This window comes from Ammodytes marinus (genome assembly GCF_949987685.1).
Source record: "Ammodytes marinus genome assembly, chromosome: 20".
Lineage (NCBI taxonomy): Eukaryota > Metazoa > Chordata > Actinopteri > Uranoscopiformes > Ammodytidae > Ammodytes > Ammodytes marinus.
The window spans coordinates 12,588,108-12,833,107 of NC_137224.1; the positions used below are offsets into that span (position 1 = coordinate 12,588,108).

At 42.7% G+C, this 245,000-nt stretch overlaps 4 protein-coding genes across 4 annotated transcripts; 1 reads left to right on the forward strand and 3 right to left on the reverse strand.

Moving 5' to 3' along the window:
* Positions 1–622: 622 nt before the first annotated feature.
* mss51 (MSS51 mitochondrial translational activator) lies at positions 623–16,024 on the reverse strand (the record flags this gene model as incomplete). Its single annotated transcript, XM_080048519.1, has 12 exons — positions 15,921–16,024; positions 13,976–14,148; positions 13,658–13,807; positions 10,980–11,104; positions 9,988–10,551; positions 6,840–6,933; positions 5,200–5,412; positions 2,616–2,768; positions 2,368–2,492; positions 1,650–2,213; positions 1,428–1,521; positions 623–827 (listed from the first exon to the last, which is right to left on the reverse strand). The coding sequence occupies exons 2-12, from the start codon at positions 14,131–14,133 to the stop codon at positions 623–625; spliced, it is 2,445 nt and encodes an 814-aa protein (XP_079904645.1). The 5' UTR covers positions 14,134–14,148; positions 15,921–16,024.
* Positions 16,025–16,936: 912 nt separating this feature from the next.
* Positions 16,937–73,862, reverse strand: capn15 (calpain 15). Its single transcript, XM_080049673.1, has 12 exons — positions 73,721–73,862; positions 46,931–48,560; positions 40,770–40,978; positions 37,857–38,040; positions 36,065–36,288; positions 35,488–35,613; positions 33,613–33,765; positions 28,474–28,635; positions 27,806–28,035; positions 26,923–27,092; positions 25,664–25,842; positions 16,937–20,321 (listed from the first exon to the last, which is right to left on the reverse strand). The coding sequence occupies exons 2-12, from the start codon at positions 48,536–48,538 to the stop codon at positions 20,144–20,146; spliced, it is 3,423 nt and encodes a 1,140-aa protein (XP_079905799.1). The 5' UTR covers positions 48,539–48,560; positions 73,721–73,862; the 3' UTR covers positions 16,937–20,143.
* On the reverse strand, positions 56,179–58,378 carry LOC307266488 (uncharacterized protein; the record flags this gene model as incomplete). The annotated part of the gene is made up of 4 exons (XM_080048524.1): positions 56,179–56,476; positions 56,584–56,676; positions 57,512–57,667; positions 58,274–58,378. The coding sequence occupies 4 exons, from the start codon at positions 58,376–58,378 to the stop codon at positions 56,333–56,335; spliced, it is 498 nt and encodes a 165-aa protein (XP_079904650.1). The 3' UTR covers positions 56,179–56,332.
* Positions 73,863–102,226: 28,364 nt separating the features above from the next.
* Positions 102,227–237,010, forward strand: ankfn1b (ankyrin repeat and fibronectin type III domain containing 1b; the record flags this gene model as incomplete). The annotated part of the gene is made up of 23 exons (XM_080049264.1): positions 102,227–102,348; positions 112,344–112,525; positions 118,440–118,690; positions 174,731–174,771; positions 200,790–200,912; positions 215,657–215,879; positions 216,246–216,453; positions 219,886–220,071; positions 220,862–220,975; positions 221,290–221,387; positions 222,493–222,583; positions 226,051–226,158; positions 228,638–228,737; positions 228,939–229,071; positions 229,382–229,501; positions 229,955–230,170; positions 231,300–231,466; positions 231,575–231,725; positions 232,806–232,974; positions 233,104–233,270; positions 233,635–233,842; positions 233,931–234,616; positions 236,705–237,010. 23 exons carry the CDS (start codon positions 102,227–102,229, stop codon positions 237,008–237,010), a joined length of 4,170 nt encoding a protein of 1,389 aa, XP_079905390.1.
* Positions 237,011–245,000: the final 7,990 nt, after the last annotated feature.

Genomic DNA, 245,000 nt, shown 5'->3' on the forward strand with positions numbered 1-245,000 from the left:
TGCTTTCTTGAGATGTTAATTATCTTTAATTTGTGCAAAAAGAACATTAAATCTTGATGAAAACATGCTTTTATTTTGGGTGATTTCTTGTACTGTTAAAATGACTGGCAGTGTACAATGGATAAAAGTGGATTTGATAGATCATGTCTATAAAATAAAGAAAGGATAAGCTGTATTTTACAAGAGTACACAATGCAGCAGTGGCTGTATTTAAAAAAATTGTATTGTAGACTTAACATTCATAGATGTTTGACTCTTTCTACGAAGTTATATTGCCTCTATGTCAACACAACAGTAGTTCAGACACAGTATATTCAAATTTCACAACTGTGGTAGTTACATACAATGAAACCGAGATAGTAGGTCCTATCAAGTAAATAGAAGGCAAATGTCATGTCAAACAGTCACAGATGCTGTCGAAGAAAAAAGGTACTAACCTTTTAACCTTTTCATACATATGTATTTAAACATGGTTTGAAAACATTATTACATGATTTCATTAATATAAAAAACAAAGCTTCATAGTTTTAAACAGGCAACGCAGTGTTTGTGTGTGTGTGTGTGTGTGTGTGTGTGTGTGTGTGTGTGTGTGTGTGTGTGTGTACTGCAGCGCTAAGCTCCTTCAGTCCTCTTCTGGTTCTTCAAACTCAACAGTCTCCAGCAGACCCTGGAAACAGAAGTAGTGGGAATTGCAGTAGACAGGGGGCTTGTTGGGACCTGAGCCCACCACCTCTGGCTTCAGCGACGCAAAGGGGCTGGCTCCACTTCCCTTCATGTCCATCTCCAACTCCAACAGTATCTGCAGGGAGTAGGTCATCTCCGTCTCACTGTGGATGGCACATGACACACGTTACAGGTGAATTTACATGAACAACGAGATAGCAAAGGATAGATAAAAGGCTTGGTTTAAGGAAGCGTATTCATCGGATTTTTAGCAGGAAAGCTCCTGTCAATGTTATATTAATATGTAGCTACATTACGTCAAAGATGCATGTAGCTAGCTACGGTGGGCCCCCTTTGTTTACATACCAGTTTATAGAGCTTGGACTGTGTTTTCACACCAGATTTTTTAAGGTAGCGGATTGTGAGGGGTTATTCACTGATTTTGACCAACAATGATTTTGACAACAAGCATTCACCAGAATCACTGACTCCGCCCTTAATTCCAACTACTTTATATATGTAATCTATATAATGCTTCATATTTCATAAACTAATATGTTGTTTTATCTTAATCTTGGGAGTTACCAGTAACTACATTTGCTAAATAAATGTAGAGCAGCAGAAGTATAGCATAGACTGTAAATATTCAAGTAAAGTAAGAGTACGCTGCCTTACAATTGTACTGAAGGACAACACTAAAGTAAATGTATTTTCACCCATTTTAATTGTGTTCTTAGGTATTCCACTTATCTCTAACCACTCACCTGAGAGCAGTGAAAAGGGCGGGAATCTCATAATCCCTGAGGAGCAGAAGTGTTGGAAGCCATCCCTCGTCCAGGCCCTGACTGGCATCAAACCCTTGACACAAAAAAAATGTGAAGGAAAAGGAATCAAAGGGAGTTCAAAGCTAGCAGAAAAAGATTCACATTGTATATTGTAAAAAATTATGTTTTTGATGTTATTTGTTTGTGCAATGCAAAACTCACCAGGATGAAACCCAACCACCAGGTCTGGCTTGGCCGCTGCCTCTTTCTCCACCAGCTCCTCCCAGAACTGGTGGTAGAGGCCCTTGTAGGCGCTGATGTAGACCTTCTGCTTTGGACCAAATGCCCTGGTAGGAGGCCTCATGATGGGGCCGTCCACCACCTCCGGTCCCACCATCACCACCTCAATGCCCTGGTGTCCGGGGAACATGTTGCTGAGCTCGTCATAGTCAGTGGGTCTGGCTGCCAGCGTCTCACTATTACCGGCCCCCACCAGGTGAATGGTGATAGGTTTGGAGTAAGGGTTCAGGCCAAACAGCCTCATGCCCCACGCTATGGCCAGCGGCCTGGAGAAGAACTCACTGCACACCCTCCACAGTGACTGCCTGAGGTCCTCGTCGCTGGGCCGAGGCCTGCCTGCGTTGGTCCACAACTCTTTCATGTTGGCTCCGTTCAAGATGGGCTCCAGGCGAGCCGTGAGATCACCCTGCATGGCCAGCCAGTCATCCCAGCCTTTGACCTCCGACTGAGGCTTCGACCATTTCTCTGTGGGGAATGGAAGGTCTCCTGACAAAAGAAAACCAAAACAAATGTAGTTGTTTTAGAGAAAGATCATGAGGTTTTGTTACTTGTAAATTTCTGAGTTCCTTTCACCTAAGAAGAGGGAGAATACACCTAGAGTTTCCTCACTGTCTTTCGCTGTCTTGCATTTACACTTTACCTTTGAACACAAGCCATTCCACAACTCTGTCCATGGCAACCAGTCGCAACTGTGCGCACAGCTTCTTGTGTTTGGGCCAGTCCTCCTTCTGACAGTCTTTGCAGCAGTAGTAAACATGGACACATCTGTGCAGAGGTGGGACAAAGTAAGACATCTGTGACAGAAAAAGGACTAACTCTGATGGCGAAATATATTGGCTGCACAGACCTGGACTGACTGTAATCTTGTAATCTTTTTTTTTTTTTTACCTGCCACAACGCTTCAGGTTCTGTGGGTTTAAAAGCTGATTTGGCAGCTTCTCGCAATGTGCACAGACTTTAAAAGATTCCTCCATCTTCTCAAACATCTCCTTTGGAGACCGGAAGGCCATGGATTTGGCCTCGGTCCGAGAGAGACCAGCACTGAGGAAGACAAATGACAGACACATTTAAAATGTAAATAATAATACATTTATTATACCATACATATAGACCAATAGCTCCTCAGTTATAACAACCTAATATAGCCTACCAATTGCAGAAAGCTGGTTGGGTATTAAAATACAGCTTGTATACTGCTCACCAGAGACAAAATAGTCTACATTCCGGAACTTTAACTGCAGAATGAGCAAAGGTTGAATGGGCAGATTTATATCGAGTTTCCATGTTATAGGGAGCATGTGTTATGGTTCCCCTCTCTGTCAGCGCTTTAGTGTGCTTGCATGTCCTTCAGATGTCGAGCTGTCTATTAGCTATTATAAACGAGCACCAGGTGGCTCTGTTCATGCGCGTGCCCTCGGATACTTTTGTAGGCAGCTTACATATTTGTAGGGTTTTATACGGTGGCACATAAAAAATATGTAAATTTAAAAATAAACTAAACGATGATTTGAGAGCTTGAAATAATTTGGCCGAATCTTTCTTACCTCCCGGTTTCCGTCATTATGGCTCGGTTGACCGTTACTGTCCCCGGCTCCTCGTGCAGACTAGGGTTGTTATGTGTGTGTGTGTGTGTGTGTGTGTGTGTGTGTGTGTGTGTGTGTGTGTGTGTGTGTGTGTGTGTGTGTGTGTGTGTGTGTGTGTGTGTCCGTTGGGGGACTGTCTGCCTGCCTGGTGCCATATATAGCACCTGTGCTTTCCTTTCCAGAAAGCTCTGTCATCTCTACTCTATTTCAGACCATTCCTGACTTCATGGTGACTCCACGAGAAGAATGTATTTCAAAAGCTAATCATTCAAATCTTTTCTTCCGGGTAAGTGTCAACACAGAGTTACTTTTAACTAGAGTTTTAACTTACTTTATGAACTGTTATGCTAACTCAAAAAGGACGCAGCCCATATGACAAAAATAAAACATAACTCGTGTGCTTTTACCACGTTCGTCCACTAGAGGGCAGTGTCACACTATACAAGCTGTAAACGACAACCCCTGTTATGAAGCAAAATAGGAAGCACTTGCATAGACACTTCATTGTGTTTTTTTTTCTCCACAAAATAATGCAACAAGCAGTGAAGCCTTTTTTTATTGTTAAAGATGGCAGTTTCTAAAGCAGCATTTCCTCACCCCCCTTTTTAGGTTTGACAGATTTGACTTTGGGTCACCCACCTGCATGCAAATGTTTATGTTATTCATTCAGAACTGATTCACAGCACATGCGGAGATCATTGTGATATGACTGGATCAAATTCCTAAATTACATAATTTCACATATATCGTAAGTTTTCCAAGGTGCCTAATCACAGCTAAATTATAGCAAAAATCAAGCTATTCCCATTTGTGACTGGGATTTTTGGATGTATTACTAAGAAAACAAGGGCACTCAAACCATTATTTGCAATGTGTGCAGAAAACGTGTCAGAGATTGAGTTTTTTAGGGGCATTTTTTAACAATGCTGCAGAGGCAAAATCCTGTAATTATTTCACGCATACTGTATAATGCAATCCCTTATAATATGAGTGCAATATAGTGTTCAGGCATACAAACAATGACTTCTTTCATGGTAATGTGTAAGCCTCAGGCTCATACTGTTCTTCTAGATTACATTGTATTGTATGGTGTGACCGTTATCAACCTCAAATAAAACTGAAAGCCGCTGTAAAACAAATGCTTCTTTGCTTTTTGAAAACTAAAACTAAATCTAGTCTTCACTCAACACATGAGAATGATTATGCTGTGTATTAAAAAGAAAAGAGAGAGAGAAATATCCTGGACGCCAACAACTGCTACAAATAAGAAACAAAATTACAAAAATGAAGAAAAAAAAATAAAGTATGATAGGGTAGTTCAATTTATGGCACTGAGGCACTATGAATTATTTAAGTTTAATTTCAGACCATGTGTTACAGTAGTATGCAAATTATCTGATTTCATGCTGCTACTGTTAGATCTGGGAATAGGTCTAGCTGCAGAAAGAATTACAAGGGTCCGTGAAATGATGACAGAATTTTGGTCTCATTACGTATGGACAACCTTGACTCTATATCCAACCACCGAGCCGGTTGTGGGCATCAACACACCTTTCTTCCCGTCTGGGGCCCTCAGGTGCCATCACTCTAAATAATGAGTTAAGGGATTTCTGTAATCTGTCTCTAAATTGATCATTTCAGAATTGAAAGGGATTGTTCATTATTCAGTGGAGGTGGGTTTTTCACTATGAAACCCGCTCTCTGCCCAAAAGGAGAATATAAGCCTCACCATATTCATTTGCCAAATGGCAGCTCCACTCAATGTCTATCTCTGAAAGGCTGCAGGAGGCACCCCAAGGACCTCCTGAATCTCCCCAAATCTTATTTTAAAAACCACGTCTTTAAGTGTAAGGACTTTGGGGCCTTTTGTTTTACTTGTGATGGCCTCTTAATTGTCTGGCCCAAGATCATCAAAGTCAAGGTCTTCTTGAGGCAGCAGTCCCTGGAAACAGACGTAGTGAGAGCTGCAGTAGACTGGGGTTGTGTTTGGACTGGACTGGACCTGCTCTGGTTTATGTGAGGCAAATGGATTGGGTCCACTGTCCCTGATGCGCATCTCCAACTGCAACATGATCTTGAGCGATTCCTTTAGCTCGTGTTCGCTAGGGAGAAAGATAAAAAAGTGGGTCGTCAAGAAATTAATTGATCAAGTTCAGTTATATTCTCGCCATGAGAGAGACAAAGTTTTGGATAGAAGATGGTTTAGCCTACATTGTTTGATTGATTGATTGATTGATTGATTCAATTTATTTCAGACATATCAAAATTTACAAAACAAAATGAAAAGCATAAACAAAATAAACAAATAACATATTGAATTGATATGCCTGAAAAGGAGTAGGAAGAAGTATAACTTATTTAATCCTACCCCTTTTCCACAGCTCAATAATTCATATTTATATTAGCTTCCTGTGTTCCTTATAATCTCTTTTACAAATCTATACAATTTGTTATACTATATTTGATATTTGATATATGATATTTACAATCCATACAAATATACAACTCCATATATCTATATCCATTATATACATACATACATCTATACAAACATATATCTATGTCCATTATATTCATTTAAACAATCCATATATCTATATATTTGTACAATCCACATATCTATACAATCAACATATATATATATATATATATATATATATATATATATATATATATATATATATATATATATATATATATATATAAATACAAATATTCATACAATATGATGCACCATATTTACCCTTTAAATATATATATATACAATATATATATATATATACACACACACACAATTTTTTACATTTATTTTTTATTATTACTATTTTAAAAAAAAATTATTTCCTTCTCTCCCTCATCCCTGTACCTTGTGAAAATCATTGCTTTGAATTTTTTTTTTTAACTGAATCATGTTTGGACATTGCTTTAGCTCCGTGCTCATACCATTCCACAGTTTCACACCACCAATTGAAATGCATTGACATTTTAAAGTAGTGCGAACAGCTAGCATCTTAAAGTTTAACTGTTCCCTCAAATTATAACCCCCCTCTCTGTCAAAAAAAAGTGTTTGAATGTTAACTGGTAGCAGTTTATTTCTTGCTTTGAACATGATTTGTGTAACTTGATATTCAACCAGGTCCTTGAACTTTATGATGCGGGAATGTAAAAAGAGGAGGTTGGTGTGATCATAATATCCCGCTTTATTGATTATTCGTATACGGCTCGTTTTTGAAGTGTGACTAGTGGTAGCAGTGAGCTTTTGTAAGTGGTCCCCCAGACCTCCACACAGTAATTTTAATAAGGTAAGATCATTGAACAGTAGAGAATATGCAATGATTTGTGATCCAATATATGCTTTGCTTTACCCAGGACTGAGATGCTTCTTGACAGTTTAGATTTAACATGTTTTATGTGAGGTTTCCACAAAGACTATATGAGCCCCACAAAGAACTTAAAACATGTACCATATTATACCAGGAAACAATTTTTAAAAAATTATACGGTTTCAGGGGTACAGAATGTGACTTACTTGAACATAGTGAAGAAGGATGGGATGTTAAAATCTCTGAGAAGCAGAAGGGTGGGCAGCCAACCTTCTAACAGACCCTTTCTAGCGTGGAACCCTGTGTTTAAAACCCATCAAAACAGCATGTCAATTGAATAATAAAATAAGTACAGTAACATTTCCCATCATTACCAAAAAACCCTTGAAAATATGCCTGAAGTCTTTGGGTATTTCTCTTTAACATTACAATACATTTTCTTATATAGGCAAATATCAAATTTAAAAAACTCGACTCCAGACATGATTTCCCCCATGCTAGCAGTTACTGTATATGATGCTAAACACAGCAGAGCATTTGGCTAAATGCTAATGTCAGCACGCTAACCTGCGTGCAAGGTACAATATTCACAATTTATTTCAACATGTTATAATGCTAACAATTCACACAACTGAATTAGTTTATTCAAGTATTTAGGTATAAAATAGTTCAGACATTTTACTCAAAACCACTTATGAGAACCTCATAGTAGCAATCAAGGGAAAAGTAAGGGAATCACCAAAGTCATTGGGATACATTGTTTGGGCACCCCAGATGTCTGCACCAAATGTTGGACCAATTAATTTGATAGTCGTCGAGTCTGGACAAGAGTGGTAAGTAAAACAATCAACCAAATGACTGATTCCACTCTAGAATGGCAAGAAACATCTTGAGTCATTACTCAGCTAATCTGAACACAATCAGATTTTACAGAGGGAAAAAGTCAGGTCTTCTTTCCCGGGCCGTACGAGTTAAAGATCAAACCGATGACGCTGGCTTAGTCTACTTAGTCAGTTGTCTTATTATTCCTTCACAAAGTCCCTTAGCTATTCCTGCAACTTGATTGGATGGATGCTGAGGGATTGGTTCAAATGTCAAAAGTTGGTGGACTTGCTGGGAATGAACAGCGCTAATGTAAGTTGATTCAGGAAATGAAGGCACATCTTTTTTAAATGTTAAGGCTTAACTCTTAATCTGTCGATATGACTGAATGAGGTCAATCTCGCTCAACAAAAACTTTCAAGGACTTCACTTGGACTGGAGAAAGTTGGTCCAATCCTAAATTAATGATGACATTCTCGCACATACACAGAGACAGTCCAAGGCAGACATCTGGCTATATCTATGCTAGGTTTGGTACATAATCCTGCAACATATTAACTGACAGATGTCTCACTCTGATTAATATCAGTAGAACGTGTGTGTTTTTTTAAAATCCCGAGCGGCAGGGTGGTGTGGTGAATAGCTCGACCTTCAACCGGAGGACTGAAGTCCAAGCCACCATGGCAGCAAATACTGTTAATCCATCCAGTTTAAGTGTCCTTGAGTGAGACAAAACCAGTGGAGCAGCAAACAGAGAATTTCACTGCGCTGATCAAAAAAGGCTCACAGCAATAATTGGTCAGAGAGAACAATATAGTCACACATTATCACATTATTTATCGGCGTAGGAATAACTATGCATGTGAGAAATGTGAGAGCAAGCCTATGAAACGATTAAAGCATCAGCTGTTGAGAGCATACCGGTGCATCTCTAACAGTTGTAAATGTAAGTGTTCGGGTGGCGCTCAGAGCATGGCACAGAGGCAGAGAATGACGAGAGCCTGTGAAACTGGCACACGGGTGGTATCATGTTCTCCGCTGCCTGCCACATCCTTACAGGGAACTCTAACTGCAGAACGAGAGGGTTTTGATTTGAATAATGCATGTGCTGATGCGAACATCCCCGATGTTACACTTCTCATCATGATAAAACATTTAACAGGGAGTAAGCGTTTAGGCATGTAGACCTTCAGGAGATAAGGTGGCAAAGAGACTGGTAGGCTAATAGCTGCGATCATTGCCTGGCTCCAGTGCAAACTTGGGCCTTGTGGTGGATACAGTTGTTGCTAGTGGTAATGGACAAATCTTTTTTTGTGTGTGTGGGGGGGGGGGGGGGGGTCAGAAAAAATAGGTTTAAGAATGATGTAAATTGAGTACAGTTCAAGGACAACTAAAAGCTATCTGGATGTTGATGCGTTTGTGTTTATGAGACAAAGGTTCTCAGTGACATTACTTCAGATCCATTTTCTTTGTGAGATCAGACATTTGTCCAGCCTCATTCTCCCTCTCTTATTCTATAGGTCAGTGTCTGTTTTTGCGTTTCCCTCTCGCATTCCCTTTTTGACTTTCACACACACACACACACACACACACACACACACACACACACACACACACACACACACACACACACACACACACACACACACACACCGGACCTTCCTTTTTATTCCTTTTGTCATGCCGCCTGCTCCCCTATCACTTTAACAGCTTCATAATGCTGTGCTCTGCCAGCTTTGCGGTATGAAAAGCAGCCAGGCTCTCTCTCGGTTTACTAGCAGGATGACGGATTCCTGTATATTTATCTCTGATGGAGCCTGCAATGATAACCAGGCAAGGGGTTATTGGTGTGGTTGGGTCGGGGCTTTACTGCTGCTTTGCAGGTTAAAGGGTCGGAGAACTGTGCAGAAGTTTAGGAGGTGTAGGATTATAGTTCTGCTTTAATGAAGTGGCTGTCTCGACTGTAAAAGAGGACAATGGTATAGACAGCCGATGGTATTTATAATGAAATGGAGAAGAAGTTGTCATTGTTATCGTTTTCCAAAATCGTTAACTAAATCCATTATTTAGAAGAAAAGAAACTGGCACCTGGAACCTGGAAAGTTCTTCAGAATGAGACTGGGTCTCCCCTTTCATAAGGGCAGTTTACCAACATTATACTGAGCCCAGCAATTGGAAGCCAAACTTCGTCCCAGCTGTTACCCATGTATCACCCAAATCCCCAATAAAAGCCCTGTGCTAATGAATAGGCCAGATCTAGGGAATCACACGTCCCCTACTTGCTCTGTTCTCTGAAAGAGGTCATTGTCAAATGAGCATAAAGGGAGACGAGTCGCTGCTTCTCCAAGACAGCTGACCACTTAAGCTGAGCAGTTTGTATTAATAGCGACAGTGATCATTATGTTCTTTAGTGGTTTATTTAAACAACTTAAATGTAAAAGTCCCCTTTTTATCCAGATCCTTCATTGGTTGTCCAATCAAATATCTTACTTTGTGTTGGTTTGTGTTTGGCAGGACGTTGTTTGTACATACCTGGATGAAATACAAACACCAGGTCTGGCTTGGCTGCTTCCTCTTTCTCCACCAAATCCTCCCAGAACTGGTGGTAGAGGCCCTTGTAGGCGCTCATGTAGACCCTCTGTTTGGGGCCAAATGCCCTGGCAGGAGGCCTCATGATGGGGCCGTCCACCACCTCAGGTCCCACCATCACCACCTCAATGCCCTGGTGTCCGGGGAACATGTAGTTCAGCTCGTCATAGTCAGTGAGTCTGGCTCCCATGGTCTCATTGTGCGATGCCCCTGCTATGTGTATGGTGAGCGGTTTAGCGTACGGGTCAAGGACAAAGTGCTGTATGGCCATCCCCACTGTAAGAACTCGAGAGAGGAACTCGCTCTGAATCCGCCACAAAGACTGTCGCAGGTCAGAGTCATCCGGCCTTGGTCTGCTGGCGTTTTTCCAAAGGGTTGTCATGCTGACACTAGACACGCTGGCGTCCAGGCGTGGCGTGAGGTCCCCCTGAATGGCAAGCCAATCGTCCCATGTCTTTACCTCAGCGGCCGGCTTGGTCCACTTTTCGGTGGGAAACGGGAGTTCTCCTGTGTCGGTGGTAGAACATTCATTTCATATTTAGGCTATGTGACATTGAGGAATTATAATCAAAAATTCATTCATATCTCTATATGTCTCATATATATTTTATTTTATTTTTATTTTTTTATTTAATAAATATTTTGATTTTTAATTTTTTTAAGGAAAGGGTTAGGATTACATAAGTGTATACTTCTTCCTGCTCCTTTTCAGGCATATTTATTGTATTTCCATGCTTTTCATTTTGTTTTGTATGTTGTATGTCTGAAATAAACTAAATCAAATCAAATCAAATCAAAAAGTCTCTGAGGCATTCAATTCCTGCAGCTGAGCTTCAAAATATGCCATCTCAGTAATGTGAATTCTCTGTTTTGTGAACTCAAACAGATATTAAGAGATTTTAATTTGAGTTGCACCTCCATTTTCCATTTCTCACCAGTGAACATCAGCCACTCCGCCAGTCTGTCAATGGCCACCAGACGCAGCGTCTTGCAGAACTTTTTGTGCTGAGCCCAGTCCTTTTTCTGACATTCCTTGGTGCAGTAGTAGACATTCATGCACCTGGGAGGTGGGTTGAGAAAATAAACGGAATGGTACGGAAGTTACATTTTAAAAAGGAAAAATGTAACTAACAAAGTAGTCAACTACCGTCTGATGATTGGCATCAAATATACTACCTAAGGTCCCAAGAGGATAAATAAATATGACATTGGTGACCCTCTGACATGTCATCAACATCATCAGAGGGCATACTTAGATTCATGAACAAATACGTGAAAAAACAATGACTGTGATCAGCAAGATTGTCTCTGCTTAGTGCTAGTTATCAAATGTTAACATGCATGCTAACAGGCTACACTATGATCTTGAAGATGGTAGACATTATAACTGCTAAACATAACTAGCATTGTCATTGTGAACACGGTAGCATTCTATCAGTAGCATTAGCTTAAAGCACTGCAGAGCCTCTGGCATGGACACATACTGTACATATAGTTTGGTTTTATAGTGGAGGACAATGAGTATCTGTTCATCTATAACCTGAACTTCAGGGGAATTACATTAAAGGAGTATGCATCAGTGACGGATTGTGATGAATTATTACTTTATTTGACGGACACCAAAGTTGGCCTATAATCAGTTACATCATGGTGGACCGCAAAAGTGCATCCATCGTATTAAAGGGATAGTTCAGTATTTTTGAAGTGGGGTTGTATGGGGTAGTACTAAGGCATTGTTAGTGTGTTAACTTATGGACATGGCAATCAGCGCAGTAACTACAAATGAGTTTGTACTGTTACAGAGGGGGCCAGAAGAAAAACTTTTTTTCTCCACATATATACGCGCTTACTTAAAATCTAAATATCCATTCAAATGTATGCCAAATTGAGATTTTTCCCAGAGCTTTAGTTTGCTGCCAGACAGCCATTTATTTTTTTATCACTGCGGCAATCTGCCTCTCGACTCAGAGCTACTGCCGAATATTCAAGCGAGTGAAGCGACACAAGAAAACAAATTAAACGGCTGGCTGGCGGCAAACTAAAGCTGTGGAAATAATCTCAGTTTAGCGTACAATTGAAGGGATATTTAGGTTTTAAGTTAGCATTTATATATGTGGAGAGAAAAAACGTGAGGGGGGCCTGCAACAGAGGGCCTACAACAGTGCAATGCTGACTTCTGCTACAGCGACATCTTCCCTTAACTCCTTATAATGACTGCGCTGGCCACCAGCTCCATAAGGTAACACACATGCTATGCCTAAGTACCCCATCACTTCAAAAATACTGAACAATCCCTTTAATGTATATCATGTTGGCCTCTTTATTTTAAAACGATCGTTTAAGATGTCTTGTTTGTGCTATATGAAATTGCATCTTACATTCACATAGAACCAGAGTTTAGATAGGCCTATGAGCTCAACATTTAGTGGCAAACCTGTTATAGAAGACAGCTGGCAATAACAGCCACATTAGGCAGAAGCTTGAGTTTATTTCCGATTATACAACCTGTTGATGTGGCTGTGGGATTTATATGTAGTCACAGGTTTGGTGGTGAGGTAATGTCTTCCATTACAGGTCCGATAGCCAGTGCCAGTTGCTGGTTTGGCTTTGAGTATATTTCTTAACCTTGGGATCATTTGCCGCCCTTAGTTGCCCCCAAATTTAGGCTACATAAAAATCATTTATCAGCCGACCTGCTCTCATCGCACTCTCTGAGCGTACAGATCCTCAAAAAGAGGCTTACAAGTATAAAACAAGATGAGAAACACTGATCCCTTTCAAAGGTTAAACATAATACACTTCTATGGAGTTACCACCAAGACTAATGAATAGATCAATGTGAATCTGAATGAGAAGGAAAAGGAAAAGGGTGATGGGAAGTCACAAGCAGGCACTGATGGACTATTTCTGGTCATTCTCACATGTCAAAGGTCTTGAGGGTATTACTTGTCAGCACTGTAGTTCTGTTTCGTGTCTGGCTAAGCGTCTGTTGCTACTGGTAACTTTACCGAGATGCGGTGGCAGCTGAGAATTTCAAAGGAGCACACATACAACACAGTTTGTGTGTGTGTGTGTGTGTGTGTGTGTGTGTGTGTGTGTGTGTGTGTGTGTGTGTGTGTGTGTGTGTGTGTGTGTGCGTGCGCGCGCGTGCGTGCGTGCGTGCGTGTGTGTGTGTGTGAATCAGAGTAACAGAGAGTGATGGAGAAGAAGAGCGCCAGAAGAAAATTGGGGTATCCAACTTGCTGTACTCCATTGTTTTTCTCAACACACTCTGTAATGTTGTGACATTTTGCACTGCATTAATCTACCCTTAATAAGCTGCCGAGTTGCAGAGCGATGAGCTATATTTGCCACTGGCCATTGCCCACCTCTGTAGTGCTGATCATTTTACCGCTGACGCAATGGCAACTAGTAATGCTTCCCAGATGACAGCTATTGCACAGCAATGTCAAAACAATGTCCTGTCCTGGTTGATAATAAAGCTGAAGGGTGTGAGCAATGATTAATGGTGACCAGAGCAATGCATCAGGGACCACCTACTACAGCGAAACACATAGGTGAGCTCTGCAGACATTCCTCGAACATCAGCTTCCAGTTCTGGCTTTGCACTCACTTCACACAGCGCTTCAGGGTCTGTTCCTCTGCCAGATGCTCTGGGAGTTTGTTACAGCCGGTGCAGAACTTGAAGGTCTCCTCCATCTTCTGGAACAACTCCTTGTAGTTTTTGAACGCGATTCCTTTGGTGTTTCCCTCCAAAGCAGCCCTTATTAGAATCAGACAGGTCATATCTCAATCATGACACATCTTCAAGAGTTTAAGACACTGAAGTGACATGCAGAGTACTCATGGGAGAAAGCATGGGACGTGAAGCCATGACGTCCAACTATACAAACAATGAACCAATCATGAAGTAAGTATGGCTACTGTTTACCTGTACTCTCCGTAGTCCTTCATGTTGAGCTGGTTGAGAATCACCTTGGAGAGCCCAGGAACATTGGTGTCTATACAGTGAAAGGCAGATCGGTCTGAAAAGACGCTGTCAGTTCCTGGAGAGTAGGAATCTGGGAGCGCTGGGATCTGGGACGCCATGGCCTTCAATTTCCACTGGGAGAGAATTGAAGCGTTATGTAGATAAACACGTAATGTTATTTAAGACTTTAGTGAACATTTATCGATTGAAGTTGGGCCCATTTCAAAGAGTCGGAAATACTTTTTTGTTTGAATTTAAATAGGTAAGCCTAGTTTTTGCACCAACATATCCCACTGAGTCCTGGGAACATTGATACGCTCCCCCACACTTTGACAAACTGACCAGATCAAACATCAGACATTGACCAGATCAGATGTGCACACTCCTTCTGCATAACCTAATATCAACTGTTTACCTTGTGATGGTCACAAGACACAATGCTAAACAGTATCTTACTGTCTGATAAGCCTTTAAACTCTGGAAATGCCACTCAGACTGGACCAGGATTGTATTTCACTGTCTCGCCTTGAACTTTTACACCTCCCCCCCTCCCTCCTCCCCCCCATCGGCATAGTCCCCTTGGACATTTTTAAAAGAACACATCCATAAGATGAAGCGTCTGAGTGTGCTGTGTGTTTACTGACAGACAAGGAACCACTGACTGATTTTGTCTGACTGACAAATGAGAAGATGCAGGGCAGAAAAATATGTTGGAAGGACACACAGTCCCAGGCCTCACAACAGTATGGTATCTGCATCCTGCCAACTAGGTAACAGCCAGGCTTTTCACTGCTATTTGAAGACTCCAGACAGGGTATGTCATGCCTTGATGATAATCCATCAGTGCTTCCAGGACCCAGAAAAGCTATTTAGAAACCAGTGATAACATTTTTAAAGTTATACTAAAATACATAAAGTAAGCTTCTCCAAATGTAGAAGTATGACCTTCGTCAAGGCTATTGGATATAGTATGCATTCCTTCGCAATGCATTACTTAATTATCAGCGTGGATACAATGTTGGACAAAACACCATGATATCCTTTGTGCTGTAAACACTCACACAATCTAACCCAAGCGGATGCTTTATTCAGGTTCAGGTTACTTTATTTGTAACCGTAGGTAAACTTGTGTTGCAGTTTAAAAGTGAGCTTCCGTTACACAGTTTAGGACATCACATACACACAAACACAAATGAGACAGTTACATACAGTAGGTAAAACATTTAAAGTGCTCCAGTGCTAATCCAAATTTGGACTCTTAAAACTGACCAAACTGATTATTATGCCCCTGACAACATTCCTCTGCCCCCTGTCACCCCTTGCAGGGACACTTGCATGTCATCATGATTTATTTACTCGGTCTGGCACGGGGAAAATAAGAAGGGCGAGAAATCTGATCAGCTGTGGGCCTCCCACATGCTTCTTCCCTCTATCGGTCTTTAGAAGCTAACGTAAAATTTCCAATAATTTATTGTGTACAATCATATGTATCTGCAAGTATGCTACATTAAATCTCATTTGCTTTGCTCATTTTAGATCAAAAGCCTGATCACTTGTTTTATGGTGAATAAACATCTCATCTTTCTGTCTCTAAAGCACAGCAATACATTAAGTGGCTACACTCTATCACACTGAGACACTCCTTTGAACCCACAAAGCTGCTGAAAACAACTTGCCGTATACTTTGAGGAACTCTGTATCTGGTTTCTTGATGTTCTCTTCACATCTATCCTGTGACACTGTTAAATTGACAGCATGCAAAATCCTTCCACTGACTATCTGACATCAGAATTATCACATTTGCACCCTGCCAAGCCGCACACACACACACCACTACGCTCCCACAGAGAACACTGTTGTGGGACAAATCAAGAGACAGGGGCAGATTATATTTTAGCCGCCGTACCTTTGGTTCCAGACAAGCAGAGCGTCTTCTAGATTATTCCCAGTCTTCCTGGTTCCCAGTACATGAGAGGAAAAGGTGATTGACAGCTCCTGATGTTAATGTTGTGGTGCCTATGTCTCTGCTGGGGTCAGTTATCACTCTAGAGCCCAAGTAGGAACGGGGGGTTGGGTGGGTGTTTGTGCGGAGTGCTTTCTGAAGTTAGGCGAGGGGGCAACTACTGTGAGTGGAAGAAGGAGTTGAATGGGCAGGGGAGGAGGGTCTCTTCGGAGGAAGATGGGTGGGCCAGGAAGAGGACACAATTGAACTCTAAATCCCCTGCCCTCCCAAGAACTGGACTTTGAATCCCTCCCCCATCAGAATGTATGTATTGTATATATTAGTTACCTTTTATGTCATTTGAACTTATTGCTCCCTGGGTCGGAGAGGAACGTATTTTCGATTTCCTCTGTTTGTTTGGCCTATGTTGCAGGTATTGACAATAAAGTTGACTTGACATGTAGTACATACGCCACAAGTGTGCTGGGAGCTCAGAAATGAAAGGAGGCACTGGACTTCACAGGCCAGGAAATGAGGAGCAAAGAGGCTTCAATCACAACACATACATTGGAAATTGGATTTAAGCAATAAAAAAAGAGCCGTAGGTGTGCTCCTGGTGTAGTGGTTTTCATTATCAATACAACAATAAATAGATTAAGCAGTAAAAAAGTGATTTTTTTTGTTGGGTAAAGTAAATACATTATCCTTTTATCCGACTGTATAACAGCTGAATATCTGCAGCGTGAAAGCTCTGGCATCTTCTCGTAATTCAAAGATTAATAAAAATAACTAAACTAAATGTAACAGTTATGACATAATCCTGTATGCCTCTTTGCTGCTAGCTAAAATGTGGAAAATGTTATGTTCGTTGAAGAAGAAAAAAGACACACGATTCCTTTTAATTTAAAAAAATGTATTTGGTCCATCGGAACCTGAGATTGAAAATTAAACATACATATTATACACTTATCACATACCAACCCCTGCCCCGAAAAGATCAATAAAATATATATATCACATTCGTCAGAATTACATCTTTTCAGTATTAGGTTTCATTTTCTTTTGTTTTCTACTATCATATTTTAATTTCTCTATACAGGTTTTTAAAGGATCAGTTGTTTTCTTCCATTTTTTAAAATCTTTTTTGTTTGCAGTCTGTACAATTTACAAGGAGGGAAACCATTCGAAGGAGAATGGAAGAAAAAGGCGCTGTGTGTTGGCTGCTTGATGTATGACCATTTTTTTTTCTCTGGGCTGCAGCCTCTTCAGCAGCAGGGGGCGCTCATGACGCACACAAGAGTCACCACCACGACTTCACACAAGAGGAGTAGGTTGATAGGACAACAGCAAGAGCCAAAATGACAATGAAAAACATAATATAAAATAAAACATACAGACAAAGAAAAACCTATCTCATGTAAATGTAAAGTGATCCAGCAGTGACACTGAATACTGAGGTGCCTCGTCATTGCAGGTGTTTCAGTGCAAGTTCATTTTTTTTTTAGTCAAGCCAATCCCTCCGGGGCTCAAGCTAAAGCCATAAATTATCACATTCCTTTATCTGTCATTCATCAGTTCAGTATTCGACAATATATCATTAGACGACAGTGCCTGCAAATCACCTACACAAATAAATTAGGCGCTATAAGTTCACAGCTTCTTGGCCGTGACCACGCATACACACTCACGCATGGTGGACAAGACAGACATCCCGAAAAAGTGGTCATTACAAATTATGTTTCTTTGGAAAACATATTTACAAGTACTCAGCTACAGGTTTCATCAAAGAAACATTAGGCTGCTGTAGTAGTTGTCTTACAAAGCGCTCAGAAAGCCGTGGTTGTGCGGATTTGGTAAGACTGCTATCACTGCCGACGCTGGCAATACCAACAAAATGTGACAATGTTCACATAGATGACGCATGTTTCAGCACTTATTTAACTCAAGGTCACTGAGCTTTTAGGTTCTGAACTGAATCACCCCATGGTCTGAATCTTTTGACAGTAACTTGTATTAGTGCTGCACGCATTTTGCTTTTGAAGCTTTCAAGTTTTTTTCCCCCATTTCACAACACAAGAGTAAAGACATCAACTTTGACTCGAACAAAACGTCTCTCACTCCTGTCCTGTTTCTATAGTACCGCGTTTTACTTTCTTTTCTCTCTCTCTCTGATAGAACATCCACGTTGCCATGGTGAGGACTGAAAGATCCTTAGTGAAACAGGAGTGATGGCTTTGACACTGGAGAAATTGGAAAAGAACAAGCGAGTGGGGCCCAGAAAGAGGGCCAGCCGTTGAAAAACAACTGTAGGCAACCCCATCCTTTCAAAACAACGTTGAACCAAACTCGCGAGGGCACTGAACTATTTTCCGTGCCACAACATGTCTCAGGGGTCTATTTCCCCTCCTGTTATGTGCGCACATAGTCTGACAAAATGTTGATTTGTTAATACACGACAAACACTAATGTGCTGTCGGTGTATTCTTGAGGGGAGGACGGCCCAGATGCTCGCGCTGCACCCAAGCACACACACAAAAAAATAGTCCCTGACCTCCCCACAGTAAACTCGATCGGCTCTTCTTAAGAGCTCCCCTATGGCAAACTGTCAGCTCAAACAGCCAACAGCTCTTCCAGTTAATCATATTACTGGCAAACTGTTGAAACGTGAGAAAGAAAGACACTGCTCACTGACCTTCGGTACCAAAAAAAAAAAAAGAGAGATCAGACATTTTTAGGGGTGTCACAATACAAGAGTGCAAGCTGCAGCATTAATTCACACTGTAACGTCTGGAGAGGGCAAGTCTATTTCTCAGTCGCTCCCCAAAGTGTGAATGTTTGAGTAGAGACAAACAAGGGACTCCTGAACTGGATGAGGAAAAAAGCCAGTGTGCCTGAGGGGGTAAAACTGCAAAGCCGGTCGTGTAATAACTCGCCTCCAGCGTTTAGACCTCAAGCTGAGGCTGAGGGAAAATGAATTAAAGTAAGTGAGGAAAAAAAGGAACCAAAAAGAAACAGCTAGTACCATGGTTGTTCCCTCTGTAGGGAAAAAAGCAAAACAAAATGTCTGTTAATTTATCGAAAGCCCAAGGGGTAGGAATTTTGTTATGCGTCAGTATTTCACAGGATAAAAACCTCGTCCCATTACAACAACACTCTCAACACCACAGCTTGGCTAGTAAAGTGGTTTGAGGTTACAGAATACAGAGATGCAAACAAATATGCCATTGCAGCTGTTGGGGAGCTAAACAGTGCACCTGCCACAACGTCAGCTTGAGTGTTTTTTTTTTTTTGCTTGACTCCGGCTTAATGTACAACAAATCATGGGGTTTAGTCCTGAGCTAGAGAGAGTGCTATAAAGACAGCACTGCGGTGATGATGGGGGACAGACAGTACTGTGGGATGGTGAACGATGGCTTTTTTTCGATGGGCTCAAAAACACAAATATGGACATCATGACGGCAACAAAGGGCCGTGTATAAAAGTAAGACCAACGTGTATATTCTCACATGTAAAAACAAAACAAAAACAGAACAAAAAAAAAACATGTATGACTATGAGAGAAAGGAGAAGTTGGGTTTGGCTCATTAAGTACCGCACTGCTTTGTTCGCTGTCCTTGTGTCGGATCGTTGCGGGGAATAGGCTCACAGATTATGGGCCGGAAAAATGGCTCAGTAGTAGTTACGGCACTCCTCCACCCTGTCTCACTTAAAATGCAAAGGTTCATCTCCAAGCGTATGAAACTCAGGGATGACATCTGTTCCATGCGCTTGAACCAAAAAAAAAAAAACATCCAGAATTTTAGAAAGTCCGAGCCGGATTCTCTTTAGGTGCCTGGGTGAAACATTTGTTCTGTGAGCGAGTCCCGGTCCCCTCAAAAGTGGCCCGCCTTTACTCATTTCATCCATACATGGCACATCCACTTGGCAAGGGGCCCGGATGAAAACTCCTTTGCGTACTAGTTGGGGAGGGGGACAGCGCATAAATGCTCACCCCCATTTATGCTTTACATTCAGGTGTGTGTTCATCCAAAAAGACACACAACAACTGCAAACGTCTTTTTCTCCACGTTGCAGGGCTGCACACACATGCCCATGATCGTCCCCTTTTTTGCCGGGGTTTTCCAAAGGTCTGACAGTTCATTGGTTGGGCTTTTTTGCGAGTACGTGAGATAGCGGAGTGGCGGTGGTCATAGGGGCCTAGGCCGGTGCAGGCCGTCAATGTCCGGAGTGAGCTGGGGGCTGTGGGTGGCCTTGGTGGGGGTCCAGTCTCCGAGCGAGGCCTGGACTGCCTTGCGGTGGGCCAGTCGGTGGGTGATGGAGAAGCCGGCGTTTCCTTCCAGCTGTGAAAGCACCACCAGCACCTGCCTGCAGGGGGAGACAGAGAGCATTGGAAAAACAAAATAAGGCTGTGTTTCCAATACCCATACTTTCTGCTATTTAGTATGGGGGGAAAAAAAAAGATTTAGGATGTCCCAATTCTTGTGGTCCGATTCAGTATGCTTAAAATTACCCGGATGTCTGTTACATCCAGCCGAGATTTTTAGTGTTGAAAACAGCATCCTATTTGGGCGATTCTGACAGACAATCCAGTGCGTTACGTCACATCGACGGAGCGTCCGAATTAAAACATCCGGGCATGTGACGTATATAAAAGCAAGAGGCAAAATCAAGTTGAATGTTTTGATGAAATTAATAAGTAAAAGTATGCCCTAATCGTATGCCTAATGCATGCTAAGTAGATTATTTTATGCTCAGATCTAGTATGTACAGGATAGAAAAAAGAAAGAGTATGCTATTTGGAACACAGGGCATAAAAAAAAGAAGCATTGAGCAGCTGACCTCCAGTTCCAGGCCTTTAAAGCCCCAATTAAGGCAGATCAAGAACAAAGTGAACACACTGAATACAAATGTGATACGGTCAATTGTGCAGTGTATCTGCTGTAGTGAAGTGTGACAATTATTTGGGAGAGGAAGACTGAGGAAGAGAGGGAAAAATAATATACTAATATAAACGTGTATATTTTATGGACCCTACCCCCTATATACAGAGACTACAATACTATCCCCGTATCAGAAAATAAAACATATTTATGGTGAACATAACAAAAACACCCAACACTCAAATTTCAAACACAGAGCTGAAATTACAGAGGTGAAAGCTCTGTCGCTGTTGATGTAGGGGAGAACGGGGTAATGTGAGACACTTGCTACATTTGCTCTCCTCTTAGCGAGCTAAAATTGTTTATCAGTCAAATGTACACATTTTCCATTAATTCAGGATGTTTCCTAGCAATGTACGTTATCAGAATTTATTCAGAACGAACGGCAGTGAAAATATGATTGTATTAAAAAAAGTTGTCATGTGTCTCACTTTACCCCAGCTTCGGGGTAAACTGAGACAGACCAAAAAAATCCAAGAGTACCTATTTGCAGACCCATGGAGAAACGGAGCTCCACCAGAAATACGAAATTTCTTCTTTGTTTTTTTTTTACTGGCGGCGATCACCCAGCGTTTCTTCTTCTTTTTGTTTTACTGCCGGCGTTCACCTAGCGGTGAATAATAACAAGACACAGTTTCCACCGGTTATGGTGCTAGTAGACAGTAAAATAAGTCAGTTTGTTAAGGGTCCCAAGTGGCCAGGACGGTGGTAAAAAGTAGATGTTGAGGTAGAAGATGAACAAATGCTTGTATTTTCTTCTTAAACAAAGCTGTAAATAGCCTTTACGTAGTGTCAGTTGGAGCCTTGTTGCAGCAGTGCAGGCTAATGCTAACTGTGTTCGGATTAATAAACCTATTGTATTGTATGTAGCCTATCTCATTCTGCGGCTGCACGCGTTGCTTCATTCATCTTCTACTTTTTACCACCGTCCTGGCCACTTGGGACCCTTAACAAACTGACTTATTTTACTGTCTACTAGCACCATAACCGGTGGAAACTGTGTCTTGTTATTATTCACCGGTAGGTGAACGCCAGCAGTAAAACAAAAAGAAGAAGAAACGCTGGGTGATCGCCGCCAGTAAAAAAAAACAAAGAAGAAATTTCGTATTTCTGGTGGAGCTCCGTTTCCCCATGTGTCTGCAAATAGGTGCCTCTCAAAAAATCAAGGGGGTAAACTGAACCACTTGCTTTTTCCACTCTAAACTACCATAACAACACATGTTGTAACAGTTACAATCCTGACAGCTAGCTGAAAATCAAATATTCCAAAGCTAATGTCGGACGAGTAACAGAATCATGGGGTTTGGTCAATTTAGCAAAACATTTTTCTAAACACTCGAAAGTAACTCTGATCAAAACTGATCAAATACAACATATACTTCTTATTCAATAATTATCATTCAAATGACAGATAAAACCAGTTAGATTAAAACACAGTCTGGGGGTCAGAACACAGGACCCTTAGAGCCAGCTAATGTCTGGAGGTCAGAGCAAAGGACAATCAGAACCAGCTAGAACAGCCTGGGACTCAGAACACAGGACTAGACCCAGCTGTCATTTTCCATCTTTTGAGTTTTTGATTAATATTTTTCTGCATTTGTTTTATTGGGGTCATTCATTTAATAAAGGCATATTAGAGTCCATTGAAGTTAAAGGTCACTCTTCTGTCCCCCAGATACATACCTGCCAAACCATGCCCTTGCTGACTACCCTATAACCATTCAACCCCCACCTCTGGCCCGCATTGTCTTTTGTCCTATTCAAACTATTCTCTTTGCTACCTCAAATATAATGGATTCATTAAAAGAGGGCACAGACACTGTCTCACTTTACCCCACTGCCACAATTTGAGAAGAAACTACCTCTCTCAGCAATTCAGGCTAATCTTCAGTTATCATCACATGGTTTCATATGTTGGTAGTTCATCAACATGTATGATTGAAGTTGTTCTACCTGAATCAATTTGCTTTGGCACAACAGTTGATTAAGTTGACAGCAGGAAAATTTACTTTTACATGCAAAAAATTAATTTTTGTGAAAATAAAACATGCTTACAACATCACCATGAGGTCCTCTCTTTCATGGCCACAGGGAAAAAACTGAAAAGCATGGCGTGCATAAGTATACAGCCCCCCTGAGTCAATACGTTGTAGAACCACCTATCGCTGCAATAACAGCTGCAAGTCTATTGGGGTATGTCTCCGCCAGCTTTGCACATCTACATACTGATATGTATTGCCCATTCTTCTTTGCAAAATAGCTCAAGCTTCAGATTTAGCATCAGATTTTAGCAATTTTCAAGTCTTTCCAAATATTCTCAATTGTATTGAGGTCTGGATTTTGACTGGGCCATTCTAACACATGACTATGCTTTGATTTGAACCATTCCATAGTAGATCTGGCTGTATGTTTAGGGTATTGAACCTTCTGGAAGGTGAACCTCCACCCTAGTCTCAAGTCTTTTGCAGACTTTAACAGGTTTTTCTGCCCTGTATTTGGCTCGATCCTTCTTCCCATCAACTCTGACCAACTTCCCTATCCCTGCTGAAGAACAGGACCCCAACAGCATGATGCTGCCACCACCATGTTTCACGGTGGGGATGGTGTGTTCAGGGTGATGTGCAGTGTTAGTTTTCTGCCACACATTGCACTTTGCGTTAAGGCCAAAAACTTCAATTTTGGTCTCATCTGACCAGAGCATCTTCCTCCAACACTTCCCACAAGCCATGCGGGGGACACAGCATATTCAGATGAGACCAAACTTGAAGTGTTTCGCCTGAATGCAAAATGCAATGTGTGGCGGAAACTAACACAGCACATCACCCTATACACACCATCCTCACAGTGAAACATGGTGGTGGCAGCATCATGCCATGGGGATGCTTTTCTTCAGCAGGGAAGAGGGAAGCTGTTTAGAGTTGATGGGAAGATGGATGGAGCCAAATACAGGACAGAAAACCTGTAAGAGTCTACAAAAGACTTGAGACTGGGGTGGGAGGTTCACCTTCCAGAGGGACAACTAGCCTAAAAATACAGCCAGATCTACTATGGAATGGTTTAAATCAAAGCATAGTCATGTGTTAGAATGGTCCAGTCAAAGTCCAGACCTAAAAACAATTGAGAATCTCTGGAAAGACTTGAAAATTGCTGTTCACAGACACTCTCCATCCAATCTGATGCTAAATCTGAAGCTCAAGCTATTTTTTAAAGAAGAATGGGCAAAAATATCAGTCTATAGATGGGCAAAGCTGGTGGAGACATACCTGAAATAGATTTGCAGCTGTAATTGCAGCGATATATGGTTCTACAAAGCATTGACTCAGGGGGCTGAATACTTTTGCACGCCACACTTTTCAGTTTTCTATTTATAAAAAAAATGTAAAACCATGTTTCATTTTCATTCCACACAATTCACAATTATGTGCCACTTTGTGTTGGTCTATCACATAAAATCCCAATAAAATAAATGTACGTCTGTGGTTATAACGTGACTAAATGTCGAAAATATCAAGGGGTATGAATACTTTTGCAAGGCACTGTATACCGCTGAGCTTGGAACTGTTCCTTTGTTAGTCAGCAAAGTTTAAGCTCGGAGTGGATGAGTCAGCATTCTGGAGGAGCTTGTTTTTTATGATTCAGTCCATTTTCAGACTGAACAAGATGAAGAAACAACGCAGGAAATAAGAAAAAATAAATAAAAACGTTGCTCCCTTTAACTGTGTTATTCACACTTCCACATCCGAGTGCACTCCGGTGAGAATTATATTGTGTGCTTTGAATATGATTACCAAGCAGCTGAAAGGTTTCACCTTTGAGCTGATTGTATAATAGCAGCAAGTGAGTAAGAACATTGGAAGATAAGCCTGGGATATTGTAACGCAGAGTGTTTCCCTCAAGTTTGCTCTGACATAATGTTCCCCGTACGATGAAAGAGAGGGACATTAAAATACATGGTCCGCATGCATGGCGGAGTTTTACAGTTTCCCATTATGCGGGACATAACTTCGAGATGATAAGGTAATAAATGTATATGAATGTGCGCTGTAATGTGTCTGTACGACTGAAACATTCATATTGTGGATGTCGAAAGAGGTTCAATTCAGAGAAAACACTAACGGTGTGTGTGTGTGTGTGTGTGTGTGTGCGTGTGTGTGTGTGTGTGTGTGTGTGTGTGGAGCTCCAACGTGCTGGATTTCACAGGTGTGTGTGCATGTGTGTGTGTGAGCCTGCAGTGTTTTTTCAAGTCTATAAAATGTTGCCTTTAATGGGCCAGAGAAAAATGGGGATCAACAGAAAACAAAGGCAGCTCTAATTAGCTAAATATAACCAGCCTAACGGAAGATGATTAAGAAACACAGAGCGCTTATCCTCTGGGATCACCACATTTATATAAGTGTGTTTTCAGATATAATCATCTGAATGGGGTAAATGTTTACTTGCACCTGTACCGAATGTTCCCCGAGCATTTAATCTCTCCACTTGTTATCTGTTTATTTCTTCCCAGGTAAAATATAGCTTCTAGGGGTGTAACAATACATGCTTCAAAATAGCTTCAAGGTGACGTAAATATGCCAAATGAACAGGCTGTTTTGATCGTGGTGCAGAACCTGCACTTTTATTTGAGAAGTATTTTATTTATTGGAGTTTTTGTGTACCGTTTATAGCTTTAAAAAAACAAGTTGTTTGTGTGAATGTAAGGGACAGACAGACAGACAGACAGAGAGACAGACAGACAGAGAGAGATTGACAGTATGTGTGTGTGCATACCTGTGCAAAGGCGGCACGCTGTCGATGGTCTTGAGGCTTCCGCGCGTGGACACCACATTGAAGCTGTCGGTGCAGTCACAGGAGACGTGGAGGTAGTATTTGGGGTGGCGGTTCTCCACCACCACGATAAGCCCTGCCCAGCCGTGGGTCAGGTAGTAGCACGTCATGCCCTCGCGGCCCTGTGGAGCAAAAAGAAACAAAAAAACAACACAATCAAGAGATGAGGGACACGCAGATGTTAAAGCAGAAAAGACACATTTAGAAGTTTACCACACGTTTACCAGGTCAGACTAGTGTTACTTCAAGATAAATTAAGTTCATCCTTGGAGAGGATCAGTAGAAGGTGAGGCTCTGACTGTTACATGAAAGCAAGAGCACCCATTGCAGCAACAATATGCATTTTAGTTTGACTGGGATATATCATGTGATGGTCCTGAACAAATGGGGGAGGAGGGGGGTGTTTGACACAGAAAAACGATTTTTTTAATAAAAATTTACATATTTAAATACAAACATTGTTATTTTAAATATAGTTGCGGACTAAAGTGTCGAAATCAGGGACACCAGCTGTATTTTTGTTGTTACAAAATATGAACTCATTCTGCAAAGCAAGCCTTTCTTAATGAAACAGGACTTATGCCTCTAGTGCAATGGTTGCCGATGTCTCTTTCTATGCCCGTAATAAAGTGAATACAACTTCAGTTAAACCGCTTTTAGCTGCATTCATTGCACCCAGTGATCCCACTTAAAACATACATTTCCTCAACACACCTATACAGTATGGGTTTATAATACAAAACTCTTCTTTCATGACCCAGGGCTTGCCATACCTGCTAAAGCACTAGTGCTCATGTTGTGTGTCTGCATTGCACTTCAGAGTGATTGGCCCACCTGCTTGGAGCGGTGAATTCCTGGAGGGGCTGAGTGACTTAACAAAGACGATCTCAAGTGTTTAAAAAGCTCCGTCATCCTCTGAAGTACCAGACAATGTGACAGCACTTTGAGGGAGAGCGCTGTTCAGGAGACTGAGCCAGAATAATTTGTATTATCCTTGTGTGCGAGTGTGTGTGTGCGTGTGTGCGCGTACCTGCATGTATAGAGGCAGAATAGGTTTCAGGACTATACCCGGGAAGTGTTATCTCAAAGTGGCTTACAGAGCTGCAAGCGTTTCTCGACTTCACAAGCATATAAATGATATCCAAAGATGAACAATCTGTGTGTGTGTGTGTGTGTCTTACTTTCTTCTGAAATCACCTCACCTCGTGTCTTTCTCCTTTGTTTTCAGTGAGGAGGATGATAGCGTCTGCCAGTGTGGTGGCTGTGGCCTCCACCTGCTCCACCATCACCTGCCTGGAGCTGTAGATGGCCAGGATGTAGCCGGGGAAGTCCTGGCTGGGCCTTCTTGGTGCTCCGCTAGTAGGACTGGAGACTGCAGGAAGAAAGTAGACAGAAGATAGTACCAAGTTCAAAATACCTTGTCATCCCATCTAACAGTCCACAGACCATACATTTACATATAGACAGATAGCAGAAAGACACGGGAGTATGTCAGAGTGAGACAACACAAGAGGGCCTGGGCTAGGAGGATACAGTTTACAAGTATAAGGACAATGATAAAATGAATGAATAAATAAGCGTTCAAGACAAATTATACACAAGCAACAATAAACTCAGATGAGTAAGTAAAACGCTCATTTCCAGAGACTACAGTTGAGGTGTAAAAGCCTGAAAGCAGACGGAATAAAGGACTTTGAATTTTTGTTTTCCTGCGTGGTGCTCCAAAGCGTGTGGCCTGAGGGCATTAATGTGAATTCTGAGGACAGGATGTTGTCAATTCAGTCAATCATTCTTTTTTGCTTTTTGGCGCTTCTCCTCAAAAGGGAACACAAGTCTCTCTGCTGAGTTCAGATTATTTTGGAGCAGACCTTCACAATATTGTTCAGGCTATCCCTGTCCCTCCCACCCACCGACATACTCAAACATTCACATAGACACACACACGCATCAAACCAGCAGATAAATGAATATCTTCTACGCTAACGGTAAACATACATTAATGGATGAACTGAGGAAACAAATCCTAAGCAAACTAAAATCAAAACAGGAGCATGGCTGGTGCAGACAATGTGTGTGTACACCTACTGGGCGTGGGCGGCGCTCCCGTCACGTTCATCTGCCAGTGGTTGAAGGCGCAGCAGACCACGGCGTACTCCCCCGGCTCCAGCATGACGTCACAGCCCACAAACTTCTTGACCGCCCGCTTGCTGTGGGCCAGCAGCCGGCCCAGGGTCAGCTTGTTACCACTGCCGAAGGACGCCCGGAACACCATGATGCACAGGTCCAGCAGGTGACTGTCTGCTGTGTCCGAGCGCCTAGGGAGAGGGAGACAGACAGGGTTTATCCAAGTACATTTCAAGACAGTTTTTTTTATATGTATGCCTTTTTAATGCCACTTAAAATTTTATTTAGGAAGGATATAATAGGAAGTCTGTAGGCATTTTTAGGTCACTTTTAACACATTCATACACTCACATTCATATAACAATAGCTTTGTGAAGTGTTGTGTACTATGCTCTTGATAAAAAAATCTAAAAAGTGCTTATGTGCCACGTTAGAACACCTCTCCATGGCCTTACCTTAAAAAAACAAGTTTCTGATGTAAAGGTATTTATTTTATGCTACGAAATGGCCAGAATAAAAAAAAACTGAGACCATTCTGAGTACAGTCAATACCTTTTGTAAGGGAGTCAATACTTTAAACTTTTTTGAGAATATTAAATTCTGGAAGGGAGGGAGGGGTGTGTATGTACCTGCTTCCTTCCTGAAAGAGAGCAAACTCCAGTGCTGTCCTCTCCAGCACGGTGAGGGCCGTGACGGTGACGGGCCCACTGGCCTTGCTGGGGAAGCAGCCCTGCAGCCTCACCTCCTGCCAGTCAGAGTGGATCTTGCAGATGTCCACTGAGTCAAAGTACCTATGAGAGAAAAAGTGGGTTGAGAGGAAGGGACCTTCTTTAGAATATAGAGTCATATGAAAAAGTTTGGGACCCCCTTCTAATTTTGGGGATTTTTGTTAATCATTAGCTGGGATTTCAAAGAAGCAAATTCCTTTACATATATGACATACCTTAGGTAAACAGAAGCAATTCAGCGGTGTCATTTTGTTTATTGGAATAATAGAAAATATGCAATAAGCATCATAACAACATTTGACTGGTGCATAAATTTGGGCACCCCAAAAGAAAAATGTCATCAGTACTTAGTTGAGCCTCCTTTTGCAAAAATAACAGCCTCTAGACGCCTCTGGTAGCCTGTGATGTGTCTGGATCCTGGATGTAGGTATTTTTAACATTCTTACATACTAAAGCGATCCAGTTCAGTTAAATATGATGGCTGCCGAGCATGGAAAGCCTGCTTCAAATCATCCCATAGATTGTCGATGATATTCAAGTCATTGGACTGCGACGGCCATATCAGAACATTGTACTTTTCCCTCTGCAGGAATTTTAACTGTGTTAAGGGTCATTGTCTTGTTGGAATATCTAACCCCTGCGCAACTTCAACTTTGTGACTGATGCTTGAACATTATCCTGAATAATCTGTTGAAACTGGGTTGAATTCATCCGACTATCCACTTTAACCAGGGCCCCAGTCCCTGAAGTGGCCACAGCATGATTGAACCTCCACCAAATTTGAAAGTAGGTAGCAGGTGTTTTACTTGGAATGCAGTTTTCTCCTTTCGCCACGTAAAGCACTTTTTATAATGACCAAATAACTTAATTTTTGTCTCATCAGTCCAAAGCATTTTCTTCCAATATGAAGCTGGCTTATCTAAATGAGCTTTTGCATACTCTGTGGCGTGGGCGCAGAAAGGGCTTCCTTCTCATCATCCGGCCATACAGATGTTTTGGTGCAAATTGCACTGAATTGTTGAACGATGTACAGATACACCATCTGCAGCCAGATGTTCTTGCAGGTCTTTGGAGGTGATCTGTGGGTTGTGTGCAACCACTCTCACAATCCGCCGCATATGCCGCTCTTGTACTTTTCTTGGTCTGCTAGACCTGGGTTTAACTGCAACTGTGCCTGTGTCCTTCCATTCCCTGACAACATTCCTTACAGTAGAAATTGACAATTGAAACCTTTGGGAAAGCTTCTTGTAGCCTTCCCCTAAACCATGACAATGAATAATCTTTGTTTTTAAGATCTTTTGGGAGCTGTTTTGATGATCGCATTCCGTCTCACTTCTGCAGAGAGTCAAAGAGAAGTGTAACTTGCATTTAGGCACCTAAAATACCTTCTAATATCTAATGATTAAACATACCTTTATATGAGGTTCAAGGCTTAACAACATAATCCAACCAATTTTGTGTTTAAAGTCCTCAGTTTTACATGCTGTTACATGCATTAAAATCAGCAAAACCACAAGGGTTCCCATATTTTTGCACAGCCAGTTTTTCACATTTTATTTTATTTCATAAAACTAAATACTGCTTTTCAAAAAATCTTTGTTTGGAAAACATCCCAGTACTTAGCTGTTCCTGGTAAATGAAAGACATACCACTTTTATCTTTTTTGTGTGAAAGCAGAGTCAATTATAATGCCGGCTGAGAGGGGTTCCCAAACTTTTTCATATGACTGTATGTGGCACCTCCAGAAAAAGCTAACTGTTTACAACGGTGCATGGGGACCTATTCTTCTGAGACGCCACAATTTCGACAAGCCGTATAGTGAGTCGAGTCTGTTCTGTCTGTTTGCATGCACAAGCAACTCTTTAACACGAGCACAGCTTCTGAGGGTGCTGCTGCTGTAGAAACCCTGTTTACTTTGCTAACGTACCAGTCACACACACGTTACTTTGTCACAAGGCACAAAGGTGAGATTATTTTTCTGTCAGAGAAAACAATAAGTTGTCAACTGGAGTGCAGACGGGATTCTCGTCTAGGCCGAGTCTGTTTTTAAGGTTTGGGTTGCTCAAGAGGGCGATCACAGTGATCTTTCTGGACTTATTGCAAGTCTTGCTTTGTTTGCCACCTGGGTTATGGATTAAAGACTTGCTATTCAGTCCAGTTTCCATTCAGTTTTATGATTGCTGGTTCTAATATTGCAGTTCAGTTATGTTTCAGGACATTCCGGTGCAACAGTTCCCTAGCATGTTTCAAATGACTTTTGGTTTGATTTTTCAGTAAAACTCGTACAGGCATCATGCTGATTGACCTCCACAATGAATATGTTTAATTTGAAGTGTTTTGGGACCATTCATCAATCCTCTCAAGGATCGATATTGGCTACTTTTTGTAGTGATATTATCTTGTGCCCTTTACTTATATATACTGTGCCCTTGCCATACCTGACTAAGTAACACCATGTAGATTGCACCAATAATATTGGGTCTTTTTTTTAAATGTCTTTCTTTTTTTTCATGAAGGGGACGGACATGCAGTCAAACAAAAAAACACACACGCAGCAGAACAGCTAGAAAAAAAACACTAGTCATTGTTTTACGCTGTGAGTGACTGAATGTCGGGATTAATCTAATAACAAATGACGAAACAGACGAGAGCCATGACAAGTCTAAGCCCTTGGCCTGACAACCCCACGGCAACCGAAGCAACCACATAATAACATGGTGTTGTGGCAAACCAGTGTGTAATGCCCCCTTGTCCACAAATACAACACACTAGAGACAATAAAAAAATCTGTCACTCAGTCTGGTGTCCATACCAGATGGTCGGCAGAAGTATGAGGTTACAGAGCCATCCATCACTTTTAGCCACAGCAGCTTATATTAATTAGCTGGGGGGAAAATATCTGTGCATCCATTTTACGGGAGAAGTGCACAACTGTATATTTGTTTTCTGAAGTGAAAATCACAGCAATGATGACATAATGAAACAAAAGATGTTGTCAAAATAATAGTTACAGGTGCTGCCATGCATCCTGAATGCCACTAGGGGGAAGAAAGGTTAAATCTGAATGAGGGAGGCCTGAGTTACTTAAAAGGTGCACTATGAATGTTCAGAGGAGCAGGATTTATTGACATTTGAAGAGGCTGCAGTGAGTTTACAAAACATATTTACTCTTCATGTATTTCTTAGTATTGAATAATTCTATGATAATAAATCAAAACAAAATGATGTTGAGGCCCCTGGAACCGAACATTAGGATAAGATATGTTTGAAAACCCTTCCTAGTAAGTGTTCCATGGGTCCAATATTACTGTGAATACAGTTTGATTAGTCAGCTCAGAGAATTTACCTTTGAAAATGTTCCCTTCTCTGACACATCCACATTTACAGTCCCCTCCATAAGTATCGGAACAGTGAGGCCAATTCCCTTATTTTTGCTGTAGACTGGAAACATTTGGGTTTGACACCAAACGATGAATATGAGACAATAGCTCAACATTTCAGCTTTCATTTCCAGGTATTCACATCTGGATCCGATACACAACTGAGAAGATATCATTATTTGTAAAGGAACACCCACATTTTTAGGCGAGCAGAAGTATTGGAACAGATAGACTTTAAATAAATTAAAGTGAATAAAACTTACTATTTTGTCGCAAAACCTTTGCTTGCAATAACTGCATCAAGCCTGTGACCCATTGACATCACCAAACTTTTGCATTCTTCTTTTGTGATGCTTTTCCAGGCTTTCACCACAGCCTCATTCAGTTGCTGTTTGTGTTAGGGGGTAAAATGCATGCTCTATAGCGTTTAAGTCTGGAGATTGACTTGGCCAGTCTAAAACCTTCCACTTCTTGCCCCTGATGAACTCCTTTGTTGTGTTTTAGATCATTATCTTGCTGCATGGTGAAGGATCTTCCAATCAGTTTGGTTGCATCTTTCCTTAAATTGTCAGACAAAATGTTTCTGTAAACTTCTGAGTTCATTTTGCTGTTGCCATCATGTGTTACATCATCAATGAAGAATAATGAGCCCGTCCCAGAATAAGCCATGCAAGCCCAAGCCATGACATTGCCTCCACCGTGTTTCACAGATGAGCCTGTATGTTTGGGATCATGAGTAGATCCTTTCTTTCTCCAAACTTTAGCCTTTCCATCAATTTAGTAAAGGTTCATCTTGACAACAACACAGTAACACATGATGGCAGCAGCAAAATGAACTTAGAAGTCTACAGAAACATTCTGTCTGACAATTAAAAGAAAGATGCAACCAAACTGATTGGAAGATGCTCCATCATGCAGCAAGACAAGGGTCCAAAAAAACTGCAAAAACAACAAAGGAGTTCATCAGGGGCAAGAAATGGAAGGTTTTAGACTGGTCAAGTCAATCTCCAGACTTAAACGCTATAGAGCATGCATTTTACCTGCTAAAGAGGAGACCGAAGGGAGTAACCCCCCAAAACAAACAGCAACTGAATGAGGCTGCGGTGAAAGCCTGGAAAAGCACCACAAAAGAAGAATGTAAACGTTTTGTGATGTCAATGGGTCACAGGCTTGATGCAGTTATTGCAAGCAAAGTATTTGCGACAAAATATTACGGTTTATTCACTTTAATTTATTTAAAGTCTATCTGTTCCAATACTTTTGCTTGCCTAAAAATGTTGTGTTCTTTTTCAAAAAATTGTATCTTCTCAGTTGTGTATCAGATCCATATGTGAATACCTGGAAATTAAAGCTGAAATGTTGAGCTATTGTCTCATATTCATCTGTTGGTGTCAAACCCAAATGTTTCCAGTCTACAGCAAAAATAAGGGAATTGGCCTCACTGTTCCGATACTTATGGAGGGGACTGTACATAGTGCACCTTTAATTAGACTACCCATCAATAAATCAGGAACTTGTTGGTTATCACTTTTTTGTGATGCCATTGCTGACAAAATTGTATCGGGGGAAAATGGACCTAGCGCTTCCTTATGTAAAGAAACCACACCAAACTGTATCCGACAGACAAGATATACAGAAAACAAAAAATGGCGGATCTTACTTTATGAAGTCGCTGTACTCCATCCAGAAGACGCCTTCGCTGCTGCCGTGAGCCATCAGCTCGTGGCGCAGGTGCTGTGGCCACTCCGTCCACTCGTCTGACCAGCTGCCGTTCCACGAGAAGCGTCCCCATGGGTTACGCAGACGCAACAACCTGAAGTAAAGAATGACAGATAGAGAGAGGGGGGAGAAAATGATTACCAGGAAAGGATGGGCCAAATATAAGAACCTGTTAAAGCGACAACAGCCTTCAGTCACAGCGCAGTATCCTCATCTCCTCAGACTCATATTGCTCCTTCTTCTGGATGAATGCTCGCCTTTTAACAACCAATTTCATTTTACCGCCCCCTCTTCCCTACAATGAAAAAAAACACAGGCGGTATAATGGGAAACCACATTGGAGAGTCCTCACTTTCCCCAAAATGAAAGGGGAAAGGTGAATCACTGTTTCCCAAGCTGCTTTTCATCTTACTCTGGCTCCTTGCAGGAGAGGAACTCCCGAGTCATTTCAGATCAAGCGCCAGTGCCCAATCTTCCACTCCAGATTGCTTTATGGCAGAAAATTAAAAAGTGGCTGTGTGTGTGTTGTGGGTTGTGTGTGTGTGTGTGTGTGTCTGCCAGCAAATTACAACTGGGATTTACAGCAACTTCCTCAACGTAGGTAGCATCGAAGAAGACTCCATTGTGTTGACGCACAAAGCTATCGCTGTCAAAAGCTGTCAAACTGAACCGGTGTGCACATACTCCCCGACAGCAATGGAGCCTAAGCCCCGTTAACTCATAAATCATTCAAGAAATAGCTTCACAAAGGCATGTTATTGGTCAATACATTTTAAACCCAGGATACATATTGTATCAATGTGATGCAGCTTTAAATCTGCGGCAAAAAGTGTTTTTTAGGGAATACATTAAATTCAAGGTTGCTTTCCTAGCCCGTGCCAGTGAAAGCTATTGTATGATTTATTTGTTTTGAGTATGAAATCTACAGAAGTCATGAATGACAGATGAAGCTGAAAGAAAATAAGAGTGGGAAGGAAAATGTTCAGCCTTGACACGACTTACATATGGATTTTGTAAGGGGAATGGCATTTGTAGGGTGGAAAAGCAGGAAGAGCAGTTCTTTTTCTGTTTTTAGCAGGGGAAATCACAGGATTCTACCACACACAATTCTGTAAAAGCTGTTTCTGAGAAATCATTTATTTTTTTCATTACTATGGCATAGCAAATTACTATGGCCTCTAAATATGACTGTATCCATTAGCCTCAGACGAATCAGAGTTACTGCAAATTTAAAACCCCGGGTTATGAACAAAACACGATCTCACGGTTGCTGATTTTATCCAAAATCATCCCAGAATGAAGAAGTGAATCATACATGCAGATGCCATTAACAGTTATCTCAACCAACAGTGTAATATTTATCTTCCCACCTGCAGCTGGCTACGCACGTACAGAATGGTGAGCTATGGGATTCGATGTTTCTTGCCAAAATGCACTATGGGAAATGTTATATTTACTATCAAAAACCCTATATGTTAAACATATTATATTGCACATTTGTCCATCATAGCACTGATGATTCAACCGGGGAGAATTTCAGGCCTGTCAAAGCTGTGTGCTCCAAATGTCAGTCACCTCACATTGCCTCTGGGGAAAATCAACGGGACCTTTTACCTGCCCGAAATAGCTGATCTCGTTTTGCATCTGTATACTAACAAAGGTGACCCCATTGTTTTGTTTGAAGGGCATGCATGGGCAGCAACATGGTTAAGATGATAATCTAATTTATTTTCGTTTGAATGTGTTGTTTTCATTGGGAGGAGCAAACAAAGAGTAAAGAGAGTACAAGAGCAATCCCTCCTCTGTCTGTTCATACCTGTAACCCTGGACGTCTCGTACGTCCAGCACAGAATAGGCGTGTCGAGGCCGCAGACCCAGAGACTCGTAGACAGCGTCGTCTACCTTCATGTTGCCTCCTCCACAAGATGCGCCCATCAGGAAGCTAACAGATAAGGAGAACACACATGGTAAGACACAGGATTTACATTAAGATACATGCAGTTAAAATACTACTGTACTTATTCAATTCATCTATAACAAAAATAACCAAATGTTTTTTTCCCCCCTTTATTGATCTTTATTTAGCCAGGATACACTTCAAATTAAAATATTATTTTCACACACAATGCAAGTGTGTCCAGGCCTTTTCCCTTTGACGTATACTAATGCAGGTTTACTGACAGATGGACATACACTTTGGCCACATATGATTGGGCCTTGTTGGAGTTCTTCTGGTTGTCTTGTGTTGTTTGGAAGGCTCACATATCAAAGTGCTGATTAGCAGGCCTCTGTCATAACTCACATATGCTGCTAATTGGCATTCGGCACTGCTGTAGTATGCATGTGCAGTATTAATGTATTTAACACAATTCCCCTCCACTCCCCTGTCCTACCCGGCCTCCTTGGAGCTAAGCATCTTGGCCCAGATGAGGTCTGTGTCGATGGGTTCCTCCCGAGGGTTGGTGGAGCTGACCTGGAGCATGAGGGAGTCACAGGGGGCTCCAGTCAGTGTGGCCAGGCCCTCGATGGCACGCCCCGCCTGCAGGGCAAAGTAGGAGCCGTGGAGCTTGGCCAGGGCCTTTTCAATCAGCGCCACCCAGAGCTGCTTCCTCTGGGCCTGGGAAAGATAAGTGGGGGGGGGGGGAGTTTAGTCACAGACATTTGTAACAGGATGCTGTGGTGCTTGTTTTAAGGTGTTGGCGCAGTCTGAACCTGTTGGCTGGAACTCCAATGTTTAAAAAAGTTTCTGAAGATAAATGTCTCTATTCTTTTATACCTTATCTTATCATCAACATACACATTACTGTTCTCCTACCATTATGATCCAGCTGAGTCATCACGACAAAGGAATTCACTTTGACCCGGCCAACCCAGTGTCACTTCTATTTCCTTTTAACTTTGTTCTTGTCCACTTTGAGTATAGAAAAGTTAGCAATGTAAAACGGTAGTCTGGATAAAATAATTGAAATAAGGTATGACATGTTTTACAGTATGTCTGGTCTACAGTATGTGTGTGCCTGGATTTGTTTCCCCAGGCCTTTTTCGTAGGATAACGCAATACCTCCAGGTGAAATCGTACTTTGATAAATGCTGGTGATACATAGCTAGATAATAAATTAACATGAACCAATAAAGAGAAGTTGATATTTCCTCGTTCTTAGGCTATGACTTACGGTCGCCATGCTGACTTATAAATCAGAGAGTTTAGAAGTCTAATATGCCGTAAGTCAAACATCCTTGCAGTACACGGTTTAAAAAAGGATCAAAATTGATGCAGCAGAACCAGAGATATTGTCTCTTTTTTATACCTCACATTCTTTTCCCTTGTCAAGACCTTGCAGCACACAATGCAATTTGACTGCCGACAGCACGGATGAGGATCCCCGTGTGATTCATTTCCAAACGTGTAGTCTTCAGCCCCAATTTTTCAGATTTCGCAAAGCTCCCTCTGCAGCCATGAAAGGCTTTACACAACTTTATCTTGTCTACATAACCCACTTTGACGTGGGTATTTTCCCTACAAAGTGTCACAATATGGTGTGTTTGCATACACAAGTATGTTGCTTTGGCCCGCTGTATGTATTCACTGTCTAGCTTCTTTATGACATTGAAGAGGATAAACTTTATAGGAACAGAGTACATTAAATAACTTACTCCCTCCATCCACCAGGCAATATCCTTGCAACCTGTTTGATATTTAAAGTGGAGTCAGCGATTCTGGAGAAGGCTTGTTGTCAAAAACACTTTTTGTCAAAATCAGTAAACATCTACTCATGTGCTAGTTGTCCGTACTGTGTGTATGATTAACACAAAATCCAGTGTAAATACACACTGCCTAGGCTCTGTCAACTGGTATGTAAACAAAGGGTATTTAAACAAAGGGGGGCCATCATAGCTAGCAACGTGCCTTGTTTACAGAGCTTAGGCTATGATAAGCCTCCTTTTTTTTAAACCTGTGCACACAGTACGGACAGGTAGCGGCCTATGAGGAGATATTCACCGATTTCGAGAGAAAATTTACATAAATATGCGTTCTCCAGAATCACTGACTCCACCTTAAATAGTGAATCTTCGTTTTTACCGAATATCTAAAAAATGAACCTCCATTTCCTCGCTTTCACCATTTTCTCCCATCCATAACTACTTCCCCTTGCTCTCTCCCCCCCTCCCTTCTTCCCCCCTGACCTGGGAAAAGAGGAGGTAGCCATAGTCGTCGCAGGGCAGCATGTCATCCACCAACACAGTGGTCCACGTCCCGTCTTTACACAGCCTGACCTGGTAGGCCCCCTCTGGGCAGATGGTCCTGGTGATCATGACCCTCTCCACCAGCTCCGGTCGCTCCGCCAGCACCGCCAGCGCACTCAGGAACCTAAGGAAGGGGAGGGGGGATATAAAGCTCCATGAATCGGGTCAGAACGGAAGGGTGATTAGGGCGAGAGGATCGGCTGGAAGTCCAAAGACAATTCCAAGTAAGCAGTCAAACAAACGGAGATGAAAATACATAAATGATGTTTGTGTCGGGCCCGCTTTAGTCAAAAGAAACAGGCAGTGATGAGGGATGACGAGTGGCAGACGCAATCAGAGAAAGGAACAAAAAGAAAATAGACCGTATATTCAAAGGTGCACTATGTAACTTTGGGTGCGTCGGGAAGTATTTCTTTTTTTTAAGGTATATTCTCATACCAGAATAAACAAACTTTACTCACAGGAAAATTGGATCCCTTGAGCACTTTTTGAAGCTAGAAAGCTACGTGAAAAGTTACTGTTTCACGGTTGTTGGTTACAGAAGCAGGGTCCGCAGTTTTGTTTACAAACATATTCTAGGTCTGTGTAATTTTTTTATTTAGGTCGAGTAAATATGTTCTGTTTCCTAACTGCAGGCTCAGCAAATGTAAACAAATCCCCCCTCCTCTAAAACTACATAGTGCCCCTTTAAAACATTCTGATCCGCAAAGTACCCTGAGCAGTTGTGAAAGTGTGTTTCAGTTTTAACTTTTTACATAGTTTGCGCCCTTTGAAAATCAAATCACACCTGACGAGTCTGGCACCTATGCATTTGGGTCACCTCGCCCATTACTGTCAATTCACTTTGCACTCACTGCAGCAAAGACAAACTGTCTGGTCTAAGCCTAATTAGCCTGCTGGAGAAATATGTGAACGCTTCACAAAATGCTAATTCCTCACAAAAGACAAACACGGCCGGGGACGCAAGGATCCAACTTAAAAAGGAATATATTCTAAGTGAACATTAGCTCATCTGAAAATGTCAAAATGAGCTCATACGATACTGATGAAACAGCTACAAAGTGTTGAGATCCTAGGACTGGCGGGCTTAAAAAAAATATTTGTCATAGTGCGTGCTGCTGACTCACTGCTGATTTAACTGTATGCTGAACTCCACTTATTCATGACACAATTATGGTTTTCCGTACTGATTTTTGCCACAGGTAGCACTGTCACTTTATCTACAGATGAAAGTAATATACCTTTTTCGGTCCAGCAGTCAACCTGTGTTCGGTGCAGCAGCCGTTGAAAAGTTCTAGGAAATGTGTATCATTAACGCTCTGTTCTATCGGTTTGAGTGGCAGCCGAGCGAGGACTATCAGCACAGTTCAGCCGCCGATGAAGAAACCAATCAGCTACAAAAGAAAAATGTAATGAAAATCCAATTAGCCGTGACATAATGTGATCCTAATGTCAGCTTGTAAGGCAGCGGCACTCAAGGACAAGGGTGACTGGCACTACTTTTCCTCTGCGGTCATAGGCAGCCCGATGAAAGCTGGGTTGTTTGCTGGTTTATTAGGACAAGTGTGTGTGTGTGTGTGTGTGTGTGTGTGTGTGTGTGTGTGTGTGTGTGTGTGTGTGTGTGTGTGTGTGTGTGTGGATGAAAGATAGAAAGATGAAATAGGTTTCATTCTGTTGCTAGTGAGAGGATTTGGCTCTGGGGAGGGTTATTTTTTTATAAGCCATGTATGCGCTGGTGATGAAGCGAGAAGTTGTATCGGGACAAGTTTGTGAGTGACTGTTCTGTGTGTGTGTGTGTGTGTGTGTGTGTGTGTCTGTTGAGAAGGGTGAATAGACACACACACACACACACACACACACACACACACACACACACACACACACACACACACACACACACACACACACACACACACACACACACACACACACACACACACACACACACACACACACACACACACACACACACACACACACACGAGCGAACCCCAAAGGACACACAGAACAAGGGCAGAGAGATGAAGCATGTGTCCGGACTCACATTCCTGTGAATAATCTCCCTGTCAGGTGTATCTGTGCATCTGTCCAACGACACCCTACGTGCTCCCTCTTTTCGCTCTCTCTCTCTTCCTGCCTCCTAATATTTTTTTTAGCTTTCTCGCCTCGTCTTTCTTTCTTTCCGTACCGTTTCACTGCCACTCTGTCACTGTCTAGCTTCAGGCTGCGTCGTTCATCTGAGGCAGACTCAGACAAGAAAAGAATTTAAAATAACAAAAAAACACAGACATGAAATGTTATCGGTTGTCTGTTTTATATCCCTCCTACTTACCTTTCACGGAGGCTGAACCGCATGAAAAATGTCAATTTACTTTGGGGGATCTTTGCTATTCTTGTTCCTACTTGGTCAAAGCATTAAAGTTAGAGTCAGGGATCCTGGAGAAAGCTTGTTGTCAAAATCAGTGAATATCTCCTCATGATCCGCTACCTGTACTGTGTGTGCTCTGAAAAAAAGCTGGTGTTAATACACAACCCTGTACACTGGTATGTAAACAAAGGGGTTCATTGTAGCTATCAATTCAATTTAGTATTCACTGATTTAGACAAAAAGTGAATTTGATAACAAACCTCCAGAATCACTGACTTCACCTTTAATTAACCTGCTTTTTTTGAAAAATCCTTTTGTAAATGAAAGACCTGTCTCTACAATACTGGTTCAGTGTTTGTACAATTAAACAAAACTGAGATGCGACCTGTGTGTGTGTGTGTGTGTGTGTGTGTGTGTGTGTGTGTGTGTGTGTGTGTGTGTGTGTGTGTGTGTGTGTGTCCTTGTGTTCAGGTCGGAGAGCTCACCAGCAGTTTCCCAGAAGACCTTGCAAGATGTCGGAGGGCCTTGGCGTGCGGAAGACGGACCACTTGACGCCCCGGTCTTTGAAGTTGCTGCAGTTGATCTCGTGGGGCCGGAGCCACTTCTTGATCCGCTGCTGGACGCTGTCGCCCTCGGGGAAGCCCACGGAGCGAGGGCCTGGCGGGAAACTGTCGTCCACAAAGTTGTAAGTGTTCTGAAGAAGGGACCAGAGAGAGAGGGAGACAAGCAGAGGGCAGAGAGGTTAGCGTGATAGGAAGACAAGAGGGGGGTGACACTATTTTCAATCTGTTCAAACACAGTCACAGAGACTTCCATTTAAAATACATCATGATTGAAAATGAACCTTTAGGATTGTAAGGAGTGACGTATCATCTAACAACTTCAAAATCAATGTTTAAATCATGCACAGAACAAAGGTTAATGAGAGACCTTTAAAGTAAACATGTTCAAACAGCTAATGCAAACCTGAAGGACAATCGAAGCTTTAAAGAGGACCTATGATACTTTTCGACTTTTATGACCTATAAACGTTGTTATAATGATTTATAGTCATGTTTAACCATACTAGAGTATCAAGTAATTACGTACATGCATTTCGACGTATTCCCTGCTGACCGTCTGGGGTGGCTATGCAGAGCACTAAAAACTATGGCAGCCGGTTGAGCTGAACTTGTTCAAATTTCCGGGTTGTGTCTGTCACGCTGGGGTCGTTTCTGTCATGTTTCCATATATGGTAATGCGGCCGCTCAGGCAAGCTCCGGCTGCATGCCCCCACCTTCCTTAAAATTTCCCGCTGCTGGAAGGAAGGTAACCAATCACAACGGAGTGGGGTTTGCAGCAGGGGGGGGAGGGGCGGAGAAGCTCAAAGCAGTGTGTAGAGAGAGACTGCTGTGCTCGCTAGGGTAAGAGGAAGAGTGTCCCAAAAATCTACATAGTTTTTTGTGATGTGATTCGTGTCAGGTTGCTCTATAGCAGTTTTTAACAAGAAATGAAGACCAGAAAAGTAGTATAATAGGATCTCTTTAAGGACCAACTGCCTGTCAACTGTTAATCTCTACTATTTGCAGATGGACAATGATTAATTCAGAACACTACAGGCCACCACATGGGTTCTGGACTCTGGGGAGGTCACAAGGAGAAAGTGCTTCCATGTGGCATTGGGAATTACTACCACACTTGACTGTGGTGTGTGTGGCATCACACATGTGCACAGCGGGAGATCAAATGTGTCGCCGTGTACCAGCCTGCATACAGGACACATATTCAAATGACTTTGAGCCATTTCAAAAGCCTCTCTCTATGACACCTCCCCTGCGGAGCACGCCCGGATCATTTAAAAATGACACACTAGATTTAAACAGTGTGAAATGTAGCTGCCTAGTCTCTCTTGTACACAGGACCCGGGGGCTACATGTATACATTAACAACAGATCAACAGACACCCAATCTGTCACACTATCTGCCCATCTAAAACTCCTGCACAAACTTGAGAGGGCTGAAGAGCCACGCGTGCAACCCTATCCGCTTTCCTATTCGTAGTGTCAGAGGTGGGCCAGCTGTAATGCGGGGAACCCCACTGGTGGACGGCTGACACTGAAGCAAATTGATTAGCCTCCATCCCCCACAATCCATTTCTGTAGCCGTGATGCGGCATTCACCATCATGACGGAATCCGCTCCAACCATTCCGAGGTCTCTGCCTTGTTTACAGATTATTTACTTCGCCCAGCTTATGTGCGACTCTTGTGATGGCTTATATGGTATGGGCTTTGGATGCCTATGTGGATTTACAACATACAGAGGCTGCACTTCAAAGTTATGTCACTCGCAGGGCACAGTCTGTACACAAACAAGAGTAGAGAGGAATACTGCAAACAGCAGCATCATTAAGACCAAATCGCACCAGGTAGAGCTCACCTTAGAGCTACTGGCTCCATGGTAGTTACTGTAACTTCTCTTCTGTGAGGCAGGTGTTTATACTCTGGTAAACAGACACACACACACACACACACACACACACACACACACACACACACACACACACACACACACACACACACACACACACACACACACACACACACACACACACACACACACACACACACACACACACACACACACACACACACACACACACACACACACACACACACACACACACACACACACACACACACACACACTCTTCAACCATCAACAGTGTGTCTACACAAGCACAGAAATGTCAGATTCATTTAAATATATTCGACAAAAACCATTAAGAAAGCTAACAAGATATACTCAAAGCCCACTTGTTATATTGGATTGATACAAGATAGCCACAATAATACGTTGCTATGCCGAGACGATTGCCATTTTATCAGTTTAACTGCAGCTATGATTTAGACCAGTCATGTACTATTTGATGGTTTATTGATCCATTTTTAACCTGAAATGCAAGCCTTTTTCCTTCACATTGTGTCTTCTGCAGCTGCTGAATGGGAACCTCAGTTGATAAATAAACCAAGAGGGTCCCATGATGTTAGTATACATCCCAAGTATTAGCCAGAACCTTCTACCATGTGCTTCAACATATTGTAATCCATCCTTTCACGTCCAGACAACACTGCTGGTAGGAGCATCTTGCTGCACTCGTCTTTTATTTCATGAACATATTTTGAGTGGATGGTTAAGTCAAATGGAAGACGTGATAATCAACGGGTTAGTCTGCCCAGGAGAAAGAAAAAACTGTGCTGCACAATTAGCCTATTCACATCTCTAAGTCCCTAGGGAGTTCTATGAGCATAATGGTCTGGTTTGTTTGTTTGCTTTTGACCCCATACAATCATATGAAACTCAGGGACATGCATGCAAATCCATTCTTGTCTCATGATACGTAGTCAGAATCTATGAACTATCTGACTAATTCAACCTAAATGCATTCATTTTCTAAGCAGTGCGTCACAAACAAGCAGATCCCCTGCATTACACATTAAATATTTACACGGATATCCGATTTTCTGGAATGTGTAATGAGCGTAATAGCATGCACACACACACACACACACACACACACACACACACACACACACACACACACACACACACCCACACCCTTTTCCTGTTGTTGTGGTTGTGGCTTTATGACGTCTGCCAAGCGCGAGCCCTGGCTGTCCTCATCCAGTGAACCTGGTGCTGCCGTCTCTGATTCTATCACTGGGGCGCGTGCCAGCCGTGCAAACTCCAGCCTAATCTGCCAATTCAGTGCTGAGCTAAGAAGACCTGCTGCCGTGCCGACATCTCCCAGACTACACAGATACTGGCGGGTGCACACAAGGACTCCTTTGAGGCTGAATATCTTTATGTTACAGACAAACTACTTACTGATCTCAGAAAACGCCACTGACAAGGAACCATAGAGCTGGATTTCATAGTGCCTATCACTTATCAAACAACAAAACAAAAGCCCACCAGAACAGCCTGGTACGTCCAATGTTGTCACAGCCTCAATGACAAACCTGTCACTGCTGCTGGCAGACAGAACTTACACAACCCAATATGTCAACAACAAGAAGACTGGGATTCAAAATAAGTGTGAAAATCCATGCAACAAGTAGTTAGAAAGAGCGCCGTAAAGAACCAAAAGTGAAAACAAATCAAAGTCAATCCTTTGGCCATGTGGTGTCTTTTTTGTTGCTCCCACAAAGAGGGAACAGAAGAAACCGGTTCCAGCCATGCTGGGCTTCACAGTTCTCTAGCAGCGGCCATAAGAAGCATTTTACTCGTTTGGCCCGGTGAGTAAGCGGAGCCCTCACACACCTTCAATATCGCTCTCAAAACCAATCAAGGAGAGCAGAAAAGCAAGGAGCAGGAAAGCCGGGGAAACAAACTGCAGCCACGGGTGAGGGGAGAATACAATTTCTCAGACCAATAGTTTGTTTTTATCGATTGCTGCGAACTGGACAAACTCCCTCCAGTAACTTATAAGGTATGTTTCAGCAGCAAGAACCTCTGCATCGAAAACAAAATAACTAAACAGAATAAAAATATGCACTCTGTCTGAAACTATCACTGTATTCATTTGTGTGGTCACAGGGTTAACCCTAAAGCTTTGGTCAGTTATAAATGTTCACCCCTGGTGTTTTTGGCGCTTGCCAAGTGTTAACGCCTTGACAGAGATGGATTAGAAAGTCTATCTCCCTCTTGCTTCCCAATTCTCTGACCCCTAAAACTGAGCTGCAGCAGCAGTTGACGCTGTTGGTGATTACATTCACTAGAGGGACAGGGAAGCAGATCGTTACCGCTCCTCTACTCTGTAGCTCTAAGACTAAAAATAGGACAGCCCTGTGTTCACCTTAGCGAGTGCACACACACACACACACACACACACACACACAGTTACACTGGAGAATTGAGTGCAGTCGTGTGGAGTGGGTGGGATGCGAGTGGAGAGGTGTGATGGGTGGCAAGGGGAAAGCATATTTTGAGATATTAGTAGAGGAGGAAAAAAAACAGGCTGAGCGTGCGGGTAAAGATGTGATGGAGAGAGACAGGATAAAAAGAAGATGAAGGAGAGTACTTTGAAGAGCTACAGGGGGGCAGAGTAAGAGAGGGAGAGCGAGGGAGAGAGACTATTTGTATGAGGAAAGGAAAGATGAGGGGAAAAAAGACTAGCTTAAATGTCGATCTTAAATTGTGAAAAATGAGAGGAGAAGGTGAGTGGGTGGGGGGATGGGCTCTCCGATATCCTCCCACACTCGAAGCGTCGAGCCCTGTGACTTCATTAATAATGTAATCTAACGCTCACTTCATGCTATTGTAAACACGGCATAATGTGTACGTGTAGTAAACAAGGGTACGCTCCAAACGCCCCAACTAAATTCAGAGAATATATATGCGGCTGCCCCGGAAATGACCCCAATCCAAAAAGGTTTTTGGAATCCTGCGATACACATATTTTCCTGCGGTTGAATGAGTCCAATGAAAGTAAAGTGTCATAAGCGTAAAGTCTGAAGTTAAATGGTCTAAAAAAATGTTTTACCTTTCTGACAGCCCAGAGTAGCAAATCCATGACAACAGAAAATACAAGCTCATTAAAGGTTTAGCATTGCGAGCGGAGAGACACAAAGGTTGTCGCTTCTTAAAAGTCTAGTTAATAGGGAAAGAGATCTGTGTGTCTCCCAATAGCTGTGACAGCATGAATAAGACCAATCAGGGCTCATGAATGACACACGTCTTCCTGAATACTTTTTCTTTCTTTTCTGAATGACATACAGGTTAATGAACATGTTTGTTTTTTTGACCCAAAGAGCCATTGCTGTTGATCCTTTCATAGCTTTGGCAAAATTGATGCACAGGAAATAACTTTCAAATGCAAATTACATTCAAAATGATAACATATTTGTATCTCTCACAGACAGGTTTTCTATTAAACTCTAACATTTTGCATTCAGTAGCCTAATATATTAGTGAACATGAGCTCAAAGTTGTTTGTGATGTCAACTGAGGACACAAACTAGAGTGTCTGACTCAAACTATGCTGTCAGCGTGAAGAACAAACAAAAACCCAGCAGTCGAAACAGAACTCATTAAGAGTGCAACAAGGGTTAAAGACATTTAGAATTCTGAATCAGACATCACCCCTCAATGACTAAAGGAATCTTACAGTCTAGCTATTAAAACAGAGATGCTGCATCTACATCTCGTTTAGGTGGGCTGGCCAATATCACCCGCCGGCCATTTGAAAACTCTGCTAACGAAGCAAGTGCAAACAGAGGCAATGACAAACCCCATTAGCATATCTCTGAAATTATAGAGATGGAGGGAGTGGGAACAATGCCAGAGAGCCATAACAAAAAGAGGAATTACAATGAGGGATATGTGCTCTGAAAGGCAATGCGCACCCTGTGACGCATTACACGCTGAAAATAAGAAGAAGCTGCTTTTCCCTTCTTAGAGAAGTCAAGGTACACACAACAAAAGGTAACATTCAATTTTCGATTTTGCAGCCTGTAGATACAATTGTTACATGGCTTAACTTGTTTAAAGATAATGCTAATTCAATAATTAAAATCCAGGAGTATTAAAAGATCTCTCCATTGACATCCCGAAGCCCTTATAATTTGCGTGAATGCTTTAAACCATGTGTCATAAAAGTGTCTTACCTCTCTGCAGAAGCTGACTATGTTCTCCAAGAGTTCCTTGGCCTCGCCCTCATCGTTTCGTCGACGGGCCTCCACATGCATGCTCTCCCTCCTCTTCAGAGGCTTGACCACCCTGCGCAGGGTGAGGTACTGCTGGGGTGTGTGGCACGCCGCACAGTTCTTGGCCTTGATGTCGTTGAGCAGCGTACACGCCGGGCAGCTCCACTGTCCCACCTTCTCCTGCAGGCCGGAGGAGGTGGAGGAACTAGAGGGGACCACAGCAGAGGAGGAGGGAGGGAAGGCGCGGGCCTGTTTCCGTGGTTTGTGACCCGAGGAGGAAGAGGAAGGTGTACAGGAGCAGGACACTGTGCCACAGTTTGTACAGCAGCGGGGCAGCGGCTGCTCCTGAAAGCCATGCAGCTTGGAAGAGCCACAGGCCGAGCACTTGGCTGCACCTGTAGGGTTACGCAGCGTGCACTTGGAACACGCCCATGTGCTGAAGTCTGGACTGGAGGGGCTGGCTGGGGTAAACCGTACTGTCTCACAGCCTACCAGGTCAATGAGGTCGGCGCCGGCCTGCGACGACCGGCAGCCATCGCACTTAGACGAGCTGCCCGGGTTGGGCAACGAGCAGCTGGGGCACTTCCAGGTGGGGGCAGCAGAGGAGGAAGCAACAGGGAGGAGGGGGGTCAGCGGAGGGTGAGACTCTTCTTCCTCCAGGATACTGAGGCGCTTACTGGGGTATGAAGGCTCCTGGGGTTGGGCTTGTTTGGGCTTGGCTGGCCGTTGTGGGCCTGGCTGAGGTGGCACACTGGCCGCTGAAGGAGAGGTAGGGCTGGGCGTGTTGGTGCCTGGGTTTGGCGGCCGCCCTGAAGGGGGCACCTCTCTCCTGCTACGGGGCACAGGGTTGTTTTGGAGGGAGGTGGAGAAAGAAGAAAAGGGGGAGGAAATGACCTGTGGGGGGACATGGGGAGGTTCTTGAGGATCGCAGGGCGGTGCAGGAGGAGAGTCATCTGTTAGGTCTATGAGCAGAGGGGCAGACCCTGCTGTGTGAACGGGAAACCCTAACACGGGGGTGCGCACCTCGGGCACCACCAGCGCCTCAGGAGGGATTTTAGGCAAAGACAGTTTCCTGGGCCCGCCACAGGCCGAGCAGGACAGAGCCACAGGCGTGTTGTGAAGCGTGCAGCGCGGGCAAGCCCAGCCTGAGTGATGCCCTTCCAGGCCGCACACCTCTCCGTTGCTCTCAGACCGTCTGACCCCTTCCTCAGCCGGGTGCCGTCCGTGGGGCTCCAGTAGAACCGTCGGGGTGACGATGGGTGTGGGAGGTTCGATGGGCGCGGGCGGGAGGCCGTTGGCAGTGGCGGCTATGGTGGTGGTAGGGGGTGTGTGGGTGGAGGGGGACGGGCCGAAGCCGCAGACCGTGCAGGCTCCGGAGCCCTGTGGGTTGTTGAGCGTACAGCGGGGACAGGCCCAGCGATGCTCCTCACTGCTGCTCAGACGCAGGATCTGGTTGAGGTCGGGCTTCTGCCGCGGCGCCTCACAGATGGAACAGCGAGGAGCGGCGCCCGCGTTCAGGAAGGTGCAGCGCCCACACGACCATTCGCTGCCTCGCACCGCAGCTGCCATTGAGCCGGGAGAGTGGGAGTGGCTGGAAAAACAGGGAAAACTGAGTCAAAACAAATTCAACAGTCACATGAGTCATCTAAGCTACAGTGCGTAGATTTTGCATTTAAATGAATGTCGGTTAGATTCAAACCATGGTGAAACGAGTCGAGACAAAGTTGAGTAAGCCCATCAGCTCCACATTTTTTCTCAGTATGGAATAAACAAACTGGTGTTGACAGTGTTGTTGTAATTTCTCAGAATTCCTCATCGGGGGAACAGAAGTTATGCACTATAGCTTTAACTCATTCTGCCATATAACTGTAATGTAATTGGTAGGCAGGGAATAAACACAGATTCAGTGTGCCACTGTCGAATCATTTGAGCTATTTTAGTCACTAATATGAGCAAATGCTGGGGTCAGAGAGAGTGAAAGTAAAACAAGAAATTATGAAATAAATTAGTAAATGCTTCCAATCAACTAAGGTCGGTTATTTTGAAAAGGAATAGGGCAGCAGAAATATCTTAAAGACTCCAGCAGGAGAGACGGACTAAATTAAAAAATAAAAATATAGAGTGAGAGGGAAAGATTAGCCAGTGCAGGGGGGGGGAATCAAATCTCCCTCCTGGGGGCTCTGAGGGCAGTAAATCCATACACAATGGCCACATGATTAGAGCCAAGAAGACAGCACACTGAGAGTAAGAGCAGTAGGAGAGGAGAGGAGGCTACCATTGCCTCAGAATATTAAGGCGCTTGTTCCATGAGTCCTCTTGACTGACACTTATTAGAATGAAAAAAGCACATGGGATCTCTTCCGGTTCATGTTGGTAGTCCTCTACCCTTTTACTATGCGGATGCTAATGCAGGGCAGAAGGGGTCAACTTTAGGTCATGTCAATCCCAGCAAAGCAAAGCTGTCGCTGTTCATGACTCGTACATACGGTTAATTCTGTGTGTGCCTGAGGTGTAGTCGATCTGACTTATTGATAGTATTAGGGCCTTTGGGGGAGAAGAGCAGCACAGTTGTATACCTCCAGGGAGCAATATGGGGATGGGGAGGGGACATCACAGAGGGACGGACAAGCCCATAAATATCACTGTCACTCAAGCTGCTCATGTGTGAATGTCAATGCAGTAAAAAAAGTAATGTGGGAACTGTAGGATAGTTGAGGATAAAGTGCCAAGAGAGATAATGCAATGCTCTTCACATTGAGCGCAGTGGCAAACATGTTGCCCACAAAACAACTGCAGGGAACTTTTATTGCCGTTTATTTAAGTGAGAACCTTTTTCTAGGAACAACTTATCCTGGTAAATCTTTGTTGTTTTCACATTAGGCCATGGGAAGAAACAAAAAAATACATCTCACAGCCCATTTGACATTTTTATGCCACTGATAAAGTATAGAGGTGGAGTACATGCTGGTTGGGCGGCCTAGGTCCTGATCTTCATCTCTGCAGGTCCATGTGTCACGGCCGACTAATTGCCCTTGGTTCAACTCCATTAAACCCTTTCAAACAAGGCAAATCCTTAGAACCCAGGGGAACCTCTTAAGACAGTGGTTCTCAACCGGTGGGGCACGCCCCACACTCTACCGGGGGGGCGCGAGGAGGCTATGCTACGGGATGAAAAAAAACAAAAATAAAAAAAAATTGTTTTTGTCAAAAGCGACTAGCGACAAATCTACAGACTTTAAATGGTGTTATTGTATACTTCTGTGGTGTTTGGAGACTCTGACTTGAAAGCACGTATCACTCTACTGTGCTCAACGAGCAGCGGGTGCTGCCGTGAGCCCCTGCCCGTCCAAGAGCACTTACAGGCGGTTAGTCTCTCAGTAGCCTCCCGCAGCAGTCTCAGCCTGCAGTCAGAGCAGAGAGGAGACACACACAACTCCGCGTCCAGGCTGCACAGCACATTATTCGCAAGTAGAATTTTTAGCTAAATCTGGCCACTTTCCAAATCCTCCGGGCGACTTTTTTTTTGTCAAAAGCGAGATGGGGTCAGGTCACGAACAGCTGCTTCTCCACACTGAAGTTTGCTGGCTCTCCAGGGGGCGCGTGTTACTGCGGTTGTATGAGCTGCGAGAGGAGGTGAAGTTGTTTTTAAAAGAAATCAAATCAGACCTGGCGAAGCATCTGGATGACACTATGTGGCTTGCGTCTGTCCAATTTGGTGGATATATTTGACCGCTTGAATGGCCTCAACCTGTCTTTGCAAGGCCGCAAAACTCATATTTTGCTTCTCGCAGACAGAGTGGACGCTTTCACACAAAAACTTGACCTCTGGCATGGCCGCATCAGTCGAGGGAACTGCGACATGTTCCCCAGCCTTGCAGACTTCAGTGTTTCCCCTACCATTGTACAGGCCTGGCGGGGCCGCCAGGCCAACGGGACCCCCCGCCAGGCCAACAGCAGCCTAACTTTAAAAAAAAAAAAAATGATTATCAATTTTTCATTGATTCCGTAATAATAATATGCGAGCGCCTGCGCGGCACTGTCGGTCTACCCCTCGTGTGCGCCTGTCTTTACAACCTCTCGTCTGATCATCCCATCAGCTGATCTGTGTGTCTGCGTGTGTGTATGTGTGTCTGCGCGCGGCGCGATGCGCGTGTGTATTCGGTGCGGGTGCGCACTTGTTAAAACACGGAAGACAATGAGCAGGAGCATGACTAGCAAGCAAACGTTGAACTAGTGGCGAAAATAAAACCAGCGCCTGCTCTATGGAGATACTAAGGACTCAGTAACAGGGACGTTGAACAGGAAAAAGTGCTGCGCAAAGTTTAGAAAGTTAAAATCGCTACGTCGCCGTGGCAACACAACCAATCTGTATCAACAGCTGAGACAGCGCTGAAAAAAACGGCATGCACTCGTTTCAGTAAGTTTACCGAAGTGCCACACTGCTACTGCCTTTGACATTCTCAGAAAAGCATTCATTTATTTTCAAGGGACATATTAATTTATTTATTGTTTTAACTGTCAAGTTATCTTGAAAACAGCAGGCTATTGTAGGCCTACAAGCTTTATGTTTTTGTATTTGCAATGCTACTTTATTTGTATGTTTTAAATTGAGAAATAGGCTAGATGAAATATAATGGTCGGAATAGGGAATTTGCCTTATGTAGCACACATGTTGATAGGCTAATCATGATGTGTAGCCTATGTTAATTCATTTATTTTCAACAAGGCTATTTGCATTAAAAAAAAATAAAGAACATTTTTCAATAGGCTAGCTTCAAGGTGAGGTGATTCAGATTATTCCAGAAATGAGTCTAAACAGGACCTGTCTATATTAGATCTTAGTGTTTATTGTTTTTTTATTGAAATCCATGTGTTTTTCTTCAATAGTTTACGTGGCTTGTGTCTCCAAATTATTACAGAAAATAGTTATAGGCAGGGCATATGTTGTTTACAGAGCACATAATTAATCAGATTTCGCCTCTCAAAGTGCACCAGATTGATGCATTTAACTTTAAAAAGGATAAGGTTTCTTCTGCAGGGGCATGCCCCCAGACCCCCCTAGAATGTCCATTCTCACCCAGCAGGATCTAAAAATCCTGTGAGAAACACCACATGTACAAACGTACTGAATGTGAAAGCATAACCCTATGCCCTCATTTTTAACAGGCTGTCAAAAGAGGCTCATCCCAAATGGGGTTCGTTTTGGTCAATTTCTTCTAGAAATTTGGTACGCACGCGGCACGCATACTCTTTATCAGCTCTTACCACCGGGCCTAAACAAAATTCTAGGGGAAACACTGGACTTTATCGCTGATGCAGGCACGTCACATGATTTCTCCTCTTTATTTCAATCAGCATCTGAGCACTTGTCAGAAATGAGAAAACAATTTGCAGCTTATTTCAAAGAGGATTATCGCTCTTTTGCGTGGGTTCGAGATCCCTTTGTGTGCACATCAAATGAGCTGTCGATTGATATGCAGGAGCAGCTTATTGAGCTGAAGAGTGACAGTAGGCTGAAGGAACTTTTTACCTCCTGCCCTCTCTCGTCATTCTGGGCAGCATTGATGCAGGAATACCCTCAACTTGGTGACATAGCCTTGAAGATTCTCCTCCCTTTCGCGTCGACATATCTGTGTGAGGCAGGATTCTCAAAAATGACTGCACTCAAAACAAAATACCGCAATCGTGCACAAATTGAGGATGATTTGAGGCTATGTTTATCAAACATTGCGCCAAGAATTGAGGATCTTTGCAAGGCAAAGCAGGCTTAGATCTCACATTAAAATCGCCTACCTGCAAGCTTCTGTCCAACATGCAGATGATTAATATTCCAGGGGTTGAAGTGGGACGGCTCCTCAGATAAATTAATAAATAAATAGTAGTGCTGTCAAACGATTAAAATATTTAATCGCGATTAATCACATAAATGTCATAGTTAAGTCACAATTAATCACACATTTGTATCTATTCTAAATGTTTCTATTTAGGCTACTATTTTCTTCTCTTCTAAGGAGATTTAAAAAAAAAAACATTTCCTCAGTGTCTCATTGATACAATCTCATAATTAGCTTTTAAAGTGCACCAGAATGATGCATTTAACGTTAAAATATAAGAAATTTCCGGACCCCAACCCTAAACCCAATGTTCAACTCACTGGCCTAGCCCTTGTGATAATAACAATAACAGATTATCTATCTATCTATCTATCTATCTATCTATCTATCTATCTATCTATCTATCTATCTATCTATCTATCTATCTATCTATCTATCTAGCTGTGTAGGGTGGTGTGGGGGGAGGGGGAGGGGGGTGTTGTCAGGGGCGGTGGGGGGGCCCAACTGCAATGACCCAGCTTTGGGGGGGGCCCAGCTTGCAGAAGGTTGAGAACCCCTGTCTTAAGAGAACAACCTCTCGCTCCAGGCACACTGCCCTCTCCACTCCTCATCTCTCCTCCCTGAGGTAAGAAGGAGAATGGCAGCACAGAGGGACACTAATGTCTCCTTGGGTGTCTTTGTGTGTGTGCTGTCGAGCGTGTGTGCACGACGTGAGTATATGTACAGTAGTTATGTATGAAGCAGCTATGTTTATTCTTAGATGTACCAGAGATGTGCTTGTTTTGTTGTCTAACTACATTTGTGCGTTCAGTTTGCGCGCATCCTCAGCAGCAAAAGTATTGAAGTAGAAGTCTCTGTGCCAGATGTCAAGAGCCATCAGCCATTCTAAAATCTAATTGTTTGCAAAGGCACACAAACACTTAAGGAGTATTTTGTGCTCTTGTATTTCTTAGTCTTTTACCCCACCGCAAAGCTGTCCTGTCCTACTAAGTGTGTGTTGATGAATAATCAGTTACCGACTACCGAGTAAGAATTAAGAGAAGCATTAAGATGGTTTGCCTAAAATGATTCTCATCCTTAAAAAAAATATTCCATCCATTCGCTAAAACAACCTGTGCTTTGTCCCCCAAGACTACAACATTTTTCCCACAACCCCCCTTTTCAATTTAGTAAAATGTTGTTGAATTAAGTGGCAGCCCCATGCCGACATCGAAGGTCCATGTTCACACCGCTCTCTCATCTCTCCAGAATCCCACCTTACCGAGGGCTGCAAACAGCAACGACGACAACAGCACATGTCAACACTTCATGTTTGATGACAGATGATTTTTCCCTCTGGCAATCTTCATAACTGTCAGGCCTCTTTCATCTCCAGCAAGCGAGCAAAGTCATTGTGTCAGTCGCACGGAGACTTTGTCAAAGCAATTGGTTTAGATTTGGAGCAGGGATTGCAAATGTATTATTCGTTTCTGTCTGCAGCAGCTGACATGGGAGCTTTCCATCAAAAGTGATGAGACTTTTTATATGTAGCTTAATTGTGTAGCTATATTACATAATGTAAGTTATACGTCCAGTGTTTCTCCCAGAAAATGTCTTAGTCAAGGTGGTCACCGACCCGGGCCATGGGAGGCGCGGCGCAAAGGGCCGCGGCGAAAATGTTGGGGGTATTTTGCTCAAAGATGCCAATGCGCAGTAAAGAAATAAACAACTGTTAATTTGATTACAAAAATACAACAGACACTAAACTTACTGAAACTTGGCTGGGCCTTCACTCTCATGCATTCATCAAACTTTTCTCTGCGCTGTCTGAGCTGATAGATAGGCTGTGTTGCCACGGTGATGTGGAGTCTTAAACTGTCCTACACTCTAAAAAAGAATACACTGCCTCAACTTAAAAACCTATGCTAACTATTTGCATGCCTCTTTTTAAGTTGTCCCAACTTTTGGCATTATTGAGTTCATTGTATGAGTCTTTTGTAGTCATACTAATGCAATTACATGAGTAGATCCAACATAATTTGCTTTGACCTCTGAAAGCATAATTAAGTTGAACCAACTTAATATTAATTCGAAAGATATGGGGATATTAAGTGTTCAAATTACTTATTTAAGCTAATCTAACTTAATGTATTTCTTTCATCCTACTCAAAAATGTCAACGCAAACAGTTAGCTTACTTTTTTGTGTTTGAGTAACTTATTTCACTTATGTAAGAATAAAGAAGAAACAGCAATTCCAGTTTTCACAGTTTATTTTAGCACTTTTACCATGAAGAATAACAACAAAATAAACATTCCCACTTCCAATAATATCATACATCCTGGAATGAATCACATTTTTCGCACTGTATTTTATCTTTAAAAAAATATATAATAAAACAGAAAATGAATTTACCTGTAGTTACCTTCCCAAGGGATCAATAAAGTGTCTCTCAATAGAAAATAATTAAAATAAATATACAAGTGCAAAGTAAAAGACATCTTTGGTATTGTCAGTGTTGGCAAAATCTGCAAATCTGCTTCTAATGTTCTGTCCACACAAAACAGAGTGGGTGACGGACACAATTAGTGAGGGACTTAAAAAGGGATAGTTGATTATTTTCAAAGTGTGGTTGTATTTCTGTACTTATGCATAGTTAGTCTGTTACCTCATGGAGATGGTGATAAGCAATGTCACATTAAGGAGTTTGGGGGAGACATTGCTGTAACAGAAGTCAACCTTGTACTGTTGCAAAGGGGTCCAGCAGGAAAACGCTTTTTCACCACGTATAGACCTAACAATATCCCTTCAATTGTGCGCTAAATGTAGCATATTTTCAGTGCTTTAGTTTGACGCTAGACAACTGTTTTATTTTTTAAAAATGTTTCAAGTGTAGTTCGGCCATGTTTTACCAACAATACGGCCAACTTGAGGCCGAACAACGTTTGGAAAAAAAAGGTAAAAAATTAACGTCTTGTCTGACGACAAACTAAAGCAGTGAAAAAATCCTACACTTAGCGTTTTTTTTGCATTTATGTTAAAAAAAAATTCTCTGCTGACCCCCTTCTGCAAAAGTACAAGGCTGACTTTCGCAATATACATTTTTCCCTCAAACTCCTTAAAATGACAGTACTGCTCGCCATCTCTATAAGGTATCAGACTAACTATGCATAAGAACCCTATACAACCCCACTTCAAAAATACTGAACTATCTCTTTAATAACAGAAACACCTAAAGGCACAAACTACATTCTCGAAGGATAATCATTAAGTTGAACCAACAACAACTCTAAAGCATTACTCAACATTGTTATCATCTGCCATTATGCTTTACTTTATGCAAAGTGGAACCAATAAACTGGCAGTTTAACTGCACAACAACACTTTATGTTTCCTGCTGAATCTATTTTAAGACAGAAGTTTATTTTTGAGAGACATTACCCTCGGGCTGGCTTTCAGGTCATCTAGCTCAAGGAGTATTTTCTGAAATACCTTGAAGGTTTTGATCAGTTCTTTTGGGTAGCTTAGGTTGAGCGCATATATCAGCCCCATTAGCAAGGCGCAAGCTCTTGGTAGATCCAGGTCATCCAGGACTTCGGTCCTTCGATGACTACCCTTGTTTTGGCAGTATCAGACAAGGCACCTCTCCTGACAATAATCTTTATCACGTCATCAGTGAAGTCCATTTCTCCATCCTGGTATAAGAAGGTCAGAATAAACATTTCAGTGTTTTAAGTCATAAAAATAAGAGTAGCAAAACGTAGAGTTAACTGTCTGATCTTTGGTGTCCAGATTTACCTACCAAGCTTTCTTTGAAGAGATCCTCCTCCTTTTCTCTGAGATACACCACGAGACAACGGATAGCCACCTCTCTCCTCCTTTCCACTGAATTATCCTGTGAATGAGAAAAACAATCTTACAACTGCTCCTCCATTAGGATGCATTTTAATAATTACATAACTGGGAAAAGAGGACTGAAAGGTAAAGTGTCAGGGGTCTGGACTGAACCAACTGAATATTTTTTTCTTTTTATCAAATATAACACACTTATTTAGTTTACACCTCAATTAAGCGTTACAGAAACATTACTAGCATGTTCCTCTTGGTTTTTTTTTGGCCAAATAGCAATGTTTTTTTAAATGCTCTACTAAAAATAAAAAAGTGTAGTGCCACCCCATTAATTGGATTAAATCCAACCCATAGAGGTGCAGCAGGAGAACAGCACATAAGAGCTGAGCTGACTAATCAGAATTGTAGCTGCTGGTTTGTGGGTTGGACTTCAATTGTTGCTCTTTTAAATTAATTAATACACAGGTAGTGCATAGAGTTATGGGAATATCTGCTTAAACTGTTAGCACTGTTATGCCAAACAAGATACGTCTTGTTCAGGACAGAAATGGACACATTTGTTTCAACAGAAGGCTGAGGAGAATCAAACACTGAAAATAACAAAACGTGAGTTGATTTTGTGGCATAAAACTGCAATGATTTTTCTTAGCCTCTTTGGGGAACAGGACCAGGACCAAGCAGTATACAACATGCGATATATTATCCCATTCAAGTTATGGTGGATGTTTCACATGCATTGTGTCAGAAAAGTCCTGAATACTGAATTGAGCCTTGAATACCAACGTAACAACCGAACAGTGGACTATTTTAATTACTCGGGCCAGCCCTGATGATCACACACCCACAACACGAGCTAATAAGAATAAAACATTGATTCATACCTCTAGCAGCATGTTACTTATGCGCTGGATCTTCATTTTTGCAGCTCCTCCTGTTGAGGAGGCCATGGACATTATTTTCGGGGAGTACTGGTCCAGTTTTGCCATGAACGTGGTTCCCAAGTTTGCAGTGGTGATTCGTCTGAATTCTTCATTTATCTGCACACAACAAATGAAAATTTGAAATAAAGGCACAATCAAAAAAGTTTTATATGTGCTGTAGAAATAGCTAATCGAAAACCAAGTACCTCTCTGTGTTACAAGATGGTTCAGTTAAGCAAACACAGAAAGAACAGAAAAAACAGAAGCCTGCATTAAACTCGAACTGAAAATAGGCCTACCAGTATATTTGTATGTTATCCTGATGTACTGTGTTCGAACTAAGTAACAGCTAACATGCCCTATTATTTTACATTAGCTACAGAGTTGGCACTTGCTGCTTCCAACAGGCTTTATTACCCAACTTTGCCCTTACACACTCAAAAACAACAACGTGAAGACCAACACTTTACCCAGTGCCACCCACACTCACTTTTATCTCAAGCTACATAAGTCAAGTGTGCCAATAAAGTCGGCTTGCTCTGGAACAATACAACCGAAAAAGGCTAGCTTGCTAACGTTAGCTAATGCCGTAGCCTACTATCAAGCTGCTAATTTATCTTAGAATTTCTGGTGAAGTGCCGCGTAAAAACGATGTACTGCACTGTGTGATACAGTTGGTAATTTTGGCGAATAAAAGCAAAACGACTTAGTGCTGTTACTTACCCTATGATAGCATACTCGACGTGAACTCCGACTTCTTCCCCTTCTTTCACTTGTGGTGGACAACGTGGTCTGGCTGTGTGACCGCAGTGCGTGGCAGCGAAACATGTCCGGGCAAATTCAGGCGCCTACTTAACTTTCAAAATATGTACAGTTGAAACTAACCAGAAAGACAAGTTGGACTAACTTATTATTTCAAAAGTGTTGAGTGGACGCATAAATATTAATTCAAAATTGATACATTGATAAGTTAACACATTCTTCTAAATATTAAGTTTGACCCACTTATTTAGAATAAGTTGTCAATGGAATAATTCAAGTTCATGTAACAAACTCGTTTTTTTATGCCGAAAAACGTCTGTATTTTAAGCGTAATGAACTAATCCCCTGAATCATTTTTTAGAGTGTAGCTTTGCAGAGCACTTCTTTCTGTTCAGCTAAATATCCCCATAGAACCGCACTGCGTTTATTATCGCCACAGGTTAAAAGTCGGGTTGCTTCTGCTCGTTTAACTCTCCCGCTTGCATGCCGTAGTCGCGCGTGAAGCGGTACGGTCGCGCGCGCAAAGCCGCAGACACATATGCCTCGTTTCCACCGAGTAGAGCGGGTCGTGTCGGAGCGGCTCAGAGCGGGACAGCTCACTTTTAAGAATCTCGGTGGTGTTTCCACCGCCGACCCTACCCTTACTGGTAGGGCGGGGTTTAGGCTGGACTGCGATAGCCGCTGCCAGAATATGGGTCAAACTATCGGGCTGTGGAACAACTGTGGTACAGCCAGCGGTCTTTCGTTTTTGCTTGGTCAAACCAGCCGCTTCTTTATTTATTCCCCCCGTGTTGTTGTGAGCACAGAGACGGCTCGGTGCAACTGATAGACAGTGAGCGAGCAGCGCTGGCTGCGGCAGCTACGTGACGTCGTAGCAGTGGGACACAGTGTAGCCAACTGATTCATTTAATGACGAGGAAAAACAAAACACAATAAACAGTGCCGCGCTCACGTTTTCGCCAAAATACAAGACTCTCTTCACTCTAGCCGAGGTGACTACTACACACGGCGGAAATTATTATTTCTACCAACTGTGGTTAAGCCAGCGGTCTCTCGTTTTTGCTTGGTCAAACCAGCCGCTTCTTTATTTATTCTCCCCGTGTTGTTGTGAGCGTGTATTTACTACTATCTATGGCGTAAACACACAGAGATGGCTCGGTGCAACTCATAGAGACAGTGAGCGAACAGTGCTGTCTGCGGCAGCTACGTGACTAGCAGTGGGACACAGTGTAACCAACTGATTAATTTATTGATGAGGAAAAACACCACACAATAAACAGTGCTGTGCTCACATTTTTAGCCAAAACACAAGACTCTCTTCACTCTTGCCGAGATGACTACACATGGCGGAAATGATTCTTTCGACCAATCAAATGACGGCAGTGTGTAACTCCGCCTTTTAGGCACCCTTTCAGGCGGCTAGTACCCCTACGGAGGAGTACTGAGATTAGGAGCGGCTCAGAGCAGTTAGGTGCGCTTAAACCGTACCCTATCCAACTTTTGGCAAATGAACAGCCAAACTATCCGGACCGAACCGCTCCGATCCGACCCGCTCTAATCGGTGGAAACGAGGCAATAGTGAATCTCAATACAGGGGTTGCGGTCTACGAAGGCTGCATTTGAAGACCGATTGCGTCATAGCGGCGCGCAAAGGTTGTTCCATTTGCAAGGCTCCTTGCAAGGCTCCCCAGATGCGGCCGAGAAATGCAGCCTTCGTTTTACGGTTTTGAAGGCTGCATCAGATGTAGGCTATCCTTCGCGGCCCAACATATCCCAAGATTCATTGCGTTTTTTTCAGAGATGCCATAAAATAAAATAAATAATAACAAAACAGCAACGTGTTGCTCCATCTTCTTAACTTTTATCTTCCTTTGTTTTTTTCTTGTACTTTTTTTTCTTTTCGTCTGGTAGGCAACTTTTTTTTCTTTTTTCCTCCGTTGACAAGGCTGTTTCCATTGGCAGCAATCAAGGTTGCTAGGCAGCACAGGAGTGGCGAGTCATCACGCAAGGTAACGGCTTGTTACGCAAACTGGAAATGCTCGTAAACAGAGCGAAACGGAGACCGGCGGAGACCGTCTCGTTTAACAACGCTCGTTGGCCTTGGAATCGGCCTTCACAGGCTATGGCCTTCATAGACCGAGAGACCGCGTCCTTCCAAGGATGCGGTCTCTGTAATGGGATACAGCTAGAGAGCAGCTGATAGAGAAACGCTTGGAGATACCTGCGCACATTTATTTACCGCATATCACAGCCTTTCGCGCAGTTATGACGATGCAAAAGCACAAATCGCGCTAGCTAGTACATTAATTGTGCAGCACAAAAAAATATATTAATTGCCTTAGCAATAAAGCGCTGGGGGAAACACTGACGTCATGATAAAAAAAAACCACAGCCATAATTCAGGCACTTATTAAAAGGATGCATTGTCATTTTGTACAAAACTAACAACAAACTCCCTCACTACCAACTCAATTTATATGTGTGTTTTCTACTCGTATACACGCAGAAACAGGCGCACACACCTTTTGTCCTTGGCTCTGTGTTTAGTGAAGCTGCTCTAAAAGTGCCCACTTCAGCTCCTTAGTTCCCCAGTGTCGCAGACCTGGGCCAGTAGCCAATAGCTTACAGTGGAGAGAGATACAAGAGTTCAAGAGAGAATGAGAGAGAGACCTCACCTTAACAAAACCCATCTTTTTGTAGCAAGATCCACAGTGCAGCCTGCTGCTTGTGACTTCCTTGCTCCTAGTCTAAATTCTCTCATGGCATGGCATCATCAATGAACAATTATTTTTGTAATGTTTCACTGGTAGTTAAGACAATTATGGGGCCTTTCGTCAGACTACAAGGAGTGAAAGCTTTACAACCATCACTGAAATTGAGCAAACCGGTAAAAATCATAGTGGTAGTGTGTGTGTGGTGGTGGTGGAGATATCAGCAAGGATGCCTCCAGGCTGTAAAAAAAAGGGTACTAACCAGAAACAGAGCAGAGAGATACAGAAAGTACACAATCCCTGATTGAAGATAGGTCACAAAGGCTTAAAGAAATGTAAAGGGCTAGGAAAAGCCTACAAAAGCACTGCTAATCGTGTGTGGGCCACCTATGGCTGTCTGATTGGATTCATTCCACATACTGGGCTCTGTGTTGGGAAATCAAGTGAGCCGAGTCTTGCCAGATTCTCCCTGCTTCGCTGTGAGACATTTGGCCTTTGTGCGACAGTCATTAGCACTGCCTTTCCAAGGTTGGCCCAGAGCCCAGGGCCTGAGAGGAAAGTGTGCTACCCTATCTGTCCATAGGAGGCAGGGTGTACCTTCTTCATTATGTCAACACAAAGACAAGCCTCACAGCGAAACGGAATGTTAGCAAAATAGCAGTACGAGCCATGGCTGTTAGTATGTGCATTTTTTTGTATCTGATTTCACATGGTGAGTCTAAACTGCTTTAACCGTGAATAAAATATCAGTTCAGTATGTATTATCATCAGATGATATAAACGGTGTCTGATGTACTGTACAGTAACCATGTGTCTTTGGTTTCCTTTATTATCTAAAAAAGTTAACATGATTTAAAAAGAAAAAACACCAAAAATACTTAGGATAAAATGTGTCCCTTCTACACTGACGATTCAAACAAATTTAAATGGCCCGTCAAATGAATTAAACTAAAATTAAACACAGGTGTCAGTCACCACTTCACAGATATAATATAACACATGGTCTTTCAGTCAGTGTACTGCAACTGTCACAGAGGGTTTCTCTTGTGACTAACTGTGCTTCAAAATATATAATGCCAAACACAAGGTTTCTGAATGCCTCAACTGTAAACACTGGTAACCACACCAAAAGCCCTGATCTGAAAATGTTGTTTACTTTATACGCTCGATGCCAGTTAAACTGATAAGATATAATAATTCCATTACACTTCCACACTCCTTATCTGTGCATAGGCTTCGTGTATCTAACAGCAACATAACAAGCAAACTTCCTGGTGTTTAAACGTTTGGCAGAAGAAAATGGCTGCATGCAGTGCATGCCCAGACTAATTAGCTGGTAGCTAGACTTCAAGGAAAAAGGTGTGTATTAGTAGGAAAGTATTTCCCAGTAAATGTAACTGTACTAACTCGTTCATTATTGGTTGGGTGTGGTTGCCAGTGTACTTTATAGTGTAGTTAATCCACAGTTTGTGAGGTGAAAACTTGTAAGAAGGACTTACATGTCTCTGACAGGGAACTGATGCCACTGCACAGTAACGCCAGCTGACAGCAGAGAAATACTGCAACCAAGGATATATGTTTTCGTAGATTTAGGAACATCCAACAGCAAAACCGATTTCATCTATTCTCTACGGTATAAGTATGTGACTTAAAACATTGGGTAGTCACAGTCCCCCATCGTGTACAATGAGACCATTTCAAATGGAGCACAGCACTGCTTTTAATTTTAACTAGAAACTGTTTTCATGGTGTAGTGTCCAAAAAAACCTTTACACTGTATTTCTCAGAGCTATCATTGCTGAATCTCCTTTTTTTAACCTCTATCTTAAAAGCTCAGTTTAAGAGGCTGTCTTTTATCATGTCTTCCAAAAGCCCAGTCTTCTAGGTTCCTGGACACAGGTTTTCAGAAAGGTGGAGGTCGATACAATTAGTTTTTTTCTCATTCTTTGGGAGCCTCTAGTCACGCCAGGGACCGTATTAATGTTGAGAAACCATGAAAAAGTGAATTTTGCATAATAGTTGACCTTTAAGAAACTTAATATTTAGGGTTTCCTGAGCTACGGGGTTGATGCAAGTTTAAGACAGTCAGGTCTATGAAGCTTAATAAATTATCAATAGGGGAATCAATAATGCAAATAGTCAGGTACCATCTTGATTTTCCTGATACAGCTGCAAAACAATGCACTAATCCCTGCTTGCTTCAGTTCGACCTGTGAAATGTTTTGTAATGTTCTAGCAAATTGATGAAGTATAGAAGGCCTGCATAAGAATCAGTTAACATTCTTAATAGTTTTGCTTTATTCTCCTACTTATATTTCTTCCTTAAGATATCAGTCATGTCATACTGTGCATTTTAGTCAGCTATGCTATTATTACTTTTTACAACAACAAAACAAGTTTGCCCAAGGGAATGATCAGTTTGATTTGTTATTTTTTGCAAGCTTCCCCCGATTGTATGTAAGCATTCTCAAAGGTTACTAAACCTATTGAATAGGGTTGGAACATGTGATAAGAGCGATTATTGGTCAACTGTGTAACTCCCTTTGCGCGGCAAGCTCCAGATGTAATCCACAGTCTACACACACATCAAAACACACACTCAAATAAAGTGCGTCACTCTTGGAATAAATATTTACAAGCGAACACAGGGAATGAGCTGGAGAGGTAGATGCTGTGGCTTATAAAAACGTTATGCTAGAAGAATGTCCTGGTTATTGTGCACTTGATGATGAACCGGTTTAACAGCTGCAACCATAGAAGTGGCAGGAATGAAGGTAGTGATTTTCATACTATACTGTGACCCAGGGCTTTCAGAGCACTGGCATCACCGCTAAAGCTTTTTTATGTTTTTTACTCCATCCACACAAACATCTATGGCAGACAGAACGTTGATGCAAACTGAGTGGTTTAACAGAGTAGGGCTATTATATTTTTTTAAATGAAACAGACAAGCTGTAAAAGAAGGATAATTAATGTTGAAATATCCTTCTACATCCAAACACACACATAACACTTTATTGCCACACTTGCGAAAGCCAACTGAGGAATTTCTTTACCCCTTTACCAATGGATTCAGCAGCTTTACTAGCAAAAAGGTTTGTTTGTGACTTCATTGAGGGATTCTTCTTGCCTGCCTGATCAGAGCAGCCTTTTCACTTGAATAAATATGTTTTCCCCCTAACATGCATTCCTTCCCTGCCTTTCACAGGAGTTGATGAGTCAGGGGCAAAGACACAAGGATTAATTGTATAGGAGCCGCCACTCTATCTGCCAGGTAATATGCTGTGACATGAATATGACTCATTTCTCAACCTTGACAGTTCTCCCGAATTAATTTGTTACAACAAAACAGTATGGACTTGAGCCGCTGACTGCTACTTATCTGAGGCTAGTATCTACAGCCCGATAGTGAAGCCAGGGAAGTCACAGGGGGGGGGACAACACAACAAGATAATGGGGCGGATTTGTTAGAACGACTGTGAGAGCCCTTTTTAAATGAGTAAGGGGACTTTTTTCTAAATATAAATATAAAGCCAGAATAGGTTTCTAAAATGTTAGCCTGTTGACTTGGCAGAAGAACAAAGACTCCAAGCAGAGCAAACTGGACAAAAGGTCTTCTGAATAAGTGCCCTTAGGCAGAGACGTCCCCATGACACGCAACGCTGAAACTGTACACTGAAAGCAATTTGAACAAACTGAATAAATATTCCACCTCCGAGGAAAATTGTTTCTACAAGACGGGTGTGACGTTGTAGAAACAAGGGTGAGGTTGTGTAAATGTTATGTGTCAGGATAATGCCTCGCTTGAGAATATCTGGGCCTGATTATTGTTTTTTTATTTTGTGAAGTCAAAGACTGTGTATTGCTGTTGTGGTTAGGGATGGGACCAATCCAATATCTGTATTGGGTGTATGCTGTGTGCTGCATTAACATACAGCACAACTACTTTTATGTTGTTCAGATTTACGAGGTAGCCATTATTTTTTTTTACTTATTTGATATGGTTCTTGATAGTGCAGAATAGATCATAATTTCATTACACAGTTTTTACATTTTTATTTCTAATATTTACTCTTAAAAACCTGATAAAGGAGTAGTCAATTTGCACATTGCTCTATTTGAAATTATCTTACCATACTTTTGAAGTCATGGAAACAGTTGAGATATATTGCTTTGGGATACATCTATATTTGATACATTTTTGTCAATCTTTTGCAAGAAAGCACAGCTGTGGTATCGCAATCAGTATCTTTACAGGGAGGTATCCAAATGAAAGTATTGAAACCGGATAGGAGAGGGAAAACCGAAGAGATAAAAAAAAACGATTCGGTGCATCTCTCTAGTAGTGGTTGTTTCTATGCAAGCCTGACCCAGATGATCCCACACCTTATGGTAAAGGCCGCGTACCCAAGAACTATGGGATGGGAACTTACAAGCATTCATCCATGAACAAAAGAGACACTGAGAATGCAAATGCTGCTCAGGACAGGGGAAAAGAAACAGAAAGAATAACAGCCCCTGACCTCTATGCTGTACCCTTGGTGAATATTTCACGACCAGTGCTCATTTCTGACGAGTGAATCTGTCAACGGTGGAGACAGCTGACATGTGAATCTTTAAGCAGAGGAAACTGTCAGGCCGGGTTTTTGGCCGACATCAGAAGCGCAGAGCAAAGCAAAGTGAGAGCGAGCAGTAAGCTGGCAGGAAGCTCCAGAATCAGCGTGAAAGAAGGGGGAAGAAATGGCAGGGGCACAATGGGGCTGCCGCTGTGCTTGACTGAAGTTCCTGCGGGCACCAAGACCCTGAGGGCAGGAGATCTGCTGACACAGAGCAGCATTCAGACAGAGGGGAACTTCTCAAGAGTTTTACTTCCTGTTACCAAGATACACAGTGGAACCTCAAAAGCAGGAACCAGTCAAAAGAAACGCTTGCCTTGAGGTTTCTCTAGCTAGCTCATTGGCTTCTATCTCAGATCACTAAACAGTCACATGTATAATCAGCAGGTTATCTTGTGATCTACAAGAGGTGTAATTTGCCTGCAAGGTCGTCTTCCCGTGTGCCAGGTTACCATGTGTGGTCTTATCTAGGGCCCAGTGAATTAGGTTACTGAACATATGCTACAGATTTCCATGGCAACAAGAGTGAGGGGGATCTGGAATCATGTCAGTTTGCAATGCAATGCCAATAGGTTAGGCATCACTGCTCTGTTTTCCACACCGTGCCTCAGCCACAGTGGGACAAAGCCTGCGTGCCAAATCTTTTCCAGTGGCTCGGAGACTGTCCCAACACGGCCCCATCTTCATCAGACAAGCAATAGCGAGGGAGGACGCGATGACATAATGAAGACATAAACACGGCCGGTGACCACGCTGGGAGAAACCAAGTGGACCCAGTTTTAATCCTATTAAAGGGAGGAGAGCCAGTGGAATGGAGCTGCTGCGATAAACACCGTCATCCATCACTGCTGTGGCAGTACAAACTCTGGGATCGACTCCGGAGAGAGCAGATACTCATTTTTAAGGGTTCAGGGCTTCAAAGGCCATGTGCAACGCAACATGCAGGCACTTCGGGGTTGATATAAAATGAAGCCCAATAGCCCATTCATATTTGTTAATTCAAGCAACAATGGAATTTGGATGAAACTGCTACTATTAAAAGTGGAGTCAGCTAATCTGGAGAAAGCTTGATGTCAAAATAACTTTGTCAAATTCATTAAATCTCCTCAATATCCGCTACCTCTCCGTACTGATCGGAGATGGGAAAACAGCCTAGTCAATGCTATCTATATGCTAAGCTACTGATCAGCGTATACTTTGGCTTTGATCCCTGACTCTACCTTTAAACTGGAGAAAAGATTGAGACAGTTACGAAACCTTGTGGCTGCACCCCTGATGCACATCTTAATCTGCTGAATGGGTTTGTTGTCTTGAGTGCAACGTCACAGTTCAGGTACTGACTCAGTGCACACTGCACACAAACACTTCCCAAAGTCAATGGGTCGCTGCTGGGTGAAAATAAATTGGAACCAAGGACAAGGCTGCCTGTGCAGTCTCCGGGCTAAGAAAAACAAGGGAAAGAAAACATTTTTTAGGACAATATTTTAGGTAATAAACTGTATGAGAAGGACTGCGGGTTAAGCTGGGCTCATAGTGTTCTGTTGTTTCTATATTTCATGCTCTGTCACAGTTCAGCAAAGCTTGCCTAACGTTGTTAGGCTCACACAGCAGCAGTGTGTACATGATGTGCATAAGACTGAGTTAGAGTGTGTGTGTGAGAGAGGGGGGTGGGGAGGGAACAAGGGTAGATAGGAGGGCATGCATGTTCCAAGAGCTACTGCACAGTGTTTCTAAAAGCTCTATTGTCAGGGTGTGTGTGTGTGTGTGTGTGTGTGTGTGTCCATCTCTGCCTGCCTCCCAGCAGTAGACTGAAATGGAGTGCACTGTGTCTCTGTGTGTTTATATGCTCAGCTGACAGAGGGTGGAGTCTTATTGGCAATGGAGGCAGAGGCTTGTTGCTAGAGAGATGCACGCAGTGGAAGAGAGTCTATTGAAAAAAGAAAAGAAAAAAAAGTTACAGTCATCATACAGTCAAAAAAAGTTGACTGTATGATGCAAAACAAGTCTACACCGACAGTATGCCCTACTTGAGTTTCATTCATGCATCGAGCTACAGTTGGTGGAGAAAACCAACCAGCCCCGTCTATCTTTTTTTTGTTTAAGTAAGCAATGGAAGCCATGACAGCCTTAACTGTTAAATGTAGAGCAACTGCAAGAAAAGCACTGAAGGCGGCAGGGCAGGCATCAAGAAAGATGAAAGCCCAACTGGAGACCGATGCTGAATAAATAATGACATCCATTGAGGGGGAAATGTGATCACGGCTCTCTGAAAATCAATAACTAACAACCGGACCATGATGCCCTGAGTGACTCAGCAACAACTTCAATACACTACAGGCGGTCGATATCAACTGCCTGTTCTCGTTCCGGGAGACATGACCTGAAAAAGCTAAAGGAAAAAACTGGAAACAGTTCTCAACACATTTCTGTGAGGGGTGATTGAGAAGATTATGTTCTGGAAGAGATGAAACTGCTGGTTGAGCCGCACATTCAGACGTAGCTTCTTACCAGTGCTTTCTGTGTTGACAGTGACTCGGAAAGCAATGACTGGAACAATGGACTATTGCAGCACAGTATCTATTGTAGATACAGTAATGGAAAAATAAATGATCTTGTTCATCTATTGACAAATTATATGAACAGCAGGTCTCACTCCAAGTTCCGCTAATAGTTTGCGATGCTTAACGTAACACATCTGCTAGTAGCTCAATAAGAGGTTTGTTCTAAACTCTTAATAGGTGTTGGTCTGAAAACTTCTAAGAATGTCCGACCATCATACTAAGAAGCCTAAGAAGTTTTTCTGTTGGTGGAAATAGGAATGTTTCCCGAGTGAAAGATTACCAGTTACCAGGGTGAACTTGAAGAGAATGCATACACTCCAGTTTGTATCATTTCCAAAATGATCAAAAAATATATCAAAGATTGTTTAGAAACCTGACAAAAAACGTGACACCAGAACTCATCCTCTAATGAACCATGGCCTGCTTTTAGTAGGCCGCACAGAGGACAAACACAGGTCACTCTTTCTGTCCGGTCAATCCACTCAGCACTGCATAACATCTAGTACATATTGCACAGCTGCCCTGGGATGGACCAATGGGAGGGAATTTTGGGTTTACAAATCCGGCTTAGCCAGATTTCGGATGCATCATAGAAAAACATCAAAACGCAGGCTTTGGTTAGATAAGCCTGATAAAACTGGGGATTTGATCCATCGCTGTGAGGTGTTTGAATCCTCTGTAAGCGATTCTGAAAAGGGAAGTAGTAAGTAACTCAAAGGAAAAACGCTGATTAACAGTGTCAGTTTTGAAATAAAGTCCACACATCCAAATACTGAAGCGGAAGACGATCAAAAGAAGCTCTTCAAAATAATGCCACGCAACCCTGTCTCATCAAAATTAAAGGATGAGTAGGCGATACGGGAGAACACTTGTTGTCAAAAAACACTTCTTATCAAATTCAGTGAATATCTCCTCACAATCTGCTACCTGTCCATGTGTACACGCTGAAAAAAAATCCAGTGTAAAATACCTGGGCTCATGGTAAGATAGATATTCACTGATTTGACAAAAAGTGATTTAGAAAACAAGCATTCATCAGAATTGCTTATTCCACTTTTAAAAGACTGCCCAGCCAACTGAGATATATAGTTCCCCGGCTGGAACCGTTTGCATGGTGTGGGCTCTTACCTGCGCTCTCGATGTGGCAGTGCGTGATGCTGCTGGCGTGTGATGAAGGTGGTGCCCCAGACCGGGCTGCTGTGGCTGTTCCTGAGCCAGCCCACGGGGGGCGACCAAGGGTACGGGGTGCTGCGGAAACCATGGTCTGACTCTGTCTCTGCAGTGAGAGACGATGCCGAGCTCCCCATTACCACGCCGATAGGAAAATAGTCTCTGGATTGCACTCCGATAGGGGGAACCACTCGTTTTGATTTTCCCCTTGAAGAGTGCAAAAGTTGACAAGGGATCCACAGTTCTTTTCAGTGAGACATGACTGAGATATGCCGATTGGCAGCTACCCTTATGTGTTTGTATTCGCTGTAAACTTCCTATAGACAACTCTCTGATTTCGAATAGCCCTCTGAGGGTGCTAGAGTAAAACAAAATGGAAAACACAGCAACAGGGAATTGGACAAAAGAGTCACAAAAGAATTGAGCTCAAAATAACTTGCAGGTGGCCAAGTATGTAGATCAGAGTGGATATCCCGGTGCAAGTTCTCGATTCAAATTGTGATTTGATGCTTGGAGCACCGATTCAAATTAGGCAGTTGGTTTCAGAGAGGAGAAGATACAATAAAGACTCGTAGACTTGAAGCTTGTAACACTCTGCATGAGGCCTTCCGTAGTGCCACTCGTAATTCCTCAGCATCTCAGCAGCCAATGTCCAGGACACCAAAAACACACCATGGTCCATAAAGACAGCCAATAGTGATGGATCTTGCTGGAGAGTTTGAAAAAAAAGTGATACAAAATAAATCCACAGAGATACTTTAGAATGCAGTCACTGGAGCAAATCAATGCATTGCATTTCCAGGGAAGGCTGTTGGCAAAACTACAATGCTAATATCCATGTCTCATCTTTCAGACATGTCGGCTGACTAACAGCTGCTGTGAAAGCTTACAAGTAAAAAAGACCACAGCTGCATTTCTCCCACTGGATAAAAACACTCATGTTTGAAATCCTTGGGGAGAGGGATTGCAGGGAACAGACTTTTTTTTGCTGCAGAATTTAACATGTAAAAAAAAAACTCAATTGAACTGCCAGAATTGAACCAGAAGAAAATGTGTTCACTCTTTTGTTAAGGGCCCGCTCTTTAAACTAAAGTTGATATCCGACAGAATGCCAGAGAGGAATGTGGTGTTTCAGGCTGCAGTGCTCTGCAAATGCAGGGACGTGGAGATGATCCTAGTACATCCACTGTCTGAGAGAGAGAGAGAGAGAGAGAGAGAGAGAGAGAGAGAGGGACAGCTTAATGTCTGTCTGATCCCACCGCTGAGGCTGGACTGTCTAGTTCATCAACTTGTGCTATAACATTTCCCGTGGAGTTGCCGGCCTGTCATCATAGAAAGTCTCTACTGGCCTAAAGGCTGAAGAAGGCAGCATGTATCATTCCCAGGAAGCTGTTACGGAGGAGAAACCGCATTTACAGGCGTTTTGATGAGTATCGATGGCTTGTAAAAAGACTGAGGCAAAAGTCTATAATAGCGATGTTCGGTGGTTTGTTTTAGCCGTTATCAACCTTTAGTATCAGCTGATCATCATTGAACCAACACAGACATCACATGGGCTTAAATGAAGGCTACAGTTTTTGTTTCCAGATTTCGAGATTATTACATGACAATTAAATATCTGATCACGCCGGTGCATATATGGGCTTTCAATAGAGCATTACTTGTAAGTGGTCCGTGTCCGTTTCCACATAGCGGTACCGAGGCCAGGGAAGTGTAGGCTATCGTGCACGAGGCGGCACACAGGCTTTAGGAAACGTTACAATAGGTCCCGTTCAAGAAAAGGAGCACTCGGTCGCAAATTTTAACCACCAATGGTCCGCCTGTTCCTTCGACCAGTCCAGCCTTGCGTTCAGCTCATATTCCCGGCGTTCGGGCTGTAGATGCTGCTGTGCGTTGTTGTCTTATGTTGGAGACATCCTCCTCCTCCCTCGCTCGCTCCGGTCCCCGCTGTCGCCCGCTCACAGTGTAGAACTGCTCCATCACAGAAAGCCCGTAGGCTACCCTTGAGTGTGTTAGAAGTCCCGTTGCATGTTCTTATCGCCCCGTTTATGTATTTGGTCAACGGGCTTCGATTCAGCAGCCCCTCTACTGATAACGCGAGTGCAGTAAGTGGACGAGGATGCAGGATTCTCCTCCTAACAGCGGATTACTGGAGTGTCAGCAGAGCGCATGCGCACTGGTTTGGAGAGCAAAGGGGGAAAATTGGGAGGCTGCGTTCAGGAGACTTGAATAACTATGGTAGACGTAGGGGATCTCACTAATAAATGTGGACAGGATCCCAGAGGAACACTTTACAATCCATACGAACTTTAGTGATGGATGCAGAAGGAGAATGTCCATTTTGGGAAAACACTATTTTGTTTGTACAGTTAACAAATCTCATCCAAAACTTACAACCTTTATTTTTTATTTTTTAAAACCTTTACTTAATTCGGCTTAGTTCATTTCTAAATCTCAATATTTCCTTATTATACTTACTTTTAATGCATTTGTATGCCCTGGAAAGCACTTTGAATTCCCTTGTGTCTGAATTGTGCTATATAAATAAACTTGCCCTGCCTTTTTCTATTGGTGTCTTGAAAAGAGCCCCTCAGTTTGAATTGTCAAAGCCAGAGAAAGCAGTGAAAGGGTTAAGAAGAAGACTATACAACGTCAACTGCAACACTCATCATTGCTCAACTGTCCCTGCACATTACTGAGATAAGCCTTCAAACTTTCCCCATCCTCTCCCTTCCACTTCATATCACTCTGCTGCTGACCTCTTTTCTGATCTCTGAGTCTATCTCTCCAAATACGCCGTGCTCCCCCAGCAAAACAGTGCACAAAGATGCAGGCACAACCTTAATATGAAAATACCCAATGGTTTTTTATGTATCCCTTATAGTGCTAAAAACAGTGGGTTATACATTAGCTGTGACCTATTAGCAACGCACTGTGTGGCCAGTCAGCTAGTGTGCTAGTGGAGGTATGGGTGTGTTCCTACTTCCTTCACTAACAGCTCCGAGGAAATTGACTCCAGTTTCTGTTCCTTGACTGTGAAACTGGTTTGCCTGGAAAACTTGACTTCCTCTCAAGTTCCAAAGAACAGGGCAGCCTAATATGTGGAGCAATAATTGCAGGTGACTAAGCCTAAAGTCAAACCCTGCTACCACAGTATAGGCCTACATGGCTGGAGCTGTCAAGAATGCTTGCGTCATACAAAAAGCCAGGCTTACTAGTAGCATAATACCCCCTTTTCAATGACCAAAAGCAAGTGCTGGTCGTGTATTTGCATTTGGGTGTTTTGAGCTAGCCGTGTAACTTAAGGCCACACTCACATTTATAGGCCAGGACATAAATGCAGAAGGAACTACATTTACGAAAGCACTGGTCGTGCGGCCAAGGGACAGCAAAAGCTACAGCCGAGAAGAAATGAAAATGCATATGAACAGGACCAGAAGTCAGAGGACTGCAACCCTTTGTTAAGGGGGTGCACCTGTCCAAGGGCCACATGTCCCCCTGCATGTCAGCACCCAGAGACACAGCAGCTGACCCAGTCTGTGCCAGGGAGAGAGAAGGAAAAGAAAAAGAGAGGGAGAGAGAGAGATTGGATTTCATTTCTACTCTCCAGGCACATTAAGGGAGAAAAGGGGAAAGGGAGGGTGTGAACTGCTTTCATGGTAGCCTACATTGTAAGTTGTCATTTTCTACACCAACAAAAATGTCCTGACTTGTTTGTTTTTTTGTTCCTTCCCAGCGTACATGCTGGAGGCAGAAAACAATAATGATTTAACTAAACTCTACAAGATGACACTCTCATGCAAATAGGCTAATAGATTACACAGAGCAGAGGCACCACCAGTCTAGGCTATATACATTTATTTTGATTGTGAGCCAATTAGATAAGCTATGAGCCTTAGGTCACATATGCTTGAGTGTCCATGAGCAACTCAATGGTGACTCTAGTATCTCTGGAAGATGGAAGTTTAGGCTACATTTCTGACCTTGCCCTCTGACCCTAAAAAGACAAGTGTAGGCTAAGGAACATTTTGTTATTGTATTATCCTGCTGTGTGCAGTGAGGCAGTGGGGATAACCCTCACAGCACAGCCATTAGTGTGAAACCACCGGTTAAATACGAGACAGTCTCACATAATCAATCTATTTGTGGACAAACTGTAAGCCCGTGAGCCCTGTCACCAGTACCAACATTAGCTATACAGTGCCAGCCAGATGAAAACTCCCAGCAATCCAATTGAGACGCCGGGGACCTTGTAAACAAAGACACTCTTCAGTAATTTGGTCGACGCTATCGAAGCTGCACGACAGCGGTGTACTTCGCGAAGTACACTCCAGATTCGGCGATTCTTACCTCAAGTCGGTTGAAATGGGAATTATTCCTGTTTTTCGGTGGTCTTCGCGTTAACTTTTCACAGCCATCGAAACCATAAGTTCTCCCCGGTTTGCACTTTAGCCCTCGTAACCTCTCCAGGCGTTAGCTTCCCGCTCAGCCCCGCTGCTGCTTGTGTCACACATTTGTGACAAACGCGTCCATGTACAGTGTATTTTCAATCCGGCAGGTATTAACGAGACTGATGCTACCGCGTAGGTTTACCTCAAACAGCCCAGGAAGGAAGGGAATCTCCAAGGAGCAAACATAAAGCGGCGTACGTCAAATGCGTAACGGGGGGTAGGCTGCTGCTTCTGGGTGCACGTGAACGTACGTAACCTTCTTTCGAGAATTCCACAGTAGAAAACTCCATTACCCATATCCAACAGGGGCATTTTCAACTAGGATATCCGGGTATGAATGTCGTCACCTTTGGCCAACATAAATAACCAAATATTATGCCAGATTCATATCGAAATCAATTATTTCGTCTTTTCCTCTCCATGTTACCTTTTTTGCTCAAATACATTTGTAATAACCAGATCTATAGCTTGAGTTTACAATCTCAGTTAGTCTACCTCTATTTTTTACAGTATGTGGTCTATCTGCCAGTGTCAAATAGCAGGCACTCTGCTGCTATCTAGTGGAGAAAAAAGTGTAGCCTTCAACTGATATGAGTAATTTGTGAGGCCGAGTCCATGAAAGAGGGCGAGACTAATTGCCATGAAAACACATTTCAAATGTTCAATATCCTGTTGTGTATATAGCCATTTCATATCAGATTACATCATATCATACTACTCCAAGGACTGCTGTTGTTGTTGCTGCTGCTTTTGCAACTATTATCACCCAGGGGTAACTGATGCTGAAGAATGGCTATACTAGTTTAGTAAATTTTTCTTCAATCTATTTTTCTAATGTTTTATTTATTTGAAGCACTTGAACTGCAGCCCAATATGGTCTGCCCTCGAGGAAAGATTCAGTTTGACATATTGAGCTATAGTATTAACCCTATGATCATCACTAAGCTATACTAGCCTACAACTGATCTGCTCCAGTAGGTACTACAATCCTCTGATGATATAAAACAGGATAAATAGCAGAATGTCTTCCTAATGATGTTCGAGGATAACACACTTGTCGGCCTACTTTTTACTATTAATCCATTAACTTCCTTTGAAGTTAGCCTACCCTAATACACCCACCAACAATCCGGGGCTGTTCAAAGTTAAATTCACGAATAAAGATATTTTCTTAATTCAATTTTCCTCGCAGTCCAAGCAAATTCTAGCGATTGATCGCACACAGGACAATTATCCTAATTATAGATTAATGTGTTTTTAGACTTCTCCCTGCTGTGTCATTACTAAAGTATCCTTTGAACTTCCCCAGTTCAAACAATCGGGTTGACACGGCATTAACAGAGATAATCCAGACTCAGGGAGAGTTTCACATGCTACTCTTTATCCCAATTACATGTTAATTTCACTCTTTACAAAAAAAGGAATCGCAGACAATTTAGTTTAATCAACCAAACAAAGTGATAGGCTATATGCTATAGAATATTTATTTCTGTGGAGCTTTCTTTTAGGTGACTATTGTCTGAGGAGTCAGTAAATATAAACTAATAATAATCTTTTACAGTTTTTCTCAGTCGCTTTGGTGCTTTTCTCAGATCAGAATGAAAATTCTCATAACTATTAGTTCAACCTCCGCAACATTTAGTCATTTGAGCACATCATAGTAGCAATTTCTCCTTCCTCTGAACAAATTGCAAATGCTTTTGGACATGTATCAGTTGCTTTCAAACAATTCTCTGCTGTTTTATAACATTGTTATTTGCTTATGTCATGTCAGTCAAAATGAACTATACTTATGGACGCTGAATAGTCGTTCCCAATAAAACTAATAGTCTTCATTTCATTGCTTGAGTCATTACATACAAAATTGTTGAACTAGTTATCAAATTCTGTCAAGCAAATTTTATACCTTTTCTTTATCATAGATACTTTCCTCGCTGCATTGCAAGGGATAATATCCGTTGTGATGTAGATATGTGTGCCAGACAGACAGGAACGTCTGGATGTGCCAGAATGATTTACCTATATATGTTCAGTTACAATATGTCCTGTTATATTGTTCACATTTGTGCACAGCTCTACCAAAAGGGTGTTTTTTTATGTTTGTTCTAAATAAGTGACTGAAGTGTATTTTTCTTTTGCACAATGCTGTAGAATTGCAAAGAGCATATACAGTAAAAATGTGAAACATACGTATTCATTGTCTTGTACTCACTTACTCCCCTAACTACAGCAATGTGTAACTTTACTGTAGTTTTCAAATGGCTGTACAAGTAGTGTATAGTGCTGTCTTGAGCATTTTCAGGTAGTGTCACCGAGTTCTGACCTTTTTTTTGCATTGGAAAACACTGATAGAATAAACTGTCATAATGATAACATGACCAAGCCATTTGACTATCTTGTTCATAAACGATGGTGTCAAGACTTCTCATTTTGATGACACTGGCATGTTTCATTGATATGAATACTTGCTTTTGAGGAATAGACTATCCATTTTTAGCAAGTGACGTACTTTTGCAGATTATCCACTAGGTTTTGCAGTTTGCACAAATTATTTTGAGAAATGCACTAACTGCTGTGCAAATGTTAATAGTGATGTGAGAAAAGCACCAAAGCGACTGAGAAAAACTGTAAATAGAAACATTTCTCAACTATATTTTATGAGTGAATTGGAATAAAGACAAGTTTTGGTTTATAGTTTCCTGAATAGTTAGGCCCAAGTGGCCAATTTATTGACTATAAAAACAACAACCTTCGAGCAATTTTTTTCCCGGCCTAACCTACTTTAGAGCATTACACACTTAGCCCATGGTAGGCTATAGGCCTACATGTAGTCCATGTAGCAATAATAATAACAATGTTGCCTGTTATGCATAACAAGTCCCCATAAACCATCTCTTGGTAGCCTACAATAACAAAAGTGCAGATAATTCCTAGAATGTTAGAGGCATAGGCTATTTTAACTTAACATTTTCATCATGTCAAACAAAAGAAATCATTCAAGAAGCCTTCGATATGAGTAGCCTATTAGGCCTACTACATCTATAGCCTACATTGTGGAATAAGGGTATAGTAGGCTATGGCATACAACTGGTTGCTACAGTAGCCGCTGTATAAATAATAGGTGAGTGAATATAACTAGCTTGGCCTATGTTTTGTTATTCTGCAAGAGCTTCAAAGCAGACAGACAGACATTGAGTTAGAGAGGCTCAGACTGACAAGCTGTAGCATTGCAGTGATTTATCCTCGGGGTTGAGTGAGGCGGAGCAAAGCATCCTTTCATAGAAGCGGGCAGAAGAGTGGAGAATGAGTCTGGGCGGAGAAAGTTACCGCTGGACGGCTTCTCACATGTTGTGTGGGGCTGGTGTTCACCGTTTACAGGATACACACTTAGAGAATGTTAGTACGGCCGAAACAAACTTCACTCTCCGAGCGGAGCGACAAAAGTTAAGTAGCAAGTTGTTACGGTTAGCTAACCACGGTCCGGGAAGGAAAGGAAAGCGAGATTTCCCCGTCAAGAAGGTAGGCTATGAGAATGAATTGTACATTTCTTTAGCTTTTATTTTTTTTAAGCCTCCATTAGACACTTGTGCACTTGTCCTTCGCTAGAGCGAAATAAAGCCATTTTCAGATAACTTTTCACACAGTGTTTTTTCCCCCGATATAAGTTTTTAGAAACGTCTTGGAGTTGCTAGCTAGCCCACTTTTCTAAACTCTGGCTAGGTGTATTGTATTCAATGGCTAGTGTCGGTGCGTACACACTGTTGTCATGACAATGCTAGGGAAACCCAGCGCGAGGCACGTTGGGAGACAAAAGACACCAGCTTCAGTGTTGAGCTAGCCTGGGCTAAGACTTCCCCTCTCAACAAGAAACAAATAACTCCCCTTAAAGTTCACCGAAACTCGTAGACAAAAGCACAAGTGGTGTCTCTTATACTCTGCTGCGTGACAATATCAAAGAAAAGACAGTCAGCTTTGCTAATAGTTTGTCATTGGTATCCTGTGTCAGTGGAAAGAGGAGCACTCTGGGAGGTAAGAGGGTCAGAGCAGAGGGATATGTGAAAACTTTTGGGCCAAGGTGTGTCCTGTGTTTATATGAGACGAATTGTGACCCTGCTAGTCAGGAAAAGGATGCTTTCAGTTGGCCCTTTGCTTCTTTTTTTCTTTTTTTTATGGCCAACACACATGTGGAAATGACTGGAGAGTGGACATGGACAACACCCAGGGGAAAAAAGATGTGTGTGTGTGTGTGTGTGTGTGTGTGTGTGTGTGTGTGTGTGTGTGTGTAAGATGCTTGCACCATGCAGGGCCACAAAAAAAGTCTGTCATTGTATGTTTCATATTGTGCAAACGTGTGTGTGTAGAGTAGACGGTAGGAAGGTGAGGTCATGGTCACTTTGCATGGTTTCACCGATTCTTGTAAAGACACAAGGGGGGCACAATGGAAGTGGAGGTGGAAGGGGGGGGGGGGGGGCTTTATTTATATCACTACGACAGATGTTGCCGTACTCACACATCCAGTGCACACACCCAGACAAAGCAGAGCAGGCAGCTCCTGGCACAAGCGTGGCTTATGTCGAGCAGGATAAGCTCTCCCCTCTGATGACTCATGATTGTACCTGTTTACAATCTGGTGCGAGGGGAGTTTTCACTAACTCTAGATGCTAACAGATGACAGTCTAATGGACCAGTGCCAGTATACTTGTCATTATCTGCACCGGCGCTAGCACAAAATCCTGACATCAGCGTGATCCCCTTCTGCTGCTCAATACATTAAACACTGGCTGGCAAAAACACTAGGAAGGCTTATACTCCAGCCAGGAAGCTTTTTATATTTAATAATTTTAATTTATTGGCATTCTAATTATCTAAATATCCTTTAATGACTTATACATCACAGGAAACTAAAATGTATTATGGTTTATAATACATTCATTCTACAATTGTTTAAACTTTTAAAGGTCATTGTTTGATTGTGTATAGCTTTTTGGGTTGGGAATTATTGGTTGACACATTTAGTATTATTACCATGTGTAATAATGCAGGGAATCCATGCTATGCGATAATATATTCAAGTCAATGCATATCTTGGCCCTTTTAACAAAAGTTCATCACAGCATAGCATATTTATGTGTCTAAGAACATTTATAGTTAAAATGTAGGTAAGAACATATTTGTGAAAGCAAATTTATAGCATCTTTAAATAAAAATTAAAATAAGGAATTACAGAAACTCAGTTTTAGTGAGTTGCGCCATATGCACATTATGGTAAATAACAGAAATTATGAATGACATTCACAAAATTGCTTCCAAGTTCTAATTGTATAAATAATGCATTCAGAGATAATGTATGGCAACATACATATTGCTGCTGCATTGATGATTTGCCCTGCCAAGGATAGTCAGCCTACCCTCTCTCTCCTTGTGTGTTTGGGCATGCAGCCGCATCTCCCCAGTCTGGCTTGCACCCTAGGGCTCTGTAGCGCACCGACAATGACACATAAACACACAGACATACTCACACACTTCTGCACTTGGGGCAACATGAACAAGCCTCCATCAAAGATACATCTGTTTCTTATGCATGTTTGATGGGACATGCAGGCAGCGGCTGGCCACTGCTCCAAGTTACAGCACAGATTAGTATGCATGACTTGGTGGAAGCAAAACCGTGAATGTGGAGGGCTTCGGCGAGGAGGGGAAAAGTAAAAAGAGAAATTAAACACCAGGAATGGTTTTGATGGCCCAGACACAGAAAAACAGGTGTTCATCAAAGAAAAAAGGTTTGCTTTATTGCACTCTCTCATAATGACTAAAATGAAGCCACGGCTACTGCAGAGTGAAAGGAGATCTGGATAGAAACGCAGCATATCATAAAGCATGAGACACTAGTAAGTTAATAATGATTTCCTCTGTTCTTTTGTTCCTGCTGTTTGATGTATTGCCGACCTTTTTTTAGCTGTGAGCAGCGGGTACAATTCCCTTTGTCAAGTTGTCAGTCTGTAGCCCAAACTTTGCCATTTTGGGACACAGTTTCAAACAACTGTATCAGCCGGTTTCCCAGACAGGGATTAACCCCAAGCTAAGGACATTTAGGAAATGGCTCAATGAATGCCTCCTTTTATTTCTGTCTGTATTCTGCTGGTTTAAATATCCTTTCCAAAACACATCAGTCAGAAATAAGCTTTATTTAGTAAGTAGGTTCTGGCTTCCAAATCAGCAAAGTAGTCAGGTAAATTTTTTAAAATTTCATTAATAAACTAATAGTTTCAAAATAGTTTTAATTTAATTCTGGTGAAAGACGGAGGCTTCATCAACATAATCCAAATGCCTCCTCTGTGATATCAATCAGTGTTCTTGTGCAGCACACACTATCAATATTTGGTGTCTTTGCTTTGCCAGGTCTTTTTTTTCATCAACTCAGTGAAAGCCTTTATTGGCTGCTTATAATTTTTGGCAATAGCAGATCTTGGCATTCACAAAATTAACTAAAGTTCACCTTCCATAACAGTCAGCAGCATGTTTTATCAAGAGAGCGTACCGACTCCACAGCGCATTTCTTTCTCTGGACAGATGTTCTGCTTAATCAACATGCAGGCTTGGGGGCATGAGGGGTGTCACCTCCCATATGCAGTTTATCCAGGTGCCACAGCTCCAACTACCTCACATTAACAGGAATATTAACTGGATTCATGGTGTGTTTCCTTGAGTGAGAAACGGGTTCTGGTTCAGGATAGTGGTGTGCAGAAAGTCTGGTGGGATCAAAAAAGTCTTTGTAATGTGTAAAATGCGTTATTTAGCGCGCAATCTTTTGTTTGCATTTTGGAGAATCCAGCGATTCTGGAGAATGCTTGTTGTCAAAATGTCTTCTTGTCAAAATCCTTGAATATCTTCAGCTTCAGCGCTTCTTCATATTCTTTAGATTTCTAAGTGAAGGGATCCTGGTATAAGTATTTTGGAATACATACTAGAAAGCAGAGAAACCAGGACAGGCTCCGCTTCCATCATAAATCACACAGAAAGAGAAGACAACTTTTGAAACTCAACACCTCCAGATCTGAGAGGTTCTACAGAGGCCCTTAAAGAGACAGAGCGAGTGTGACAGACATAGAGGACAGACACAAGACAAGTGTTCTTTGAGTGATTGTACATCCTGTATGTTTCCAGAAACATCAATGAGAAGTCCCAGGTTTTAATGTGTGTGTTGATTTTGATGAATGAGTGAAAGATAACATTCCCCATCTGCTTAGTCATAATTTGTCATCTCACATAGTTCTTGGTGTATGTTATAACCGATGCCAGGCTAATGTGTGTGTGTGTGTTTGTTCCTAGGTAAAAAGCCAGGAGTCACACTGCAGGAGGAAAACTAGCAACCCAAAGCTGGGGAACCACAGGAGCCCCAGGGTGCTGGAATGGAGCAGCTCATAGAGTAAGAGCGATTATGTCCTTATCTGTCCTATTTGACCGTAGGCTTTTTACACACTTTGTTAACATGTTTTATTGTGTTTACCAAATGAACTTCCTGTCTCTATTCTGGGGCTTCCTGGAACTGTTGTTGCCCACTCAAGCAGCATTTCAGCCATGTATAGGAGAAGATTGCAGATTACTAAGCACGCTGGTTCTCTTGAAATGTGACTTGCATACACTGCAGGCCTCTCTTTAGTTTCAACTTATATGTATATCTCTGTCTCTTTTTTATTAAAATCATTTTAAAAGTATGGAAGAATCGGTGTGAGCTGAGGTTAGGACATTTGAAAAGGAAGCAGAAAGATTGTATCGTCTCTCTCTCTATTCGAAATAGAACATTGTGACAGGTATTAAAACCAAGCCACGAGTTGCACTGCTCTTAATGGACAAGTCTCTCGGCAGCCGGTGACATCCTAACAGATGCTCTGTGTTTCTCCAACTAATCTCTCAATGTTTAAGTAGGACAGGTTGACGAGGTGCTTGAAGGTTTACAGCCCAACATGTCTGGGCATTTTGAAAGCCTGTTATTTATTTTTTATTTTTTTAAGCAATCCGCAACTTGTAATCACCCAGTATGCAAAAGGCAGCAGTTTGATTTGATGAATGGAATTTCCGGGGAAGTGAGGGTTAGACACATCATTTTACAGTCATCCATGGAGGGACACACACAATTATACGGTACATGGAACTTTGTAGAACATAAGCACAAACATGAAGGCAACATCCTGATCCTGCTCTTGGCAGATGGGGAACTGTTTTATCTAACCTTACATAACTCCAGTCCTACCTTGTGAAGGAACCTTTTGATCAACTCTGCTATACTTGATTTATTCTATCTATCTATCTATCTATCTATCTATCTATCTATCTATCTATCTATCTATCTATCTATCTATCTATCTATCTATCTATCTATCTATCTATCTATCTATCTATCTATCTATCTATCTATCTATCTATCTATCTATCTATCTATCTATCTATCTATCTATCTATCTATCTATCTATCTATCTATCTATCTATCTATCTATCTATCTATCTATCTATCTATCTAACTATCTATCTATCTATCTATCTATCTATCTATCTATCTATCTATCTATCTATCTATCTATCTATCTATCTATCTATCTATCTATCTATCTATCTATCTATCTATCTATCTATCTATCTATCTATCTATCTATCTATCTATCTATCTATCTATCTATCTATCTATCTATCTATCTATCTATCTATCTATCTATCTATCTATCTATCTATCTATCTATCTATCTATCTATCTATCTATCTATCTATCTATCTATCTATCTATCTATCTATCTCATACTCGTACTGCTTTCATTGTTGAAGTTGATATTCTCTTTCAAACCGTGGATTTCTTCTTTTCCCATAGTAGCTTCCTTTTCAAATCTATCCCTTCCCCTCTTTGTCTGCTGTGACTGGGCAGAGAGATATGGCGATATGGCTCTACTGCATGTCCCTGTGCCTTCTTCTCAACACATTCTGCAGAGTGTGTGTTCTGGTGTGTGTGTTTGCTAAGTGGTGTGTGTGTGTGCCTTTGTGTGAATCACAGACACGTCACTTGTCACTTCATTATAACTGTCTCTCACCTGTGCGCAGAGACGTCATACTTGTGCCTGTGCATAGGAAGGGACGCGTGCCTACTTGCTTTCCCTCCTTCTCGCAACACTTCAACCTGTCAAGTTCAAACCATTAATTTCCAGTGTTTCAGCACCGGCCCCTTATTAACCATGACAAATCAGTGATTGTTGAATAACCCTCGTCATTTTCTGACAACCCTTGGCTCCTATGCCGACGTGACTTTCTCTTAATGATGAGCTTACGCCACCTACCTGAGCGCTGTGACATAGAAGGGTTCTTGGCGTGCGTAACTCCACTCTCCTCTCTGGCCTGTGACTCACTGGTGAGTCATTGCAACAGGGAAAGGGGATCTAAATGCACCCTCGGGCAAGCAAACACACACACACACACACACACACACACACACACACACACACACACACACACACACGCGTACACGTGTTGCATGTGTGAAGCAAGCGCGCATTCTCCCACTTTTGTATAGTGTGTTGATGCTCATAGTGGTGTTTGTCTGTGAGTGTGTGTGTGTGTGTGTGTGTGTGTGTGTGTGTGTGTTTGTACAGTGTAGAAAGTTGTGTGTGTTTGTTCGTGATGTATGTGTACACCCATAGACGTCATATGTCTGTCCTTCCTCTCCCTTAATTTCCAAGCACGTAGACCACACACACACACACACACACACACACACACACACACACACACACACACACACACACACACACACACACACACACACACACACACACACACACACACACACACACAACATACACCCATCCTTTGTTCCTTTATGATAATCAGCATAATTGTAATTGGGTTTGTGTTTTTTTTTCCATTAAGAGCAAAAAGCAGAACCGGTAATTGTTGACACTTGTTGCTTTCCAATTACTTTTCTGTTGACTTAGGCTCGATAAGATAAGGCGAAGCATAATGATGAGGATGGTTCTGATTTGTGGTAAATTGGGTTCAGAGGGGCAGCCACTAGAGGGAGACAGCCATTAGTTTTAACATGAAAGGTTGAGTTCATCGAACAGATGATATTATGATATTCTCTTATTGAGAATTCAATGTTGACTATCATAACAGCATCATCATTGATGTTGCCAGTTCATAAATTACTAAAAGTAGCAAAGGGATTGCAACAGTTTTCCATATTTCAAACATCAATTTTGGGAGAGGTGAGGGTGATAATGCCACTATATTTAATGCCTAAACATTTATATCAACATTTCCTCTGTCTGAATGCATTTTTTAAAATTCCTTCGAGGCTTAATGATGTGAGCATATCTTTGCACAAGGGGGATTTGCGCATATGTGGCTCTGTTTAAATATGCCATGGCACAGCCTGTCATGGTGTGACCGTTATTCGCAGGTGTGGTGACAGCTGTAGCTGTTACGGTAGCTATGGAAACCTTATAATTGCTTTACAACTGCATCCTAATTTCACATGCATTACAAATATCACACAGGCAATTAGTAAAAGGACATGGCACTCCAGTCAATTATTCCGGACACCGCTGCTTTATAGATAGACATTGAATCACAGTTACATATGGCGGTTAGACTCCTCTTGAGGATTGCCCTTCCCTATTATTTCCAAGAATGCATGTCTTGGTAAAACAACAACAACAACATTATATTTAAAAACCATTATAAAACATCCTCACTAAAATCTAAACTATGTCCCTGTCAATCAAACAAATGTGATAATGAAGAAAATATATTAATTAATATAATAAATTCACACTGACTATAGTGTTGGAAATATTTGTACAAAATGTACTATAAGAATTGATAACAATTATTTTAATTTATCTGTCAATGTTTTTTAATATTATTAAAGTAGCTACAAGGAACTTTTGAGGTTTTGTTGATTCTAGTGGCACATTTAGATATTTTGATACCAGCGCCTAATTGCTTGTCTGCGGCACATGCTTTTTTTTAGGAAATAAGCGAGTAATTACGTCCATGAAGAGAGGCCGCAGATGTGTTGCTATGGAGTGATGTTTTTATACAGTATGTGACATGGTAAGATTAATAATGGTAATATGACGATGGTGAATCAGATACAACTTTGATTTAGTAGGCCTACTGTACCATTCAGGAAACATAGGCTGTTCTGTTCTGCCTGCCGTAAATCGTTTGTTTTTCCAGGTCATGAGACTGTTTGATTGACAAAGTTCCTCCTCTAAGGTAAATGAAGCCAATAATACAGATCTAAATCACCTTGATTTAGCAAAACATGAACAAACTATCCAGGAGTTTTTTTTAGATTTATGTCTTTAAGCTGTTGGTATTGTATTTTAAAGTGACGGCCTGTAGTAGTTGATTCATGTTCCCTTGGGGACACTAAAAGTGTCATCATCATGATGCTGTCAGGGACTTCAACCGTGCTGGATTTCATGTGACTGATGCAGCTGTTGCGCTATCATGGTTCAGCTTATATTTCACTGTACTAGTAGCAGTTATCATTGCAATTTCATGAGTGTTACTGAAAATAAACTTGACATGAGGTCAGTTTTTTTAACATTTCTTTAAACAATGTTCTTCAATGAACTGTACATTTACTGCCAGATTGACAACTTATGCCTCATTTCCACCGAATAGAGCGGGTCGGAGCGGAGCGGTTCGGGGTAGTTTGGCTTTTCATTTGTAAAAAGTTGGGTAGGGTACGGTTTAAGCGCACCTACCCGCTCTGAGCCGCTCCAGATCTCAGTACTCCTCCGTAGGGGTACTAGCCGCCTGAAAGCGGACCGAAAATGCGGAGCTACACGCTGCCGTCATTTGATTGGTTGGTCGAAAGAATAATTTCCGCCATGTGTATTCATCTCGGCAAGAGTGAAGAGAGTCTGTGTTTTGGTGAAAATGTGAGCACAGCACTGTTTATTGTTTGGTGTTTTTCCTCGTCATTAATAATCAGTTGGTTTAGTTACGTGTCCCACTGCTACGTAGCTGCCGCAGCCAGCACTGTTTGCTCACTGAGTTGCACCGAGCCGTCTCTGTGTGTTTACGCCATAGCCTAGATAGTTTTAGGCTAAATACACGCTCACAACACGGGGGGAATAAATAAAGAAAGCGGCTGGTTTGACCAAGCAAAAACGAGAGACCGCTGGCTTGACCACAGTTGGTCGAAAGAATCATTTCCGCCGTGTGTAGTCACCTCGGCTAGAGTGAAGAGAGTCTTGTTTTGGCGAAAATGTGAGCGCGGCACTGTTTATTGTGTGGTGTTTTTCCTCGTCATTAAAATAATCAGTTGGCTACACTGTGTCCCACCGCTACGATGTCACGTAGCCAGCGCTGTTCGCTCACTGTCTATCAGTTGCACCGAGCAGTCTCTGTGCTCACAACAACACGGGGGGAATAAATAAAGAAGCGGCTGGTTTGACCAGCAAAAACGAAAGACCGCTGGCTTGACCACAGTTGTTCCACAACCCTATAGTTTGACCCATATTCTGGCGGCGGATATCGCAGTCCAGCCTAAACCCCGCCCTACCAGTAAGGGTAGGGTCATAAACCCCGCCCTACCAGTAAAGGTAGGGTCCGCGGTGGAAACAACACCGAGATTCTTAAAAGTGAGCTGTCCCTCTCTGAGCCGCTCCGATCCGACCCGCTCTACTCGGTGGAAATGAGGCATTACTGCTAACATTGTCCTCTGCTCCGCTCGCACTCACCTCCACTTTTCTGCTATTACTCGCTCAATCACACACTAGCTTTGTTATGTTAGACACTGCCCTGCCTATTTATCACAACGGTGTTCCGCCAATCCCTAATTTGATTAAATGTTGTACAAGTAAAGAGATTAGAAGTGTACGACTTAAGGAGTAGAGAGACTACATGTTTATTTCTTTATCTTTACTCTGACGGGCCTAGTAAATACTTTCGTAGTGAGCAGGTAACTAGAAAGGCCCTAATTGGTTATTTGGGGCTGAACTGTCAGACTGAGGCCCTGTTCTCACGGTGAAAACGTGACAGTTTTCCCGTTTTTGGTTTAAAAAAAAACCCTGTTCAGACACAATTTATCTGACATCTTCACCCGTGCACATGTTTTCAGAGGAAACGGGACGAAATCGATGTAGTAAGCATGCCAGGCCAGCAGTTGGCGGTACAAGGTAGTAGTAGATAGCTTTTCCGGTACAATTTGATGCATAAAACCTTACTGAAACCGAAAATGAATGCCACTAACGTTCATAAAGCGGTTGGTGTAAGCTTGGGGTTACAAGTATTGTAAATGACAAGCTTTCTGTCCTCTTATTTCACCGTATTGAACTCGTGAAAACAGAAGACATGCTGATAGTGAAGGGGCTTTGTGAGCGGCTACTTTTCCTGTTAGGCATACTTCAAAATAAAAGTCAACTCACGTTTGTTCGGTGAAATACTGTTAATGTTTAGCCAGTGAAATGCTTTTACTGTGAAGCCGTAGCCTTAATGCTCCTTTTGTTGAACAGTAACTTAACCGCTGCGCGCTGAACTATAGATAGTGTTTTTTAATGTAGAGAGAGCCGTGTACACAAGTTTATTTTGCTAGAAAAAGCGGCAGAGCACAAATCTTTCCCCAGACAAAGTGGCGGGTGCATGGTATCAATAACTTACTAATAGACTACAGACTAAATTGGCGAGTGTTATAGGCCTATTTAAGCCCTGCACGTTATGTTGTGTTCTAACTTTATAACTCGTGTGTGGGTATATGACAGCAAATGTTATAGACTATGCATACGTGAAGTGGAGCCGTGACGTCAGCGTTACCAGGGGAAATGGTTTCGGTGTTCACACGGAACCAAAACCGTTGTGTTTTCCAAAAAATCCTCCCTGGGACGTGATCTCAGGGATGCACAACACAAGTTGAAGTGAATACATTTAGCCGTTTCACTGAAGGCATTTATGAAGATGGTTTTTTGAAAGGATTTGTGGGTGCTCCAGCTGTCAGTGCCTGTATATTTGAGAAACACAGTGCGTTGTACGTTTGGTTTTATAACAATGCTTTCCGCAGGCTACATTAAAACCAAACGACACACATTCAACTGGACACTTTTACACACCTTGCCTCTAGTCCTGAAAAATACACAGGCTCTTTCAGTTTGAAGTGAACACAATCATCATTCACAAAGTAGCACTTACAGCTTTCTCATCGAGCCACAGGTCCAGGGTTTGTTTGACCTAACGGCAGTGACGTCAAGCCAGTGTGCTTGTGTTTGCTCTCGCCAGCCTGTTTATTTGTTTCATTTTTTGTCACAATTCAGTCCTTGAGGGGCCTGTTTATGAAACACTCATCACTATGCATTCGTGCTTAGAGGAAGGCTGCTGCATGCATTTGGGTTGACAAGAGAGATTATTGCTGCCTCACAGGAAATGTGTGTGTGTGTGTGTGTGTGTGTGTGTGTGTGTGTGTGTGTGTGTGTGTGTGTGTGTGTGTGTGTGTGTGTGTGTGTGTGTGTGTGTGTGTGTGTGTGTGTGTGTGTGTGTCTGATTCTTCAAGGCTGTACAAACAGCATATCTAGAACAAGGTCTCATGTCTGTAGGTAAAAGTGATCTCGGCACACTGTCGGAACCTTCCACAAAAACTCACATCAGTGTTCGCACACGGACTAACACATCCTTTTTGTTGCCATTAGGTTTCCCTTTTTTCTTTCTTGTCCTTTATTTTGGTGTGTGTGAGTGCGTGTTGCAACCACCACTGGAGGAGCACTCATCTAACGCCTCCACCTCCACCTCCATACACGCACACACGCACACACACACACACACACACACACACACACACACACACACACACACACACACACACACACACACACACACACACACACACATGCATACAGCCTCACATCACTCTCCAGACAAGGATGTAAATGAGGAATGGCACACAGCGCAGTTAAAATCTTAACTGAACTGGTCCCATCAAAATAGGGTTAGGGTTTCTGTGTGTGAGTAAACCACTGGAGTGAAGTCTAATTAAATGCTGTGCATGCTCTAGAAAACCAAAGACAGCAGTGAGCTTATTCAGTGGCTGTGTGAGTGTCAGTCACTTGATTGAAAGGGAGTGCGAGAGACAGAGGTACAGTATGAAAAATACTTTTGTGTACTTGTGGAAATTGCCTTCCAGTGGTACCGTTCCTGTCTCTAGAAAGCAATTGAAAAGATTTTTCCAAAATGGAGTTTTTGATCATTATCATTATCATATGTTGGGTTTCATGACCTGTCCTGATTCTGTTTGCCTCCGGTAGCCGGCACTACTTTCTCACCAATACATGATGGTGAATGACAGGGTTTTCATCATCATTGCAGTTTCATTTCATTGCATAATGTAATGACTGAAATCCAATGTGCCTGGAAGGTAGACAAATACAATGCAGCAGACAATACGACATGCTTTTGAATCAACGTTATGACATTTATGGTACAATGTGAAAGCATGTTGTAGTCTTCCTCACACCGTACTGACTCTGAATGATGGGAAAGACAAATGGATGTCGAAATAGGCATAGTGATATGCCGGCTTGAGCCCTATAAAGGAATATCTTTTCTAATCACTCACTACACCAACATGCTGCTTTTAAGCGCGCGCACGCGTGTGTGTGTGTGTGTGTGTGTAAGCTACACTTTAACACCTCAGGGAATCCCCAGCAAGAAGAATTGATTAGCTCTCGTGTCACGGGGAGCTTAAACTGGAAAACCACTTTAAGTACAATAAGTTATGTGAAGAGAAGTGGGAACGAAAATAGGATACTTCCTTGGAAATATTTACACTCCCCAACCAGTGAAGTTTATAATGTATGTGTGTAAACATGTATGTATTGTATATGCCTTTTGTGTTTTGACAGAGCTATACTTTAAATAAACATTGGACTATGTACAGCAGGGCTTAGTTTGAGGCCAACTTTCTTCCGTGGTTTTTAATCTGTTTCTCACGACTTCGCCTAACCTAAGTGCCTCTTATCTTCACATTTCTACTATCAACTTTTAATTGGACACAAGCATGGTTTTAACATTAATAGATGATTTTACCTTGCGTCATGAGAGTTATGATTCATAAGCTGTTTCAGTCAGGTCATAGGGTTTTTTGGGAAGTAGCTGGAGTTAAAGTTAGCTGCAGATACTTACATTACCTCATCTATTATTCAGTCAGTGCATCAGGACCAGAAGCACTTCAAATTTGCTGTATGTCTGCCTGGCATCATGCACACTGGGAGGGGCAGGCTTAGAAGATGAGGGAGGAAGGGATGCATTGTAGGAAAAGAGAGAGTGAAGGACAGAGAGAGAAATAGAAAAATAAAATAGACACCTGGTTCCAAGTTCCCCTGGGCAGAACATTTAAAAAAAAATTCTGAAGGTGATTACTGTAATATACCTGTGTGTTTGTGTAGGTGCGGTGGGTGTATAGTACAGTGCTAATTTAGTCCTTTTAAAAAGCATTGCTCTATTGAAAATACAAGTTTGAAGCAAATGTTGAGCTGAGTTAACTATGCTGCCTAATGTTTTTAAGAGCTCACAGTACAACGGAAAGGATACACAGATCGACATACAACAGAGCATTTGAAAAACCACAATATAAATAGATTGAGACTACAACTATGAACATGTAAGAAAACAAGTGAAAGACAATTTGAATTGTCTTTGGTACTGTCTAGCAGTAAGGTTAACTGCTTGACAGACAAAATGATTCGGTATTCATGTATATGCATTATTATAGCTTTTTATTATACTGACATGCTAATAACATAATCTATCCAAGCCAAATTGATCTGTTAAGGGGTAGGACTAGATAAGTTTTTTACTTCCTCCTACCCCCTTTCGAGCATGTAGAAAGTGTGTCTGTTTTTTTTTTAAATTATATTTATTTTTTTGCTTTTTTTATTTTTTTATTTATTCATCAATTTTTTTATTGCTTGCATGTTCGAAATAAAGACAATCAATCAAAAAACAGTCAAATTTAGTTTTGGGGAAAGTTCTTTTTTTGAACCTTTCAAAATCAAAACAAAGCTGTCGGTATCTCCGCCCTGAGGCCATTATCTCAAAGAGGAAAAATAGTTGATGAGAACCATCCCGAGGTTTTCAGTTAAACTGTGTTGGCTCTTTTCCCACAGCTGATGCTTTGAAAACTTCTCATGAAAATGGGATATCTGATGATCCAACTTTCAGATTTCGAAACATTTCTTTCCCATGTAAGGCCCTGTGTTTTTTTTTTCATTCATTTGTCAGTGCCCATACTTTTGACTTCCTGTTTGCCCAGGCAACATAAGCTTTCCACAGACAAATGGTTTCCCATCTTCCAGGCAGCCATTGGTTACAGCGCCAGGGTAGCGTAAATACCATCTAACGACCAAATTCCCGCGATACTGTATGTGTAAATAAATAGCATTGAGCATGTATTCGCACTAGATAGAACATGGAATGAAACATGTAAAAACATATTGGACATGAGAATACAACCTATTTACACAGACTTTCAAAAAAAGCAAAAGTAATCCAAAGAAGACCGCTTTCCCACCATCTACCCATCACTGCTGAAAATGTCGGTCACTTAATAGCTACTAGTAACTAACTTTATTTTCTATAAAAATCAATGTCAAACATCAAAGTAAAATTTCAAATTTCAGAAGGGTTTAGAGGAGAAAAGTTTTTGAGAAAAGTGGAGGCCTCACTTAACATTAATGATGAGTATGTAGGGCTATAGTGGAGTTACCATGGACAAGTTTGCGAGTTAATGAAAATAATGTAGATTACCCTAACCTCTACAAATACCATTAGAGTATTATGTTAAAATTAGTGCTGTCAAACGATTAAAATATTTATTCGCGATTAATCGCATCAATGTCATAGTTAACTCGCGATTAATCGCATTTTTACCTATTGTAGCCTAAATGTCCCTTGATTTCATTTTGTCCCATCACACCCGACCCATTCTCTACACCCTTGTAATTCAGTGTATTTCTTCTAAAATAATTTGAAATTCAGTGCAAATAGCCCACAATGTAGGCTAGACTTTTGCAAATGACAAGCTTTCTTTACTGTTCTTTTTCCGCGAAGTCCCAGTCACACACGTATCTCACTGGGCTGCGACTGTTTGCGACAAGTTGGAGACTGCATTCGTGAGGGAGTCTCTAAACTGTCTCCAAACGTTCGCAGAGGTCTCAATTTCCTCTCATGAGTCGCAGAGCCGCGTAGTCCTGTCGCTTGAATTTTGAACATGTTCAAAAAAAGTGTGCGACAAATCTAGTCGCAAAATAGTCTCAGAGTGGTCGCATGTGTCTCAAACGCGTTGCAAACCCTTCTCAATTTAGTTTCCGCGAGTCAGAAAAACTCGAAAAAATGCAAAACTAGCCTGTATCCACATTACCTCAGTTGTGGTTACAACAAAATTTAAAAACATGTAGTTGTAAAATAGGCTTTGTTGGTTCCATCTTAAGCCCCTATCTCACTGGGCTGCGACTGTTTGCGACAAGTTGGAGACTGCATTCGCAAACGAGTCTCTAAACTGTCTCCAAACGTTCGCGGAGGTCTCAATTTCCTCGCATGAGTCGCAGAGCCGCGCAGTCTTGTCGCATGAATTTTGAACATGTTCAAAAAAAGTGTGCGACAAATCAGTCTCAAAATAGTCTCAGAGTCGTCGCAGGTGTGTCGCACGCGTCGCAAACCCTTCTCAATTTAGTCTCTGCGAGTCAGAAAGTGCGAGAAGTGTGAGACAACTTTGCGAGGGTTTGGCGACATATGAAACTAAATTGCGACTGATTTGAGACAAAAAGGAGACGTTCGTGCGACACTCGCCAGACGTTCGTGAGTAGGGATGGGGATCGTTAATATTTATTGATATCGATACCTTTATCGATACGCCTTATCGATCCGGGTCTTTATCGATACCACTATCGATACTTTTCTATTATTATTATTATTATTATTATTATTATTATTATTATTATTATTATTATTATTATTATTATTATTATTATATATTTTGAAGAAAATATTATTTTTGGTTTTAAAAAATCAAGTGTATACTATCTATGAAAAAAATATATAAATGTTCGCACTTGTTGGTTAATGTATTGTCTACTGTCACTTTATCATGTTTTAGTGATTAAGAAAATATTTCGGAAATAAATAGCCTAATTGTATTTTAAATTAAATTAAATTTCTAATAAATATTGGCATCAGTAGTTTAAATATATATTTTAAAATGATGAGAGCACTAATACAACTGTATTACTCGTTTCCCGCCAAAAACACAATTTCCCATTCCTTTACGTTACACTTGAACGCATCATGATAACCTAATAGTCGTTTTACTGAGCCATCCTGAACACATCATCACGCAGCACGTCTGAAAACTTTGTTTACTTTTTAAGCTCACTAGCTTGTATGCTGCCGATTACAACACGGATTTCACAATTGGATTACTATTTTTAACTGATGGGACAACAAGTTACACAGTCTGTGTGTGTGCGTTTACCGCTGGTACTTTGTGGATGATGAAGACGGGCCCGTCTGTGGTGCGGCGGCAGCAGCAGAGGATGAGGAGGAGACAGAGTCTTTTCAATCCGGAGACAGTCGAAGGTACTGCATTTGGCCTTTATTTGATGCACAATGCTGATGTGCTTGGCCATTGAGGTTGTGTTCCCCCCTTTACAAGAAATGATTTTGCAACATAAGTTGCATTTCGCTTCTGCTTTATCTTCGAGCTTGGTAAAATAAAGCCAAACCATAGACCTTTTCGCCCGTTCAGCCATCCTCGCGAGCAAAGTTAACTGCCAGACTTCACTTGTTTTACTTTTAATACCTGTTTGCATATCATTCATAAACATTGGCGGACATGCAGCAGTGATTGGTTTGATTTGATTTAAATACCGTGACGCGACTCGAGGGACACACAATTGCGTTACAGGACCTACGGGAGAAAAAAAACGGCGAGACTCGATAGTGGTATCGATAAACCCAAACATTATTGATTTTCGGGTTTTGAAAAAAGTGGAACCGGGTCCTTGATAGAACCGGGTTTCGATCCCCATCCCTATTCGTGAGACATAAAGGCGACCTTCCGGCAAAGACATTCGCAAACGTGTCGTGAGGAACCAACTCAGTGAGACTGCAAGTGAAATTTGTCGCACATTGGCACATTTTGTCGCAATTTTGTGTCTCCAACTGGTCGCAAACAGTCGCAGCCCAGTGAGATAGGGGCTTTAGATATTTGTGAGTTGTATAAAGTTATGTATCGTTAATATGTATTCACAAAGTGATCCTCGACAAGAAAAACATTCTGACTTTTAAGATTTTCTCCATATAATGATATTGTTGTCAGGCTAATGCTGCAGCTAGCTTTTAAGACTGAGTCATTGTTTGATGAACACAATGTTATTGTGAATGTTCATTCATGCAAGTCTATGTTAATGTGGAACTGTACGACTGATGTCCTCATTGCTAATACAAAATATATCAGTAGGGGATATTTATCACACGGAACCAAGCTGTTGTTTGTTCCTGTCTGATGAACACACGCACGCACACACACACACACACACACACGCACGCACGCACACACACACACACACACACACACACACACACACACACACACACACACACACACACACACACACACACACACACACACACATATTAATACATGTCAGAAATTATCTGAGAACTTGACAAAAATCTGATTGAAAATAAATAGTATAACATTTGCATTTTACTAACCTTTGAGATAAATAGACAGCAGAGAAAAGAAACTTGAAATAGATTTAAAGACGATATAGCGACTGGCAGGGGCAGGGAATGTCTAGGCCCCAACACACTCACACATCTGCACAGAGAGAGACAGAGATGGGCTGCTATGCATGGGACTTTACTGATGACTCATAAAGATGGCCAAAGTTCTCACACTCAGCTACAGATTATCATTCCATGAGAATATAAGATCCTGGTGTGCTCCAAAATGACGGCGTTCATGTAAAATAATTTGATTGTGTGTGTGTCTGCGTGCGTGTGGTCTTGTAAATGGTTCTGTCTGACTAATCACAGTAGGAAAAGCTGCTAAGTGCTTCCACAGTAATTAGAATTCGAAGGATTCTTTAACCGTCTCTCACTTTCTCCATGGCTTGCTGTTTCACTCTTGACAAACGATCTGTAGAGTGGAACAATGTATCAAGTTGTCCGCAGACTGAGGCACTTGGTGAGATAATCCGTTGTTACTAATCAATGAGTTGATATCGATTTCATAACTATAAGATGAATGTGAACACAGTAGCGGAGAACGGGGGAATCTGAGGCATCGGGTAATGTGAGCCACCCCCTGTATCTAGGCAACGGAAAACATTTGTGGTCATGTGAGATATATGTTTTCAAGCCCCTCTCATTTCCCCATGGCCCTGAAAGAGAGGACCTCATGGTGCTGTGGTAAGCATGTTTTTTTCACCAAAATAGGTATTTTGCATGTAAAAGTAAATTTTCTTGCTGTCAACTTAATCAACTGTTGTGCCAAAGCAAATGTATTCACGTAGAAAACTTCTATCATACGTGTTGATGAACTACCAACATATAAAAACCATGTGATGATATTAGCTAAAGATTAGCCTGAAATGCTAAGAGAGGTAGTTTTTTCTCAAATTGTGGTGGTGGGGGAAAGTGAGCCAAATGCTGTGGGGGAAAGTGAGCCACTGTCTCACTTTCCCCCACCATGAGGCACAAGTTAAGTTTAGTCTTAAACATATTTTAATGTAATATTACATAACATATGTTTTATTTTAATGTCATACACATTGTAGAAAAGCTATCATGCCAAGGAAATACACCAGGAAGACGACCTGGGGCAACCACACGGAAATAGCACCTTCTCATCTTTCCCTGTAACTTTCAGGGCTGGAATGTAGAGTAGGCCTAGTTGTAGAGTATGACAGGCTGATGTTATAATCCAGTTGGGTCTTCTCCTGTGTTCTGAGTCCCAGACTGTTCTCGCTGGTTCTGATTTTCCTATGCTTTGACCCCCAGACACAAGCTGGCTCTAAGGGTCCTGTGTTCTGACCCCCAGCCTGTGTTCTAATCTAACTGGTTCTATATTTCATTTGAATCTTATTAAAACCTTTTGAATTATAATATGTTGTATTTGATTTTATTCAGAGTTACTTTCAATTGTTTAGAAAATTAGTTTTGCTTAACTGACCAAACCCCATCATTCTTTTACTAGTCCGACATTAGTTCTGGAATGTGTGGCTAGCGTTCAGGATTCTAACTGTTACAATATGTATTGTTATGGTAGTTTCAGAGTGGAAAAAGTAAGTGGTTCACTTTACCCCCATTGATTTTTCTGGTCTGACTCAGTTTACCCCGCAGCTGGGGTAAAGTGAGCCACATGACAACTTTTTTTAAAACAATCATATTTTCACTGCCCTTTGTCTTGAACAAATTCTGCTAATACCCATTTCTAGGAAACACCCTGAATTAATGGGAAATGTGTACATTTGAGTGATAAATCATTTTAGCTCGCTTAGAGGGGGGCAACTGTAAAAAGTGGCTCAGATTACCCCGTTCTCCCCTATAGCTGGACAGATAGAGGAGAACAATACAGATACTAGCGCCCGACCGTTATATTGGCCGACCGATTTAATCGGCCGATTATAGCACATCTCCGAAAATCTGCCGCCAATTTTAATTTTAATTTTAATTTTAATTTTAATTTTAATTTTAATTTTAATTTTAATTTTAATTTTAATTTTAATTTTAATTTTAATTTTAATTTTTGCAATCATGTTGAGTGAGATGCATTGCTGCCCCGGAGGTAGCCTTATAGCATATTAACAGCAGCAGCAGGTGTGTTGTAATACATTAGATTGATTCACACTTGACAGTTCCCCCTGACACCAATAGCAGAGTCATTGGTCAACTCTTGACTGTTAATAGTAGTTGATATTACTATAGTTGTCAACTCTTGACTGTTAATAGTAGTTGATATTACTATAGTTATTATATAGAATGTATATAGTGGTTTATTGGAGGTCATTCAAAGACACTTTACATCAAACATATAGAAAATCATACTTATAGAAAAAGAAAACAAAATACAGACAAATTAAAGATAAGGTTTTGAGTGGAGTCCGGTGTAATTATGCTTTCTTAAAGAGGTGAGTTTTGAGTTGACTTTTGAATGAGTTTATTTAGTCTGAGATGCTGATGTTTGGAGGGAGGAAGTTCCAGAGGGTTGGGTGCAGTTACATAAAATGCTTAATGTTCTGAGTTAAAAAATGTGTCATGTCACTTTAGACATATTTGTAAAACTTTCTTTTTTTTTAGATAATGCATATTTCAATAAATAAAAAGTTCCTGTACACCTATTGACAGTAACAAGTATTTTTATATATTTAAGGGTTCAAAAAAGTAAATTTTTTCAATATATATTTATGGGATTTAAAAAAAAAAATCAGCCGATTGAATCGTTATCGTAATTTTTCTCAGAAAATAATCGGCATCGGCACCGGCACCGGCACCCAGAAATCCATATCGGTCGGGCCCTAACAGATACTCTCTTTTTTCTTTTTTATGCTCTATGAATGTGTAACATTATCAGAGATTTCTTTCAAAGGTTTTTTTATTCAACAAAAGATTTGCGAAGCAATTACAGTACAATGATTAAGTTTGTTCCCCTTTTTTCTTCCCCCGAACACACCCCGCCCATATCCCACCCCCACACCCAACTACAAACAATCCTGCATCAAAAAAAAATACACAATGTTAAAAATGACATAAACGAAATGCACGCTACAAGAAACAAAAATAAACAATCAATATGAAAAAAAACAAAAAAAACATAAAGAAATAAAATTAAATCAAATAAAAGAGGGGAGGGGGTAGCTACTCTTCAATTATTGTGGTCGGTTTCTTAAAATAGTTTAGGAAGGGGCGCCATATTTTATGAAATTTAGTCTCAGATCCCTGGGTAGTGCAACGAATTTTCTCCAGATTCATACATGACATAATGTCTCTAATCCAATATGAGTGGGAAGGAGGAGCAGGATCTTTCCATTTAAGTAAGATAGCCCTACGAGCAAGTAAAGAGGTGAAGGCCAGTACCTTTAGCTTCACTTTAGGCAAGCCTGAATTGGGAGCGATGCCAAAAATTGCAGTGAAAGGGTTCGGCTCAAGTTGATGCTGAAGTACTTCAGAAATTGTTTGAAAAACTGATGTCCAGAACTCAGTCAAGGTGGGACACAACCAGTACATGTGAAAGAGTGATGCCGGTGCGCTCTTACAGCTATCACAGGTCGGGTCTACATCGGGGAACATATGAGCTAATTTAGTTTTAGATATGTGGATACGATGTACTACTTTAAATTGCACAAGAGCATGTCGGGCGCACATGGAGGTAGAGTGTATCCGATCCAGGACTGAATCCCACATGTGATCTGTGAAGGCAGAACCTAGGTCCTGCTCCCACAGGGTTCTTATAGCTGCTAATGAGGGGCTATGCAACTCATTATCAGAGATTTCAATAATGTAATCATGAAAAGGTCGACTGAACTTTTTGCAGTGTATAAATAATACACTTGGGGTGTTCATAAGGTGACGCTGTTTTTAAAATGTACAGCAAATTCCTGTTATTTATTGCCCGGGCCGGCATCATAGAAATAATTTGAAATGAATGAAATTCAAATTGCTGTGGCACTGTGTCCTAAAACCTGAGCTACCGGTTTGATAAATATGTCCTTTACATGTTTGAATTATTCAGAATTCATTTTAAAAGTTCTGCTGACTAGTGTCCACACAGATGACTTCCTCATCTCCATTTTTTAGCACTGTGCTGGAAAATAACTTTTACAAGACCAAGTTTTGTCTTCCCAAAATGGATGTTGTCAAAGTGAGAATGTTTTTGCTTTTTTTGCGAGAATATATCCCTTGAAAAATAGCGGCGTCATGATTTATTCATCACTACCATTTTTATAGTCAGAGGCTTGTCATGCACCCCGTCGCTGGCTGGCGTATCCTTTTTTGTTGGGTCGAGACTCGAGAATCACTCTCCTTCACTGCTGGAAGCTCTCTCTTTCTTTCCAATGCTTTATTTGACTGTTTCTCTATCTCTCCAGCTATTTTAAACATGCAAGCTCAATCAATAGCCAACATTTTAGCTTTTGTGTGAAAGGCTTATTTTTACACATGGATCGCAGCATTGATTAAAGCATTCCAAAAGAGACAGGAATACTCCAACAGTCTCTCAACTGAGCATTATGCTTCTTATGTTTTTTCTACCTGCCTTTCACTGTCTCTATTGTAGTGTATTATTATTATCTCAAGCATTCACATGATGTTTTCCATATTGCTGAATGTGGGGAAATTGGGATACAGTTACAGAATTGTACAGTAAAATACATTTGCAGGAACTACTTATGGTTACACACATAGTTTTAAAATGCAGCCGCACAAAACTTAAGGCTATAGTGCGTATCTTTTTTAAATATAAATGAATGTTTGTTATGTTCAAGCCATTGCCAAACGAGTTGACACAAAGTGGATAAAGCCTAAAGCAGCTCCACAAAACTCTCTCTGTATTTGACAGCGTTTACAAAACTGCAGCAAAAGGAAATCCATACTGTAGCTGCCCCAACGGTGTTGTTGTAATTACTCACGGGTGCTACAGCTTTAAATATATCAGACTAATGAATCTATTTTGCAAATGCTTACGCACAAACTGCTGTAACACTGCAGATTTATTGAAGAACAATATCGGAGTGTCAGCAAGACTCAGGCATGCAGAGACATTAACAGTCATTCATGTTACACCTAATTTGTGTATGCATATCGGTTTCCTCTATATTCTCTGTCTCTCTATCCCTGCTCTTTTTACTGTAATATGCCTCATGGGTAATGTAGTCAGGCCAAACTGCATCTCGGATCAATGGACCATGGGGGGGAGGGCCCGTGCAAATCATTCCAGGGAGGGAGGGTTTGAAGAGGAGAAGGGAGCGGCGGATCAATACGCTGAAACTCTTTAGCGCAGGAACCGGCAAAGCTCACACAGCCCACACCTTTCACATGACATTTCAACTGCAGCGTTGGATCACAAGCAGAGGCAGAATGCTCACACACACACACACACACGCGCGCACACGCTCACGCAAACACACACACACACACACACACACACACACACACACACACACACACACAGTCTGAATCTCCAATCAATGCACCAGTGTTACTGTGACAAATTCCTTAACATACAGTGCTTCAGATTCCGTTGTGCAGAATATGTTTGGTTATGGCTGTGTAATTACATCTTTGATAGTTGATTAATGTTGACATTGTTTACCTGAGGTGAGCTAATGTGGACAGTTGCATGGCTGGCTGCCCTAATAATCTGCCATTCGTAGCAACCTTTGAATCTTTTCTTTCTGCTTCTTGACATGAAGGCGATTCATTGAGGAAATAATCTTCGGATTGATCGATAAATTACTCATGATTATGAAAACATCTTAGATGTGATGATTACAAATGCAGCGTCACAAATGTGTTACGTGAGCTGGAAAAAATTTGATACTGTGAGACGTATTAATTTCACTCATGCTAAAAATGCAGTGCGTTTGTCCAGTGTGATTGCAGCTACTTTGATTGCTGCTAACCATAGTAAACCTGTCTTTAAAAGAGAGGGTTTTAGCTGACCATTAATTGCAATTGCATTAATGGCTTCTTTAGAGAGCCTGTGGCAAGTGTGAGTTCATATACATATATAGCGTTAGAGGTTAGGGTTAGCGTTATATCGTACTTATATTTCACATTTGGGCTTTGATGTATACCTTATGAGCCAACCGTGTCAGTTCATTTAGTAGCTTCCCTGTGGCTGTTTGAATGGAGGAAGAAAAAAAAGAAAGGACAGAGAGTGAGAGTGCAGGAGAAAAAGGGAGGATGAGATGTGTGGAGGGACAGAAATGAAAGGCAAGAGAAGCAGTCAGCCGGAGGGGAAAGAGAGGTAAATATAGGGCGCAACCCAGAGATTCTGACAATGAAAGCAGAAAAAGGGCGGAAAGAAGGAGAAGAAGACACGGTCACCTGTTCTAAAACGGACAAAAGATAAAAAAACAGAATGAGACAGCGAACAGATAAGAGGAATGCCTGCATATTTATGGTGTCTGGATGGGTGGGAGGGAGCGACACACACACACACACACACACACACACACACACACACACACACACACACACACACACACACACCTCACTAATGAGCTCTTCACACAGCCCTCCCTCCATACCTCATTCCCTTCTTTCCTTATATACTCGCCTGCTGTGCCTACCTTGTCCCCCCGCTGCCTCTGTCCTCCCATCAACCCTTTTAGATCAAGGTATGACGGCCAGGGCCACCAGCCACTCATCCTGGTCAAACCTCTTTGCCGGTTTTTCATTATTAACAAACACACATATAAAGAGAGAGATAGAGAGTCAGGCAAACACACACACACCAACAAACGCGCAGGGGAAGTTACAGCGGAGGAGCAGGTGCGCTTCAGGTTGAATGTGAGTCTGTGTGCGTATCCATATATGTGTGTGTGTGTGTTTGTGTGTGTTTGAAGCAGAGAGAGAGAGAGACAGAGAGAGAAAGAGAGAGAGAGATGGAGTGAGGAGCTCAGCCGTTGCCACCTGCTCTCACCATGTGAAAGAATTCATATAGGAGAGAGACACAGAGACCCAGACAATATGTGCTTAACAAAAACCCTAAAAAAACAACAACACAGAGACATAGAGAGAGAGACAAAGAGGGGGGTGGGCTTAATACATACAAGCATCATAGAAGCTCATGTTCTCCCACCAACTCGGCTTTCTCCAGCACATAAAAAGACCGACACTCAGCCACCACCTCTCTCTCTCTCTCTCTCTCTCTCTCTCTTTTTCTCTTTCTCTCTCTCTCTCTGTCTCTCTCCCTCTCTCTCTCTGTCTCTCTCTCTTCTCCTGGCTCGCTCTCCAGAGAGGGGGGCACTCCTGCTGTGTCGACGGGTAGGCAGTTACAAACACAGTTACTATTTTGAGAGCGAGTGAGTGTGCGCGCTCTTGCCTCGCAGTAGCAACCGATGGAAAGAGGAGAGAGGCAGGGGGAAGGCAGAGCGGGGGTTCAGCTTCATCTCCTGCATACTACAGCACAGAGCCTTCACAGCAGAGCATGAGGGAGCGCTCGGACCCACGGCTGACAGCGCGCCGCACCACTCAATCCAGGTAGAAGGCACACAGTCAGTCAGGAGGTCGTGTGCCAAGGAGCTCCTGCAGAAGAAACAACCTGATAGATTTAAATAAATAAATAATTACTGATCAAAGGGGAAAGAAGGCAAGAGGGAGAGAGGGAGTTGGAGGTGAAGAGAGAGAAGAAAGATGGCGAGTTTTGGGAAACTCACAGACTACTTTAATCGGCGCAAGTCGCAAGAGGAGCTGCGTGTGGGCAGGAGCTCACAGCAGCGCAGCGGCAGCTACTGCTGCACTGTGGCAGAGGCCAGGTAACTGTGTGTGTGTGTGTGTGTGTGTGTGTGTGTGTGTACAGGTATGCCAGTTTAAATGGGTAAATGGTACACTGCATATGTCTGAAGAGAATGCTAAATATACATTGTTGCGCCCCTGTGTGTTTCTCTTTTTGCACAACAAAAGACAGTCAGTTGCTTGAGGAAATGATGGAATTGCTTTGTCACCGTTGATTGATTTAATAATAATTTATCAATATATCTGCCATGTATTGCATGAAAGAAAACATAGGATTGGTCAGTGCGTTTAAGTGTGTCTGCATGTAGACTGCCATTCAAACAGGTGTTTGTATACGTATGTATATGTGCTTGTGTTCGCAATTGTAAACATGTGTCCGTATGCATGTGTGAGCAAGCAAGCATGTTACATAAGTGTGGAGGTGCAGTGGATGTGTGCTGCAGGCATGGTGCTGGCCACTATGGATCATTCCAACTGATGCACAGTTGAATCCAGAGGCTTTTCTATAGATAGAACTAGACAAGATCAAGTCGATATACTTCACAAAGAGAGGGGCAACGAGAAATCGAAAAGGGGGAGAAAAGGCTTAACTGCACATTTTCTTCTCCAGCAACATCCTGTCTCACGTATCATATCATATCATATCATATCATATCATATCATACAGTCCCCCACGTTTACACAGGGAGCTACCCAGCTCTCTACTGTAGTTTACAGAGCAGGCAATGCAGGGTTCCTCGCTCAAGGGCAGTTTGTGTTGAAGAGGGGGACATTTTTAACCTTCAGGTTTTGCACAGTATTTGCCCTGACAATCTGGGTATTTGAAGAAGCAGTTTAACTTCTTGAGCTTGCGTGTGTGTGTGTGTGTGTGTGCGTGTGAGACGAAATGTTGAATCTCCTGTCTTCCCTTTCCCTGAGCCTACATTTCTACATCACAGTTGCCTCCAAATAGGACTGTGCAGTGGGATTCACAGGCAATTTAAGATGTTTAATTGTGATTTTCCTCTGTGCTTCTCCTGATATGTTATGTAATTAAAGAAGACCCCTGGAATAGCAGTCCATATTAGCCAGTGTCAAGGCAGCTTCCTCAAGAGGGATTTTGAAACTGTCACTTCCACTGAAACACTTTTTCTACCCAGTTAATCTTGTGTCACACTGTAGCTGTTTCACACCCGGAAAATGTATGTTGCGCGCCTTGGCTAAGTTTAACAAACTCTTGCTTTATATCACAAAACGGCAATTAGTGCCCTAAATACAGATAAAAGAATGTAATTTGCTCTGCTTGCTGTTAAAGTATAAGGCCGCTAGGAAAAAACATATCTTGGCAAGCAGAAAATAAATTGCTCGTGAGCTGATGTTAAATTGTACAGCCAAGATGCAAGTGCTACAGCGTGAAGAAAAAACAACAACACCATAACTGCCACTAGTACTCTAGACTTGGAAATGATGTCTATCAAAACTCGCATCATTCTCTCAAGTGTTAACGTAGGCGGAAGTTCTGGTACAGAAAAAAAAGCTCTGATTCTCTGCCTTTCCAAAGCTAGCATCTCTCTCATCCAAAGAGTGTCTTTGTCACTGTCTCTCCCTCTCACTGTCTGTCTCTCTTGCAGGCCACCTCCTCCATACCACCTTTTCTCTCTTGACTTTTTATTAGCATTCTTAATTTTTTATTGGATTCTGAGTGGTTTCGGGGGTAACCAAGTTAGTAAGATGTTATACCGGCGGGGTGACTGCATCCTGTCTCCTTTGTCTGTGAAAGTTAAGTGAAAAAAATAAATACAAATTTACCACAGTTATTTATTCGGGAAAGGTATCTGTCACTGTGATGCGTATATATGCGTTTATGTCTTAAGTGGGGAAAAAGAGGCTGACTTGGACTACAGCAGCGGATTGTTGTTATGAATCAGTGTGCTCGCCGACGGAGATTGAATGGAAATCAGGTTGGTGGCCTTTTCTCCCAACATTCTGCTGCTTTTCTGGCAAGTTTCCATGTCATCTGCCACCTTCTGCTGCGACTAATTAATGACCTTGCCTCTAAATTTAGATTTTTTGACAGGAGCTCCCACTGCACAGAACGCCACAGTACGCTACAGTATTTTTTCCCGCCCCAATTGTTCTCGAAGGCTTTCATATTTCCTCTGTCTTATTATATTTATTACAATTTGGACTAGAACTTCAGTTAACAATAACCTTCACACAGTTATCTTTGGTGCACACACACATCCACCTTAAATGCCATTTAAATGTCAATGTCAACCTAGATTGTTGCTATTACTGTAGTGCTATTCAGAGTGTGAAGAAATAATTATTATGTTGGCAACTTGGCTATTTTCCCATAAGTTTGTTCTCCTAAAGCTGGGAAGCAGCCTTAATTAATGCAGTGCAGACAAGTCGGCCAGTCCTTAATGAATGATGAGTGATGACGAAGCATTCTGTAATAAACAAGTGAATGTCCATCATTCTGTCCACCACGGCAGGCCTTTGCTCCTGCCTGCCCCTCACTTAAACTGCTCAAAGCTGCTTCATTCAATTCGTTGAGTCCAGTGACTCCTCGACCAACTTTTACTGAATCAAAACCCAGACAGAGGTAAATATATCCATATCCTATGACATCATAAGTAGGGCTGTCAAACGATTAACACGTGTAATCAGATTAATCCTAGGGTAGCTGTGGATTACCGTACTTTTCGGCAACTTTTTCCCCGTTTTTCGACCCTGTTATTACACAGCACAGTATATATTCTGTAGCTACTAGGGATGGGCGTTAGTAATCGAGTACTCGAGTACTCCTCGTTTCAAATGATCTCGATTGTTGGATGAGGAAAATCGTTTTTTTTTTTTTTTTTTTTTTTTTTTTTTTTTTGTAGCCTTTAGGCCGGCCGGTGGGCCGCCCTATTTTAAAATGTTATATACGTGTACAAAACGGCACAAAACGGATATAAAGTTTAACAAAATTAAATATTTTGATCCAAGTGAAATAAACTAAGCGTTGTGTCAAACAGAAACCGCAAATAACTGCCACCTCCGTGCAGCGCAGCCAGTGTGTGGTCTCCACAGCACCGCGGAGCTGAATGCGGTGCTGGAAAACTGGGAAAGTCACGTAAAGAAGCCAGGCTGACTTCGGGCACATTCGAGCTAACGACATTTAAGAAGCCTTTATTATGGAATATAGGATTGAGATTCAAAAGCCGACCGGTGTAACGTTCCGTTAACGAGGAATTAGTCGCGGTAATTAGTCACGGACAGGAGTGAGCATTACGCGGTTGGATATACTACTACTTCTACTGCTTTGGTGAGTTATTTAGCCTATCTATGTGTTTAAATTGTAGGACAATAATTTTATTGTATTTGCTGCCCTTCTTATTTTAAATGTCTATTTTGATTGTTAGCCAAATACAGCCCATGCTTTTTTTTTCTCTCTTTTTTCTCTCTCCACCGCAGACCTACTCGATCGGTTTAAATTGTGGCCCGCTTATTTAATTACTTTCAGTTAGGAAAATGTGTTTTAAACTTGTGGAAAATAAATCCTTAATATCATATGGCAACTGTGACTGTTTGACATAAGCATTGAGCGCTTTATTGCGGTCAACCGTTGTTCTGTAGACAGATGCGTTGCGTTCTAAAAATAGAAAAAACTTTAACGAGGAATCGATTGATCCTCGAGGAATGCAAGCGATCACACGAGTAGCGAAAACACTCGTGCCCATCCCTAATAGCTACTATTGCACAAAATGTTAACACTTACGTACGTTATGCAAATATGCAACTTGTTTGTTGAAATGTTAATATATGGGAGCTTCCTCAAGCAGCCATCTCTTTCCCGACAATCCCCTCTGTGCACGAACTCTTACATATGGTAATTAAACATTATAACACCTGCGGCTTATTGTCCAGTGCGCTTATAGTACGGAAAGTACAGTAATCACAATTAATCACGATTAATTTGAAATATGCCCAATGATTCTAATTTCCTCTGTATACTGTAGTAGGGACGTATAGATGAATGACAGAAGGTGGATTTGACGACTAGTAGGGAGCGGGCGGGATATATTAATTCCAGAAAGGAATCACCCTGCGTTAACGTGTTAATTTTGACATATGGTCATATCTTTTTCCCAACCCCCCGAATGCTATCCATGCCTGAGATATATATATGCTATATATTAGTAATGCTGCTCTCATGGGTCCGTCCGTCTTATGTGTGGATTGAAACTTTTGAAGTAGTAGCTTCAGCACGTTTTTGCTATTTGTTGTATCGTATTGTTTATATTGCGCCATACTGATGGAAAGCCGGTAATGCCTCTCGCAGAAGCTGTTCCCATGATCCATGGCGTCATCAAACTCTGTTGTTTTCACCGTGAGCTTCCTAGCGACCGAATATTACATATTATGTGTTTAAATGTGACTATGAATTATCCGGAGGAGAGACAGAAGGATAAGTGTAAAGAAGGAGATAGATAGATAGATAGATAGATAGATAGATAGATAGATAGATAGATAGATAGATAGATAGATAGATAGATAGATAGATAGATAGAGATGTTATAATGAGACATAGAAGCTTGAAGACCAAATATAAGACTTTTAATGAATGGCTCTGTACAAAGCAGTGCATTGGGCTTGTGAATGAGTAACCATGCATGTGCTACTTAACTGGCTTCAGAAGGGAATTATGTTAATAAATGGAATATTCATTAGGTCTGATGTGCCAGTGGCAGAAGGTTTAAGAGTGGATTTGGAAAAAGATCAAAAGATATATAGTGCTTGTCATTAATCAATTTTTGTTCAGTCTGTGTTAAATCCTAAAATGGTCCAATCATAGAATTGACATTTTCTACCTCTTGTGCCAAAGACAGTTTCATGAAAACTCAATTGTGTTTGTGTAAAAGGAGTATGAAGATGTCCTGCTGTGTGTGTGTGTGTGTGTGTGTGTGTGTGTGTGCGCGTGTGCGTGTGTGTTAGGAGTGTATTCAGCACCACGGATAGCTCCCAATACAGCTGCATTCAAATGCAGTGCCATTCACAAACATTCAGCATACATCATACCATACAGCAGCTGTGCAGACATAGGTTTTACTGTCAGGGTTGGTAAAACACCTTCCCCCAGTTTTGCAGTTTCATTTCATTGCACAGCTGAGAGAGGCTTGATTGAGCTACAGTACTTGCATCATTAAAATAGGCCACTAATACAAATCGCTGTGAAAAAAAAAAGTTGTATTGCGCAAGCGATAGCAAAGCGTTCTCAGCCTGCAGCAAGAAAGAGAACAGAAGCTCCCGCAAAGTCGACTTGAGCTCTCCTCATTGTCAGTCGAGTGCAGAGAAGAGATGAGAGGGAGAAAGAGGATGAGTGCACAAAAGCATGGGCGTAACTCCTCTCACCCGCATGTGGGCTTTCTCAAATAAACACATTTCCCAGCAAATATTTTCACACTGTATTTTCACTCAGAGCTGATCTTCACACGTTACCACCACACCCGTCATCCCATAACTACTTTGCTATCTCTTTCCGTCCATATTCTTCAGCACGTCATGGTCTGTCCTTGTTGTTGTTTAAAAAAAAACTGTTATTCATTTAATGTCAGTTTCTCACAAACAACGTTGCCACACACACACACACACACACACACACACACACACACACACACACACACACACACACACACACACACACACACACACACACACACACACAGGCTCTGACAAGGGAAGTGATTTGTCTCCCTAGACTGGTGCACCAGATGTAATAAATTTGACAAGAGTAAAATGTACGGCACACAAGATGGTTACAACTCAGGGGCAAGTCGTTGTTATTGTGAAGATGCAGATTGCTTCCGAGAATCATAAATACTCCTCTCCTCTCCTCTCCTCTCCTCTAATCTCCCCCTGTTTTTGTAGAGTCGCTTAGCAACAGGTTTGTAAGATGAGCGCAGTCCAAATTGTCAGACTGGCCTGGGCCGTCTGTTCGACCCAGTGTGTTCTAATCATGACGTGCTGGGTATAATGACAACTGTGAGGAGTGTGTGTATGCGTGTGTTCTAGGGCTGGGTATTGGAAAGGACTTTGTGATATGATACGCATCACGATACATGGGTCAGGATACGATATATCACAATACATTGCAATTTGATATATTGCAGATTATTCAAGGTAGTTCACTGTAAAAGTAAAAACATCGTTGACACACAAGTGGCTGTGTACGATCTGGGTAGTCTTACTACATCACATTTTCTTAAATTGATAATTCAGTGGACGCATTGAGTCAAAATAATTTGATTCAAAACTTTAATTCAAATTCAAAACCCGGAAATTTGAGGCAACTTTCCCTGCACTGGGACATCTACAGGAGCGAGGTTCTAGTTCACAACTTGTTTAAAACTACATTTTCCCCCCAAATATATATATTTTTGGAACTGAAGATACAGATATCATGGAAATAAATATCACTCTTTTTTGTTGTATTGATTTTTTTTTAAGCACAGTCCTAGTGTGTTCACGCTTCAGGCAAATGCTTTTTTTGTCATGCAGGTTATTATGGATTGCTGAGGAGTGAGAGACCTGGCTGATTCTATTAGCATCAAAGAGTGTCTGTGTGTGGGTGTGTGTGTGCTTGTTTTACGCCTACGTGTATACAGTCACACAGTCACTATCAGCTCTTCTTCTGATACTCTGCAACACAAGGCATCGGGCCACATGAAGGCCCTCCTTCCTTGTCTCTGCTTTGAATCTCATTAGGGGACTCTCTTATCCCAGGTCAAATATACATAACAACAACACCCACCTCCTATGTCGCAGGGGTGTTTTTCTGGCTGACAGCATGCATACTGTATGTCAGTGCTTTACTTCTTGAGCCCTGCGGAAGTGCTGTCTTAGTAGAAGCGGCTGTCGGTTTACTTGATAGCTCCCCTGTGATAAGTAGCCTGGAAATAAATCCTGAGCCAGACAACCAGGAGAGTTGAAAGAAAGCGGAAATATTTCACTCTAAAACACGGCACATTTATTGTCTCGCTCCAGAGCACCTGAAGCCTGGTGATAGAAATGTCAAAAAGTAGCAAGTAAAAAAGATGCACTAAGAAGGCTACTATTATTCGGCTTGTACAACTGAATGATGCTACACTGGGAAGGATTCATTTAAAGCATTCATTGAGGAAATAAAGAATAATAATCTTCTATTGTAAACTCAAACATTTCAGTGATTCTTGAGAAGTGGGACAAAAGGCCGTCTTCCAATATTAACTGCTGTTAACACATTCATGTTTTATAAGGTTTCTAAGTGGTGGGACACTTTTTGTCACCACCGTCAGACAATCCATTAAAATGTAAAAAAAGCAGCCAAAATAAGGGGCAGCTGTCACTCTGATAAGTGTTGTAGTTTTAGAATATTTTATAATCCAAATCTTGAAAGTCCTGCGTCACAACCATGATACGTCAACACCGACTTACAATTTCTGAAGAAGTTATTTGAAATGTTTTGATCATTCCTCAACAGAAAAACCAAATGGCTACTAGAAAAACTCCATTTGTTCTGTTTAAGAAACGTTAAAATGTATATTCATATACAGTTTGAAATAAAAATGTGTGGCCTCTGACAGTCTTTGTGAATATTTGTGATCACTATACATCTCATGGGTCTAGCATAAATTGAGGGAAAATTAATTCGTGTTTTTGGTGTCTGACGGTGTTGATACAAAATAAGGAATGGCAAGGTAAAAAGCCCATTTTGATAAAAAGGAGGTTGGGAGGCTGGGAGGTTGTGTCAAAGCTTAGCTCAGTAGCTTATTTGGATACATACATGTAATTAGCCTAAACATAGGGTTTGTATTTTTTCAACATTGCACCCTGTTTTGTCCCACTTCTCAAGAATCACAGATTTAATAGATAAGTTTAGTTTTTTTCCGAACATGTGAACAAAACTAAATACAATAGAATAGAGATTTTAAAAAAAGAACATTCAGTTTTTTTTGTGAATAAATAAACAAAACAAAATTAAATTATCCAACACAATTGATGAATAATACCAAATATTTAAACAATTTAACAAATACTTATTTAATCCTACACCTTCTCCATACTCATAATTAATAATCATGTATTGACTTCCATGATATGGTCGGTCCCATGCAAAAATCCAAGGCTATTAGATGAATGGCTTACAACAGCAATTTGTTGATGATTTGTGAATTTGTATTGCCACTGTTGCCTGTATAATAGCCACATAGGCCACATATTAAACATTTATATGCACTTGTGGTAATCTAAAATGTGCTGTTATGTCTCTAAGGTATTGCCCTTAGTTGCTTTCTTGCTAAGAGTTGGATTAGAAGATCGCTACCCCTCTCATATCTCTGTATTTAATATGACATTACCAGCAGGAGTTGGTAAGCGTACTGTGGCAAGGCCAACAGGGGGGAAACTTGGGTCTTGTTATCACTGGGAGGTTGCCAGGCAACCAGTTGAGAATCCCAAGAAGTTACCACTTCCCGTCCTAGAAATTTGCCTAGCGCATAACTCCATATAAAACCACAACTCTTCATTTTAACAGTTCGGTTTATGGTAAGAATTAAAAAACACAATTTAACACGATTGTCAGCGAGCGGCCTGCAACCTGTCTCAATGCAGGCATCGGATCAAATCAACTCAGCATCTCGAGTGATTTTTTTTTTGGCTTAGGATCATGTGTTCTTAAGTCTTTACACAAACTTGTTTCACAGGAGTCTGGAGGTCAGCCATCTGCTGCCTCTGATGTCTGAAGTGCTGACCACGTTGCATTGATTTCAATCCCATCAAGCTGATCAGAGCTGGCATTCACTACAGCGATTCCTTCATTCCTACGTGGTGTTTTTTAAGGTCTCATCTCTGTTCCCTTATACACAAGACCCTCATTTTAGGGAAGATTATATGCAATGTGAATAACATCTTGTCATACAGTTACGTGACATACTATTGGCAATCTAAGAACTGCAAACACACTTTCCTAAAGGCTTTAAACAATATATTTAATTCTGTCTGAAGAGAAACACCATAGTATTAGTAGTCTTTATTGGCAGACTCATGGTCCATATACAACACACATAATAAATATAGACATAAACACAAGAATATATGTAGTATATAGTATGAGTACAGGACACAGCAGTACAAAACCCGTGAGTGCCATCTTTGACAATACACTGACCTACAAAAGCCACCTAAAAATAACAAAACAAGTAGTTATACTTGTTTTGTTAACACAATAGAGTAGCTGTTTAACAAGCTCAGCACGTCTCATCATCGACAAATGCAGATTATTGACTATGTTTTGTAGAATCGTCACCAATTCGATAGGAAGCCGATCTTGTGATTGTGGCTATTGATTGGTGTCCCACTGGGGGAGTGTGTTTCACAAACTACTGTCAAAGAAAGAAAATGGCCTTCAGCTTTATTTTGAGATGGAAGTAATTTCACTATTGATCAGTACAGCAGCTGCTCTCTAGACACTCATTAACACTCAACTGTGTGTGTGTGTGTGTGTGTGTGTGTGTGTGTGTGTGTGTGTGTGTGTGTGTGTGTGTGTGTGTGTGTGTGTGTGTGTGTGTGTGTGTGTGTGTGTGTGTGTGTGTGTGTGTGTGTGTGTGTGTGGGTGTGTGGCGGGTGTGTTTCCATACACAGGTTGCTATTGTACCAGAATGGAAAGCTGACCATTAAAAGACGCTTACTTAATATACAGTACTTCCAATACAAACAAATATATTGTTATATAGTAAATCTGAGGCTTACGTATAAACACTGTATCCAACATTGGCAGTTGTCCAACCCAAAGCATTGTTTCATTAGATGCACTAAAAAGGTTGATCAAATTGACAAGAAATTACCTAATGTGAATTAAACGGTAGACATTCACTTACACAGTGTGTAGTGTATTTTTTGGCCAGTGTATTGAGATAGAGTGTTTTTTGCTCAGACCTGGCAGCTGCTGCTGGTATTGTAGAAAGAAATACAATTCTCTGTGTTAATTTGACTCCTTATGCCGTCCAACCAGGTCCTTGGAAAGGAAGCTGCAGAGACCCATACTGGCTAAGTCCCGTACTCTTCCCAGCATCCCCCAGTCTCCCACAGTCTCCAGGGTCCATCACAGCCATCTGATTGGAGGGAGTCCACCGCATAGGAAGAACGCCACCACCACCAGCAGCCTCACAAAGGCCTTCACTCTGCCACCCGCAGGTAAAGAGGCACGCCATTTGTTTTAGGATTTTTTTTTATAGGAACATTAACAGACAACTGAAAAAGTGAACACACAAACGAAAGACAAAATAAAAATGTTATCTATTCCTTTGTTCAATTCCGACAGATCACTGATCCGATTTCAACTTTATTATGTTGTAGGGAATGGAAAGAGCCTGAAGCTTAATCAGCAGATTCTCATCATCCATTCATTCATTCACAATCACTTTATGTTTTCATTGTAACAATAGCTCCGTAAGGGGCCAGATACAGTGTCTCGCTCCCAACAAGTTTGACCTACTTGGTTATGGGAGCCTGAATGTGTCGGGCTTAAGATTCATGAGGAATGATGTCACTATAATCTTCTTAGATACGGCAAACGTTGACTTTTTCCCTTCATGGTTTGCACACAGCAGCTGTTTCAGCATGAGCGTTGTGCAAGAAGGATATTTCCTCTTTCATTTCCTTTACATTCTCTCTTGTTTACAAATCGAACGCAATTACTTTAACCTAAGAGGTAAAAACTGTCATGGTGAAATCCTGGAGTGGTACCCTGCTGACAGAGATCTCTTTCATCTTAAGGATGGATGGGGTGTTTTCTAAGGATGAAAGCATGTTAGGTTTACTGTATGTGGTAATGTCGGCTGCATGCTCCCTCCAGCGTCTGAGCTGTGACACCTACCCTCCCCCCTCCCTATAAGGTGCAAGTATACGACTTCTATTTGTCTGTGGTGTTATTAGCATATGTTGCTTATTGTGCTGAGGTGTTTTTTTTTTCATAATCCCACACTGCGCTCCCACAATGGAGCGTAGATTGAGAATGGCCTTTTTTTCCCTCTGTTTTTCCCTATGTTTTCCCTTTCCTACCTATGATAAGGGGCACAGCGCACGCTTGACGACTCTTCAGTTTATCCCTCCTGTCTCCCATGTAACGGTTACTGTCCTTTTATGTCTCTTGGCGGGGGTATGACTGTCGTTGCTCTGTAACATGTGCAATGACAAATTAAAGCTGATTCTTGATTCTTGGATGGTCTCGGTATTATGCTTTTTATATGGATCAAAAAGGAGCTTTCCTATGTAAACACTATGGTACTAAAAGAGAAATCACTTTTAGTATGAATGAATGAACACAAATGATGTCAACTGAAAATTAGAGTGAAATAGTCATCCGATTATTTCTACAGGCTACAAAAGCAATGCTTGACTGCTTTTCAAACGGTTTCAAAAGTGACCTACATACAGTGTGTTTTAATACATTCATAATTTCTCTGTGGATAATTAAACATCCGTCGATTCCGCTTCCAGCAGCCCTCTCGTTTTTGTCCAAAGTGGGTCATAAAAAACTTAATATTATCTCCAAAGCACATCCAATACATGGCCAGAGTCAAGTGAGCCGACAGCCCCCAATGTCAGGGTGCACAGCTGTGGAGTAAGGGCTCAGTCAGGACGTGCCTCAGGTTAAGCCTCCTCTCACAGCCCCTCTCCTCATTCACATGCACTGACACACACAGACACAGTCAACAGTGGCCTGTCACTTGTGATTGACGTCCCTCACCTCGAATAGATCAAAACTCCCCACCGCCACCAGATACATCGGGAACAAGGGGAAACGCTGTCTTGTTATCGTTCTTGTTTTTTTGCCTCGGCGCTTCACTTTCTCCAAACACACCCTGTGTAGCGCTCCAGAGAGAGAAGAAATGTGTGACTCTACAAAGACAGAAAAGAAGCGTCAAACATCAGAGAAACCAAACTTATTAAAATGAGACAGAGTCTTCTTCTTCTCGGGCGTAAACCAAAGTGCCACTGGATTCACTGAGGGACAAGCGGCAACAACAGCTGCTAGCTACCAACTTCCAAAGAAACTCACCAGCAAGTTTTCACGGTAAAATAAAAATAAAACACTGTCACTCTGAACCTTGTTTTTTTGTTGTTGTGCTAATCCAGAGCCACCATGCAGCCCATTGAAATACATTTTGGTAAATATCAACTATACTGTATATTGTCAATGGAGTGGCCTTAGAGTAAAGCCAACAGAACTTAAATATTAGGGTAAAATTGTCTAAATCAAACCCTTTTGATTTAGATTCAGTAAATATTAAGCACTTCCTTGCGTCCCCGTCTCGATCAACACTCATCCACAAAATAGTGCTCAGTGGTTTAGGTAAGTTATTACAAGTTATGGGCGTAAACACAAAAGAAGAGAATTTCTTTATATTCCTCTCGCCAGCTCTCTAGCTTTCCCTCTCCCTCCCTCTCTCCTGTTTGAACTATGAGGATGTCCTCATAACCCACTGCAAATGACTCTGGAACTATTGGCATCGTCTGTGATTGGTTCATTTAAGTTCTACCTTTTTTTTGTTTCCCAAACTTTACATATCAAAGTCTGATTGTCAAATATCAAATTGAGAGACTTCAGGCTCACATGACCGTTGTTGCCTAGCAACCGCTGTCATCCACGATGATGCCACCTCTTGCTCTTTATTTATCCCTCCATCAGTGCTGGGGAAAAACGTGTAATTATTTGGGTTGTTTGATATCCCAGGTACATTATTATTTATTTTTCCAACATTGTATTTATTGACTTTTAACATTTTGCACATACAAAGTCTTACACATTAATCAGCAGGTTTGTACCCTATATTAGCACCAAGGTGTAGGACATTGCAGAAAATATATATGAAAAAATAAATAATAATAATAATATCACAAATACAACAAGCAAAATAAACATAACGTGAGACCCCTCAATACAGGCGTCAACAAACAAAACCAAAAGTATATAACAAACAAACAATAAGTCCTGTAGTATTTCTAATGTTGTGGTCGGGGAATACAAGTGAAATCACATTCCAATCTAGTGTTCATCATATAGTCACATGAGCGTTGCACAGGGCAATTTATTAATCCCCAGGTTCTTCTATCATATGTGCTATGTCTCTCCTCTCCAGAAAACTTATAAACGGACCCCATGTGTTATTAAAGAGTGACTCCTTGCCCTTAATAATGTAGGTCATTTTTTCTAAGGGCAGAGTTGTAGATAACTCAGTAATCCATGTATTTAAACTTGGCATGCCCACTTTTTTCCATGACAGAGCAATTATTCTTTTAGCCAACAATATACCAATGTCTAAAAATATGCGGTGTCCTTTCCTAATATTACACTTTTCTGGATATAGGCCGAGTAAGAAAAGTTTGGCATCTAAAGGTATTTGTATTGGAATACTATCCTAGATACACATCCTTACAGCCTCCCAAAACTTATTAACTTCTTCACATTGCCAAAGACAATGAAAAAGAGTACCCTTTTCCTTCTCACACTTGATACAGATATCTGGAACGTCACTGTTGTATTTATTGAGTTTTTCTGGGGTGATGTAAATTCTCATGAGCCAATTGTACTGCAGTAATTTAAGACGAGTGTTAATTGTTTGTGATTGTGCTTTGGTACATGCTCTCTCCCAGTTCACAATGGTTGTGTTGTCATGTAGGTCTTCCCTCCAAGCCTCCAGCCTCTTTACCGATGACTCTGAGGACTCAGCTACTAGAAGGTTATAGATTTTGGAGATTATGCCCCGCCCCAAATTTTCCGTACACATTATCTTTTCTACTTTTGATAAGGGTGGACCAGGTACATTTTAATAGATTTCAAACTACATCCCACATTGGTGACAGGCCTGGCTCAGAGCTGGCATAGCAGAGTTGCTACTCTGTTATTTCGTTGCAGTGCAATTTGGCTCAACTTTGAAAGCCGGATGCGTTTTGGCTGCTGCTCAGAGAGCGGAACTAATACTTTAATATATAACACTTTGAAGATCATTCAGAAGCACATGCAAAAACATCCGCCTCCAAGAGACCTGCTGTTATGACAAAGGATTCCATTACAATGCATAGAAAGTTGAATATGAATATTTCTTTAATGACAAATTAGACAAAACACTGATCAGTTACTTAAGAAACGTGTTGGCCAAGCCTATAAATGTTTTTAGTGGCTGAATCTAAGAAGACAACATCTTGTATTTATTGCTCTGTAAATTACAATCTATTAATCAACACATCTTTTGATACAAGTTCAATCAGGAGGGACTTGAATGAATCAGCGGTGTAAATAATTAATCAAGTTGTTTTATTCACATGTGCTGGTGATGGAGATAAAATGTGTGATGTCATAGGTTGTTAAGAAAAAGGCCTCGATGATGTCTAGACACTGGATAGTTTCAGGGCAGAGGAGGAGGATTTTGAAAAGACAACTGACAGCAGTGAGAGAAAAGTTTAGAAATGAAGGCAGCAGGACCATGATTGGCTCACGGAGGTCATGGTGATTTGGAGGGTGTTCAGGCAGAAAGAGTGAAAGGCCTACAGTGAGCTGATTGAGTTGAAAGCGTTTTTTTTTTACAGCAACGGGCTAAATGCAAATGCTACATAACTCCTAGCAATGAACTATAGTAGATAAAGAAAGTGCACACATCCATTTTAATAATCTCAGTTCAAAAAGAAATTAAGTCAGTGTTAATTTACCATTGCAGTTGTTTCAGGAGAAACACTGGGCAATTCTGCTCTGTATGTAAGCTAACCTTAGCTATTTCTAGCTAGCTTAAAACATCACTGGTCTTAAGCTATACTATCTATGGTCTTAAGGTTATGATGTTAACAATGCCACTGAGCTGGCAGTCCCTTCATTAAGCCTGTTTCTGTTTTTGTTAGAGCAGTTTAGTTAATTAAGAACAAGGCAGTGTCATTTGCAGCTCTGTTGGGCCATGCCATCTATTACAGTTCACGTTCATGGTTTAGATATCTCATTTGCAGAATTGAATCTTTTTAAAATGTATGATGTTTTCCACGTTTACATTCCACTGATCTTTAATTTGACGCCATGAATTATGAGCAGCGGGGAAATACACAAATAGCTATATTTTCATCTCGGTATGTGAGCATGATTCAATATTTATGATCTGAATACGCACTGACTGAGCCTTCACCTTGGCCCTTTAAAAAAAAATGTTTACTGTTAAGTGGCATGAAGACGTCCTTTGCCTTGATTGACACAATTGTTATAGCTCTCCCAGCATGCATCATGTGCCGTATGCAACTGAAAGACCAGCGCGTGTTTTTATGAGTGCCGTTAGTCAGGGCTTAGGGGCGCTGACAGGACGTCGGGCGGACATCAAACCCAGAGCGGTGGAAGTCTGCTGTGATTAGTGCAGCTGAGCTACGTTCTGACAGCACACATCTATCTCTGCTGTGCGCCGGTGAGAAGTTTAGCCATCGTGTCAGAACCGAAGAGAAAAACAGCCGCAAAATGAGTTCCCTCCTATGCATTTTACATGAGACATCATTTCTTTACGAGCGTATATGGAATCACAATCAAGTTGTTAAGGAGGCCGGCTGAGGAAAAGTGTTTGGGAGTAAACATATTTCACCTTGAAAGGAATTTGATTACATCCAGGAAATGTTTTTTGAAAGCAATCAGTGGGTGACTGGCCACAATTTGCTCAGTGATTTTGCAATAATTGCGTGGAAGAAAACACATATTTGCTATCTGTCCAATCTGTTTTAATATAATTTATCTCCTCTGTGTCCAAACCTAGGCTGTGTTCCAATACCCATACTTTCTGCTATTTAGAATGGTAGATAAAAGATTTAGCATGTCCCAATTCTTATGGTCAGATTAAGTATGCTTAAAAATAGCTGGATGTCTACTACATCAAGCTGAGATTTTTAGGGTTGAAAACAGCATGCTTTTGAAGCGACCATTTTTTGCCTACTGTATTCTAAGTAGATTATTTTTATGGTCAGATGTAGTATATAGAATAAAAAAAGGGAAAGAGTATGCGATTTGGAACGAAGGGCTAGTCCCCCCCCCCCCCCCCCTCTTGACTGAACCATAACCTAAGCCTTTTTTGTGTTACTTCACCAGGGGAGCTGTGGCGATTGGAGGATGACATGGAGGGCGAAGATGAGCCTGATCGTGTCGTGTGCACCGCGGCCCGCCCTCGCTCCCAGTCGCCCTTCTCCCACTTCCGGGCGCGAGCCGCTTACCTCCGCAAGAGCGCCTCAGCAGACGACCACCTGGACATGGGCTCCTCAGACTACAGCGCTGTGGGGACTGCTGCTGTCGAGAGCAAGCCAAGCAGCCGTGGCAATAAGGGCAAGCTGAAGAGAAAGTTTGTAAGTACAAGTTTTGTTAAATAAAATAAATTAAAAAATCCCCTTCCTCTCTTTAGCCACACATTTCAAACACTTTCACAACCCTTTCACACATTCCGTGGCCAGCGCAGTGGATTCATTCTGACACGTGCTCACGCATACACCCATGCACAATCTCTTTAGAGGTTGCTTCTGCGCATATGGCCATTTAGTAGAACACGTCTTAGGTTTGCTTACATGCTGTGAGAATGTGCCGCGGTGCAGACATTCACGGCAGCAGCTCTCGAATGAAGACGGCATGACTCTCTTTCTTTCTGTCTGCCTCTCTGTCTGTTTCCCTCACACACTCTCTCTCTCTCATATCCCTTTTATCTGTACCTGCATAATACATGGAATACTTTGACATGCTAGGAAACCAAGCACAGTCGATACTGAGGAGGGACGCAGCAAACTCAATTGCTTGCTGAGTGTTTTCTAAAAAAAATTTCAAATTGTATTTTTCCTAATTAGTGAAGCCGATGCCCTCCATTTTTATGTCTGAGCCTCTTCTGTGGATGTGCGCGTTGTGTGTGTGTGTGTGAGAGAGAGAGAGAGAGAGAGAGAGAGAGAGAGAAAGAGAGAGAGCGAGAGAATGAAAATCAAATTGATATAGTCAAAATCACTATAACAAAGGGGTGTTATTACACAGACAGGAACATTGCCACTCCATTTATTAAGTTCCATTCATCAATTACAAAATCGTCTATCAAGCTGTCACCCCAAAGCCACTTGCTTCCAGCTGCTAAAACAACTTGGGCCCATATGCTTAGTTCTTCATATTTTATCTAATTGTATTTCTTGTGGCTATTCATTGAGATTGAAAACTATCGTATCTTACGATTCTTTGTGTATTTAATTAAAATTCAACAGCTGTAGTGTGTGTTCTATTGGATCTTTTGGGGTTCAGTGAAGCATAGACATAGACACCGCAGGGTTGGTGAATCTGCATTAAAGATTGAAGACCTCCATATTGTCCCCTTGGTCACTGGATCAGGTAACCGGAGAGCTCATTACCAGCCCCAGCTTTGTAATTGATTCTCCAGTGTCGCAGGTGCAACAGGACACCGGCATAGGTACTGTTGGTAGTGGGTATAGTCTGGTGGGAGAGGGTTGTGGTATATCTTATAGTGCTGGATGTGTATATGGATGCTGACTAAACGCTGGCAAGAGAGGACATATTGCACTTATGATAGGGATTTTTTTTTAAAGGATTTAATCTTGAACTGAGTTGAAAGAACACGCGTACACACGCAAACTTTAAGCGCACTAAACCGATCTGCACCTTGACTCAGAACATTGAAAACAGCACATCGGTTGGCGTAATGGGGACGGCCCTGGATCTGATGACCTGCGGCGGGTGTTTTTGGGTAAGATGGCAGTCACGCAATGTTGTCTTGTAATAACACACAGACTGTAGGTAGTGGTGCCGGTATTATAAAAATACCTCATTTATGCATTAACCCTGTGCTGTGATGTCTGAATATCGCAGCGTATCCAACGTTTACCCTCTTACAGAGTATAATTAGTTTGGTGGACCCTTGTATTCGCCCCATTTTTGTGCAGCTCCACAGGGACCGCAATTTGGCCAGACAAATACAAAAACAGACATAAATAAATACATATAAACAGATCACCGACCAGGAGGCGGACAAGGCACCAGTGTTCAGGTTTATTCCTGTTAAAAAAAACATTGTACTTGTTTCAATTTCTCTCCACCCATAGAGGCAAATGTGATTAAAGCCTCAGGGAATCAGGTAAAAATCAATATATCAAAGTTGGGTGTCTTAATAAGCTTTTACAAAAATGTAATTGAAAATAAATTTCACAAATATTTTAAAACTAAGTTAAAAAACAGCTTTTCTACTGTCTAGACCGATTGACATGACTGTGGGCATTGGCTGAATCAAACGGTCTCTACTCTATGGCAACAGTCATTGTCTTTTAAGAATGTTTGGGCAGATATTTGCTCAAAAAATTTACTGGTTCATAAGAGGCAGAGCATAGCCTGCTTCATAAACTGAATTTCTGTAAAGTTTATCAAACTTAAATGACAATATATTTAATTTGGATTGATAAATATGCCTTACTCTTTTCACATGCTTACTATCATGCAACTGACTCAAATGACATAGTTTGAAGGATTTTGCGGATTTGGGTTTACAGGGGCTTTAAGCTCAGGAGAAAGAGACAAAGTATTTTATTCTCCACTGTAAGGACATATTTATTTCAGAGAGAGCCTCTCAGAAAATTGATTGATGCCGCCTGTCTTCTCTTTGTCTCTCCATCTGTCTCAACCAGTCGGTCTCTTTTCCTTTCCCCGTCTCTAAACAATAGCAAGGGCTTTGGCACGTTGGTTATGGATGCGAGGAGAATACATTTAGAGTGGCTCCTCGTTGCCCATAACTTACAGGCTCTTTGCAGCAACCACTTGCGTTGTGAAAATGACAGTGACAAAAAAAACACTGCAGCTTAAGCCCCGCTGGCTCACACAAGTGTTTGTGCTGCAATGTGAAGGCACAAAAGTGTTTTCCCCCTAGAGTCACACAGCAGGGCAACAATGCTTGAATAGCAACACACTGACGGCACATAGCAATATACTGAGTTATAGTGAAGAATCATATGAAGAAGGTGTGTGCTCCCGATGGTTCAGAGAGTGCCTTGCATGGCAGCTACTGCCATCAGTGTATGAGTGTGTGTGTGTGTGTGTGTGTGAATGTGGTAAGAAAGTGCTTTGGGGCTGAGAAAATTGGCTAAAAAGGGCTATATAAGTCAAGTCCACTTAACATTTAACATTTAAAGGTAGTCAGCTATTCTGGAGAGCGCTTGTTGTCAAAATGACTTTTTGTCAAAATCGGTGAATATATCTTCATGATCTGTTACATGTCCGTACTGTGTGTGTGCTGAAAAAGAAAATCCAATGTAAATACACAGCCTAGGCCCTGTAAAATGGTATGTTAACAAAGGATATGTAAACAAACGTTTACAGAGCCTAGACTGTGTATTAACACTGTTTTTTGAGTTTTTTCAGCACACACACAGCACTGACATGCAGAAGATGAAAATATTTATCTTTTTGGCGTCGCTGCGATAGCCAATCAGCGTTGAGATTGCCCAGTGGTCTGCAAGACGAGGTGGTCGTGGGCAGTGAGGACTTTGGGCTTCCAATACATTCTGCAAATATGTGTATTTTGCATCTGTTTAGCTGTTGGTTGTACTTTAGCCAAGGTAGCACCGGTTAGCATAGTGAAACTCACCCAGCTGTGTGCTGTTCCGGAGGATAATATGAACCCAAACTTGACGGCAGTGTGGAATTCCAATATAGTACAGCGAAGCACCGATGTTGTCCTCCGCCAGACCGCGCACTTTCACTTTCAGGTAGGCTGATGTCTGCCTTTATTTTTGCCGCTGAGCACACACTGCTGGTGTTAATGTGTTTAGTATGTTGCTGAATTGCTGTTAATGTGTGTGTATTTGCGATCGGGGTGCGTCTTCATGCTGTTTTAATGTTATTTGTGACATGACTGCCGCTGGTAATTACACAGTGTAGGCCTACCTACATCTGTATTTTTTGGCACAGCTGGACCATGTTATTGTTGTTGTTGCACCGTAAGTGTGACGGGTCTGATCTCGGCCTCGGCCTCGGCGTCAAGAATATATGGCCCAATATGATCAAGCGGCGAGCCTCTTGCGTTCACGCAGTTAACCGCCGCCTTCGATGAGGCGGCCGTGGTGGCTGCGGTGAATATGGTCCAATATGACCAAGCGGCGAGCCTCCTGCATTCACGTGGCCAACCACCACAGGGGGCCAGTGCGGTGTGTTCGCAGCTTTAGGCTGCAGAACTGTGTGTCTGCATTAAAGTAAAAGTGAACCATCCCCCACAATAATATCATTTTCGTCTCCGGCAATTCTTCACTTTCACACATTTAGAGGGCCGCGTGTCCTCCGTGTTCAAGGTCACACCTCTCCAGCTCCGCACAATGCAGTGGAATCGCTTTCCTTTGAACTCTTGGGTGGAAAAAAAGGCAATCATCATTCCCTGCAACTTCACAAGAGCTTCTTAAATCTTTATGGGCACTGACAGAGCCTGTTCACCTCAGCTCGGGGATGTTAAGGGAAAGCAACAAGAGGTTGAAACATCAAACTTCATTTGTGCACTCTTGTTTTTTTTTCAATTATATAGAGCACAGCTAAAAACGTTAACTACTATAAAGCATGGTTATCATTGGCAGGATAGGGAGCTGCTTTATCTCGCTGGAAACAACAACAATTAACACTAATGGGAATGTATCATACTACACTTTTCTCATAGCTACTTGTACACCGACAGAAATAGCTGTAGTACGGGAGTGTGGTTGTTTCCCATATCAACCTGTCTGTGTGTTACGTGCAATATGAGTATGGATGTTTGTGACTTAAGAATTGGGTTTATCTATCAGTGCTGTCTCCTGTTGTGACACTGTTAACAATTCAGCCCGCTGAACAGACGCAGTCCATTGCCTGATAACAGAGCTAGCTTCAAATAGAGTCACACCTCATCCCTCATGACATCTGTGTTTGTTTGTGTGTGTGTGTGTGTGTGTGTGTGTGTGTTTTATTATTTATGTATGAAGGATCTTGTGTCTGCAGATCCACTCGGAGCCTAATGGCAGCAAGCTGCGGGGCTGAGTAGCTACATAATCAAAGTACAGACCGTATCATTTCTGTTGATTGAAACTGCTGTAGCTACATAATGCTTTTGTCCACGCTCATTTGACGCATCTCAGTCCGACACGCTCCCTGTTCGCGCGATGACTCACAAAGTTTTCTCTATTAAACAAAACAAGGGGAGTCATTTTCCTTCAATTCATTCATAAGGACGGGGATGCAAGTAGTTGTTTGTCACAGTTTGCCGATTCACTGGTAAGCCACAGGAAACACAGCGAGACACATTTCAACCTGATCATGTGCATAGATACATGCAGGCCTCTTTATACAGTAGCCGCATTATACTCAGTGGTACGCAGTTTGTGTGATGAGGCGGATGATATTCAGCCCGTTGCTTTGGTCAAAAGACTCTGGGTCGTGTGGATCGGTTTAAGAGATATGCCGCCAGTCCCTGTGGTCAGGTCTCTGTTTGGAGACGGGAAACAGGCACAGAGGGAGCATGAACGTAATCATTCAAAACACACACACACACCTACGCACACACACACGCACACGCACGCACACACACACACACACACACACACACACACACACACACACACACACACACACACACACACACACACACACACACACACACACACACACAGGCCACCAAAACAAATTGCCTAATGCCAAGCCCTCACACTGACCCTAACCTAAACCTAATTCATACTGGAACCTTAAAACCTAGCCTAGCGGCGCTCGAAATACATTGACTTTCTATGTAAACTCGCCGCGCGGCGGTGTGCAGTGTGTTGACACCTTTAGGCCTAAAACAGCTCTTTAAAGTCCTGAAGCGAGAACCGGCTGAAATGTCCTGACTTAACAAAAATATCCTCACTCTTAAAGCTTTGGTGCATTTTTACACTTTTTTTGGATTAGGTTAAAATGGTATTAATAAGGTAATTACACTCTAAAATATAAGACATACCCACCAGGAGTAAAAACAAACAATGATTTCAATCTCATAATATTATGAAAAATATATATAAAATTCAACCAATCAAATCGTTCGGTCCGAACGATTTGATTGGCCGACAGACCTGTCTGTTTGCGGTCTGCTTCTGTATTGCGCATTCTCAACTAGAGGGTTTGTTTTGATTCCACGGCAGACAGTAGCGAGTAGCGACCATTGTAGAAAAGGCCCCAACGTTCATAAGTTACAGTGTTGTTAGTTCTTACAGTGTGTTAAAATGTGTTTTGTTCAGTGTGGATAGCAGTCAGTTAGAGCAGTCGGACAGAGAGCCTGTTTAGTTTCCGTTCTCTTCTCCCTCGGTCAGATGTGTGAGCGTTGCCGCAGTAAGCGATCATTCCACAAGGAAACGTGTTTATCTGAGTTTAAATGTGAATCACCCGTGTGTGAGTATGTACATGCAGTCCCGATCGCTGTTATAATATAGTTTGCATGCGATTCGCGGGTCAGTGATACAAGCATGGAACGAGGGTGTGGGGGCATTGGAGGGAGGCGGGATGGTATGATAGTGCTGTAATTCTCAATTGCACGATGGGTGTGAGTCCCTTTAAGGTCTAAAACTCAAATTGGTTCTCACAACAATAGTTGTACTCTCTCACACACACACACACACACACACACACACACACACACACACACACACACAAAACACACACACACACACACACACACACACACACACACACACACACACACACACACACACACACACACACACACTCACACACACGTAATACACACACACACACGTAATACACATGTAAAAGATAGCCAGAGGACAAGTAAATACGGATATTGACGTAGCGATGACATTAATGGAGAACTTCAAAGTGATGAAGTCCAATCAGTTCTGAGGTGTATCTTACTACATTTCCCTAGAAGGTGGTCACCTGAGGCAGGGGCCTATTCAAAGATTTCCATTACTGTAACAGCACTAATGCTTCTGCAAAACATTTCCCCAGATTATATATATTTTTATAGTTTAAAGGGAATCACCATCACCCAGCTTGAACAATCTGCTTACAAAATAGCTTCAATGATTGTGAAAGCCAAGGAAACTGAATCCGCTGTGTCCTTGTGTAAAAGGAAGATAGTTCTTAGTTGTCTTGGGAATTAGAGAGCAAAAGAGACGCCTCTTCACAGTTTGAAATGACAGCAGTGAAGTGGTTTATTTCCCGTCTGTTTCAACCAGTTTCTGTGCTGCAGACTAAACCTCTCAGTGTCTTGTCGGTTTGCTTCCCATTTGTTTCCGTTGGCTAAGTCCCCATCTGATGCATCCTCAGATGGCATGTGTGGATCCTGGACGTTGAAACGGATCGCAATGGATGGTTTTCTGATGCTCGCAATTAGATTACTTCTAAAGATTGAGTTGGACAAAGTCTGTGGATGATGCCTTAGATTATAATTTTATGTTTCAGTGCTAAACTTAAGTTATGTAGCTAACGTGGGTGAATGAAAGGGAATTGATTTGTTATACTCCATATTATTTCGAGAGAGTTAAAGGTGAAGTGAGCGATATAGAGTATTTATGTTAATATACGTGTTAAATCGCTCTATATTCATACAGTGATCACTTATATAGTCAGTGTGCATGCTTCATAACACAGGTCTCTCAGTCACCCACTCTGCATGTAATCGGCAAATAAACTTTTCTGGGATCCCACAACCTGATATCCAATCAGAAGAGAGAACGCTACAAATGTGTACGTCTCTCTGCGCGTGCGACAGAGGGGTGTATGTTTATGCGCCTACAATGGCGGAGCAGGTAAAAATCCTTCCCATTGTCTGTTTTGATTGTTTTTATCATGTTTTATCGCACTTACGGATCTGAGATGATGCTAGATAATTGCTGCTTGAAGACTGCAGCGCATTAATGTGGTGACGTAGGGACGAGGGAGGTGACTGCTAACTGCAGTCATTGATAGGAAGTTAGCTAAAAGAACCATTTCGCTCACAGCCTTTAAAGCTGCACTGAATGTGTTTTTTCTCTATCCACCAGAGGGCAGAAAGTAGGTTAAACAAGTATTTTAAAGTTCTTTCTCAGAACCGAAAGGCATCCATTAGTCCACATAATGTAAGTTCAAAGTATACTCTTTTTTAGATCTTGTTTGGGCCATCAATCACCTACAAAATGGTTCCCTGTCAAATATAGGATATTTTACTATCTGCACCAGCCAACCATTTATATTGGTCTTTCTCAAGGCATACAGTGTCTATTCAGCATAAGTGGGCTTATCAGAGGGGAGTGGATGTGTAGAGTTTATGTAGGGGTGTCAGTTAGACCAATGCATTGAGTTGAAGAGGCGGCTTAGAGAAGAAAAAACCTGCAGATGGGGGTTTTTTATTCACTGCAGGATTCGCTATACTTGCAACCCTTTCAGATTCCAGGTCCAAGTTTTTTGATTAACTATTGGTATGAGGACGATTACACAACGGAAACAGTGGCTCTGCTTGGGCTTGAACAAGACGTGAAAAGATTTTCTGAATTGAGAAATTAATGAATGCAAATACCATTATATGTATTCCAACATTCAGGTGCTGTTGTATTTTGTATGTGCCTTAAATGAATAATGTAGGGCTCAGGTAAAGCTCAATGACCTTGAAGCACTCAGTGCACTGAAGAGCTAAGTGACTGTGGGCACCCCCCACCACCCATTATGATGATGATTATTATAAATGCCTTTTACCAATATTTCATGCCTGTTTACATAAGATACTGATTTTTATTTGTGGATACTCAGTTGAAAAATATTCTTATGGAGAATAGTGTGTATTGGTGTGTATTAATGTTGATGTTGGATAATATCAAGGATATGTAGCAGAGGGCCTCAGTGACCACAGCCATTTACTGTAATTCTCTGATTACAGGCACTAAAAGGTGAAGTGGTTGGTGGGAGCGACACGTCAGTATAATACCAGCTAAAGGGTCTGGGGTGGTGAAAATGTTATTGTCTTTGTACAGTACACACTTCTCTTTTCTTTTGGTTGATATCATCCTTTCTGTCTTTATTTATGTCCTTTTATTTATGTATTTTCTCCCTTTCCATAAACATAATGAGCTGTGGCACGACAACACTTTTGGCACCGACTAGTCCTCTTACTCACTTGGCAAATCAATCCTAATTAGCCTGATGAACTTAATAGACTCCAAAGCGCCAAGTGCCAAGGCCCCTTCGGAAAAGTTTTTTGCTGGACTAAGTTTGTATATATGTCCCTGCTGATATGGCACAGGGCTCATTTAATCACCATCAATAGCAGCTTCAACAGAATGGATATTCCCTCATTTGAGTTTGTAGTAACTGCTACACTAAAGACTACAATAAAACCACCATTTATTTATTGAGATTCTGAAGTGAATGAGCCAAGAGAATTTTGGCTCATGTTTAACAGTGTTGAAATTCCTTATTTTCAGGCAGCGTGGAAGGGCTGATTTGGTTCATAAATCCAGACATAGCAGTCCAAGATCAACAGATGAGCGCCGCTTTACTGTGGCTTTTTCTAATTTACATTCTGCTTACTCTTACCCACTGTGACTAAGAACATACACAAATAAGCTTAACTAAAAAAATCCCAAATTGCCCGTGTGAAAAACTCAGCCGTCTGTTAGGACCACATGGAGGATTGAATACAATGTGCTCTGTTAGTATTGATGGAGTGCCAGTGTGAAAAAGTAAAAAGCAGAGACAGGAAAATGCAGTTATGTTATTTCCATCACATCTGCTCCTTGTATCACGGCGGTGCTGCACTGGCACTTTTCTATCTGAACACCTACCTTTTAAATGACCCTTTGGATGCTCATATCTGTCATGTCCTCCGAGCTCCAGGAGTTATTTTGTGTTTCATTTTTTACTTTTCTTTCAATTTACATTACATAGAAAAATGAGAGATTGTGTAGCCATACATTTGCCTAAGTTATTGATATAAAAGGTTTTATTTTAACATGAGAAAACCCCAAAACACAACCTTAATAGACTTGCAGACTCCTGCAAACCCACACAGGGTTTTTTGCTCTTTCCAGATGATTACCCAGGGATGGGTGCAGGTGTGGGGTTCACGTAAAAATACTTGTAGTAATAATTATTTTTTAAAGTAGAAGTTGGAATATGGAAGGAGTATGCGGCACCCACAATCCCGGGAAGAGGTCTAATTATCGGTCTTTATAAGTGAGAGCAGTAGGGGTGTGTGGGAGCATTAATAATAAATGTCATATGCATACCAGTGGGGCAGCTCACTTCCCAGTGGCAATCAAGCCTACAATCTGTCACCTGGCCCCTTGATTATATATTCCAGCTCATAGAGATCTGTCACTCATTTCATTCTTTTTTGTTTTGACCATGACCTGTTTGTTCTTAAACCGGCCACATGGTGGCAGCACAATGCCACACAATAGAGGTCCCGCCTTTAACAATTCCCTCACCTAGCTCATGTCAGTGCTGCCTTCTGTGTGTGTGAACTTGTGTGTGTGTGTGTGTGTGTGTGTGTGTGTGTGTGTGTGTGTGTGTGTGTGTGTGTGTGTGTGTGTGTGGCGGCTGTGCTGTTACCTGGGTGGTGCTTGCGGTTTCTCTTCCCGTGACTCATTCATCCTGAGATGACTAACGCACAGACAGCACAGTGGACAGTCATAACCGTGATGGGAGCCAAAGGTTTTGGCCCTAACATTCATTATCTATGGAGACGTGTATTGGAATGCACAGCAGCAGCGAGAGAGAAGCCAGAGCCTTGGCTACTTTGTGAAAGTAAAAACAGTGGTGTTTTTGTTTAGCTCAGCATTTCTAGGCCGATCACCGGTTTGACAATCAGGCCTGTGAACTGGTGGCTCAGCAGGATATAAGACCCATAAAGTAGGGCTGTAACGATACAAAAACTCACAATTCGATTCGTATCACAACTTGATACATACAATGATTTTTTTAAATTTTAGAAGCATTTTATTTAAATAACATTTATAATAAAATGTAACATTTAGTAATAATAATTAACCTGACCAGATTTGAACACAAAAAAACAAAAAAGCAACATGAATAAATAAGTAACCAAAGATAGGCCATAACATTTCTGTCTTCTGTTACAAAATTATACTATTGAAAAACAAAAAATATTGAACTGTGATGTAAACCATAAATCAAGTTAGAAAACAAATGAACATTTTACAGCTACAGCTTCCTTCACCAAATCTTTTATCCAAAACTTAAGCCAAAAAAAAAATTATAATTGCGATTCTGAATTCTCACACCGCGATGTGGGATCGTGGTGCTGTGTATCGCGATTCTCGGGTCGATACACATATCTTTACAGCCCTACCAAAAGTAATGAAGTTGCAGCTCTGAGCCTGTTTCACAAGCCTCTCAAACCCTCCATCTTTACTGTCTCCCTCCCCTTTTACACAGACATATGATGATGATGGATGAATCATAAAATCCCACTGTTTAAGTGATTATTGTAAATAAACAAACAGAGAGTGACCGCTGAAATGGGATTGCAGAGTGTCTCTCGAATGTAAACAGATTTCAGCACATGATATTTCATTAACTGCACCAGTGGCCAAAGTTAATTTAGGACACACTAAAGCCAGCGCGGTGAAAGGTATTGTAGAGATCAGAATCATAATTAGGCTCTGAGAAAAAATTGCACAACTCTAACGGTCTGGCTTGAAAAAGGCACATTTATGGTTAGGTTGGTCACGGTTGGCCTTTTTTTTGGCACACACACGCGAAATACCCATACGCAAAACTCACACCATCACCCATAAATAATTTTTTAGCCGTCCTCTTCCCTCTCTTTGCAGTGCACTATTTTCCATTTATTCCCTTGCTCCGTGTTCGTCCTCCCTGTGTTTCTAAAAAGGCCTTAGCTCTGGTTTAATGGATGTGACTTTGGCCATAGAGGACAACCACAATCTGTTTTGTTATTTACGTAAATACAGGCAGAATGTTTTCGCTCAGTGAGACCTCTCTTTGACATGTGTGCATGGCGGCGCACAGACCCGGGAACGGCATAGGAATCTTTTCTGCAGCCACTTGTGAAATCATTAACAAGAATTGCTCCTCTCCTGATCTGTTTCTCTTTCCAGCTCTCTCCATCCCCCTCTCTCTCTCTCTTCTCCCTTTTCTTTCTCCACCCTTTGCGTCTTTTCTCGCTGCAGTTGTGGCTGGGGGTTTTCTCTACCGACATGGTAGCTCTCGCAGAGGATTACTGTGGAGTCAGTATTCACTAATGATGATGTGAAATAATCCCCTCTCCTCCACTTCTCCTCTCCACATTTACTGTTTCAGCTTGAGACATGAGACACATTTAGGGCAGAGGAAATACACGCTGTTCTTTCTATCTCTGTATTCCCCTTCTCTTTACCCTGAAGTCGCCCTCTTACAAGGCTACACAGGGTAGACCACTGTCCCCTGCAGAGAAATACACCAGGGCCTATTTTGATTTTCCCCCATCCTCATCCTTCCAATATGGTGTATTGATGATGCGATGTAAACAGGTATGTAAACAAAGGGTATGTAAAAAAGGGGACCCACCATAGCTCGCCAAATGCCCGTTTACAGAGCCATGGCTGTGTATTAACACCAGCTTTTTTTGCAGCTCACACACAGTTTGGACAGGTAGCATATGGTAAGAAGAAATTCATTGATTTTGACAAAAAGTGATTTGGACAACAAGCGTTCTCCAGAATACAGTAACTGACTCCACCTTTAAACATTTCATGCAGAGGGTGTGTATTGGCAGATAGGATGACTGAGCAGCCGTCTCGATGGGAGCTCCAAGTTTTTAAACCATAGACGACAAAAATTCCCTTTAGCAAAAGTTTCTCAATACTTGACTGCCTGCACACCATGTGAATTATTAAGAACCTGAGACACTGTGTTTGTTCATCGCAGCTTTTGCTATTTCAACTTTTCCGCTGACATCCTTTTCCATCCGGAGTGATAGGAGGAACCAGTACCGTTTGTGTCTTTCCTTGTGTGCTCTAGCTCAAGTTATACGGAGCACGCAGCAGCCTCTCAGCAGCTGTTTGTCTGCTATGGTGATGGGGGCTTTTGGCAAGCCCTTTTCCAAACAGAGGCTCACACACTGGCAGCGTGAAGGCATTTCACATGCCTATGAGCTCACAGACTTAGACCCCCGGAGCCATTTCAGCACACCACTCCACCCATCACTGGAGGCTCCTGTACAGTACAGCATCAGAAGAAATGACCTGCCTGAAGTTGTCTTGGTCTTTGTCTTGCCCTTTATGTGATTATCAGGTGTTGTTCTGGTTGTTGTTGTGTATCCTCAATTGGACATGATATACAGTATGTGCCACAGGCCCCAGTATGCTTTACCCATGATGCTCGGCAGCGCACCAATGCTGCAACAGGGAATAGAATCATAAGAGAACATTGTCAGAATTAGATTAGATTAGATTATCTTTATTGTCATTTCACAGTAAACAGAGTACAATGCAACAAAATGTAGGTGGGTCGAACCAGAGTGCAAACAGCAGTTACATGCAGACACAACAGTTAAATACAACATCTATATACAGCAGGTACATACAACAGTTATATACAATATCTAACAGTACAAGTACTGCAAAAAGTAAGTGCTTCATATGAAACATTCATACTCTTAATAGCTGTCTGTTTTGATTTTGACTGACAAGTTATCTCGGTAGCAATCATATTATCTCTGTCTCTTTTTAAATGGTCTTTTAAAGGGCGGCTTTATTTCTCTGTATTTGTCTTGCCTGCAATTTGTTCAATCTAATCCTCCCCACATTGTTTATTTGCTTTAGTACCGCAGTGTTTTTGAAGTAAGCCGGCACTTAGCAAAACACTATCGATCTTTCCTACCCGCCCACCTCTGCTCCCCCCTCTACCGCCTCTCACTCCTTTACATGTTCCTTCCCACGTGTCTTCTATTCCCTCCTCCTCTTCCTCTTCCTTCTCCTTTCCTCTCACCTCTGTCAACCCCTCCATCATTCCTACCACACTCCTTCACCTCTCCAGCTCAAGACCTTCTCTTGCCATCTGCCCTTCCCTCCCTCTATCACTGACACTGCGTCCCCCCCCCCAACCCCAATCCGCTGACCTGCCCTTAATTGGTCTGCTGCAGTGAGTTGTACCTACGGGATCCAACCAGCTGTCAAACAGATCCCCTGCCTGTTGAGGTTAACCTTAAGTGGGCCTGAGTCGGGGCCAGAGCCCGGGCTCTGAGTGGTTCTCAGGGTCTAAGGGCCTCGGGCACAATAGGAGGGCCAAAAGCATTGCTTGGAGAGCACCAAATCTCCTGTCTCCTCCTCGCCCTTTCCCCGTGCCTCCCTTCTCTCCCTCCATCCATCCCTCGTTTTTCCTCCCCACTACCCCCTCCAGACTCTCTGTCTGCGCTGACACCGCCTCTAATAAGGGTGGGGGAGTGGGGTTCACTGTTTATTTGTGTGGTGCGAGGTTAAAAACTTCCCCCTTAATTGACATTCCGGTAACACTTTCCAATAATGGGGCGAGCAATTTCCTTGAAATTGATGTGTGTCCACCGCAAGGAAAAACACCGCTTCTAGCTTTCACTGACCCATGGATGATCTACACTTGCGCTGCGGCTTTGTACGTGTGTGTGTGTGTGTGTGCTTGTGCATGCGTGCGTCAGCGTGAGAAATCGCATGAATGGTCTTTTGCTAGCAATAGCTGCGTGTTTGTGTGTGCACGCGTGTGAGAAGGCAAGCACGCATCACACTGCGTGTTCCTGCAGCTAATATGTGGTGTGTCAGTGCGTTCATTAAAGGATTGTGCGCATAGTGTGGCTGTGTATTACACGCGTGTGTACGCATCTGTAATTATCTTGTTTTCAGACTTTTTGTTAGCCTATTTATTACTTGTATGCCATTTATTTTGGTGCCCAGCGAGGGGGACATAAATAAATTCTTCAAATATTTTTATTTTCATTCATCCCACACAGCATTGAGTGACAGTCGCACCACGTCAAAACGCTAAAACAAATCTACAGTAGAAAGCCTATTTGGCTCTCTGCTTCGTCAATGTCTGTCTGTGAGAGAGTATGCAAACACAAACATCTCCCTCTGCTGCAAACTGCATCCCGGCCTCAACGTTGACCACTGGATAGGACTTGTGGTGTAATGACGGTTGGTGTCAAATGTGTGTGTGTGTGTGTGTGGGGGGAAGCGTAAGAGACACCGCATGTCAATAAGTATATGGGTAAGTGTGATAAATGTGTAAGAATGACTGTTTGTGTGTGTGTGTGTGTGTGTGTTTGTGTGTGTGTGTGTGTGTGTGTGTGTGTGTGTGTGTGTGTGTGTGTGTGTGTGTGAGAGAGAGAGAGCGTGTGTCTCTGTCTGTGTGTGGCTGCATGCAGACGCTGGCTGGGTTCTGGCCTTGTCATTCTGTCTCCCACACTCTCTCTGATGTGGTTTGAAGCTGTGGCTTTCACTATGGAGGGGGAATAGCCACCGCACACACTCACACTGTTCTCACATGTCTGTGGAAACACACATTGCACGCTGGTATGCAGTCACATTCTCAGAAACACGCACACACACACACACACACACACACACACACACACACACACACACACACAGCATCAACCCCTGAAGGATGTAACAACACAATAGCGACTTGCCAAAGCGCCTCAATGGACGCCGAAGCGCACTCATAGACTAACACACACACAGCGCTAGACGCCATCCGTGGTGCTGGTGGGCTCCCACAATAAGCGGTTAGTTAAATAATATCAAAGACAGATGTTGGCTCGGGTCCCATCATACTTTGTGTGTGTGTGTGTGTGTGTGTTTATGGTGTGAACGTGATTTGAGAAAAGGAAAAGCATCACTGATATGCAGATTCTTTGGGAATAAATGTTTCCTTGAAAAATTGTGCGTGTGTAAATAGTTGCATTTTTGTTGCATTAAAAATGTATGGAAAGTACAAATAACTCAAGCTTCAGCAGTTGTTTGAAGTACTTATTTTTGAGAAAAGGAATGTTTCTTTCAACAAAACAATCATTTTGTGGGAGCAGGGTTATTGTTTTTCATATGGTTGACACTATAATCAGAATACAATTACAGTATAGTGTTCCCTCATTCAACAGTGTATTTTTCTAAGCTTGCATTATAAGAAATACGACGTTGAGAAAGAAGTGATGATGTAAAAATAAAACAACAAAATAAACAATCAATCGTTGATTGTAGCATGTGTTGGGATTAATCCATTTGCGGTAAAAGTCATCAATGATATACACTGTAAAGATACGATCCGTTTGTCTAACAACTGACTTGAAGTATGTCTCACTATATAAGTTTTGGCATGCTGCAAAAACAGTTCGACAAATTCTTCATGTGCTGCACCAGGGAACTTGGATTTCTGACAAAACGTAATTGAGAAATGTATGATACACACATCATAAACTGTTTCTATTATTTGAGTTACATCTGTGATAGACCTGTGTTGAAATTGTTACCATACCAAACAATCTGTATGACATGCACAGAGGGTTGCCATGTCATCTGTCCATGCAAAGACACTTTATACTTACTTGTTTATCAGTATCGAAGTTTGGTAAAGATTTACCAATTTTATCATTACGTTACAATATGAGCAGAACTCGGCTGTGAAGGGCATGAATTACACAAAAGGCACACACACACAAACACACACACACACACAAACACACACACACACACACACACACACACACACACACACACACACACACACACACACACACACACACACACACACACACACACACACACACACACACACACACACACACACACACATTGACACATTGACAGTGAGCCTCAGCAGATCCTCTGTGTTACTGACCCCTCCTGGTTACACGGTGAATTGGACATTTGGCAGCACACATTTATTTACCCTAATCCCTAATACATATCTTTAATCAGATGCCAGAAACAAAATCCACTCCCAGTGAAATGTGGTGTTTCTCATGAAAAGGGACAGGAGTGGAGGGATGGAGGGATGCAATTAAAAGTCTTTTTTCATTATGCCCCTTCACTGACTCTCCTCTGTTTTCTTTACTGTAATGAAATGTTGATTGTAGACTGCAGATACCTGTACTGAAGAGGAGGGGGTTGGCTCAAATAGTTAGCTACACTGGTAGCTTAGCTTTGTCAGGTCTAGCCTGTTAAAGCTGCTCTTTGATCATTTTTCTGGCACTTGTAGTCACCCGAAAGGGGGACATCTGTGTCATTATCTTGTCTGTTGAATCTTTTAAACAAACTGGTAATCTGCCGGCATGTGAAACAAAATGCTAGGTTAGTTTTGAAGGGGAGAACTATAGCTTGTTTATCATCCAGGAGTCTTCTGTGATTCTTGCTCATCAATAACAGCTACTGCCAATCCCAGAGCACTTTGTATCTGTTTAGAGGACCTTTGAGGGGGCCCTGCTGCCAGCCTGTCTCTTTAAGGTGGTGTTTGTTTATGCCGAGGCTCAGGCTCAGTGAGACCTGTGCAGGCTCAGTGCTGCTGGGCTCCTTTCATAGGGGCTCCATTTTGTTCTTAATAAAATGGCACTCAGTGGCCGGGGGACTGGCAGGCACCCAGCTCCCTGGGAAACCAAAGAATGCCGGCCTTCATTTAGCGACAAACAGCTACTGCCTGAGGAGGACTAGTTCTCCACTCTCTGCTCCTCAATACTTCTGCTGCTGCTGAGGCCTGTGTGTGTGTGTGTGTGTGTGTGTGTGTGTGTGTGTGTGTGTGTGTGTGTGTGTGTGTGTGTGTGTGTGTGTGTGTGTGTGTGTCACTGTGGAATGGGCCCACGGTTGAAGGAGTCAGGTATAGCGGCTCCTTACATAGCTTTTCTCTTGTTGACATTTGCTTGCGCCGTTCCGTCTTTTCAAACCGGCTGTCTCTCCGTCTGCTGTCCCCTGTCCCGACTGGCCACTTGAAAACACGCAGCAGCGCTTCTTCTCCTCGTCCCCATGCCTCCGGTCTCTCTCGCCCTTGCTCTCTCCATCAGCCGGGGTGAATGGTGGGAACAGAGCAGCCATTAAGATGCATATTTAGAAGGACTTACCCCCCCCCCCACTCCCTCCCTCCGTCCCTCCCTCCCTCCCTCCCTCTCCTCCGATCTCCTGTGCACTCTCATAACACAAACACATACACATACTGTAAGTCACTGAGAGTGCCTGTCACCAGGGACACATGCATCATTACACACACACACACACACACACACACACACACACACACACACACACACACACACACACACACACACACACACACACACACACACACACACACACACACACACACACACACACACACACACTCAGTCACACATTGGCGCAGACTAGTTGGAAAGCTCCTTGTTATTGGCTGTCCAAACTCAGACAGGACTTTTTCCCTGTCCTGCCAGCCACTTCACCTCTTCATTGCTCTTTTCTTCATTTTCTTAACCCGTATTTTAACCAAACTCGTGTTGACGGGACAAGGGGAAGAGCCAGGAAAAGGGCAGGATTTGATGGCTGGCCAGCAGGAATACCTGTGGTTCCAGTGACATGGTTTTAAACACTGCACTATGTCTTGGCATAGACCAAAAGAGATATAGTGAGATCGACAACGAATTGTTTTGTCCTACAGACTGGGAAAGTTTTTAGTGATCTGATAACGGGGGCTACCTGAGCCCTATTCTTAACAAGACAAGGGTAAGCGGATACCATGCAAAAATCGCTTTGCTGCCAAAATAGTCACAATACACTGGAGGGAATGATGCAGAGAAAACATATGGGATAGTAGATAAGAAAAAACAAAGGAGAGAAGGATAGACAAGTGCATTGATAGGTGCGTTTGATGATATTTAAAAGAAAAGTTACATTTGTGATCATGTTTCCTTATTCATTTCCTGTATAGACAGTTAGGAGCGGAGTGGAGAGGGCAGGGAAACAACGTTGAGGGCTAGAGAAACAAGATCTGACTGACATATAAAGCACCAAAATAAAGAAAGTGGCAAACATCATTGAGATTGAGTGAGGGTTGACGAAAGAGAAGATCATAGACACGTGTGTAGCCAAGTGAAAATGCCAGAAGGAGAGGGGCAAATGAAGGAGGAGACGAGGGTAGAGCTATGTTTTGTCTGTCGTCTCCCCTCCTAATGCGACACATATGAGAGGCCTCGGAAACAATGAGTCACCCCCAGAACGGGACTGTCGCCACTATCGGGCCCAAGCAAAGGCAGCTCTCAAGACGCACAAGACGCTTGTCATTTAGCCCCTCTGCTGCCTTTTGGATAGCATGGCTTCTGGTGCGTTGAACACAACTGAGAGACGTTTGGCAGAATGAGGTGATGCAGGGTTGTAGCTTGTGAGACGGTATCTTTCTTGCACACACGCTGTAAAACTGATTGAACACACCAACAGGTTTCGAGACCTACCACAAAACACACACACAGACCACACATAGGCCTACACAACGACACTGATCTCTATAATCATTGGGTAATCTGCATTGTTCTTTGGTGTTGCCATAGTGGAGATACTCCAACCATGACCTCATCGCATGGGATACTGAAAGAGATTGCCCGCACTGTGTGTGGGTGTGTGTGTGTCTAAGGGCGCGGGGGGGCGAAGGTGTGGAAAAGTGAAGTGCACTGCAGTGACAGCCACTGATGTATAGATGGACAGGTGGGAGAGTTTGACAAAGAGGAAAGATGCTTGTTGTAAGCCGTTGTATGGAGTTGTCTGTTCTCTCCTCCTTCAGCTGCTTCGCTCTTTCATTATGAAGCATTTCAAAACAAAGCCTTTCACTCTCTCTTATTGTCCCACACAAACAGACACCGTCCGTACACGCAAACACACCAACATACAGCGTCAATCCCTGTCAAGTTTCATCTTTTTCCCCCCTAATTTGGGAGTGTTTTTATCCCCTCAGACTGGCTGCCTTGCTGACTGACTGACAGTGAAAGTTTATTGCTTTTTCTTCCCCCCAAATTTAAAACTGACACACATTGTTCGAACACCATAAAATAATCACTTAATGTCAACTCTGTGCTCTGTCCTTCTTGTTAGCCGTACAAGCCGTCCTTGCGTTGATTGATTGGCAGACCTAGCTGCTTGTACAGTTATGTGGGGAGGAGGTAAATCAATCCAGAGCAAGTTGCACTGCGCTTGGCTGTGGCCTTATTTCCGCGGAGGCCAATTAGAGGGGGAGATTTTCCAACAGATTGCTGTAGCTCCGTCTGTGTCTGGGGCTGTGCTTTGGTTTGATCCCACAAAATTAGCCTGAAACAATGGGGCCGAATCCCATTGCAGTCTGTCAATTCTCCACATCCTTCGACTTCTTTTGGTTGCCACCGTGGCTTTCTCTCCCTTCTGTTTATTGTCCTTTCGCCTTAACTTGTACCTTTTTCATTCGCCACCTTTTCACCTTTCTCCATTTCCTTTATTTAATCATCATACCTCCTCTCCGCTGTCCTCTCTTTCAATTTCTCTTTCACTCCCCCACACACCCTCTTTTTGGATACGTCTCAACTTTTGTGGATGAGAGGTAGGATGGAGATACAGCAGCTTGGATAAAGCTATTTTAATCGAAGGCCATTGAGCCAAAGCCAGCTTCAAAAAAGAAACTAAAAATACTGCCTGGCGTTTATATGACTCTGCGTGGCATGCAATTGCTGAACTGTGAAAGAACGTGGTCGTAGGCAATGCTTTAAAGAAGGTAAAGCTCCTAAGAAGCTACAATATGGTACAAGGTCACCGTGACCTGACAATATGTAAGGTCGCAGTAACCTTTGAACGCCAAAATCTATTCAGTTCACCGTCGAGTCAAAGACGACATTTGTGCAAACTGTGAAGAAAATCCCTCAAAGCGTTCATGAGAGTGAACTTGAATGTAATCAGTTCATCCCCTAATTAAAGTGTGAGTTGTGACAAATTTGACAAAAAATATTCAAAGCGTTCCTGAGATATTCCATTCACAACCTGTGACCTTCAAAATCTAATCAATTCATACTCCATATAGAGCGGACATTTTTGCAAAGTTTGAAGAAAGTCCCTCAAAGTGTTCATGAGGTATTGCGTTTACAAGAATGGCCCAGTGCTGATGTACAGTATGTACAGAGATCCCATATGATCAAAAATAAAGCATCAATGGCTAATGCGTTATCCCTAATAAGGGAAAAGCTCCATAAATGCAGAATCCTACATTTCCCATAGTCCATCTCTATAGTGTCTTTTATTAGTAATAAAGTGTTTCAATATCATTCACCTTCGAATGGAATATACTTCCTTTCTTTTTTTCATTTTAGGGATTATAATACTCAGTCTGTAGGGTTGCTAGGCAATAGCTCATTGAGGCTACAGACAACATGCAGGTCAATAGGCCAAATGGATGAGTGAAGTAAACAAGGAAAAAGACAACAGGTTCTGGTGGAGGTGATTGAAAGAGAGCAAGGATAGGTTGGGAGAAAATGTCAGACGAGACAGACTGGAGCTTGGGGATGAGGGGAGGATATCGAGAGTATAAAGTGAAGAATGAAGAGGGATTGGGTTCTGAAATGAAAGATGGGGTGGGTTGAATCAGGTTGCTTCTTTAGGGCGTGTGAGCAGACGCAGGGAGAGAATTACATGCTTTAAAACTAAAAAAGTTTCTGTATTGTTATTCTGCTCGTCTTGTAGTCTTGACCAATCCCTTTATACTGTTAATTTTCATTTTCCTTTATTTAACCTCAAAAGATCAATTGAGGGGAGGTGGTTTTGTTCCTATAGAAATATCCTACCTTTTGTTGCAGACGACATACTAGATTTTTTATGGGAAAATTAAAAGTGAGTTATTTATCTATCCAGATGCTGAGATATTTATATTCAGTGACTCTTTCAATTGGACATCCATTAATTGTATAAATATTAAGATCTTACTGTATCTCCTGATGACTGACTTTGTGGTAAACCGTATAGCCATAGACTAAAGAAACAGGAACAATTTTAGCTCTTCAACAGTTTATTTGGTTCCAAAGAATAATATTTTTGGTGGCATCTGTGGGCAAGGATACAGTATATAGTAGACTAAGGAGAATGACATGGCACAGTTGCCAAATGTGTCGCCATAAGAAAGACAATGCTACATAAGAGATGCTGCTTTAAAATATGATGTTTTTGTTCTCCAAATAAATATACTGAAATATACTGCAAAAAGGAAATAATATCAATACCGTGGTGTGAAAGCTCACCACTGGGTTATTGCTTGAAATGGAAGGTGTTTTATGTTTTGGGGGGTTGCGTGCTGAGAAGGTTAAGAAACACTCTATGATGGATTGTCTGGTTAACTCTTTTCCCCACACTTACTCTGAGAGTTGTTGAATTCCTCTGGTTTATGGCAGATTTCAGCATAGATGCTGAGCCTTTTAAAGCCGCTCTAATGACCTAACACACACATAAAGGTGTGCACTCGACGCTTGCTTAACAACAATAACACACACCTGTACTTACTTATGGGTGTGCACACTTTCTCTTTTCTCTAAATACACACCCACTTGTCCTCATTATATTTCCTTAACACCAATGCACAAGCTATACCAAATCAGATGCTCTTCCCCATCAAAGGAGTTCCCACATAAATGCATTAAACCAACACACACCTCTCCCTCCCATTATTTTTCCCCTTATCTTTTTTTGGCCAAGGGCTTTTATAGAAGATCAGACTAACAGCAGATACTTGCCCCCATTAGGGCTTTCCAGTCACTCAACAGCAGTATTATGATAGAGGAGAGCAGGCAAGGGGACACGCTTGTCGCTCAGAGGCAGCCTGAGGGGGCACTGCTTCCATCTTGACAGATATCTCTGCTCTAATGTCCCTCAAGAGAGGCTTACCTGCCCCCTTGGTGACTGATGCAAAGAGGGACACAAGAGGGATATTGGGGGGGGGGGGGACTCCTGAAAGATTGTACCATGAATTCAAGATGCTCATATGCTCTGTAAGTGTATCCTTCTGTCTTTGTCCGTGTTCTTGTGTGTGAGGCCTGTGCGTATCCACTTGCAGTGGATTCACACTTTTGTCGACGGCACACTCAGTTCAGTCCCAGAGAGACATTGTAATTTTACCGTTTTACTCTAATACTTAATAATCTGCATGTGCTGATGTAATGATAGAGGAAATTCAATTTATGGGTTTTCATTCAGTAAATAACACGTTTATTGAATATAATATTGAGCTTAGTAAGCTTCTGGGAAAGCGGGCTGTGGTAAGACATAACACATCGAAGTGTGAAGAGTTTGTCTGGGTTTAAGTGATGTATTTGGTAGAGATTAGGGGTGTGAACGTTTACAAAAATGCCTAACCGTGTACACGACAAATTTTTTTTCGTGTACACGGTTAACCGTGACGTCATTGTCCTCGTGCCCCCGCCGTCTTGTAGGCGCGCGCGCACACACACATACGCGTTCGTTCGCCTGTAAACACACAATTGACATGAACTACGCTCGTTTACACACCTCTTATAATAGGTCCATGGCACACACACACACACACGTTCGCCGTCATAATCGCGCTTCATTCATTTCCTGATTAAATAGCCTATCGCTTTCTACATGTCCACGTTAAATGCATGTTGAACAGGTGTTATAAAGTGTGAGTCGAGTCCCAGCACGGCGACTCCCCGTGTGTGTGTGTGCGCCGATACACACACTCACTCACACACACTCGCCGAGGGACAGACAGATTCTCGGCAGACTAGCTTTTATCCTCCCCAATTAGTTTATTAGTGATGTAAAATCAATAAACGCGTGTCTCCAGAACATATTTAAAAACTTTGAAATTTGAAGGGGAAAAAAAAAAAAACGGTTTTCATTTATTGATTTTTCCTAAACGGTTATGATTTACTAAACGGTTACACGTGTACACGTGTACACGTGCACACCCCTAGTAGAGATTAATGATCGTATACCCCTTTGTTCTTGTCTACAATTCAGTTCTAGTATAGGTCTAGTTCATGGTCACCTGTTGAGTCAGATATAAAGTGGATTTGTTGTCTTGTCAGTTTCTCTAGAATACACATCCTATTCATTTTTTATACCTTTTTATATTTCATGTTGTTAAGTCAATTCTGGTTATTGTGGTCATTTTACTGTACTGACCCATCTATGTGACAGCGGTGTGGGAGTAGAACTTCAGAATGCACCTCACGGGCTGACTGCCACAGGTCCAAAGCACCACACTTATACTTGTCGTAGCAACATAATGGCAATACAACAGGATGCGACAAAAAGAATAGGTGAAGATTCTTTGGCCCCCCGTGCTCTAATTTGCTGGCTGACTGCAGAAAGACAACACTGTCTCTTTAATGTGGGGAGGGTCAGAGGTCACTGTATTGCATTTGTAAGGTCATCGGTTGAGGTCACGCTCTGGGCCTTCCTGCTGCAGACAGCCGGGTCATGCCACCTACATAGAGTCCAATTATCCCTGCCAGCTAATAACTGCTCAGCTCCTCGTTCCATTGCACAGCACACACAATTCCATGTTATACAACCGGTGCCTTCCGTCCGTGTGAATAGCTTCCGTTTTAACATGCAAGACACACCAACCTGTGGCAAAATCTGAAGGACAAAGAAATTCCAAGCAAGACGGCAGCCAATAAAAGAGAACACATTAAATAAAGCATTTTGAAGCAGCACAATGCACTTAAGAAAAGAAACTCGACAGCTCACAAAGTGGTTCAACGTAGAGGATATAATTAAACTATGTTACAGCAGTACATTGGGATGGAGCAATTGCTTCCAATATCAGAATCATGATTGTTATTTTGTTTTATAAAATATATATTGTATCACTGTTCTTACACACTATAAATGTCAATCAATTTAGTGTTCAATTATTCTCACCACTGAAAAATCACAAAATCACAGCCATGGGTTAGGAAAAGTTTTGTATTGACTGTCCATAACTCGTTTTATGGAGCAGCCCTTTTGAACAGAGGAAAAAAATAGTATTCCCCTGCTTCCCTTATACAGTAGTTTACTGTTGTTACTAATATGACCATTATTTTCCTCCTCGTCCTTTTCTTCAACTTTGGATATGCTCAGTCCCTCTCTTTTTTCCTACCTGTTGTTTCAAAACTCTCCCAGCCTCTCTGATATATGACCATTATAGCTGCCCCCTATATACCAGGAGCCACAGGTTACATCTGCTGGAGGAACCTGTAATCTCGCTTCAACTGAAAATCTTTCATTGGGTGCGGCAGGGAGAATACAGGGGCCATTTTTTCTTGTAAGTTTAACACCATTCTTGTATTTAAGGATGGAAGACTTGATCATGAATCGTGATAAGAAAAACACCACTCAGAAAACGTTGATCATGGTGAATTACCATTATCGGGATAGACTTGAATATTTTCAAGCTCAGCTCACACTTTGTGTTGTCTCATGTCAAACACAGAGGCGTTAAGCAGAATTACCTGACGGATCATTTGATTGTTCAGCAGGTGGAATACCTTGGAGCATTATAGATTCTCTCCACTTGAGAACCCAAACCCTCCCTCCAGTTTGGTTTGGAATAAAATGTATCTAGTGGTATGTATGTTTATGCCAGCCCTCTTAAATACCAAACGGACACATTTCTTATTTGGTTGACTTTGGGAGTTACACGATATAAATAAACTGGAAAGAAATTGATGACTTTCCGATGGAGCAATCTATGGGTTAGCCTCATCCCATAAACACAGCCTTAGCATAACTAGCTTCCCTGCTAAACCCACATGTAAGAAAAAAGTAGATAATGCAAGAGAGACCGATAAGGCCAGAGAGAGGAGATATTTTGAGGTGTATCCTGGCTGTCTGGCTCTGGCTAATGCCCTCTTCAGTGAGGTGGAATGGCACATAAGCTCCCATTAATACAGGAATGAGTTGAATTTAGCTCCGTCTGCCTGAACGGCTGGCCTGGCCAGCCCCCCTGGCTTTCCATGAAGTGTGGGGCGCAACACTTACTGAAAAGCTCTGTGCTGCGCTCCGGCATGCCACACCCTCCTGACACCCCCAGCGCTCTCCTTTGTTCTCTAACTATAGCCGCAGCCGTGCCAAGGCCCCAGACTTAAATATTCCACTATAAAACAAGTGATAATGAACAGGAAAAGCACCCATTGCTGGTAGTTGACTGAGCCGTTAAGCACATGCAGCCGTGTGCATACACACATACAATCAGTGCTACATGTATGTGCACACATTAAAGGTATACATAGACACTTGTGTAACACAGGTGCACAGACATACACATAACCCCACTCCCCTCTCTGCGTATACACTCTGACTGTAGAATCAAAAAGGAAAGTGTGGAGAGAGGGGATGAGAGGTGTAGAGACCTGGGAGTGGAAAATGATTGATCCGTTTTAAGGGTCCTATAAACCCGCCAGCTGATGTGGGTATAAATGGGGGCACGCATGTCTTTCCTACCTGGCAACCCATCTCAGCATCACAACAGGGATATTTATACTGTCCATCCTACCATAAGACCTTGACAAAGCCACTCATATGTCAGGGATGGACAAGGAAATTGGCATACATGCTTTTTTTTCTTACCTTCATAGCGCCATGGTGTCATGGTCAACGTTCTTGGTGCTTTGTCAGTTGATATGAAGCATGTTTGTTGTTCAAATGAATGTGCAGCTTCATGAATGTTACTATTATTGTCTGTGTGTTTCAGTGTGAGTATGGCTATTGATGAGTGGTGAGGGCTTTTACAGTAAACCGTATGTGACTGACTGTGGAGCGTCTGTACCGAGGGAGCCTCCATGTAAAGGTTGCCTGTCTATGGAGCTCCCTGGAGTGCCCAGGCAGCCAGGCACCTTTGACCAGGACTAGGCCCCCTCAGGCCTTTGCATACACAGGCACACACACACACACACACACACACACACACACACACACACACACACACACACACACACACACACACACACACACACACACAACACACACACACACACACACACACACACACACACACACACACACACACACACACACACACACACACACACACACACACACACACACACACACACACTTCTCTGTGGGCCCCCCACTCTCCCTAGGGTGAGATGAGCCCACTAAGGCCCCTCCTGGAGCGGTTCCCCCAGCAACCCTGGATCTCCACCTCTCTTACCAACCGCTCCACACAGACATGGCCAAAAGCCAGGGGACGCCACTGTCGGGATCAGGGGTTGAGGGTGGCGGTAGATGTGTGTGTTCTGTCTATGCATGTGTGTGTAAGTGTGCACAGTGTCTGTATACGTGCATGTGAGTGTTTTTGCGCGCGTGTGTATATGCGCAGAAGGAGGGTCTATCCCCAGACACAAGTTGCTCAGTTTTTTGGAAAGTCTCTGGCCCACCCAAGAGGAAAGAGTAGGAGGAGGAGGTGGTGGGGGAGGGGGACCGAGGCCTTGGGGGAACAAAGCCTTATTTCAAACTTGCCGAAAACAGGGGTCTTTATGCTGTGATGCTGGGGCCCCCTCCTATGTAGGGAGATGTTATCGCAAAGATGCAATATCCACCTCGGCATAGGGCTAGGGGGGCGGCTGCATAGGCCTCCAGTGTTACACTAAGTACCCTGGGGCACTGACCTCACTAATGAAGTCTCCCTTGGCTGCTGCTACCCACTACTGTACCCTCCTTTGTCTTTCACACGGGGATCTCTCACTCTATTTGTCTGTCTGCCTTTCTGTCAGCCTGCCTGGCTGGCTGCAAACAACAGCTGTGTGTGTGTGTGTGTGTGTGTGTGTGAGCCCTTTGGTCATATTTTGTCTACTTGGATAGTTTGTGTAACTTATTGTTAGTCTGTTTTGTCCTTGCATGGTGATGTTTGTTTATTTTCTTCTGCCGTCTTGAATAGCCTCCATGATCATTTTATTCAGAGATTCGTCGACTTTCTCTTTGCCATTCTTCTATCTGCACGGCTCTCACTGTAGCCTGCTTTGAAGTGTCTCCCTGATTTACTGTCCGGCTGTCTCTTATAGTCCTTTTGACTTTGAAGCTCCCAGTTATCTAACCATCGGAGCTTCATCTTTTACTCACTGTGAGTTTTATATGTGGCCTTGAGTTGCATTTAAAGATGTTACACCAAGCTCTTCAGGGAATCCACAAGTGGGAAAAGGGAAATTTGATTTTTCGAGATGGGGATCGGGAGAAAAGCACAATTATAGTGGACGCCCCTACATTCCTGTGTGGAGCCAGTGGCCTGGGGATAGGATTTGCACTGTTTTTCTGACAGTTTTGGAAATCCCACCACTCCATGGCTTGATCCTTGTCTCCGCTTGCATCTTCTGTACCAAAACCAAAATTTGAAGATCCAAAATGTTATTAATTTAGAAAAGAGACAGAAGAGGGCTGCGAGGAATGTGAGTAAGCTGTAGAGACGTCAAGGACTCCAACTTGATTTTACTCTAAAAACACATAAATATGCTGTGGAAAGTCCTTTCAAATTCTGTATATCACACACCAGAGAATCATAAAATGGACTAGTGGTTAGAATTTTTTTGTTGTAACTATATCTAAAGCTCAACCATCGTATAGTAAGTTATAAATAGTAAAACCCAAACTACCATGACACTTGATTTAGTTAGATCTTTTATACTGGTGAGTTTTATACAGTCATCATAAAGGATCGGTCTTCCAGCCTCCTGTTGATGCTGCTAAGCCGTCAGTGGTCTGTGAATCCACCAATCATTCAAGGGGTGTGGCACCCTTCTTTGAGGCACCGAGCAAAGAGAGCAGGTCTCTCTGCAATTCCACAATGCCCAGCCCCTAGAGAGCCAAAGTGGAAAGTTTGCTTTAGCACCCGCTGGGTCAGAAGATGAAAGAGCTTTGGGATGACATGGGTCTGTGGTTGGGGAACGGGGGGAGCACAGAGCAGGGGGTGGGGGGGGGGGGCTTATATCTCTTTATCCTGTCTGGCGTGCTGTGGCTGGGCTCGACCCGCATCAGCTGTCCACTTTCCTCCGGCTGCCAGTCGCCCTGCAGTCCAAAGCTGGCCTGTCTGCTGATGGATTACCTGGACGAACCAGTGTACCCCTTCATCCCCTTCTGCTCTGAGTATACAGCTCACCCTACCACGCTTGAAAGCCCTCACCTGAGCACCCCTGCATGGCCCTGGGGTGCAGTTATAAAAAGATGAAGGGTCTGGAGCTTGGGTCGGGTGGGGCTGGACTATAGGGCATTGGCAGGGGGCTTGTGGGGGACTGCTGTAGCAGTGTTTATAGGGGCTAGCCAGGATTAGTTGGCGGCTGGCGGTTATTGATTCAATTTGAGATGCTTTTTTATCTGCAAGCCGCCTAAGGCCAGCGCACATGCTAGCTTCCTCCAGCGGGCCCTAATCCCTGCTGGTTATAAAAGGAATATGCCTTTGGTGGCGGAGGAGATGCTCTGAATGCCTGCGCTGCAGCAGAGGAGGCATCTGTCATGTGTGTGTTTGGTTGAGCCGGCACTGGGATCAGGGGCGCTCGGCATGTTGGCTGCAGGTTTTAGCCGGTGCTGAGAGCTAGAGTAGCGAGTCGACGTACTGTCGGTATGCACTCGCAATTCGCACTGTTGGTGGTATTCATGTCTCCAGCATTATCATGCATGCAAGTTGCAGTTGAACTACATTTTTACTTCAGCCTCACAAATGTGTGATCTAGCATTCCGTTTTTAGTTTGTGAAGAAGTCAGAAGTTAAATCAGTCTAGAGAATGCTCCTTATGATCTTCTACCTGTTAGCTACGGTGGTCCCCTTTGTTTACATACCAGGGTTTTTCTAAGCACAGATATTCACAGATTTTGAAGTTATTTTTACAACGAGCAACAGTCGCGGACACCACCTTTAAGTGGCTGAATGCACTTAAAAAATGGGAAATAATTCCCTAAAATCTCAATTTGTCAATCTTAATACAAAAGGAAAAATTGCCTCATATCTTTTTCAAAAGTGGGAGAAAAAGTTACAAGGAACCAAATGAGTGACAGGCACCAGAAGAGAGTGAGGGGCAGAGACCAGAGGTTAATGAGAAGACCAACAGAGGCTGATGGATGATGAAAGAGTGATTCAGCTCTTTTTTCCCTCCTTTCCCCTCCCTCACTTGTGTGTTTATTCTGAGTTTGTCATTTGTCATTGGTGGATGGGGCCTTTTTTCTTCCCCTCCTGCGACAGCCAGCTCCAAATCATGCGCAGACAGATGGAGGGGCCAGCAACTCAAATAGAGATGGGATGGGGGGGGGACAGAACCAAGGCCAGCATCCCACGTTTGATGTCCCTCCCCTGGGCCTCATCCGCTCTGTCACCCCCCCTGGAAGGTGCTGACAGATGGAACTTCGAGACACGAACCCACTGGGGAGAGTGACACAGAAGTATGAAACAGAAGGAGGGATGAGTGTGAAAGACGAATGGCTGGATGAATGGAAGTTGATGTATGAAACGATGGGAAAAGCAACAGCATCGCACCATTTCTTCTTTCATCATGCACCAAGGGCGACTCAAATTTCATTCACTACAGTGAGCATTGTCTTAATCGATAACACATTTTTACTTATAGAAGTAGCCGTCAAGAAAGAATGTCCCCTAAACTCAGAAATGTCCCAATTAATCAGTTACCACAGTGTTATTATTGGTGCTCTCCTAGTCTTCTATTTGGAATGATTTGAAGTTAAAACGCATTTAAATGAGTCTAACTAGTAATAAAAAAGCTGTCCGGGCCGCATAGAAACCATACAGAGTCAAGGATCAAACCGTTTCCACTTTGCCTCATTGACTACCTATTTCTGGTGCTCAGTTGAAAGTTGTTAGTGTGCAGCATGCATATCAGATGTGTCAGTAGTAGCGTAGAAGCGCCACTAGTAGAAATGGTAGTTGATGCATACTGCTGTAGTGTAATTTGTTGCTTCTTGTAGAGAGTTGATAGTTCTACATTTAACCACTAGAGGCTGACAAACTGCTGTGACCTGTCACAGCCGCCACAGCCACTGAGCCACTGTATTACAATGCCAAACAAATTAAAAGCAAACAATAAAAAAAAATGCAAATACAATAGTATTCGACAAACCACTCAATAGCTCCAAGTAGGATGTGATGAGGAAAGCCTGAGACTTTTTTATTTCCACTGTGAAACAATTTCAGGTTCCTATCCATACTCTGTGGGCCTTAGATTTGTTGATAGGCCAAACTATTTATTCATTTGTTAGCAATAGTGTATAGCTCTACTTACTTAAATGTACTGCTCATGGGATCATGTAAAGTGATTACATTCATCAAATCAACCTACAAAGCCTTTGTAGGGGCCAGAAGACAGAACTGAAGTTTTATCTTTGCATTCAGGTCCCGTGTTGCCAAAGAAGTGACAGCATCATGCCCTTATGAATGGATAATTGTTGTTGTGTCTATCTCTTGCCCAATATGGAATTTGAGAAGCTGAATGCAGTGCAGGGGGACAGTGACAGTGCCAACCATCTGGGGGTTTTCACCTGCCACCCTAGCCCATAAGCCAAGCCAAAGGCCTGGATGTTAGGGGCCTGAGGTACTGATGGCAAACTGCCTAAAATAATTTGGCCATTCCCATTCTCATTTCCAGCTACCTAGGTGCAAGAAAAACTATTAATGTTTTTTTCTCTGTAGTTTAGATATCAAGCCTACATGGAAATCAAACACCATATTGCACCATATTGTGATGCAAATGTTCTGCATCCATCTCAATGTACATTGTTTTTGCCTAGAAGAGATGGCGTGCAGTTTTCTCTATGAACTTGAATAGCGTTTATCTAATGTCAGGTTTGAGCAAACTAAGAAAAAAAACTGAACTACCAACATTTTTTAAAAAGTCTTTCTCTAGCATGCTTACGTACTTCTTTTGTATTACTTTGAAAGACAGAATTAGTTAAGCTGTGTCATCACTGCCAACTATTTTAAATACTATAAGATAGAAGGATTTGGACATGTTACGTTCTACTCAGTTTGATGAATTTGTGGGGAACACACCCCACAGTAAGAGAACAGTTTTGCCCTGCCCATGCGTTGGAAATCGGGGACCCAAATCTGGCAGCTGTGTTCATAGTTGGGCTGAGGGGCAGGTCAAGTTTAGCTTTCCTGGCCTTTGCAGAATGGAGCTCATTTAGCCCCCCTGTATTATGTACTGTATTTGTCGGGCCTTTCTGATTGCTGCTGCAAGCCCAGTGGAATGTAGAGCACTTATGCACACAGTTGTCATTGCAGTCCCATTCCAGAAGCTACATTGGATGGGGAAACATAGGTGTGTGTGTGTGTGTGTGTGTGTGTGTGTGTGTGTGTGTGTGTGTGTGTGTGTGTGTGTGTGTGTGTGTGTGTGTGTCTCACCACATTCACTGTAACTATCACAGGACAAGAGTTTGTGTCACTGAGTTCAAGTGTGCTGTGCATTTGTTAAATGAAGTCTAGGAGCAGAAGTTTGTTTTTATGCTATATACAGTACAGTCTCTCTCTCCCTCTATGTCTCTGTCTCTGTTGTTTCTCTCTCTCTCTCTCGCGCGCGCGCTTTCCATTAGGCCAGGTCATTTTAAACCGGGACCTGTTTTCCATAGCCAGCTAGACCATTGTCTCGCCCATAAACATTCCTTGTTTTGGAAGTCATGGACCAGACATGAATAAATGAAAGCACTTGCATCTCATGTAATGGGGAAAAAAACGCTTTGCTATTATTGTCAGTATTCCAATTCTTTCATTTGTTCCAAACCTTAAGATGAGCGAACCTGTAAACACAGTGAAAGTGAAAAGTGCAAAGACTGACTAAGGAATCAACAAGATATCTAGTAAGTTGTAGGGATGTACAGAAGTATAGCTCTGCAAGAGTCTGTCAAGTCAACCAAACAACTTAACATTACAAAGTTATTACATCTAAATATTAGGATGTGTGCGAATAATATTGATTGAGGCGGACATTGAAACAACTTCCTGTCTCTCTCTTCAGGGAGAGAGGGACATGGACATGAGGACATAGAAGAAATGCATGTACTGTATATCAGAAACTCCCAATTTTTATTTAATTTTTTTGTCTGCCAGACAATTATGTAATAGACAGACTATGGTACTCGGGTCAAAACATCTGGGTGGTAAAGGTAGGAACCCTACACACAACCTCAGGTGTCAACGAAAAAGCAGTTGAAGGTCAGTGGTGTGGTGTTGTGGTGGTGGTGGGCAAAGCAAGAAGAATAAAGAAACCGAGAGAAGAGAGAAGTGCTTATTCCCTCTTAACCTTGACCTTTTGCGCATGTACCCCAACTCACTTGACAGACAGGCAGTATGTAGTAAGTAGTTACTCAAGTGATGATGCAAGAGTAGGCTTGGGTGACCGTTCCTCTTCTCCTCTTTTCTCCCCTCCCCTCTGCTCGCTCTCACTCTTTCCTCTCTCAACAACATCCATATCCCCTCACCCCCCCCCCACCTCCCTGAACTGACATGGCACCCACCAGGGCCGGGGACCAGGCTGGGGATTCTGAGGTGGCGCCCAGACTCGGATTATTTACAAGAGCTGTAGCGCTGGAGAGACTGTGGTATTTCTTGTTTCAAATGCCTGGGACAGAAAGGCATGTTATGGGGAGCAACAGAATGTCTACTCTCTCTCTGACCCTTCTCTTCAACTCTTTATGTTGCTGTTGTGAGGCTTGTCACTCTGTTTTTTTGCAGATTAGGAAGAGCTGTCACACACTGACAGTCTCAGTTATTCCAGATGTTTCACATGTTTGTTATCATGAAACAAATTCAAAGAGTTTGTATTTCAGCACACAACTACGACTTAATGGTTTTAGTTTTTAGAGTGAAGAAGAGCATGTTTTAAAGTTCTGTTCAGCAAGACATTGCACTTCATTGAAATTAAAGGTGGAGTTGGGGATTCTAGAGAATGTTTGTTGTCAAAATCACTTCTTGTCAGAATCAGTTAATATGTCCTCAATGAGTACCTTTATTTACTGTTTATGCGTTTGAGAAAAAAAATCCAGTGGTAATACAAAACCTGGGCTCTGTGCCCGTGTATGCTGATAGTTACTGTGGACCCCATTTTGTTTACATACCCTTTGTTTGAATACCAGTTTACAGAGCCTAGGCTGTGTATTAACACCAGATTTATTTTCAGCATACACACTCTATGGACAGGTAGCAGATTGTGAGGAGATATTCACTGATTTTGACAAAAAGTGATTTTGTCTACAAGCATTCTCCAGAATCGCTGACTGCTCCTTTAATTTTGGAATATAATGAATTCTGCTAGGCGCCCCTGGGTCCCCCTTGTTGGCCATCAGTGCAACCAAAGCTACTGATATCACTTCTAGCCTTTCGTGACAAAGCAAAATACAAGACACCCGAGCCAGCCCGCATAAATGCTTCTGCAGGGGATTGGCGAGTGTGGTATGGTTGTGGGTTGCAGATAGGGGGAAATCGCATTGAGGGGATCCGGCATTGATGCCATGTTCCACATGCCCAGAATAGCCAGCCGTTCACGGATATCTCAGTACGCACAAACACAGTAAATTAGGGGCCTGCAGGTGGCAAAAAGGGTTGTGGAAGGGAATGGGTTGGGGGGAGACTGTGGCTGGGAGAGGGATGGTTGATGTGATTTGAGGCTAACTGTGGGGAGTGGGGGTTGTTTCTGGGGAGTGTGAGGCAGTGTGTGGAGTCAGCAGGGGTCAGGTTTGCTGTCTTGGGTATCAGCATCCGGGGGCTGACGCCAAAACAGCACAAACTGTAGAAACGATTAGACGAAAAGGGAGAGCTGGAGAGACCTTCTGTGTAGGTCACACTGCTTCACGGCTACTGTAGCCCCCGCCGAGAGATTGAGGACATGACAACCAAAAAGGGAAAGTAAAGGAAGGCTGGAGAATGAGACAGCAAAGAAGGAAGGAGAAAGCCTTGGCGTCAGTCCGGGGGGGTTGGGGAGGGGGTATGTTATGACATGGAAATCCCAGCCTGTTGGTCATGCTGGCCTGTGTGGGGTGTTGAGCGGCGAGAAAGGCCTCAGAGTGCAGCCATGGCGGCCTCCTACCTGGCGCTGGTCACAGCCAGGACGCAAGGAATGGACCTGTCACCGACTCCTGCTTGTAAACAAACCAAATACCGTGGGAAAGATAAGGTGTGAAGCAGAGGATGCTGCTGTCTCCATGCCCAGTCTCTGTCTCCCTCTCCCCTCGTGCTCCCCGCTCGTCAACCCCCAAAGATTTTTCCTCTTGTGTCAGCGAGAAATCAAATACGCCGCCCCTTCCTTCACTGATGTCCTGAACCCGTGAACTTTCTGAAAAACCGTGTGCCTTTTTTATTTGTTTGCCACGTGAACTATTGGGTTGAGGCGAAAAGCTGGAGCTCAGCTTGACTTGCTAGAAAGACTCTCTCAAAACGAGCCCATTAAAGGCGTAGTCAACGGTTCTGGAGAGTGCTTGTTGTCAATTTTTTTTTTTATCAGTGAATATCTCCTTACGATCTGCTATCTGTCTGTACTGTGTGTGTGTGTGTGCTGATTTTTTGTTGTTGTTGCTGTCAATAGACAGCCTAGGCTCTGTAAAGGGTATGTAAATAAGGGTACGTAAACAAGAGGAGGCCCACAGTAGCGAGCAACATGCCCGTTTACAGAGTCTTTAACCACGCATAATAATCCCATTCCTGCCTGCAATTCATAATGATCCTCGGATATTAATAACTCGTATAGTTTCTGTTCCCTGCTGTGGATAAATATAGATTTCTGTCTCTCAGTTCAACATGTTTGAGTTTGAGAGTTCCAGCTAGTTTACTCTATAAATAATATAAACCAGTGTACCAGAATAGGCAATATTGCGGGTCTCTATGGCAACCACAGCCCTTTGCACAGGAGAGATAGAAGAACATGGTCATCAGCAGCCAGGGAGGCAGGCAGGGAGACACACTCTTGGAGAGATACCATTACAAGTAAGTCCAAGACTTCCCGTTGCCAACACAGCCATGAAACCCACTCTCAATGTTCTTTCCAGCTTTGGATACATGTCTTTTTCCCCCCTCCTCCTCCTCCTCCTCCTCCTCCTCCTCTTCTTCCTCTACCCGAGACAGGTCTCACTAATGCTGCCTGTCATTTGTAATAAATGCTCGAAGCTATAGGCACTGGTTTTTGTCATTGGAGGATTTTGAAATGACTAAGCAATGGCTGGTTGCATATAGACTCTCTGGAGAGGCCCTGGGGTGAGGGAATGGAGCTGGAAGGAGGGAGCTGGCCCCCGAGACGCCTGCAAGCCGTCGGGATACACACTGGCCTGGCCACAAAAATGAGCCTCTGGCCAGTGTTGGCCGCCCCTCTCGCTTTGCACAAATACAATTTTAGCTGACACACACACACACACACACACACACACACACACACACACACACACACACACACACACACACACACACACACACACACACACCAGTGGAAAAGTGGGAACTGGAGGTGGCTGAGGAACATGCCGAGGGAGGAAGAAAGATGATGGGAGAATTTGGGAATAGATGGGGGGAAGTGGAGGGTTTGGGGTGTCTCAGATTCATTCATATTTCTTCATCCCCCCTCCCTCCGCGAGCAAAGCCAAACCTCACTGGGTGAATCAGTGTTCCTCGTAAACGAGCCACAAGCACACAATGGCGCCTCCAACTCTAGAGAAGTCAGTGAGAAAAGAAATGGATGCGATGAGAAAATAAAAGAGAAAGAAGAGTAACAGCAAGAGCCTCTAGAGTGCCGTGCTGGCGAGGGGGAATACACTCAGAAAAACATGCAAAAATAAATAAAAATGCCAAGTGAGTAAAGAAGTTATCCCAGGGTAATATTACAGGAGGATTGTAAATGATTCTGACCCCCATCTATCACTTGTGGATTACCACGTCAGTATAGGGCTCTGCTGTTCTTTTATTTGCAGACCATTTTTTTATTTCATGTCCATGGCTTTTGAAGCTTTACAATGGCCTCTACAAAAAAGCTCTGTTTAATTAACCTCAGCATACAGTATGTTGAAAATATATGTAGAATGTAATTGCAATATATATATAGTTCCTGAGCCTCGCCAAAAATCAGACCCTTGATGGCTGGCAGAGAGTCATAGACCTTTCGTACCATCATATTTTTCGTCCTCAGGCTCTAACCATGATTGCTCATTCATACATACATGATTATATTCAGATTACAGGCAATTATGGCTTATTAACATGTTCTGGGGTTGAAGCAGGGGCTCATTTGCAGTATTTGTTCAGTGAAAAGTCTAATAGCGGGAAAGGGGAGGCAGCCTCGTGCTTCCTGCTGTGCGAGCTGTGATGGTGCAGGAGAACTGTAGCGTAGCACAAATATTAACGACTCATTTCCCCCTCACCTGGAAGACGAAAGTGGAGCTAATCCAGATACATCAGCACTAATAGCCCAAATAAATCACTTTGAGGCTGTGTTGTCTTTTGGAGAATCAGATGGAAAATCAAGGCCATGGTCTGGTACTCATGAAAGGAACACACTTTTCTTATGTTTGAACTTCTCTTTAAACTGTCCTCTTTGTGGCTAAAAAGTATATACGCTAATTAAACATCTTTTTTTCCCGAACACCACACCATCAACTCTTCTGTCACATTCCTTTGGCACAATTTGCATTCCATGTTCCCCCTGCTGCAATTACACACACATGCTCAAGTAGACCCCTCCGCTTTACCCTTTCTCTTCTGATTCGTTTTGTTTTAGCGAACAGTGATTCTGTTAATAATCATTGTGCTATACACCATGTCTTTGTTCTGGTGATGGGTAGGGCCAAATGAGATCAGTATTTAGTTTCTGAGCAGACGTGGCCGTGTGCTGTTTACACAAGAGATGCTGTCATCTCCAGATATTTAAATTTGTGAAATCTCTATGCCAATCAAATTGCTGAATAATCAAATGTTAAGAGTCTGGCTTCGGGGACTATAGATTTATTGCTTTCCCAGCTGAGCATAGACATGCCAAAATCAATGTGCTCTCTGATCCAATTTACTGAAAAACAGCTTAGAAGTGTAAGTGTTAAGTGGCTTTTGGGGAAGATTGGTTCCAAGAGGTTTTGAGACAGATTTCTTTGACAAGTGCGTATAGCTGTTGCTTTTAATATTAAAAAGCTTTATCAGGGGCAAGAGGCCATGATCGCTTCAATGGAGTCGTTTCGGCGAAATTATCATAATGAAATTCTGCAAGGACAGGCTTAGCAACCTTGCCCGTTTACCTCTACGTCAGCACTGCTAAATATGCCTTACGGAAAAAACGGCCAAATAACAGTGACACTTCCTGGCTAATACACTAGGCTGTCAAACTCAGCATCCTTCCGGTGAATCTACACCAAATGTAAAGCATGAAAGGGTTTGCTGTGTAGCGCTTTTGGTTGCCCGTGATGGAGTTTGCGGCAGTATATTTAGGTGTACGGTTTAGGACAGGAAGAGGGGAAGCGCTGAGGTTATTTGATTGCTTCATTATGGTCGTCTATATGGCCATATATTTATGTTTACTTTGTTATGTATGTCATTACATGTACACCAGTGAGTGTTTGTTTGTTTGTGTCCGTGTGCTTGTGTGTGTGACCGAGTAAAGAGGGCTCAGTGTTCGGACCACCCTGTGAGCTGGGCTGAGTGACAGCATGGGCCTCAAGGCTGTTGCACTAGACACACACACACACACACACACACACACACACTCAAGAAAACACACACACTCAAACACATACAGTACTCAAACACACGTCATCAAGCTCATTTTTCAACATGTTTTCAACTCTATTAATGTCTCATGACCAAATGCATATCATGCTCCAAAGCAAACAGGCTGTATTAAAATGAAATAAATCACGTTGGGATCAGGAGAGAACACACACTCTTTCTGGTGCAACACCGTACCACCCAGTAGTATCACAGCCAATATACCAATGTACCTGCTCTTTTAACCCTACCTACCGCTATCCTATATTTCCCAACACTTGATTTGAAAAGACAGGTCAAAACATTATTAGGGTGCTTTAGAAATAATATGTTCCCGTACTCTGTGAACGTGGGGAAGAGAGTAAATGCGTTGATGACATAAAGCTAAAATTGTAATGAATTGTTACTTATTTTCAGAGCGTTTTGACAGTAATTTCCCATTAGTCAGCAGTTGTTTAACTTCATTACAACGATTCGCATGTAATGAATCACGGCACGCGTCCAGTTATTCACCACAATGAAGTGCTAGCCTTACTAATAGTGTATGTTTAGGCCACCAGTCAGAAAATTCAAAACAGGTCAGGCTGGGATGATGTCACCCTATAGCTTTTTTTTCTGAACATTTCTTATTAGTGGACCCTCTGCTATCATGTAGAGTAAACAAACACACATATACGTACACTGGTGGTTTTTTCGATACTATATTCTGTGTAACCCATAAATCTGTGTTTTTGTCCATTTAAGGGTGTATTCACACTGGAAAAGTCCGCTAGTTCACTTGCTTTGGTCCAGACCAAATAGAGTTTAGATTTTTTTTTTTGGTGTGGTCCACTTTCATATTGCCCCTTTTGCAAGTGAACCAGCATTAAGAAGTAAAACCACACGTGATCTGAGGTCATTCATTCACTGGACAGACATTCTTGGGTGGAAAGAAGCAGGAAGCACGAAGTGAAAACTGCGAAATATATAACTGATACGATATGGGGTTAAAAATAATAAATAAATAAATAGGCCTACATCTAGCCTATAAATAAAATAAAAAAACATAAAATTATTGTTGTTTCATATGGTTATAATATGTAGGCCTGTGTCAATGTGTGGCTTGTAGCCTACGATGTGAAACATAATATTTACTGTATTTTTGCTGCTGGACGTGCGGCTTGCGAGGAATAGGCTCAAGCTGACACTCAGCTGATTTAGCCGTGTGTCAGCTGGGTGTGAGTTCGGCGCGGCTCAGCTCCAAACTGACACAGGGATAGTAGGCTATTGACGGTCCCGTAACATGGGAAGAAAAATAAAAACATGCACTTCATACAAAGCGCAGCGTGAACCTGTTGTCACTGTGTGCGGGAGACGCTCCCCTCTCCTTCATCTGATCGCTGAACACATCAGCATGTTTAGCCTACGCATCCTGTCTATCAAATGTAATACATTCGCTCGGGGCTCCCGGTAAAACCACAACTAATCTTCCTAACTATGGCGACAGCAACACTTTCCCATAATGTGAACCTGACGGCGATTTATTAGAAAAGAAAAGGCACAGTGCTTCCTGCAATTGGGTCGGATCGAGTCCGGACAAATTCACACCACAAACAAACTGCAGCAGAGTACGTATGGAAGCGCATCGAGACCACCTCTTCAGCTGGGTCTCGAACCGCTTGTTTGGTCCGCCCCCGAGTGCGATTGCTGTATTCACACATGTCTGAAAGATGTGCACCGAAGGCGAAAGTGCATCTGAGTTCGTTTCAACCGAACTAAACAAGGCATGTGTGAATACACCCTAAGTGTTCTGAGGAACTTTTTTGTTTTTTGTTCATTCTTGCCCTCTCTTTGGACAAAAGTGGTTGTGTTTTAATTACACCAGCTGTTGTTCCTGGGTGAGCGTACCCATGAGAAAAGCATTATGAAAAACTATATAAAAATAGCATTCTTTGCACTGATGGTCTGGTTTGCTGTAACATGTTATTTCTGATCATCAGAGGAAACATTTGACTGTTTCAGAAATATTTAAAAGTTCCTCGTAGCACCTTTAAGACACAACTCTTGAGAAAATGTCTGTTTTGCAAATACATGCATTCCTCAGTACTTCAGTAGTTGTACAGAAAAATCTAAAAAACTAATTCTTATGAAAGCCAGATAGACAGTCCAATAATCAAACCGCAGCAAATGATCCTCTCAGCTTTTAGAGATAACTAAATCCTGAGTCCATCAGTAACTTTTATTACAGTCATATGATCACCTCGGACACAGGGTTGGCTGATGCCTTATCCCCTGGACATCCTAAATATCAAATAAAACTTGGAAACTGTGATGTGTTTTTGGGAATTTCTTAATTATCTCTGGATCCATCACCATGACCGTGATGTCATTGAAGAATCTTAGCCCTTCAACATTCCAAATATATTCTGTTACCTGGTAGCTTTCTAGATAAAAAATATATTACAAATGTTTCAAAACGGAGCATCTTCACGATTCCATCTGTTCCCCGTAATGGCCTCATTCTCTTACAGTTTAAAAGCTGCCTGTGGTTCAGGTGATATAGTAATTACATTCCAGAAGAGATAAATCCTTCTGTTTGACCTTTAAGCCTGTCTTCTGTTAAATTTTCTTTTGTGAGATGATAACTGTACTGAAGTTTCAATTTCAATGTGTATACTTACTTAATAATATTATTGCGTAGCAGGAGTCCTACAAATAAGACTGCTGATGTAACGGTTGGGTCTGGAGGACACAGGCGCGGAGACAGTATAAGTAAAAGAAGATTTATTTCAGGAGAAACCAGCAGGGTGTTAGGACCGTGATCCGGGGAGGGAAACTGGCTGGCATGGGGGTCCAGGGAGAGAGCAACGGGGCAAGTCCAGGGGGCTGAGTGGAAGCAGGCTAGAGCAGGCAGGCAGGAGGGGTCCGAGGAGTAGTGCTGGTGAGCTAGGGCTGGAGCTGGTGGCTGGAGTCAGGCCGGGAGAACTGTGGCAGGGAAACAGGGGTTAGCCAGGAAAAAATGCAAAAAAGCGGAGCTGTAAACAGGTGAGCAAGAGAGAGAACTGACTGTGTGAAAACAGAAGCTACAATCTGGCAGTGTCTGGAAGGTAGGCCCGGGTATATGTAGAGCAGTTGATGAGGATTGAAGGCAGCTGTGAATGTTGTTAATTGACTCCAGCACACCTGGCTCCACCCCTACAATTAGCTCAGCACAAAGACAAGGGTGAAAGGGAAAACACACACAAGGCCAAGGGGCCCAAGCGGGATCATGACAGCTGAGAGGCAACTCATCTACACTGTAGCAAATGATAAGCCAGCCGTCTGAAATGATAGGCTGGCGTAGGTAAATGAGAAGTCGATGGGAGCTTTCTCTTATTACTCAGTAACTCATACAGTAAAAGCACTTAAGTGAAATATTATCTGTAAAGAGGACCTATTATACTCACAGGTCTTTTGTTTTTGATGTTGGACTCCAATAGAACAACTAGACACAATTGACCACACAGTAAACTGCTGACATAAAAGAAACACAGTTAGGACCTTAAAATATTACTAACAGCTTGCTCTTCTGAATCTTCAACATGACTGGGTTGTTGTAACAGTGCCATGCTTGCACAGAAGATGTAGTTTTCTTACTGTATCCATGTTTTTGTGAATAAAGTTTGAAAAATTAACAGTGCCGTCCTTTAGCAGCAGTTTAGCCGCTAATCCAGTTTCGTATTGGCCAATGTTGAGAAAACATGTCGTGAAATGCCGTGAACAAACGCATATTGCTGAGCATGCAGCAGCATGACCATATAGAGACCTTCAGCAAACTGTGATGTCACTGCGAACCTGAGTTAGAATAAACCTCCTGAAACAGCGCTGCAGATCCAACCAAAACAGCCTGCACGGCTCAGGGGCCGGTTTCCCAAAGCCTTCTTAGAGCCTTCTTAACGCTACGTCATTCGTAACCCCTACGTAGAGTTCCTACTTAACATTTCGCCTGTTTCCCGAAACGTTCTTTGCTACGAATCTCTTTCGTACGTCATACGTTGGTAAGGTTGGTCTGGAGCGCCCTCAGAGCCTTCTTAGCTCTACCGTAGGGATGTTTCAGCTCTCATTTGTGTCATTTAACTAATACATCTGACTGTATTTCATATCAAACGGACACAGCGATGACTGTATTTAATAACAAACTGTTCAAAACGATCTAACTGTATAGTGTATATCACGTATATTTAAAGTAGGCTATTTGATATTTTAGCAGAATACCATTCACAAAGTGTTCAAACTATATGAACAAGTACTTTTTAGTCATCTAACTGACTTGCATTAACTGAATGGATGCGATGTCCCTCAATATGAAAATACTTTATACGTGATACACTATAGCCTGCAGTCGGATCGTTTTTATCAGTTTGATATTTAATACAGTCATCGCTGTGTCCCTTTGATATGAAATACAGTGAGATGTATAAGTTTAATGACACAAGTGAAAGTCCCTGCGATCGCTGTGGCATCGCCAGAGATACAGACCCCCACATATCCTTCCGTTAAAGCACCATGCACCATGCGTAAAACGGACACAAGTGACATCCCTGTTGCGCATGGAACTGCCACACATTCATGAAGAAAATAATTGCTGGAAACAATCTTAATCTTAATCTCCTCCGCTGTTTCTATATTTTCTATATATTTTTTAAAATCAGTATAGGCTATGGTAGTATGTTGTCTCCGGGGCTGCAGCTGGATACTATTGAGAACCTCCGAACTGTGTTCCACACGGCTCGTCTGGCTCAGCTGACAGCAGCCGGGCAGAGTTTGTCGGATCCTCCGGCTCAAAACATGTAAACGTGTGAAAAAAATTATTAATAATCAATTAAAGCTTACCTTAAAATAAGTGTGCCATGTTAATGTTTATTGTATTTAGGATTTTAGCTCATTTGGACGCTGTTTTGGCCGTCTGTTTTTATTGATATAGGCTATTGGCGATATTATATCTACTTTCAGTTTCATTACTGACCCACCACGAAACGTGATTAGTGTTCTTAAAGATACTTAGATTATAAAACAAGAGGTCCAAAACACAGATGATGGTTAAACAAACTAATGTATGACTTTATATTACACTAGAAAAGCACGGGTAGATTTGATTACGCAGCATATGAGAACGCTGGCGCTTCTAGTGTTAAATAAATGTTTCGGTCTAGAAGGATTTCTAGCTATCTTTTATTCGCAAAGACTGCAATACGTTTTATAATATAGCCTAGTGTTGTCATGCAGCTGCGCATGAAATGAGCAGGAAATGGAAAATCGAACTCTGAGCAATCGATTTCAGCAGTGTACGAACGACGTAAGGAGTGCTTCTCCTAAGAGACCGTTCGGGAACCACGACTACAGAGGTAAACAACTTTGGTAAGTCATAACGTAGGAGTCTTCGTAGCTCGCTAAGAGAGGACGTTATCGGGAAACCAGCCCCAGGTCCAAATGCACGCACCTCATTATTTGACACTTTGACATCGTTTAACAGGAATAACTGACATAGTGACAACTATAGGTCAGGAAAGACAAAGAAGAAAATAGATCCTAATTAAAATTCCAGTATTGCAAACACATGCACGGCCATAATCTTGTTTCTGGTGTCCCTCTGTTGTTACAGGCTCACAATGTTGCTGTCTTTTCCTGTTATGCATTTAGCTCTAGGTAGTTCAGATCAGTAGTTAGACAGATCTGAATACTTATTACAGTATTTTGATGGATCCATGTCTCAATGTGAAAAGAGCCTTGCAAAGTGCAGGAGAATGGGCAGCTGTTTGCAGTAGCAGGCTGGCTGGCTGGCGGACTGAATAGGGACATCAAAGAGGGTGAAACCAGTGCTGTACTGAGCTCTATCCAATGATTAAAAGCAGGGGCCACAGTAACGTCTGGATGGGCCATTTAAAACTAATGAGGGAAAATAAATAGAGCCACGGCCATGGCATGTGTAGGTGTGTGTGTGTGTGTGTGTGTCTGCGTGACTATATCTATGTGTGTGTGTGTGTGTTTCCATCTGTATGTCAGTATATTTGAGCAACAAACGTGGGCTATTCACTTGTACAGTAATATCGTATGCTGAATGCACAAAAACACTGAAATTCAACTTAAACACGCTTTAACAATGTTGGGATCATAAAAAAATTTGACACAAAAATGTGGACAGGCAAAGTCAGCATCCTCACTGATGTGTCATCGCCTATAGAACTGTTTCCAGTCCAATATTTCTCTGTATAGTCATATAGGGGGCAGGAAATATAAGATATTCTTCACCCTGCCTCCTTTTCGTCATGGTTTTATGGATTGTACATGTGAGAATGTTGAAATGAGTTTTGTTGGAAGACATCCATGGACGAAATAAATATAAATCAATCAATCAATCAATCAATCAATCAATCAATCAATCAATCAATCAATCAATCAATATGCTGATAATAACATCAGCATATTGACATAGATGACAATCATTGACATATCAACAATCATTGACAGTGTGCGTATGCTCTGAAGGATGTATGCAGAAAGCAGTTGATTTGTGAATGAGTCATATTACTCTGAATGCATTGTTCTTTCTTCCTGGTGACACACAAGTAGGAGCATAAGCACAGTGAGGCAGGTGATGGCAAGAGGGCGTGATCGATATGCAGAGAGTCTGAAATCCATGTGTTGTGATTCATCAAAGGTGAAGGTTGTTGCTGCTGTCTATAAGTGAATTGTGTACGTCATTAGTGACGTTACTGGAGGCAGTGCAGGCGTTTATTAGTCACCATAATTGCCCAGATTAACTTTTCAAAACTGTTGCTCGAGTTTGTGAAACAAAGTACTTTTGATTCTACACTCTTCTAATATACCTTGACCAATGAACAATTTGTTTTATTTTACTATTTTTCTTTTACTGTCATATTGACTACTATATTTTAGAGTTTCTCATACGATCACTTATTTTTGTACTCGTCTTTTTTCTTTTTCTAATTTGCATTTTTGCTCCTTCTTTGGCTCCTTTTCCACTTGTTGTCATCATATTTTCCATCTTCAAAGGCAACAGCTTAAGCAACGGCACAGGCTGCACAGCTCCCTGCAACAAGCCATCGTTTTCTTTGTTGATAATCCAAGTGCTTGGCGGGATGATAGCGCCGAAAGCCAACCCATCTTAACGGATTCCAGGCCCCTTTCACAATGTGACTTTTTTATTATTACAAGTTGCATTTAGTGTCAGAGTTGAGTTATTTCTCAATCCAGTGCTCTTCCAAGATCTAATAGGCAATTATCTGTGGAGGAGAAGTTAATGGGTGTCCCATTTCACAAAGTCCCCAGTTATTTATGTCAATGAGCGCCATTGTGTGGAAACGTGGCAGACCCGTGCTAACCGCCCGACTTGTTTAGATTTTCTCTATGGAATCCCACACCCATTGTAAGCCAGTGCTAACCACAAGATCAGTGTGTCCTAGTGTGTGTGTGTGTGTGTGTGTGTGTGTGTGTGTGCATGCATCTTTATGTCAGCAGTAATATGTACAATACCTGTGTGTGTGTGTGTGTGTGTGTGTGTGTGTGTGTAAACCAATGAAAAATTTACCTAAATGCAGAGATATGATTAAAGTATATACTGACAGACAAGTACACACACACGCATACTGACCACCCTGGTACACACACACCCATATAAACAGACATCCCGCCTCCCACATACACCACACATACACTCACCACAGACACTTACACAAGCAGAGCCGTAGACCTACCACCACATACCCAGACACCCCCCTACACACACACATACACACACACACACACACACACACACACACACACACACATAGCTAGAGACCCAAAGCCACATATGCAGGCATCCCCCATACACACATAGAACCAGAGACCCACCACCAACATCAACACCCACAGGCTCAGACTTGGTGACATCATGGCTTGGATGACAGCACGTCTTCCAGCCCTATTAGTCTGATTGTAGGTGGCTCCGCCGCAGTGATTTATGGGTAAATATCCATAGTCTCCCTCTACTGTGTTGATTTATGAGCCATGTTTTGGTCCCTTTGGTCCCAAGACCACGAGACTTGGGAGTGGGAATCCTGTACAAATAATGACATTGTAAAACTGGAGACAGTGAGACAAAGGGAGAGAAGACCCGCCCTGTCACTCTCTCATCACACAGTGCTGTTGACATGTTTTGATTGGTCAGTGAGAATCAGGAGGTACATGTACATGTGGTGCCAACTTAAACTTTCTCTTTCAGTCATTTGTAGTTTTGTCTCTCTGCTTATACCTGCCCACCTTTTAACATGAATGTGTCTCACTAGCTGTCTCCCTTTTGCGTCCGTCCCCCTGTCAGCCAGCAAGTCTTTCTGTCCATTTGTTTTCCCATTGATGTAATGTATCTGTCTTTCAGCTCCCCTTTGTCATCTGTTTTCTTTCCCTCTTTGGTCTATGCCTCAAAAGTGTCTGAGTTTTTTAAGAGCCCTATTAATTCTGTCTTACATCACAGTGGAAAATGGATTAGCACAAGAAAGAAAGAAAGAAAGAAAGAAAGAAAGAAAGAACTTTTCCTCAACATCTCCGTTACATTCGCTTTTGTTCTATATTTATTGAGCATATTACTGTGTGTATTCTGTTAAAAAATATTGCACGGTAATTATTTGGTAAACCCTTCGTTTTATGAACCTTTTTATAAACACAGAAACCCCTTGTGGTGATTTTCCAAAGGTTACTACCACTAAATTAAACTACTAATTTTAAATATATATATTTGTTTCTTAACCATATTTCCTTTCTTTCTCCCTATATCTATATCTATATATAGATATAGATATATCTATATATATCTATATCTATATATATCTATATATATATTATATTGACAAGAGTAAATTAAACCAAGTTAGTTCTCAAAAAAAACTATCAAAATGTATAATCAAACATTTAATTTGAATCCAACTAAATCAGCAAGATATTATCAAACCAAATTATAATTACAATACATATATATATATATATACAATACATATATATATACACACACAAAGTGCATTGTTTAGGCATCAATGATCTTCCATACAAACATTTTCAACATGTGCGCCTCCACCAAATGTGCCCAAGACGTCACTGAGGACGTCTGCGCCGTCCGATGCGCTGTCACATAAAAGACATCACAAAGTGAAAAAGTGCCAGACCCCTGCGCACTGTGCAAACTATACTTTGGTGCAAAAACAGAAAATACATACCAATGCGTGCTCTCGCGTTCTCCCGTGCACAAATCCTTCATGTCCCGACCGGAAACAGCAGACCTTTATCAACTCACCCGTGCACACTCACCTCACGTGCCGCAATCAGCTAAGTGCCGCCTGGTGTGATCGCAAATCAAAAGAGTTTCATACACAGGAAACCCGCCACCACTGATATGTGTTCTAAAGCACCACAAATCTAAATCTAAATGAGACTTCTGTCTTTACAGTTACCATAGCATACACAACATTGCCCTCAATCCAAACATATCTGACTAAAGTATTGAAGATGCACTGATGACCTTGATGATGTAACAACTAGCAAAAAATTATTGCAGATAGCTTTGAATGCCATAATACTCACAGTTGTGCTAATTCATTGGCCAATCATTGTTGTGTGTAGGACTCAGTAAGAATAAACTTTTCCTCAACATCTCCGTTACATTCGCTTTTGTTCTATATTTATTGAGCATATTACTGTGTGTATTCTGTTAAAAAATATTGCACGGTAATTATTTGGTAAACCCTTCGTTTTATGAACCTTTTTATAAACACAGAAACCCCTTGTGGTGATTTTCCAAAGGTTACTACCACTAAATTAAACTACTAATTTTAAATATATATATTTGTTTCTTAACCATATGTCCTTTCTTTCTCCCTTTCAACTCCATATTTTCTATTTTCTATTGTTTCTTTTCCTTTTTACTTCTCCCCTCGCTTTCCACCCTCTCACCTTTGCTTTTATCTCTGCCAGCCCAGATGCGTCAGAGGCCCCCAGTTGACTGTAATGAACTGTTGTTTGTAATTGGTTTGTGCTTTGTTACCATAGCATAGACAACATTGCCCTCAATCCAAACATATCTGACTAAAGCATTGACGATGCACTGATGATCTTGATGATGTAACAACTAGCAAAAAATTATTGCAGATAGCTTTAAATGCCATAATACTCACAGTTGTGCTAATTCATTGGCCAATCGTTGTGTGTAGGACTCAGTGTTAGAAGTGTATCTCAATGCTTTTCTACTTTTTTGTCAATAGGTGCTTTAGCTGTGTTTTTTTTATATCAATGGCATTTCTTTTACATATACTTGGAGACGGATTGGCATGTTTTTAATTGCTTTCATTGGTTTGCTCCTTTACCAGAAGCAAAATATATTTGTCAAGCATGTCAGTGGAACATTTTTATATTACAGTAATTTACTGTATATTTGAGATTGAGAATATCTACTCTAAACACTCACATGTAAAGCCAAACAGCAGTTTTATGATTGTATATTTAATTGAAACTTCATAAGTTTAAGTTATTATTATTAGAGGCATAATTATCACTTTGTAGTTGTTGGGGGGCTTTGACGTGCACAGTGTATTTCCTGAAGTCAGCTGTCACACTCTCTTCCCAGGAGCCTGTACAGGAAGGATAGATACAAAGGCCACCAGGAACCCATTGAGAGCCCCTCAAGGAAGTTGCTAAATGTGTGCATGAATGAGTGGTGTGTGTGTGTGTGTGTGTGTGTGTGTGTGTGTGTGTGTGTGTGTGTGTGTGTGTGTGTGCATTTGTATCGGGATGTGTGTGACTTATAATTAGAAACCTGACTGACAGGTGCTGAGGCAACCTGCTGCAGCCCCTTAGTGGTGCATGATGGGTGCCTGTATCTCCTCAAGTCTCAGCCCCATAAATTGGCTTGTGAATTTGTATTGTTATGAAAGGCGAGGATAGGTGGAGGGAAGAATGGATGGACACAAGTATGAATAGAAGGATAAAAAAAGAAAGAAAATATGACAGCATTCCCTGTGCACCCGTTCAGAGCAATGCTGGCAAGTTAAACATTTCCAGCAGCTATGAGTAATGTTCCTTATACCACTCTGTGCACAGGCTGCACAGGACTCACTGAGGTGGCAGAGATTTGTGTGTGCCCACAGTTAGACACTAAAAACACAGTGAGTCATATCACAAAACACCATACACACACAAACTGTCTCTCATACATACACGTACACACAAATAGGGGAGAACGGGGTAATTTGTCACACAGGTTGGTTGTCACAATCGTTATATCTCGGAACCAGAAGGCGCTGTCTGTGAAATTTTGGTATGTAAATATCCAGAATTGGGATCAGAGGTCACCTACATAGTCTTCCTTGGAGTTAGACTGCTGAATTTGAGGTGAGAGGACTGTTTGTGTTTTTCATGTCAAATTGAAAATATTTAGCTCCTCAGTATTTTTCTTCTAGGCTTTTACAGAATGGGTTTATAACAAAACACTTGTTACCCATAAAAAGTGTGAAGGGTAAACTATAGTTTAGATTGTGGTTAGCAAGCTAATTAGTTATCAGATGGTTGTTGGCCTTGATGCTAGCAAAAAATTAAAGTTGGGGTTGGTCGTCACATTTTTGGGGGGGTTGGTTGTCACAAGTTATCCAAAGGCTACAGCCAGAAAAGGAACCCAATAACGAAATAAATTGTCAAGCTGTATCCTCACTGACACCCCACAGAAGGAAAGAATAGAGCAGGAAAAGGCAGCTAGCATGCAAAGGAAAAAAGGGCAACAAAATCAAAACAACCCAGTGCATCCCAAACTAGACAAGCTGCCAAGGCTACAGTAAGTTATGTAGGCCTATTTGTCAACTTGACAATGCAATTGCATTTTCAAATTTAGTTCTACTTTCTTTCCTTCTTTTCAAGAGTATTCCCATTAAGATAACATTGTGACAAACAACCCCATAGTGTATGACAACCGACCCCTTGATGGGGTTGATAGTCTCAATGTGTAAGGGTGTCTTTGGTGATTAATTTCTTCTTTATTACAATAAGATAGAAAAAGTGAGGGGTACACATTTCAAGCCAACACTTTAAGCTTCAATGTAATGTAGGAATGACTATCGAAAGATGTTTAGGTGATGAGCAATTCTCAGTAGAGTAAAAAGTGTGCCTACTTACCCCGTTCTCCCCTACTCACTCACTTACCCACAGTCAAACTAAAGGTCACCAGCCACAAAGCGTTAAGTAGATTGCATTACTATTTCATTATTAGATTGATTGGTGTTCACCGGAGCTAAAAGGCTGAGCGGGTGGGCCATTACTGTTAAGAGGAAGCATGATTTGCTTACTTGTCATAACAAGTGCTCAGTCCTTTTAAAAGGATCCCATGGGTAAAAAACTCACTATAAATTACAGCATGTGTTGTGATCCACTGGACATTGTCTAAGCATGACCTAAACACCTGATTTTCAGCAACTTCTACAATAAAATAAAATGAAACTATTACTTTAAAGGTGGAGCAGCAATTCTGGAGAATACTAACTGACTCCACCTTTAACTAATGTTCAAATAATTCTTATTTTTTTACATTACATCTAGTGCGCAGAGAGAAAGTAGGGTGAATCCTTTCACAATTATGATTCTATCTAATATAAAGTTGTTCTTTATACATTTGTCTGATCAAAATTTAAGTCAATTATTCAACCACTCTCATATTGTCTCATTGGTGGTCAGCATTACGTTTTAGTATAAAACCTTTGGGTTTTGAAAAAGGCAATAATATACTGTATATTTAAATTATGACATAGTGGCAACACATTTCACTGTATGCTGATGACTACTATATGCTATATTCTGCTTTTGTCTAATCAAAGAAACCACACTATGTGCCAGATTTTGTTTTGCTCACTTCCTATGAATGCTATATAAATATTTTGTCATTCTGAGGACTAAAACAGTGGTGACACACAAACAACATATTACACACAAAATTGCTAATTTGAGCTGTCATCAGCTGATTACATTACACCTGTGTACATAAGGGACACCAATTGTAACCAGGGTGTATCTGGAACAGATAATTAGCTAAGTGTTTATCTACTGCTGACTCTAGATCTAAGTTGTCTTTCCAAACATAATTAGGGAAACAATGCTAATGCCTGCATTTAATGAGATGAAAGCCGATTTTTTTTAATGATAAGTATTTTAAGCAAATGCAGAAAAAGTGACAGGGCTTTGAGTCAATGTATGTGCATTATTTCTCTAAAAGCTATTACAATTGCAAATCCTTCATATGTGCCCTTGCTCTGGTATGAGTGAAGCTCAAGGTAACATAAAGTGGTCCTAGAGTAAAAAGAAGGAAGTGCACCTGCTATGTGGGCCCCCTCCTCTCCATCCATCCATGTCTATCATCTGCACAACTTCTTCCCCTGCTGTAAACCTTTCCCCTTCCTCCCCGCCGATCATTCTCTCCAGGCTACTGTTTCTATAATGAGCATTTCCTCCCACCCCCCTCACCAATTCTCTCACTTTCTCCCCCCTCCTCTCCTCTCCTGTCCTCCCCTTCTCACTGTGTGCAGAATTGGAGAAGCTTATCGCCTAGCAACCACAATTAAAGTACAACAAGTCAGTGGCGGTAGCAGCCACCATCGGAGCAAGCTTCACAAACCTTCGTGTGACCAACAGCTTTAGAGAGAAAGAGAGGAAAATAGAGGGAGTTAGAGAGGGAGGGAGGGAAACAGAGCTAAAGAGTTGAAGTTGGACAGGTGAACGGGAATTTCACTGGAACACCATAGTGAGTACTTTTTGGTTTGAGACAAGAGAGGAATAGAAGAGACGGAGAGTGGAGTAACGTTCTCCGACTGGGTTCACTTGGTTCCACTTGACAGGTATGTGTGTGTGCTGGAATGAATGGATGAAAATTAAAGGTGTTCTGGTAATATGACGGTGCTTTATGTGTATTACTGCTTGTGAATTTTCGTGAGTCAGTATTTCAACACAACCAATGTTACGCCGATTATGCTTTTGATGTTCTTTTGATTTGGCAACAATGCATCACACATTGTCAATGCAATTTCACAGCTGTGAGGGAAAGTTTGATTTGTTTTCTTTTTGTACCTGCTGTGAATATACGTGTTCACACACCTGCTTCCATACACACACAAACACACACATACACTAAGACGGATGCAAACTTAAGTATGTGGGTGAAACTGGAATGTGGTGGAATGTTTGAGGACTGACTGATTACTTGATTCTTATGTGTTTGTTATTATTAATCCCTTCCACATGATCACCCCCTTTTAATGATTTTAACATTTTACAAATGTCTCCTACACTGGGTGTGTAAATCCTGCTAATTGTCTTTCTAGCGTTCCCCACTATCATTAGGGTAATTGACGAAGGTGTTACGAATAGTTGGCAGGTGTGATTTTCTTTCCTGCTACTGTTGTCTATTGAAACAGGCTTTTTTTTTTAAGCTCAGGGGGATTTAGTTGTGACACAGAAGTACAATTCATTGAGAGGCAAAGGTTTTGCATAAGCAGTCGAGACTACACATTAACGGTTTAGTTCTGATGGTTACTGATGCTTTCTGCGGGAACAGGTGCAAAGAGGTGAGAGGGTTCAAGTTGCATGATGAGTGTGAGCCAGGTCTGCAAGAGGCTGGTCATTTACATTCAGGCAAAATATAACTTGAGGCCATTCATTTGATGAATGAGCACATTTCGGTAGGCTGATTAATCGATGATGACATCCACATGGAAACATTAGGATAAACGGGTGCACATATGGACTAGAAATACATTGTTTTTTATTTGAGTTGAGAGAAACAAATTGGGAAATCACAGTTAACTTCAATGATACAATTGATTTTATTTGTGTAACAGTATTCCTATAAAATAGATCATTTTAGACAATTTATACCCTTTAGAAATGAAGTCTCGGTATGCCTATGCATGATGATGCGATAATTATTTCAGCCTAAAAGGGGGGCTCTAAAATAGTGCTCCTTCACTGCCCGCAGACCTACCTTTCAAATGAAGGACAGTGGCACTACCTGAGGGCACTGTGGGGGAGCTATCCTGTGCCCACCAGGAGGATATGCAAAGTTACACACACATACTTACACACACACAGAAAATCAATCGCTGGTCAAAAGTTCACTGCACTGCACACATTAAAGCACACCCAAAAACGTTCGGTCAAGAGGAGTCACTGGCTGATCAAATAGTCATTGCACTGCTCACTTAAGCAGATACACACACCTGCACACACTCACAAAGCAACAGTTCCCTCTGATCTTCAGTTGGAAATACAAAGCGAAGGAATGTGTTTTCTTTGTTCGTCTTTTAAGCATGTTCACTTGCAGAACTGTATCACTCTAACACTTTAATGGATAGCATGGGAAAAGGGCTCACACCTAAGTCCTTGAAGATGACTAGATGGTGCGTTAATGGCTCCAGAGTTCTGATAGAAATTGGAGATATTTGGCCCAGTCTTTGTGGCAACGCGAAGACCAGTGCAGAGTGCAATCCAACCGTTTGGCGTTTTTCCTGACTTTGAAATCCACATTGCTTTATCAGGGAGAGCAGAGAGCCTTGTTGTAATTTTGGTATGATGATTGGAACCTTTATGCACCTCTTACATATTGTCCATTTGTGCTTTCAACAAATCCCCATCTCTGCATACGTACGTCACCTTTAGATTTTGGCAATGAGAAAAGTTACATAACATTTTCATCAGATTCACTAGTAAGTGCAATGGCCTACACTGGGGCTGTGTTGGGAAAGCCATACTAATGTCCTCCCTCCTACATACTCAACATGTAAACTCTATACTGTCTACTAAACGATTGATTGTGTAAGCGAGGTGTGTTGGACCGTTTACACTGAAGTGTACAGAAGCAATAAAGAATAAAAAAAAAACTTCCATGTCGTTTGAAAAGACATTGTGGGGCAGATGAGTAGGAAAGGTATCCTATCAATCCATACACAAAATCTTCCCGGTTCTCATCCGGGCACTTCTCGCCTACACAAACAGGTTCGCCGAGATCGTTTATCGGCATGTGGCATGTGCAACAGCGACCACTAACATACCATGGCATCTGCCGCTCAGTAGCGGTATATGCCGGTCCCAAAATTGGTATTCTCCGCCCTACGTGACACCAGCACACCCCGCATCCCCCCTATAATTTCACGACAGGTATTGCCGTAAATGTAAAGCTATATATATTTGATCTTTATTGACACTATATCACAACATAATGCCGTAAATAAAGGGATTTATTAGTTTTTTCTTGTCCTTTCTGTTGTCTGTGCCAGATTTAGCCATGCAGGCTAATTTTCACCTGCAGTCCCTGGCAGGTTGATAGCTTAAAATAAAACATAGAAAAACTACAAAAATACAACACATAAGCACAAAACAAAATGACACAAGCACAGACAAGTAAAATGACACAACCACAGCCACCACAGGTTGGTGGTGGTGTGTGAAAAACATGAAACAAGTAGCATACAATCACAGGTAAAAGTGCGTGAACATATAGTAGGTTAAAATACATAAGCAATTAAACACAGACATAAGCACAGACAAGGAGCATACACATAGCCCAGGAGCATAAACACAACTAGTAAACACAAAGATTAACACACTATCCCAGATTATTTTGGCTGCATATTTGATTTGTCAGTAAGTATTTTATAGATTTTGAGAAGGATTTGAGTGAAATGATGATCTGGCTATTTGTTTTATTTGTATGCATTTGATCTGATATTTTATCAAATTTATCTGTGGTTTTACTTGATTGTCTTACAGTAAATGGCAAATACCAATTTACCTGAGTGGCATGGGGGGGTGGAGGGGGTTCACGGGAGCCTGAATCATCTGCCATAAATAAAAAATGCAAAACAGTAATTTTGCTCCAAAAACATCTCCAGCCTGAGGCCACTCTGCCAATAGCTATAGCTATACACCTCCAGAATATGCGGACAGCAGGGGGGTACTCTTGTATGTGTGCCTGATAAGTTGGCTCTACCTCAGGGATGGATTCAGATGTCCCCTGTTGAGCAGAGAATGTTATTTTTTGCACTTGGAGTCTGAACACAGTTGGCTTCACCCCCTAGACATACATGCACATGGGCTTGTGCACAGACCCCACACTTTGTTAAATGCGAAAATCAAGTAAATCCACTGGATAAGTGTTTGTAATTCTATATCAGAGAGCTAAGTATTTTTATATATATATTACTCTCTGGAGACAAGTCATTACCCATTGTAATTGGCCCTCACATGATGGAATTGATCAATTGATTGGTAATGCCTTGAAGGCAAATGTCCAGATAAGTGAAAGGGTTGAGAGAGACAAACATGAACTATAAGCAGGATATCTTTGTGTTTTTCGTTACTGGGTTTTTTTGTAGGTTGATTAACTTGCTGATGCTTTGATTGAGGTCAGTACATTTTGTGCAGAACTTAACGTTCAATAGACTATTACTGCCATCAGCCACTTGCATTCAGCTTCTTCTTTTTTTTAAGTAAGTGGATGAAGCCATCTGAATCTGCAGGAAAGCCTCAGTCCACATGAATGGAACAAAGTCCGAGTGGAATTGATCTATATAATAAATATGCCCTCTAAACCATGCCATGGTTTTACAACATGTAGGGGAGTGCTTCACTACAAATGAGCACTTAAGGACGAAGAACCGCAATTTAGCCTGTCTCAGACGATGATTGTAATGTATGTTTTTCTTCTCTTCTTTTCAGAGCCTTGGCTCAGCTGACCGAAAGGAAAATCAGCACAAGAAGTAAGTCCCCTCTGTTCACCTGCCTCTAACTCCCCCAAACTAAACTCTTTCTAACTTCATGCTACATAATTGTTTCTGTGTGTGTGTGTGTGTGTGTGAGTGTGTGTGCTTGAAAAGGTTAACTTAAGTCTTTCTAAGCCTGAGCCATAATCCATTTCATAACTGTAATTACTTCTCAGTCATTCCAGTTTTTCTCCACAGCACTGTTTGGATTGATCAGGACAGGAATCTGCTTTTCTTTGTCACATGGAATAAAAAAAGCCATCACAGGTTTTCTTACTTGCATTCAATAATAAAGAAAATTAGTGAACTGTAAAATTGGTTCTGTGAAATGATGAGATGATAAACCTACAGTATGTGAATCTATATATAAGAAAATTGAGATTCCGTGAATCAAGATAACAGAGTTTGTCTTGATTCCCATTAGAATATTCTCAGTCCTTGTATGGACTGTTGTTACGTGTGTGTGTGTGTGTGTGTGTGTGTGTGTGTGTGTGTGTGTGTGTGTGTGTGTGTGTGTGTGTGTGTGTGTGTGTGTGTGTGTGTGTGTGTGTGTGTGTGTGTGTGTGTGTGTGTGTGTGTGTGCGCGTGTTTTCAGCAAATGATTTGCTGCACCAAGTGAGATATTGACAGTGAAAGGGTTTGTGATTGAAATTGCTGTGAGAATATAGCCACCATTAACTACTGAGCCTGGCATCAACACAATGAACTTCCAAATGAAGATTGGTGAATCAAGAAAAGAGCCGGAGAGAATGTGTGTACTTTATCTGAAACAGACCTTTTATTTTCTCGGTTTTGTATTGTATCATAGTGAGAAGCCATTCTACTTTCTCATCCGCTATCATTAAATGTGCCCACGGAATCGACACGAACAAACAAACCACTACTGTGAATATATTCTCTAGCAGTAAACCACTCTAACCAGCATTTGTGCTTGCCAATAACATTTCCTACTGTACCAAAGTATGCTGGGCCCGAGAATAGGACAAAAACAAACAATTTGAAAATAAAACAAATCTGCCTCTTGCATGTCTGAGATCACTGTGTGAGAAATATAACAAACTTAACATTGCAAGTGCTCTCCAGATTCATTGACAATGGGCACAGCACGGTGAAAGACGAGATGTGCCAAATAGATTTGATAGAAAAGCTGTATATTCTAGTTGCCCGGCAACCAAAGCCATGGTCAGCCATACTTGCTTCCTGTCGACAGTGCTGCCAGCATGAGCTGTGCACCAAGAGCTTCTCTGTGTGAATAGAAACCTGAAATGACCGTGGAGGTGCTTTCTGTTATATACTGAGTTAGTGTTGCACCCCGGAACCTTTGGACCGACACCTGTGTACCCCACCGTGGGGTTATGGTGTTTGCTCCACCTGCATGTCTCTGTACGTTTGGCTACTATGCTGTGAGCATTGGTTTCAGTAAAGACCCAAAACTGAGTACAAGTGTGCGTGCATTATTGCCCTCGGGTTACCACACTTTTGGCGACGAGGATTAAAACATCGATGACGGAGTAACGTTAGTGTCGAAGAAGAAGTTCCGTGTGACTTTTAGCTTGCAGCATGGCTACTACCACGGTCGGCACGCTCAGTGAATTCGTCGAGCTGGATGGTGACTGGATTGAATATGTCGAGAGACTGGAGCACTTTTTCCTGGCGAATAACATTAAGGAGGTCGAAAGGAAAAGATCGATTCTCCTCAGTGCGTGCGGTGCCAAGACGTACAAGTTGATACGCAATTTAGCAACGCCACGGAAGCCAGGCGAATTGTCATTCAAAGACTTGGTGAAGCTGGTGCAAGAGCATCACAACCCCAGGCCGTCAGTGATTGTTCAGCGCTTCAAGTTCCACACACATTCACGCAAAGCTGGAGTTTCAGTTGCTGCATTCGTGGCGGAGCTGAGACAACTGTCGGAATATTGTGAGTTTGGACCGGTGCTTGACGACATGCTACGGGACAGGTTAGTCTGTGGTATCAACAATGACAGCATTCAGCGCCGATTGCTAGGTGAAGTCACGCTAACTTTCAAGAAAGCGCTGGAGATTGCTCATGCAATGGAAACGGCAGCTATCAACTCTAAAGACATTCAAGCAGCTAACGCCAGTGTGCCACAGGGCGCCGTTAACCGTCTGTTTAATGAAGGGAGAGGCAAGCCGATGAAGTCAGTTGAGTGTTACCGCTGTGGGGGAGCGCATCTTGCTAATGACTGTGGTTTTAAAGATGCCGCTTGCCATAACTGCCAGAAAAAAGGGCACATAGCCAAGAAGTGCAGAGGTGCTAAAAAGCCATGGAAAAAGGAGTGGGAAGAGTCAAAACCCCAAATGAAAACGCATCATGTGCAAAGTGAAGAGCCGGAGGAGCAGTGTTCATTTAACATGTTTAATATGGACCTGAGTGAACCCCGGGCAGACCCGATCTGCGCAACGCTGCAAATAAACGGAAAACAGCTGACGATGGAGGTGGACACGGGTGCCTCAGTTTCGGTGATAAGTCAAACCACCTACTCCAGGTTGTGGTGCTCTGGAAAAGCGCCTGCTTTAAGGAAGACTAACATCAGACTGAGACAATACACCGGTGAGTGCATTCCTCTACTGGGAGCTATAGAAGTAGATGTGATGTATGAAGGCCAGTCAGCTAAAGTGAAGCTGTTAGTGGTAGACGGGGAGGGACCTAGTCTGATTGGAAGGGACCTCCTAAAGAAAATCCGCCTCAATTGGGGGGAAATCATGCACATGAGAGTGGTTGGAGACATCCTATCAAAGTATGCAGACGTTTTTAAGGATGAGCTTGGCACCCTCCGCGGCACAACAGTGAAGTTAACCGTGGACCCCAACGCAAAACCACGTTTTTGTAAACCACGCACGGTGCCATACGCCATGAAGGCTAAGGTGGAAGCAGAGTTGGACAGGCTGCAGCGGTCAGGTGTTATTGAACCTGTGGAGTTCTCTGACTGGGCAGCCCCGATTGTGCCTGTGCTGAAAGAGGATGGTGCGGTGCGGGTATGTGGTGATTACAAAATGACAATTAACCAAGCCTCACAACTTGACACATATCCCTTGCCACGAGTTGAGGATTTGTTCGCCACACTGGCAGGAGGACAAACGTTTACAAAACTGGACATGAGTCACGCGTACCAACAGCTGTTGCTGGATGAGGACTCTAAACAGTATGTGACCATCAACACCCACAAGGGACTGTTTAAGTACAACCGCCTGGTTTTCGGCGTCGCGTCCAGCCCAGCCATTTTTCAACGCACCATGGACAACCTCCTGCAGAACATTCCCCATGTCGCTGTCTACCTAGACGACATTTTGGTGACAGGTAAAACAGAAGAGGAGCATCTGCAGAACCTCGACCAGGTGCTAAAGAGAATGAAGGAGGCCGGGCTGCGTTTAAAACGCAGTAAATGTGTTTTTCAGGCTTCAAGTGTCACCTACCTGGGTCACAGGATTTCCGCTCAGGGTCTTTCCCCCATGACAGAGAAGGTGAGGGCGATAAAGGAAGCTCCTTCTCCAAAGAATGTGGCAGAGCTCAGGTCATTCTTGGGCTTAGTGAACTATTACGGGAAGTTCTTGCCTGAGCTCTCCACTGTGCTCGCCCCCCTCTATCAGCTGCTGCACAAAGACTGTTCCTGGAATTGGCAGCAAGCTCAACAGACAGCTTTCCAGCAGGTAAAAGAACTGTTGCACTCAGCAACACTACTCGTGCACTTTGACCCGGACAAAGACGTTGTCTTATCCTGTGATGCATCGCCCTACGGCGTGGGGGCGGTCCTATCGCACTGTATGGAGGACGGAGATGAAAAACCTATTGGGTACGTGTCTCGCACTCTCACATCAGCAGAAAAGGGTTACTCTCAGCTAGAGAAAGAGGGGCTAGCTGTAGTTTTTGCTGTGAAACGGTTCCACCAGTACCTGTATGGTCGCCCATTTACCATTTTTACCGACCATAAGCCCTTGCTGGGCCTGTTTAGTGAGACTAAGGGTATTTCACCCATGGCGTCAGCAAGAGTGCAGCGCTGGGCATTAACTTTGTCAGCGTATCAGTATCACATTGTGTATAAAGCAGGAAGTGAAAATGCAAATGCAGACGCATTCAGCCGTCTTCCCCTCCCAGAGTCACCAAGCCAAACTGACCTACTTCCAGAGACTGTGTTTTTGTTAGACAGACTGTCTGACTCTCCGGTGACAGCAAAGCAAATCAAACAGTGGACTGAAAGAGACCCGGTGCTGTCACAAGTAAAGAGATGGCTATTGCAGGGCTGGCCAGTATCAGTTGAGCAGGAGGAGCTCAAGCCCTATGTCAAGCGTCAGCTGGAGCTAAGTGTGCTGGATGGCTGTATCCTCTGGGGCTCCAGGGTGATTATTCCACCTGCGGGACGGGCTCAGATAATGGAAGTGCTGCATGAAGCTCACCCCGGGGTGTCGAGGATGAAGAGCCTCGCCAGGTCGTTTGTGTGGTGGCCTAGGATGGACGGTGCTTTGGAAGAAAAGGTAAAAGCATGTTCACAGTGTCAAAGTAACCAGAAGATGCCCGCACCTGCGCCTCTCCACCCCTGGGAGTGGCCGGCACGTCCGTGGTCCAGGCTCCACCTGGATTTCGCTGGTCCGTTTATGGGCCACATGTTCCTGGTGCTGATGGACGCTCATTCAAAGTGGATGGAAGCACACATCATGTCAAATATCACAGCCCCAGTTACCACTGACACGCTCAGAAGCATCTTTGCCACCCACGGGCTACCAGATACGGTTGTCAGTGACAACGGGCCCACTTTCACAAGTGAAGTTTTCAAAGAGTTTGTGGAGAAAAATGGAATCCGACATATCCTGACTGCACCATACCATCCTGCTTCCAACGGTTTAGCAGAACGTGCTGTTGAGACACTGAAAGATGGACTGCGGAAAATGACAGGGCACACGCTGGAGACTAAGCTGGCACGTTTCTTATTCCAGTATCGGATTACTCCACACACAACCACTGGTTTGCCTCCAGCAGAGATGTTGCTAGGGAGAAAGCCCAAATCTCATCTGGACCTCCTTCGCCCGGATGTAGGAGCAAAAGTTGCCCGATCACAGGAGAACCAAAAAGTGAGACGGGACCAACATGCAAAGGAGCGGCTTTTACAGCAGGGGGACTGTGTGTATGTCAAGAACTTTGCCAGCGGCTCAAAGTGGCTGCCAGGAGTTATTCACCGCCAGTCTGGTCCAGTTTCTTTTGTGGTTGACTTGTTGGACGGCAGGCAGGTTCGCAGGCACCAAGATCACGTGCGTGTCCGCACTGATGCAGAGGAGAAGGGGTCTCAGAGTGTTTCGCACAAGGACGGTGTGAGTAGCTCTATGGACGGTGTTGCACCTGTGTGCATTGATGGACTGTTGCTGCCCCCTGATGGACTGTCTGAGCAAACTGCCTCACCTGCCCCTGCCGCTGCCCCAATTCCTCCCAGTGCAGCACAGTCTGTTACCCAGTCTGTGGACTCTCCTGTTGCACCAAGAAGGTCAGAGAGGCAACACAAGCCTCCAGAGAGACTGAACTTTTAAACTAACAAAAAAAATGTTGTGCATTACCGGATGTTGTTGATTGCCTGTTGTTAGAATTCTAAAGTTGGAATGTGAATTTAAGTTAGTTTTAGTGCAATATAATTTCTGTACTTTATAAGGGGACATACATGCAATTTCAGTTTGTTTGGGTAACCGTATTATAAGTGTTTACTTAAAGGGGGAGAAGTGTTATATACTGAGTTAGTGTTGCACCCCGGAACCTTTGGACCGACACCTGTGTACCCCACCGTGGGGTTATGGTGTTTGCTCCACCTGCATGTCTCTGTACGTTTGGCTACTATGCTGTGAGCATTGGTTTCAGTAAAGACCCAAAACTGAGTACAAGTGTGCGTGCATTATTGCCCTCGGGTTACCACACTTTCCAATGTTGGTTTTCTTTTTACACCGCTCTAAGTCATTTCAGGGTGCTTCACGTTGGACACAGAGTTAGACGGTTTACTCATTAGAAGAATTTCCTTTGAAAGCTTTAGGATTTAGGCTTCAAAGAGTACAACCTGTATTTGTTTCTCTTTGAGTCAATTCAAGACAGACAGGTACTTAAAACCATTGATTCTTTATCTTTGTAGAAGCAGGCTCTGTTGTCTTTTTAAGTAAACCACAGCTTGTTGAGCTGTCCTTGCAGGCATGGTTTCATGGCAACATGCTTTTTGCCAGCTAAACATGGAGGACCGTATGCGTGTGTAAACACTGTGTATGTGTGTGTAATTTTGATTTGTTAAGATTTAACCCGTTGACTGTAAATGTTCCCCAATAGTGAAAATCCCAAATGGTTGGCCATTATCTGCCCATGAATGCTTTTGTTTTTTTAGGCTGAAATGTCTTTGGTCCGTATAGTTGCTACATCGATGTAATTTAATTTTATACTTTAAAAAAAGAAGGTTTTATCGAATGCCAGGTGTGCTGGCACAGTGACACTGGGATACATCTGTTGCCAGGAGACCAGCAGCTGTATTCACGAAGCAGTAGAATCATAAAGGAATGTATAAATGCCGTCTTCCCCAGAAAGAGAGGGAGAGAGAGGGGGGGTGCTCAGTTTACTCTGCCCCACATCCATCTTACCATGCCAGCATGAACAAACAGCATACACATACTGAACATTCACTATTTCTTTTGTGTGTGTGTGTGTGTGTGTGTGTGTGTGTGTGTGTGTGTGTGTGTGTGTGTGTGTGTGTGTGTGTGTGTGTGTGTGTGTGTGTGTGTGTCTTTGCCCTGTAGTTCAGTATTACTCTGTGATCTTCAATATCCCATCTGTATTATCTCTCCCTGCACCATGTTAACACTCACTACCTCTCTGCTGAGGCTGCTGTTCTGCCTTCAGTTCTGCTTTCCATAACATCGCTAATATGTTGATAACATTCAGTCTTAAAATGTTGACAAAAATATTAAAAGTAATTGCTTCAAATGTCATGAAGGATGATATGGATTATATTCCAGTCAGTTTTAATGCACATAAACAAATTGCTAGTTTCTCACCACCAGGTGAAGGGATCTAATGGGTATCGCTCATTCATTTGTCCTCTTACTCTTTGCTAGTGTGTCAAGGATTTGAGTTTTTCCTGTACTTACCTACAAATGGAATATTGCTAAACTCTGTCTAATCGTTCCTCCAGATGGAGATGATCGTTCGTGTGCTTATTTTGTCCCACTTGGAGCCTTTACAACTCTCTTATAAAATGCCTTTGCAGGTAACCACTGAATAAGCGGTGCAGACTGCCTTTGTAAGGCTTATTATCAGGATTTTCTGAATGGTCCCACGTTATACCTATTTTGATATACTGTGTATTCCCACTTTATTAAGAGGCACTTAACTGTTTACTGAAATAATTTACTGATGAATACATTGTTGTTATAATAGCTCACTTTTTACTGTGCATGTTTCAATACATTTTAATCAGAACATTTACAATTTCTTTTTTTTATCTCCTTTTTGTCGCAATAGGAATTTCTCTTTCATTTTAACTAAATAGACCTCAATTGGTGAATGAGATCCTCAGATTAGGGCTTTGATTTTTTTTTTTAAGTAATGGCTACTAGACTTTCTCTCTCTGTGGACCCAATAACTTTATGGACACTATTAGACACCTCTTAAAATAGCTGCTCAAAGCCCATCTGGTCAAACTGGCCTTTGGGTAACTATGTCTGTAGTTTGCACTCGTTTTAACATAACACACTTTATCTATTATACTTGTGGACATGGTGCTGATGAAAGCTTGTAAACTTTATTTTCTTAACTCAACGTGTCTTTCCTTTATTTATTCTTGGTTCAGATAGTACAGACAGGAAGGAAGGAATAATGGAAGGATGAGGTACAGGGGGTGTCTAGGAGGATGGGGGTTGCTTTTCTTTCATGGAGCGAGGGATTTAGGTACGGATGTCAGGGAAGAGAGAACTTGATTAGACTTAATTTATTCACAGGAGCCGGCCATGTAATTGTTCTCATATGGGGCGAACGTGTGTGTGTGTGTGTGTGTGTGTGTGTGTGTGTGTGTGTGTGTGTGTGTGTGTGTGTGATGGAATAATTTAAGGTGAGTAAGAAGGAATATTTGTTCTCCAACGGTGTGCCTAACTTTTTTTGTTTAGATGATAAAACCACATAGGGGAGAACGGGGTAATCTGAGCCACTTTTTACATTTGCTCCCCTCTAAGGGAGCTAAAATTATTTATCACTCAAATTTACACATTTCCCATTAATTCAGGATGTTTCCTAGAAATGGGCATTAGCCGAATTTTTTCAAGACAAAGGGCAGTGAAAATATGATTGTTTTAAAAAAAGTTGTCATGTGGCTCACTTTACCCCAGCTGTGGGGTAAACTGATCCACTTACTTTTTCCACTCTGAAACTACCATAACAACACATATTGTAACAGTAAGAATCCTGAAAGCTAGCCACACATTCCAGAACTAATGTCGGACTAGTAAAAGAATGATGGGGTTTGGTCAATTAAGTAAAGCAAATTTTCTTAACACTTGAAAGTAACTCTGAACAAAATCAAATACAACATATTATAATTCAAAAGGTTTTAATAAGATTCAAATGTAAGATAGAACCAGTTAGATTAGAACACAGTCTGGGGTCAGAACCCAGGACCCTTAGAGCCAGCTAGTGTCTGGGGGTCAAAGCATAGGAAAATCAGAACCAGCGAGAACAGCCTGGGACTCAGAACACAGGAGAAGACCCAACTGGATTATAACATCAGCCTGTCATACTCTACAACTAGGCCTACTCTACATTCCAGCCCTGAAGGTTACAGGGAACAATGAGAAGGTGCTCTTTCCGTGTGGTTGCCCCAGGTTGTCTTCCTGGTGTATTTCCTTGGCATGATGGCTTTTCTACAATGTGTATGACATTAAAATAAAACATATGTTATGTAATATTACATTAAAATATGTTTAAGACTAAACTTAACTTGTGCCTCATGGTGGGGGAATGTGAGACAGTGGCTCACTTTCCCCCACCACCACAATTTGAGAAAAAACTACCTCTCTTAGCATTTCAGGCTAATCTTCAGTTATCAGCATCACATGGTTTCATATGTTGGTAGTTCATCAACACGTATGATAGAAGTTTTTCTACGTAAATACATCTGCTTTGGCACAACAGTTGATTAAGTTGACAGCAAGAAAATTTACTTTTACATGCAAAATACCTATTTTGGTGAAAAAAACATGCTTACCATAGCACCATGAGGTCCTCTCTTTCAGGGCCATGGGGAAATGAGGGTCTTGAAAACATATATCTCACATGACCACAAATGTTTTCCGTTGCCTAGATACAGGGGGTGGCTCACATTACCCGATGCCTCAGATTCCCCCGTTCTCCCCTATAGTTCCACTGTAAAATAACTGTAGAAATCCTCTCCTGGCAAACCACACAGGCATATGTATGTGTTTGCACCATATTATCCAATACATAGATGAACAATGAAGTTGTCAGGCCAGGACCAAAAGAGGACTCAGATGCAAAGGAAAAATGATATCAAACTCACTTTATTGAGTTCTAAATTTCTTCTTACAAGAAGTGTTTAAATAGACAGGCTAAAAAATACTGTCTCTCTGAAAATCTGACTAAGAACAGAATTCAAGAATATCACAACAGGGGCTTAGGAGAACGAACAAACGAACACTTCGGCACAGGACAAAGGGAAGACGCCGACTAAATACACATGAGGACAATGGGGAACAGGTGGAAACGATTAGGGATCAGGTGAGACAATCAGACCGGTGACACATGAGGAAGGGCAAGTGACCTGAAACGAGAGGAGAGTTAGATCTTCAAAAATAAAACAGGAAGTAACGAGACCAAGAACCCAAGACGAGACAACCTCACCGCGGTGTGACAGTACCCCTCCCTCTAGGGCCGACTCCTGACGGCCCAGGCTGGTCAGGGTGGTCCCTGTGAAAATCTGTGATGAGGATCTCGTCCAGGATGTGTCTAGACGGGACCCACTGTCTCTCCTCGGGACCATATCCTACCCAGTCCACCAGATACTGTTTACCACGGCCCCGGTTGCGAACTGCCAGTAACTGCTTAACCTTGTACACCGGACCACCGTCTATTACTTCTGGGGGTGGCGGCGGGGCAGCGGCTGGAACCATCGGGCTCTCCTTAGCGGGCTTGACTCGGCTCACATGGAAGGTCGGGTGGACACGGAGGGATCGGGGCAGGCGAAGGCGAACTGCTGCAGGACCGATGAGCTTGGTAATAGGAAACGGACCCACGAACCGCGGCGCCAGCTTTCTGGATGGAACTTTTAGGTGCAGATCCTTGGCGGAGAGCCACACTCTCTGTCCTGGCTGGTAGGCAGGAGCGGGCCGTCTCTTGCGGTCCGCCGTCTTCTTCACCCGGTCCCCTTGGCGAATTAACACTTGCTTGGCGGCTGCCCAGATGCGGTGGCAGCGGCGAACCATGGCATGGGCGGAGGGTACAGACACCTCCAGCTCGTTGTCTGCGAACACAGGGGGCTGATAACCAAACACACACTTGAATGGTGAAATACCTGTGGCCGAGGTGGGCAGTGTATTATGGGCATACTCGACCCAGACCAGGTGTTTGCTCCATGTTGAGGGATTCTGAGAGACCAGACACCGGAGGCCGGTCTCCAGTTGCTGGTTTAGGCGTTCGGTCTGGCCGTTGGCCTCCGGGTGATAACCCGAAGTCAGGCTGGTCTTCGCTCCGATGAGCCGACAGAACTCCCTCCAGAACCGGGAGATGAACTGGGGGCCCCGGTCTGAAACAATGTCCTTGGGAAATCCGTGAATCTTGAAAACATTGTTCATCATTATCTCCGCCGTTTCTTTGGCGGAGGGCAGTTTAGGTAAAGCAATGAATCTAGTCATTTTGGAAAATCTGTCCACCACCGTGAGGACAGTGGTGTTACCTTGTGAGACCGGGAGCCCCGTGACGAAGTCCACCGAGATGTCGGACCACGGTCTGGAGGGAATGGGAAGAGGCTGCAGGAGACCCATACGTGACCCGGAGGACGTCTTGTTGCGAGCGCAGACCGAACATGCCCCTACGTACTCCCGGACCTCCGGCTCCATGGAGGGCCACCAGAACCTCCGGGCGATAGCGAACATAGTTCTACGAACACCCGGATGACAGGAAAGCAGCGAGGTGTGGGCCCAGTGGATCACCTGTGGGCGCAATTCAACCGGGACAAACAAACGATTCTCTGGACACTCACTAGGTGACGGAGCCTCACCATTAGCCTGCTTAACCTCATTTTCTATCTGCCAGGTCAGTGCTCCAACCACACATGATCGTGGGAGGATCAGTTCTGGGTCCTTGGCAGCAGGCTCGGGGTCGAAGAGACGGGACAGTGCGTCTGGTTTGACGTTTCGGGACCCCGGCCTGTATGAAAGAGAAAAAGAGAATCTGTTAAAAAATAGCGCCCACCTGGCCTGGCGAGAGTTAAGTCTCTTGGCTTTCTTGATGTACTCCAAATTTTTATGATCAGTCCATACGATGAATGGATGGTCAGCCCCCTCGAGCCAGTGTCTCCACTCCTCCAAGGTGAGTTTGACCGCCAGCAGCTCCCTGTTGCCAACATCATAGTTTCGCTCCGCCTTGGATAGCCGCCGGGACAGAAAAGCACAAGGATGCATCTTACCGTCCTGCTCTGATCGCTGTGAGAGAATTGCCCCGACCCCTTCGTTGGAGGCGTCCGCCTCGACCACGAACTGCCGTTGAGGATCTGGCATGGTGAGAATGGGAGCCGAGGTAAAGCGTTGCTTGAGGGTCCGGAACGCCGCATCCGCGTCTGGAGACCAGTGGAACTGCACCTGCGTGGAGGTAAGAGCATGGAGAGGAGCAGCTACTGCGCTGAAGCCTCTGATAAACCGCCTGTAAAAGTTAGCAAAACCCAGAAATTGCTGAACCTTTTTGCGGCTATCAGGTGTGGGCCAATCGAGCACAGCGCTAATTTTAGCCGGGTCCATCTGTACTCTTCCAGGGGCTACAATGAAGCCCAGGAAGGAGACAGTTTCGGCATGGAATTCACTTTTTTCAGCCTTGACATAGAGTTGATTGTCTAATAGTCTTTTTAACACCTGGGTTACGTGGTCTTGGTGTTTGGTCAGGTTCGGGGAGTAGATAAGTATGTCGTCTAAGTAAACATACACGAAGTGGTCAAGAAAGTCTCTCAATACGTCATTTATCATGGCCTGGAATACTGCAGGAGCATTTGTGAGACCAAATGGCATGACTCGGTACTCATAGTGGCCACTGGGGGTGTTGAAACCGGTCTTCCACTCATCTCCTTCTCTGATCCGCACCAAGTGATAGGCGTTGCGAAGGTCCAACTTGGTGAATACTTTGGCCTGTTGAAGCTGGTCAAAGACAGATGACATGAGAGGAAGCGGGTAACGGTTCTTAATTGTTATGTCGTTGAGTGGGCTGTAGTCAATGCAGGGTCGTAGTGAACCATCTTTTTTCCCGACAAAGAAAAACCTGGCTCCGGCTGGGGATGATGAGTGGCGGATTAGCCCGGCTTTCAGGGAGGTCTCGATGTACTCCCGCATAGCTTCCCTCTCGGGTCCTGAGACCGCATACAAGCGCCCTTTGGGGATGGTGGAGCCCGGAATTAACTCTATGGCACAGTCATAGGAACGGTGAGGAGGAAGTGATAGCGCTTTGGCTTTGTTAAAAACCTCTTTGAGGTGGTGGTAGCAGGACGGCACAGAGCTCAGGTCCGGGTAGTTGGGATCTGTGGTGGGGTTAACAGAGACCATATTAATGTCTGCGATTCCCCCTCCCCGAACTGAAATGTTCATACAGTCACGCGCACAGTTCCCCCCCATCCCACAATCTTTCCCGTTCTCCAATCTATGTGGGGATTGTGACGTGAGAGCCATGGCTGTCCCAATATGAGGGTCTGAGATGGGGAAGTGAATACATAAAAACGAATGTTCTCTTGGTGATCGTTAATGCGCATTTTGAGGGGGGTTGTGATGTGGGTGATAGTAAACAACTCATGTCCATTAAGAGCTTTAGCTCTGATGGGTCTAGCTAAAAGTTCTATGTTAAAGGCTCTGGCAACCCACAGACATAAATATATGACATTAATGTTGGGTTTCTCTATAAGCTGTTTACAGTCATCCAATTAAAAATTTATTTTCATAAATATTATAAAATTTAGTCTAAAAAACAGCTTTTTTGTTGTCTAGAACATTTTGCAGGGTGGTGTGGGCGTGGCCTACAACGTTCTGTAAGGGAACGTTCTCTCACTCACGGTGCTGAGCAAGTTAAGCCCAGTTCAGACCAAAGATTCACCACACAACGAGACGCAAACTTGAAAATGCTGCACATGCTCACAACAGCCTGACTGGCAGTTCACACTGCTGCACGGGCTGCGACGGTAGCTGGTTTCCCTAGCAACGGTGAATGCTTTGGCACAGCTGAGAGCGCAAGCTCAACATCACTTGCAGAAAGTAACCTATTATTATTAGGCCTATATAGGTTTGCAATTAGTTGTAGGATATTTTTTCCCACTACAACGCAACCTGTTTAATTGAAACAGGTGTCAGTGTCACAATGAAAATATATAAAAAATATCTCTGTCTCATATTTATTGTTATATCTTATTAGTTTATTTCCCATTTAACTTGCAAAAAAATCTGCTATCTATTTTAGACATATGCATTTTTAAATGTTTTTGAGGATAGGAGTGGGAGAGAGAGAGAGAAAGAGAGAGAGAGAGAGAGAGAGAAAACGGAGTCTGATTATGTTTCTCATCACGTGAGCTGATGCGAAATGTGGTTTGAATTAAGAGCACAAGGAGTAAAATATAAAAAAAGACAATCAAATGAGTTCAAACCAGCCGGCCAGTTGGATCCTAAGCATGCAGGCTAACGTTGTCCAGACGATCAACAGTGTGGCGACCCGCTGTTGAAGTAGCCTACGCTACAGGCAGCCGCAGAAACATATTCTCAGAAGGGAGTGCTGACAAAAAAGAAGCTCTGCCTGCACTTCAATAAAAACTCGCTACATTGATAAAAAAAAAATGCATCACCAACGCAGTATTGTTACATGCAGCAGTGACACATGCCGTTTTGGTCTGATTATAAGACAGGGTTTCCCCCTGGGAATATGTCGTAAAAAGTCGGGTCGTTTTATATTCGGGGTCTAATATTCAGCGTCCAGTTATGGACTGACCGTTACCAGAGCGATCATCAGCTGGGCTTGTGTCCAACTTGTGGTTATTTATTTATTTTCGGGTGGAGCACGAGCTGCGCACTCAGATGCGGCCGGACAGAGGTGTGTGCGCTTGGTTAGAGAACGATGAGTCAAGCGGAAAAAGAGGCACGGGAAATGGCCAAATAGCTCCACATCCCCAGCACTGAATTCAAAGCCTTGACTTTTTTTTTGTTGCGAGTCGACGTGTCAGAGGCATGAATCGGCGAAGCGATCGACAGTGGCTTTTCTGCGCAATTTGGAGACTTGTCTCTCAGGTCTCGGGACACAATCGGATCGTGAAAGCCTGTCCCCTCTACAACATTAACGTTCAGGAATCCCCGGTGATCATTTAGTCTTAAACCACATAGTTTTTCTGCACGGCGGCTGGGCGAGGTGTCACTGTGAACGTCACCATCACAGTGTTTCACCGGGGTGCGCGCTGCTTGGCTCAGGCGCAAAGAGACAGTCTGTATCTCTTGCGTGGCTCCAGAGATATTGTATATATTTGTTTTTTAGAACGTGTGACGTCCCAAGATAGAGACGTAAGCCAAGGTTCGAATCAGAAATTTTCAAATGGCCGTCTCAATGCATTTTAGAACAGAGATCCTTCGCGTGACATCACAAGATATAGCTCGCTCTAAGCTGAGGCAACATTCGAATCAGGATTTTTCAAATGCTCGACCAACTGACATGACAGTATGTTTGCGGGGGGCTAACAGATATTCCTAAAACCTTTCATATACATATTAGCACTGATTTTACCCCCCAAATAACATAGTTACAAGGATTTAGTGGATTTGGGTTGCCAGGGCCTTTAAGATCCAGTCTTTTAGCTAATTCCCAGTCCATCAAGCTTTCATCAGCCCCTGAGTCTATAAGTGCCTTGAGTTCAGTGGTGGCGTGGTGTGTTACCTGCACTGTGGTGAGAATACGTGAGGGGGTGTCTGTAGTCTTGAATTCACTCACCATCGTGGTCCTTTTAGCCGGGCAGGTGGAGACGAGATGCCCGGGTTCACCGCAGTAAAAACAGCGACCCTCCTGTAGTCGCCTCTGTCTTTCCTCCGGTGATAGCCTGGCTCTCCCCAGCTGCATAGGCTCTTCCTCTCCTTCCTCTCCTTCTAGGCGAGGATAAGGAGGCTGTTCTGGTGGAGGTCGCCGGGTGGTCGACCAGCCAGGTGTCTGCATGCGCGATGGTCTCAAGGTGCGCTGCTGTCTGAGTTGACGAGCTCGGTTATCCGTCCGGATCGCGAGGGCGATGAGCGAGTCAAGGTCCGGGGGAAGATCCAGAGGAACCAGAAGATCCTGAATAGGGGCCGCCAATCCCTTTAAGAACACGTCGTATAGAGCCGTTGTATTCCAGCCAATCTCGGCCGACAATGTGCGAAATTGGATGGCGTAGTCACACACAGAGTTGTTACCCTGTTTCAGTCCGCTCAGCTCCCGAGCCTTTTCCCGGTTGGTAGTTACTGGGTCGAAGATCTTTCGCAGCGCCGTCTCAAATCCGGTGAGTGATCTGCAAACAGGAGAATCTTGGGCCCACTCTGCTGAGGCCCAGGCTTTGGCTCTGCCGGCAAGGTGGGAAATCATGAAGGCAATCTTTGATCGGTCAGTGGAAAAAGCGTGGGGATTTAGCTCATAGTGTATGGAGCAGTCTATGAGGAAAGCTTTACATAAGCCCAGTTCACCAGAGAATCGTGTAGGTGAAGCCAACTTACATGTAGCTCCCATGATGGTCATAGTAGTAACGGGATTTACTGGTAGAGTGGCGGCCACTGCCGGAGGCGCGGGTGCTGTATCCGTCTGCACTAGATGATCGTGCAGGCCCTGGAGTTGAGAGGAAAGAAGCCCCATCTGGGAGGCCATGGCGGTCTGGAACTCCTCCTGACGAGAGAGTCGGGCTTCTTGGGTTCGCAGGGCATCAGTGAGTTGATCTATCCCTGCTGAGTCCATACTGGCCGAAGTGTAATGTCAGGCCAGGACCAAAAGAGGACTCAGAATGTCAGGCCAGGACCAAAAGAGGACTCAGATGCAAAGGAAAAATGATATCAAACTCACTTTATTGAGTTCTAAATTTCTTCTTACAAGAAGTGTTTAAATAGACAGGCTAAAAAATACTGTCTCTCTGAAAATCTGACTAAGAACAGAATTCAAGAATATCACAACAGGGGCTTAGGAGAACGAACAAACGAACACTTCGGCACAGGACAAAGGGAAGACGCCGACTAAATACACATGAGGACAATGGGGAACAGGTGGAAACGATTAGGGATCAGGTGAGACAATCAGACCGGTGACACATGAGGAAGGGCAAGTGACCTGAAACGAGAGGAGAGTTAGATCTTCAAAATAAAACAGGAAGTAACGAGACCAAGAACCCAAGACGAGACAACCTCACCGCGGTGTGACAGAAGTTGCACTTATCCGTCATGCTTACTACAAGAACCTTAGTATAAAGCGTTCCCACATATTTTTCTAAATCTGTCATTGAAATCACATTTCTGTTAAGTGTTTGCTGACCTCTCTCACCCAAGTCAGACACTCTCTCTCCATGCCTCAGGCTCGCTTCACACTAAAGCAGTCGAAGGACTTTCTCCTCCCAAGAATAAGCTGCTTGTTTCCATGGTTACAAGCAACACAGGAACCAAAGCCCCTGCAGCATTTAAATCAGGGAACAAGGTGAATGATAATACAGCCTGTTTCATTAATGGAGCGCACAGCGTACAGTACACAAAGTCGTGAATGGGGCTGATCAAATACTGTGTCTAGGCTTTTACGTTTAGAGGATATTAAGATGAGAGACAAGGAGGAAGAAATCGGTAATCTACAGTATGAACATCTCCAAGTCATATTCAAATGAGCTGCTGTGGCTTATCTACAAGAAAAGATTCATACTGTACATGCCAGTGAGCTTTAAGATGGAAGAACTGTGCCTTAGAAAGCTAATGCAAAATGAACCTCTACAGTTATTGTCAGTGAAGAACCGAGAGGAGATACTGCACATAGACACATGAGAAAACCCACTGCTTTGGGGTTTTCTCGTCGGCCCCACAAGGAAAATCCGAGGCTAATTCTGGCAGAAAGTTAATAAGGGCCGATGGTTCGCCTGCGCGGACTGAGCGACGGGAAAACCGTTCCTTCTTTTTCCAGACTTTTTTTCTTTTCTTTTCACCTCGTTTTCCCCCCCAAGGGTTTTTAAATCCCAGTTAGTGTAAATACATATTGAGGAGTATTTACAATAGTTGTAATGGTGGTAGGAGAGGGAGCTAACTCAGCGGGCCGGAGGAGACTGTCTGCGCGTGTGACTATTTGCACAGTCGATCCTGTGTGTGTATGTGTGCACACATGTTCTCAGCAGGCAAAGTGTATTTGCACACGTTCTGCTGATACTGTGTGTGTGTGTGTATGTGTCACAAATCGAGGACAGTGTATACTTGTGTGACTGTCAGCAGCATGTATCCCTCTATCTGTGTGTGTGCGGGTAAGGGTGTGTGTGCGTGTGCGTGCTTGCGTGTGTGTGTGTGTGTGCGGGCTTAGTTGATGTGGCTTGGCAGAACATATGTTGGGTTGTTAGAGAACTACCTAAGAGTAAGCTGCCAGACCAAAGAACTGAGCAGGCAGAGACAGCCATTGTTTTGGTTACGCATCCTGGCCATAACTCTTTGTGTGTGTGTGTGTGTGTGTGTGAGCGAGAGAGAGAGAGCTTAATTTGGTGTTGGTAAGCAGCAGGCCATAGCCTTTTCCATTTTTACACACATGCACAGTTTATACATGGGAAATGTCTTTCTACTCCGTTGCGCATCAAGTTGAATGCTTTACCAAACCTCCCTCTGCAGTTTGAATCCACACATCAAAATATGACCAGCTTTCCCAAAACCATCCCAGTATTTTGGATGCTCACATTTTGCTGGCATACAGTTGCACAAATGCGATTTCCGCATTAAATTGCTTTTTGGAACAAACAAGCCAACTCAGCATTTCAACCGCGATTTCCCACTTAAGGGTCACTCATACAGTCAAGTCACAGTACATGCGTTTACAGTCAAGCAACAGGTCTATTCTGCTGCCTCCGAAAAGAAACACAGAAAGTGCTCCTTTAAAATTTGTCTTAACCTCAGTAATGTTAAATTGGATTCTCTTCTCTAATTTAAATGCCTGTTGACCAAAGCCAAGCAGTGTTCAACCAAGGTAAACATAACTGTCGGTTTGATGATGCAGATTGACTCGTTCCGATTTACCGTCAACGCGGGTTTTAATCCACGTCACTTTTGTCTGTCTGAAAGGGGTATTTGTTTGTGTTAAATGTGTGTGTCTGTGTGTGCAAATTAGATCTTTAAGTCATAACTTCGGTGGGGGGGGGGGGTGGAATTTGCTCAACTTTCTAGTCTGAAGATAGACCTTTGGTTCTCACAAGTATAGAAACGCTACAAACAGGCACACACACACATCTCTCTCTCCCTCCTCGAGGTTCCCTTCTCCTTTCCAGCATAAATAATCCCCTCAGTCTGCCGGCTAGAGCCTGATTGGAATCTCGACGCCGTGCTCAATTGTGGGTTGATGGGGGAAAGTGGGGTGCCCTGTGTTTGTGTGTGTGTGTGTGTGTGTGTGTGTGTGTCTTAGTTTAAAGCCGTTTCAAGGCCATAAACATAATACCAGAGGGGTGTCCACCTCCGTCAGGCCAAGCCTCGAAAAATCCTCAGTGGGTGTAACTAAGGCTGGCACACATCCACAACCATGCACTTCACATAAGCAATTGCAGGCTCATTCACTTAAATGATAACATAGTTAATCCAAATTGCGAAAGAGACACACTCTGCAGGACTGAGTGTACCTATCAGATAAGTCCATTTCACCCACACACTAATCAGTCAATGCTTGTACTCATCTTGGATTCGGAAAGTAACTAACTTCAAGTGTACCTAGGTTGGTCGTGTATTTCAGCTGCAACCCTATTGTACACCCTTATGTACTGTATGTTCAATTGGGTGTTACCACATCTAACCAATATGATAGCTATTAAATTACCCCAGATAAGTTTTCTAAACAAAACAAAAAAAAACACTTTCACATTATTATCTCATCCCACCTAACCGGAGGCGAGTGGAAAGAGAAAAGAGTATGTGGTAGAGTTTTGCTTTGCTCCTTCTCCCTCTTAGTGGTATGCAGTCTTCTAATAGTTTGCTGGCATCCGTGGCGCTTGTCAGCTCAAATCAAGATTAATTTAACTGCAGATCCATCATCGGTATATCTCACTGTGTTGAGTCAGCCTTATGCCACACATCAAAAGCAGAGGGGGGACATGGAGGGGAATGGTATCAAACCCAACACCGTAAGCGAGCCAACCAAAGTGAAGAAAGAAAGAAAGGAAAAAAAGGCGTTGAATTCCTCTGTCATTTTTGTCTCCCTGACAAATTCTGTATGTGCCGAATCTGTGGAAAATAGGAGTGAGGGAGATGAAAGTATTATTAAAAGGGAGACATTTGAGGTAAAAAAAGATGAAACGATGACTCAGAAAACTGCAAATGAAGGGATGGAGATGGAAATATCTCTGTTTACCCTAGTGGGCGGATGTGCAGCATATGAGTAGATGTGTGTAGGGTGATAACAAGTCCCTTCCTTTGGCATGTAGCGGTATGATGAGATCATTAGCACATAAAGTTGAGGCAGTTTTTTTGTTTAGATGAATTGGTTAAGGCATTGAGCTAGCTGTTTAGTGCCTCCCCTCCCTTTTGGAAACATGTTGGCGGTGCTAGACAAAATATTCTTCTTGTCAACATATTTTCTCAGTGTTGACTTGTTTTTTAGTTGTGTCTTATTCGGATGCATTCTTTCAAACAATTGTATAGTGATGAGAACCAAGCCCAAACCATTATCCTCCACAGACTGCTGTGATATCGCTTCACATTGATGGACCCCCAACCGTAACCAGAACACTCCGAGCATTTCAGATAATGTAACCGGTATCACAACTGAAGGAAAAGCTTGTTATAGCTTCAAGAAATATCAGTATGTTTTATTGGTGAGTCAGTCCAAGGGAAATAAAAGCAGGCCTCTGCCATGTTGAGAGACGTACACACAGACATGGGTTTGGATGGAGATGGTGAGTGGAAAACAAGGCTTTCTTTGAGCAGATTTTAATTAGCAAATGTTCATAGCTTGGCTGCGTGCTTTTATGATTGGACCACTGAAAGCCTTTTTGTTTGCCTAATGAAACACATTGAGGGGTATGTTCCTGAATTAAACTGTGTTTGTGTACGTGTGTGTGCGTACAAGCCAGCAAGCATGTGTGCTTGCATCCATTTGGTCAGCATGTATCTGTTATATGGGTGGGTGCCCATATTCATTTTGGCGTTCATTGAAGTTCCATTGGCAGGGACAAGAAACCAGAGCGGGAGACAGAGATGAAAGAAATCCCAGCGCTTTGTTTTCCCTCCTTTCCAAAATAGTTGTTTTAGGTAGGCAGCCATTGCCCATAATTGCTGAAACACGGTCAGGTATTTGTGTCTCGTGCTTATGATTTACTATAGTGTCTGTGCCTTAGTAATCTGAAATAAGATCTGTGGTTAAGGGCAGCCCGACCTCAGACATTTTGTAATGCAAAGCATTCTGCTGGTTTTAGTGGGCTCCCTTTACAAACATGTCTCGCACAAAACCCTTTGTATGATCTGAGAAGCTTAACAGAGTGCGCTTGTGTTATTTACCATTTATTAAATATGTAAATATAATGTAAACAAACCGCCAAGCACAGTTAATAGCGGAAATATATAGCTCCAAATAATAATGATTTTCAATCATTTATTCAGAATTCAAATTGTGGTAAGGTGACATATGAAAATCTACTAATGAAATAATAAATGTTTCAATTACATTATATATAGAGATTATATATTGTGACACTGAATTGACTCAAACAATTTGTAAAGTAGTTTTCCATGAAATGAAAAATATAATATCAACAACTTGGTGAATGGGGCTTGTTTACATCAATTACTCATTTAGAAATATTTCAAATTTAGAAGTAATACCAATACATTTTATTGAAAAAAAAACATGAATATTGTCTACGGTGTACATAAGCTTCACGCTGTAAAACGCATTTGAGCTGTAGTTGTTTTTCTAAAATTCCACGCAGTCTTAACTCTGCTCTCAAATAGCAGCGGGTCACTGAGGCTATGAGCGGGGTCAAAGTGCACAGTCGATAGCTCTGTGTACTGCCAGCAAGAACAATCAGTTCTTTAGCAGAGTTTGTTCTGCACATGAATACCTCTCAACAGTTAATTGCTGCCATGGCAACAGAAGAGAGAGGGAAAGTGACATTAGGTGAGTGTGTTTGCAAGAAAGCAATCCTTTCGCAGCGACAGCATGAAAGTGTGTGCAGGGGCTCTAAGTGTGTATGTGAACGTAGGTCAACATTTTCTCTGTATCACCACACAAGCCATTCAGTGCTGACAAAAGCACTCTTGTGCAGCAGGATTGGGGAAAGTTACTAATGCTGGCAAGATCATAATCTAAGTCACATAGCAGTGAGGCAGTGGTGGGCTTTCACAGTGGAGGGATATGTTAGGAACAGTTACTATATCTTGTAGTCGCTGGGACTTTTAAAAGAGTGGCATGGGGTTTAATAATGAAGAAAACTAATTATAAAATAGATACATGTGAACGTCAGCCTGCTAACGTGCCCACAATGTTCGATATACTGATGTTTTTCATGTATTTGTATACCATCTCAGTTAGTGCGTTAGCATGCTAAATAGTAAATATAAAAATGTCTACCTGTCAATGGTGTTACATGAAAAGTTATTGAAGTTCATCCTGAGGAAAATATGAGTGTTCTTACCAAATGGCAATCGATTCAACGGTTGTTGAAACTTGTAATTCAAAGCAACAAAAGTCAACCTCACTGTGGCGCTAGAGGAAAGGTCATGAGTCACCAAAGTCATTAGGACACAACGTCTGGGAACCATGAATGTTTGTACAATGCTTTATGCCAGTCCTTAGTGTGGAGACATCAGGATGCTTCCTCTGGGCACCATTGATGGGACTGTACTAAATTTCAAGGCAATCTATCCAATAGTGGTCAACAAAAAATTAAAATGTCAAATTTACGGTGGCAATGACGGACAAAAATCTGTTGTTTTTTTTATCTCAGGATGACAAATGTCTGTAAATATCCAGAGACTGCCATACCAAGAGAAGGACATTGAAATCTCTTGAGCCCCACCAATCACTTAAAAGACTCAACTTGGAACAGAATAATGAGGTCAAACGGATTCCTGTAAAATAGAAAAGAAATGTCCTTTGTGCAGACATGCCGTGCAGCTTGGCTCAGCAGGTGATCTGCATCCGTTCTGCATGTGGTAAGAAATCATTTAGCAGCCTTTTGTCTGTGTCCATTGAGAGCATGGCAAAGTGGCTGAGGTGTGAGATGGGGAAAAGGACAAAGGATTGACATATCCAGGTACGCTGCTTTCTACAGTATGTTTAAAGGCCTGGCAGGTGCCTAAGCTATGGCTGTGTGTGTGTGTATATGTGTGTGTGTGTGTGTGTGTGTGTGTGTGTGTGTGTGTGTGTGTGCGTGCGTGCGCGCGCGCGCATGCACGCACGCACGCACGCGTGTGAAGGATGACGCAGCTTCAAGGTCAAATCAAGTTTTAGAGGTTTGACATGATGCATTCTCTGCTATAGCCTCAGTTCTTGCAAGAAAAACAATCAATCAAATGACTTGATTTCTTAAACAGTAATCAACACCGGGTAAAATGAAAGGGTAAATATAATTCTGATGAGAGAATAATGGAGCGGGATATCCTGATAGGGCCTCCAAAGGGGATTGCATCATCACCAGTGTGCCTGCTGTGATGATGTTATCAAGGACAGCTGCATGTGGCCGGGCCAGGGTTGAGGCTCTCAGTAGAGCCAAGAGGCAGCCAGTTGCCAGCAGATCCCCTCCACTGAGACCCACCTGCTCCGCATGTCCATTTTGCCCCTAAACCCCTCAAAGGGATTCCCTGAGTCCTCTTCTATGTCCACTGGCCCCTTGCCTCTTTGAAGTCATGATCCTATGTGTTTTCATGGCATTGAAGTCATTATCCTATGGTTGTGTCGTGTCATCTGCTTGATCCAAGAAGTTTGTTTGAAGTTTTTTACAGGGGAACTTGATGTAACTGTTGGTCACAGGCCAAACATATTAGGGCTTTATAAACCCATGTCAATTATTAGCAACCAGTAATGATCCAAAGCAATCATTGACTGTAGGACTATTTATGATTCAGAAGTCAACAGTTTATGTGAAGGGGACATCGGCATCAACGATGTGGCAGTAGCTGGCATACACAGTGCACTGCTACTAATTCAATTAAAAGCCCCTTGAAGAAGAAAAAGCCCAGCCTTACTTCATACCATCAATTAGGGGTTGCTCTGCCATCTGACTCAAAATCCCACACCCCATTTGCGTGATTCATGCAGGAAAATATGCTTCTTTGTCTTCGAGGTCAACCAACTTCTTTGGATAAGCTGGCGCAGGGTCAGAAAAAGAGTAGTTGAGAGTGTAGGAGTGGGAACGAAAGGCATCAGGGCCGGGGATTTTTTTCACTGGATAAGCCATAGTATGAGGTAATTTTCAATGAGGACTCGTGTATTTTCAACTCGGCTTATGGCAACATCTTTATAGTGAAACAGCTGGTCTTAAAATGAATCTGTTGTGGAGCATAGGAGAATATTTTCAGAGTTTTGTTTCAATCAGAAAAACATCCTTCCTATCTAAAGATGGACAGCTTTTATTTGAAATATTTATTATGCATAATAATAATAATAATAATAATAATAATAATAATCATGGTGTTGGTTTTTACTTGTTGTCCATAATCCACACATATTTATGTAATATTAAAATTTTCTCTTGATTTCTCAATTTGTACCTGTTATTTGAAATGGTGCTCGAATAATGTTGATTTATGAGAGAGAGAGGACTGAAATTCCATTTTGGCAATGAAGCAATCTTATTACTAGACGTTTGTATTTATGTCAGGTTTGAAAAATGTTTTAGGGGAGTGCCAAGCGAGAAAGCAGAAAGCCCAGTTGGTTTAAATTTTTATTTTTATTTATTTTTTTCATTGGCACCAGCAGTCTTTTATTCACACCTGTGGGAACAAATTTCTAAGTCCATGATGCAATAAAGGTCTTGGTCCAATTTCATCTTTTTGAGTGATCATTCTCTCAGATCTGATCGGTCTGTTGTGGTAGCATTAGACTTGACAGGAGCCTCTCAGACTTTCTGTCTTCTTTGGCCCTAAGCATATGAATGACTAACTCCTGTCAGATCCCTGCCCCAGGGATGCCAAACAATGAGCATGTGACATTTTGCCAATTTGGCGATTGAATTAGGTGCAACTGGACGCATCAGCACACTGCCATCCATCCGTGTCACTGCTCAGCAATCAAAGTTAACAGCATGAACTATTGTGTACGATTTCATCAGTCCTGTTTTTATCAAAGCCTTATGTGAACTGTCATTTCTGCAGCATTTCACAGAGATGGCAAAACACAAGCGTTTGCGTTTGAGTGGCAGGGTGCACCCCAGTAGTCTGTGTTCCCCTCAAACCAACCATCCCTGCAGTGTCTCCAGCAGAGCTCACCATGGAGACTAAAACACTTTTTGGCTCAGGTTGAGAGGAGAGACCCATGTATGTGTGCGAGTGTTCATGAGTCATTATAAGGAATGTTTTATCATTTCATTATGAAATGGAAACAACATGTGTGACAGATTAGGTGAGCGAAAAATACACAATGCTTGGGCATCATGTTATGTCAGTTAAGTGTTCATGGAAAGGGCAGTAGGAAATTCCTTCAATGATGCATTTTACATTATTATTATTATTTTTTTATTAATACAGTGTTTTTACTCACCTTATAGAGTGCCATTCCCTTTGGGTACATTTATATTAAACCTGTGCTTAATAAGTCTTTTGGATTTTTACATCACATAATCGTCTGTGCTCCAGGCAATGATCCTCTGTGAGCCTGGCTCTCTCTGATAGAGGATATTATTAAACTTTGATTAGTCCCCACTGTTACCACAGCGATATTGCAATACTGAGTCTCATCAAATGTGTCCCGGGCTGGAATAGAAGAAATAATACATTTCCTGTTTTTAATTTTGAGTAGAAAGTTGAACTGGGTCATTGGCAGCCCAGTAGAGGAGATTAAAACGTGTGTGACTTCACTTCTTCTTTTCTTTTTCTTTTTTCACTGTGAAAAAGATTTGGAGAAAATTAAGCAGGAAGTATGCGGCTTTCCCTGAAACCTAATGTTTCCTCTGGGACCTGCAACATTGTTACACTGTTTATCAACTTAATGGTCTGCGTTTCCACTGAGTATTGTGATTTTCTTCAAAACCGAGGGACGTTTTAGACATACGAGAAAAAGATGTGTGTGCTCTCCAGCGATATTTAACCTTGGCTGAACATTTGAATGTTTTTGGCCTAGAGGATTTCTACTGTAGACGATAAATCCATGGTACAAATATTGGTCCCACTGTGTGTTTTCTTATTAGCAATTATTTATACGTAGAACTGAGAAAAAGGCACTGCCAGGACATCCAGTGGATGTTAACTGGATGTTAACTGCTCCTCAACTCCTCCTCAAGAATGCATAATGTATCACCAGGGAATATGGTTTTAAGACAGAAGGTTTCTTGAAGATTTCCACAAGTTAACCGGGCCAAGTTCCATGTCTAAACATTTAAGTAGAGACATGCATTCTGATTGCTTTCATTATTGTTGTGTTCCCTTAGGTCAGAGTCTGGGATATCTAAATTTACCCATCGTCTATCCCTCAAAGAGCGTGTGGCCAAAACAGAGAAGACATCCTCGGACCGACCCCCATCCTACAGGAGACGATCTCTTAGTGTGGACTGGTAAGATCCGAGACCATCTCTTCTTAATCTATTCACGATCTGTCATGACCCTCTGGAAAAAAAAAATAATAATTGTGGTAGCGTACTTGGCCTTCACTACCTCCTCTCATGAAGGATGAAAAATTACAGAAAACAGTTGCAGACTTGGGAGCCACATCTACAAGGCTTTTAGGTTCTGGGACTGTACATATTAGGGGGGAGGGAGGGGGTAAATTGAGAGGTGAAATAAGACTTCATCATCTGGCATCAGAAGCAAAATCTTTCACTTATCACAATTTACATTTAGACACAACTGCAACTGAGCCTTTGCTATGATGATGTGTGTTTACAAAGTTAAGACTGAGGTCCACGAGGGGTGCTTGTATTTGGGGGGGGGGGGGCAAAGAGTGGGTGGAGTGGTGATAGGGTCCTGTGCTCTGTCTCTGCGTCTGGGTTTCGTTGAGGAGCGCCAAGCAGCTCCAGTGGCGCCGGCTCATCTTGCTCTTGTAAAGCTCCAGTCCTCAGGCAGCCGATGAAAGGAGTTGGAAAGCTTTCCATCACGAGGGCTGCCTTCCCGGTTCCCCACCCATGGGACTCCTTCCCAGTCTCCCCTCTCTCTCGTTTGCCTGGCCTCCAACCGTTTATCTACCCATCCATCCTGCCGTCCGTCCATCTGGCATCCCCCCTCCCCCCCAGCCTCCCCCCTGAGCTTCCTGCTATGTATTCTTGGCTCTTCCTTTATACTTCTCTCACCACTGGGAAAATAGCCCTGGGTTAAAGCGGATCTTACACTTCCTTTGCACTTAATTTTGTCAAAGTAAAAAATATGTCCAAACAGTCACGGGTCTAAACAGTTTCCAGGCTTTCTAATTGCCGCGCGGGGACTACAGTAGCGATTCAGTAAGGGGTTACTTTTGCGGTTTGCGCTGGGTTACAGGTGTGGGATTCTCTCTGAGGTCCAATCGAATCATGCTAGGGCCCGTTGTGAGGTCTTGTAAGGTCTTTTGTTGGCCTTACGAGACCTACTGTGTGGTCCCGCCGAGTTGACTTGACGTTTGCGATGTGTGGTCGGCCCAGCAGAAATGTGTTAAGTGTATGAGTGTATGTGCAGTGTGAGGTCCTTTTACTTTTTAACAGCTCGGTGTTTTTATCCCATGTTGCCGGAGAAGGGGACCTGGCCTTTAAAGTTCAGGCCCTGATTGATGTAGTCTGGTTTTAATGAAACGCAGTTGGTAGATTGGACATGCTCATTTACGAGAGGGATAAGGGGGCGGAGAGGGTGGGGGGTGGTCGGGCACTCTACAGCTGGATTCTGACTTTCTTCAGGGCACGCCGCCATTACATGAGTGTGACTGGCCTTTTGTGACATAATAAACAAGGGACCCCAGGAGGAGAGATTCAGGGTCGGGGGGGCTGAGTCATGCTACTGAGGAGGTGAAACAAGGTCGCTCGAGCTCCTGACAAGACCAGCGCAGCTCCCCTGGAATGCACAGTCATCAACGCGGTCAGAAGGAAAACACGCTTGCTACTAGCGTCTATTGAAAAAACGTCACAATGAGTCAGTTGCATTTTTGGAATTGTTCGACATTTGTAGAGATTGTTGTAGTTTGACTAAGCAATCTGTCTCATTGTTTGCTCACTATTTATGAGATTTGAGAGTGTTATCACAGAGTGCCATACTCATCCAATATAATGTGTTGGTGTGGGAATTTAAAAATGCGGCTACACTTTACAATGAGACATGATAGTTCTCCCATAGAAGGGCATTTTCTTTGTTTTCCTGTGACAGTGATTCATCATGGAAATATTATATGCTGAGACAATATAATTCCAGATTACATGTCATTTAGCTAAATCAGTGGTGTTACCTACTGAGCTATCAGCTCTTCAATCCATATCTGAGTAGGAACCTATTGTCTAAGAAAATCAGTTAAATAAAGCATGCAAATTTGTTTGCTTGTAGTGAAATGTACAAATGTTGGGTTACCCACCAATAGTTTTAAATTAAGGTAATCATCATTAGACGATATGTGCACTGCCCCCCCCCCTCTTTTACCCTTTGTATCAAATTTTTAAAAGAGTAAACTGACACAAAGATTATATTAAACACCCAGCAGGAAGCCTACCAGCAGCCCTCCACCGTAAAGCAGTCTCAGGTAGCTCAACACTTAACCATCTATTTAGTAGACCATTGCCATTTATGTCGATTCAAGTCAGATACCCAAACAAACTGTGACTATTAAGGGAATTCTGAGCCAAGGCAGCCCATAAATACGAGCCGTTTTGTAGTTTTTATCAAAGTCCATAAGAGCTGGCCGGGCCTTGGGAAAATGCGACAATAAAAGATAATGGCACTGTTATTGTTATTGGTAATCATAGTAAATGGCCTCTCGGGTAAGGGTGGAGAAAAGAGCAGGAGGAGGGGGGAGAGAGAGAGTGTTAAAGAGGAAATAAGAGGGTATTTGCTGCCTGTTAAGATTGCTGGAAAACTATTGACACATTTTTTTTTCCCCTAGGAAACTATTAGCTTTAATAATTGCAATGTACAATTGTGACATCATTGGGTCAAAATGGTTGCCCTGTGAGATGTTGACAGACTTCTGAATAAAAAAGAATATTTTGACAAGTGAACCTGTACTGTATCACGGAGGGGATTGCATTATGAGTTCATAGCTTTAGTTTGTAATCCATGGCACTCCTAATAAAGTTCTGTGTCCCACTGGCGGATATATTTGCTGCCTTGTTTCCTGTGCATGATGTGGACACGGGTTACATCCAGTGGAGTCTTGAGAGTCAATACTTGGGGCCATAAAGGGACATTACTTCTTTCCCAGCATAGGGCTAGTAAATAAGTCTTTATTTCCATATCCTCTCATGGTGACAGAGAGTCAGTTCCAGTCCTTCGCGCAAACCCCTGAGTACAATAGAGAGACTGCCATGTATTGTTCGGCCAAGCACTTTTTTATTTCCTATAACCCAGTATACTCCTGAAGAGGAAACTCTAAACCTAAGTACTTAAACATCAACTTTGTAATGTAGCGCTCAGCACTCAAACCATAGCCACGTTATGAACTTGTTTCTTATGACTTAGAAATAAAGGTGAAATTTAAATACATTTTAAAGAATGCACATGGTTATGCAATATCCGCTGGCGGTTTTCAAATCCTCTCCATCCACTCAAGGCCTCTCTGCTAAAGATGACGTCTTAACTTCAATGACAGGAGAAAATCCAGCCTCCTCTTTCCATAGTCGACTTATTAACAAACACACACACACACGACATTGTAGAAACTCTGCACGTCTGATACTCTCCTCGATATTCATGCTCACACACATACATGAGCAAACACATATTGTAATAGTTAGCATTGTGTTGAGTCGGGTGCTTGAGGAAGGGGGAGTGAGGAAGTGCTAATCCTTATGAATAGTCCACAAAGGGAATAAAAAAAGAACATAGAGAAATCACCAAAGAAGACCGATACCGAAGGGAGCCCCGGGTGTAAAGTGGTTTTGGACATTGTGCCACTCGCCTCATTTGGTTCTAATTTGATTTAATATTCCCCCACTCTTTTCTGTTTCATCCCCTCTGTAGATATTTCTCCTTTCTTTTGTGGCCGAGAGCTGCCGTCAGTTCAAACGAGACGAACAATTGAGAAGGTTATATAGATGCCCTTTAATAGTTCTCTTTAGAAATTCTGATCCGAACATACGGTTAAAGATCACTACGGAACGGGACTAAATCCTGCTTATGCGGGAATGTCTGACATTTTACATATATGGAATTTTATGAATACTATACAAGTGAGAAATGTTTAAAAAAAGTCCCTGTTCTACTCAAAAAGAGCATAGTTAGTTATACACAGTTAGAGTCAGTGTGCAGGCATTCTTATGTCCATGACTTTAAACGTATACCAATTGTTTTTCTGAGTAGTCTTAAGTTTTATTTTCAGTGCAGAGGCTTTTGCTAATGCTTTTCCTTTTTGAAGCCAACTGTAAGAGGAGTTCTTCAAGTGCTCCGAAAAATATGGAAACTTGAGCATCTGCAATTTCATGACAACTTTGCAAGCGGCTGGTTAAGATAATTTGATACGAACAAAAGTGTCTCAGACCAGTGACAGCAGTACTAAATGGACCCTGTGGTATAATTGTTTTCTTAACTGTTTTTTTTTGTGCCACCAGCAAAAATTATTAAAAAAAAAAAGTAAAGTGCGTTTTGACAAACCCTTGAGGACATTGGAAACATTCCCCTCGGAAACAAAACAGTGTATTCACAGGGATTCAGGCGCCCTGCTGAGTTGATACTTCAACTGCTTCTTGGCATGCAGCTTTCATTTGTTGAGACCGAGTTGTTGGCGAGATGAGAAACTATAGATTCTAGTCCACATGAGGTATAGCAATTTCTGCTTACCCCTCTGCTATTGGATAGGCCCCCTCGGTTATTCCTTCTCATTCACACGGACACATAAACACACACACATACACACACACACACATACACACACACACACACACACACACACACACACACACAGACAAACACACACACACACACACACACACACACACAGAGACAAACACACACACACATACACACACACACACACACACACACACACACACACACACACACACACAGACAAACACATTAAGCCACTCACATGCACGCCCATTCATAAATACTGTAACATGCTCTCACACAGATTAAGTAAATGAAGTAAACACGCACACACACACAAACGCACATACAAATACCTAAATGTGCACAATATTTGCATTAATGAACGTGCACCCACGGCTCACACACACATAAACACACACACACACACACACACACACACACACACACACACACACACACACACACACTGTGTTCTTGATGCTGTGGGCTGCACTAAGAGAGATTTATGAGGCTGGCTCCCTCTTGTCCTGTATGTCTCCGACTTGATACTCTGGTTTCCACTCCAAACCTCAACTCGGCACACAGACACAGAGAGAGACAGGGGGAGGGAGGGAGAGAAAGGGGGAGGGAGGGGGTTGCCGGAGAAGACTGAAATAGGTAAGTAGAGGAGGGTGGAGGAGGAGAGAGAGAGTGACTGAGATCGAAGTAGATGAAAAAACAGATTGAAAAGATGATGGAGAGAGACAGCGAGTGGGGAAGAGCCCGAAGAGTTGAAAAGAGGGAGGAATGGGAGAAATAAAGAGTAGGTATAGGGGGATACAAGCCAGTTAATGTAGTGTGTCTGGGTGTGTTTGTTTCTGTGTGTGTCTGCGTGTGTGCATGCGTGTGTGCGTGTGTGTGTTTGCAGACACAGCCAGGCAGTGGGTCAGAGGGTTAGTGAGGCTCCATGTGTTGCTTATAAGCTGATAAAGGACAACCGAAGCTTGGGGGGAACTGCACCCCTCTACTTTGTGCATGTGCATGTGCATGCATGCATGTGTGTGTGTGCGTGTGTGAGGGTTGCGTTCAGGGTCGGAGGCAGAAGGAAAATCAGCTGGGGACCCAAGAGGGATTGTGGTTTGAAACGGTCTTGGAAAATAGTTTACAGATTGAAGATAGGAAGCTTAGGTAGTAGAGGCCTCCACACCCACGTCAGTGTACAATGGAACAGAAGCGCTGTGAGAGCCAGTAAAGAAGTCTGTCATTCCAGGGGAACTCTTTGCACTTCCTCTCCCTTATTTGTGATATTTGTTTTTTATCCCCCCGGCCCCCCACATTCAACACAAACAGCCAAAGTTTCCCCTTATTTACTTCTCTGCAAGCGTTCTAAATAATGTTTCACATTGTTGCTGTCAGAAGTGTATATCTTTCTGGGATGCTTTTCAGTATTTGATTGACATGACCCACCTCCACCAGTTCACCCCAGAGCCAACTGCTGAGGTTGTCCAGTCAGTGGTTCCGGTAAGTTTAATGTTTTGCTAGAATCCATCAGCGATCCCATGTGGTTCATGGGATGAATACCTCCTGTACGAAATGGCTTATTTAACAATCAGAATAATTTATAATGATAAAATATATTATATTCAAGAATTTGTGATAATATAACAGGATACACATCTTTCTTTCATTTAGTTTTTATGATACAAGTTGATGCTCATTAGACCACTGATGAATTTCAGTAATGGTTGTGTGAGATTTTAGTAACAAGTTGGTGAGTCTTACATGTGTGCCATCCGGTACTGCATACACACACATGCATGCACGCACGCACATACGCTTTGTTGTCAGATGAGTTCCACTTTCAATGCATCTATCCATCCAATCAGGAGTGTATATATTTGTGTGTGTGAGCATGCATGTTATCCTTTTTACAAAGGATTTATCACCGCCAGGAGAATAGCCCCCCCTTCACCCAACCACCATCCATCCCTATCCCAGATAAACAGCCGTGGGACTTTAAACATGGCGCCCGGCCGGCGTGTGACTGAGAGAATTGGCCAACTGGTGGCTTCAGTGGCCAGGGGTCGCCCCCGCCCCTCTGCTCTCCCTGGCTGGGTGGGTGGCATATGGCGGCCCAGGCAGGGACCCCTTTGGTGTGACACACACACACACACACCCACACACACACACACACACACACACACACACACACACACACACACACACACACACACACTGAGAGACACACAGAAGGCCTGGAGCCACCCAGGCTGGGCCCACGATCGCCGTGGGAGACATGGTGTCACCAAGCCCCTGACAGAGGAGGGGTTGTGTGTATGTTTCTCTGATCCCCACCTTGGAAGCCCCCCCTCCCCCTCCTGAGAACGTCGGACGCTGCCCGCCGCTACATCCCCATGGTGACTCCACTGTTGTCTCTGCTCATCAAAATTAGAGAGATTTACCTCTGCGTGCACACAGAAAGACATGCACACACACAGAGCCAACAGGTGGCAGGCCTTGCTCGACTCAGCAGGCCCACTTCAAAGGTTAAACATACAGCGGAGCGCCCACTCTTTCTCTGCCGTTCTCCCAAGGGAGCAAGAGAGAGAAAGTGAGAAGAAGAGGACAAGATAAAAGGAGAGAGTGAAAAAAGACTTGCGTAAATAGGAGAATGATGGCGGGCAGAGTGAGCGTGTTCATGTGTACCTGGTGTCCGCAGTTTGTTCCCCCGCTCCTGCGCACAGGTCACACTTCAAAGTGAGTCATGTATGATTTAAAAGCATAAGTTAAAGCAGAATGCCTACACGCTTCTCCACTTCAGTTACTTTTGGACTCACAGTGTGACTAAGAACAGATGTGAGAAAATCAGCGCGGGTACCAGTGATCCCAGCAAAAAGACTTGAACATATCACGATCAAACAATGATCCGGGATTTTCACACGCCGACTAGAGAGAGAGCTCACAAGGGAATATACTGACTCACTCCAAGCAACACAACCAGAAAAATAAATACCAGTACAGAACAACAGCGATATGCGCGGGAGGAGCGTCTCAGCACACCCCGGCTTATCGAAAAGAGGAAATGGATGCTTCAGTGGACAGTGGATTACCTAAAAACCTTGATGACTCAACAGTGGAAAAATATTGTCATGATGGTGTGAATCTGGTGTAAACAAATGAAACCCATGGCGTTATCCCCGTCTGGTATCAGTTGTAGCGTCTGCTGCCTGTGGTGCAACAGGCTCGGCAATGTTTTCTCAGCACTTAAGGGCCTTCTTGTTATCAAAAGAACATGATTTGAATAACACACACAGTCCATGTCAATGATCTTGCCGATCACTTACATTGTTTCCAGGCCCCGTCTGCCGCTTCTCAAAATACACATCTGGTAGGATAATCCGTCCACTTCATCTCACTGTATGGACACCTCAGGGATGGAGCGAAAGGGGGATGTTTTTTTTTTCTTCTCGCAAATGTGTACCGCTCAAACATTAAAACACTCCATGCACACACCTGATACATCACTCAATAAAATCCCATCAGTAAAATGTGACCCTGAAGAGCCTTAAATGTCATTCTGATTGTCTTCTCTGCCTTAAAATCATGGTTACGTTATGCCTGTGTATGTCTTAATAATACGAGAGCATCAGAGTGTATGTAAAGCATTTGTTGTGTTGCCATGCCGACTTAGTGTCCGTGAGGGGCTGTGGGTCACAGTGTTGCTGTGGCCTCATGTTGCCTATAAGCTGATAAGAACCAAACAGAGGGGGACTGCTAGAATTCTAGTAATACTGCCCCCACCCAGCCACCACACCACACCAATCCCATCTCTCTCTCTTTCTCGTTCTCTCTCTCTCTCTCTCTCTCTCTCTCTCTCTCTCTCGCTCTTTCTCTCTCTCTCTCCCTCTCTCTCTCCCTCTCTCTCTCTCTCCCACTGTGCGTCCAGCAGCCTGCCTGCTTCCAGCCTGTCTGGTGCCAAGACTCAGATTTCAGAATTTCCTTCTACAAGCCACATTTAGAGCAGCCAGCGTACTGTGTGTGTATGTGAGTGTGTGTGTGTGTGTGTGTGTGTGTGTGTGTGTGTGTGTGTGTGTGTGTGTGTGTGTGTGTTTGTGTGTGTGTGTGTGTGTGTGTGTGTGTGTGTGTGTGTGTGTGTGTGTGTGTGTGTGTGTGTGTGTGTGTGTGTGTGTGTGTGTGTGTGTGTGTGTGTGTGAGAGAGAAAGTTTGTGCAACTTTCTCTTCTCACTGTCTGCCTCTCTGACCCCCACCACCCTGTTTTTTGTGGGCACTGTCCTTCTGGTGCTGCTATCTGCCTTTTTCTGCATCTCTCTCTCTCTCTCTCTCCCCCTCTCTCTGTCCACCTACCTTCCTTTCATCTCTTTGTTTATTTTATGGGACTTGATCCAAGCAGACGACCAATGTAATAGGCTACATGTCAACTTACATGAATGCCCATTTGTGCCTGTGCGTAATAAACACGATTGGACACACTAACATGCAGCATGGATTTATGTGTTTTTGTGGGGGTAAAGCTAGTGGGGAGGGGGGGAAGGTGGGATTTGGGGGTCTTGTCAGCACACAGCTGAGCCAGGACTCAGCAGACCTTGTGACACCTGGTGATGGGGTATCATAGGATGGAGTATGGGGTTGAGATGGAGCAGATGCAAGGAGCAGAGGTAGAAAGGTGTTGGATAGGGCAATAACAGATAAGATGGGGAGGAAAGAAACTGAAACCAGAGCGTGGTAAGAGGTGTTAAAGAAGAACAAATAAATCAATCTGCAAAGTTAATCAAACTTTGTAAATGATAATATATTTAATTCGGCTAAATGACTAACTCTTTCCAGATGGATTTGGGTTGACAGGGGCTTTTAAAAAATCTACTCAGTTCAATGCCTTGAAATTATTTGGGACAAATATGGATATGTACTGCATGCTTTTGTCGCTTTGTAATTATAATGTTGTTCCTGACTTTCAAAATATCTTTGTCGTGGTGTAGCTAATTTGGGCAGCAATCCATGTAATGTCTTTCTCTGGCACGTACATGCCCCTGCACATATGCACACACACATAAACATAAGCCCATCAAAATCTTTGTGTCTGTGTGTGTGGCATAAAGAAATGTTCCAATGTTTATAGTTTAGATTAACATTATCTATATTTATAGTAGCAGGCCGTTCTGGCCAAGGACATTCAAGGTACCATTTGTCTTCACTATTCCCACATTACCCACTAGGGTGGACATATTAATGAATTGTTTTTATATAGTGATTTTCCTCATTTTTCCTTGAGTTCCATTCATAAATGTTAAGGACACGTAACACTATATGACAGGCAGAGGGGGAAGAAACAAATTCAAGTTGTGTGCAGGAGAGAGACAAGAAGAGAGAATGAGAAAGGAAAATAAAAGCGAGGGATTGGTAAAAAAAAGATAGAACAAGTCACAATCAAAGAAACTCAACTAGTGATAATAAAAAATAGAAAAACATGTATCCGATCTAAACTTTGAGAAAAGTGAACCGGGCATGTGTCTAGCTGGTGATCATTTCATTACTGCACCATAATGATCACATTTAGAATTTGGGAATCTAATCTTATTAACAGTTGAGTCGTGTGTGGGTTAAAAACTAACGATAATAAATAAAGCCACGGCCATGGCATGTGTGGCTGGAGTGTGTGCATGTGTGTGTGTGCTGAAAAAAAAATCCAGTATTACGGTAATACACAACCTAGGCTCTGTAAACGGGTATGTAAATGGAGGGGATCTTAACAATGGGGGCCCACCATAGCTAGCAACAGGCTTGTTTACAGAGCCTACTCTGTGTATTCACTTAGGACACACACAGTACGTACAGGTAGCGGATAGTGAGGAGATAGTCACTGATTTTGACAAAAAGTTATTTTGACAAAAAGCATATCTCCAGAATCGCTGACTCCACCTTTAATCCTTGGTTTTAAGGTTAGAGAATGTTTTAGTTTAGGGTTAGGGTAAGGCTTAGAGTTAAGGCATTTAGTTTTGTGGTTAGGGTAAGGGTATATGCATTATGACAATGAGTGTCCTCACAAGTATAAAAACACGTGTGTGTGTGTGTGTGTGTTTGTTTGTGTGTGTGTGTGTGTGTGTGTGTGTGTGTGTGTGTGTGTGTGTGTGTGTGTGTGTGTGTGTGCGCGTGTGTGTGCGCGTGTGTGTGTGTGGTTAGTCCAGTTAGTGCTGCTGACAACAGATTGAATGGATTCATTCTTTCTTACAGTTCTGACCGTGTCATTTATACAGTATGTGGGAGTCATCAGACTAAGCAACCTTTTCCACTCTGCTGCCAGTTTGCAGATTTGCTTTCAAGTGTTTTTGAGATTCCCCTCTGCACACCACTTTTATGAGCTGTTATGTGCATATTTGTGGCTGATTTTTTCAGCTTGTGCAAAAAATCTCCGAAAATCTCCAATGCTGGAACCAACAATTTTCTTTTACATTTTCATAAATCACAGGCCTCTCACATCTTGAGTTTTTGTCAAAAGCTAAGTGATTGTCTAGACTCTGTCTGCATGTTTGATAAGTAGTCTTTGTTTACGTGTGAATCACCGTCTGGAGTACTAAGCTGTTTGTGTAAACAAGGCGATGTAACTAATAAGGCGGATGCTGTGTGCATGTGTGTGTGAAACTTGGGGGCGTTGATTGTTTGTCGGGCTGATGCAGTCTCACTGTAGCAGACCGGCCGTATTTGATGTGGGATTGATCGGGGGCCAAACATGGAGTCTGGCTTTTGGTAGAGACTTTGGTTTCCCAGAACAACTGCTTCCTGTTTTCCAAACCAGCTTAAAGTATAGGAAATTGTGTGACATAGACTGTGTGTGTTTTCGGGCGTGTGTGTGTCTGTGTGTCTGTCTGTGTGTCTGTCTGATGTTTTATCAGTGTGTAATGGGCTTTGATCTCTGGGCATTTATTCAGATTATTGAAGAAGTGGTAGCCTTCAAGATGGTTATGGTATATTGACGAAAAAGTTGACATGCCTGGGATATGTCACTCTTGTAACTTCAATGGGAAACTTGTGTTTTCAATTTTAATTCCATTTAAAAGTCTATCCCATTGGTAAGGTGGTGAGATGCAGCATTTTTATATTCTTTCCACAACATTTGGGTAAGTTAGTCATTATGATCCTTATATTTTTTATTAAATCAGATCCCATTGTTTCCTACTTATTTTCAATGCATTACTCTTTATACTATAATTTTATGTCAGTGGTCATGTCTGCCATTTCCGTGCTTGATTCAACTTACCTACCAAAATGCAAGGGACTCGCAAGAAACGATGCATGCATGATGTTATTCAACTTTCAAAATGCAGAAGAACATGAAGAAGCTTTCACAGTGACTGAGGACTTAGGTTATCGCCTGGCTGTTTTTTTTTTTGGGGGGGGGGTCTATGTTAGGCTTTGGGGGGGCATGTCATTGAGAAAATCCATCCCAAACTCACATGTCGGAAGCAGCATCTCTTTGAAGGCAAGGAAGGACACAAACGTATACACCCCTCCCCCCCCCCCCCCCCCCCCACACCACGTTACATACTCCCTAATGTCGTCAGAGAGTGAAGCGGCACAGTCCCGCCGACAGAAAAAAAGGTGTCTGTTCCATCTCAGGCAAATAACAATAAGCCCAGGGCCGGATTCCAATGGGCTTTCTCTTTGAAATGGGATACCGGCATACGCATTACAAATATATCTCTTGTTTTATCTTCCGGGCCAGGCCCATGGAAAAATTATTCCAAATACCTGCCGCGCTTTATCTGGAACCCTGGAATAGGTTCGGCCCAGCCGGGAACACGAGGATGTCTAAAATAAGGCCTCTATTACGGGATGGAGTGGAGATGGATGGGACAGAGCGGGAAGGGACGGGGATCGGGGGTATTTTAGGTGTATAGGCCATGTGAAAAAGGGCTTGTTGCGGGGGCTTGGAGCTGCTTTAAAGTCTACTATGTGGGCCGCTGTCAGCTGTTGTATAAACTGCATGTGTTAGGGGAGGGTTTGTGTGTGTGTGTCTTTGTGTGTGTGTGTGTGTGTGTGTGTGTGTGTGTGTGTGTGTGTGTGTGTGTGTGTGTGTGTGTGTGTGTGTGTTTGTGCGCGCGCTCATGTGGGCTCATACGTCCATAGCGGAGCTGGGTGTATAAATACAATTTTTCCTACAGATGTTCTCACCTTGACAAATCTGTTCTTGGCCTGTATGATACTTCTTGGCATATGGCACGATGGCCCAACGTAACTCAACCTTTATTTACTTTCCTCAACCTCTCCCTGCCCCTGTTCAAACCATTGCTTCTTAAGAACAACATTTACATTTGCGGTTCTTAACTGATGACGGTTTCCAGAGTGACTGATAATAAACGAGCATTTCTCAAGGACTTGGACAGGACACGTGGCCAGAGCCAGACACAAACACACACTGACTGCTGCTGCGGGGATTTCAAATTATGATCCCTCGTTTACTGCAAAGGTCTTTCAATGATTAAGTGCCAAAAGATGTTACCGCTCCCATTCAAATTAAATATGGATGGTATTAAAAAACTAAAGCAAGAATGAAAGCTTTATACTGTACATCTGAAAGATTCTTTTGAACATTGTCATACTGCAATTAAAGAAGATTCAGACTTGTATCCAGGTAAGAAGAGAGGAGTTAAGGAGAGAGGGAAGGTAGAAAGACGAGAACGTGGGAGAGAACTGAGTGGCAATAAGGAGTTAAGGAGAAGGTATGGGCAGAAGAACAGAGAGAGGAGAAGAGACGATAAGAAGAGAAACTATTTCATAAGATGTTGAGAGAGAGAGAGAGAGAGAGAGAAAGCTGTTGAAAGTGTGTCCTTGAGGAATTCTTTTTATCTTCCTGCCTCTGTTTGGTTGGACGTGTCAAGGAGTCTGTCACCGACGCCTGTAAGACTCCTGCTGACATTTCCTTCAGCATTGGAGTGTGTTTGAACGCCACGTACCAGACTCACCCTAGAAAACACTGTGTCGTCTGCATAGTTCCCATGGCCGAATGGAGAGGGGGGCGGCATAGTCGTCATACCAGCGATGCCAAGACACCAGTGGCCAGAGATGCCGATCTTTTGAAACTCATAAGAACCAGATGATGTTACAGTGTCCAAAACCAACTACCAGACAGTGAAGGATTACTCATAGGGCAACCATGACAGAGAAGTGACCATGGTGCCCATCTGGCAGAGCAGTGCAATTAATTTAACTTTTATTTATCCTCGAGAGACCAATTGAGGGGTGACCCTCAATTGGTCTCATAGATGAATGGTTCTCAGCCAGGTGTTTGGACCCACCCTCCTAGGGGATTCAAGATAATTTTATTTTGGTTTTGTGGTAATAATGTATTATTCCTCTTTCGTAATCAGCTGTTGACCTTCCTACAGCACATATGCTCCCACGTGACAGGGGACCAAAAAACCTTGACAGGCTCTGCCATACGTGGTGTTACGGCATCACTTTAGGCATTACATGTATGCGTTTCAAGAATTGACATGCAAGCCTGCGTACAAAGTGTGTCAAGTCCGACCCTGATACCTTGGCGCTTAAAACAGTATCGCCACACACTCAACCCGATGCTGTTTTCCAGAGCTAGAATCTAAACTTGTTTGGCTGAATAAACTAGGCCAAAATTGATTTTAACCACAAGTTATGGGTGAGACAAAGCAGCTGTCATTCTATCCTTTGAGGTTATCTCCCTTAATCTATTTCCCCCTACCATTATACAGCAGAAATGCTTCTTGAAGTACAGTTTCATAATTAATTTGAATAACAAGTTTGATTATTCAAATTCAAGGAAGTTGGGCAAGTATGTTTTATGGAGATAAACTTGAAGGCTGTCAAGAGGTGGAGAAGGAATGAATGCCTTTTTTCAAAATGCTCTTTCTGAGCTTAAACGCCTCTGGAAACCCGCTACTAAAATAGTAAAAAAAAACTATATATGATTGAAGTTGGGTGTCTCAATAAGCTTTGACAGAAATCTGATTCAAAATAAATGTTCATAAATATTATAAAAACTTTAACGGTGTAGTCTAGACCGTTTGACAGGCCTGTGCCGGAGTGGCCATATCAAACTACCTCTATGTCAACGTTCATTGTCTTTAGAGAACATTCGGGCAGAGAACTACCGTGATTGGTCCAAAATACTTAGTGTGTCATAAGAACCAGAACATGGGCTTTAAGTGTGCAGAGCCTTCCTCTTTTCTTTCTTCCTTTTGGCCTTTTGTAGCAACCTAGCATTTACAGGTGTTAAATCCTATAATGTGATTGAGCTTCACATGGTCCACTATACTTAATGAAAAATGTATTCTGCTCTTTTTCTTTTTCTCTCTCCTACACCATCTCTCCTGTATTCTACCCATCTCTCCTCCAGGGCCGACAGTGGCAATATGACGCAGCCAATGAGGGGGGACCAGGCCCACCAGCCGGCCCCTCCAGCCCGCAAGTCGGGCAGCCTGTCCTCGCCAAGCGCCGCTCGCCGCCTATACAGAAACTTGTCTGGAAAGTTCCGTGTGGGCGCCAACCCCCCCTCCCTGGAAGACAGTGTGGTGTCAGGACGGGGAGGAGACAAGGAGAAGCTGCGCAAAACCACCATAGTAAGTCAGAGAGAGAGAGAGAGAGAGAGAGAGAGAGAGAGAGAGAAGGAAAAAATAATAAGCCTATGGAACATTGTACACTAAAAATAGTCAGGAAAAACATATAGACTTGGATAGTAAAAACAACCTCAGATAGTAACATCATACCATACAACCATCCATCCAATCTGCCTGCTGTAGACCAAGTCCAGAGTTATATTGTGAGAAACATTGTACCTACATGGCTTTGTGCGGTTGGAAATTGAGTTGAACCATGAGTCCCAACATCCACTGATACTTAGCTGAAAAAGGTATCACAAAGTCAGCTTTTGATAGGCTTTTTCTTTTATGATGTCAAGTAAAACTAACCCTCTTTTTGATCCACAGTTCCAGAGTAATGAAGCGTTGTTTGAGGCAGTGGAGCACCAGGAGTTGGACCTGGTACAGCTGCTCCTGTCCCAGTACAGTCTGGAGGAGCTGGACCTCAACACCCCCAACAGCGAAGGCCTCCTGCCCCTCGATATCGCCATCATGACCAACAACGTACCCATGGCCAGGCTGCTACTGCGAGCTGGTGCCAAGGAGAGTCCTCACTGTGAGTAGAGGAACACAATGTACTGTACCTGCATTCGGTTTTTTTAGGGATCATTGGAATCTACATTAGGTGCTGTCCATAGAGCTCATGACTCAGGAATACAAATTGCATCCACTTTAGTATTACACCACCAACAATGTGAGGTATAAGTTCAATTCTTCATTTTACAGCACAACACTAACATTCAATGGTTGGACTTCATTTGGTGTATTTGAACAGTGTAATCAAACCCTTAAAGGAATACTTCACCCATACGGAACCAGCGTTCTATCATTATAAAATAACTATTATAATATAATGAATGAGGTTTTTCTTCCCTCAGTCTTTCCTTAGTCTTCCCTTGGCCCAGCTGTCCTGTTAATCCTAACCCTTACTGTGATGTCACAGTAAGGAAACTGTAGGGTTAGACAGTGAGACCATAAAACACTCGTTCTGCCTTTTCTCAGGCTAAGATGATCCGATTTCAATTTTTTTTGCACATTTATACTAAATAGGATCTCCGAGTTCAATACACCTTCATATTCCAACCGGTGAAGTAGGCCTGTAACTTCTTTTTAAGGGAAGTCACACAGAGATGCTTATCGATACAATTTATATAACTAGATAGTCATTACAATCTCTTCTTCTATATAAATGATCAGAACATCTCTTGTGGGGTCACCTTGATGTTTCAGTTCTAGTTAACTATTTTATTTAGATCTTAATGTTGCTCACAACTGATACCAGACCAGTGTTTGTCCGGGCTTTAATAGCCCCTGTATGGGCATCTGTTGTTGTGGAAGCCAAAAGCTGCTGTCACGACAACATCAGAAACCACCAAAGAAACCGCAGGTGTTCCCGAAGCAACGACTACGCACACGCATAACTCATAATAACACAATCTCACATCATGCATACCAGTGAAGCATTCGTCCACACATTACTACTGACACACTCCCGCATCCCTTTCTGTTTTCGGCAGGCAATGAAAACATATTAAAGGCGATGAAGGGGCGGTAATAATGATTCAATCTTAGTCATCTTCTTAAGCACTTTTCACTGTCTGCGATCTGCTGAGCCTCTGCTCCCTTCCTCTGTTAATGATTAGAAACTAGCCAGTGCGGCTCCTAGGCTGTTTGTGTTTGTACTTGTGAGCGTGCATGCACACACACACACAGACACACATACACACACACACACACAGAAACACACATTTCTCCAGAGCTGAGCCAGACGTCCTATAAAGGTATCATTAAATTGAAAACACTTGAATGGAAAGTGATGTTTACTGAAGTTTGCTCTTTGATTGTGCTCTCTACAAAACTCAAATAACTCTTGAGAGAGAGAGAGAGAGAGAGAGTGTGTGTGTGTGTGTGTTGGTGTGGGTGTGGGTGTGTATGTGTATGTGTACAAAAGAAAGAAAGAAAGAAAGAAAGAAAGAAAGAAAGAAAGAAAGAAAGAAAGAAAGAAAGAAAGAAAGAAAGAAAGAAAGAAAGAAAGAAAGAAAGAAAGAAAGAAAGAAAAGGGAGAGAACAACAGCACATAAAGGCTCGCCTTCTATTTTTTATTAGCATGTACTAATCAAACTCCATCTGAGAGGAATTGACATCAAACACTGTGCAGACTTTTCCCTGAGCTTTGAAAGGAATTGATTCCGATGCTTATTGATATTTGCCACGCTTGACTTCAGAGTGTGTTTTGCCAGAGAGACATGGGCAGACAAAGACTATCAATCTAATTCTCAGAAGCAACGTCATATTATAAATCCCTTGGTGGCTCTCAATGGGACAAAGCCACTTTATGTAATGTAGGCTGTAGGCTGATCCCAGCCTTGATGTGAAGTAAGGACATATCAAGACGCACATACACACTGGTGACAGCATCTGGAACAGTTACGACTGCTGGAGGGACCGCTGGAAATAATGTAAATCGGAGAGATCCAGAGTTATTCCTATCTGTCCAAGAGTCCAGGGAACCCTCAGTAATAATCCTAACTTGAGCCCTATAACCCTAACCTGAAAACGACCCTGACACCTCGCCTAAACCTATTTTTAAGAAAAAGTGAGTTAGGCCATTGAGTCCTCACCACAAGCGGCTGAAGAGAACAACAAAAGTGACACCCAGAAGAGACACTCGGTTTCAAAGAGAAGCCCACAGCCACCGAGGAGACACGGAGCGAGCCGCAGAATGAAACACCCAGATGGACATTTTGACACGGAGCTTTAAACTTACTGTCAACAGTGGAATCTAACGCTCAACAGTGGAATCTACAATGAACAAACACAGACCACACAGACTAAACACAGACACTCCACCAGTCCCAAACACTCCCAAGAATGACCAGCCACCAAAGAAGAAGAAGTACAGTATGCTACTGTCCTTTGTGACTGTATAACAGCTTTACATTACCTTTTCTATACCTTTTTATTTTTGAAAAAATCTGTACATGTTTGCAATTTCAAGTGTATTTGGAATTGGGTCTTTTTTGTGTTACGCCACCACCAGCCTCTATCACTAACCACACAGCCCCATGATTTGAATATTTTCATTGGGTGTTACATCTCATTTACTATAGTGATATGTTTTTATTTAAGTAAACATCACATTGTTGTAGAAACACCCTCTCGTAAAAACATTCCTCTGATTGAGGCTATGAGAGGCTGTGGTGAGTGATATAAATAGATTACTTATTTCAAATTTTCCAGCAGTTTTTGGGAGAAAAACAGTTCTGCATTGGCAGCTTAAAGTGATGCCTATGCACGTTCCCACCATATTGTGTTCCCTTATAACCGCATATGAAGAAGACCCCTCCCTCTCTAGTTGCCACTCTCACTTTCATTGCCACATTTTCTGTGTCATTTTTGAGCTGATGTCATCCCTAAAGAGGGGTTGCTTTGTTAAATGAAGTTTATTGGAGAATCTGCCGCAGCACTTTGGCAAACAAAAACATTTAAAAAAAGAGTGGCCTGCAACAGCCATTTGCAAGGCAGAGGGTTTCTTGAAATGTCAGAATAGCCATGTGCATATGTTACCTATCTAATAATTAAATTCCTGAAAAAATCCACTATTTTATATAGTTGTACTTGATTAAATAGTTCTACTCAAAGTAGGTGATGTTTGTACAGGAGAATTCACTTTTAATGAGTAAAAAGTTCCCTATTGTCATTTCACGGCATTTTTTTGCATTAACGCTTCGGATTTTTGGTTGGAAAAAAACAGCCCACTCAAATGAATAGTGCAGCATTGTTAAGCTCTGAGCTGTATTTACCAACTTGCCCTTTTTTATGTGTGAATTAAAAGCATTTTTTATGGATGTCAAAGTAGTTTGGAGATTATGGAGTCACTTTTACCATCTGCCTAAGTGGGATTAAACTGTTTATTTTAATACAGTGTGCGTGCATTGACTTCTCCATCTCTTTCTCATCATCTCTTCTTTGTGTGTTTTTTTTTCAGTTGTGAGTCTGGAGGGCCGGGCGGCGCATTTGGCCACCTTGGTGCAGGAGGCAGAGCAGCGTGTGTCAGAGCTACAGGCCCAGGTTGGGAGCGAGGGTGAGGGGTGTGACCGCGAGAGGCAGCTAAAGGCCTGGGAGTGGAGGCTGCGGCTCTTCCGACGCATGCAGACAGGCTTCCAGCATGCTAGTAAGGCTCCTTCCTGGGTGACTTTGTTTGATGGTAATGTGTGCTGAGCGTTTTGAGCCGAGTTTTTTGCACCTTTTTCCTCTGCTGGCATTCTGTCTGGGCTGGACTTAATGGCTTCCACACTGCAAATGACTCCTCGTGTGTCTTTGTGTGTGTGTGTACGCAAGCTTAACACGCCTGTATTCCTGCTTTAATTTTTTATAGGCATTTCATGACACGCTTAGTAGCAAAGTAGACAGCCGCCCCCACCACCTTCCCCGAAAAAACAGACATGCTCACTCGCACATACTTTCACCTCCTCCCTTCCACACAAACCAATCTGTACTTAGATGCAAGAGAAAAAAGAAAAAAAAAACACGTGAACATGGATGGAAATTATGCACTTTGTGTCATAATGATGTTTATGTAGTTGCATTCACAATCACGATAAATGACATCCTTAGCCTCATCCTGTCAGTGTTGATTGAGGTGACATCCATTTGTGAAGATGGCTACAGACTACAGATGCGGCTTTGTTGTCTTTTCCAACCATTACTGTCTGGTAATTTGCTTCAATTTTCACAGGCATTCATTACTTTGACAAACTTTTTCCCGCTTCTGAAACTGAGCAATGCGGTGTGCAACAGACCAAGGAAGACTAAATTACGTCATTACATTTCGCTGCCAATTGTAATGCGCTCCCATTATAAAAAGTTATGATGTGCATTTTATGATCCTAGTCTACTTGTGTTTACCTGTCTGTCAGTATCTCTACTTATTAACTGGCTGTCTTTCTGTCTGTCTGCCTTAGACCCTCCAGAAGCCCCTAGTGCAGTTCGCCTGTCTGTTAGCAGCAGCAGCAGTCTGAGGGTGGACTTCCAGGAACCTCTGTGTGTCAACTCTGCTGTGGTTACCAAGTACAAAGGTCAGCCATCACTAACCACTCTTTATTACAACATTTAAGGTTCTGGTGCTAAATAAGATGGCAAAATATTTTAAAGTTTGCAACAACAAAAAAGCAATTATTGTTACATCGATTTTCTTAATGCCTTTTTCATGGGTACGCTCACCCAGGAACTACAGCTTGCATAGTAAAAACACTACCTCTTTTGTCCAAAGGGGGTTCAAGAATTAACAAAAACTGAAAGTTCCTCAGAGCACCTTTAAGAAGTAAAAAAATTAAAATTAAAATTTGTATCATAGTTGTGTATATTTGACTTGTTTGTATGTATTTTGCAGTGAGCTGGAGCACTGCGCCTTCATTGAGTCCTTTGCTGGGTGAGATGATGGTGGACGACACCACTCTGCTACAGTGCAACATCACAGGACTCACTTCTGTAAGTGACTGACGGACTGAACTCTTGCAGCATTTTTCAGGATTGAATCAGCAGAAATACATGCTACACTTATTTTAGTGGTTAGCTAATCTACTGTTTATCCACGTGTATATATCCTCCCCCTGCTCCCTTGCACATCACACCATTTTCACATAAATCAAGTGAAGCAGTCGTATATTCCTCTGTCCCGACCTTAGTATCTAAGAACTAACAGATAAAAAGGGATAAAAGGATACAATCCTGTATTAACTGGTAGTTTATGGGTGACAAAGCAACACAAAGAGCCACTAAGCTTTTAGCTTCTCCAGCTGTTGGCGCTGACCGATAAAAAATGTTGGGAGTTATTCTGCCACATTAAGGCCCCAGATACTATTCTCATGAGAGCTTGAGGCGTTGGCTTGAAGGCATTTCCCAAGCGACTCTCTTCTACTTTATCACATACATCAAACTCCACACACAAGTTTTAGTCACCATCAACCTCGAATGGTGGGAGGTGAGAGACTTATGACCCTGCTAAAAAACACAATAGGAAAACATGGTTTATTTATTATTTGTTTGAAAGTCTTGGCTCCTTACTATTCTTAAGCAACAGTTGCAAAACAGCCACCAACATAATAAAAAAGAGCAGCTTGGTAGCCTGCCACCTGATTTATGTTTGGCATTTTTAAGCGGGCATGTAGACAAATGGACGCTCCACCGGTTGTTTGTTATTGTGTGAGAGACACCCCCTCCCACTCACACACACACACACACTTTTGAGACCCCTGCTGCCAGCCAGAGCTCAATCCTGTCACATGACAGGGGTCAAGGCGAGGTCAGGAAGTGTCGGCGGCTGGTTTGATTGATCTGGCTGAGAAAGGAGAGACAGAGGCCTGCTGTCTGCACACTGGGCACAGAGACAGACAGAGATTTTAGCTGGACCCTTCACCCTCCACACACACACACACACACACACTCTCACTCACACATACACTCACACACTGAAGCAATACAGACATGGACCTAGCAAGAGAGACCCTCACACATCCATCCATATAGAACATTAATAGACACTGCTCTTTAGGTTGTAGTTGTGTGACTTAACTGGTGTGTCCTGTCCTTACAGGGGACGTATTGCTATGTCCAGGTGTCAGCCTACAACATGAAGGGCTGGGGACCTGCACAGGTTTCCACCCCTGCCTGTGCTACACCTTCCAGTAAGTCTCCATTGTGTGTGTGTGTGTGTGTGTGTGTGTGTGTGTGTGTGTGTGTGTGTGTGTGTGTGTGTGTGTGTGTGTGTGTGTGTGTGTGTGTGTGTGTGTGTGTGTGTGTGTGTAGCCATATGTGCATGTTCATGTATGTGCCTGAACTTTACATCAAGCAAAACATAAAACTTCCAGTTAACAGCAGCTCCGCACAAGACCCCTGAAGGGTTTTTGGCTGGCGTCACTAAATTAACACCACAGCGAAGTGCTGTTCACACAGGACTTAGCTGCAACATGTGCGTATGCGTGTTCCCACACATAAAGGGACTTGGACATTGCATTATGTCACATCCACTCAATCAATTTGGTTTTTCCAACGTCATTCCAGCGTAGCTTTGACATCATTAGGCGTGGGGGGGTGACAGCTGGACCCTCCTCGGCCAGCAGGCTGGGTGGGTTTGGAGACCCCTTCTGCAGACGTCAGTGTGTGTAACCATAGCCTCAGGATGGTGTTTGGGGCTGGCTGGCACTAGAAGCTGCGCGGGATCAGCCAAGAAGTTAACCGTAAAGTCATGTGCAACAGCTGAGGTGTTGACTCACCAAGGAGCTCTGACTTTCTTTCTTTCTTTCTTTCTTTCTTTCTTTCTTTCTTTCTTTCTTATCTATCTATCTATCTATCTATCTATCTATCTATCTATCTATCTATCTATCTATCTATCTATCTATCTATCTATCTATCTATCTATCTATCTATCTATCTATCTATCTATCTATCTATCTATCTATCTATCTACAGTATCTATCCATCCATTTATATATCTATCTATCTATCATTTATATATTTAAAAAAAAATATTTGAAGTTGTCCAATAAGTCACAAATTGAGGTCTTTAAAAATATCTTATTTTTTATAAATGTTTTTTTTATATTTTTTTTATGTCTGGTCAAACAGGATTCATGTGAAGTCATTATTTCAGTGAATTTATTTATGAGATTAGTTTTTTTTATTGATGTGTGTGCGGCATGTGATGTCTGTACGGCTTGGTACACACCTACTGTAAGAGAGCTAACATAGATACTGTGACTGTGTGCGTGTTGGCACACTAAGGGCACATCTGGGAAACACATGAACATGTTTGTTTTCATGTGTTTCACCGTGTTTTTCAGCAAGTGCGTTTGTGTGTGTGTGTGTGTTTGTGTTTGTGTGTGTCTTTATTCTAGGAGACTGGGCTTTCCCTCTTTTTTTCTACTGTCCACCAACCTCCCTCCCTCCCTCTCTCGGAGCTAATTTCGATGTTGCGTGTTTGTGTTTTCCATTTGGGCCTACCACTGGAAATATTTGCATGTCTGTGCTGTAGCACGCGGCGCAGCCCCAACAGTGGGGGCCTTATACCGGGCCGTGGACGCCCATTAAAGGGCCCGCTTGTCCTGTCGGGACAGGCACCTTTCCGGGAATAGAGCTCACCGTGTTTCAGCCCCACGCGCCCTCCGGGGGGTTCCAGGAGAGGGAGTCAGGGTGGTGGTTGATGGGAGTAGGGGTGGGCGAGTTATCGCTGACACATCCTCCAGTGAGCAAGCAAGGATGCTGTCTTACTAACACAGTGAGCAGAAGGTGCCGAAGGATAGTTTTCTGTAGTGCTGCACACAAATGAGGAGGAAAGGGAAAGTGTGTGTTTGTAATATAGTGCACAGTATGTACGCATAACACAGGAAGAAAGGGGAGAAAAAGAGACTCAAAAAGGATTGAAAATGGTCAGAGATAGGGGGTTCTATTCCAATAATTTTACAAAAATCTGTCGTAGCGAGATGTGTGCAGTATTACTTTCCTCACTCTGTCACTGGGGCAACCACACCATGTGTGTGTGTCTGTGTCCATGTGTGCGCGCGTCTGTGTGTACATACTACAGGTGATAGACTGTTCTGAGCCCAAATATGTACAGGCCAGTGGTTCTCAGTAGGTCTGTCTGTCAGCCAACCACAGCTTTCTCACACTAGGGTGGGTGTTGTTTCCTATAGTACACACACTAGAACTGTTTGAGCAATGGCCCGTCTCACACGCCTCACACTTTCTACTATTGGAGACTTCAGGAACAGGGCCAGCACAAGATTTTTTGGGGGTCCCAGGGAGAATTTGGTTCACCCACCCCCCACCCCCAATCTAATCCCCAGCCTTGTCAAACAATAGTGAAAGTGTCAGTTTAGTTTAATCTAGATGACTGCTAAACAAAAGTCCCCTAAACAAAGACAATGTACGTCTATAAAGTGACAATGTGTATTTTTAAGAGTGTCTCGTAAATTTACAGTAAGTCTCTGGGACTCTGCCTGCTGCTGCTGAGTGGTGTGATTGGCGCATGGTTCAAAAGAACAAGTCTTCCATAAAAGTTAAAACAAGAAGTCCAGTTTATTTTCATTTTAATAAACGTATTGGCTCCAATGTTCCTTAATCCAGGTTCAACTATTTCAAATAAACCAAATAATGTTGATGTATTGCAACGTTGCTTCCACAGTAGCAACCTGTCCAAAATAAAAACCTTACAAGGTATGCACAGCAAAAAACAAGGAAATGACACGTGTCTCTCAATTTTTAATAAAATAAATAAACTTCTGGATTCAAGCATGCTGGTCTGGAAACATAGCTCCAAAGGGGAAAATATATCTTTGTTCCAATGTTCAAACCTCCTTTTGGCAATATTCAAAGTGTTGTTATATAAACTGGGAACATTATATCTAATACCTGATGTACCTAAATACAGCAGGTGATCCTAGTACATACATGTCAGCCGATCCCTCGAAACCCATGTTAAAAATGTCTTAAGCATACAGTATACAGTTATATTAAGTAAATGCTGCCTAATAGTAGATAATGTGGTGGAAATACAACAAAGTCAAGACCAGTGACCAGAGTTAAAGCCATACAAGCAGCTCTGTGTCACTTGTCTTGTGGAACTCAGTGCTAAGATAGGCATGCTAAAATGCTCACATTGTCAGAATTATAATGTTTACCTTCTTCACCTATTTAATTTAGCACGTTAGTACGCTAACATTTGCTAATAAGCGCTAAACACAAAGCACAGATGAGGCTCGATGGGAATGTCATTTTGTACCATTGCAAGTATACCAGTACTGGACTAAATTCAAATTAGACCACAAATGTCTGTCCCAAATTGAATGACAATCCATCAAATTGTTATAGATATTTCAGTCTCGACCAAACTGGTCGACGGACCGACATATGACATCCCTAGAGCCATGCAATTAGCAAGTAGATAATTTAGTCTTGCAACCAGAGTATAACAAGACAAATATTTAATAAGCATTTCAGACGTGGAGTGACTTTTCATTTCCCCATCTTCTGCATCATTTACTTACAGCACAGTTAAGAGACATGTCTATTATGTTCTTAAATAAGCATCATGAATGATAAATAGAACATTGCATGGTAACATTTCTAATATTGTCTTTCTTTCCTCTGTTTACAGGTTGGAGGGATATCGACGGCCGCGCTCCACGTCAGAAAGGCCAGAAGGAGGCGCTAGATCAGTTACTTGGAGAGATAAAAGAAGCTCATCGCCACTGTGTCTGCCATGGTATCAACAACTTTTTTTGATCGATTTGGTGTGCTTGTTAATTGAAAGACTTAGAAGTCATACAATAAGTTTTGGTTGAGCCCTGGTGAAACCCAAACAACCAAACTGATGTACTCATTGAACTACATACGTATATGAGCACGTTATATCATCCTAGACGTTTTAAAATTGCCATTGATTCAATGACAGGGTAAAGTGTTGAAATTACGAAACACAAATCAAGTGAATATCAGTTTTAGGAGTGCCATAAGTTGAGTTGAAGAGTACCAGTTCGGGTGAAGTGCCCCACTGAGCTGTTGCATGAGGTTCTTGCCATTAACCTGAGCTTCTGTTCATTTCTACTACGCACGGCACATTTTAAACAAACACATACTGAATTTTTTAGCCACCGTCTAGTTTCGACTGAGTTAGAGAAATATTCCTGGTGTAAACAAACACGACACATAAGCGATGGACGGTGCAACTCGCAGGTGGAACACGTCTCACCAATTGCTGCGTTTCATCTCACCTTGACAGACACTTTACAATCTCAAGTACGACAAGGTACTTCGGGGGGCCGTACACCCCTAACACAGCATGCCACCTCAAAAATAATACCCTCCCCTCAGTCTCAACAGCCCCCCACCGACCCCCCCCCCCCATCCTCTTATATGTCTTTCCATGACTCAGCCCTTCCTCTGTTGAATACCTCTCTCTCTCTGTGACAAAATGCAGATCAACTTCTCTCACACTCGGGTTGTTTATATCCCCAAACACTGCTGGCTGTAAGCCGGCCTCATAAGTGTCAAAACCTGTCCACACTGACTCTTTTACATGACGGCCAAACTGCCTTAAGCGTTGAGTAAGTTGTCTTTTTTTTTTTTTTTTTTCTCTCTCTCAAACACACCCACACGCCACACAAAACACACTCGCCCACTTACTATTGTCTACTGTGGCCCAGACCATATTTGCAATAGGGCGAGACGCAATATAATAGTCATATTGAGTGGCTCTCGGTTCTTCAGACGGCGACTGATTGAGCTTGGAGAGTTCAGGGCACGGTAGCCAAGGTGGCGTGTCCCGGGGTCATGTTTGTTATTCCTGTAAGAGACGAGTCTCGGGGCGAGAGAGGGCATAAATTAACACTGACTACTGCTGCCTCCCCCCCGCCACTCCCCACAGCCCGCCAGTCGTCCTGTCTACTGTCCATACATATACACACACATAAAGATAGACAGGCACACACGTAGATACACATGTACCACGGAACAGACACAAATATTCAAGTGCATGCCTCTCTCTTTCAACTCGAACTCTCTCTCCCACATGTCCATGTACGCACACCCCCAGTCGCAGGCCGGCTTATAGTACCACACATTCTCCCTCTTGTCCAAACACTATTAATTAAACTGTGAAAGAGGCCTTGACTAACACGGGCAACCCAAGCAGTAGGCCCTACTTGTCTGTCTTACTCAGTGTCAAACAGGGACTGAGGCCAGGAGGACTGGAGCTGAACAGACGTGCGAGTAAAGAGAAAATTTAGGGGAGGTGAGAGGGGTCGAGGGGCGCTGTTTTTTCACGTTACTCCACCTCGACTGGTCCACCTGAAGAGAAAATGAGTTCATTGCGGGTCCTGAATGGGGGGATTTATTGACTTTAAGTGGCCCGGGTCTGGAGTAGCATCACCTGGGAGGGGAGGGGAATCTGTGAAGGGTTTGGGACTCAGGCTTTTCTAATGAGTTGGGAGGTGCGTTATCTCACCAACAGGCGCCCACACAAACACACACACACACACACACACACACACACACACACACACACACACACACACACACACACACACATGCATATACACACACACTTCCCTCTCTCGCCTCCAACCCCCTCCAGGCCCACTAAAAATAAATATGTCCCCACAGACTTAACTGACCTCCCTGTCAGTGAGTGGCAAAGGGTTAAGACACATACAGACACACACACACACAAATTACTACAGCTCCTTGGCTCCACTCGCTCGCATGGCTGTAGCTCAAGACATGCCATGCTCCAGTAGCTATAATATATGCAGGTAAACACACACATACATATACACACAGTTAGTGTCCCTGTGGGATCGGAGAGCTAGTGGTTCCCTCAAGGCCCATAGTCTGCTGTTGGCAGCCAGCATGACTGTCAAACGGTGCCACGCCAGTGGAGCACATGAAATGTCGAAAAACATTCCACTCGCACCGTGTTGTTGGACATGTCAGGTTGGGTTGTCAATTAGGTAACGGCCTGTCAGTGGAAGAGATGTTTCTAGAGTTTGTCAGGACAGGGGTATTTATTGGTGTTAGCAAGAAAAATCAGACCACCAATCAGTCGTGTAGCAGTTTCTCACAAGTGCCCTGACTTTAGGCATCAAGAGCATCATTCAAAAGAAGTATTTTGACTCCCTTTGACTTTTTTCTGTTATGCAGTTGACAAACACTTTTTCTCTCTTTCCCCTGTCTTGTCCAAACAGAACAGTGCAAAGCCCCACCACATGGGAGGAAGCACTCAGTATCCAAAAGCCTGCGCCACCTCTTCCAAACCAACAACAAATTTGTCAAAAGCTTGAAAAGGTAGATGAATTTACATGATGATCTCTATTCCATGAAATGTGACTTTATAAAAATAAAAAAATTATCACTATGGCAAATTCTGAGTTTAATTTGTCTGTTGTCAACAAGTATTCATTTTGAACCGGGCCCATTACATCCACAATGTAATATTAAACATACTAATGTTAACAACTGTCCTTTTTTTTCTGTATTACTTTACAGAGGTCTCTATTTGACATCCATATTCTACAGAGATGACAATGTGCTGGTGACTCCAGAGGACCAGATTCCTATTGTGGAAGTAGAAGATTCTTATCCCAGCTCCCTCATGCAGGACTTCCTCTGGTTTACCAAGGTAGGCAATGGAAAGACAGAAAAAATATATATACTGTACTTAGGTAGAAATGTATAAGAACATTAACTGGGATTAATAAAGACGATCAATGACACAATGCAAAACACATCAATCTGCATACGACTCGCGTATATTAGTCTGAAGTTAATTAAGATAATGATGGACACACCACTACATTTTTTAACATAATCTTCCATCATCCATAAATTATCAAAACTGTTGCAAACCGAACAATAGACCATGAGCAGATGTTTTGCCACCGGATGTATTTGAAAATGTTTTGCATGTCGTGCATCGATCCATGTGGCAGGTATCTTATCTATGGGAGGAGATTCCCTGGCTGCAGCAGTGTCTCAGTCCTTCCCAGTCAGCCTGTTCCTGTACTCTGCAGACACGCCTCAAGATGCTGCAGGCGGTCTCCGTGCTACAGGTAGTGCAGTGGCCCTTAATATCTCAAACTATGCTTGTGTCATTTTAACTGCGCTTGTTGTGGTAACTTAAAACCCCATGACCTCAACAACCGTATTAAATGCTTTCTCTCAAAGGTGGGGCCAGCAATTCTGGAGAATGTTTGTTGTCATAATCACTTTTGGCAAAATCAGTTAATACCTCCTCACCATCTGCTACCTATCCGTACAGTCTGGTGTAAATACACAGCCTAGGCTCTGTGCAACAGTTAGCTAGCAACATGCCTGTTTACAGATCCTAGGCTGTGTATTAACACTGGATTTTCTTTTTACAGGTATTTTAAAATTGATTTTGACAAAAAGTGATTTTGACAACAAGCGTTTCCAAGAATCGCTGACACCACCTTTAAAAGACAGAAATACATTGAACATCGTTACAATGATTTTTTTCTTATTTATATGATGCCTTTCCTCAGGGGATGCTGGGAACCCAGGATCTTGGTCAGGTGTATTTTGAGCCAATCAAAGACAAGCATGGTAACGCCGTGTTGGTGCTGCTGAAGGACATGAACGCCTGTCCCAACCTGGACGGGGTGCGCTGGACGCCGCTCTGCAGACTGCAGCTCCAGCGCAAGTCGGTGTCCTCCCCCGAAGAGCCCACTGCACTGGACATGCTGCTCATCACACTCCATGTGAGAGGACGGCCCAGTGGTTGGGACTTTGTTTACATTTGGAAAAAATGTGTTATTTTTGCTTTTGTTTTGGAGACAGACTTCTTCCACAGCAGTTAGGAATGGTGGTGGTGTGGGGAGGGGGGGTTCTATAGCAGCGGTTGTGGTTTTTATCGGGCTCATTCTTTGCATTTTCTTTTTTTAGATTTACCAAGATGAAATAGTGTAGTGTAAGGCACTTTCGTCAACAACAAAATGTCCCCAAAAGCACTGGAAAACATTTATTTATTGGTATCGCTCTCATGTTTTGAAACTCTCATCCACAGGAAACCAGCAAACACGAGACTCCGTGTCTGAAACAATAGGACTGTAAATGTGCTTCCACTTATGAGTGCTGCTTGTGCAGGCACTTTTTATTTAGATCATTAATCATCAGGACTCTCCTCTTCTCTTCTGTCAGATCTTTTGTTTGGACTCTTGAATTGACTTGCCATCAAATGAATTAAAAAGCCAAATTTCAGATAAAATTTTGGGTCTGTACAAATGTTAGGTATCTCAAATGGACTTAACCTCTAAAAGCTGCTTATTCAGGCTGTGTGCAAATGACAAAGTGGCATTTGGATTTCAGCATTGTGGGCGTGATGATTATGATCTAGCTAATGTTGTTTTGTGTTTGCTTAGTGGCTGTTCCGTTCAGAACGACCACAATCTGGAACTAAACCACAAGTTGATTTTGTCTATACAGCCCGGTAAACTTGATACCATTGTTGCAATGCTGTTTTGTCTCCAGTGTAAGATGGTTTGGCCTTGTGGTTCCAAAACAATGGTAGAGACTCCCTTTGGCAAAACCGCATTTCACTGAAATATTTTGTTCTGTGGCCAGTTATGAACAGATTGTATGATGAAATACATCAAAATGTGCTGATGGGCTCTTTTGCCGTGCTGACTTCCACTTTAAACATGCTGGAACAACTTTAGACTTGAGTCTCACGCGGACAAACAACAGCAAAGCACGGAAAAAAAATAAATAAATGAGGAGACATGCTTGTAGAGACAAAAGAAGAATCAGTCACCACACAATCAACCCTACACAGTCGACACCACTCTTCCGCCCTCTCACACATAGTCTCTGTCCACCTGCTGTTCCCAGGAGAAGCTGGCCTATCACAGGCGGAGCAGGAAGAAGTTGTCTCCAGGCTTATACCTGGGTTACCTCAAGCTGTGCACATCAGTGGAGCAGATCAGAGTGTTGGTTCCCCAGAAACTCCCAAACGTCCTCTGTCACACCAAAATCCGGGACAACAGCAACGTGTCCAGGTGTGGGTCACATGAATGTCAGTGTGTAGAAAGTGTGTAGTGTGTAGAATACCTGTGATGCATTACTGTTAGTGTGTGAGTGTGTGTTTTACGTGTGTGTTGTCCTAGAGAGGAGTGGCAGTGGCTGCAGGCCCTCAGCTGTTTGGAGGAGTCGACGGAAATGGACAATGAAGTGCAAAGTGCTCCACATCGCCTCCTACAGGACCTGCGCAGTGCCATCAAAGACCTGATGGCACACATCAATGTCCCAGGCAATCAGGTCAGAGTTAAGCCAGAGGCCATCTCAAACTCTCTCTGTGTTCCAATACCCATACCTGCATGCTATTAAGGAAGCCAATTAAAAAGTATGTGATTTGTAGTGCAGGGTGTGTGCATACATCTCTGTAGTGCGATTTGCAACACTAGATTTACCAAATGCAAAATAAATGTATTTTGTGTTGTATGAATGGTTTTGACTGATGCCCTGGAAGCAGATTTTAAGCCAAGTTCCAGAGGCAAGCAGTAGCAAGAGTTCAAAGTAATGAAAATGGTTCCAGTGGACAATCAGCCAGTTCTGGTTAGACCACTAATTCAACATGATTTCTGTAAAAGAACACGGATGGAATTCCAGCACAATGGCAATCATTGTCTAGTTGGCTTTAACCTTTTACCACCCACTGTCCCAAATAGCTTTACAGATTGCAAAAATGTACGATGAAAAATATACTTATATACATCATTAATATGAGACTGTCGAACTTAAACGTTAAATATGTTGTTTCCTGAGGAAATGGATGTTCATTTTTTTTATTAGCAACAAATGATAATTGTACCCGTTATTTGCTCCAAAAAATATTCCAACAGTGTATTAGAGATATGCAATAACCCCTTATTACCGTAAACAATGCGTTGGCCATATTTCTTTGGAGTTGGAGCCTGGTTCTGCCTTCGAGATACTTGAAAGGGTGAAAACAGACTTCATGGTGGGCTGGCAGTCTGTGATCCATACCCTGTACTTCTGACTTTTTGTGGTTTGAATGCAACTGGCGATTCACCCTTTACTTCTATCTGTCAAGAAAAAGCTTTAAATTGTATCTGTTTAAAGTGATAACAAGGAGCTGTCAATCAAACTATCTTTATCCTGCTAATCTTGATCAAGAAGGTCACTACATAGATAGAAAAGCTTAAGATATAAGTCTGCATTCTGTCCCTGCTTTGAGGCTAGATTCAAACTAAACTTACATATTGTAGGTTTTTTTTGGGCATCATTGAGCTCACCTGTGTTTGTGTGTGTGTGTGTGTGTGTGTGTGTGTGTGTGTGTGTGTGTGTGTGTGTGTGTGTGTGTGTGTGTGTGTCTAGGCACAGGACTTCCGCATCTACAGCCAGGAGGTGTTGGAGTTTGGAGAGAAGGTGTCCTTCCTGCTCCTCCTGCCCCCTTCAGATGAAGTATGCACCGCCCCTGGTCAGAATAACCCATACTCCCCCCGCTCTGGCTTCCTCACGCTGCCCCTGCAGATCTTTGAACTGGGTCAGTATCTCACAATGCACACGTTCTGCATTGTATAACAAATGTTTCCTAAATCTATATGTTTCTGTCATTAGTGGCACAGCATTTGACATGTATTTTCCTCATTGTGCAATTCCCTTTCTCCCACAGTCCACTTCAACGCTTATTGCCCCAGTTTCATTGGCCAGTACTGCAGAGTTTCGGCTCTGCTGGAGCTGGAGTCCCTCATGTCACAGCAGTCTCTAAGGGAGGCCTTCTCTGAGGCCGAGCTCCTCTCGGCTAAGAAGAAACACCAGCAGGTCCAGGAGCACATGCAGGTATAAGACCATTAGGACGGCCTGTAAAGTCAAGCCAAGGAAAATACAGCTGTGATATATATTATTTATAAATGATATTAGGGCTGTCAAACAATAGTTTTTTTTATTGCGGAATTTCAATAGTTAATTGCGATAAAAAGCATTTATTATCGCATGTTTAGAATTAAAACAAGTTTTAAGTCCATATTCCCAATGAAATACAATTCTTACAATTGCATCTTTATTGAGAATCAAATGTATGCAAATAAAGTTACTTTATGAACTTATTTCAAATCCATGCACTACTGCAACATCTGGGTTACATAAGCTAGATATATTTTATTGTTACTGTGATCAACTATTGCCATCTTGACGTCCAAAACAGCAAATGGAGGAGGTGTGGCGTGATGCGAGGTGGATTATGGACGCCTTGCAGTACGCCCGCTACAAGCAGCCAATGGGTGGAATCTCTGTCAGCTGGATCATCGACTTCTCCAAGGAAGTGCTGCCCGACAAGCCTCCCTCCACCTCCTCACAGCCTGACTTCATGCCCTCCCCCATGCCTTCACCCGAACCCTGCCACAAGCACTCAGGTCAGAATCTACAGAAAAATGTCTATTTCTGATAGTCTATTTTCTTATACCCATTATCAACAAGTACTTTTTTTCTCACTTTTTGCAGATTTTGCCGGCCTATCAGATGAGGAAGGCTCCTCCGAGGTCTTCCTCACCACCGACAGCGACTACGACTCCAGCCGGGCCCAGAGTCCCCGTGAGCTGGACCTGCTGCCCCCCTCTCCCCTGTCCTGCTCGGCCCTGGAGCCCCGCAGCTTCCTGCGCAGTGACGGGAGCAGCGGAGCTCTGAGGGACTCCACCCCAGACGTCCTGCAGGCCTCTGAGCCTCAGCACGGGGGGAGGGACGGCGAGCGCTGTGGTGGAGTGGGGGGCGTCCGCTGTGGAGGGGAGCGGCGCAGAGGGGCTCCGGAGCTGTTCGACAGTGACTTCATACTGCCCAGCAGGCAGATCGAGCTGCTGCACATCACCGAGAAGAGACAGGCCTTCTGCGTGAGGACCAGCAGCCTGGAATTCCCCTCCCCCACCTCGGCCCACCAGCAGCTCTACTGCTTCCACAGCACCTGCCCCTCGCCCTCCTCGTCTCCACAGAGACGCTGGCACAGGCCGTCCTCGGTGGAGCGCTGCTGTTCGGCCGAGCGCTGCCCGCCGCAGCTCCCGCCGGCCCGCACACTGTCACAGGACAGCGGCACACAGAGACTATCATCGCCCACCGCCGTCAGGAAAGGCTGTCATGCCACACTCAGAGTGTACCCACAGTACTGCACGGGTCTGCCCAAGGAAACCAGTGTTAAGGTATGGGGGTATATTTTGACATGTTAAAGTTATAGTGTGTAACTTCTGTTGATTCAGAGGAATTGGGCAGTTAACAACAAAACCGTCTGCATGAGCAAAGCCTTCGGTGATCACGCTTGGATTTTTATACCGTATAAGTCCGGGTTTTTAGCAGTAGAATCCACCACTGAAACATTTCATGGGTTGCTTCTTGGGATTTTTCTGAGCCAGTGTAAGGGGTTGACACCAGTTTGTAAACGCTGCCTTACTAAAAATTTTTTTTAAAAGAGTTTAGTGGAACTAGTAGGCTTAAAACCTTTGTGTCCACTCGTTTGGCGATGGCCTGAATGTAACCGACGGTCAATTACAGTCATATGAAAAAGTTTGGGAACCCCTCTCAGCCGGCATTATAATTGACTCTGCTTTCACAAAAAAAATATAAAAGTGGTATGTCTTTAATTTACCAGGAACAGCTAAGTACTGGGATGTTTTCCAAACAAAGATTTTTTGAAAAGCAGTATTTGGTTGTATGAAATAAAATAAAATGTGAAAAACTGGCTGTGCAAAAATATGGGTACCCTTGTGGTTTTGTTGATTTTAATGCCTGTAACAGCATGTAAAACTGATGAATTTAAACACAAAGTTGGTTGGATTATGTTGTTAAGCCTTGAACCTCATAGAAATGTCTGTTTAATCATGAGAAAATGTATTTTAGGTGCCTAAATGCAAGTTGCACTTCTCTTTGACTCTCTGCTGAAGTGAGACAGAATGGGATCATCAAAACAGCTCCCAAAAGATCTGAAAAACAAAGATTGTTCATTGTCATGGTTTAGGGGAAGGCTACAAGAAGCTTTCCCAAAGGTTTCAATTGTCAATTTCGACTGTAGGGAACGTTGTCAGGAAATGGAAGGACACAGGCACAGTGGCAGTTAAACCCAGGCATGGCAGACCAAGAAAAAACAGGAGCGGCATAGGTGGAGGATTGTGAGAATAGTTGCACACAACCCACAGATCACCTCCAAAGACCTGCAAGAACATCTGGCTGCAGATTTTGTATCTGTACATCGTTCAACAATTCAGCGCAATTTGCACCAAAACATCTGCTTTTTATAAAGACCAAATAACTTAATTTTTGTCTCATCAGTCCAAAGCATTTTCTTCCAATATGAATCTGGCTTGTCTAAATGAGCTTTTGCATACTCCATGCAACTGTATCTGTGGCGTGGGCGCAGAAAGGGCTTCCTTCTCATCACCTGGCCATACAGATGTTTTGGTGCAAATTGCACTGAATTGTAGAACCATGTACAGATACACAATCTGCAGCCAGATGTTCTTGCAGGTCTTTGGAGGTGATCTTTGGGTTGTGTGCAACCATTCTCACAATCCGCCGCATATGCCGCTCTTGTACTTTTCTTGGTCTGCTAGACCTGGGTTTAACTGCAACTGTGCCTGTGTCCTTCCATTCCCTGACAACGTTCCTTACAGTATAAATTGACAATTGAAACCTTTGGGAAAGCTTCTTGTAGCCTTCCCCTAAACCATGACAATGAATAATCTTTGTTTTTAAGATCTTTTGGGAGCAGTTTTGATGATCCCATTCTGTCTCACTTCAGCAGAGAGTCAAAGAGAAGTGCAACTTGCATTTAGGCACCTAAAATACATTTTCTCATGATTAAACAGACATTTCTATGAGGTTCAAGGCTTAACAACATAATCCAACCAACTTTGTGTTTAAATTCATCAGTTTTACATGCTGTTACAGGCATTAAAATCAACAAAACCACAAGGGTACCCATATTTTTGCACAGCCAGTTTTTCACATTTTATTTTATTTCATACAACCAAATACTGCTTTTCAAAAAATCTTTGTTTGGAAAACATCCCAGTACTTAGCTGTTCCTGGTAAATTAAAGACATACCACTTTTATATTGTTTTTGTGAAAGCAGAGTCAATTATAATGCCGGCTGAGAGGGGTTCCCAAACTTTTTCATATGATTGTATATGAAAAGGTTATGAACTATAGCTTTGAAGTTCTTGAAATTGCTGTTGTGTCAGGTTGCATTCTGGGAAAAGGCTGAACGATGTCTTCTTCTCCCGCTGTGTTTCAGCTTTGTGTAACTCCAGGAACGTCGGCGCAGGAGATGGTCCAGCTGGTGGTGCAGGAGATGAATGTGGTGTCGCGGCGCATGCTAGTTAGCGGCGGTGGCGGTGAACAGGAGCAGTGTGTGTACTACAGTCCTGAGCAGTTGAAGCACTTTGGCCTGGTGCTGGTGGTAGACAATAGAGAGAAATGGCTTCAGGATGACTTCTGTCCCCTGGAGCTCCAAAACCCCTGGCTGCGGGGCAAACTGTGTGTTCGCATTAAGGAGTATTCACCTCTAGCTCTCAAACACAGCCGGGCCACCACAGTGTGATACCACCAGAGCACAAGAGAGAATGAGACAGCAAAGGAAAAAATGTGGAGTTCACACAATTATGTGCACATTCTCTTTCCATAGATCCGCATTGAAGTTAAGGAATTGTTCTATTTGTACAAACAGGCTCCTAAACCGTCTTCGGGAATCGCTCTATTTTTCTCTCTCACTGTGGTGTCATGGTCAACAAACTGCAGCTATAACATGTTGTGCCACACTTCTCTGCTGTGTTCCTGTAATGTGAAAAAGCTTCTGTTTCCATGAAATGTGTTCTCCCCGTACATATGAAAGTTTTTTTCTATGAACATCAGAGACTCCTCATGGACACCAAATGAACAATAACGGGAGTGGAACAAAGACAAAATTAGTTTTTTTTATGTGCTGTCAGAAATCACTGGGGGAAATTATTGTGAAGAATAATGGAGCGACACTTCTGGCATGATTGACGCCCCCGGCACATCGGGACGTTGCGCGTTGCCAAAACAGGCAGTGTCGTCGCCTCCCCCCAGCCACACGCGGGCATGGCTTCCCCTACGAACTCTCTCTTTGTGCAATTCCCAAAGAAGCTGCCGGCTGCAGCCTCCCGGCCCCCATGTTCCCAGGATGTGGGCTCTGGACCTGGCTGCACCAGAGGGCTGGCGTCTACACTTGGGGACGCAATCGACACAACGATTATTTGGCCAGTCAACGTGTCACTCAACTGCTCTTGGCCACTCTGCTGTCTGGTAGCGACACAGCCTAGCAAGGGCGAGAAGGCTTGATGGAGTGTGTGTGAGAGAGAGAGAGAGAGAGAGAGAGAGAGAGAGAGAGAGAGAGGGCTACGAGAGGGTTGGGTGGAGGCTGCATCTTTAGAACCTGGCACCGGGCTCTCTGGTGCTCTCCCCCCCCCCCCCCCTTCACAGCATACCCGCTGTATAGTAGACTCAGTCGTAGTGTAGCTAAAATATACAATCATCTCATTTTGTGAAGTAACACAGAATAAAACCAGCTGATTTGGATTTTCAGAACAGAGAAGAAGAAGAAAAAACAACAACAACAAGCAATACTTGACTCCTTTTGTTTTTCTTATAGATGGAAAAAGCATGTAAACCTTCCAGACGTGTGCTGAGTACATCTACAGTACTGTAGTCATGCTGTGCTAAAACAAGTGAACCAGTTCAGTGTTTTGTTGTGTATTGGTTCAGTGGTATTCCTAAGTGCATCAGTAAATGGCGCCCGTCCCATCTAGAGCAGTCTCCCAAAGGGATTGTACTGTGAATGGGATGACTGAAGTGTTACCGCTGTTTGTTAGCAAAGTTGCAAACCATTTTTTTCAAACTGTGTCCTTAAACGCATCAAAATAAGTTAGGAAACTGCAAAGTCATGTGAAGGAATACTGAAAAAATGTTATGACTTTGTTGAAAGCCAATCTCCCTCCCAATTATGGCATAAATATATCTATTAAGCAACAACTTCTTGCTTTGAAAGCACACATGCAGTTAGTTGCAGACTAGTGCGAACTTCGATACAATTTCACCTAAATCTAAACCGCAAAGCATAAATGAAAAAGGGCCGTGAATAAAGCATGGTGTACCAGAGAAGAGTCATGTGACGCATTTTAGTTTTTGATGGAATTTTCATCTATCGATTCATATCTAACATTAATGCAAACATGACCTCTAGATAATGGAAACTTTGAGAAACCAAATCTAAGGGTCCCTGAAGTCAACAAAATATAGTTTTCATTAATACTTTGCTACTGAAATGTTTCCATTGTAACATCTATTTCGTCTGCGCTGATGGGTTATATTTGACCCTGGCCCTGCAAGTCGTTCAGCCAAGAGTTTTTCCCACGATACATGAATTTTGTCTATTATATAATATGTCCGTTGCAAAACCCTGATGCAGGTGTTGTACTTTTTGGGATGAACCACATGAATTCCAACTACTATTGGATAAATTTGGCCTCTTAAAGGGATAGTTCAGTATTTTTTTAGTGGGGTTGTATGGGGTACTTAGGCATAGTTAGTGTGTACCTTTATAGAGATGGCGATCAGTGCAGTCATTTTGGGGAGTTGGAGGTAGGAGAAGTCAGCCTTGTATTGTTGCACAAGGGGCCAGAAGAAAAACGTTTTTCCTCCACATATATGAACGCTAACCTAAAACATAAATATTTGTTCATTTGTACGCTAAACTGAGATTTTTTCCACAGCTTTAGTTTGCCGCCAGAAAGCATTTTTTTTTTTGTTTTCTTGTGTCTCTTGAATAATCGGCAGTAGCTCTGAGTCATACAAAAACTAAGGGCTATCTGGCGGCAAACTACAGCTGTGGAAAAAAATCTCAGTTAAGCGTACAATTGAAGGGATATTTAGGTTTTTGGTAAGCATTTATATATGTGGAGAAAAAAAGTTTTTCTTCTGGCCTCCTCTGCAACAGTCCATTGCTGACTTCTGCTACAGCAAAGTCTCCCCCAAACTCCTTATAGTAGCTGCGCTGACTCCCATCTCCATAAGGTAACACACTAACTATGCCAAAGTACCCCATACAACCCCACTTCAAAAATACTGACCTATCCCTTTTACAGTCTAAACTAAGCTAATGTTTCTCCACTCCACACTATACAATCTGTGAAACCTCACATTATGTTTTTAAGAACAGAAAAATCTGTACTATAGTTTACAAGAATGCCACCTGTCATGCTCACATAAACTGCAGGCTTGTTTGTGTTTTTATTTATTAATTTTTTATATATATATATCAGTTTTTCAGCACAAGATGAATACTTTTACCTGCTATTAATTAAACGTCAACCAGGCTTGGCAACATCTTACCACTATTATAAATAACCTGCAGCATTTCCAAATGTAGCACCATACCAGTAAAAGGTCCAAAGGAGGAGAGTTTGATGGGTGACATCAGTGGACCTGGCCTCCGTTACTGTAGCATTCCAGGGTTCACAGGACGTTGTGGAACCTGTCACATGGGGGAGTGAACAGGGTCTCTCAAAAGTGTTTACAGAGTTTAGTTTTCCCTACGCCTTCAGAGATGTGTTTATGTGTAACTACTGTATAAAGCTGTCTTAAAACAAACATGATGTAATAAGTTGTAGTTGGTTTTACTAATGGCTTGAACTCTTGTGTTATTGCTTTAGTGTTCTTTTTTCACGTTGTTAAAAGCGTTTTTTACGAGGGGGGCCGACTGCAAAAACAAATCACACAACCAGAGAACCCATGTACATAGACAAAGGGGGAAGAATGTACTGTATCTAAATGTGAAATAAGTGAATGTGGGGCTGTCATCACTACAAAAGGTCAAAGGTCACTGAAGTTGAAGGCAGGAGTCTGTCTTAAGATTATGCTTAAGGGGTGGGGGGGGGAGATTCCCTTTCCAGTCGAAAAAAACAAAGTAAAGCCCTATGTTTACAAGGAGCTGTTGGCAGATCCATCGGGCGAAGTCATGAAGGAGACATCACGTCACTTTTTTTAAAATCTATTTTTATTGAACAATAAATGAATATTACAAAATAAAAGCCTTGATTGTTTATGTGGGTTTCTTGTCTTTTAAACGGATCGCCGCACACGAGTGTAGGAAGTTTCTCACTTTTATGTGTGTGCCACTGAGCAATAACAAAACCCTTTTATGTGATACTGACCCGTTTTATACCTCCTGTTTGAGAGATGGACCACTCATTGCACTTCATGCTTCAACGGCACTACATCATGGTAGCTCAAGAGCTGGAAATTCCTCTAGGACCAGTGGCATATAGTGGCACACCTCATCAGCCATAAGGAGCATAACAAGATTATATTTCACATGTGTGCGTGTCAGTTTTTTTTCTGTTGGGGCTTATTCTTTTAGTTTGGAGTTACATCCACACATATGATAAACCCCTAAACCTGTTCATTTATCTGATATGAATGTGAGTGTGATAAATATAGAGAGCAACTTGTTCCTACAGATGCTATACTGCAATGACCTCATCATTGTTTGCATCCCTGTTGATGGAAAGTGAATGGTGGGCAGCTGCAGACAGAATATCACAGTGTAAGTGGCAGGCTTGGCCACATGAAGCCAGGGATGAACAATGATGCAACTATTGCCTATTTGGAGGGAGTGATTTTATCGTAAATTTTGCAACAGGTTTGAATGAAGTTTAGGCTAAGCATTTGGAAAATACTTGACTTAATGGCATATGTCCCCCACCACCAGCTTTACGTCAGCTTTACATTCTCAATGCAGCACGTTGAAAGACGAGAAATGCATGTTTGTAGAACTACACATACTGAAAAACAGTTTTAAATGAAATACTCGCAGTCATGCAGAAAGCATTCCATTGCTGTTCATGAGGATGAATCAAGAATACAATTAAAAGGTGAAATGTGACTCATAATGACAAGTGTGATTTCTGCTTAAAGAAATAATGAAAAATAAAATGTTCTGCACTCATACCAGCACCAGGAAGATTTTCCAGAAACTAACTACTACTCCAAATGTATACTTGTGCAAATATGCTCAGATCCTTTACCAGTTAATACCGTGTCTGTGCGCTGAAAAAAGTTTATACACAGCCCATGCTCTATAAAGGGGTAGGTAAACAAAATGGGTCGTACAGATCCCGGCAACACTTCTCCAACCTATCAGCTACAGCCAGCATTTGTAACATCAGTAGCAAGAATTCTATTGGACAGGTAGTTAGTGACTACTGCTGTTGCTAAGGCAAGGATATTTCGCTCTTCATTTACAGCGCCATCTTCCTGAATGTAATAGATGCTTTCATTTTCCTAATGGTCAGCATAGATGAATTTTTAGAAAATATTGATAAAAATGTTGAGACAGGTAGCACTTTTAGAAAGCTCTGATATTTCATCCAGTTCAACTGTTGAACTTTGAAATTAAGAACAAACACTTTATATATAAAATAGCCATGTGATTCATGTCACAGCCCGTTAACCTACATATCTGTTTACATGCATAATTACTGATTACGTGTCGCTCCTTACAGACAAGGTAAGCATTTCTAAATTTAAACTAATAAAACTGAACGATTATGCATTTTCTGCATTAATGGTGCATTAATAATGCCTTGCATGGCATGTTGTCATGTTATTATAAAGTGTGTTAAACTGTTTAGTTGAATCATGATCCCAGGGTTGGATTCCGGCTGGCCAGGTTGCTTTCAGCAGGCTCATATCACAGCGCTCCCTCGCTAGCGCCATGTGTTTTTTCAGCCCTTGAGCAAATAAAATGGTGCATGCTTCCCTGTCAACAGATCCTACAAACACTAATGTGCAGATGGACATGTAATCACATGCAAAAACACACATTGGTGCACATGAGCGGCAGGAATCCTGACATGTGTATGTGTAAATGCACGGGTGTACCATGTTGAGGATTTACACTTTTCTAACTATACCAAGATAAATTCACACACACTTCCCCGAGCAGCTTATCACACACAAATCATGTCATAATGCACCCTTGCCAACACACTACGCCTTTAAGAGCAGCCCTTTATCGTTTATTGACAGTAACTTAAGAATTGTACTGGAATTCTGACACCTCCTAATTTTAGACCTTCTGACTCCAGGAGGACCCGAGCTAAATATAACCCCTGGCATGTATCTGAAAACATTCAAGAAAACATTCCGAAAACACCCTGAATAGTGGCTATTCATGCTCATTAAAGGGATTGAAAGTGGAGTGTGGACCTGTGACTCATCAAAATATCGCCAGCGACAAATTGAAGTTGTGTATCTGGGAGAATCACTTGGTAGAGAAGTACTATACAGGGGTTGTAAAGTGTACGGTCTGGAGTTGGAAGTGTCCAAATTGCCAGTTGCATGTGATGGCATGCTTTAGTTTGTGTGCAACTAAACCCAATCGCCTGCAAACAGCCACCGATGCATCTTGAAAGGGGGCCACCTCCGGGCTTTTCAACTTGACCCTTCCTGAGGTCGTTTAGGATTACTAAGATAAGAGCCAAAGGGTTGGTCCATGCACGCTGTGGCCGGATAACCTTATGAACACGCACACATGCACAGTCTTCTAGCTCATTTTACACCAAGCAGATAAACGGACACACTCCCTCCCCTCTGCCAACATGTACCCGTCCGTCTTGTTGTGGACGGGTGCCTGGGTGAACATGTGACTCTCTGGATGCAGACAGAATTGCAAAGGGAAATGACTTGTGCTTTTTCAATCAAACAGGTTCAATACACCTCAGAAGACTTCTCTCAAATGCTTCGCACTATGTCCTAGCAGTTCGGTCAAATGTGAGCAGCTTTGACAGCTCTCCACTGACGCCACAGTGACGTCCCTCATCCTCTCCTCCTGTTCCATTCCTGCACCGGCTGATCACCTGTTACCCCCCCCCCCCCCTCCCTAACTCTCACATCCACCACCGCCGACCCCATGTCCCACTCTGCCTGCCTACCAGCAGCCCATTTCAGCCTGGCACTTACTGGCGGATTAGCGGCGGCCTACATGTATGCGTAAGCTGGCATGTGTTTGTGTATTTCTCTATGTGTGTGTGTGTGTGTGTGTGTGTGTGTGTGTGTGTGTGTGTGCGGTGGGTAGGAAAAGTGAAGCCTGCTACTACTGCATCACTCATTTCTCTCCCTCTCTCTCCCTCTCCCTCCCTCCCTAGGGCCCATAAACCTTTAAAGCACCTATAAAACACTTGGCGAGGCCTTTTTGAAGTTTTTATGAAGATCTGGCTTTATTGTTCCCAAGAGATGAGCCCCGCTCCACTGGCGCCTCGGAGCTTTCTGGAAGTGCCAGTGAATTCAGGAGGGGGGGCTGGCTGGTAGCAGAGGAGGGAGTCCCAGGGAAAGAAGGGCTGAGAAGGGGGGGGGCGGCACTGGTGGAGCACTGTGTGTTTTTATGCCCCCCTGTGCGTATGCGGGTAGTGTGTGGTGCATATTTGTGTGGTACCCACATGCGAGTGTGTGTGTGTGTGTGTGTGTGTGTGTGTGTGTGTGTGTCACGGCGGCGGATAAGCTACAGATGCAACAGTGACAACTTTATCTCTGGGTGTTGAGGTTATGTCCTTGTGGCAGATTTTAGATTTAAGGCACATTAAATCAAATGCAAGTTAGGGAGTGTTCTAATAAAAGCACACGTGCGTTTGAACATGAGCATGCATGTGTTGCAGCATGTGTGTGTCTGCGTATGTGTTTGCAGACGATGGGGGCCAGCAGGTTGTGTCCTTGTTGTTTGAAGTGGGGCTCTGTTGTTCTCATAGAGCTAAATGAATGGAGCCGGACCCCCCTCCATCTGTCTGATCCAGCGGCACCGGCCCTCCCTCCCAAATCCCGGCTCCGACGCCCAACGCACCGGCCCCCTCAAAGGAACAGTTGGCAAACGGACGGCCCATTAAACAGGCGAGGGCGGCGGGCCCTCACCTCCAAGCAACACTTAAGAGTAGAGAGAGAAAGAGAGAGAGAAGGGAAGGATGAAAGTAATCAAGAAATCTGTGATGAGGAGTGCATGTACATTGTGTATGTGAGTGTGTGTGTGAAAAGCAAAAGTTGACTGCTTATTAACTCTTAACTTAGAGTGCACACTTCTGTGTGTATGTGTGTGTGTGTGTGTGTGTGTGTGTGTGTGTGTGTGTGTGTGTTTGGAGTGGCAGTTGCAACTCAGTGGCCATGACATTAGCCATGCTGGTGGCTTTGACTGTGCCTTTGCCCTATCCCGCCCCCATTGTCACAAAGGTGTGATTCTCTTTTCCGTTCAAGCAAGGTGTTGACAGGAAAATGTCTTAGTTTGTGCCATGACATCTGGCCCTCATTTGGTAATCAAGTTTGATTACTTGCTTGAAGTGAAGGTAGTAAATAGCATCTGATTAAATCACTTGTTTATGTATTCATTCCAGCTGTTTTTGCCATGAAATCTGTTTTAACCATAAATGATCAAAATAGCTCCAAAAACTGGTACAATAACAGATTTGATGAAGTGGGTTTTTTTTGTTGGTTTCCGTTACATAACAGATTGAGATCTGATTATTATC

Coding starts and splice junctions, on each gene's coding strand:
- capn15 (XM_080049673.1), bottom strand. CDS start 48,538: ATGGCAGCTGCGGTGCGAGGCAGCGAATGGTCGTGTGGGCGCTGCACC. Junction 38,041..40,769: donor GGTCTTCTGGGAAACTGCTG/GTGAGCTCTCCG, acceptor CCCCTTCCTTAG/GTTCCTGAGTGCGCTGGCGG. Junction 35,614..36,064: donor CTTAGCTCCAAGGAGGCCGG/GTAGGACAGGGG, acceptor CTTATCTGTTAG/CTTCCTGATGGGCGCATCTT.